The 278,862-nt window shown below is 33.0% G+C and overlaps 4 protein-coding genes and 5 long non-coding RNA genes across 11 annotated transcripts; 2 read left to right on the forward strand and 7 right to left on the reverse strand.

The window, feature by feature from the left end:
• Nucleotides 1–1,910: 1,910 nt before the first annotated feature.
• Rab5 (RAS oncogene family member Rab5) lies at nt 1,911–32,358 on the reverse strand. 3 transcript variants are annotated; one of them, XM_075296245.1, is made up of 7 exons: nt 32,200–32,358; nt 12,243–12,278; nt 11,618–12,051; nt 11,438–11,558; nt 5,407–5,575; nt 5,218–5,337; nt 1,911–2,339 (listed from the first exon to the last, which is right to left on the reverse strand). In XM_075296245.1, exons 3-6 carry the CDS (start codon nt 11,884–11,886, stop codon nt 5,231–5,233), a joined length of 666 nt encoding a protein of 221 aa, XP_075152360.1. In that variant the 5' UTR covers nt 11,887–12,051; nt 12,243–12,278; nt 32,200–32,358; the 3' UTR covers nt 1,911–2,339; nt 5,218–5,230. The 3 variants fall into 3 exon arrangements, with proteins under 3 accessions (XP_075152360.1, XP_075152358.1, XP_075152359.1); XM_075296243.1 differs by having other exon boundaries at nt 11,618–12,278; XM_075296244.1 differs by lacking the exon at nt 32,200–32,358 and adding an exon at nt 31,587–31,699 and having other exon boundaries at nt 11,618–12,278.
• Nucleotides 32,359–33,422: 1,064 nt separating this feature from the next.
• LOC142226315 (uncharacterized) lies at nt 33,423–36,333 on the forward strand. Its single transcript, XM_075296242.1, has 4 exons — nt 33,423–33,529; nt 33,670–34,302; nt 35,308–35,457; nt 35,520–36,333. Exons 2-4 carry the CDS (start codon nt 33,713–33,715, stop codon nt 36,238–36,240), a joined length of 1,461 nt encoding a protein of 486 aa, XP_075152357.1. The 5' UTR covers nt 33,423–33,529; nt 33,670–33,712; the 3' UTR covers nt 36,241–36,333.
• A 1,913-nt stretch (nt 36,334–38,246) lies between these two features.
• ncm (pre-mRNA-splicing factor nucampholin) lies at nt 38,247–42,489 on the reverse strand. The gene is made up of 3 exons (XM_075296246.1): nt 41,614–42,489; nt 40,151–41,558; nt 38,247–40,088 (listed from the first exon to the last, which is right to left on the reverse strand). Exons 1-3 carry the CDS (start codon nt 42,259–42,261, stop codon nt 38,413–38,415), a joined length of 3,732 nt encoding a protein of 1,243 aa, XP_075152361.1. The 5' UTR covers nt 42,262–42,489; the 3' UTR covers nt 38,247–38,412.
• Nucleotides 42,490–46,027: 3,538 nt separating this feature from the next.
• On the reverse strand, nt 46,028–53,272 carry bsf (bicoid stability factor). Its single transcript, XM_075296247.1, has 6 exons — nt 53,041–53,272; nt 51,346–51,874; nt 49,520–49,994; nt 48,076–49,457; nt 46,834–48,016; nt 46,028–46,755 (listed from the first exon to the last, which is right to left on the reverse strand). The coding sequence occupies exons 1-6, from the start codon at nt 53,181–53,183 to the stop codon at nt 46,211–46,213; spliced, it is 4,257 nt and encodes a 1,418-aa protein (XP_075152362.1). The 5' UTR covers nt 53,184–53,272; the 3' UTR covers nt 46,028–46,210.
• Nucleotides 53,273–54,327: 1,055 nt separating this feature from the next.
• Nucleotides 54,328–54,738, reverse strand: LOC142224107 (uncharacterized). Its single transcript, XR_012719034.1, has 2 exons — nt 54,598–54,738; nt 54,328–54,530 (listed from the first exon to the last, which is right to left on the reverse strand). It is a non-coding gene; the product is annotated as an uncharacterized LOC142224107 (long non-coding RNA).
• A 13,164-nt stretch (nt 54,739–67,902) lies between these two features.
• LOC142226319 (uncharacterized) lies at nt 67,903–69,081 on the reverse strand. The gene is made up of 3 exons (XR_012719653.1): nt 68,770–69,081; nt 68,625–68,691; nt 67,903–68,432 (listed from the first exon to the last, which is right to left on the reverse strand). It is a non-coding gene; the product is annotated as an uncharacterized LOC142226319 (long non-coding RNA).
• A 40-nt stretch (nt 69,082–69,121) lies between these two features.
• Nucleotides 69,122–242,462, forward strand: LOC142226320 (uncharacterized). Its single transcript, XR_012719654.1, has 5 exons — nt 69,122–69,394; nt 104,610–104,642; nt 148,349–148,418; nt 209,503–209,542; nt 242,396–242,462. It is a non-coding gene; the product is annotated as an uncharacterized LOC142226320 (long non-coding RNA).
• Nucleotides 130,454–133,331, reverse strand: LOC142224109 (uncharacterized). The gene is made up of 3 exons (XR_012719036.1): nt 133,155–133,331; nt 131,044–131,258; nt 130,454–130,971 (listed from the first exon to the last, which is right to left on the reverse strand). It is a non-coding gene; the product is annotated as an uncharacterized LOC142224109 (long non-coding RNA).
• LOC142224108 (uncharacterized) lies at nt 131,691–132,626 on the reverse strand. Its single transcript, XR_012719035.1, has 2 exons — nt 132,542–132,626; nt 131,691–132,054 (listed from the first exon to the last, which is right to left on the reverse strand). It is a non-coding gene; the product is annotated as an uncharacterized LOC142224108 (long non-coding RNA).
• Nucleotides 242,463–278,862: the final 36,400 nt, after the last annotated feature.

Genomic DNA, 278,862 nt, shown 5'->3' on the forward strand with positions numbered 1-278,862 from the left:
TATTAGACAAAAAGGTGTGTAAGTCTACAAATAATTACGAATCGATATGGACATTTGCATGGTACGTATGGAGAATTGAAGTATGGGGGTCGCTTATATGGGGGCTATATACTATTATGAACTTGATATGGACCAATTTTTGTGTGATTGGGGATCGATTTATCTGAGGGCTATATATAACTATACACCAATATGGACCTAGTTAGGCATGGTTGTTAACGGCCATATACTAGCACAATGTACCAAATTTCAACTGACTCGGAGGAAATTTACTCCTCCAAGAGGCTCCAAAACCAAATCTCGGAATCGGTTTATATGGGGGCTATATATGATTATGGACTGATATGGACCACTTTTGGCATGGTTGTTAAATATCATATACTACCACCACGTACCAAATTTCAACTAGATCGGATGAATTTTGCTTCTCCACAAGGCACCGGAGGTCAAATCTGGGGATCGGTTTATATGGGGGCTATATATAATTATGGACTGATATGAACCAATTCATGCATGGTTGTTGGATACCATATACTAACATCACGTAACAAATTTCAACCGAATCCGATGAATTTTGCTCTTCCAAGGGGCTCCGGAGGTAAATTCTGGGGATCGGTTTATATGGGGGCTATACATAATTATGGTCCGATTTCGACCAATTTTGCATGGGTGTTTGAGGTCATATATTAACACCACGTACCAAATATCAACCGAATCAGATGAATTTTGGTCTTCCAAGAGGCTCCGGAGGTTAAATCTGGCGATCGGTTTATATGGAGCTATATATAATTATGCACCGATGTGGAGCAATTTTTGCATGGTCATTAGAGACCATATACTAACACCATGTACCAAATTTCAGCCGGATAGGATGAAATTTGCTTCTCTTAGAGGCTCCGCAAGCCAAATACAATTATGGACCGATATGGACCAATTTTTGCATGGTTGTTAAAGACCATATACTAACACAATGTACCAAATTTCAGCTGGATCGGATGAAATTTTCTTCTCTTAGAGGCTCCGCAAGCCAAATCGGGGGATCGGTTTATATGGGGGCTATATATAATTATTGACCGATGTAGACCAATTTTTGCATAGTTGTTAGAGACCATATACTAACACCATGTACCAAATTTCAGCCGGATCGGATGAAATTTTCTTCTCTTAGAGGCTCCGCAAGCCAAATCTGGGGATCGGTTTATATGGGGGCTATATATAATTATGGACCGATGTGGACCAATTTTTGCATGGTTGTTAAAGGCCATATACTAACACAATGTACCAAATTTCAGCCGGATCGGATGAAATTTGCTTCTCTTAGAGGGTCTGCAAGCCAAATCGGGGGATCGGTGTATATGGGGGCTATATATAATTATGGACCGATGTGGACCACTTTTTTCATGGTTGTTAGGGACCATATACTAACACCATGTACCAAATTTCAGCCTTATCGGATAAAATTTGCTTCTCTTAGAGGGTCTGCAAGCCAAATTTTGGCTAATATAGGGCTATACGTAAAAGTGGACCGATATGGCCCATTTGCAATACCATTCGACCTACATCAATAACAAGTACTTGTGCCAAGTTTCAAGTCGATAGCTTGTTTCGTTCGGACGTTAGCGTGATTTCAACAGACGGACGGACGGACATGCTCAGATCGACTCAGAATTTCACCACGACCCAGAATATATATAGTTTATGGGGTCTTAGAGCAATATTTCGATGTGTTACAAACGGAATGACAAAGTTAATATACCCCCATCCTATGGTGGAGGGTATAGGAAGGCATCAACGATGATCTTTTCATATAGAAAAGTCATCAAAAAATCATCAGAGACGATCTTTTCGTATCGAAAAGTTATCAAAGATAATCTATCAAAATGGAATTCCAATGAATATGCTCAACTGTGTTTTTGTTTTTCGTAAAGTGACTTTATTTTCTATTAAAGAGTTATGGTAGTTTTTTATCATAATGTTCTTGTTTTTACTCATAAAGTGTTGTAGTTGTTTTTATTTTATTTAATTTATAATTATTTATATTATTATCGTTTGTTGTTGATTCTTCCTTTCTTCTGTTATATAGAGAAGAGGGTTGTTGTTCTTCTTGATCTGGTTGTAGTTTAACTGTGTTTTGTTATTTTAATCGGATTTTGTTTTTTTTTTATAATTTCATGCTCACATCTTCCTCATCATACAATATTGTTTTAAATGGATTTCGGGGATCTCCGTTTTTGTATGTTTTCATTCTTTTAATTAAATTTAAATTTTAAATATTTGTTTATTTATAATTATCAGCATAATAATAAATTTTTCAAATCTCTCATTGGAAATTTTATTTTCTGAAAAAGATAGAAGAAGAAAAAAAAACAATGAAAATATTAGTATTAGTTTAGTTAATAAAATGAGAGTCTTTTGCAAAAATTAAGAAATTCTAATGTAGAAGAAACTCTCACTAAACGATGAGTTAGAACCTGTTTTTATACCCTGCGTCACACTGTGGAACAGGGTATTATACGTTAGTGCATATGTTTGTAACACCCAGAAGGAGACGAGATAGACACATGGTGTCTTTGGCAATAATGCTCAGGGTGGGTCCCTGAGTCGATATAACCATGTCCGTCTGTCCGTCCGTCCGTCCGTCCGTCCGTCCGTTCGTCTGTGAACACATTTTTGTGATCAAAGTCTAGGTCGCAATTTAAGTTCAATCGCCTTCAAATTTGGCACATGTTCCTAATTTGGGTCAGAATAGAACCCTATTGATTTTGGAAGAAATCGGTTCAGATTTAGATATAGCTCCCATATATATCTTTCGCCCGATATGCACTAATATGGACCCAGCAGCCAGAGTTTTATACCGATTTGCTTGAAAGTTTGTACAAACATAACACTTAGTCGTATAGTCAAGAGTGCAAAAAATTGATTGAAATCGGTTCAGATTTAGATATAGCTCCCATATATATCTTTCGCCCGATATGGACTAATATGGTCCTAAAAGCCAGAGTTTTGGCCCCATTTGGTTGACATTTTGCACAGAGAGTAGATTTAGCATTGTAGCTATGCGTGCCAAATTTGGTTGAAATCGATTCAGATTTAGATATAGCTCCAATATATATCTTTCGCTCTATATTTATATGGACCCAGAAGCCAGAGTTTCATCCCGATTAGCTTGAAATTTTGCACAAGGAGTACAATTGGTAGTATAGTCATTCATGTGTGCCAAATTTGAGTGAAATCGGTTCAGATTTAGATATAGCTTCCACATATATCTTTCGCCCGATATGGACTTATATGGCCCCAGAAGCCAGAGTTTTGGCCCAATTTGTTTGAAATTTTGCACTAGGAGTACAATTAGTAATATAGTCATATGTGCAAAATTTGATATAGCTCCCATATATATGTTTTTCTGATTTCGACAAAAATGGTCAAAATACCAACATTTTCCTTGGGCGACCAACTTTAGACTTTCCTTACTTGTTTTGATATACGATTATTTACCATAACACTTTTGAACCGAAAACCCGGTTACTTCCGACAACAACAAAATTGTTGTTGTAATCTACCCTTTCACTTATGAAGAGGTTAGCGATCATTTCTTGTCATCACTAGCAAGCAAATCTACCCCAAATATACCAACTTTAAAAAATGTTTTTGAAGCTTTGATCAAATTTTTGTGGTTAGTATGAACAAAACTGTGTTTCTTCGAACCAGTAAATGACCGACCCCTCCTATCAACGACATTTTTTGGGGTATGAAATAATACGAAAATTAAATTTTTTAAAGATATTGAATTTATAGAAAATATCCTCAAAATTTTATTTCTATAAAAAATGTTATCAAAAATTTATTACTATAGGAAATTTTGTCAATTTTTATTTCTATAGAAAATTTTGTCAACATTTTATTTCTATAGAAAATTTTGTCAAAAGTTTATTTCTATAGAAAATTTTGTCAAAATTTTATTTCTATAGGAAATTTTGTCAAAATTTTATTTCTATAGAAAATTTTGGCAAAAATTTTATTTCTATAGAAAATTTTGTCAAAATTTTATTTCTATAGAAAATTTTGTCAAAATTTCATTTCTAAAGGAAATTTTGTCAAAATTTTATTTCTAAAGGAAATTTTGTCAAAATTTTATTTCTAAAGGAAATTTTGTAAAAATTTTATTTCTATAGGAAATTTTGTCAAAATTTCATTTTTATAGGAAATTTTTATAGGAAATTTTGTCAAAATTTCATTTCTATAGGGTATTTTGTAAAAATTCCATTTCTATAGGAAATTTTGTTAAAATTTGATTTCTATAGGAAATTTTGTCAAAATTTGATTTCTATAGAAAATTTTGTCAAAATTTCATTTCTATAGGAAATTTTGTCAAAATTTTATTTCTATAGAAAATTTTGTCAACATTTTATTTCTATAGAAAATTCTATAGAAAATTTTGTAAAAATTTTATTTTTATAGAAAATTTTGTCAAAATTTTATTTTTATAGAAAATTTTGTCAAAATTTTATTCCTAAAAAAATTTTGCCAAATTTTATTTATATAGAAAATGTTTTCAAAATTTTATGTCTATAGAAAATTTTGTCAAAATTTCATTTCTATAGAAAATTTTGTCAAAATTTTATATCTATAGAAAATTTTGTCAAAATTTTATATCTATAGAAAATTTTGTCAAAATTTTATATCTATAGAAAATTTTGTCAAAATTTTATTTCTATAGAAAAATTTGTCAAAATTGTATTTCTATAGAAACATTTTATTTTTATATAAAATGTTGGCAAAACTTTATTTTTATAGAAAATGTCAAAATTTTATTTTTATAGAAAATTTTGAAAAAATTTTCTATAGAATTTTTTTTTCAAAATTTTATTTCTAAAGAAAATTTTATTAACATTTCATTTCTTTAGAAAAATTTTTCTAAATTTTATTTCTTTAGAAATGTTTTGCAAAATTTTATATTTATAGAAAATTTTCTTAAACCTTTATTTCAAATACGATTTTCTTAAAATTCTATTTTTATATAAAATTTTTTAAAAATTTTATTTTTATATAACATTTTCTCAACATTTTATTTCTATAAAAAATTTGGTCAAAAAATTATTAAAATATCAAGAATTCAATCTATCAAACAGTAAAAAATCTACAAGGAAAATCCTGTTTCAATCCTAAACTTAAAATTCCAAATTTTTGCAATATACTTTGTTGCATTGCTTCACTTACCTACAAAAAGACATCACTTGCAGCAATTGGTCGTCTGTCGGGTATTTTCATTTTCATTTAGCCTTCTGCCGGCACCAGCTCCTTGATTATTAGCTCCATCGTTTTTAGGCAATTTCTTGGCTAAAAAAGTGGAAAATATATTTCCATTATTATACTGTTTTAGTGATTCATTACATACAAATTATTTACCTATGGCCAAGAATATATCGTTAACATTCATGCCGGTTTTTGCTGATGTCTCCATAAATAACAAACCATTTTCTTCGGCGTACTGTTTAGCTTCCTCGTATTCCACAGTACGAATATTTGAAAGATCTGCTTTATTACCAGCCAAGGCAATAACTATGTTAGGAGAGGCCTGAAATATATAAAGATGGATACAAACGAATTAAGTTTCAACTCCATAGCAAATGAGTTGTTAGTGTTTTTAGTAAATTCATTTATTCAAAATGAAATAAAATTATAATTAAAACATAAAACATAATGTTGGGCAATTTCTCTATGAATTATATATCAAAATGTCGAATAGATCCGCGTATTTTCGCGATTGACCAAATTTCTGACATTCAACCTAAAGGGGAAAATAATCTGGTAAATCTCAGAGTATATGTAAGTAATCATCATTTTTTTTAAATTTTTTTTTTGTGTGTAGGCTATACATTTTTTTTCTTAAAAATGTCTCATACCAACGATTTGTATGAGTCATAGAAGGGATATATATGAGTAGACACATACATGTTAAATATTATCTGTGTTTTAAGTCTAAATTTCGTACCGAGTTTATTATGAACCGCCCTAGCGGTTTATGAACCGCCCTAGCGTTTCTTGCTTTCTGTCGTTTGATAACATGTGAGATAATATTTGCTAAATAAAATTCAACCCACTACACTTTATTGTTATATGATCATCTTATATTGTGGACATATTTGTGGAGAGGGGCAATGTATGAGAGCAAATTATTCCATGAGCACAATTATACCCAGCAAACAATACCCATTCATTTATAAACTTTTTTGCATATAGCTTTCTTACAATACACATTACCAATTGTCGGTATTATGTTGCTTAGATACTTTGCTTGGCAATTTAATTTCAATAATTTCGCTTTTATGATACCGAAAAAGAATGGAATGTGATCCTTTGCATGTTGTTTTCAATTGTAAACTACTGGCATAAAAAGTCAATATGGAAGTCAAATCTTTTTATAAAAAGAATCGATTGGATCAGCAAAATGGAAAGTAGTGCTACAAAATTTAACTAATTACTGCATTCTCATTTCTGAAAAATTTTTGCTGGGTATGAGTACAGTAGACAAGTTTCAAGATTTATCTCTTATTTGCACTAACTCATCAAAAAATTTAACTAATGCATTACTGCATTCTCTTTTCTGAAAAATTTTTGCTGGGTATGAGTACAGGAGACAAATTTCAAGATTTATCTATTATTTGCACTAACTCATCAAAAAATCAAAAAGAGAATACGTTAAAGTAGCCTTCTTAAAATGTCTAAAGTAGAATGGGAGGTAGTGCTAAAAAATTTAATCAATGGCTTACTACATTTCCAATTTGGAAATTTTTTGATGGGTACAAGGTTTCCGTTTTATATTTCTAACAAAACAAACAAAATATTAATAAGCGAAAATCGCTTTATTCTTTTTCAAAATATTCCCCATTAAGATCTATACACTTTTGCATGCGTTTGAACCAATTTTAGAAGAATTTTTACCACTCTCATTGAGGTATCTTCAAAACATGCATTCTGAGCGCATCAATCGCTTCTTCAGGTTTCGAAAAACGTTGACCTATAATTTTACGGGAATAAAAATAACTCATTCGGTGCCCAGTCATGACTATACGTCGGATATCGCATCAAATCGATGTTTTAAGTGTTCAAGCATGTAGTTGTTTGGGCCGATGTGTGAGAACTCGCATTGTCGTGGTGAAGAGTGATCCGTCTTCGGCGGTTGGTTTTCCTGATTTCTTGGAAGACAAATGGCAAAATATTTCCAATTAAAAATTTGATTGAAGCTGAAAACTTTTTCCATTAAAAACTTCATTAATACAATTAACTTTCTAATCAAACTAAAACCATTAAGTCAATGATTAAAACATTTTTTAAATTTTTAAAAAATGCTTAATCAATTAATTAAAAAGTTAATTGATACAATTAACTTTATAATCAAAGTCGGAAGACAGTTAAAAAAGAATATGGATTTTTTTGATTTTAATTAAATATTTATTTGAACCAATAAATTTGTTAATCTCACTAAAATCACTAAGACAGTGAGGAAGAGATGGAAAATTGTTACGTTTTTGATAAAGGTTAGGTTAAGTTAGGTAGCAGCCCGATATATCGGGCTCACTTAGACTATTCAGTCCATTGTGATACCACATTGGTGATCTTCTCTCTTATCATTGAGTGCTGCCCGATTCCATGTTAAGCTCAATGACAAGGGACCTCCTTTTTATAGCCGAGTCCGAACGGCGTTCCAAATTGCAGTGAAACCACTTAGAGAAGCTTTGAAACCCTCAGAAATGTCACCAGCATTACTGAGGTGGGATAATCCACCGCTGAAAAACTTTTTGGTGTTCGGTCGAAGCAGGAATCGAACCCACGACCTTGTGTATTCAAGGCGGGCATGCTAACCATTGCACCACGTTTTTGATAAAAAAAAATTAATTGAAAAAATTAAATAAATTTTTAATTGAATCAATTAAAAAATTAAATTAAAAATTCATTAAATATTTATTGAAATTTGCTAATGAAATCAATTAAATTTTTAATCAAGTATTTTTGATGCCCAATTAAGGCTGCGATTGATACTATCATTTTCTTGATTGAAGACATTTCAATTAAAAAATGTATTGGGTCAATTAATTTCGTGATGAAATCAGTAAAATATTCTGTATACCACTCGGAGTTGCCTGTTCTGAAGTGCTTTAATTTATTTATCTCAAAAATTCCGTAATACATAGCCTATAAGACCAATTAAATTATATTAATTATAACAAAACCTAAGAAAATCATTCTTATATTTATAAATTACTCAAAATATACGTTATACGTTTATAATATTATCCTTGTAGTATTAAAGTTGCTCCCCAGCCATAAACAAAATAAGAAAAACAAAGAAAAAAATATCATCAAAATAAACCCATAACATGGTAAAAAAAATGAAATAAAAGTACTGAATTAGAAAATAAAATGTAAATATGTAACAGGTTGGCTGATAAATCTGACACATAGATGGCGTCGCTAGTATTAAATGCATATTATTTTTATATAGTACCAACCTTCAAATGATTCGTGTCAAAATTTGACATCTGTAAGTCAATTAGTTTGTGAGATAGAGCGTCTTTTGTGAAGCAACTTTTGTTATTGTGAAAAAAATAGAAAAAAAGCTATTTCGTGTTTTGATAAAATACTGTTTTCTGAAGGGGAAAAAATACGGTGGAGCAGAGTTTTCGGACTCTGCTCCAGGGAAATCAACAATAATTGATTGGTATGCAAAATTCAAGCGTGGTGAAATGAGCACGGAGGACGGTGAACGCAGTAGACACCCGAAAGAGGTGGTTACCGACGAAAACATCAAAAAAATTCTCAAAATGATTTTAATGACCGTAAAATGAAGTTGATCGAGATAGCAGAGGCCTTAAAGATATCAAAGGAACATGTTGGTCATATCATTCATCAATATTTGGATATGCGGAAGCTCTGTGCAAAATGGTTGCCGCGCGAGCTCACATTTGACCAAAAACAACAACATGTTGATGATTCTGAGCGGTGTTTGCAGCTGTTAACTCGTAATACACCCGTGTTTTTCCGTCGATATGTGACAATGCATGAAACATGGCTCCATCACTACACTCCTGAGTCCAATCGACAGTCGGCTGAGTGGACAGCAACCGGTGAACCGTCTCCGAAGCGTGGAAAGACTCAAAAGTCCGCTGGCAAAGTAATGGCCTCTGTTTTTTGGCATGCGCATGGAATAATTTTTATCGATTATCTTGAGAAGGCAAAAACCATCAACAGTGACTATTATATGGTGTTATTGGAGCGTTTGAAGGTGGAAATCGCGGCAAAACGGCCCCATATGAAGAAGAAAAAAGTGTTGTTCCACCAAGACAACGCACCGTGCCACAAGTCATTGAGAACGATGGCAAAAATTCATGAATTGGGCTTCGAATTGCTTTCCCACTCACCGTATTCTCCAGATCTGGCCCCCAGCGACTTTTTCTTGTTCTCAGACCTCAAAAGGATGCTCGCAGGGAAAAAATTTGGCTGCAATGAAGATGTGATCGCCGAAACTGAGGCCTATTTTGAGGCAAAACCAAAATGGTATCAAAAAATTGGAAGGTCGTTAAATCGTTGTATCGCTCTTGAAGGGCACTATGTTGAATAATAAAAACGAATTTTGACAAAAAAAAATGTGTTTTTCTTTGTTAGACCGGGGACTTATCAGCCAACCTGTTATGAGTGTAAAAGCCACAAGTGACTGAAAACATTACACAGATTGGGGTGTAGAGGCAAAAAATGTATTATTTTTATTTTTATTTTAAAAATTTTCCGTAATACAAAGCCTATAAGACCAATTAATTTATATTACTTATAACAAATCCTGAGTAATTATTATTATATTTATAAAGTCAAGTACTCAAATTATTCTATATACATTTAAAATATTATTCCTGCAGTATTAAGTTTCAATCGGAACACATTGTTACATTGAGAAAAAACCCTTAACTCAAGAGGTAGTCCGTTCCACGCACGTGCAAATCTCACCAGAAACGATCTAGAAATTATAGTTCTTCTGATCCGATGTATAAATATCTGTATGTTGCGTGTCGATCGTGAGAACGTATATTCAAGTCGTAGAGGTAAAGGTATGGATTCCCTAATCACCTTGTGGAATAAGCAGATGCTCCGATAGTCAACAAATTTCTTAAATGAGCAGCCAAGAAAACGTTCAACATAGCTAGATAGTGGTACGATTGCTTGGAAATGCTTCATTTGTTGGATTTTGCTCTCTTGAAACACCCATACAGTCGACTGCTGTTTATTTTGTTTCGAAGCATCGCAATCGTATTTTCGGAGCTTTTTTTGCGACCAATCGACACGACACTTTTTTTCAGCTATTGACTAATTGTGTGGTAGCCAACGCGAACAAATGTTCATGCAATATTGAATACATGCTGGTCCCACTAATGCCTAAGATTGTCTCAATCTCGTTGTCGCACGATAGGTCAATATTGGCGCACAGCATCACTAGTTTCTAGAATAAAAACGGATTTCGGACGACCTTCACGAAATCCGTCTTTGAGTGAATTACGACCACGGTTGAATTCACCATACAATCTATAAACACTGGTTCTTGACGGAGCTTCATCGCAAAAAAAATGAAGGTGATCGATGCACTGTTGTTGAGATTATCCACGCCGAATAAAAAAGTTTGTGATTTAATTCCATTTTTACGATATTTTCAGATCACATAAGAAAAGACGAGGGTTATTTTTGTCGAATTTGAAATATTTCGAGATCATCATTTACTAAAAATGTTATAATCCATTTACTAATAATCCGACATCTGTCAAATTTATAGATTTCTTTTTACTGTCATTTAGCAACGAAGAGTGTCATGAATTAAGTCCCGACTTGAGCAAAACATATTTTTCAACGGTTGTTTATGGTAAAATTAATATTGACGGAAGTCATATTGCAGTTAAAATGTGCTAAATAATTTAAAATACAAATAAATTATATAAAAATATCTCTCTACCACAATTCCACATTAATTTTTCGAAGACTTAATCAATCGCTGGTCTCATTGCAATGTATCCGCAAGAAGAAAAAAAAAACATTCATAATAATAGAAAGCCTGAACAAAGCAAGTAAAAGCTTTAATATGCAGTAGGCAGTATTGCAAATTACGAAAATTCCAACAAATGATCAAATTAAAATATCATTGAAATTCTGCGCAATTCTTGTTGGTATCAATGAACTTTGAATGATTACAGCCAAAGAAAACAAAACAAAAAATAATAAATTTATATATACAATTATGTTAACATGACTGATAAACATTTCGATGCAGAACAAAAAGGCTTTGTGGTACCAAAATAAACTCAACAAATACCAAGATAATCTAATAATTTTTTTTACGAATATTTGAAGTAAAGGGGGTTCGTATAGAAATCGTTGATTTTATGTTATCTTTACTCACTTGTTTATGAAGTTCCTTAACCCAGGTTTTTGCACGTTGAAAACTATCTTGATTTTGGATGTCATATACAACAATGGCGGCCTGCGCACCTCTGTAGTACATGGGGGCTAAGCTGTGATATCTGTAGGAATTTAAGATCATGATTATTACAATATCAATTTAATCATGTGATGAACTTACCTTTCTTGTCCTGCAGTATCCCAAATTTCAAATTTCACCACTGTATCTTCTATACATATGGTCTGTGTTAGGAATGCCGCTCCTATCGTACTCTCTTGATATTCATGGAATTGTCCTTTAACAAAACGTAAAACAAGTGATGATTTCCCAACGGCCGATTCGCCCAATAAGACCAATTTGAACTGGCACGATTTACTTTGAGATGTACCATTAGGACGTTGAGCTGTACCACCACCAGCTGAGCCACCAGAACGTGGTGTTGTTGCCATTGTCTTTGTCTTTGTTTTGTGGGGAAAGTTTTTGTTTTCTCTACGGTGGCGACAGTGGAGAACTTGTCGTCCGATTCCTCTTAAACTTTTCTTCGGATTTTTTTGAGTTTTTCGTATATGGATATCTTTTTAATCAATACCAATTGATTACTTCTTCTATTTCTTCTTTAGAATTATACAAATAGGGAGGAAGAAAAGGAATATTTTTGTTTTTAAGATAGAAAATATGCGTATACACCCCTACTGTTGTGTATGCGAAGAACGGAATTAAAGAATAGATATATAAAGCAAAAAATGTGAATGTAACGAAATAATGCTGGTGTGGTAATTATTCCTTAAAGGACGGTTAATCACACTTTTCTGTTTCAAAAAAAATATAATTGGTGAATAATCTGAAAAGAAAACAAGAAGAGAAACAAATTAGGATTTTATTGACTTTAATAATTATAGAATTGATTGAAACTGCCTATATATGGATAATTAAATTATTCTTACATAGAAATCAAAAACATTCAGTGTCGAAGTTGACTCCAGTTAGTTTCTATAGGAAATTTTGTCAAAATTTCATTTCTATGGGAAATTTTGTCAAAATTTAATTTCTATAGAAAATTTAGTCTAAATTTCATTTCTATGGAAAATTTTGTCAAAATTTCATTTCTATGGGAAATTTTGTCCAAATTTGATTTCCATAAGAAATTTTGTCAACATTTCATTTTTATAGGAAATTTTGTCAAAATTTCATTTCCTAGGAAATTTTGTCAAAATTTCATTTCTATAGAAAATTTTGTCAAAATTTTAATTCTATAAAAAATTTTGTCAAAATTTTAATTCTATAAAAAATTTTGTCAAAATTTTAATTCTATAAAAAATTTTGTCAAAATTTTACTTCTATAGAAAATTTTGTCAAAATTCCATTTCTATTGGGTATTTTATAAAAATTCCATTTCTATCGGAAATTTTGTCAAAATTTCATTTCTATCGGAAATTTTGTCAAAATTTCATTTCTATAGAAAATTTTGTCAAAATTTCATTTCTATGGGAAATTTTGTCAAAATTTAATTTCTATAGAAAATTCTCTCAAAATTTCATTTCTATAGGAAATTTTGTCAAAATTTCATTTCTATAGGAAATTTTGTCAAAATTTCATTTCTATAGGAAATTTTGTCAAAATTTCATTTCTATAGGAAATTTTGTCAAAATTTCATTTCTATAGGAAATTTTGTCAAAATTTCATTTCTATAGGAAATTGTCAAAATTTCATTTCTATAGGAAATTTTGTCAAAATTTCATTTCTATAGGAAATTTTGTCAAAATTTCATTTCTATAGGAAATTTTGTCAAAATTTCATTTCTATAGAAAATTTTGTCAAAATTTCATTTCTATGGGAAATTTTGTCAAAATTTCATTTCTATAGGAAATTTTGTCAAGATTTCATTTCTATTGGGTATTTTGTAAAAATTTCATTTCTTTAGGAAATTTTGTCAAAATTTCATTTCTATAGGAAATTTTGTCAAAATTTCATTTCTATATGAAATTTTCTCAAAAATTTCATTTCTATTGGGTAAAAATTTCATTTCTATAAGAAATTTTCTCAAAATTTTATTTCTATCAGAAATATTATCAAAATTTCATTTCTATAGAAAATTTTGTCAAAATTTTAATTCTATAGAAAATTTTGTCAAAATTTTATTTCTATAGAAAATTTTGTGTTCCTGTTCAATATTCCTGTTAAAATAACATTTTAGCACATCTGACAGCATAGTGTAATGCAATTAAAATTAACAACTTTGACAATAAAATATCTTATGGGTTTCCAATAACGCATTTACGTCTATGGATAGAGCACCATCAACATAGTTTCTATATCACTTAATTTCATACATACATAGACAAGGAATGGAAAAACGCCCCTAAACTCAAAAGTAACTACTGAGTCCGGCATGGAAACATGACCTTAGATAACATATGTATTGGGACAGTTAAATTTTTATGGGGTCTTTAAAAATGTTTAAAGGCTGAAAATAAATTGTGTCAAATGTTTATATGCAGAAAGTACGACTTTATTTGAGGAAGAAAACTAACTGCGCAAGAATTTCGATTCTATCCCGGACTATGACAAAAGTTGAGTAATAGATTCTTTGCTTCTGCTTTGAATTCTTAAATGTGGACTCATCTCCAAAAAAAATGGTTCCATCCAAATGTGAAAATCCATTTATTAGGGGCTATATCTATTTATATATGTATAGTCCGAAATATTTTCAGGTATATTTTTATTATAACTGATTGTAATCAAAATATTGTATTCAAAAATCAACATCGATACGATTAGCTTTGTTATCAGTGGGTTTTCTAATTTACAATATAACACAAAAATGAATGATTCATGGGCAGACGGAAAATATGATAACATACCAACTACTTTGAAATAACCGAAAATCCCAACCAAAACATTTGATAAGATTGGTCAAAACAAGACAAATCAAATAATTCTCAGACGAGTGACGTAAAGTCAACTATATTTATGTTAAAGTTATACAATCTTTTAGTTTATTACCAGAGAGCATGATTTTCGAAGCAATAATCAATGCTAGTTCCAACTGAAACAATTAAACATCTTGAAACATTAAACGTCTTGACATAAGTTCGTTCGCCCTACCATTAAAAATAAGGAGAAATTCACCACTGTGGCATCACAATAGACTAAATAGTCTAAATGAGCCTGAGCACTACACCTATAATCTAACATTAAAAAGACACATGTATAAATTTAGAAGCTATCGGATTTTTGAAGGTTAGTGAAAACCATAGACCAAGAAAATATAGAGACATACCTTGCTAATTCACCATGGTTTTGTTTATTTGCAGTGCGCAGTCATTCCACTCAATTGTGCAGTCAAGTGACTCAATTTCTTTTTGGAAAACGAGAATAACCGTATAAATTAGTCAATTTGCATTACAAAAAAGGTGTGGATGAATAGTAGTTTATAAACTTGCACAATATTTGGTGTTTCAACGAGAGAATAAAGGAAAGAAAACTAATTAAAGCCAAATTAAAAAATCACTCAATTGCAGACGAAAAAGAGCCATCTACGGTGTGCAGACAAACTACAGCGCTGTGAATTCACTTGAGATGTCTATACCTTCCTTGGTCTATGGTGAAAACTGAAAATCATATGGTCTCCAATAGCGCCAGATATGGTCTGTCGGAACGTATTTGACATACGTTACATGTCAAAATCGTCATAAACCTGGCAAAAAATTGGTTTTTTTAACAGAAACAGCAAGAGTTTTTTTTTCATATTTTATTAGATCCAACTGTATGATACTAATATACTCACATTTTTGAAAATTGGAGCTATATTTATATTATATTGATGAATTCATATCATTCTATCAATTTTGGATATAGTACATTTGAAAACGAGTTGAATTCAACCTTTTTTTAAAAGGTCTTCATTGTGACGAATTTCATATTAAAAGATTGATTTCAATAAAACACATATTTGAAAGTTTAATATTAAAGCAAAGCTCCATAATACGTATGAAAAGGACTAAAGATATTAAAAAATAATATGAAATCAAATCTAGTTAGCCACCGAGGTGCAATGGTTTAGCATGCCCGCCTTGCATACACAAGGTCGAGGGTTCGATTCCTGCTTTGACCGAACACCAAAACGTTTTTCAGCGGTGGATTATCCCACCTCAGTAATGCTGGTGACATTTCTGAGGGTTTCAAAGCTTATCTAAGTTGTTTCACTGCAATGTGGAATGCCGTTCGCACTCGGCTATAAAAAGGAGGTCATTGATCTTAACATGGAATCGGGCAGCATTCAGAGATAAGAGAGAAGTTCACCAATGTGGTATCAGTGGACTGAATAGTCTAAGTGAGCCTGATACATCGGGCTGCCACTTAACCTAACCTAACCTAGCCTAAATCTAGATAGCAATACCTTCATGTAGAGGATTACAACGTGACTACTTTTTTAAATTTCATACAGGACTTGCATCCTGTATCCCTCACAATATTATAACTTAACAATAACTTTGGGACGACACTATCATTTAGGCGACAAGACAATGAGGAAAAAAGTAGTGTAACACCAAGGCAACATATTTTCTGCGAAACGAAAATGCCCTTAGATATTGTCCATATAGAAGTACTGTCCCATTTGTTCAAATATTGTAATATTTGATGATTATTTATTTATTAATCGATCTTCTTTAAATGTGTCATAAGGCCATGTTTTATGGAAGTCATTAGACCTGCAAAATATTATTTATTTGTTACTTCAATCACTGAATTATTATTTTTTTTTTTTTGAAATTGATTAAATCACGGAATATACTATCATAAGGTAAGTACTATGTTCGCTTTTCGAGTTGAAATTTTCGCGGTTACTTTATTAAAACTGTTCAATATAAAGCAGATAAATTAACTCAATTGATGCGAAGTTTCAAGGCAAGACATTGTGGGAATAGGATCGTTTTCATTTATAATTTTGATTATTTTAGGAAAAGTAGTCGTGAAAATAAACTGGTTTTCAACTCGAAAAGCGAACATAGTACCCACCTATAGGCGGTAATTATTATTTATTTATTTATTTACAAGATATATTTCATAAAATAAATTTATAAAATATAATTAAAAGGGACCGGATAACACAGATCATTTGTACCTGTTGTATAGGTGAATTATTGGCTTAAATTTTACTTATGTAAATAATATGAACAATCTTTAATTGATAACGATATTAATACGGTTTTTGATTATATAAAAAGATAACAAGTTTAGATGTTTGAGATTCCATGAATACTAACGGATTCTCGTATTTTCGGGATCATTACTTTTAAAGAGCAGTCAAGGATGCTCTTAATAGGTTTATTTATTCTGGATGATGGACAATCGGAAAGAATGTGTTTCACAGAGAGGTAATCGTCACAAAAGCTACATTTGGCTGGTTCAGTTTGATCATAATAGTGTTGTGTATTGAAAAGCGCTTTATTCACCATAAGACGAGCAAGAAATATGCATTCCGATCTACTAAGGCGGGAGTTGTAGTTAGATCTATTTACAGTAGGGTCTATCAATCTAAGAAAAACACTGGAATCGCACCAGTTCTGAGTGTTAATGAAGGCCTATTTGGACAAAAAAGGTGTTGTTATAACCATGTGGAAGCAAGGTGGAGTGACAATTTGATTCGAATTCAAAGATCTCTTTGCAATCTCGTCCGCGTACTCATTACCGCTTATATCGAAGTGGGAAGGTATCCACATTATTACAATGTCAGATCGAGAGGCGTGGAAAATTAAGTGGTCGAAAACTTGAGCCTTGTAGGATTGAGTGGCTTTTAACACACTAAATGGGGAGTATCGGTCCAACTTTTGATATAGCACCCATATAGACCGATCTCCAGATTTTACTACTCGGGCCCGAACTTTTCATCCAATTTGCCTCAAATTGAAAATCTAGAGATATTTTAGGACCATAAAAAGGTGTGCCGAAAATGGTGAGTATCGGTCCATGTTTTGATATAGGCCCCATATAGACCGATCTCCAGAGGTTATTTCTTGGACTTATAGGAGCCGTAGTTTTTATCCAATTTGTCTGAAATTGGGAATCTAGAGGTATATTAAGACCACAAAATATGTGTACCGAAAATGGCGTGTATTGGTCCATGGTTTTGTATATCCCCCATATAGACCGATCTCCCGAGTTTACTTCTTGGGCTTATAGAAACCATAGTTTTTATCCAATTTGCATGAAATTTAAAAGCTAGAATTTTTTCGGACCATAAAGAGGTGCGCCGAAGATGGTGAGTATCGGTCAATGCTTTAGTATAGCCCCCATATAGGCCGATTGTTGTCCAATTTGCCTGAAATTGAAAATCTGGAGATTTTTAGGACTATAAATAGGTGTGCAAGAAATGAGTTTGTTGTTTGGAATTCTAGAAACCATAGTTTTTATCCAAATTGCCTGAAATTTGATATCTAGAGGTATTTTAGGACCATAAAGAGGCGTGCCGAAAACGGTGAGTATCGGTCCATGTTTTAGTATAGAGCCCATAAGACCGATCTCCCGATTTAACTCCTTGGGCTTCTAGAAACCGTAGTTTTTATCAAATTTGCCTGAAATTGTAAATATGTTATTTGATTCATGGTGGTGGGTATTTAAGATTCGACCCGGCCGAACTTACTGCTGTACATACTTGTTTTGTAATAATTAACTCAATTATGATGTTACACTAATTCATTAGGTTTGTTCTACTATATCTTATATTCGACTCTGCCTGCTTTTAGCATTTTCTTGCTTGTTGATTTTCATATCGAATATTTCATATTCTGTAAAAATCACAAAAATAGCATTTTCGACTCCAATTACAATAAATTATTCTTACAGGCCTTTAAAACTATTTCATTTGCGTCATCATCACATCATATAGATTTACTACTTTGTTAAACTTCCATCAAATGCAAAAAGAATGCCATATTTTTCTCCATCCAACGACCACTTTGCAAACTGTCTGACATATGTTTCATTAGTGTCTAATTGATCTTGTGAACGAGATGGCAGAAGATATATATCATATACATGTATATGCACATTTGTACGTACCCGGTTAATATGATTAAGAAAATAACAATTAAGTCGTACAATGGCAATAGCAACAAAACGTCCGTTAAACAAATATACTTGAGTACACCTTTCTTTCTCTAAGGTTCAGATACACAACACACACTAACTAATGTTTTTTATTTTTTTTTTTTTAACAAAACGACAGAGAATGAATTGTACTCCGTCATTTTGCGCTATTGCATTTATTCCCTTCCATCTGTTGTAGTCTTGCCATTAAAATGAAGCTTGTTTTATCTGTAGGTATAAATGTTTGCGTTGTGAGAAAAATACTCTCGGTATTTTTGAAGCAATATCCATTGTTATCGATATGAAATAAAAAACGAAGCTTATTGAATATTAAATAGAATATTAGCAGAAAAAATCGGACAGAGTCGAGTCTAGTACACACTACCGTCTTTCTTATACATATTCCACCAATGCCTTTGTGGTGTAATTCGTATAGTCAAAAGGAAACAGATTCCCATGATTTTGTCCAGGTTCTTTCACAAGGACCTATACATGGGCTAGTCCTACTGACCTGTCTCAGAATGTGCCCTATGGAATGTCGTATCCTTAAGTGTAAATTTATTTCGTTAGTGACAGAGGCCGGGTCGGGCCCTTACATACATTTCCGATTGGTCCGTACACACCATGGACTAGTTCTGTAGCGGTCCTGGGGTTGATCCATAGAGTAAATAATTCAGTTTAATTGTTGCCCACAGCAGTAAAGGGTGATACGGTCAAAATTTGGTCAAGGGAAAACGCGTGTAAATCGGTGAAATCGTTTATTTAAAAAATCAAATTAAATTTCTTTCTCAAGTTCCGTCGTATTTTGTTTATCATCGCGATTTGGAGTCACTACCTTCTTGTAAGTCGATAGTACGGCTCGTTTTTTGGTTCGATGCACGGTTGTAGACGATACACCCAGCTTATTTGCGGCATCTCGGAGAGAGAGGTTAGGGTTTCGCTTGAAACTACCGGCAACTCTCTTTGTCGTCTCAGCGGCTTCCGGTTTTCGGTTTCCCCCCGATCCAGACTTCCTGGCTGTCGACAAAAGTTCCCCAAACACTTTAATTACATTTGTAACGGTTGATTTGGCAACTTTTAGCTATTTTGCCAGCTTTGCGTGCGAGTAGCTCGGATTTTCGCGGTGCGCGAGCAAAATTTTGATACGCTGCTCTTCTTGCTTGGACGGCATTTTGACAACTGAAGAGTGAATTCCAAAATCAAAATAGGAGCAACATTCTACACACACACCCCTTAAAAATGAGGGGTGTTCAGGTTTTTTAAATGCAAAATTGAGAGAAATACGTCAAGTTTATATTGACCAAATTTTGACCGTATCACCCTTTATATTGATAGTCATATGGCCCTCAACACATAGACCAAAAACTTGGAATTTATTCACGTTAGTGACTCTACATGATGACTGCACTATCGTTAAGCTTTGCTGAGTTCCAGGATACAGCAAGAAAGGGGAGAAATGAGTATCCAAGTAGTTAGCTCAACCAATCAACTAGTACATTGGCAAACTGTATAAAGTCGACACGGAATAGGAGGCGAAATTGACAAAGGAATCCTTATTGTAGATGTTCCAGGGCAATCTGGCACGGTAACCATTAGCGTCAAATATAATCTACCAAACTTTAGAGAAACATTTACCACCAATCTACCAAATTAAAAAAATTATTGTGAAGTTTTTGATCAAATTTTTGTGGTCAATATGAAAAAATCTTTTTTCTTCGAATGAATTATCCATCCCATCAGCGATAGTTTTTTGTGTATGAAATAACACCAAAATTAAAATTTTTAAAGATATTAAATTTTTTTCAACATTTTATTTCAATAAAAATTTATTTTTTTTTCTACAATTTTTTTATAGAAAATTTATTAAAATTTTTCTCAAAATTTTATTTCTATAGAATTTTTTTTTCAAAATTTTATTTCTATAGAAAATTTTCTCAAAATGTTAGTTCTAAAAAATTTTCTAAAAATTTTATTTCAATAGAAAATTTTCTCAAAATGTTTTTTTCAAATTTTTTCAAAATTTTATTTCTATAGAAAATTTTGTCAAAATTTTATTTCAATAGAAAATTTTATCAAAATGTTATTTCTATAGAAAATTTTCTCAAATTTTTATTTCTATAGAAAATTTTCTCAAAATTTTATTTCAATAGAAAATTTTCTCAAAATGTTATTTCTAAAAAATTTTCTCCAAATGTTATTTCTAAAAAATGTTCTCAAAATTTTATTTCAATAGAACATTTTCTAAAAATGTTTTCTATAGAAAATTTACTCAAAATGTTTTCTATAAAAATTTTCTCAAAAGTTTATTTCTATAGAAAATTTTCTCAAAATTTTATTTATATAGAAAATTTGATCAATATTTTATTTCTATAGAAAATTGAAGTTCCTCTTAGTTGAAGGAATGTTTTGCAAAATCTACCAAAACATTAAGAATTCTACAATCTTCCAAACAGTAAAAAAATCTACCATTTTTGGTAGAATTGTACCAACTGTGGCAACCTCTGTAGCTATATAATGTCGAAAAGAAATTTTATTTCTATAAAAATTTTCCCAAAATTTTATTTATATAGAAAATTTGATCAACATTTTATTTCTATAGAAAATTGAAGTTCCTCTTAGTTGAAGGAATATTTTGCAAAATCTACCAAAACATGAAGAATTCTACCAATCTTCAAAAAAAAATCTACCATTTTTGGTAGAATTTTACCAACCATGGCAACCTCTGTAGCTATATAAAGTCGAAAAGAGATGACAGTGGCACAGACTTCTGCAGACTAGAGACGATCTGAATAGGTACTCATACGTCTTCTGAGGCATGAATCCCATTAGAAAACAATTTTCTTCACAAAATTCTTACATGATGGCATGGCAAACCCTCTCTTCTTCTAAACTTTCACAACCGATTTTTCAAAAGAATGAAAAAAAAATTCGAAATGTTTCTTCAATAACAATGCGTCCACCAACCTAAGCTAATTTGTAGATGTTCCTCACGTGCATTTGAATACAGCCAGTGACTGTCCATATCTTAAGAAAGTTAGGAAGAAACTTCTCAATATCTCTCCTAGGATTGTGGTATGATGGCTCGTCTTGTCAAAGGTTTTACAAAAATCTTACGCGACAAGAATACTGCAGTAACATACGGTGTTACGAGAAACGGGACAGTATAAAGGCCAGTATACGGGACATCTTGTTGTCGACTGTATTGGTTAGTCATCGGTTAGAAATCATCAAAGCTTGTCGGTGGACTCATAGACGGCGATGTGTGGTACGACGAAATTTAACTTCCGGCTTAGCGTCAGCCTTCGTGGCGTCCTTGCAGTACAGTATAAAGGCCAGTATAAAGGCCTACGTTTGTTGTTCTACGGTTTTCAATACCGGGATTAACTTTCCTATTAACAAATTGCTAAATTGTTTTCCCAAACATTCGCAATAGTGGATAGAAAACAAATCGGTGGAACTAAGCTTTAGGTTTTCCGGTCATAAGGATTTCAGTATCACTATTGTCCAGATATGTAAGAAGGAATCTGGCTTCCCCAATGTGATTCAACATCTTCATAGGCAGACCATTCGGAATAAGTGCCTTTGAACTCTGCGTAAAGGAATATGCCAGGATTGCTTGTTTCCAAGTTTAAGTATCGGAATAATCTTTCCTATTTTCCAGATTAGCTGTTAGAAACCTGTCACCATTTCGTAAAATGTTCTTCTACAAATTCGTAAGTGCTAACATTTTTCCCAAATGATTGTAACAGAAGACAGAAATCCAATCGGTATAAAAGAATTTCCAGGTTTTCCATTTTTCCGGTTTTCAATGCCGGGACAATCTTCTCCAATTTTCAGGTATATTACTAGGAATTTGGCAAAAGAGGATAGGTTAGCATAGGTTAAAGTGACAGCCCGATTTATTTCCAGGCTCGCATAAACTATTCAGTCCATTGTGATACCACATTAACTAAAAGCACATATTACATATGGGCACTTCTAGTTTTAACCGCTGAACCTACTCGATTAAAAGATGATAGGAAAATAATTAAACCTTAATTTTTTCATATACCGGCACAATCTTCTCTAATTTCCAGACATGTGACCATCAGATATCTGACATCCCCAATGTGCTTTAACATCTTCGTAGGCAGACCATTCGGACTAAATGCCATCAAACTCTGCGGCATTAATCCAAACAGGCATAAATAAATATCCTAGGTGTGCTGGAATACAAGTTTCAGTGCCTGGATAATCTTTCCTATTTTCCAGATTAATTGTCATGAATCTGCAAAAATTTCGGCGAATGTTTTTACATCCTCGTAGCCAGACCATCTGGGGCAAGTGCTAATATTGTTTTCCATATATTTGTTACATAGGTTAGAAATCCAATCTGTAGAAAAAAACTTCCAGTTTTTCCGTTTGCCGGATTTCAATACCGGGTCAACTTTTTTATTTTCCAGATATGTAACCACGAATCTTATACCGCTTCTTAGCAATTGATCATATCTAGGATATCTGTCACGGATATTTGATTTTGGCTTCTGTCTGGAGGTGCTCGAAAACCAAGTGCAAAAAAAATTAATTTTTTTTTCAATTCATTTAAATGTACAAAAATATGAACTAAAATCAAATCGCAATTGTATTCTCGAGAGCTAAACATTTCAAGAGTTTTCCTTCGGTCTAGTTTTTCTATCTATGACTCAAAATACGCACACCCAGTCATATATAATATATTTCCCCTTTCCTTCACCCTCAGTCGTTTCATTACGATTTTACGATATTTCATGGCGATATCACTATTTACACATTCAAGAATAATTTTATTACTATTTCTTCGTTTTCAAGTTCACACTTATGAAGAGTATTTGTGTGAGTAAAACAATGGACTCTTGCTCCCCTTCATAGTGGCATTTTTAAAACAATTAAATTAACACTTGTCTTCATAGCAATTGAAATGCTAAATATGAAGAAAGCCAGGGGAATATTTCTGTTATCTCAAAATTATTATTTAGAAATGGGGGAATTGATGCATATTCCTCCTTCTGTTTTAGCTTCGGTGTTATTTATTCATTTATTCCAGTGGTCAACAACAACCACAACCATAGCGACAAAAAACAATTCAATAAAAAAACTTTACTCAAAATGTACAGAATGAAATTCATGTTTGCTTTCCAATGCAATGCCATGTGTGACGACGATTGACTGTGGTAATTTTCATTTTGTGGGCGGTAACTGACTTTGCAATTTGCGGGTATTGTTTGTCCGTGTTTGCTTGGTTAATATCTTAATTGTTTATAAACTTAGTTTGTGTGTGTGTGTATGTGTTTCGTACATGTGGTTGTGCGATCTTCATGTGAAGTGGAAAAGTTGTAATCTTATCCCCACAAGAAAAATATCTGTAAATGTCAATAAACCATAGCCATGGTCGTATAATGATGAAGTGACATCAAAATATTGGCCTTTAAATTGCTAAATATGTCGCTATTTGATTCGAATAACAAAAAAATTGAAACTCATGGGTTAGAACTCACGATCGGCGTGGTAAGCACTGAATCACGCACACTCCAAATATATAGTGTTTTTCAATCGACTTTCCTGGAGTCTCATAGAAGATACACACATTAAGGACCATCTGTCAATATGTGCATCCAGATCACCTAGCGGGATACCTTGAACACCAATGAGGTATTGCCGGATAGGGGACGCATATTCAATCGACTTTCCTGGAGTCTCATAGAAGATACACACATTAAGGACCATCTGACAATATATGCATCCAGATCACCTAGCGGCATATCTTGAACATCAATGAAGTATTGCCGGATAGGGGAATATATGGATTTAATATACGACGTTGATGATATTGTAGATAGTGTCCGGACCATTAGGCTACCAAAGATACTGGTTTCTTAATACTTTCAGACTATTACCGAGTTACAAAACTGCAGTCTGAGGAATATTCTCCCTTAGATCAAGGCCTTTGGGTGGAGGGTGGTTGGAGGACCTAGGCCTAGACCTGAGGGACATTATACAAATATTAACCCGGACGGAATGGAACAGTCACGAAGAAGTAGAGAAAAGGAGATAGGGCAACCGCAATGGAAAAATATGGTCTAAGTGAGCAATAAATCTATTTTGGGAGGATTGATGTCATAACCTAACCTAAATAATGACTGTGAAGTATATTTCCCTGTTAGCGGTCCATTATTGTCCGTGTTCTGAACTTGCCCCGAAAATCTAATTAACACCTTATGGATTTCTCTAAATGTCGCCGATTATTCGGCATAAACTGCCAAAAGAGAAAGGGGAAAAGGAGGCCAAGGAGAAGTAGTTAAGAAAACATACGGATCCCTATGGGAGGCTGTAGTCTTAGCAGAAGTAATTACTCTTGTATCCAGCGTTGCCAATTTAGTTTTTTTCCCGCTAGATTTGGCTTTTTTTGAAGACGTTTAGCGGGAAAAAATGCATTTAGCTTTTAGCTTTTTTCTGGCTTTTTTTCATGACCCTTTTAGCTATTTTTGGCTTTTTTTATTTTCGGCATGTTCCTATTGAAATATGGATAAAACTTCGTTTTTATCTAATTTCTACTTAAAGTCGAGTCTGAATTTGACAATTTAAGTTTTCGTTAGCACGTTTTTAAAGCACTGTGATAGCTCATGAAGAAAAAGCTGAGAAAACGAATAAATTCAAATTTGACTCGGAATCAATACAAAAATCATTAGTGTACAAAATCTTTGGAACCGAACATAGAAATAATTAAGGAAATAAAGTTTTGAATGTGGTATTATTTTTTTTAACACCAAAAAATGCAATAAAAAATTCGTAGTGATAGGATCAAAACAAATCTGATATTTATTAATGGGATGAATTTACATTTACGAAAATTGAACAACAGTAGGTTTGGGAAATTTTCGAATAAAAGTTATTCATTATAAACTTGCAAGACAGTTATAATGGGTTTTATTCTCTTGGGTAAAATTAGGAGAAGTGTACACGTTCACGAATTTATCATTAATTCAGTTAAAACGAAATATATAGATATTTTCTAATGCAGTTCTATGTGACAATATTAACAAAGTGACAATTGCAAGTTCACTGAGAAAAATGTTTTTACAAGGAAATATAAACGAAGGACTTCCAGTAAAAATTTGTGATAGTAATCAAAATGTATCGAGTACGCCAACAGAGCTAATATGACTTAGATTTTCTTACAGTCTCACAGAAATGGAATTAAATTGAATACAATTAAAATATTATGCTTTTTAAGTGAAATAAAGCCTTTAAGTTTGCTAAATTTTAATTCAAAAATGTGACTTTTAATACAAAAAAATTTAGCTTTTTTTCTAGCTATTTTTTTAAATTTTTTAGCTTTTTTTGGCTAGTTTTTTGGACAAATCTAGCGGTTTTTGGTGAAACAATTCTGGCAACGCGGCTTGTATCGAACACTTTTTCTAATCGACTCTAGTGCGAGTCATACAATAACGCTATCAAGTCCATTGTTATATTGCAGGTGACGAATTTCTTTAATTGAAGAGGAAGACAGAGCAGCAGTACGTAATGGTGAGACCTTTTCTGCCATAGATTTTATTCTCACAAACGGTGGCAAGGTTAGGTTAGGTTAGGTGGCAGCCCGATGTATCAGGCTCACTTAGACTATTCAGTCCATTGTGATACCACATTGGTGAACTCTCTCTCTCCTCTTACCGTAGAAACAGCGTACACATCAGTGAGATTTTACCAGCTACAGCAACACAACAATAATTGATTGGTATGCAAAATTCAAGCGTGGTGAAATGAGCACGGAGGACGGTGAACGCAGTGGACGCCCGAAAGAGGTGGTTACCGACGAAAACATCAAAATAATCCACAAAATGATTTTGAATGACCGTAAAATGAAGTTAATCGAGATAGCAGAGGCGTTAAAGATATCAAAGGAACGTGTTGGTCATATCATTCATCAATATTTGGATATGCGGAAGCTCTGTGCAAAAGGGGTGCCGCGCGAGCTCACATTTGACCAAAAACAACAACGTGTTGATGATTCTGAGTGGTGTTAGCAGCTGTTACCTCGTAATACGCCCGAGTTTTTCCGTCGATATGTGACAATGGATGAAACATGGCTCCATCACTACACTCCTGAGTCCAATCGACAGTCGGCAGAGTGGACAGCGACCGGTGAACCATCTCCGAAGCGTGGAAAGACTCAAAAGTCCGCTGGCAAAGTAATGGCCTGTTTTTTGGGATACGCTTGGAACAATTTTTATCTTGAGAAGGGAAAAACCATCAACAGTGACTATAATATGGCGTTATTGGAGCGTTTGAAGTCCGAAATCGAGGCAAAACGGCCCCATATGAAGATGAAAAAAGTGCTGTTCCACCAAGACAACGCACCGTGCCACAAATCATTGAGAACGATGGCAAAAATTCATGAATTGGGCTTCGAATTGCTTCCCCACCCACCGTATTCTCCAGATCTGGCCCCCAGCGACTTTTTCTTGTTCTCACACCTCACAAGGATGCTCGCAGGGAAAAAATTTGGCTGCAATGAAGAGGTGATCGCCGAAACTGAGGCCTATTTTGAGGTATCAAAAAATGGGAAGGTCGTTATAATCGTTGTATCGCTCTTGAAGGGAAATATGTTGAATAATAAAAACGATTTTTTTACAAAAAAAAATGTGATTTTCTTTGTTAGACCGGGGACTTATCAGCCAACCTGTTAAGGGTCCCAAAAACAAACTCCTTCTCCCACTTTATGATCATTACAATTTAGCCTACGATCCATTACAATTTAGTTTTATAACTCAAAAAATCAACCGGCATTAATAAGTGAAGATAAATTGCCACGGAAAACCTTTTTTTGTCGATTAGTCCACATTAACAATCAGGGTTGCAATAATTACAGAAGTGAGAGGTCGGCTTCTCTAAAATGTTAAAACATTTAACTTGTTCAAATTTGGAATAAATCCAGAGTTGACTTACGAAAACCATTTAAAGTTTCTGGAAACTTAGAAAAGACATCTTCTTAAAAAGTCAAAAGCCCATAATTAAAAAAAATAATATCTAAAAAATTAATTTAAATTCTTTTTCTATAAATTAGTGCCAACCCGATAAAAATAAATCTTATATAAATTATAAGTGTTGGTCTCTCGTTCTATTTTTTTTACTTTTATGAAATAAAAAATATGGGTGATGGACTTATACGTCCGACAAAGGATTTCAAGTGTTTTCCCTAATTCCTACTTCAGAATCCTTATAGAGAGAAATCAAGTTGCTATTAGGATATGGAAATATCCAATACACATTATGCCATATATATTTTTTCAGAATCATGGAAATGAAAACTTTACAAAAAAAAATCAAATCAACAACATCATGTGATCTTTTGGTGTAAGGGTTATTAGAAATGAAGCCAATTTGATAACAAAACAAACAAAGTAAATGAAGATAAACATCTGTTGGGAAACAAATACATATGTAACATTTTTTTACTTTTGCTTTCTATGCTGGTGATAGAAGAAGGTACCCAAAGAAACACAAATATCTGACTCACTGTCTAGTTAGAATGTGATTCTAAACTAATGTCTCAAACATATTGAGCAAAAAAAAATACACTTGCCCAGAAATCGGATATAAACTTCTGTAGTAAATCAATAGAGGTTGAAAAACAAACACACAATAATACCAAATATCTTACCTATGCAATGGGAAAATGACCAGGTTAAATAACAACAAACACAGAAAAAATATGAAAGAAAATAAATTGCACACAAAGTGCACTTAACCAGAAAACCGATCACCCCGTAGTCAGTCCCCTGGAACGTAACAACCGAGCGAGAATCAATGAGAAAAACACGCTTGTATAAAACTTCGAAAAGCTTTAGTCTATATGTAGCCCAAAAACATCTCATCAACAGCACCATAGTAAAAATGACAAAACAAAAAACAAGATTTTCAGTTTTATACTCGTATTCGGGAGACATTCAATGACTGTGAGTTACAGGTTGTATGTTATTAAAAACTTTCACTCTAACACGTAGTATAAAGCTGGTATAAATGCTAAGCTTCTCTTCGTCAAAATTTAAATGCATATTTAGCTTAAATGTTCCATGTTATTTGCTTTTGTTTGTGTTTTTAGGAAAATTTGTCATATGTCTAAATAGTAAAGCGTGGTAAAACGCTGGAAAGCAAACAGCTGATAACATACCAACGTTTTGTTAGACCTCCCCCAATCTCCTTGCCACTCAGTATTTGTCCAATTTTGTTTATTTTTTTTTTATTGGAATGTCAAACTATGCGTCATCCATATTTTGCCATAGTTCACGATTATATACGCTGCTAGAAACTAAAGAGGAGAAATAGTTACAGTTCAAACACAAATGTACATTACTTGCGCATGCCAGCTGCTAAGATCGAACTTAAAAAAAAAAACAGCGATACCTTCCAAAAGTAAACAAGTCAAATAGAATTCCATAGGGCAATACTACTATTACTGTTTCAAAAATAAAAATCCTTTATATTTGTTTACAATAAATTTACGAAAATCGTTAAATATGTAATTCTTTCAATAAATCAACAAGTTTAACAAATTATATTAATGCTATTAGAAAAACTATAATCTTATAAAGATCCAAGGCCAAATAATATGCATTTAATTAAAACAATTAAATATTACAAGGAGGAAGATTTTTTTTTAATATTACAAAGTTAAAATAAAAAACGTCGATTGTTTTCGAAAGACTTTTGGATTATAAAATTTTTGAAAACATTGACATTTGAGATCATTTGTCAGCATAAAAATTTACGACATTACAATTTTTTCATTAATATTCGATTAGTCGCCTGTCACTATGGAAAACCATAAACGATTGATTAGGACGGAAAAAATACTTCATTAGGAAGCTAGGAGTGTACCATAACTCTCCGTGTTAATTCTTGTGATATTGTTAGACGTCAGATCGTAGCCATTTTTTTTGTCTGAAGATAGTCAAATCCCAGGTAAAGTAGACCATCATATTTTGGCAAACAATATCATTTTCGAAGTTTTCGAAGATTATACAGTACACAACTTCAAATATAGGTTAGGTTAGGTATAGTGGAAGCCCATTTTTTCAGGCTCACGTAGACTATTCAGTCCATTGTGATACCACAGCGGTGAACTGCTCTCTTATCAGTGAGTGTTGCCCTATTGCATATTGAGTTCAACGACAAGGGATCTCTTTTTTATAGCTGTGTGCGAACGACGTTTAACATTGCGGTGAAACCACTAAGAGAAGCACTCATAAAGCATTACTGAGAGAGAGTTAGGTTAGGTTAGGTATAGTAAGAGCCCGCTACAGCAGTTTCACGTGGACTATTCTGTCCATTGTCATACCACAGCGGTGAACTTATCTCGTATCAGTGAGCGCTATCAAATTCCATATTGAGCTCAACGACAAGGACCTACCATACTTTTTATAGATGAGTTCGAATGGCATTGCACATTACGGTGAAACCACTCAAAGAAGCTTTGAAATACTCACAAATGTCATCAGCATTTCTAAGAGTGGATAATCCACCGCTGAAAAACCTTTTAGTGTCTAAACTGGGATTGACGCCAGGATCGAACATGCTAACCTTTGGACCACTGTGGCTCCCAAACTTCATCTTTGGTGTCCGGCATGTAGGTTGCCACTCTCTCAGATAGTGTTTAAACAGCATCAAAACTATCCGGAATTACTCTTAAGGTTGCACTTGTTTTCCAAAGTTTTTCTATAGGTTTACGAAATGCTGATTTGGAGTGGGAGAATACATTCTAGTGGCGATTTTGTTTCCAAGTGTAGAAATTCATAAATTAGTGGGCATATCTAGAAAACTAGGGAATCGATTTATTATACACCGCTAACAAAAACGTGAGTACTGATGCATGTAGGGTTTAAATGTCTGTAATTATTTGTGTATGTTATCTTCATTCCGTATGAACATTGCACTGCTTTATCGTGACGATATTTTCTCTCGAATTGTGTACTGAGCAACTAACTATCAAAATCTTGTGAGAGATGCTGGAATGAGCTCAAATAGAAATGTTCATTATCCAAATTGAATCAACTTTAAAGTAGGCGCAGTAGATACTCACAAAAATCCAAATCCTAAAAGTTTAAATTTCTGAATTTTTGTCTTCGCTAGTTTAGTTTATTTAGTGATACTATTGCTTACCGACAGTTTTACAATTTGTATTTAATGGCAGAAATGTAACCGTCTATAATATCGTACTAATAAAACAAAAACACCTTTGCAAGGAAATTTTCAATTTTCGTTTCTTAACTTTTATATTTTTTATGTTATTGTTAAGAACTTGAATATTTAGTCAGTTCGCACTTAAGAATCGAAATTGGGGCCCCATCTAAAAATTGACCGTCACAGCCTCCCAAAAATTGTTCGTGCCACTTGCAAATTTTGACATGATAGATATTCTTTGCCAGTATTTTGGGTGATAACAACAAAGTGTTAGCAGAACGAACAATGCAATTCGAGGCCAATATTTAGATCCGATTTTTCACTTGCAAACAAAACGGCGCAATCTGAAAATATTGGAGTTTGTGATAACATTGCAAAATTTCGATAAGTGGGAGAGCGAGTGACAGAGTAAAGGCAACAAGTGTAATGATTTGGCAGCATTTTTATATATGGGCTTTCTGCACACACAATCGACGAAAGATAACACATCTCCAAAATTCAATAGAGAAAATGAACGAACTGACATTGGGCAAATGCAAAGATAACAACAGGAAGAATTTCTTCAGTTGCCTTTGATACAATTCGCACAATATTTTTCTTAGAATACCAGAAGGGTATTACAAAAAGTAATATTTTCACATCACAATTGCGAACAAAGAAAAATTGTTCTCACCATAAAACTACGTCAGCTTGCATTGTCTGACAAATTGCAATGACGACGTCGACAAAAGGTTGCGCTTATTCAAAAGTACAAAGTCACAAATTCAATTAAATGCAAATACACAAGAGAAAAAAAAACAAAATAAAAATTGAAATTCTCCTCCATAGATTGGTAGGAATTAACTTTGTTGTGTTTTACAATTACCACTTATTAGTTAATAAAAATAATGCACTAATTTTGTTATTCCAAACTTGATGAGATTTTGGGAATGCTTATTAAAAAATCTACAAAATCACTTCAATGGATGAGCGTGAAAAACAACACTGAGCCACCAATAAATAAAAGGAGAATAAAAAACAATACACTTGCAAAACTGGCAAATTTGGCAGCACTTTTGCTCCATTAACCACCATATCATATAACCGTCTCATTCACACCCGCACATAATGCAAACGCACCCAAAAATCTTATTCAACGACAATATCTGTCTATCACTTATTTACACTAAAAAAATAATGTAATTAACAAAAGGAAAATTGAACTCTGGAATTTTTTCATTCCACTCTTTGTCTGGTGGTCTCGCCCCTCATTGTTTGCACGATTCTTCATAAATTATTTTAATCCAGATATGGAGATTCTTCATAAACTGTGAATTTTGTTGTTGGAAACTAGGTTTAAAGCAAGAAACTTTTTCAAGAAAATCCATGTCACTGCTATTATTGCCTATTTGTAAGAGCAATTTTCACACGACTTCAAACGATTTTCCATGTTTTTCTTTCTTTTCGCATGATACGCAAAAAGATATTTCTTTATTCACCTTTTTGTGTTTTTACTGTATCGGTTACTTTATTTTATCACTTTAGTTTATTGCTTTTAAAACACTTGCGGTTTTTTATGCTTTTCTGATCGCCAATTATATTTTTTCCGACGTCGAGAATCTCGGGAATTTTACTTGTTTTACGTCTCTTTACAAAATATTCAATGATTTCGACTTCACAAATACACCTCAGACAGACCAACAAGTTGGTTTAGAATGCAATGTTGGCACAATTTATTTGTTGGTGCAACTTTGAAGCACATCAAAGTCGTTGGACGAAGCAATGTTGCACAAACCAAGAACACAGTCACAGCTAGGTGTCGAAATGGTTTTGTCTCTTATTTAATGTCAATAATACAGTTTTCCATTCTGAAAAAAACAATATGTAAGCAATCCATCACGAGGAACAAAAGAATCGTATATTTATCACAAATGTTGGCATTTCTAGAGAAAGTTTTGTTACCTATAAGAAATACACAGGCAATTTTGCCAGCAACATTTTCTTTAGGAAGATGTCGATTGTTTGCATAAAAGGCTTCTAGCGAAGTGTTTGCTGCCCATAAAAATGTATTGCCGTTTATTTAACGAATATACCGTAAAAAATACATGGCAAACGAATTATGACATATTTCCAATGGGAGCAATATATAAGTTTTTATTTTGATAGTAAAATTGGTCAATTCCCTGCCAGCATTTCAAAGTTCCATTTCATCCTCATCGCTACCACAGACTCGTATGTGACACTGCAACAATCGCCAACTGTGATAGTATTTTGCCATCACTATTCGCATGAAAGTATTTTGCCATTACTATTGTTACAGGACCCATTTAATATTTTGTGAAACACCAAGCACTTATAATTTATTTAAATAAAAACGATAATGAAGTGCTGAAAACATAGTTATTTCGCTTAAAATTGTGAACAATTTTTTGACTTTCCAAATGGAATAAAGTGATAGTTTTTCAAATATTTTTCCAGACACGCTGCCTCCATTGGGAATAAAAGCACTGGCTAATAGACGCTACAACATGTAACATGTAACTTGTTTTATTTTAATTTTTTAATTTTCTACAATCGTTTTGGTACTGCTTTTGTGGGGTTTTATTCAGAAATTTATGTTTTTATAATTTTATATTTTCCGACGCAAACGGCAGTACATTTGAGAGACACGTCGACGCAAACTTTATGATATTTTGTTGGCAGACTGCATCTTCTTCTCAATTATCTTTGGATATACATTATAAAACTGCATTATTGGCACACAAACGAAATATCCGCTAGGGTGCATACCGGCTCTTATAAGAAATTCAAGGCAAAGTTGTATTATTGGTATGCAAATGGTCTTTATTTATTTTTGATATTCATTAAGCAAAGCAAATATTGAAAATTTTAAAATTTTTGTCTACAGTTCCTTCCTCCTTGCAATTTTCAAAAACATAATTGTACGTTTACATTTCGAAAATTTTTAGGATAATTATAAAGGCATATTAACAATTTTTTAATACCGGAAAAATGAAATCTGATTTGTACGAGATAGTGGGTGATGGAATTCAAGATAATATTAGCTGTACAAAATATCCGGAAAAAATTGAAAGAAATACAAATAAGCCATTTAAGGTGACACCCCTTAAGACAACAATAGCTGGTGGGCCATTGGTACCTAAATATAATGAACAGCATTGCGATTTGCTAGAAGAAGCTGCAAATATTTTGTATGCAAATTGTCGTCGCAATATCCAAAGATCAAGAGAGCAGATAAAAGGCAATTGCAATTCTCCATATCTGCCTGAAGAAAATGCCAAAGACATCATAAGCCCCAAGATTTTGAAAAGTCGCTTTGTAGAGTTCAGTGAACAATTTTTGGAAGATATTTTCTTTAAAAAACCTAAACTGGGTCAAGTTTTACCTCTGAAAGCCAAACCGGATACGTTGACAAATGAAAATTTTACATATGGCCTGAAATATCCCAAATCTGAGTCCGCATACGAGCTTATGTTTCCACATAAGACCGCTAAAGAAGTTAATCACGAATACACAAATGGTCATGAGAAGTATATCATATCGCATAATCATTATTTTCCATCGGAAAAAATTAAAAGATAGTAAGTATTTTCGCTGGCCAAAGAGAACCTAGTGCAGGACTTAAGGATGCGTCTCAAACAAAATTTCCCGGTATGCACATCTTCTCGAAATTTTATAGGTAGCGGAAAGGGAAATGCATCCATCGGAATTGTTAGAACTGCATACCGAACTTAATCTAATGCGAACATCCATGCATAGTGAAGATAATGCAGTTTGTAAATGTATTTATTTTAGAACAAATGAAAATAAGTCTCACGAAATTTTCGGTAGCAAAACACCAGTGGACTTATGGGAAAGCCAGGAATGCACATCTAGCGGAAATTTCTTTTGCGTACCAAAAACTCAGATATTTGTATGCCTTATGGGACAAAATGTAGACAGTCGATAACAACTCCTCGTGGAATTTCCGTTATTAAATAATACAATGCGTTTCTTATGGGAAACGAAAATTTCGTTAGATGTGCAGCGGATTGACTGTAGCAGAAATTTCTTTAGAGGTTGATGTAGTTTTTATCTCCTTAGTGTGCCAATAACACAGTTTTGTCTTGGGAGCAAAGTGTAAACGGTCGATAACAAATTCCCGCGGAATTTTCGTTGCCAAATATAGGTTAGGTTAGGTGGCAGCCCGATGTATCAGGCTCACTTAGACTATTCAGTCCATTGTGATACCACATTGGTGAACTTCTCTCTTATCACTGAGTGCTTCCCGATTCTATGTTAAGCTCAATGACAAGGGACCTCCTTTTTATAGCCGAGTCCGAACGGCGTTCCACATTGCAGTGAAACCACTTAGAGAAGCTTTGTAACCCTCAGAAATGTCACCAGCATTACTGAGGTAGGATAATCCACCGATGAAAAACTTTTGGTGTTCGGTCGAAGCAGGAATCGAACCCACGACCTTGTGTATGCAAGGCGGGCATGCTAACCATTGCACCACGGTGGCTCCCAAATATAGCAATTCCCCATCTTCTGGTTATAAATTGAACGGGGTTTTAATTCTATTTTATTTTTTGATATTCTTTCAGCTACAATGACCAATTCAATCCAAATGCAACTTTTGGTCAATTAAATCGTGTCGATACATCAGGACGAACGGTGCGGGAATGTTTGCAACAATCCGATCAATTATGTTCATTAGGCAAAACACAACCTCTGAAATACCATCCAAATAAGGGGTGATTTATGCAAACTTCACTATGTAAATTGTTTTAATGTAAGTCCCTATAACATTTTTCAGAAACATACCTCAAAAGAAACCCGTAACAAATATAACAAATCCTCTTAAGGCCCAGGAATACTCACTATCCGAATCGGTTGGGCATATCCATAAATTGCGACGAAAACTCTTTAGTCGTTCAGACATTGATATATCCGATTTGAAATCGTTGTTGCAAAAATTGGATAAAAGCTCTACAGGATTTATTATTATGGATAATGTTTTCGAAGTTCTACGTTCTCTATCGATAAAGACGAATCAGCAAATGATGCGTAATGCCCTTATTCATTTTGCAATACTTCGAGATACTGGTGAATCCAATGAACGAGTTAATATAAATTCCTTTTGTCAAATTTTAAACATACGTCATCCTATGCCTCGATCTCCGATGGAAGTTTCTCCAAAATACCATATAGAAGATACTACTTATAGATTATTTTGTAGCGATCGTGATCATAAACCCGTCTCAAATTATCACTGCTTAGATGCAAACGAGAAAGTTTCTTCCGACCATGATGTGATACATGTTGTGGACTGTATATCACCTAGTATACCAACACAATATGCATTGCATCCCCATGATTTTGAACTACTGCGTTCAAAGGATGAAATGCAAAAAATTTTTAATCGATTATTGGGAGCGAAATTCGATGAAATTTGGAAAGAAGCGGCTCGTTATACTGTTGTCAACGACGATAATAGCCGAATGAGCATTAATGATATGATGAAAGTATTGGTATAGCATCGACATGTATCAATTTTTCTTATGTTGTTTCTATATTTCTGATGTTTCTGATTTAAAAAAATTAATAAATTTCAGGTAATACGTCGATAACTAACGCACACTGTGCCGGAGGCCGAGTGATATGTTGCTCCGCTCTTGACTAGGGTCGGCCAAGGCATTATTCTATGGGTGTGAAAGACTGAGTATTCAATATAAATACCACATGCCGTCTTGATCCATCTACCTTATCCAAACGGCCAACCTTCCAATCAGCGGACTAAATAAATGTAATCCAGCGGAAGATCTGGCTTACATTTATTTAGTCTGTTTAATTAGATTCTTTATCAGGAGGGTTTGAAGGTTTCCAAGCATGTCCTTTTTCTCGACTAACTCCAGAGCGGCACCTTACAAAACTTCACCAATTAGCATCAAGAAAACAATCCATAGGCCTCAGGTCTGCAAATGCGAATAGCTTAAAGCGTCCTCAGCACCTACCAGCCTCTTGGTGTCGAGCATTTGGACCGGAAACTTTTCCAGCAACAGCATAAAGCATTTTCCCCTCATTTGAGCTTCCATCCATTGCTTCCCTGTTAATGATAGCCATCACAAGACTGTCCTTTGCAACTGGCAGCTCATCCGACGATCGTTCCAGTTTCAGAATTCCTTGCACCCATTTTAAGGAACAGATTTGCTAAGCCGACAACGTGCATGGGTCGACTGATGCTAATTTCTTTCGGATAAATTAAGCATTTCTGCGATCCTTGAACCTCTAACTTGAAGGATTACCAACTTTTGATGTCGTTACCTTAGAAAAGGTTCTATTTTCCAAAGAGGTGTTCAAATCTGTCAACCCGTCTACAGGTCGACTGATAGGGCCTAACTCATGCTTATTGCCCTAATTGACAACTTCAGGCGAAACCCGCCCACTGGACCCTGGAGTTGGCAGTTGAGTGGATGACGTTGAGTTTCGCTGCACGGTGGCATGATCTACCACCACACTTGAAATTTGTAATAAGTACTTATTACGGTAAATTTAATTATTGAAATTTAAAGCACATCCGTTCAGTTCGTCGATTGAAATTAGCCGAGTTTTATTGTTGCTTCCGCCCACTGGACCCTGGGGTTGGCAATTGAGTGGATGACGTTGAGTTTCGCTGCATGGTGGCATGATCTACCACCACACTTGAAATTTGTAATAAATACTTATTACGGTAAATTTAATTAAAGCGATTTAAAGCACATCCGTTCAGTTCGTCGATAAAAATTAATCGAGTTTTATTGTTGCTTCCGAAAATTCTGTGAGTGTCGTTATCGATTTTCACTTTTTATCTCATACGGCCAAACTCTCTTAATGCCGGTATATAGCTCTTGAGAAAATTTATTTTGCATGTATTTCTGAAGGGAGCGAAATGTAAACAATACAAACAACGTCTCACGGAAATTTTTTAGGGCCGGTATTCAACGAAATTTCTGCTACCATAAAAACTGCATTGCTATATTTGTTGACAAAAATGTGGCGCTGTTACCGATTGTTTATCAGTCGCAAAACTGTACCGGGCTTTAGCAAATATAACAATTAATGGATGCGAAATTTTCCACTATCCAAAAGAAATTCATTGATGTAATTAGAGTCAAATGCTGGGTTTTTCAATAACAAAAATGTTTATGCATTTCTTTTTGGTAACAGACCAGTATAAAATCTAAAAAAAAACTCGATAAATATGACTTTCTATATTTGCTAACGAAAATTCAGCGGTGCATCATTATTGATTGTTTCCATTTTGTTCCCATAAAAAATTCATGGCAAAACTTTGTCATTGCCATGCAAATTAAATTTCAGAGAAGCCATTCCGAGCTTAAACAGAAAAATTAAAATTGAAATTGGCATTGAAAGGTAATTTCCGCGTATACGTATACGTGACACGTATACGTGACTTGAACCCGGGATTTTACTACACACAGTGAAGATATTAAACGGGAGAACTGTATTATCGACATCCAAAGGAAAATGAAAATTCCGTCAATACATTTTGTAGAAATTTTTATTTTTTTTTTTTTTTGTTTGTCAATATTTTTAGGAAATATTCCAAATATATTCAACAGATAGATACTCGTAATACTACGTTTGTACAAAACTAATATTCTATAAAATGATCATTTTCGCAATTAACCCATTATTTTCGCCTATAATCATCCACGTTCCTTAGATGTATTACGAAGTTTTGAACGAGAATATTCACGTTCTCGTTTTTCCATACGCTCGTAACTGCGACTTCGGCGATCTTTGTCATTGCGATAACGTCGACGATCGAAATCTCGTTCTTTGTCCTTTCGATCATCTCTTTTGTGTCGTTCATCACGAGACGATATCCTAGCTCCTCGAGATCTTGAGCGCGATCGATCTCTTTCACGTTCTCTATGGCGTTTTTCTCTCTCTTCCCTTCGTCTGTCCATTTCACTATTACGTCGTTGTGGAATTTCACGACGATCTCTTTCTCTACGATTCTCGGTGTATTCCAGTCGCCTCTTCTCTTCATAGTCACCATTTTCCTCCGCACGCATTTTCTTGTGTTTATTTTTTCTGTCCTCCTCTTCTTCAGTGTCAGATTTTTTCGACTTTTTATTGGGTTTTGAAGACGTTTTTGTTCGCTTCTTTTCTTTGCGTTTCTCTTTTTCACTTTCACTGCTGGAGCTTTCAGATGACTCCGTATCGCTACTGCTGCCAGAAGAGGATGATTGTTTTTCATCTGAGGATGTTTCTGCTTTCTTAGATTTTTTGCTTTTCTTAGTTTTTTTCTTCGATTTTTTACTCTCTTTTTTCTTTTTCTTGGCAGCCGTTTTCTTTGACTTTTTGTCTTTTTTATGTTTTTTGCGTTTCTTTTTCTCTGTTTCCGAATCACTTGATGATTCAGAAGATGAATCACTAGATGATGAAGAAGACGAAGACGATGAGGAAGCCGAAGAAGAAGATGCCGAGGATGAAGATGAATTTGAGCCTATAATCGGTTTATTAGCTAGAATTTCTGCATTTATGGCCGGTACAGATTTTGGAGCGTTTTTCAAAAACTGTCTTAACTCATCTGTCAAACCACCCAAGCCTATGGATGTAAAGAAATTGATAGAGAATCGAGTGTTTCGGGGATTATCTTTGGGAAAGAGACCCGTCAAACTTTCAGCCAAGGCTTCATCCTTTAGTTTTTTATTCAGCTGGCTCAGGCCCATATATTCTGCCAATTCTTGGAATAGGATCTTGATGAATATACGACTCGAAGATGTTGTATCGTCCTCATTGAGGCGAATACAATCCAGAACATCCCAACTTATGGCATCGGTAAATAGTAAATGGGCAAAAAATTTACTAACATTTCTTAGACGATTGGTGTCCAAACGATGTGTGGTTTGATAAGTATCTTTGAATATTTCCTCGAAAGGTTCTATGTACGACTTGTTTATGGAACAGAAACGCTGGGCCAAGAGACCATAAAACTTCTCATAAGTCCTTTGTTCAGCACAACAATCTAAAAACATGTGACACAATTCAATTTCTTGGCCTGGTTTCAACTGCATTTTCATTAATTTGTGAGCGCATTCCTCATAATCCAAACTGGAATTGATGGTCAAATAAATTGTCCTCCTTAGAGCAATGAGATTGGTCTCGGTATTATCGATAATGTCGCCGGCAGTTTGTTTATTGCCCTCCCCATTTTTATCATCATCATCAGAATCTGAAGAAGATTCGGAATCCGAATCACTTCCAGATCCATCTGAACCATCAGAATCGGAAGCATCACTCCCCAGTATTTCTTTACTAAGACCTTTATACTTCTCCTCATTGGCTTCATATTGATCATCGAATTTAAATGCATCTAAAAAAGAAAAAATATAAATCATCAGCTTTAGGTGAGTAAAATATAACCATGAAACTTACTTAGAATATCTTCAGGTGATGTGGCATCATCTAACATTAGCAAATGTGTAAATTGATCATCTTCCTCCACCAATTCCAGAGACTCTATAACCGATTGGTGATCTTTAAAACCATCTTTGCGCACTTGAAATACCACCTCTATCATATACTGGACACGTTTATCCAGTTTTCCCTCGTGCAAAATGTTCTTTAACATTTCGAATATTGCTCCAATACCTTTGGAGGATACTTCTGTCAGTTTCATGCCACATTCCTTCAGAAATGCTATGGCAACTTCAACACTATCATCGGTCGGCGATTCGACCAAGAGCGTTAGAATTTCCAAGGCCAAAATTTCATGAGCTACACGCTGATTAACCAAATGGGCTATAAATCGGGATGCCGATAAACATACTGCTTTGTCATTGCGTCTGAATGCCCTCTTGAACTGTATAACCAAACGTTTCAGTAACAATTCTCCAATATTAGGAAATTTAGAGTTTATAATGGAAACCAATGCGGCATAGACATGGGTAAAAGTGGGCGAAGCGGCTTGCGCTTGAATTATAGACCGACAAAGTAAACCTCTACCCCGGACAATATTCTCCTTTAGCAATTCTCTGGTAATAATTGCTATATTGTCCACATTGACTTTGTTGATGTAACCATGGATGGACTTTTTAAGGGCTTCCCAAGCAATGCGCTGATAAGCCGCAGATGCTTTGTCTGTAATTTCAGCCTGCATCATACGCAACTTTGCTGGTGGTATGTAAGCACCTCCTGTGCGCGATGTTAAAATGTCCACCGTCTTCCTTTGGCGTTCAGTGATTTTGGCCTTGGGATCGGTTACAGTCAAATTATCATTTTCCGTTCCATTATTGCTCCTATTTGTCTGTTCGCGACTAGTTCCATTTTTGTCATTCTCGTCTTGTTTTACCCGCTTGGCTTTTTCTCTTTCATCCCGTTCTGCATGTCTTTTACGACGCTCTTCGCGTCTCCGTTCCAATGAGTCAGAACGGTCGGAGCGCCGTCTTTCGTAATCTGAAGAAGGTGAACGGCGTCGATCGTTTCTTCTATCGTTCCTACGATTTTCTCTCGAACGAGAACGTCGTGGTGATCGTGAGCGCCGTTTTCGTTCTGGTTGCCTGGAACGACTTCGACTACGGGATCGGCTACGGCTTTTGGAGGCAGGATTTGAACCGAGTCTTCCGCGTCTATCCGGAGATCTGCTGCGACTTCGTGATTTCTGTTCATCATCTTTTCTCAATGGACTGTTTCGCTTAGAATGGCAGGGTGACTTCGAACGGGATCTTTTCTTTTCAGGCTGATTTTCGTGGGGTGAACCAAATATTTCACTGGAGTGATTTGGTGATTTTAAACTAACTTCTTTTGCAGGCTCCTCATCATTTGAAGTTTGAACTTCAGGTACCTGAAAGAAAAAATAATTTAAAAATGTCTTCCTGAAAAAATTAACTTCATGAAACCTTTTTATTATCTCCTTGTTCTTTTTCTTCAGTGATTTCTCCTTCTTCAGTGTCATTCCTTGGATTCCCATGTTGGGATTCCGTCTCTGCTTTAACATGGTCCGAAGTTTTTATTTCGTTGGCATCATTCTTTTCTGGAGAAATTTCATTATCTTTATTTCTTTCAATTATTTTCTCTTCAATATCTGCTACTTTGGGAGATTCCCTGCTTGTGGTTTCAATGGTTTTGTCTTTTCCACTTTCAACTGGGGTTTCTTCTTTATTATTCTTTGAGCTTGAAGGAGATTTCTTGGCTTCGTCCTTACCATCGTTATCACTATCGGATGAAGAATCTGAAGAAGAAACTTCACCGTCACTGTTCCCGCTGGAACCAGACGAATCTGAATCGGACGATGATGACGAATCTGAGCTGGATTCTTGTTTTTTCTTTTTAGAATTTTTATTTTTCCCACTTCTTTTCGACTTCTCATTTTCCTTATCCTTGCTATTGTCTCGGCCGGCGGGTTCTTTTCTTGTGTCTATCATAATTTTTTCCTTCACATCTGTCCGACTGCCATCAACTCTTTCCTTAACATGATTTTCTTCCTCATTTGAAGATGATGAAGAACTTGAAGATGAGGACGCTTCGCTGTCGGAACTTGCTGGCATTGTAATCACCAAGTTTTAATATCAAATTTACACAAATTGCTCACTTTTCCAAATAGGTTTTAAGGTAAGTACTATGTTCGCGTTTCGCGTTGAAATCTTCGTGGTTACTTTATTAAAACAGTTCAATATAAAGCAGACAAATTAACACAATTGATGCGTAGTTTCTTGTTCCTCTATATTTCGGCAAGACTTTACAGGAATAAGTTTGTTTTCATTTATAATTTTGATTATTTAAGGAAAAGTAATCGCGAAAATAAAGTGTTTTTCAACTCGAAAACCGAACATAGTACCTACCCTTAGGACGAAAAAAAAAAATAGTCGAAAAGCAGTTGCGGATAGCATATGCCAACTGTTGTTTTGGTGTTGCCAGATGGGCGTGTAGTCCATAGCATGAATTAAGGGCCTAAATGAAAACCGCTGCGTCCAATTACGATTTTAGAGCTCAGATAACCGGTTATAAGACCATATTTTTTATGAAATAAACGCTTTAAGGCAAGTACTACGTTTGCTTTTCGAGTTACTTTATTAAAACAGTTCAATATAAAACAGATAAATTAACTCAATTGATGCGAAGTTTCTTGTTACTACAGATTTCGGCAAAACATTATGGGAATATGTTTGTTTTGATTTATAATTTTGATTACTTCAGGAAAAGTAATCGCAAAAATAATGGGATTTTCAAATCGAAAACCGAGCATAACATAGTACCCACCTTTATACAACTCTATCGAAATTTCTACTATCCATAAGAAATGTGACAAAACTGCATTAATTTTGCATACCTAGGAATTTTCGTAAGAGCTGCAAACCGGATCTTTAGCGTAAATTTCCGCAACCTTGTTCCTCTAGATTTCGGCAAGACATTATGGGAATATGTTTGTTTTCATTTATAATTTTTATTATTTCAGGAAAAGTAATCGCGAAAATAAAGGGATTTTCAAATCGAAAACCGAACATAGTACCCACCTTTATACAACTCTATCGAAATTTCTACTATCCATAAGAAATATGGGAAAACTGAATTAATTTTGCATACCTAGGAATTTTCGAAGAGCTACAAACCGGATCTTAAAGGCCGGTATGCACCTCTAGCGAAAAATTTCATTCCCATAAGAAATGCATTGCTATTTATGCTAACGAAATTTTCGGTAGCGTTCAATTTCGTAAGCTGATACGCACCTCTAATGAAAATTTTTGTTCATAAAGGCCGGTATGCACCTCTAGCGAAAAATTTCATTCCCATAAGAAATGCATTGCTATTTATGCTAACGAAATTTTCGGTAGCGTTCAATTTCGTAAAGGCCGGTATGCACCTCTAGCGAAATTTTCGGTAGCAAAAAATTATTTAAGTCTACAACAAAAAACAGGGCTGTGTACACAAATTTTAAACCAGCTAATCGCTGGTTTAAATTTATTAAACATTTAATAAATTAAATGTTTGCTGCCAAAATATGCTTTTGACAACCCTGTTATTTTCATTAGAGGTGCGTACCAGCTTACGAAATTGAACGCTACCGAAAATTTCGTTAGCATAAATAGCAATGAAATTATGGGAATGAAATTTTTCGCTAGAGGTGCATACCGGCCTTTAGCGGAAATTTCCGCAACCCATATTCATTGCAAACCTATGTTATTGGCATGCAGATGAAATTTTCGCACCTCTAGCCGAAATTTCCGCTACCCATAAGAAATCTATTGCTATATATTTGTTAAATTTTATTTCTATAGAACATTTTATCAAAATTTTATGTTTACTGAAAATTTTGTCAAAATTTTATGTTTACTGAAAATTTTGTCAAAATTTTATGTTTACTGAAAATTTAGTCAAAATTTTATGTTTACTGAAAATTTTGTCAAAATTTTATTTCTATTGAAATTTTTTTCAAAATTTTATTTTTATAGAAAATTTTGTCAAAACTTTTTTTCTATAGAAAAATTTTGTGAAAATTTTATTTCTATAGAAAATTTTGTCCAAATTTTATTTCTATAGAAAATTTTGTAAAAATTTTATTTCTACAGAAAATTTTGTCAAAATTTTATTTACATAGAAAATTTTGTTAAAATTTTATTTCTATTGAAAATTTTGACAATATTTTTTCCTATAGAAAATTTTGTCAACATTTTATTTCTATTGAAAATTTTATCAATATTTTTTTTATAAAAAATTTTGTCAAAATTTTATTTCTATAGAAATTTTGTGAATTACATCTTAGTTGAAGAGGTACTTCACTTGATTACAAATGTGTCAATTTTATCCTGGCAACGGTGCCATGTCTCCCCAGTTGATACATCAAGGCTTTAATGTATCGTTGCACTCATAGAAAAGTCTGCTAAAAACAGCAGTCGATGTCTGCTTTTATATTTTTGTACTTCAGGGCCTAATGATCAACAATTTATAAAACTTTTAGGTTATACATTTTTCCCCAAAGCATATTTAAGAACCAAAAGTAGTTTTTGATATATTTTTGCACTGTAATATACTTACAAGCTCCTAAATACGAACAGCAAACATTTTGCTTGCTGTTATGCCTCAATTCGATAAATATTCAGATTTTTTGGTAAAATACTATAGATATTCATAAAATATTGTGTTAATTATGTTAGGATAGTTTTAGTCAAAATAAAACATGTTTTAGTGTAATCGAGCTCAAAAAATAGGAAATGTTTGCTATTTCAGAAAACAGTGACTGCCGTCCTTTTTCAGCAGACTTTCTGCCGTTTTAGCAGACTTTTCTGCTGTCCCTACTAACAAATTTCTTTGGGTGTACTTTCCTATTGCCATGTATTTCTTGCAGGAGGATTTGTCGATAATGCCGCGCATTATGTACTTCTAATAAAAGTTTTGGTAGACATGGTTAGGTTACATTGGGTACAGCGACAGCTCGTTATTTAATGCTCCCTTAGTACATGGTGATACAAGCCGTGAACTCCTTTCTTGTGAATGAATATGTACTTCCATCATATATTCTACTAACCATAAGAAATTTATCTTGGAAATATGTATATATGTGGTGATTAGTGATTTATTTTTGCATGCCTAGAAATTTTCGTAAGAAATTGTAACAAGCACACAAATGAATTACATATAAAGCACGGTACGGTACGGAAATTTCGTCTAGGTGCTAATAACACAGTTTGGTATGTGTTTCAAAATGTAAACAAACGCTATGGAGCAAAATGTAAACAATCTATAATGTTTTCGGAACATTCGTTAGCAAATAATTTCTTATGGGTAGTGGAAATTTTCAGTAGAGGTACTTACCGGGCTTAGGTTTGGTTAAGTATAGTGTCAACTCGATATTTCAGGTTCACTTAGACTGTTCAGTCCATTGTGATATCATAGTGGTGAACTTCTCTCTTATCACTGAGTGCTGCCCGATTCTAAGTTAAGCTCAATGACAAGGGAACTCATTTTTATAGACGAGTCCGAACGGCGTCCCACATTGCTGTGAAACCACTCAGAAATGTCACCAGCATTATTGGGCGGACATGCCAATCATTGCACCACGGTGGTAGTTTCTCCCAGAAGAAATACTTACAAAAATTGACACGCAACAGGTACATTTCAATTCGAATATATAAATATAAATAGCGTTTCTTATGAAACAAAGTTTGCTAGAATTACAAACTGTGCTTTAAGTGAAAAAAACAGTCGATAACAACCAATAAATTTTGTAAATTGGGAACTCATTGTGAATATTAGGAATATCTCATATAAATTGATTGATGCTTGAGACTAAACTGTAATTATTAAAAACTATATATATTAGTAGGCAAATGTATTATATTTAAATATTATCTTTTTTTCTTTCTTTTTTCAATAACAGAAAAACAATTCCTAACAATAATAAATGATTTTTCCATGGATAATCTATTAAGAATACATTTAATACAAACGTAAGAGTTATTAATTACAACTAAATTAAAACAAACCAAAAAATTATTAAAATTAAGCATCTTTTTGAGATGGTTTAGTAGGTCTAGTTTCGGGTCGTTTTGGTGTAACATCATCATCGCTACTTGATGATGAGGATGAAGATGAAATGGATTTACCGGAAGTTTTCTTCTCTGGGATAGTGTAGGGGAATTCTTTCTTTTCGCTTTCGAGGGCGGTTTTCAGTCGTTGCAAAGCGGTACGATTTATGTGTTCCAAGCAAACATCTTTGATGGCGGTCTTTAATGTATCCAATGCTTTGTCTGTATTGCCTTTAGATGTTTGAATGTCGATGAGACAAGAGTAAGCATTGCCTATGGCACCTTCGGAGATTTTCGATCCACGCAATTGGCTAATAACATTCTGGGCCATTTTGTCATCGCCTTGTTCACGTGCTGTTTGTAATACTCTTTGGAACATTAGTCTGGGAGCACTGGATAGGTATTTGTCCCAAATAGATTTGGATGCAGCATCATTACCCTTGGAGACATGATGAATCCATAAGATATTCATAGGGCCCAATTGATTATGTTTGGCATAATCTTCGGCTAATTTTTCAACTGAAAATTGGAAAAGGGAAAATGTCAAAATAAATTTTGTTTTTCTGTTTTTTTTTTTTTTTTTTCTAAAAAACCTACATTGATCAACCATTTCTGGGTGTTTATCCAATATTCCCAAAGCTCCACCACGAGGGAATGTTTCAGCCAATTTTTGTACTTCTTCGGTAGTCTTGGCTACCGCTATATCCCGTTGTTGCTTTCTAAAATATTCTTCACCTTTTCCTGCCACTATATTGGCATGACAGAAACGATTATCGAAGGAAACAAAACGTTTTTGCTCTTCTGTCAATTGTTGCCCAATATTTTCCATGGTTTCTAGGTCTCCACTATTTGCAATACGATTCAAATAGAATTTAAAAACTTTCGGGACAGGGTAGAGTTTCGAGGCCAAAAGTTCATTTACATATTTGGTAGCTTCACTCAAACGATCAGCTCTCACAAGTAATTCAATCAAATGTGAAGTGTCCATAACAGAAGGATGTTCGGCGGGTTTCATTTGATTGCGTGCCTCCAAAGCTCCTTCCAAGTCATTATTTTTTAATGCCTTGCGTAACAGAGAGATAGGGGATGGAGTTTTGGGTTCACTTGCAGCTACAGCTGCAGCAGTGGCCGCGGCAGCCTTTGTTGCTGCTTTTTGTGGGGCGGGCTTCTTTACAGATGCCTCAGCCGCTTTGGCAACTGCTGCTATTTTATTTTTACGTGTCGTTTGTTTAGTTTCAACCACAAATGGTACAGGCACACCCTTCGATTCTAATAGCTCAGCCAATTTAGCAAGGAACTCATCATTGGGTGTTACATTTTCCTCTTGCATTTTTGTCCATAAGCCCAAAGCTTTGTCCGTATCTTCATTTTTGCAATAACTCAATAGCAAACTGTAATAGATCTTATTGCGATCAATGTGACTTAGATCACGAGTAGCCTCGACTAAACCTTCCAAAGGTTCGACCATGCCTTCATTTTTATAACGCTCACAAGCAGTGTCTATGCGATGGGGTCTGGTACGCAAACCGGGAGTTTCCAAAATTTTGCGAGCTTGTCTTACACGTCCACATTCCACAAAAGAGAAGACCAAATCGTAAAGGCTATTAATTTCACCATGGATATTTGTGCTAAGATCGGTTATTCTTTGTAAATTGGCTGCATCTTCGGCTTGAATTAGGCGACGGGCCAATTCATTTTTCCAAGGGGTCGATTTGTATTCTTCGCAAATTTTCTCAAAAGCTTCAATGGCTTTGGGAATGTTGTCATTTACCAAATGTACCTAAAAGCAACGGAAAATATTAATATACATGTGAGAACGTTTGATCGTCATTCACTCACCTTAATCAATGGTCCTAGAATAACATTTGTGGGCAAAATAAAGTTTCCGTTGACAAAAGCATCAAACAGCTTCCTCAATCTTTCCGCATTGCCTGTTTCTGCCAAAGCATTCAAAATACGCCATACTTTTGAGGTATTATTAAAATTGCTATCTCCATCTGGTAATTTTCCAAGCTTTTTATTCTCCTCCAAGAATTTCAAAGCATCTTCGAAACGATCCTCTCGTAGCAGGGCCTCAACAATGTTAATTGATTTCAAATTGTCTAAACGGAATTCGGGATCTTTTGTCTTGATTTTTTGGTAAGTGGCTATGGCCTCCGAGACACGATCGTGATGGGTATACAAATCAATCAACTGAGCATATATTCCCGAGCCTATACTATATTTCTCATTTTCCAGACGTGTCATTACTTCCAAAGTCTTTTCAATATTTTTGCTACGGAAACAAGCATTTAAGAGATGACGTTTCAAATTATTTGAATTTTCACCCTTGGCTTCGACATTTGTTATGAAACGTTCAATTTCCTCTACAGTCAGAGTTTCAATGCCACGTTTCTTTGGGGTATTTTTCAATGGCACCAGTTCCAATTCGCCCGAGCATAATTTGCCCAAATGTTCGGATATTTTTGGTGTCATTTCTGAACCAAGTTTATCGGAAAGTTTTTCTGCATTTTTATTGGTAATGGTAAATCCTTGTTGAACCATTTTTGGCAATAACTTTTCCAAAACATTTATGCGCTCTGACCGGAAAAATGCAGCTACATCCATAATTAAATCACCCACTACATCCTGGTTGTTTTTGGGGTCGGCTGTTTCTTCTGCATCTTCAGTTGCTTCCGTTGCGGGCTCTTCACTTGTTTGTTCGGACTTTGTGGAGGTTTTCTTTTGGGCACTTTCGTATAATTGACGAACACATTTCACAAATGCTTCATAATTTTGGACTTTTCCAAAAGCTTGCACTAGGGGTTGACGGAAAGATTGCATATTATACACTGCACTATAGTTTTCCATAATAGATGCAGCCTCTTTCAATTGACCATTATTCAAAGCAGCACAACTGGCCGCAGCAGCGGCGGTACCATTTGGCACGCCCACATCTCGCAGAAGGGTAATAATTTTATCCGAATTTTTCTCTTTCATATTGGGTATAACATAGTCACGTATTGTCTCAGTATTTGGAGTCATATTAAATTCATCTTGCATTTTCCGTAGAATACTAACAATCTGATTGGAATCAACGGAACAAATCAATGGCCAGAAATAGTGTTGTCTAACCGGAAGTCCAGCATTTTTCATTTCCGTCAACAGAGGCAATGTGCTATTCACCAAACCATGGGTAAGACCAGCCTCGGTAGCTATCAAAAGGGGCTTAGAATTTAAACCTAAAGTATAGGAAAATTAGAAAATTTGGAATCTATAATATTGTAATCTATAGTCATCAAACCTTCTTCTTGTAGTGTTTTGCAAATAGACAAAATTTTCTCCACTGGCCTATTTGCTTTTACCAATTGACGTATAAAGAAGACACCAACATCAACGGGTTGTCCATCTGGTCGATTGCCTCGGGGCATAATACGCAAAAGTTTAAGGCAAACATCTTCATAGCCATTATTAGTCAATCGTAAAATGGTATTTACACAATCCTGATTGAATCCCGTCGACAAATGGAATTTAGTTAAGAGACCATCGATTTTATCGCCATGACCATTGACAGTTAGATTATAGACAATATCCAAGATGTCTTTGTCCAAAAGAAGTATTTCATTTTTTTCACACTCGGCCAAGGTAGCATTAATGCTGTCTAGATCACCATGTTTACCATAACAACACAAGAGAGTTGTATATGTTTCCGAACTTGGTTCCAAACCAGCTTGTTTCATTACAGACAAAATGCCTTTCGCAGATTCCATATCACCGGCCTGAAAAGACAGGCAAAAATTGAAAAATTGAAAAAAAATGTTTGTTGTGCGAGTTTGAGAGTTACAATAATATAAAGATTTCAAAACACAAAACTCGGATTTTCGAGAAAGGAAAATGGAAGTTCGGTCAGCATATGTATTAATGAACCAAAATGTACTCCTAAATACACAAAAATAAAATTGGGTGATCGATTAATATGAAGGCGTTAACATTTTTAATGGAATGCCTCAAGAATTGAAAAATGAGAACAACATTTTTGTATTCAAACGTAAAATGATTACCTATGTAAAAGAAAGATTTTAGAAATTTCAATTTATACTTATTAAGTTAATGTATTGTATATAATAGCTTATTGCTAAATAAATCAATCAATCAAACAATGACCATATGAATCATATTCAACAGAGTAATAATTAAATTGTGATTGGGTCCCCAAATATAATCATGCGTCCATTTCTGGTCCAGATGCTGCATTTGTAACATATGGATGCCGTGTAATAAAGAGGAAAGTTGTTTAATTTTTCAGAAATTGGCTGTACCTCTTTGAGATTTTTTTTTTTTAAGAATGTAGCAAAAAGAACATCATGTTTACCAATGTTCTAAACCTTATTTATTACATCAAAAATTACCAAATTTCTTTAAATTCCCCAAATCCCCAACGTCCGCGAAAAATATCTCCAATTTGAGGGGAAATTTTCATTAAACTCTTTTAATGTATCATTTTTCAATGTATTAATTTTTTTAATGTATCAACTAATTTTTTTTTGTGTTATGAAAGCTGTTTTGAAGCTATGGGTACGAAATCCAGATATCCATACAATGGACATTTCTATTTGGCAAATACAAAGTCTGGACAATGGCACTAAAAATATGCCAGAATGGATCTCCTGTAGAAATTTATTGTACGTGAATGGAGCAAACAACCAGCAGATTAGATGAGCAAATAACACTGCTTCTCCACCGACTCTGAACAATAGTAAAGGAAAAGGGGACTCGATCAAAAGCGAATGGATTTAAAGTTTGGAATATTTTCACCCGTTTTGTCATTTGAAACATTAATAAAATATTTTCAAAAATTTTTTTTTTTGAATTTGTGAAACGAAACGGATAACATTTAATATGCAAAATTAAAATAACTTCAAATTATGCCCTCCAAAGTGTCAAGTATGTGCTATACAAAAAATTAATCGGAATAACATAAATTCAGTGATGTAATTTCAGAAGAAAGACAAAAAAGAAACAAATATTTCGAAATGTGATAAATAAATTTACAGACTTAGGACACTTTGGCCTCAACTATATAAACCATAATCACATATGGGCCCACTACTAATAACACTTCTCTCTTACCTGAGAATGACCCAAGATCAATGAATTGAATACAGTCTCATTCACCGGTAGATTCTTTGCCCTCATATATTCCAAAATGCGTGTGGCACCGTCAATATCGCCCTGTTGACAATATCTAGTAATTAGACGTTGATACGTTACACGATTTGGTTCGATTGATTTGGATTCGATTTCAGCCAAAAAATCGGTAGGCGAAAATTCATGTTCATTTTCCAAATATACACGCAACAGTGCATTGTAGTGTGATATATCCATGGGAACATTTAAAGCATTCAATGTCTTCCAAATTTCCTGTACCAAAGCTGTACGAACTTCAGGCATTTCTTCTGGTACCAAATTACCACAACATCTGATAACTAACAACGATTGTGAACTTGTTGCCGAACGTTGTAAGCGTATCTCTTCGAGAACATCTTCGATGTCACGTCTTGATATTCGACCCATGCGTCGTACATCTTTATCGATACGTTTGATCTGTTTGTCCAGACCTAGATCAGCTTTGGGTGCAGCAGCTCCATTGGCAAAACCACTGTAAAAATAGGAAAACAAAACCGCAAAAAGGATATTATTAAAAAATTGTTAGATGTTTTATTAAAAAAAATCGCACTAAATCTAAAATTAGAGTATGAGATCCACTATATTTCCATTCATAATACGGATCAAAAATTTCCCCCTTGGAATAGTTAATCCTCTAACATAGGTATAGCTACTATGCATAGAATACAAATGTAACGTCATTTAGAAAATGGAGAATGCCATTTACTGAACACATCTTGATCCAGGATCCTTTGAAATCCCCAATCGACCATAATCTCGTATAATGCTCCATGTCAAGTGATAAAACTATCAACAATTTTACCCTTTAGTTGAACATCATACCTATGATTGGTTTCAATATATTCTTAAGCTCATATAGCGGTTCTGGTCGAAGTCTGTTTCATCCCTACGGAAAGATGCCGTAAATTGCCAGTAACAGACATATCACACTCCAGTCTCTCGCATACGTTTTGACCTGAAGTGGGACTGGTCCATAAACACCAGGAGCTTGTCCTGTACCGGTTTATACATTTCCCACAGGGATATTAGATTCCACACACGACTTAAGATGAAGTGTGGAAAATTTCAAAAATGAAGATAGCCCCTCTAAAGAAACATCTCAACTCAGTGCATTTTTGAGAAAGTGGAAAATGAGGATGAGGGGCTAACTTCATTTTCCACTTTCTCAAAAAGAAACATTTCAACTCGTGCATTTTCGGAGAAAGTAGACAGATTATGATATCTTAGAAAATTCTCAGGCTAATGGCGGTTGGTCTCAGTACAACCGGCTGATAAACTACCAGTAAATAAAACATCTTTATGTTACCATTCTTTATGGATAGACATAGTATGATGAATGGTAAAAAAAGAAAAAACTTTTGAAAGTACAACACAACTGGGTCATTTTAGGATATCCTGGCTGCTTTTAGTCGAAAATTCTGGCTACACTGTTACAAACATCGCCTCAATTTGGGGTTATGTCATTGAATTGCAACCCATTGACATTTTCGCGAATGTTCATAACGTTCGAAATATGAAAAGTATGTATGAAACCCATCTAATTTTATGTTTAATCTTAACCATTTTTAATAGTATCTTTTATCAAGTTGTGTTTTTGTTTCAAAATCTGTTCTTTCTATTGCGTAAGCCAATACTTACTTTTGAAATTGCGTGCACATGCATGAAGATGGGAGCAGAAGAGATCCGCCACTTTCCGGTTCACGAACTGTATTTACGACAACATTTCGCGTGAAACCGGCGAAATACCGTAAAAATTTTCCTGTTCTCAATATTGAGGCCATGATTTTCTGTGATAATTACAAATAATTTTAGTTTTTATTGGAATTATTACGGCACGACGTTCCGATCTGACTGAAAAGCGAACAAAACAGTGAAGAGCTGTCAAAACCGTATGTTTCTCTGCAATCGATTGCAATGGAATAATCGATAACAATCGATTTTCCCCCTTTGCCATAACGGTAGAATTATATGGAAATATACTGTCGACATTTAACCATCAAAAAGGTTTGATTATGATTTGAATTCATTAAGAATTATATACAAAAGCCAAAAATAATTCAAATATTTTATAAGCGTTTGTGTTTACATGATTGAATAAGACAATTGACGACAGTTCAACAAATAATAGGTATGTTGGAGTATTTGATAGTAAATATTAGTTTTATGCTTTTATTTTACACGTAATAGTAAATGAGAAAAATTTCAAAAATCCTCTCAGAGTACTTTTAGTTAAATGTAAGGGAACGGAAAAAATAGTAAAAATGTGAAATATTGTCAATTAAATGAGTCTTGTTTTCTCTCAAACAAATTCGAAAATAAATCGGATTGATTTACAAAAATAATTGATTTTCAATAATTTTGGCACAGGAAAATTGGCATGTTTGTAAACATTTGATGGCAAATCAAATAACTTTTTTTTCGAAAGTTTCAGGTGTAATTCACTTTGGGTTTAATGAATTGTCCGAATTTCTTCTGATAATTGGTTGATAGTTTTGCTGCAAGTAGAGAATGCTGATGAGGAATGTGGTGATTCCGAAACGGACGGCTATCCGAACATCTTGCAGTCTAAAGGGCTTTGTTCACATACTTTAACTCTGTTGGTTAAGCTACTCTTGTAGTTTAGTCAACACATGGTCTTAAGATAAAATTAAAAAATTTTCAAAGCAGCTACCCTGCCAACATTTTTTGAATTTGGGGGCGCTTCTGAGAATCCCCAGTACGTCGAAAACAATCATATACGATATCAAAAACTCGTCGGAAAAGCGCCGTCACTATTGAGAAGTTGTACCACGCCAAGTTACTACAAAAAGGTTTCGCATGAGTGCAATTATTAGGTGCCTTTATAGATCAATTTAGAACGACGCCAATAAGAGACCCTCCAAACAATCAGAAAAAGCACATTTTAAGATAGTGGTAAAAGAATCATTGTGGTCGAGTAAAACACGTTTGTTTAGATATTTATTAATTTGATTAATTATTTACAAATTCTTAAAAATATAACATTTATACCACTATCACATCACATTTAACATAATTTTTTGCATTAATGATGAGGTAGAGTTACAAGTAGCGAGTTACATGTTGCAGCGTCTATCAGCCAGTGTTTTTATTCGATGGAGGCAGCGTGTCTGTAAAATATTTGAAAAGCAATCACTTTATTCCATTTGGAAAATCAAAAATTGTTCACCAATATACCTTTCACAATTTTAAGCGTAAAATCTATGTTTTCAGAACTTTATTTTCGTTTTTATTTAAATAAAATATAACAAGCTGGTTGCGCTTGGCGTTTCACAAAAAATAAAATGGCTTTTGTAAAAGTAGTGATGGCAAAATACATGTATGAAGTACATTTTGTACTTTATGATATGCTGCCCCCCATCACAGTAGGATGGTTGTAGTGACATTTACGAGTCTCTGGTAGCGATGAAGATGAAATTGAACTTTGAAATGCTGGCAGGGTATGTCCAGGAAATAATATCGTAGAAAGGTATTATGGTCCAGCCATAATAAATAATAACACTAGTTTACAAAATAAAATGTTTTTCATATACATTTGATGAGATGTAAATTTTCTTATGTATTTTGATCTGCTGAATTCGAAAAAAAATTTAATTTTTGTTTGAGATATCCCGTTATTTTTATTTATTTTTTTTTTTTGCTAAATAGATTATATCTCGAGTTAGAAATGTCAGATAATATCGTCGTTGGTACTTAAATGAAAGGTATTGAGATGGATCTGTGATAACCCTGTCAGCATTTCAACGTTCCATTTCATCCTCATCGCTACCACAGACTCGTAAATGACACTGCAACAATCGCCAACTGTGATGGGGTAAACATATCAAAAAGTACAAAATGTACATGGAAGTATTTTGCCATCACTATTGTTACAAGAGCCATTTTATATTTTGTGAAACACCAAGCACAACTAGCTTCTTATATTTTATTTAAATAAAAATGATAATGAAGTGCTGAAAACATAGTTATTTCGCTTAAAATTGTGAAAGGTATATTGGTGAACAATTTTTGACTTTCCAAATGGAATAAAGTGATAGTTTTTCAAATATTTTTCCAGACACGCTGCCTCCATTGGGAATAAAAGCACTGGCTGATAGACGCTACAACATGTAACTTGCAACTTGTAACTCAACATCAATCTTTTATTAATGCATAAAAATATGTTAAATGTTATGTGATAGTCGTATAAATGTTATATTTACGAGAATTTATAAATGTTTAATAAAATTAATAATCATCTAAACAATCGTGTTTTACTTGACCACAATGATTCTTTTACAACTATCTTAAAATGCACTTTTTCTGATTGTTTGAAGGGGCTCTTATTGGCGTCGTTCTAAATTTATTAAAAAATAATTGCACTCATGCGATACTTTTTTGTAGTAACTTGGCGTGGTACAACTTCTCAATAGTGACGGCGCTTTTTCGAGGAGTTTTGGATATCGTATACGCCTGTTTTCGACGTAGTGGGGATTCTCAGAAGCGCCCCCAAATTCAAAAAATGTTGGCAGGGAAGTTAAGTGGTTCAGAAAATACAAAAAGGGAAAATTTTCAAAACAATCATCGGAAATTTCTAACTCGATATATAATTTGTTTAGTGAAAAATGAGCGAAAAACTAAAAATAACGGGATATCTCAAAAACTGTTCCATAAAAATTTTTAACTTTTTTTCGAATTCAGCAGATCAAAATACATAAGAATAGTCACCTCTCATCAAATGTACATTTTCAGAGTAAACTAGTGTAATTTTCAAATAAACATTTTCCTTTTTAAATTTCCTTTTCACGACATTATGTCAACAGGAACCTATAGTGCTTCAGTATTGTAATGACAAAACTGCCCCTTAATCTGAATGATCTTTGGTTCAGACATGTTCCAACTTTTTTTAACCTGCCTGAACTATATATTTTCTCGAGGTCGATAAATTTGAGGAGTAATACTCTTCTCATTCGATTGATATTTGAGCCCTATGAATGATCCTAATATGTTTAGAAGTAAAAAAGAAATCACGGGGTCAAATCAGGAGATTACTGTGCGAAGAGGAAAGTGTGAGCCGGCCCACTTTCTTCGCCAAGTGTTTTCTTGAATTCACCGTCAAATCCCTCCAATAATTCGGCATATTACAGCCCTAAAATCGTTTTACCCTTCTACAGGTAGTCGGCGGGGATCACTCCATGTGAATCGCAGACTCTTCCAATTCAAAATTTGGTATTGTCATTTTCATTTGTAAACGCTTTTCACTAGAAGACACTGTTTGTTCTTCGTACTACTGAGGAACCAGATGCCTCTACTAATATGCCGTCGTGCAATTTTCATCATAAAAATATAATATAAAAAAAAAACAAGTAAGGAAAGTCTATGTATACCAACATTTTTGATACCATCTTAACACCTTTAAATTTGTTAGGAGCTATATAAAGGTTTTAAATCGAACACATTTTATGCCCATTAGCGCGAGTCGTTTTCGTGCCATTTTTTGGTCCCGTAACTGTTTAAGCAGTTTTTGTTAGATTTTTGTTATTTTTTGTTGTATTTTATAACGAACTCATTTTACGCCCATTAGCGTGAGTCATTTTCGTTTTGATCTCCTAAAGTACTCGAATATGACTCATTTACATTATTTTTGTTAAAACAATCACCCAAATGCTAGCTGGGATGTTACCCTGTACCACAGTAGTGGTGAAGGGTATAAAATCAACCATGAAAGAAAATTAAAGTGAACATTATTTTCTTGCTGGGACAATCAACCTTTGGAACAATTCACGGAGCAAATCATGGCATTTCAATTCCATCTGTGGTCTTGACAATTGGTCTCTCTCAAAAAAAAAAAAAAAAACGAGCACATCTCTCAATTGTTTGCGATTTGTATTCGCCCTAACCTTCCACAATTTGCGCTAAGAGTAAGTAAATAGAGTGCAAGTTGCAATATAAACTAATGTGAATATCTGTAATATATACATACAATTAAACATTGATGAATTTACTTTATATGTATTAAAAATGTAGGAAAATTAACTGTATATATAAGTAAATGGAGAAATTCTCTGCTTGATTAACTCAAGAGTTTTACAAACCAATATTGAAAACTTACAAACGTATTTAGCAAATACATATGAGTGTCATATATATACAATCAATAAATGTACACATGAAAGAGAAAACGGATATGCATTCCCCTTACTTTTTGTTGTGTATAAATAATAAAAGGAATATGTGTATCTGTATGCGTGATTTCCCTTCAAATATTTTTTAAGAGAATTTCTCTTAAGATAACGAGACGTGTATGTGAGATAATTGTTTATATGAGTACTCTTTTGTGGTATTATTCCCAATGATAACACTAACACCCGCAAACAGGCGAAAAATGGAAAAAAATGTATACTTATGTATATTTTATTTTTCCTTTGCCATGAATTTTATTAAGAGATGCAATAGTCTAGGGAAGTTCAATTAAGATTTGTTTTGATGTGTATTGCTGTTGTTTATATTCCACAATTGAGAGCTTTGAACTCAAATGTATATTTGCGGTTATTTTAGCGTATTTGCTTGGTACTACTGTGAGTATGTGTGTTTGAGAGATTTCATTATTTCGTGATTGCATGCACCGTGTGCTGCTGTTATAGCTTATGATGACCACCGGCCAAATGTACATGTACGTTTGACTGTATGTAATAAATATGTATTTATGGATATGTATTCATGTATATGCATACATGCATCAAAATGTGTGTTCGACTTGCAGCCATTTTTGCAGAGAAATTATTTGAAAGTTGAGATATGAGTCGCATTCATCACAATTGCCGCGTACGTTTAAGGTCGTTGCTCGAGCAAAAATCAAATCAAAAAGCTAAAATAATGATGGGTTCGGCATTTTGTGTAGGTCCGTTTTTGGTTCGGCTACTTCATCGGTTGGACGGTCGATTTGTTGAGCTGCCCTGGAAGTACTAATAAATCGTGTGTGCATCTTTTCGCCTTATTTGTGTCTCATTCAAAAGCAAAATGAACTATGCTATAATCCAGAGAGTGCAGTGCAGTCTGCTAAAACTGCAAAACCACCAACAACAACTCCAATAAATTAATATTCGTTTGTTCGTGTCGTGTGTTTACCAGAACGCTTCGTGTAGTTTTGTATTCAATGCTTTGTTCGGGATAGTTTTTGTTGGCAAATCTTAAAAATGAGCTATTGCTAGCGCGTCGTGTATGTGTGTGTGAGAGTGCATAGTTGTAGTTTTTAGCGTCTTTGTCAAGTCTCTTGACTCCATCATAATGGTGTTGCCATATGACCGTGTTTTATTGGTTACGCAAAATAAAGTTACCTGCACTAAAGCTATTTCGAGTGATGCCCAAAAGTTCTTTGATGTGGGAAATAACACTATTCTGAGAAAGTAAGTTTTTGGACTAGAAATATGTTTGTCATCAAGTAAAACGTAAAGTTATCGTTGGAAATAACCCATTACATACACGCAAAAAAATAATTCTTTCCTCCCAAACGAAATTTTAGACAAACAAAGTTCGTTTCTCATTTGCTTTACGCTGTAAGGAAGTGTATTTGGAAGAAAAGTATATACTTTTTGTGATAAACGTTTATTCTTTTCCAGGATTTCATAAAGACAAACACAAACAAAAAAAAAAAAAAAAACATTGTTTTCTTGCTAATTTCATTTTCCCTCACATCTTTCTCACATCCACGAGGTTTTTTAGTTCTTAACACCTTTTCCTGTAATACCAACAATGTAGAAGAAATTATGCGATTTTATACATTTTTAAAATTTTTTTACCTTTCGCCTGGACGGAGAATCGAACCGCGGACCATGCACTTTGTAAGCCAACACACTAACCACTGAGCTATGTACCTGTTATGGTCATCAATAGATAAATATCCATATAAGTTATATTTATATAGCATAGCTTGCGGCGCCCACGAATCAAATAAACAAAGTTTATTTAACAGAAACAAACATTTAGTTTGGCACCGTGGAGCAGTGGTTGCTACGTCCGACTGGCATGCCAAGGGTCGTGGGTTCGATCCCTGCTTCGACCAAAGTTTTTTTTTTTTACATATATTCCAGATATGTTCGGAAGATTCCAAAAAAATGTTCATTATTACATTGTAGTATATTAAATTTTGAACTGTAAAATGTGTCTTATTAAAGACTAAAAGTCAGAAAAGAACAGTGTTTGATATAAACGAAATGGACTGCGTTGTTGTTTCAAAAATAACTTTTTTTATTGAAAAAATAAAAATTTTGTAACAAACGAATTTTTTTGGTGATAAAAGTTTAAAATTTTCGAAGCAATTCAAAAAACTCTAACAAAAGAAAAACGTTTTCGGTACACGTTTTCCAAACGTTTTTTTTCTTTGCGTGTATGTATATACATTTATGGAATATGAAAAAAGATATACGCCCATATTCATAAAAGTTAACGTAAACTTTAAACCTCTTATTACCATACAAATTCCTTCGATAAATTGTCAGCAACTTATTAGGAATATTGGCGTTAAACTGTAACAGCGCCATATTATTTTCATTTAAGCGATATGTTCGCATTATCGCGCTAAAATAACCATTTTTTCACTGTTACTTTTCTTTAATAATCCATTTTAAAGACTTTTTCAATTGTTTCTTTGGATCATTGCCCATCAAGTTATTATAAAGTTTGCGAAAAATGTTATAATTTTATTCTGCTCTTACTGATGGATATATAGGAAAAAAAACTTGTAAATATATATGTATCGGAAAAATCTCCGTTGTGTCAACGTAATATGTCCAATGAAGGGTGAATTTTCTGTTAAGTAATGAAATGTTTCGTACTAGAAACGAAAAATTTCATTGTGTTAATGGAATTGTATTTTGTTGTATTAACAGGAAAGTATCTTCGGCTCAATTGTAATTCCATCTTCTTTTTGTATAGAATAACATACATATTTCGTTAGGAGGATGAAATATGTCGTAAACTTGCTTTGATTGTTATATAAATTGTAGACAGTATATATTGATATATGAGGGTTATATCAGATTTTGGATCTATAAGGGTTCAATGTAATAAAAAGTAATGATAAAAGATCCGCCGACAATATGACAAGATCGCGTTTATCTAATAAATATTTGGATGCATTGATTTTTATGAAGTTACTTAACACAAATGTACGAAAATATACCTACATTGAGAAAAATATAGACCTAATATGGAAGATTATGCAACTTAAATTTTAGGGCTCAAAATTTACGCAATGCTAAGGACAAAATTCTTTAAAACAATGACATTTTAATTAAAGGAAAGTTTATAATCCTTGCTTCAAACATTTTTTTCATTAAATTTAGGACACAAATCTTGAAATTTTGCATCTCTCTGCTGAAATTGTAGATCTTTGAAGTAAGGCAAATTTTCCTTAAAATAAAGAAAAACATTTTTAACTTAAATAAATCGTCTTTAACTTAACTGACATATTGAATTTTTAAATTTAAGATAAAAACGCTTCAAATATAGGCTAAGACTTATTTTAAGGATTTGCATCTTTGGTTTAAAGTTTTTTTTTAGCATTAAGAAAAAACTTTGAAGTACCTGGCATAATTTGGATTTTGAAATTGGAATGTGTTTGTACATAAATATCTTTATTAACCCTCTAATGCCCCAATTTTTTTGCCAGCTGATTAAATTTTCAATGTTAACGACACATAAGCAAGAGAACTAAGCAAGACAAATTTATACCGTAAAAATATGCTGCAAAGCCTCTTGAATAGTTTCAAATAATTTTTATTTTGCCCATTTTTGTTATCTTAAGGTGTGTTTTACTAAAAGCTTCCTTATGAAATGGGCTTGGGCATTAGAGGATTAATATATCGAAAAAAGAAAATAAAAACTCGATGAATGAGATCTGTATCCAATTTTAATTTTATTGATCCTATATTTAAAGACAGGGAGGTCCGTAAAAATGTCTTTATTTTAAAGAAGCCGCATCTTTGGCTCGGAATCAATACCAAAATCCTTAAGGGAAGGTCAAAATCTTTGGATCCAAGTAAACTTTTTTTGAGTGTAGTATAATCAAAATCCCTGAAATATTTTGCTGAGTAAGATAGCGATATGAAATTTTAATTCATTTCATCATTTTTTGATTTTCTTTTCTTCATAATGTTGAGTTGGACTAAGTATTCGTTAAGTATGATAGAAATTTGAAATTGCTTTTTAATTTACCCTTATGTTCTTTTGTAGAGTTTTTTGTTAATAAAATTGAATTAAACTAAACTGGTTTAATATACAACAATTTTTTGGCGCTGTAGATTGTTGTTATTACTTAAAATATTGAAAAAATCCTGAAATTTTCGGGATATCGAAAAAATCCCGGTATTCTATATTTTAAAATTCCGAATCCAGGGATTTATAAAAATCGATCCGGATGACAGCCCTAATTGGAAAGTATCCCAATTTGGGACCAGGAAAATAATGGCATCACTGATTGCATCTACCAATTGTTTTGTGTGAACGACCCATTTCTTAACTGGATAGTAATAGGGTAGAAATAGTAAATTTGGCAACACTGTATCAAATAGTGCAATATCAATGTCCCACCTCCTCCCCGATAGAGGAAACATTCATACACTACATATGTATATAAACACATTTGGGTGTAACCCCATTGCTATCCCCATCTCCAGTTTAATTAGTAAGTATTAACTCTCTGGTGTCGCTCTTTCTCTCTCTCCCCCTCTTTTTTTGGTATAGATTTTGTCAATAATCGGGATTGCATAGATAATGTTTACTAAGTCACCCATTCATTTGTTATTTAATTCTCCTGGCGGAAATCGACCACAATAAGAAATCAACATTATATGTAATTATCTTCAACGTCATTATCTGCAGGCTTATCTGCTGCAAACATAATGCCGCCATCATTGGCAGTCGTCATGCCGATGCTTTAATATATCCGAGTGCAAGGCAATAACACTTGCCTGTGGGTTTGTTAATATAACGAAATATGCATATGTATGTATGTGTCATAGAACTTTTCGGTAGTGTAAGTGCGCTACTTGTGTGTATCTATCCCATCTTCAGAGCACTACTATTCTAGGCATATAAAGATGGCAATGATGATGTTCATGGCGTCGAAAAGCAAGAGCGAGCGTATAAACGTGTGATACGAATTGCCAGCCATATTATTCTCAATTTCTTTGTCTGGCGTCGTCTGTTGAATGTGTGCATTCTTCTCAGTGCAGTACATTCCAATGTCTAAGGCGAATCCCATCATGACGGTCGACTGCTCCAAGAGGTCTTTGCACGAAAAAGGTACATCCATATCTAGCTATCTATGATTATGTACTCGTCTGTGTATGTATCCCAGTCCATTGCCATGTAGATTGGGTAATGTGGATCTTCGTTTCTTTTCGTCTTAAACCCTCCCACATCCCCCCAAAATAGCATCATCGATTCCAGCTACAGTGCAGCATCATCATAGATCTCTTTTAGATTTTTCACCACTTCTCCTTCGCTTGGGTTGGGTGATTTAGTGCCTTGTTGTTGTTGGAATCTCATTTGGATATATGTGACTGTGTTGCTGCTGCAGTCGCTGTTTCTCGTCGTTTCATAGTCCGTTTGTGGTGCTCTTGTCGTTGGCTTGAAGTTCTGGGTCGTCTTTTTTCCTATTTCGTTTCGATTGTTTTGTTCGAACGTCGGGTTTTGTTGAATAAAATGTCTTTATCCAGAGTTGAGGTCCAAGGGGCCTTGAATGTTTTTTGTAAAGGAGTTTAAGAGGGGGCTGTACTACTGGTCAGAGAATGAAGCCGACCCATTTTTTTCGGCGGCGGCTGACACTAAATTTTTTTCTCCAGTGGCGTCGGCTTGACGGCTAAGCCGATATTAACAGCCAATTTCTCATATCCGAAACGAATGCTTTCGTTCAACTAAAATGTCATAAACAGCTGATTTTCCTTTGTAAATTCAGCTGTTTTGGACATTCTAGTCGAACGAAATCATTCGTTTCGGATATGAGAAATTGGCAGTAATTTTTCCATTCGGCGGCGGACAATTATCTATTATAAAATCAATTTGAAGTTATTCGAATGGTAATAAGATTAGTTGTACAACTAATCTTACAATCAAATTTACATTTCTTTAAATTTTCTGAGATAAATTTTTGCAAAACTATTATAGCAGCTTGAAATTGATTGATTGTTTGAAAATTTGGTCAAAAAATACGACTATTATTAATACATTTTTCTAATTTAAATCGATATTTTTGATTAATTGGCGGCTAAATTTGAGTCTAGATGAGTTGACATATTTGGCGGCGGCGTCGACTGGCAAAAAATGGACGGCGGCGACTGAAATCAGCGGCGATACTGGTGCAATATACCAGGGGCTTAAAGTTAGACTAATACACTCGGATTGTGAAGGATTCTTTCTGCAGATTTGACGTCCATGTTACGACGTAGGTATAAGGCCGGTATGCACCTCTAGCGAAATTTTCGGTAGCAAAAATTTATTTAAGTCTACAACAAAAAAAAAAACAGATATGTGTACACAAATTTTAAACCAGCTAATCGCTTTTAAAAATTGTTAATATATGTTCCAAATATTCCTCAAATAAATTGTTTATTATTTACAGACCTTTTACGCACACAATGATTGTAATAAATTAAATGTTTGCTGCCAAAATATGCTTTTGACAACCCTGTTATTTTCATTAGAGGTGCGTACCAGCTTACGAAATTGAACGCTACCGAAAATTTCGTTAGCATAAATAGCAATGCATTTCTTATGGGAATGAAATTTTTCGCTAGAGGTGCATACCGGCCTATAGGTGGTACAGAGAAAAATCATGGAAATGATAATATCAAGCACCAAAATTAGTTCATACAATTAAAAAATATTGAAAGAATATGTAATTTAGAGTTCCTCACAGGAAAAAATTGATTCAATAAATTTTTAATTCATCCCATTAATTTTTTGATTAAAACTTCTTCAATTACAAAAATTATAGTATCAATCAGAGAATTAATTAGAAATAAAAAATTAACTTGATTAAAAAATTGATTGATTTCTTCCGGCACTTAATTTTTTAATTGATTCAATTAAAAAATTAAAAACTAATATTTTTCTAAAAGATGCAATTAATTTTTTATTGTGTTAATGTTTATTTATTTACAATTTGTTTGCCTTAGATAAAATAGTTTTCTTGTAATTTTACATGAGTTTATACTTTCTTATGAATTTTCCGATTATAATTATACTTAAATTTTTCTTTAGATTTGAGTCAAAATTGAAGTAGAGAATAGTATGAAACTAATTATTTCCGAACGAAATTGTATGTTTAATTGTATTTTTTTATTTAATTAATATATTAATTTGGATAATAAACATATTAATTGAAAACGTAAACATTTAAAAAATTTTTTTATTAATTTCTCAATAAAATTTTTAATTGGAAATATTTTGGTGATAGTCTTTTTGTGCATTATAATCTATCGCCACCAGTATGAAACTAATTATTTCCGAACGAAATTGTATGTTTAATTGTATTTTTTTATTTAATTAATATATTAATTTGGATAATTAACATATTAATTGAAAACGTAAACATTTTCAATTTTTTTTATACCCTCCATCATAGGATGGGGGTATATTAACTTTGTCATTCCGTTTGTAACACATCGAAATATTGCTCTAAGACCCCATAAAGTATATATATTCTGGGTCGTGGTGAAATTCTGAGTCGATCTAAGCATGTCCGTCCGTCCGTCCGTCCGTCCGTCTGTTGAAATCACGCTAACTTCCGAACGAAACAAGCTATCGACTTGAAACTTGGCACAAGTAGTTGTTATCGATGTAGGTCGGATGGTATTGAAAATGGGCCATATCGGTCCACTTTTACGTATAGCCCCCATATAAAGGGACCCTCAGATTTGGCTTGTGGAGCCTCTAACAGAAGCATATTTCATCCGATCCGGCTGAAATTTGGTACATGGTGTTGGTATATGGTCTCTAACAACCATGCAAAAATTGGTCCACATCGGTCCATAATTATATATAGCCCCCATATAAACCGATCCCCAGATTTGGCTTGCGGAGCCTAAACGAGAAGCAAATTTCATCCGATCCGGCTGAAATTTGGTACATGATGTTGGTATATGGTCTCTAACAACCATGCAAAAATTGGTCCACATTGGTCCATAATTATATATAGCCCCCATATAAACCGATCCCCAGATTTGGCTTGAGAAGCCTAAAAGAGAAGCCAATTTCATCCGATCCGGTTGAAATTCGGTACATGGTGTTGGTATATGGTCTCTAACAACCATGCAAAAATTGGTCCACATCGGTCCATAATTATATATAGCCCCCATATAAACCGATCCCCAGATTTGGTTTGCGGAGCCTCAAAGAGAAGAAAATTTCATCCGATCCGGCTGAAATTTGGTACACGATCAGAGAATGAAGCCGACCCATTTTTGTCGGCGGCGGCGGACACTAAATTTTTGCCTCCGGCGGCGGCGGCTTGACGGCTGAGCCGATATAAATTTGTTCACTCGGCGGCGGACAATTATCCATTATAAAATCAATTTCAAGTTAATCGAATGGTAATGAGATTAGTTGTACAACCTATCTTACAAACAAATTTACTTTTCGTTCAAATTTTCTGAGCCAAATTTTGGCTAAATTATTATAGCAGATCAAATATGTTTGGTTGTGTTCAAAATTTTGGAAAAAATACCACAATTTAATAAAAAAATTTCTGATTTAAATCGATATTTTTGATTACTTGGCGGCTAAATTTGAGTCGAGATGAGTCGACATATTCGGCGGCGGCGTCGACTGGCAAAAAATGGTCGGCGGCGACTGCAATCGGCGGCGCGACTCGGCGGCTTCATTCTCTGTACACGATGTTGGTATATGGTCTCTAACAACCATGCAAAAATTGGTCCATATCGGTTTTTAATTATATATAGCCCCCATATAAACCGATGCCCAGATTTGGCTTGTGGAGCCTCTAAGAGAAGCATATTTCATCCGATCCCGCTGAAATTTGGTACATGGTGTTGGTATATGGTCTCTAACAATCACGCAAAAATAGGTCCACATCGGTCCTTAATTATATATAACCCCCATATAAACCGATCCCCAGATTTGGCTTGCGGAGCGTCAAAGAGAAGCAAATTTCATCCGATCCGGCTGAAATTTGGTACATGATGTGGGTATATGGTCTCTAACAACCATGCAAAAATTGGTCCACATCGCTTCATAATTATATATAGCCCCCATATAAACCGATCCCCAGATTTGGCTTGCGAAGTCTCCAAGAGAAGTAAATTTCATCCAAGCCGGTTGTAATTTGGAACATGGTGTTAGTATATGATCTTTAACAACCGTGCCAGAATTGGTCCATATCGGTCCATAATTATATATAGCCCCCATATAAAACGTTCTCCAGATTTGACCTCCGGAGCCTCTTGGAGGAGCAAAATTCATCCGATCCGGTTCAAATTAGGAACGTGGTGTTAGTATATGGTCGCTAACAACCATACCAAAATTGGTCCAATCACACAAAAATTGGTCCATATCGGTTCATAATCATGGTTGCCACTAGAGCCAAAAATTATCTAGCAAAATTTTATTTCTATAGAAAATTTTGTCAAAATGTTATTTCTATAGAAAATTTTGTCAAAATTTTATTTCTAGAGAAAATTTTGTTAAAATTTTATTCGGTTCATAATAAAATTTTCATCATTTTCACAATTTTATTTCTATAGAAAATTTTGTCAAAATTTTATTTCTATAGAAAATTTTGTTCAAATTTTATTCGGTTCATAATCATGGTTGCCACTCGAGCCACAAATAATCTACCAAGATTTTATTTCTATAGAAAATTTTGTCAAAAGTTTATTTCTATAGAAAATTTTGTTACAATTTTATTTCTGTAGAAATTTTTGTCAAAATTTTCTTTCTATACAATATTTTGTCAAAATTTTTATTTCTATAGAAAATTTTGTGAAAATTTTATTTCTATAGAAAATGTTGTTAAAATTTTATTTCTGTAGAAAATTTTGTCAAAATTTTATGTCTACTTTGTCAAACTGAATTCTATACGTATTGGATCGATCTTTTTTGATTTAAGTTATACCACGTATGGACTTCCATACAATTTAGAAGATGGTGTTAGGAGGTTTTAAGATACCTTGCCATCGGCAAGCGTTACCGCAACTTAAGTAATTCGATTGTGGATGGCAGTGTTTAGAAGAAGTTTCTACGCAATCCATGATGGAGGGTACATAAGCTTCGGCCTGGCCGAACTTACGGCCGTATATACTTGTTTTTTATTAATTTCTCAATAAAATTTTTAATTGGAAATATTTTGGTGATAGTCTTTTTGTGCATTATAATCTATCGCCACCATATAAACCAACTAACTACCGATAATATTTTTCGATTTCGAAATTTATCTAATTAATTGTCAATTGAAACTGTTTCAATTCATTTCTGTATTTGGTTTGATTAAAAATTCATTCAATTATTTTTTAATTGAATAGTTTTTCATCTACATTTAAAATTATTATAAATATTTTAATCCCAACCGATCTTAGATAATAAATTATATTTCAAGGCCTGATTACAAAGGCGTTTGCAGGTTCTCCAATGCATTTGGGCAATATTTGCATATATTTATTTACAATTTTGTATGTAGGTAGCTGTGTGTAATCGAATATATCTCTCTCATTGGTGCGCTCCCTATATTACAGTCATCGTCATTCGTTAGTTCTTCACCGATGATATCGTGTTCGGTTTTCTTTGTTGTTGTTGTTGGTTCTGTTATTGTATTATAGAGGTGGAGAAGCGCACAATGCACTTTTTGATTGTATTTGTCACTTCCTCTATCGTTGTTTAACAATGAACAAGACCATCATCCATACAACGGCCATGTCTCTGTCCGTGTCATTGCCATCCAATAATCGCCGGAATGTAAAAGCAACAAACCACTGAAGAAATAACACTTGGTTCATTTTCATGAGTGTATTGGAGCACTTGTTTCATTAAGAAAAAAAAATTGTGAGTGCAATTGAAAAATAGCAAGAAAAGAAATAAATATATAAAATATAAAAAAATATGGTGAAAGTAAACAAAATTAATAAAAAAACACATATAACTTAAACAACTCCACAATTTAAAGAAAACCAAAGAAATATATATTTATACGATATAAAATTTACAGTTACCAAACAAACAGTGTTGTATTTCAGTCATCGTCCTAAGGGCCGTTTACACGCAACGAACAAATTTTCTCTACACAAAAAAAACAAAGGTGAAGGTGATTTTTCATATATTTTTTGTTTGGGTGATTTTTGTTTTATTAGTGCATACCATCATCGTCATTTGAGTTTGTTGTGTCTGTTAAATATCCGCATAAAATATTCTTATTGCACGGACGGTTCGTTTTCTTGGTGGTGTCGATGTTTTTGTTATTTTCTGCATTCATTACTTTCGATTCGATTGCTGCCGCCTACCCCGTACCGCACCGTTCGATCTGTCACCGCTGTTTAACCGTTGTCGTCGTGGATGTTATAAATCTTTCAATGGCAGACAGTGAAGTTTATTTGCTTACTATGAGTGCGAGTAAAGTTTTTTCTTTTTGTTTGTCTGTGGCTGGTATTACAGTTTCAAAAAAAAAAAGCAAAAAACATGCCAAGAAAAAAACTGAAAATTGATATAAAACAATGTAAAGAGTGAATAAAACGACGAATGTATATATATATGCAAACAAACAAATTTACAATAAAAAAACGCATAATCACAACAATCCCAAAGAAGGAAATGACAAACAATATGCACTACATATGGATGGAAGAAAGAATGACCAAATGGATGCATTGATGATGAACGGAGGGACAGACATTTGAATAAAAACAACACCACAGTTATTCTGATTACATTGCAATGTGAATCTTGTGTCTTTCAATGCCCGTCTGTTTCATTCACTTGCAAATTGGTAAGTTTTCCAAACGAAATCGAAAAGTCAAAACTGCATACGAGTATATCTGCAAGCATTTTAAATTCCGACGGCATTTTCACAAAGATAAAATAAAAATATTTAGTTACTTGCAAGAAATCAGAAAAGGAAAAGAACTGGGACATTATTAGCCAAACTTGGGAATATTATTATTAAAATTTTGGCTTTATGCCAAGTCATAGCAAAATTCGGGTAATCATGTTTTTTTTTTTCTTTGAGGAAAAGTGGGAATTATTTGTAAGATTTTTGGCTAATGGTTGGAAATATCAGACGTTTTTTTCTCACAAAGATTTTGTAAATTTCGTATTACAAAACAGACTAAAGGGGTTTCCAATAAGAGGTGTTAATTTGATTTAGTTGAAACTGAGTTCATGAGTTTCTCACATCAGTACAATTTACATAAATTGTGTCTGTCTAGAACTTCATATAGCGCTAAAGACATTTTCATAATTTTTAATTCACATTGTTTCTTCGAAAATATGAAATTTTATTAAGCAACAGAAAAAAATGTTATTTAAATTTTCTTCAATTTGACGAAAATTATTAACTTGTTTGTATCATGTTGCAATTACTAAAATATTTTAGTTAAAATTTTCAAATATAAATCTACATTTTCTTTCATGGTGGGTTCAATTTTTTCTGGGTGTGAGTAATTGCCCAGCAAAAAAATTTGGAAGTTCTTCCAAAGGCACAACTTTAAAAGTACTTCCAGAAGATGCACTCCCAATGATGTTCTTTATTTGAACTACCCAGGAAGTTCTTTTAATTCAATTTTTTATAATTTGGTTTTTTTCATACTTTTAATGGGTAATTTTAACTTTTTTGTTTCAAATAGGTTAAAAACGGAGTAAGAATTTATAAAAGGGTACAAATCATTTAAATATTGTCGAAAAAAATGCTAAATCCAATCTAAAACAATTGCGAATTTTTTAAAATATTTGATGCCAAACGTTCCACACAAGCGTAAGAATGCATTAAAACTCATAAAAAAATTTTAAAAATTATTTATTTTTCAAAATATCACAAAATGTCTTAATTCACATCCAAAACATTGAATTCGGATCTCACCTGAAGAAGTGATGCAAATTCAGTGTAACGGCTGTTGAAATGGAGGACTTCCGTCCTATGACAAGCCCATGTTAAATTCATCGCTTCTGCGTCAATTTTGCACCACTTCCGGATCCAAAAAGAACATTTTCATTACTGTTTTGGCGATGCTTTTTTTGCTGGGTGGACATACGTTTTTAGGTTAGGTTAGGTTATGTGGCAGCCCGATGTATCAGGCTCACTTAGACTATTCAGTCCATTGTGATACCACAGTGGTGAACTTCTCTCTTATCACTTAGTGCTGCCCGATTCCATGTTAAGCTCAATGACAAGGGTCCTCCTTTTTATAGCCGAGTTTGAACGGCGTTCCACATTCCTGTGAAACCACTTATAGAAGCTTTGAAACCCTCAGAAATGTCACCAGCATTACTGAGGTGGGATAATCCACCGTTGAAAAACTTTTTGTGTTCGGTCGTAGCAGGAATCGAACCCACGACCTTGTGTATGCAAGGCGGGCATGCTAACCATTGCACCACGTTTTTAGAAAATAAGGTAAAGGGTGATTCTTTTGAGGTTAGGATTTTCATGCATTAGTATTTGACAGATCACGTGGGATTTCAGACATGGTGTCAAAGAGAAAGATGCTCAGTATGCTTTGACATTTCACATTGCCACAACGTCGAATTTTCAGTGAATGGGCCCTAGAAAAGTTGGCAGAAAATCCGCTTTTTTATCGACAAATTTTGTTCAGCGATGAGGCTCATTTCTGGTTGAATGGCTACGTAAATAAGCAAAATTGCCGCATTTGGAGTGAAGAGCAACCAGAAGCCGTTCAAGAACTGCCCATGCATCCCGAAAAATGCACTGTTTGGTGTGGTTTGTACGCTGGTGGAATCATTGGACCGTATTTTTTCAAAGATGCTGTTGGACGCAACGTTACGGTGAATGGCGATCGCTATCGTTCGATGCTAACAAACTTTTTGTTGCCAAAAATGGAAGAACTGAACTTGGTTGACATGTGGTTTCAACAAGATGGCGCTACATGCCACACAGCTCGCGATTCTATGGCCATTTTGAGGGAAAACTTCGGAGAACAATTCATCTCAAGAAATGGACCGGTAAGTTGGCCACCAAGATCATGCGATTTGACGCCTTTAGACTATTTTTTGTGGGGCTACGTCAAGTCTAAAGTCTACAGAAATAAGCCAGCAACTATTCCAGCTTTGGAAGACAACATTTCCGAAGAAATTCGGGCTATTCCGGCCGAAATGCTCGAAAAAGTTGCCCAAAATTGGACTTTCCGAATGGACCACCTAAGACGCAGCCGCGGTCAACATTTAAATGAAATTATCTTCAAAAAGTAAATGTCATGGACCAATCTAACGTTTCAAATAAAGAACCGATGAGATTTTGCAAATTTTATGCGTTTTTTTTTTTAAAAAGTTATCAAGCTCTTAACAAATCACCCTTTAGTAGCAACAGCTATGACGAATGGATTACCCTATGGAGAGGTGGTTAATGTTTTTGTGGTCGTTATTGGTCTCAGTTCCGATCAAACGCCAAAAATGTCAGTGGTGTATTATCCCCTATCAGTAATGCTGGTGCCATTTCTGAGTGTTTCAAAGCTCGGGCTATAAAAAGGAGGTTCCTTGTCATTAAGCCAAACGTAGAATCAGGCAGCACACAGTGATAAGAGAGAAGTTAGCCACTGTGGTATCACTATGTACTGAAGAGTTTAAGTGAGCCTGAAATAACGGACTGCCAGGTTAGGTTAGGTGGCAGCCCGATGTCTCAGGCGCATTTAGACTATTCAGTCCATTGTGATACCACAGTGGTGAACTTCTCTCTTATCGGTTTATATGGGGGCTATATATAATTATGGACCGATGTGGACCAAATTTTGCATGGTCATTAGAGACCATATACTAACACCATGTACCAATTTTCAGCCGGATCGGATCAAATTTGCTTTTCTTAGAGATTCCGCAAGCCAAATCGTGGGATCGGTTTATATGGGGGCTATATATAATTATTGACCGATGTGGACCAATTTTTGCATAGTTTCTAGAGACCATATACTTACACCATGTACCAAATTTCAGCCGGATCGGATGAAATTTGCTTCTCTTAGAGGCTAGGCAAGCCAAATCGGGGGATCGGTTTATATGGAGGCTATATAACATATAATTATGGACCGATGTGGACAAATTTTTGCATGGTTGTTAGAGATCATATGCTGACACCATGTACCAAATTTCAGCCGGATCGGATGAAATTTGCTTCTCTTAGAGTCCCCGCAAGCCAAATTTGGGGGTCCGTTTATATGGGGGCTATACGTAAAATAACAACTACTTGTGCCAAGTTTCAAGTCGATAGCATGTTTCGTTCGGAAGTTAGCGTGATTTCAACAGACGGACGGACATGCTTAGATCGACTCAGAATTTCACCACGACCCAGAGTATATATAAGTTACTTTATGGGGTCTTAGAGCAATATTTCGATGTATTACAAACGGAATGACAAAGTTAATATACCCCCATCCTATGGTGGAGGGTATAAAAACAAAAGCAAAAATGTAATTGATTGTAAAACGAGTAATAAGGTCGTGAGGTTTAATTCTTTGTAGTTTTCTTCTCATGTTGGCGAATTGTCAAAGTCCTGCTTCGCCCAGTTTGACATGATGTTGCAGTCTTTCATTATTTCTCTTAGCGAGGGTCGTGGGTTCAATCCCTGCTTCCACCGAACATCAAAAGGGTTTTCAACGGTGTATTATTCCCTCTCAGTAATGCTGCTGACTTTACCGTTCGGATTCGGCCATAAAAGAAGGTCCCTTGTCATTGAGCTCAACATGGAATCGGGCTGCACTCAGAGAGAAGTTCAAGACTGCGGTTTTAGAATGGTCCAAGTGAGCCTGAAATATCGGGCTGTCACAATACCTAAGCTAACCTAACGTAAGCGTTGTTCGTTTGTAAGATGATTCATAGTTAAATTCTAGACCAAACTGAAGATGTTCGACATTGAAACAAAACAGGAAACGTACGTCGGCTGTGTAAACCAGTGTTGCCAGAAAAGATAGATAATAGCTAAAAAATTACCATTTAGTATCCACCTTACGAGTATTGCAACCCAAAAATATGGTCGTTAACTAAATGAGTAATGAAATTTCGGCTAAAGAAGACACCAGTATTTCGCCGTAAAGGACGGTTTTTTAAGAGCTAGAGGAAAATTAAAAAATACATAAAATTCAGAAAGATGCCTGAAATCTCTATTTGGAATCGATAGTACGGTCCATATAATTTAATGTTTGAAGATTATGACAAAAGACTAAGCGTCCAAATTTGTCATAATCTTTTCAAGATTTCGGTCGGAATCTCACCAAAACATGCTTCAATGTTGTCTTCCAATGCGTCAATCACAAAAAAAAAATAGCCCAAAGGCGTTAAAGCGCACAATCTAGATCGGTCCTGAACGTGAAATAAAATGTTCACCGAACTCGACTCTCAATAACTCAATTGTTACGCGAAATGTTGCCAGTATCCCCAATTCGATTGGACTCAGGAGTGTAGTGATGGAGCCGTGTTTCATCCATTGTCACATATCGACGAAAAAACTCGGGAGTATTACGAGTTAACAACTGCAAACACCGCTCAGAATCATCAACAAGTTGTTGTTTTTGGTCAAATGTGAGCTCGCGCGGCACCCATTTTTCACAGAGCTTCCGCATATCCAAATATTGATGAATGATATGACCAACACGTTCCCTTGATATCTTTAAGGCCTCTGCTATCTCGATCAACTTCATTTTATGGTCATTCAAATTATTTTGTGGATTTTTTTGATGTTTTCGTCGGTAACCACCTCTTTCGGGCGTCCACTGACGAAAACATCAAAAAAATCCACAAATGATTGTGAATGATCAAAGGAACGTGTTGGTCTTATCATTCATCAATATTTGGATATGCGGAAGCTCTGTGCAAAATGGGTGCCGCGCGAGCTCACATTTGACCAAAAACAACAACTTGTTGATGATTCTGAGCGGTGTTTGCAGCTGTTAACTCGTAATACACCCGAGTTTTTCGGTCGATATGTGACAATGGATGAAACATGGCTCCATCACTACACTCCTGAGTCCAATCGACAGTCGGCTGAGTGGACAGCGACCGGTGAACGGTCTCCGAAGCGTGGAAAGACTCAAAAGTCCGCTGGCAAAGTAATGACCTGTGTTTTTTGGGATGCGCATGGAATAATTTTTATCGATTATCTTGAGAAGGGAAAAACCATCAACAGTGACTATTATATGGCGTTATTGGAGCGTTTGAAGGTCGAAATGGCGGCAAAACGGTCCCATATGAAGAAGAAAAAAATGTTGTTCCACCAAGACAATGCACCGTGCCGCAAGTCATTGAGAACGATGGCAAAAATTCATGAATTGGGCTTCGAATTGCTTTCCCACCCACCGTATTCTCCAGATCTGGCCCCAGCGACTTTTTCTTGTTCTCAGACCTCAAAAGGATGCTCGCAGGAAAAAAATTTGGCTGCAATGAAAAGGTGATCACCGAAACTGAGGCCTATTTTGAGGCAAAACCAAAATGGTATCAAAAAATTGGAAGGTCGTTATAATCGTTGTATCGCTCTTGAAGGGAACTATGTTGAATAATAAAAACGTATTTTGACAAAAAAATGTGTTTTTCTTTGTTAGACCGGGGACTTATCAGCCAACCTGTTATGAGCTTCGTCCCTAACGAATTTTGCACCGTTAGATAAAGACATACCAGTTTTTCGTTTTTCAAATCCTTGTTTAAATCTTGAATGCCATTGATAATAGGTATCCCCATATACAATATGCTCACGACTGAAGTGAGTTTCGTTTATTCTTAGGTGCACTTAATGATGTCTATGGTTTACCAATATGATGTTCACGATTGTAAATCTCATCTATAAGATCTTTATTTTCATACAAATCGAATTCAATTGCAATCGAAAGAAGCTTAGTTAGTAGTTGCCTTCTTTACTTTAGCATGGAGTACAGCACGTAATAACTTTCTTTGCTTTTATTCGCATTCCTTTGCAATCTATCATTATACGAGTCTAAGATGTACATTCGTTGGCTTTGTTGTCTGTAAACTTCAATAACGATAGTTACTTTATTTACGTTCTTATACATAGAGATAGAGTACAAATTAGCCTTTTGCCTAACGAATTCTTGTATGACGAAAGAAATTGGAAATTGCAATGGATGTAAAGTTAATTGGATACGGTTAGCTCAGGTGGTTGGGCTATTAGAGACTAACTCAGGGCGATTTCTTTTCTATAAAATGGGTGTTCGACTAAAATTTCTCTCATTGTATTTCTTCCTAAAATGATTATGACATTCCAAAAGTTATTGCTAATTTATAATAATGTATCGTATCCCAAGTCAAAAAAAAAAACTGTGCTAATATCCGTAATATTTTATTATCAATTTCGAAGATGTTGTCCACTGGACTATATTCCCAAATGGGGTGAAAGTCTCTCAAATTAAAGTATCGTTTAAGATTACTTCAATTCAGTGTTACGAAAACTGTCGTTAATGTCGTTAATATTTTGTTATCAATTTCGAAAATGTTGCACTTTTTATTAAAATCGAAAACTCCAGTGGACCATATTCTCATGAGGGGTGAAAGTCTCTCAAATTAAAGTATCGGATAAAATTATTTCAAATCAGCATCGGCATACTACCCGTTTCCCCATCTCCAGGCCGATTGTAAAGGCTGTGCACGTTTGCTGCACGTTCGCTGGTTGACAGTCCTGTCTGGACTGAGTGTAGCATACCAGTCCAACCGATTGTCAAGAAACGTTTCAGAAACAGCATAAAACACTGACCTCATTGTTGCGATTGTTGGCCAGATGCGAGGGAACACTGCAGCCCTCGTACCGACAATTTTCTCATACTCAACACCCCAGCAAAAAAATTGGAAGTTCTTCCAACGGCACAATTTTAAAAGCACTTCCAGAAGATGTACTCCCTATGGAGTACTACACAGCAAGTTCTTTTCATTAAAATTTTTATAACGTGCTTTTTTTTGGGTAATTTTAACTTTTTTGTTTCAAATCGGTTAAAAACAGTTTAAGATTTCATAAAATGGTACAAATTATTTAAATTTTGTCGAAAAAAATGCTAAATTCAATATGAAAAAATTGTGATAAGTCCCCGGTCTAACAAAGAAAACACATTTTTTGTCAAAATTCGTTTTTATTATTCAACATAGTTCCCTTCAAGAGCGATACAACGATTATAATGACCTTCCAATTGTTTGATACTATTTTGGTAGTACTCCTTCGGTTTTGCGTCAAAATAAGCCTCAGTTTCGGCGATCACCTTTTCATTGCAGCCAAATTTTTTTCCTGCGAGCATCCTTTTGAGGTCTGAGAACAAGAAAAAGTCGCTGGGGGCCAGATCTGAAGAATACGGTGGGTGGGGAAGCAATTCGAAGCCCAATTCATGAATTTTTGCCATCGTTCTCAATGACTTGTGGCGCGGTGCGTTGTCTTGGTGGAACAACACTTTTTTCTTCTTCATATGGGGCCATTTTGTCGCGATTTCGACCTTCAAACGCTCCAATAACGCCATATAATAGTCACTGTTGATGGTTTTCCCCTTCTCAAGATAATGGATAAAAATTATTCCATGCGCATCCCAAAAAACAGAGGCCATTACTTTGCCAGCGGACTTTTGAGTCTTTCCACGCTTCGGAGACCGTTCACCGGTCGCTGTCCACTCAGCCGACTGTCGATTGGACTCAGGAGTGTAGTGATGGAGCCATGTTTCATCCAATGTCACATATTACGAGTTAACAGCTGCAAACACCGCTCAGAATCATCAACACGTTGTTGTTTTTGGTCACGAGCTCCCATTGTGATTGGCAGACCTAGAAGGCGTAGTTTAGGAGAAAAGAAGTTTTTCAAATAAAAATTTCGATTGGATTTGGGTGGAATTTTCGAGTAGTTAGTGGTGATCACGATTTAGCCTTTCGCCTTTAGAACGCTTAGCTTAGGAGATATGAGCAAAAAGAGTATTTCGTATAAAAATTTGGGGTTTTTCGGGATTTGGATGAAAATTTCGAGTATTTAGGAGTGATTATTAATTAAACTTTCTTTTCGCTCTAGGAAGCTTAGTTCAGGAGATATGAGCAAAAGGAAGTTTTCATGAAAAATGTCGATGTTATGTTAAGGTGGGTATTAAGTTCGAGTTTAGCCGCTAAAACCGAAATTAAATCAGTAAAAACAGTATAAAATTGTACGTCTTTGATGCAAATTTTATTAAAACTTGATGGGGAATATCCCAAAGCAACTTTTCCCGTCAAGTTTATATTATTTTAAATGGATTATTAGAGAAAAGTAATCGCGAAAAAATGGCGTTTTTAGCGGTTAAACTCGAACTTAATACTCACCTTTACCAGGATTTCGATGAAATTTTCTACTTTTTTGGAGGTGATCACGAATTAACATTCATTGCGATCTAGGATGCTTAGTTTAATTTTGCTTATATAATTAAGCGATATCCAACAAGATTAAAGTAGAGGAATTTTAATAAAAAAAATATCCGTTATAAGTTTAAAAAAAGCAAAAATGAAACATGATAATTATATTAAAAAATAAATGATTACAAAATTGTAATATAAAATGAAAATATGTTTAAAATTAAAATTAAATTGAAAAGTTTGAAAAGTTTAATAAATTGGAAAAGTTTGGAACATTTGTGTGTTTATAAAAATTAATTATTAAATAATTTTAAATCAAGAAGTAAGAAAAAAACAGTCAAAATATAATTAAGATTAATAACTGGATTAATTAGTTTGCAAAGACTGGTAACGAGAAAAAAATAATATTTTTATACCCTCCACCATAGGATGGGGGTATATTAACTTTGTCATTCCGTTTGTAACACATCGAAATATTGCTCTAAGACCCGTGGTGAATCATGGTGAAATTCTGAGTCGATCTGAACATGTCCGTCCGTCCGTCCGTCTGTTTAAATCACGCTAACTTCCGAACGAAACAAGCTATCGACTTGAAACTTGGCACAAGTAGTTGTTATTGATGTAGGTCGGATGGTATTGCAAATGGGCAATATCGGTCCACTTTTACGTATAGCCCACATATAAACCGACCCCCGATTTAGCTTGCGGAGCCTCTAAGAGAAGCAAATTTCCGATCCGGTTGAAATTTTGTACATGGTGTTTATATATGGTATCTAATAACCGTGCAAAAATTGGTCCACATCGGTCCATAATTATATAAACCGATCACCAGATTTGACCTCCGGAGCCTCTTGGAAGACCAAAATTCATCTGATTCAGTTGAAATTTGGTACGTGGTGTTAATATATGGCCTCAAACTCCCATGCAAAAATTGGTCGATATCGGTCAATAATTATATACAGGCCCCATATAAACCGATCCCCAGATTTGACCTCCGGAGCCCCTTGGAAGAGCAAAATTCTTCCCATTCGGTTGAAATTTGGTACGTGATTTTAGTATATGGTATCCAACAACCATGCAGGAATTGGTTCATTTCAGTCCATAATTATATATAGCCTTTTGGAGAAGCAAAATTCATCCGATCTGGTTGAAATTTGGTACGTGGTGGTAGTATATGATATTTAACAACCATGCCAAAAGTGATCCATATCAGTCCATAATCATATATAGCCCCCATATAAGCCGATCCCGAGATTTGGTTTTAGAGCCTCTTGGAGGAGCAAAGTTCATCCGAGTCAGTTGAAATTTGGTACATTGTGCTAGTATATGGCCGTTAACAACCATGCCTAACTAGGTCCATATCGGTCTATAGTTATATATAGCCCTCAGATAAATCGATCCCCAATCACAGAAAAATTGGTCCATATAATGTTCATAATTCTATATAGCCCCCATATAAGCGACCCCCATATTTCAATTCTGGCTTTCTACGTACCGTGCTAAAGTCCATGTCGATTCGTAATTATTTGTAGACTTACCTATACATAACTTTTTTGTCTAATATATACCACGTATGGACTAACTCACAATTTAGAAAACGATGTTAAGAAGTTTTAAGATACCGCAACCCAAGTAATTCGATTGTGGATGACAGTCTTTCGTAGAAGTTTCTACGCAATCCATGGTGGAGGGTATATAAGATATAAGAGGGTATATAAGATATTTGTTTTTTTTTTTTTTTAATTTAATTTAATTGTGTTGTTAGTTTGCTTTAAATTATTAGGTAAATTATACCAGAGACGTACGGCGTAAACAAAGAAATGCTACACATAGACTATCGCATTGGATACACGGTTGCCATAGTTGGTAGAATTCTAACAAAAAGTGGTAGATTTTTTAGGTTGGTAGAATTCTTGATGTTTTGGTAGATTTTGCAAAATATTTCTCTACAACTAAGAGGTACTTGATAAATTTTTTATAGAAATTAAATTTTGACAAAATGAAATGTTGACAAAATTTTCTATAGAAATAAAGTTTTGATAAACTTTTCTTTAGAAATGAAATTATGACAAAATTTTCTTTAGAAATAAAATTTTGACAAAATTTTCTATAGAAATGAAATTATGACAAAATTTTCTTTAGAAATAAAATTTTGACAAAATTTTCTATAGAAATAAAATTTTGACAAAATTTTCTATAGAAAAAAAATGTTGATAAACTTTTCTTTAGATGTGATATTTTGACAAAATTTTCTTTAGAAATGATATTTTGACAAAATTTTCTTTAGAAATAAAATTTTGGCAAAATTTTCTATAGAAATAAAATTTTGATAAACTTTTCTTTAGAAATGAAATTTTGACAAAATTTTCTTTAGAAATAAAATTTTGACAAAATTTTCTTTAGAAATAAAATTTTGACAAAATTTTCTATAGAAATAAAATTTTGACAAAATTTTATTTAATTATTTTTGGCTCGAGTGGCAACCATTAGCGTAGCTAGACAATTTTCCTAGGGGGGGCTATAGCCCCCTAGCTAAAAATTTATATTTCATTTATTTATATTTCAATTAATGTTTTATTTCATAAAAATTAATAAAAAAAATTAGACATCAAAATAACTCGAAAATTAATTTATAATAAAGCAAGTAAAAGTAGTTCCACACATTTCCCAGCAAAAAAATTTGGAAATCCTTCCAAAGGCACAACTTTAAAAGCACTTCCAGAAGATGTACTCCCAATGATGTTCTTTATTTTAACTACTCAGGAAGTTCTTTAAATTCAATTTTTTATAACTTGGTTTTTTCATACTTTTAATGGGAAATTTTAACTTTTTTGTTTCAAATACCTTAAAAACGAAGTAAGAATTCATAAAATGGTACAAATAATTTAAATTTTATCGAAAAAAATTCTAAATCCAATCTGAAAAATTTGTAAATTTTTGAAAATATTTGATGTCAAACGTTTCTGACAAGCATTAGAATCCATGAAAAATTATAAAAATTATTTATTTGACAAAATATAACAGAATTTTTTAATTTACATTCAAAACATTGTATTCGGATCACACCTAAATAAGTGATGCAAATTCAGTGCAACGGCTGTTGAAATGGAGGACTTCCGTCCTATGACAAGCCCATATTAAATTCATCGCTTCTTCGCCACTTCCGGATCCAAAAAGATCATTTTCATTACTTTTTTGGCGACGCTTTTTTGGCTGGGTTTGTTTGTTTTTTATAAAAATGGAAAATCGTAAATAGGTTTTCAAATTCTGGGGGGGGCTAACATTTTTCTGGGGGGTCTGAGCCCCCTCCCCAGAGGCCTTCCTACGCTTATGGTGGCAACCTTGATCGGATACCGCATTGGAACAATTTTCTTACCCCTGGTCGATCTATTAAAACGAAACCTCTCATATAAATACAGTGGTGGTTGAGCCGAATTGATTATTTTGTGAAGGAACACAAGTGATCTAATATTAATAATATGGCAGGAGGGCCCTTGTCATTGAGTTAAACATAGAATCGGACAGCACCCATTGATAAGAGAGAAGTTGACCATGTGTGATATCACAATGGACTGAATATCATATATCTGACTTGAGATGGGAAAATCAGACTTCCGATTTTAATTTAGCCTTTCCACATAGTTTCAAGAAGCTCGTCGATAAGTTTTTGGTGCCAATATTGATCCATTGGCACCAAAAACCTAGAGAAGAACAAAAATGAAGACTCTTTTTAACACTCTTCCTCCTCTTGGTTCAAAAACTGCCTATGAAATAAGACCAAAAGACTAACAGAAGACAGTGATGACGACCAAGTTGGGAAGCCAAACTACAATCAACTTGTTCCCGGTCATCCAGGTCGTGGCAACGTACACAACGCCATTGTTTATTACTTTTGTTCTGATTCTCTTGCGTTCAGTGTTCCTCACCCATCAACCTCATCTTCATCTTGAAGCGGTAGGCACTTAGCCAGGGCAATGCAATACTTTTGATCTGCAATTACCGTGGACAAAACTTTGTAACCGGACTGCAAAAAAATAAATACCAACTGGAGACTGAGATGTCAGTGGATCTTCTCGCCATTGTAATTTTACAATAAATCTTGATGTTGTATTACAAGAAGTGGCTTGGAAGATCCAATCTATAGATGGCTACATGAGGTCGAAGGAACCGAGCAAATACCTTCAAAATAAAAGCGCAAAAACAACAACAACGAGAAGGAGATAGAAGAAAACAACAAAATCAAGATAATTGAATGAAAAAAGAAGAGGCGAATAAAATAAACGTAAAAGAACTAAAGACCATGGCAACACCACCAGACAGACCCTAAACTGAGACACAACTGCAACACCAATGCTACGATGCGTTTAACGAAGTGAAGTGTATCTGAGTAAAATGTTCTTTTTTTTCTGTCTGTAATTCACTTAGCCTTGCACTACACTACACTCCATCAGATGCAGTTGTGTCGGTCGCTGTTGGTGAGATTTTCCAATTCGAATTGAATTGAATGCAAGCGTGTGTACTTGTAGGCAAACATTTGCTCCTCCATATATATCGCGATACCTTGATTGTATAGCATGCTAAGTCCTAAAAAATAAATTTAACAAAATTATGAATTCAGGGACTTATACACACACACACACACCAGAAAATAGACCTGTACTCCGAAAGGAAATTATAGACCAACGATGTGTCTTTAAGGGCAAATGAAACTTTGTTGGTGGTGCCCTTTGCCTTCCCAACGAAATTTCTTTACTCTAAAAGCAAAAATTTTAGCAACAAATGAAAACTTCTTTGGTTGAAAATTTCGTTGCATGTATTTTTCAGTCCAATCCTAATTGCAATTAATAGAGACTATTGCAAGGTATGAAGTTGGCTCTTCAATATCTCATTTAGTATATTATTGAATTATGGATTTCTGAGAACTAATGTCTACGACAGTAAATGTATTTCTGAACCATGTACATTTTTGGATTATATGTGAATGTGTGTTTTCATTGCTCGATTCACCACAAATGAATGCAACTGCGTCGTCACCGGAATCCGACGTGAATATTGCCAGATTTTTTGTTGAAAGAAAATTGTGGGATTTCATATAATTCTTTCCTTCAAAACGAAAAAGAAACTATCGTTTACCATTTGCTTTTCACCGTACGAAAATTTGTTTGGAAGAATGGTATAAACTTTTTGTGACAAACGTTGACTCTTTTACAGGATGTGAAAAATAATAATAAAAACTAACCCAAATTTCTATACCCTGCGACACACTGTGGAACAATGTATTATAAGTTAGTGCATATATGTGCAACATGCAGAAGGAGACGAGATAGACATATGATGTCTTTGGCAATAATTCTCAGGGTGGGCCCCTGAGTCGATGTAGCCATGTCCGTCTATCTTGAACGCGTTTTTATAACCAAGGGGAAGGTTAGGTTAGATATAGCTTCCATATATATCTTTCGCCCGATATGCACTTATTTCAACCAAGAAGCCAGAGTTTAATACCAATGTTGCAGATATATATATCTCCCATATATATCTGAAACAGAAGAAAAGCCTGAGTTTGAAAGGCACGCTTGTAGTAAGATAGTACTTGGGTATCAAAAGTCACCTCCAAGGAGCCCATGGTATGAGTAAAAACGACGATGGGAGAATCAGGCATATTTACATTGAAATTCAGAGAGTGATTTCAAACAAGCAGTAAATATAATAAACTCAATCCAAGTCATCATCACCGAGATCTTATTCCGATTGCCGGACCACACCATTAACTGCAGACAGAAGTGCGTGCCATAACAAAATGTGTTAAATGGCTTACAAATAATGATGAGACCTTGGAAGGCTACCATTGTCACTGTTTCTACCTTTACTGGGCAAAAAGTTATCCATATCGGTGAAGAAGTGATTCCGGACATGGCCCAGGTTGGAACGAAATTAGCGAATTCGTTAGAGACAGAGTTCCTGGAATAAAAGAAGGGTACTGTAGAAAGGAGAAGTTAGAGTGCAGAACAAGCCACTGTTTTAGCGGATGAATCCTTTTTCTACCTAAACTAATAATAATGCCGTATCACCGAAAAACCTGATAACAATTTCTTTTGCTGAAAATTTTCTCCAAACATTATATTGACATTTTATTATTGACATATTGTTCAAAATTTTGCTAAATTTTAAACTACATAAAATACAATACTTTCAACCAACACCTCTTAAAAATTAAAATTAATCACATTTGTATGGCAAAATCCGTATCACGGAGTTGTCATATAAAGTTGGTATGTACTAGAAAGTTGTTCGCAATTTTATAGGCCTTTTCTTCCTTTGATTGTTTGGTAAAATTTTCAATATTTCAAAAGCTGTAGTCAAAAAACGGAAAAATCGATGAAAAAGTGGTCACTTTTTGACATTTTTGCGGTTTTGAGCAATATATTCTGCATTTTTATTAGCCGAGTCAAGAGCTACAACTTTGCTGAAGACTTAAAAAAAAAAACAAGTATATACGGCCGTAAGTTCGGCCAGACCGAATCTTATGTACCGTCCACCATGGATTGCGTAGAAACTTCTACGAAAGACTGTCATCCACAATCAAATTACTTGGGTTGTGGTATCTTAAAACTTCTTAACATCGTTTTCTAAATTGTGAGTAAGTCCATACGGTCTTGGGTTCAGGGATTGAACCCTATAACTATATAACTATAGACCGATATGGGCCTAGTTAGGCATGGTTGTTAACGGCCATATACTAGCACAATGTACCAAATTTCAACTGACTCGGATGAAATTTGCTCTTCCAAGGGGCTCCAAAACCAAATCTCGGGATCGGTTTATATGGGGGCTATATATGATTATGGACTGATATGGACCACTTTTGGCATGGTGGTTAAATATCATATACTACCACCACGTACCAAATTTCAACCAGATCGGATGAATTTTGCTTCTCCAAAAGGCACCGGAAGTCAAATCTGGGGATCGGTTTATATGGGAGCTATATATAATTATGGACTGAAATGAACCAATTCCTGCATGGTTGTTGGATACCAAATATTAACATCACGTACCAAAATTCAACCGAATGGGAAGAATTTTGCTCTTCCAAGGGGCTCCGGAGTTCAAATCTGGGGATCGGTTTATATGGGGCCTATATATAATTATTGACCGATATCGACCAATTTTTGCATGGGAGTTTGAGGCCATATATTAACACCACGTACCAAATTTCAACTGAATCAGATGAATTTTGGTCTTCCAAGAGGCTCCGGAGGTCAAATCTGGTGATCGGTTTATATGGGGGCTATATATAATTATGGACCGATGTGGACCAATTTTTGCATGGTTGTTAGATACCATATAGTAACACCATGTACCAAATTTCAGCCGGATCGGATGAAATTTGCTTCTCTTAGAGTCCCCGCAAGCCAAATTTTGGGGTCCGTTTATATGGGGGCTATACGTAAAAGTGGACCGATATGGTCCATTTGCAATACCATCTGACCTATATCAATAACAACTACTTGTGCCAAGTTTCAAGTCGATAGCTTGTTCCGTTCGGAAGTTAGCGTGATTTCAACAGACGGACGGACGGACATGCTCAGATCGACTCAGAGTTTCACCACGACTCAGAATATATATACTTTATGGGGTCTTAGAGCAATATTTCGATGTGTTACAAACGGAATGACAAAGTTAATATACCCCCATCCTATGGTGGAGGGTATAAAAAAATTCACAACACTTTTCGGTCTATGGCCATGCAAAAAAGTGCCCAAACCAATCAGCCCATCTAGCAAAATCCTGAAATTACTTTTCTCTTCTCATCGAGTACTTTCGGCCGGGATAAGCGATTTTTTTGTTTGGAATTTTTGTGTTGCACTGTGGCGGTGAAGCTGCATTTTTTAAAAATACCCGCCACTATACACAGAAAAAAATCACGAAAATTTTTCAAATTAAAATTTTAAAATAATATTCAATTAAAAAATTAATTGTTACAACTAATTTCTATGTTTGATTTTTGTTTCAATTAAAATATTTGTTGAATCAATTAAATTTTTAATTGAATATTATTTTAAAATTTTAATTTGAAAAATTTTCGTGATTTTTTTCTGTGTATAGTGGCGGGTATTTTTAAAAAATGCAGCTTCACCGCCATATTAAATATACCTATTCCCTAAGAAAAAATATTTTCCTGCAGAAGGAAATTTTATAGTGTTTTCTTTTCTTTTAAAAAAATTGGCACTTTTTTTGCATGGACTTTTTAGGTTCTTTTCTAAAACAACAGGCAAAAGTGCGAAAAGGCTTCGAATTCTGTTGTGAAAATTGTGCCTACGCACAGAGACAAATTGCGGGAATTATCAGCACTGCCGACAATCGAGAGTGCTACGATTGCCCTGTTTGCTCCTTTGAATTCTTTTCTGCCCGCTGAAATGATAGTATTTTTTAGGTTGCTGGCAACATTTTAAAAATGCTCTTTCTGTACAGACAAAATGAAGGCAAAGCACTTCTTTTAGAAAATAAAACACCATTAGACAAACGAAATTCCCCTGTCTTACAGAGTATTTTTGATTTGTTTAGAGAAAATAAAACCGAATTTTTTTTAGGATATGCGATTCAACGAATGTCTGTAATACTTTTTCAAAAAAAAAAACAAAACAAATTGTTCCTCAAAAAAACCCCTTCTTTCAGTGTATGTAAGACCATTAGAAATTTAGACAATCTTCTATGGAAATGAAGGCAAAGCACTTCTTTTAGAAAATAAAACACCATTAGACAAACGAAATTCCCCTGTCTTACAGAGTATTTTTGATTTGTTTAGAGAAAATAAAACGAAATTTTTTTTAGGATATGCGATTCAACGAATGTCTGTAATACTTTTTCAAAAAAAAAAAAAAAAAAACAAATTGTTCCTCAAAAAAACCCCTTCTTTCAGTGTATGTAAGACCATTAGAAATTTAGACAATCTTCTATGGATAGTGAAAAATCTGGCAACACTGTTTGTATTATAAGTACCCCGCATTTTTCATATAATTAAAATAATTAACTTGACTCACTCCTTACCGAATTCCATACTTGCACTCGGATATTCAACAATGATAGTGTCGTCAACGTCACATTTTACAATATATTGGCAAAGATAATAGCAAAAAAATGATATGGGCAAGAGAGAGGACAGAGGGAGAGTGACAAAGAGTATCTGGAAGAATCAAAATGCGCAACTAAATTGGAATATAACCATGGGTATAGAAGCCATTCGGGAGAGGGACTTCGATAATAAGACCGGTGAATAAATACAAAAATTGATATTCAATTGTTAGTGGGATGGAAATCATTGTCATTTATTGCTAGCTTCTGGTAGATCTATGGGTTCTTACATATTTTGTTCCAAAATACGTGTTGGTGGACTAGTGATTGACTGTCCGTGGAATAAGTTAATGAATATGCCATAAAAAATATTTAGTCTTTCCCTTTTTTATTGCCATTTTTTTCAGTATTGAATAAAATTTATGAAGTTAATATTTAATAGATATTTAGCACATAAATTTGGCAACAAAATTTTTCAATTCAAAGATATTGAAAAACTTACTATGCTTTCGATATCATATTGCCAAAAGCAAGACATAGAAGAAAAAAATCAATAACAACTCTAGGACTTTTTTCAAAACTATAGGCACCCTGCATAGCATCCCCCTTCAAATAAATTGTAGGATATGTATATCATAATTTACAGAAACAAAATGTTGTTACGAGTATTCCCCTGTTAATGGTGTTGTATAAAACAAGTTCCAGTTGCATAAAGAACTGTTTTCACTCCATCTCTCCAAAGAGAAATAGATAATTTATAGTGATTGAAACTAGCGTTCAAAAACTCTAGAGTCAATTTGAAGTAGTAACACTCAAAGAAAATATTCATTGTTATACACACCAGCATAGAATGGTGATGGGGGTATAATACATTTTTTATTCGGTTTGTAGGACATCGAAATATCCATTTCCGACTATATAAAATATATACATTCTCGATCAGAGAGAAATTCTAAGACGATATAACGATGTTCATCTGCCTGTCAGATATAATCACGCTACAGCTGTCACTAATGGCGCTATCGCCCTAAACTAGGTACAGATTCGAGTTTTTTCTGTACGCTGGTCAGGTTCGAAGATGGGCTATATCGATCTAGGATGTAAACCGATCTTCCGATGTAAACCGATCTCCCGATATGATTTCTTGGACTTCTACAAATCGCAATATTTTTCCGATTGGCCTGAAATTGGAAATCTGGAGGTATTTTAGGCCACTAATAGGTGTTTCAAATATGATGAGTAGAGCTCGAAAGAATCGAGGTTTTTTTTACCAAAGCCGAAGGCAAGTTTCGACAAAAAAACAATAATCGGCCGAAACCGATTATTTTCCTGAAATTTGTAGTTAAAGAAAAGTTGTGTATGCAAGGCGGCAAGCTAACCATTGCACCAAGATGGCTGTCCGGCCTCGGTTAATCCATCCACCGAGGTGCAATGGTTAGCATGCCCGCCTTGCATACACAAGGTCGTGGGTTCGATTACTGCTTCGACCGAACAGCAAAAAGTTTTTCAGCGTTGGATTATCCCACCTCAGTAATGCTGGTGACATTTCTGAGGGTTTCAAAACTTCTCTAAGTGGTTTCACTGCAATGTGGAACTCCGTTCGGACTCGGCTATAAAAAGGAGGTCCCTTGTCATTGAGCTTAACATGGAATCGGGCAGCACTCAGTGATAAAAGAGAAGTTCACCAATGTGGTATCACAATGGACTGAATAGTCCAGTCGGGCTGCCACGTAACCTAACCTAAGCCGAAACCGATTCTTCGGTTGAGCTCTAGTGTATTGGTATAACCCCCATATAGACCGATCTCCAGATTTGAATTCTTGGGCTTTTAGATACTGCACTATTTATCCGATTTGCTTGAAATTGCAAATCTAGAGGTATTTTAGGTCCACAAATGTATGCTCCGTGTCTGTGGTTTCTATCGTTCTATGCATACAGACCGATATCCCGATTGGACTTCTTGGGCGATTTTACATGCTAATTTTTTTTTACCAGATTTGCCTGAAATGGGAAGTCTAGTGGTATTTTAGGTCCACATATTGATGTTCCGAATATGGTATGTATCGTAACATTATGGTTTGGTAAAGCCGCTCTCGATTTGACTTATTGGGCGTTTATACACCCCAATTTTTTTGCGATTTGCTTGAAATTCAAAATCTAGAGGTACATTAGGTCCATAGTTCCAACAAAAGTAATTATTATTTTTAAAGGGTGGTTTGTAAAAATTAATGTTTGAATATTATTTCATACAAATGCTGACCGCGACTGCGCCTCAAATGGTTCATCCGTTTATTCCATTTTGGCGCACTCTTTCCAACATTTCTGCCACTTTTTCACGAATAAAGGCTTCACTGTTGTCTTCCAATGCGTCAAATGAAGCTGTTTTGTCAGTATAGACATGAGTTTAACATATCCCAACAAAAAATAGGCATTAAATCTCACAATCTAGGCGGTAATTGACCGGTCCCGAACGTGAAATAAAATGTTTACCGAACTCGTCTCTCAGAAACACTATTTTTACGCGTGATGTATTGCAACCACATTTTGAGCATAAAAAGCTTGAATATCATCTCACAATAGCGCTCATCATTCACACTTACGTTACGATTTGCATCATCTTTGAAGAAGTCCTATCCACTGGTGTCACCAGCCCATAAACCGTACCAAACTGTGACTCTTTCCGGATGGATTTGTAGCATAATGTGTTTTGTCTTTTTATCCAAGAACTTTTCAACCACGGTTTTAACTATCCACGAACTTAGTTGATTTGGCTTACCTTTCCATAATTTGGAAGAGTTAGGTGTTACAAGTCCCCGTATCTGATTCTTTGATAACTTACTCGCTTTCGAAAGTGAAACGATTTCTTTCTTTCTCAATTCAAGGATTGCCATTTTCAGATCGCATTCGTATAATCATGTGCAAGCTTCCGAATTTGGGACTGCGCATGCCTTTTTGGTTCATTCATCTCATCCAAAAGGCCAACCTTCCCACCAACAGTTGCGAAGTTGCATTTACATTCGCTTAAATTCCTAAGAGGAACATAGTGCTTTATATCTCTCATTTTAATGCAGAAAATCAATATGAAATTACTTCTCTCTCTCTCTCTTTCTGCAGTACTTCACCGATTTGCATTAATGCGGTTTCAAACATTCCTGATTTACAAAAATACATTTGATTTCAAGAAAGCAAAAACGAGAATACTTTTGTGTGTCAGTGTATGTATTTTCTTCATATTTTTTATATCGTTTTACAATTTATTTCAAATAGATTGGAGTACAACTTTTCTTTTTTGCTGACTGTATGCTTGTTGAAAATATAATTTTCCTCTATGTTCACGCAGATAAATATTCTTGAAACAAACAATAAATGTTTGTATTGACAGTCTCCAAACATTGCTTTCTATACGTTAGAGATAGACGGATGTCGCTTAGATCAAAGACAATAAACTTGAGGAAGATAGGAAATTGGCTTGCGTCATACCAAATGTTGCATTTACCATGTTAGTTCCATACATGTTTGTAATTTTTTATTTGTTTTTCGTTTTCATTTTTTAAATGAAAAACTGAATTTTCTTAATGAAACACTGTTAAATTTTAGGCAACAACAAAAAAAAAATTGCATTTTCCCGTTTAAGGAAATTTATTTCGTTTTTACATTTTACATTTTTTGCTACATTTTAATGCTATGTCAATACTTGTCGTATACGCGTTTGGTTCGAGTATGAAACTAACACGGTAAATGGTTTGATCTCCTCAGTAGCCAATTTCCTATCTTACTAGAGTTTATTGTCTTTGGCTTAGATCACCTATCAAGAATATTGCGAGACTTCTTATACCATAAAATTTATTGGAGCAAAATTTCGTTGTCTTAAATACAGAATAATGACTACACTTGTATATTGTCCATCATATGGTTGTGGGTGGCCTATTTAGCATGACTGATTTGTGATGGCTATGCCAATTTTCCACTATAACGGATGTTTTCAATTGACATTTCTCCTCGAGTTAACTAATGCAGAGAGAGAGAGGACCTTTATTTGCAACAATAATAACAACAACGGCACCATTATATCAAGCGTATATGGGGAGAGTAAATTTTGTAATGCACTCACTCATCCATCTTTACTCGCACATTTATTCCGAGGTCTCTTGCGTTTTTATTTTTTTGTTTTGCATTTTTTTTAAGTTGCCGATGAAGATAGTTGGAATTGCTATTGCTGTTGCCGTTTGTTATCGCTGTTGCGTCCTACGACATTAATACACCATACGCTCTCTGGTCTTGCCAGAAGTACAACTAAATATTTTGATATTGTAACGTATCCGCCGTCGTTGTACTGAGGCGCAATGTAACATTGGGACTGTAAGTGTGAGTAATTGACTCTGATGGCTTGACTTGGTGGTAATGGCGAGGTAGGCGTGAGGTGGTACAACGGCGAATATTACAATGAGAGAATTAAATAATAATGTGCAGTAACGACAACAACAACAAAAATCAAAAGTGGAAACTAACCAAACAGCCAGTGTGCCGGCCCGGCAAACCAAGCAAAATGCTTACTGGAAAACGGAACACAGAAATTCTGGAGGCGATATTTGGACTGTGCAGGCGGTGATAATGATGATGACGACTGAATGCATATAACCACAACAACAACTACAAAAATAAATACAACAAATAACCTCACCACACACCAAGGGGAGCAGCGGCAGCAGCAGCAGCTGAAGAAGAAGACAAACAGAAAACTGCAACAACACGAAGAACAAGAACAACTACAACAACCCACCACACACATTGAAATGAAATAATTTTCTCTACCCTTTCAGTTGCGTCTTTTTTTGCAAAAAATACAGTCAGTATGGAGCGCGACTTTGAAATGAACGTTTGTTTGTTTGGCTGGTTATACTACACGACGACAACGGCGACGAGTTCGTTCAAGGTATCCCAACGCGGTCTTCTTTACCCCTTTTAAATAGTGTTCCCTGCGTGCCCGGTTATAAGAGTGTTTTCAATAAAATAGAAAAAAAACTAAATATTACAAAATAAACAAAATTGTGAAAATTTTGCAGTACATTTAAAAATTCCTTCGATTGAGTTATATGCAAAACAAAAAAAAAACTTTGTTTAAAATGGGTTAGACTAATGCCACGACGAAAAAGTAATTTTATTCTATTTGTTTTCATATATTTTTATATTCCTATTGTTGTCATATTGCTGAGTGCACAACAATGGTCTCAATAAAAGGCAAAAAGGAATCCGAATCCAAGCAAAAAAAATTTCGGGTATATTGACCTACGACAAAGGAAATGTAATCCAAATGCAGTGCAAAAAGAGTGTAATATTCATTTCCTACCATCCTACTACTCTGCTTAGAGATATGGCGTTGAGAGAGTAAAACTCCATCTATGCAAACGCATACACACACAGTATACTCGCATTCGGAGTCATAACATGCCATCAGTTAGTCATTGCAGTTAGCGAGTAGTGACAGCAATAGAGTTCTGCTGTGTTCACTTGTGCATAGTCGAAAGAAAGCATTCGTAGTGTTGCCAAGCTAATTTTAATAAAAGCACATTTAACATTCAATAGGGGAAATAAGAATGGCACTTTATCGAAACTAAAGTAATCAAAACTAATTTGAAGTCATGGATATTTGCCATAGTTTTCACTGTGACACGGTGTACTGTCTTGATGAAGGGACTTTTTTACCATTTTAAGTGGCCGTTTGCGGTGGTTTCTTACACACTACCACACTATGTAATCGCCGGTATTATTAGTTTCATCTTTATGCTATCTAACGTCTTCTTTATATCCCACGAAATATCAATAAGTGAAAAAAGAGACTCAATTATATTCCCACCTCTTTAGCATGGGAGAGAAGTTCCCAACTGTAGTAACACGATGGACATAATAGTCTAAGTATGCCTGAAATAGCGGTCTGCCAATACTTTGTCGAATTCTGTAGGTTGTCCGCTTCGAGGCGTGTTCTCAAGTTCACCAAGGTCGCAATTTTTTAATTTCTCGAACATTTTTTTTTTGCAGTGGATATAGTTAATACACCTACTACGTATATACTGCATATAACCCGAGCGGGGCCGACTATATTATACCCTGCACCACTTTGTATATCTACATTTTCGATACCATCTGAAATCCTTCAAATTTGTTGGGTGCTATATATAAAGGTTTATGTTCCCATATACATATATTTAAATCTGAACCGATGTGGACAAAATAATTTAGACTTCTTAGAAAATCTCTAGACTTTAAATTTAAATCGGCTAATGCCATGGGGCGGAGCACAATGTTAGTCCACAGTGTGGCGCAGGGTATGAATATGGGAAATATTGAAATCTAAAGTAATTTTTCTTCAATTCCGCAAAAGTACCGGTCGATAGATATTAGAGGTATGGGAAAATTTTTATTCATTTTTGCAAGCTTTTGTTTTATGCAGCGACGATTTTACAAGAAAATGTGGGTATTTTGGCCACATTTGCTCAAATTGAAGGAACCTTGCCTACATTTTGACCAAATTCGGCACAAATTGCTAAAATGTTACCTGTACTCTCTGTGAAAATTTCCAGTTAATCGGAGTGCAATTATGACTTCTGGTGGTCATACGAGTCTAAATGGGGAGAAAGATATGTGGGAGCTTTATATAAATCTGAACCGATTTCAAGCAAATTTGGCAAGTGTAGTAAGAATGTTAATTCTATTTGTTGTGCAACATTTAACATAAATCGGAGTACAACTCTGGCCTCTGGTGTCATATAAGTGGATATCGGGCGAAAGATATATATGAGAGCTATAACTCATTTTTTCCGATTTCAACCAAATTTGGCTTGCATAATAATAATAATGTTAATTCTACTCCTCTGTGGTATAACTCAGGCGAAAGATATGTATGGGAGCTATATCCAACTCTGAACTGAAGCAATCAGCAATCAAATTTGGCACGCATGTTAAGAATATTAATTCTACTCCTTACGTAAGTCAGAGTAAAACTGTGGCCTCTTGGGTCATATAAGTCCATATCGTGCGAACACTGAAAAAAATATTTACCTGATATTAAAGATTGCGCAACCTAAATTTTAGGATGTGAAATTTACAAAATATTAAGGACAAACTTCTTTAAAATAAAGCAAATTTAATTACAATAAATTTAATTTAATGAAGTAATCTTTACTTCAAATTTTTTTTTCATTAAATTTAGTACGCAAATTTTAGAAATTTACGTCCCTCCGTTAAAGTCGCATATATTTAAACCAAAGCCAAATACATTTTTGATTTAAAGAAATCGTCGTTAAATTATCTGAAATATTGAATCTTTAAATTTAAGATAATATACTGCGAAAGGAGAATGAAAATTCGATAAATGAGTTCTGCATACTAATTTTAATTTTATTGATCCTAGATTTAAAGCCAGATAGGTCGCTAAAAAATGTCTTTATTTTTAAGAAGCCGCATCTTTTGCTCGCAATCAATACCAAAATCCTTAAGGGAAGGTCACAATCTTTGGATCCTTGTAAACTTTTTTTTGAGTGAAAGATATATATGGGAGATATGTCTCAATCTGAACCGATTTGGCCTGCATAGTAAGAATTTTAATTCTACTCCTTGTGCAAAATTTTACGTAAATGGGAGTAAAACTGTTGCCTCTGTGGTCATATGACTGTAAATCGCAAGATATATATCTTAACCGATTTCAAACAAATGTAGCACATTTTACGACATATCAATTGTATTCCTTGTGCAATATTTGAAGCAAATTATAGTGAAACTCTGGCTTTTGGGGCCATATAAATACATATCGGGCGAAAAATATATATGGGAGCTATATCCAAATTTGAACCGAGTTCTTCCAAAATCAATAGGTTTCTACAGTATAAAATTATACTTTCTTGTAGCAAATTTTATTATAGCTTCATGGGGAATTATACGATGCAACAATTTTAAATATTTATTTTCTGTGAAATGAATTATTAAAGAAAAGTAACCGTGAGAAAATAGCCAATTTAGCGCTCTAATGCCAGCTTAATACCAGCCTTTAAAGAAAATTTCGAAGTTTGAAGGAAAATTGGAAATTCAAAATTGCAAAATTGTCTTTAGTACCAGACGAAGTTCATGATAAGCGCATTATTTTTGAAATTAACAAATTTTAAGCCATTTTGTGGGAGACACGAATTTAGTAATACGTGGTTTTAGTGCCATATAGGGTTCACTTTTTTTTGAGTGCATTTAAAAAATAGTGATAAAAAAACGCTTTCAACAACATCGAGAGGTGAAAATAACTACATTTTTTCCTTTGCTACCGTTGTATTCATTTTCGAAAAACTTGCAAGTGGTACACGCAAAAAAATAATTCTTTCCTCCCAAACGAAATTTTAGACAAACAAAGTTCGTTTCTCATTTGCTGTAAGGAAGTGTATTTGGAAGAAAAGTATATACTTTTTGTGATAAACGTTTATTCTTTTCCAGGATGTAAAAAAAAATTCATAAAGACTAACTGAAAAAATATTTTTTTAGCTAATTGCATTTTCCCTCACATCTTTCTCACTACCACTAAGTTTTTTTTTTGTCTTAGCACCTTTTTCTGTAATACAAACAATGTAGAAGAAATTATACGATTTTATAAATTTTTAAAATTTTTTTACCTTTCGCCTGGACGGAGAATCGAACCGCGGACCATGCACTTTGTAAGCCAACACACTAACCACTGAGCTATCTACCTGTTATGGTCATCAATAGATAAATATCCATATAAGTTATATTTATATAGCATACCTTGCGGCGCCCACGAACCGAATAAACAAAGTTTATTTAACAGAAACAAACATTTAGTTTGGCATCGTGGAGTAGTGGTTGCTACGTCCGACTTGCATGCCAAGGGTCGTGGGTTCGATCCCTGCTTTTTTTCATATATTCCAGATATGTTCGGAAGATTCCGAAAAAATGTTCAACATTACATTGTAGTATATTAAATTTTGAACTGTAAAATGTGTCTTATTAAAGACCTAAAGTCAGAAAAGAACAGTGTTTGATATAAACGAAATGGACTGTGTTGTTGTTTCAAAAATAACTTTTTTTATTGAAAAAATAAAAATTTTGTAACAAACGAATTTTTTTGGTGATAAAAGTTTAAAATTTTCGAAGCAATTCAAAAAACTCTAACAAAAGAAAAACGTTTTCGGTACACGTTTTCCAAACGTTTTTTTTCTTTGCGTGTATGAATAGTGAACTGTTTTACAAAAACAAATGAGAAAAACGAGTTTATGTGACGACAGCATCAACACTTCTTAAAGAGTTTATATGGCAACACTAATAGAAATGAATTCAAAGCTAACAAAATAGAGAGAGCATTTACTATGTGTGTGTATGTGTGTTCTTGGGTAAATGACTGTTCGAGAGAATATGTTGTCATAATGTATTAACAGAAAGAGGGTGGTGTGTTTATATGGTATGTCTGTAGTATTGCATCGAATGCTTCGTAATGTTGACTTCCTACAATAACATAATAATATATATGATGAAGCAACAGCAAAAACAACATCGGTCACATGAATACCGAACCTAGCCTAACATTATTGAAAACTTGCACATTCCATTTGCGCATGACTCACACATACAAGCATATAACTTGTTTCGTTGATGATTTTGTGTATGATGATGCGCCTATGTAGTAACCTGAAGTGCAGTCGGGATCTAGGAATGCAAAGACATATGGGTGTGTGTGTTTATATTATTACCCTCTGCTAATTGTGCTGTTTTGGGATCAGCGTTTTCTTTGTCAATTCCTCTTCTTCTTACTATTAAATTAGAGACATATAGAGAATATAAATTTTTGGTTATTTTCTGTTTTAATCAGGTACTTATAGTTTTTGTTGTTCTTCTATATCATTGTGTCTGATAGGTCTTCTATATTTTATTGCTATTCGATTTTCTTTGTGTTTTGGTTTTTATTTACTTTGTTTTATATTCTCCAATTGAAAAATATAAATAAAACCCTAATGCAATGGCAATAAGTAAATGCAATATAAAGAGAGCTTTTATAAAATAGGGAAATTTTTACTACCATGGCTCTCTTCCCTACAGTGAGAGTCATTTGCACTCAAGTGAGAGACAAAAGAATAACAACAAATTCTTGAGAACAGTAGCCGTATTGAATATGAATAAATGATGAGTAGTTTCCATACAAAAAGGAAAGATTTATTAAACAAAGGCAATATTAAAACTATTCCACATGCCGTAAACAAAATGTAAATATTGCTGGTAATAAACATGGTCGAAGGTATTGCGTAGAATAAATCGATACTACATACACTATATAATATAATAACAAATATATACAGCAGTAAGTTCGGCCGGGCCGAATCTAAAATAAATTAACACCACCATGAATCAAATACACTAGTTTCCTTTCCAGGGGGGGTTTGATGGCAGATATTTTCCAAAGCAGATCAGTTCAACCTGTACCCTTCCCGAAGATAAATTTGAAGAGTTTACCTATGAAGACTAGATCAGATTCTGGATTTATAAGAACCATTTTAAGAGGAATCATAAACATATCTTGTAAGTGTGCAAGAATATGATGAAATAACGCCTTGATTTGAAATCTAAAATTTGTAGATTTTTACCCCAATTATTTAAATGATTAGGAGAAGTAAAATCTGGATTTTTTTTTCAGTTTCAAGCAATTTGCATGATCAATGCACTTTCTGTACCCTCAAGATCTGAAATCGGTCTATATGGAGGCCTTACCAAGTGGACCGATAAAAACTAAATCATATACACTGTTTTGTGGGTCTAAAATGCCAGTATATTTTCAATTTGTGGCAAATCGATAAAAACTAAAATTTCTAGAAACCCTAGGAGTTAAATCGGTCTAATGGAGGCTATGCCAAAAACATGGAGTAATACACACCATATTTAGCACATCTAATTGTAGTTCTAGAATTTAGACCGTAAATCGGAGGGCCGGTTTGTAAGGGGACTATATCAAAAACTGTACCGATACACAATATATTCGACACACCTCTTTATGTTCTTAGAATACCGCTAGATTTCCAATTTCAGGCAAATTGGATAAAATCCACGGATTCAGAAGCCCAAGAAGTGAAATCGGGAGATCGGTCTATATGGGGGCTATACCAAAACATGGACCGATACTCACCATTTATGGTTCTAGAATACCTCTGGATTTTCAATTTCAGGCGAATTGGATAAAAACTACGGTTTCTACACGGATGAAAAAGACTGTTTTTCATATGTTTGGCTATAAACATTATATGTTTGGAACACAAATTTTTAAACACAATATTTTTGAGTGCAAGCATATAATGTTCATAAACTAGCATAACATGTTTGGGACATATATGTTAATATGTTAGAACATATTATGTTTGGGAAATAAAATGTTTGTAAATATAATATGCTTGAATGCAAACATATATTAATTTAGAAATAGCCTATAAACATATATGTGTTTAGTAGCTTGGAGCGCTATTTAACAGGGAGCGATATTGAATTAAGTTGGTGGTTGTTTGGGCAATACCCAAAAATATATATGCTTGAAGCAAAATATGTTTGGGAGTATATGTTACAGAAGCGATTTTTTGTGAGGGTGTATATAAAACAAGAATATACAGAAGTAAGTTCGGCCGTGCCGAATCTTAAATACCCACCACCATGAACCAAATATTAGGGTTTCCTTTGAAATTGCAGGAGGGCTTGAGGACTTGAGGACATTTCCCGAAGATACATTTAAAGATTTCAACTATGAGGACTATATCAGATTCTGGATTTATAAGAACCATTTTTGTTTGAGTTTTAGAGGAATCATAACCATCTCTTGTAAGTGTACAAGAAACTTATAAAATAACGTCTTAATTTGAAATCTTAAATCTGTAGATTTTCACCCGAGAAGTAAAATCCGGAAATTTTACATTGAGTTTCAAACAATTTCATGATCAGTGCGCCTTCTATACCCTCACGAAGTGAATTCGGTCTATATGGAGGCATTACCAAATGGACCGATAAAAACTTAATCCGATACACGTTTTTGTGAGCCTAAAATACATGAATATTTACAATTTCAGGCAAATCGGATAAAAACTACGGTTTCTAGAAACCCAAGGAGTTAAATCGGGAGCCGATTTAACTGTTTTCGGCACACCTCTTTATGGCCCGAAAATACCTCTAGTTTTCCAATTTCAGACAATCCAATTTGGATAAAAACTTCGGATTCTAGAAGCCCAAGAAGTAAAATCGGGATATCGGTCTATATGGAGGCTATACCAAAACATGGACCGATACTCACCTTTTGTGGCGCACCTCTTTATGGTATTAAAATACCTATACATTTCCAATTTCAGGTAAATTGAATAAAAACTGTGGTTTCCATAAGCCTAAGAAGTAAAATTGGGAGATCGGTCTATATGGGGGCTATACCAAAACATGGACCGATACTCACCATTTTTGGCACACCTCTTTATGGTCATAAAATACCTCTAGATTTCAAATTTCAGGCAAATTGGATAAAAACTACGATTTCTATAAGCCCAAGACCTCAAATCGGGAGGTCGGTTTATATGGGGACTATATAAAAACCTGGACCGATATAGCCCATCTACGAACTTGACCTGCCTGCAGACAAAAGACGAGTTTGTGCAGAATTTCATCACGATTGCTTCATTATTGAAGACTGTAGCGTGATTACAACAGACAGACGGACATCGTTATATCGTCTTAGAATTTCTCCCTGATCAAGAATATATATACTTTATATAGTCGGAAATCGATATTTCGATGTGTTACAATTGGAATGGCAAACTTATTATACCCCCGTCACCATTCTATGGTGGTGGGTATATAAAAAATTGGAATGTAGCGAATTTTTACATTCGTTTAGTTATTTTTTGAACGAACACTTGCAAACTTTTTTGAATTTTAGAATTTATTTATGTTGTTGCTTTTATTACTAAATTGGGTTAAAATGTGAAGAGTGTATAGCACAATGTGATTGTTAGCAATGGAGATAAACGATTGCAACGGCATCTATTGACAAAATACGAAAAGATTTTTGCGAGTACTTAATATATCTTCATACACAAACACAAGCTATAATTTCACTGTTATCTCTTTACACTCGAGTTGATGAAATCCCTTCCATCGAAAATCAAGCAATACAAAGTTTCATATTTTTGTGAATTTATTAGGTTAAAAAGCATTTGCATATGCAAGAAGAAAAACTAGTTTAAATCCCATCAAATATGTTAATATACTCAGTGATGCCAACCAAAGACAATAAAGTTTCGAAGATAGGAAATTGGCTACTGAGGAGATCAAAACATTTACGGTGTTAGTTTCATACTTTTCGTTTATCGAACCAAACGCGTATACGACAAGTACTGACATAGCATTAAAATGCAAATAAAAAGAAATGAAATGCACGAAATAAATTTCAATAAAGGGGAAAATGTATTTTTTTTTTGTTGTTGCCTAAAATTTAACATTGTTTCATTAAGAAAATTAAGTTCTTCATTTAAAAAATAAAAACAAAAAACAAATAAAAAAAATTACAAACATGTATGGTACTAACATGGTAAATGCAACATTTGGAATGACGCAAGCCAATTTCCTATCTTCCTAATTGTCTTTGATGCCAACTCCCGATTGTCTTTGATGCCAACTCCCGAAGGGCAAAAACTTCAAAAATTTTGAATTCTGAACTTCACTGCCACTTAAACTTCAATATACCATTTAAAAACCAAAAAAAAAAACTTTCAAAGGTGTTTAACAAATTTCAAACTATCGTTTTTCAGAGAAGAAAAAATTTTTCGACATAAAATGTGGAAATATTTTAATATTTATGAGTGCCCTTGTGAATTTTTTGAATTTAATACAAACGTTTTTAATGGCATCTTTATCAAGTTCATAAATTCTCCACTCGTCGCTAGACTTTTCAAAAAACACCGCAAATAATAATATTGATTAAAAAAAGGATCAATACCACCTTCATAACAATCAAATTCGATATTTGGCAATGTAATGGAGTCACTCAAACTCAATACTGTTCAAATTGAAAACAGCACCAAGTTGGTGCTCTTTTTTTAAAGGAACTAAAAAAGCAATTTGGTGCTTTTTGGAAATTGAAAAGCACCAAATTGGCATCACTGAATATACTGAAGTATATTAAGTCAAGAGTATTCCAATTATCCTGCTGAAGACAAACAAAGATGTGAACCACAATCGTAATGTAGAGCAAAATGGATTGAATAGAATTTTTCAATATTGTAATTAAAGGACATTAAGCTAATGTACAATAATGTAGGGTGGGTCGAAAATTAATCTAATGACCTTTTCAATTGTAATAAAAAGAGCAACATATACGAAATTGTTTGCATAACTGCACGGCAGCTTTTGAGTTTAGGATCCCTGACGGAAGTATAAATTGTTTTACCGTCTCGGCTCGGGGGGATTCATTAATTTAAATTAAAAATTAAATAACATATATTTCATTTCGCAGTTTGTCACGAACTTGGTCTTAACGATTTATCATCGAATACCGAAGCTATTATTCATCCATGTTCCGAATAGCACAATTTTTCCTTCGGCTCCTTTTTCTTAACCCTAAACAAATTTGCAGGATAGTTCCCTTAAATAAGAAGATCAAATTGAAATTGGATTGAAGTCCGAGTGCATTACAAATACTTGGTTATAAGACAATTGAATTATTGATATTATCGTTTCCGAATATTGGAACATGGAGCTATAAATCGGGAGACTCTTGTCGTTAAGATATCAATGAGTAATTTTTCACCTCGCCTTGGGTGGTCTTGAAAATTGTCAAAATGAAAATTTTGTTCAAGAGTACTCCAGCGATTAGAAATCAGGCGAGACGTATATATATCTCCAACTATATTTATAAACCGGTATGATTGAAATATGTTCAGATTTAAATAAAGTTTCGATATACAGTTAAACCTCTCAAACTTGGACAATCCGAGAACGTTTGCTATTTTATCACCTTACAACTAACCTTTCATAAATACACCTCCACTTTTGAGAGGTTTCACTGTTATAACCTATATTAAATTATAAATCTTCATAACATATTTCAGAGGAGAAAATAAATTTTTCGACATTAGATCTGGAAATATTACTATTCTACTATTTTAATATTTGGCGGGAGTCTATTTCTTATTTCAATTATGAGTGCTTCCGTTAATTTAATACAAATCGTTAATTTAATAGGATCAAAAATTCTGCTCTCGTCGCTAGACTTTTCAAAAGAATACCCTAAATAACAACATTCAATAAAAAAGGATAACACCACCTTCATAACAGTCAAATTCTATATTTGGTATATAGTTGAGTTTCTTAAGCTTTTGACAGTCTAATCAGAATTTTTGTATGAAAAGATGTCGTCAATTAAACTAAATACTGTTCAAATTGAAAAAAAATACCAAAAGCACTAAATGAAAATGCCAGAAAGCACCAAGTTGGTGCTTTTTTGAAAAGGCACTAAAAAGGCAATTTGGTGCTTTTTGGAAATCAAAAAGCACCAAATTGGCATCACTACTACAAATAATCATGCCGCTTAAGATCTCTTTATACACACTCTATATTTCAAACACACACACACACAAGCAGTCTCATATATATTACATGTTCCAAGTTATAGTTTTTTGTCCTCGTGGAAATTAGTTTTTCCTAAATTTTCGTTACTCTCTATGTTGATTCTCCTCCGCTGAGAGTTAAATTGTGTGAGTGTAGATGCGTTTATTTTTTTTTTCACTTCCAATTGAATTTCCAATGCTTGTGATGCATCAATTCAGTTTTACTCCTCCCTTCTGACATCCCAAATAGTTCTTATCATCAGTCTAGTGGTTCTTTTGTACTCACTGTCTAGTTTAATAAACGATATGTTTTAGGTGGGTGAGTAAGTGAGAAAGAGAGGGAGAGCAAAGCATTGTAAGAGGGGTGATACAAGAGATTTAAATGATTTTAAATTATATGTGTGTGTGTTTGAGGCAAGAGTAGTAGGGTGGTGTGGGCTAGGCGCATATCTAACGGTATATTTCCCATTGGTGTGTATTCACTTGCACTTGAACTATTTTGTTGTTCTCCCTTAATGTCAGCCATCCCTTTTGCTTAAGCGCCATTATCATCATCATCATTATCATCTTCATTGTATGACATAATACTACAACTATAACATAATAAATGTACTCTCTCACACTTATATACATATAACTGTTCATTTGTACTCTTGTTTGTTAGAGGTGGGGATTTGTAGTTACATTTAAATCCTACAAAAAATTCCTTTGTGGGACCCTCTTTCAAATTTGTTCAGGGATATTGAGATTTTTTTTTACGTATTAATGGACTGCAAATTATGCTATTCATATCCCCTAGCAGTGATTTCTTTAAAGTTTCATTTATGTTAAATTTAGTAGAAACTATGTATATGATTTTTATCATAAAGTTTTTGCCAATAATTTTGGTTCCCTGGTTTTTACATTTTTGTGTTTTTGTTGATTCAAATTCCTACAGCGCATGTTACTGGGTTTCCATTTCTGCATCGAGTGGAATATTTTGTAAACAAGGACATGTGTATTTCTTCTCCTATGAAATACATTTTTCTTGATTTCGTGTTATTTAGAATGATGATTTAATAAAAAATTTAATACAAATAAATTTGTAATTATACAATTATTTTTCGAGCTTTATGGACAGATATAGATTAAGGAACATGGTTAATAGAGCCATTGAAAAGAAAACGCCAGATACAAATCTATACACGCCTGGACTGTACATGTTTCGGTTCGGGCGAATGAAACTTTCCACAGCCTTTTGTATAGATCTAGCTGGGAGAGATAACTCAATTTTGGGCCCTTTATACCAACTCCTTATGGAGAAAACATTTGGAATATTAGAACTGTTTTCTTTTAGGACTGTTTGCAATAATTATGTTATATGAGCTATCCACAACATATTTGCCCTTGTGATCCGTCCAGACAATCTCATCAGTGTAAATCTCACTAGTGTTGCCAGATTCAATTTTTATAAAGTGGGCTTCTTTGATTCACAATAGCAATTTATTGTGAATAATTCATTTAATTAAATTAATTTCCGCAATCAAGTATTTTGAACATTTAATACATGGACGAAAGAGACTGTTTTTCATATGTTTCGGTGTAAAAATTATGTGTTTGGAACTCAAATTTTTTAACACGTTATTTTTAAGTGCAAGCAATCCTATATGTGTTTAGAAAGAGAAACCTTAAGAGTAATCTGCAAGTAAAGGAATGGAAGTAACCAGTTTGGCGCCTTAAAAACATATATGTATATATATACACAAAGAAAATGTCATTATTTTTTTTCTACCAGGTGAAACATAATATGTTAAAACTATACCAACAATATTTTGTTTGGGCCAATCCAGAAAATATATATGCTTGAAGCAAAATGTGTTTGGGGCATATTTACAGAAGCGATTTTTTTGAGGGTGTACACTCAACATTTTATTAATTATCATGGATAATAGAATAGTATTTAAAAAATATTTAAGCAAAGAATAATTTCCTCACCTAATTTACCTCTTTTTATTATATTTTCAGATTTAGATCGTGAAATATACCTCAGAGTTCAAGGTATGTCATGAATATATTATCGATATGTATATAAAATGCGGATTATGTTTGTATATTTGTTTGTTTGTAAACAGATGAACCGATTTACTTATAAGCTCCAGAGAATGTAGAGGGTAATCATCTGGTCGGAGAGAGGAGGGGGAGGCCATTGCCATTCTTTTTGAAAATTGGATCAAAGTTCTTCGATTTGTTTGAGCTCTGCACAAAAATCCGCTATCCAGCAAAAACATTTGAAAGTTGTTCTAAAGGCACAACTTTAAGGCACTTCCAAGAATGTTCTTTATTTGAAGTAGACAAGAAGGACTTTTCATTCAATTTTTTTTTTGAAGTTTTAATGGGCTATTTTAGTTTTTTTTTTTCAAAAAGGTACAAAGTATGAATTAATAATAGGGTACAAATTATTAAAATTTTGTCGAAAAAATGCGAACTTTTGAAAATATTTGAAATCAAACGTTTCAGACCAGCGTTAGAATGCATTAAAGATCATAGAAAATTATTTATTTGGTAAAGTATCACAAAATTATTTATTTGGTAAAGTATCACAACATTTTTTAATTCACATCCAAAACACTGATTTCGGATCACACCTTAAGAGTGGATTCAAATGCAGTGCAATGGCTGTTGAAATGATGCACATCTGTCCTATGAAAAGCCCATGTTAAATTCATTGCTTCAGCGCCTCTTCCGGATCCAAAAAGAACATTTTCTCTACTTTTTGGCGGCGCTGTTTTTGCTGGGTACTTTATTGTCGATATCTGACCTCCCATTTGCCCGACTTTTTAAAAATTGGCCTTAGGTTACCCCATTTGCTTGAAGTTTTTAGGTTTGGTGTGGCGTATATACGAAGATCCGTTAATTTATTTTTATACCCTCCACCATAGGATGGGGGTATATTAACTTTGTCATTCCGTTTGTAACACATCGAAATATTGCTCTAAGACCCCATAAAGTATATATATTCTGGGTCGTGGTGAAATTCTGAGTCGATCTAAGCATGTCCGTCCGTCCGTCCGTCTGTCCGTCTGTCCGTCCGTCTGTGGAAATCACGCTAACTTCCGAACGAAACAAGCTATCGACTTGAAACTTGGCACAAGTAGTTGTTATTGATGTAGGTCGGATGGTATTGAAAATCGGCCATATCGGACCACGTTTACGTATAGCCCCCATATAAACCGATCCCCAAATTTGGCTTGGGGAGCCTCCCGGAGCAGCAAAATTCATCCGATCCGGTTGAAATTTGGTACCTGATGTTAGTATACGGCCTCTAACAACCATGCAAAAATTGGTCCATAATTATATATAGCTCCCATATAAACCGATCCCCAGATTTGACCTCCGGAGCCTCTTGGAGGAGCAAAATTCATCCGATCCGGTTGAAATTTAGTACGTGGTCTTAGTATACGGTCTCTAACACCCATGCAAAAATTGGTCCATGTCGGTTCATAATTATATATAGCCCCCATATAAACCGATCCCCAGATTTGACCTCCGGAGCCTCTTGGAGGGGAAAAATTCATCCGATCCGGTTGAAATGTGGTACCTGATGTTAGTATACGGTCTCTAACAACCATGCAAAAATTGGTCCATATCGGTCCATAATTATATATAGCCCCCATATAAACCGATCCCCAGATTTGACCTCCGGAGCCTCTTGGAGGGGCAAAATTCATCCGATCCTGTTGAAATTTGGTACCTGATGTTAGTATACGGCCTCTAACAACCATGCAAAAATTGGTCCATATCGGTTCATAATTATATATAGCTCCCATATAAACCGATCCCCAGATTTGAACTCCGGAGCCTCTTGGAGGAGCAAAATTCATCCGATCCAATTGAAATTTAGTATGTGGTGTTAGTATATAGTCTCTAACAACCATGGAAAAATTGGTCCATATCGGTTCATAATTATATATAGCTCCCATATAAACCGATCCCCAGATTTGACCTCAGGAGCCTCTTGGAGGAGCGAAATTCATCCGATCCAGTTGAAATTTGGTACATGGTGTTTGGTATATGGTATCTAACAACCATGCAAAAATTGGTCCATATCGGTCCATAATTATATATAGCAAAAGTCATCCGATGCGGTTGAAATTTGGTACATTTTGTCAATATGTGGCCTCTAACAGCCATGTAAAAATTGGTCAATATCGGTCTTTAGTTATATATAGCCGATGACTTATTACACAAAAATTGGTCCATATCGCCAAAAATAATCTACCAAAACTTTATTTCCATAGAAAATTTTGTCAAATTTTATTACTATAGAAAGTTGTGTCAAAATTTCATTTCTATAGAAAGTTTTGTCAAACGTTTATTTCTATAGAAAATTTTGTCAAGTTTTTATTTCTATAGAAAATTTTGTCAAAATTTTTTTTTGTCAAACTATATTATATACGCATTTAATCGGCCTTTTTTTGTTTAATATATTCCCCGTATGGGCTAACTTACAATTTAGAAGACAGTGTTAAAAAGTTTTACGATAACTTGCCATCGGCAAGTGTTATCGAAACCCAAGTAATTCGATTGTGGATGACAGCCTTTAGTAGAAGTTCCTACGCAATCCATGGTGGAGGGTACATAAGATTCGGCCTGGCCGAACTTACGGCCGTATATACTTGTTCAATATTTGGTTGGGGAAGGGACTACCCTCTGTCCGACTTTTTTACGTTAAAAAAAAAACTAAACTTCCCAATTTACTTGAACTTTACAGAGGATGTGAGAACAGGTTGTGAAATTAATATATATATTTTTTAATATATGAATGGAGAAGCTCTCCATTTTGTCCGCCTTTGTTTGTTAAGCACTTAGAGCATTGCATCGGTCATATATTTTTGTGTTCGAGAACATCTCGAAGCCCAACAAGTAAGCAGTGCTGCCGCTAGTGACAAATTGAGTGAAGTAGATTTTGGAAAAAAGTGGAGTAGATTGAATAAAATTGAAGTAGCATACATTTTTGAAAACAAACAATAGAATTCATTTTATTATACCCTCCACCATAGGATGGGGGGTATATTAACTTTGTCATTCCGTTTGTAACACATCGAAACATTGCTCTAAGACCCAATAAAGTATATATATTCTGGGTCGTGGTGAAATTCTGAGTCGATCTGAGCATGTCCGTCCGTCTGTTGAAAAACGCTAACTTCCGAACGAAAGAAGTTATCGACTTGAAACTTGGCACAAGTAGTTGTTATTGATGTAGGTCGGATGGTATTGCAAATGGGCCATATCTGTCCACTTTTACGTATAGCCCACATATAAACGGATCCCCAAATTTGGCTTGCGGGGACTCTAAGAGAAGCAAATTTCATCCGATCCAGCTGAAATTTGGTACATGGTGTAAGTATATGGTCTCTAACAACTATGCAAAAATTGGTCCACATCGGTTAATAATTCAATGATTCAATAGGAAAAACAATTAGGTAATATGGGGAAAAATTTAAAAATTTGAAGCAGAACAAAAAGTGAAGCAGATTTTTGAAAGAAGGAGTGACGAAGTAAATTTTGTGCAAATGAAGCAAAATACTTCGATTGAAGTAGTAGCGGCAGCACTGCAAGTAAGGTAGAGATTTGTAGTCGTTCCCGTTTGGACCGATGTTTGTAAGTTCGAATACAACCATAACTCGTTCTCGTTTGTGTTGTATGAAACGGTCAATCAAACAACTTCAGTCTTCGGGATCAAACACAACGAGTCAAATTGTTTTCGAAAACATAGTGAAGGAATCGAGGATTTCGAATCTTTTTTTGCCCCACGTAGTAACAATAACAACAACTTTTATATGTATTGTACGTTTGTTTAGTTGTAAGTTGATTACCTATGTAAAAAGGTATTAACAGCAAAACAAAATATTGCTCTAGTTTTTAGGAGAAACATTTGGGATGATATTTTTGGGCATTATAGTAAGTAATCGTTAAAAATGCAATTCACTTTTTCGTATAAAAAATAAGGGGCATTCGTATTTAAAGGAAATAAAACATTTTGTCTTTTTCTATAGAAATAAAATTTTGACAAAATTTTCCATAGAAATAAAATTATGAAAACATTTTTTATAGAAATAAAATTTTGATAAAATTTTCTATAGAAATAAAAATTTGATAAAAATTTTTATAGAAATAAAATTTTCACAAAGTTTTCTATAGAAATAAAATTTTGATAAAATTTTCTATAGAAATACAATGTTGATAAAAATTTTCTATACAAATAAAATTTTGATAAAATATGACCCACTTGCAATACCATCCAACCTACATCAATGACAACTACTTATGCTTATGTTTCAAATCGATAGCTTGTTTCGTTCGGAAGTTAGCGTGATTTCAACAGACGGACGGACGGACATGCTTAGATCGACTCAGAATTTCACCACGACCCAGAATATATATACTTTATGGGGTCTTAGAGCAATATTTCAATGTATTACAAATGGAATGACAAAGTTAATATACCCACTTCCTATGGTGGATGGTATAAAAAACAGACAAAAAATACAAAAATAAATTTACTTTTGCTATTTACATATAAAAACATAACAAATTTAAACATTTACCTTGTTAGAATTACTCATTTTATCGTCAATAAGCTTAACTATTAATAACACACTTATATCTAAAGAAACACAAACTGTATGACTTCTTTTCTCATTAAGCATGATTCCATTGTTTGTCATAACATACTCGAGAACTTTGCAAATTCCCGAAACTCCCGCTAAATGTTCGAGTATTCTCGATTATCCCGTTTCACCAAATGCAATCGAATGTTTGCTTGCGACCGAGAATGGAAACAAATGCACAACTTCAATGATGTGACGTCACAACAATATTCACTCGATACTGAATTATTGGGTGTGATTCAAACCATGTCTCATTCATACATTTAGATTCATTCGAACCGATTCTATCAAGCCAGTGTGCTCATTTTATTCATTCGATCAACGAAGATTATTCAGTCTTCTCGAACCGTTTCATGAGTGAAGTTGTGTGCGCTATGAATGAATGTTCTCATGCAATGCTCTATTAAGCACAGTGATTAAACTATACCTCTCCAATTTACTTGAAATTTGAAATTTATATTGGTTTTCTGATTTTTTTTTGACATTTTGAAGGGATGAGACATCCCAACATTTAACAAGTATATACGGCCGTAAGTTCGGCCAGGCCGAAGCTTATGTACCCTCCACCATGGATTGCGTGGAAACTTCTTCTAAACACTGCCATCCACAATCGAATTACTTAAGTTGTGGTAACGCTTGCCGATGGCAAGGTATCTTAAAATCTCCTAACACCATCTTCTAAATTGTATGTAAGTCCTTACGTGGTATATATTAAATCAAAAAAGATCGATCAAATACGTATGTAATTCAGTTTGACAAAATAGACATAAAATTTTGACAAAATTTTCTGCAGAAATAACATTTTAACAAAATTTTCTATAGAAATAAAATTTTCACAAAATTTTCCATAGAAATAAAAATTTTGACAAAATTTTCTATAGAAAGAAAATTTTGACAAAAATTTCTACAGAAATAAAATTTTAACAAAATTTTCTATAGAAATAAAATTTTGACAAAATTTTTATAGAAATAAAATCTTGGTAGATTATTTTTGGCTCGAGTGGCAACCATGATTATGAACCGAATAAAATTTGAACAAAATTTTCTATAGAAATAAAATTTTGACAATGATGAAAATTATGAACCGAATAAAATTTTAACAAAATTTTCTATAGAAATACAATTTTGGTAGATTATTTTTGGCTCGAGGGGCAACCATGTTTATGAACCGATATGGACCAATTTTTGTGTGATTGGAGATCGGCTATATATAACTATAGACCGATATGGACCAATTTTGGTATGGTTGTTAGCGGCCATATACTAACGCCACTTTCCAAATTTGAACCTGTTCGGATGACTTTTGCTCCTCCAAGAGGCTCCGGAGGTCAAATCTGGAGAACGTTTTATATGGGGGCTATATATAATTATGGACCGATATGGACCAATTCTGGCACGGTTGTTAAAAATCATATACTATTTAACACCATGTTCCAAATTACAACCGGATTGGATAAAATTTGCTTCTCTTGGAGACTTCGCAAGCCAAATCTGGGGGCTATATATAATTATGAACCGATGTGGACCAATTTTTGCATGGTTGTTAGATACCATATACCAACATCATGTACCAAATTTCAGCCGGATCGGATGAAATTTGCTTCTCTTTGAGGCTCCGCAAGCCAAATCTGGGGATCGGTTTATATGGGGGCTATATATAATTATGGACCGATGTGTACCAATTTTTCCATGGTTGTTAGAGGCCATATACCAACAACGTGTACAAAATTTCAGCCAGATCGGATGAAATATGCTTCCGTTAGAGGCTCCACAAGCCAAATCAGGGGATCGGTTTATATGGGGGCTATATATAATTATTGACCGATGTGGACCAATTTTTGCATGGTTGTTAGAGACCATATACCAACATCATGTACAAAATTTCAGCCGGATCGGATGAAATTTGCTTCTCTTTGAGGCTCCGGAAGCCAAATCTGGGGATCGGTTTATATGGGGACTATATACAATTATGGACCGATGTGGACCAATTTTTGCATGGTTGTTAGAGACCATATACCAACACCATGTACCAAATTTCAGCCGGATCGGATGAAATATGCTTCTGTTAGAGGCTCCACAAGCCAAATCTGAGGGTCCCTTTATATGGGGACTATACGTAAAAGTGGACCGATATGGCCCATTTTCAAAACCGTCCGACCTACATCAATAACAACTACTTGTGCCAAGTTTCAAGTCGATAGCTTGTTTCGTTCGGAAGTTAGCGGACGGACGGACGGACGGACATGCTTAGATCGACTCAGAATTTCACCACGACCCAGAATATATATACTTTATGGGGTCTTAGAGCAATATTTCGATGTGTTACAAACGGAATGACAAAGTTAATATACCCCCCATCCTATGGTGGTGGGTATAAAAATTGGGTTGGGGATGGTGTCTAGAGAAAGATCTACTACTTTATTTTTCGATATGTGATTGAGGCGGGGACCTCGCTTTGCCTGACTTATTCGAAATTACAGTGAAAAAAAAAAAAAACAAAACTTCTCGGATTTATTTGAAATTTTCAAAGGAGGATATTGAATTCATATATAGTACCTGTACCTGATGTTTGAGACATACTTAAAAACACGAAATGTACACGGATGAAAAAGACTGTTTTTCATATGTTTGGCTATAAACATTATATGTTTGGAACACAAATTTTTAAACACAATATTTTTGAGTGCAAGCATATAATGTTCATAAACTAGCATAACATGTTTGGGACATATATGAGTATATGTTAGAACATATTATGTTTGGGACATAAAATGTTTGTAAATATAATATGCTTGGATGCAAACATATATTAATTTAGAAATAGCCTATAAACATGTATGTGTTTAGTAGCTTGGAGCGTTATTTAACAGGGAGCGATATTGAATTAAGTTGGTGGTTGTTGCTTGTTATTACAAAATTAACATTTTATTTTTCCTTGGGCAATTGATCAGCTACTTCTTTGATCCTTACAAACTGTGTGGTCCGCTGTTCGAATCCCCGTCCGGCAAAAGGTAAAGTTAAAATAAAAAAATCATAAAATTGAATAATTTCTTCTACAATGTTTGTATTACAGAAAATGGTGCTAAGAACTAAAAAATGTCGTGGAAGTGAGAAAGATGTGGGGGAATATACAATTAGGCAGAAACAAAATTTTGAGCATTCAGGTCGAAAACCTATGTTGTTAGCACCTATATTACCTGTTTATTTTCATAATTCATTATGATTGTAAATATATAAATAAATAAATAAAATTTTGAGCACAATATTGTTTGGGAGAATTTTTTTTAAGCATATAATATTTTTGAGTGCAAAATGCTTCCAAACATATTATATGTTCACATAATAACGTATTGTTTTTTGGAAGACAACATTATTGAATTTGGATGCAAAAATATAAAATGTTTGGAACTTAGACTACCCAAACATATATTGTTTAGACCAATACGCTTTCAAACATATTATATATTGGAAGAGATCAAACATATAAATGTTTGGGCAATAGCCAAAAATGTATATGCTTGAAGCAAAATATGTTTGGGAGTATATGTTACAGAAGCGATTTTTTGTGAGCGTGTAGTTTATTTTTAGAAAATATCAAATAAACGGTATTACAAAACTGAGTAAATATTTATACATAAATTTATCGAAAAACTCAAGAAAGTTTATTAGGCGTAATTAATTTTTCAAGAAATTCCATAATTGTTTGTATCTTGAATTCAAAAATAGGGAACGTTTTTCAATACAAATACACTTTTTATTGTTTGTTCTTGAAGGTGAATTTTAAATTGTAATTTTAAGTTTGTTTTTGCGTTACGGAAACAGGCAGAAAAACTATTAAATTATGATTTGTAACTTAAAATTTAAAAAGGAAATGCGTCTTGAAGCTATACCTCGTTTCTTTAGCTCGGAATCAAAATAATTTTATAAAAGACACAAATTTTCCCCATTTACCCATTGAATTTGACTCACGACATGTGTTGATCTCGCCCTTGCTGCCCGTCCACTCACCATTAGTTATATAAATAAAATAAAGGCAGAAAAACGATTAAATTATGATTTGTAACCTAATGGTACACTGGAAAAAATATTTACGTGATATTAAAGATTACGCAATATAAAATTTAGGATGCGAAATTTACAAAATATTAAGGACAATTTTCTTTAAAATAATGAAATTTTAATAAAAAAAAAAGTTTATAATCTTTGCAGCAAAAAATTTTTTCATTAAATTTATAACACAAATTTTGTAAATTTGCGTCCCTCCGTTAAAGTCCCATGTCTTGGAACTAAGGCTAATTTTCCTTAAAGTAAAGAAATACATTTTTGATTTAAAGAAATTGTCCTTAAATTAACTGAAATATTGAAACTTTAGATTTATAATAACAACGTTTCAAATATAGGCTAAGACTTATTTTGAGGATTTAGGTTTAAAGTTTTTTTGGAATTAAGAAAACTTTTTACTTTGAAGTATCCGTTATAATTTTTAAACTGGCATTTGTTTGTACGTGAGAACGTACCCTTATCAATAATAAGCGAAAAGAGAATGGAAATTTGATAAATGAGATCTGTATTCTACTTTTAATTTTATTGGTCCTAGATTTAAAGCCAGATAGGTCACTAAAAATTTTCTTTATTTTAAAGAAGCCACATCTTTGACTCGGAATCAATACCAAAATTCTTAAGGGAAGGTCAAAATCTTTGGATCCAAGTAAACTTTTTTTGAGTGTAGTCCACAAATCTAGACACAATTTTTCCCCATTTACCCATTGAATTTGACCCACGATATGTGTTGATCTCGCCCTTGCTACCCGTCCACTAACCATTAGTTATATAAATAAAATAAATAAATTGAAATGTTATGTAGTTTAGAAAATTTGCTTAACAACTGTATGATCCGTCCTTTGATTATAAATGAAATATATCCTTCTTCAAAGCAGCCTAGACCAGAAAAAGGCAAAGTTTACAAAGCATGTGGGATAAATCATAGGATTGGATAGAGAAAAAAACAAAAATGCGAAATATGGCAATAATAATAATATTTAGTAATGAAGCTCAGCTCACAAACCAACTTGTCATTTGCGTAGAGAAAAATACCAAGAGCCTTTATTTCATACCCAGTGGTTTCGACTTTCCAACACTTCTCCCAACTTCCATAAACAAAAATATTTTTTTTACTTCAAAGTCGCGAGAAATGCATAACCCATGGCCTTGCCTTACAAATGTAGGCGCGTAAGCAGTTAGTTGAATTCTACAAATGGTGACAAAATTTTCTATAGAAATTAAATGATGATACAATTTTCTACAGGAATAAAATTTTGACTGAAGTTTCTATAGAAATAAGATTTTGACTAAATTCGCCATAAAAATAAAATTTTGACTAAATTCTCCATAAAATTTTTTTGACAAAATTTTCTATAGAAATAAAATTTTGACAAAATTGTTTATAGAAATAAAATTTCGAAAAAATCTATAGAAATAAAATGTTGACAAAATTTTTATAGAAATAAATTTTATAGAAATTTTTATAGAAATAAAATTTTGAAAAATTTTCTATAGAAATAAAATTCTGACAAACTTCCCCATAGAAATAAAATGTTGACAAAATTTTCTATAGAAATAAAATGTTGACTAAATTCGCCATAGAAATAAAATTTTGACTAAATTCTCCATAGAAAAAATTTCTATAGTAATAAAATTTTGAAAAATTTTTTCTATAGTAATAAAATGTTGACACTATTTTCTGCAGACATAAAATTGTGTCAAAATTTTCTACAGAATTAAAATTTTGACAAAATTCTCCATAGAAATAAAATTTTTACAAAATTTTCTATAGAAAATAAATTTTGACTAAATTTGCCATAGAAATAAAATTTTGACTAAATTCTCCATAAAAAAAAAAAATTGACAAAATTTTCTATAGTAATAAAATTTTGACAAAACGTTCTATAGTAATAAAATGTTGACACTATTTTCTGTAGAAATAAAATTGTGTCAAAATTTTCTATAGAAATAAAATTTTGATAAAATTCTCCATAGAAAAAATATTTTGACAAAATTTTCTATAGAATTAAAATTTTGACAAACCCCTCCATAGTAATAAAATTTTGACTACATTTTCTGTAGAAATAAAATTTTGACAAAATTTTATGTAGAAATAAAATGTTGACCTAATTTTTTTATAAAAAAAATTGACAAAATTTTCTATAGAGAAATAAAATTTTGAGAAAAATGTTGCCCACTCTTTAGTGTTTCTCACTGATTTGGACACTATTGCATAAACTTTTGATAGACAAACAAATTATTTTGCCTTAGGTTAGGTTAGGTTAAAGTGGCAGCCCGATTAAGATTCAGGCTCACTTAGACTATTCAGTCCATTGTGATACCACATTAACTAAAAGTACCTATTACATATGGGCACTTCTAGTTTTAACCGCTGAACCTTCTTGATTATTTTTCTTTGTTGAACCAACCAGATTGTTCCAAAAACAGTAGCAGACTGCTTAAGTTAACGTTTTCCAGATCCGCCAGTAATCTGAAGCTATATGCTCCTAAAAGTTGCTTGCGCTTTACACAAAATGCAGGACACTCACACAAGAGGTGTTTAATTGATTCTTTTTCCTCCGCATCATGACAGCTCATACAATAGTCATTATACTTCGCGCCAATAGTTTTTGCAAAATCGCCTATCAGGCAGCGACCCGTTATAGCAGATATCAGGAGTGATATCTGACGTCTCGAGAACATTAGCATATCTAGTGTGCGGTTTAAGTTGAAATGGGGCCATATTTGCTTGGTGTCGTTACAACCCTTGCAATTCTCCCATCGAACATTTGCCATCATAACAGCCTTCTCACGCAGCATGAGCTTGCAGGTAGCTAGGGGCATACCAACAAATTCTAGTTCCCCTGGAATATGTAAGGTAGTCCCTAGCCTTGCCAACTCATCCGCTTCGCAGTTCCCCGGTATGTTCCTATGGCCAGGCACCCATATTAGGTGAATATTGTACTGCTCAGCCATCTCATTGAGAGATTTGCGGCAGTCGATGGCCGTTTTCGAGTTGAGGAACACAGAGTCCAAGGATTTTATTGCAGGTTGACTGTCTGAGTATATATTAATGCCCACATTTTTTGGAACATTACTTCTCAGCCAATTCGCCACCTCTCTTATTGCTAATATTTCAGCCTGAAAAACACTATAGTGATTAGGTAATCTTTTCGCTATTCGAAGTTCCAGATCATTAGAATATACTCCGAACCCCACTTGTCCATCCAATTTGGAGCCATCAGTGTAGAAATCTATATATTCTTTATTCCCCGGGGTCTGCGTGCACCACGCCTCACTGTTGGGAATTAGAGTCTCAAACTTTTTGTCGAAAAGTGGACTCGCCAAAGTGTAATCCACTACGTTAGGCACATCTGGCATTGTTTTGAGGACAGAACTGTGACCGTAACCTTTTTCCGACCACAGCGATAGTTCGCGCAACCGCACAGCCGTTGTTGCAGCTGACTGTTTGGCCAAAATGTCTAAAGGCAATAGATGCAGCACGACATTAAGGGAATTTGTTCCTGTCTTGCTGAATGCGCCTGAAATACACAAACACGCCATACGCTGAACTTTATCTAAACAAGTCGGTTTCTGAAGTGCCGGCCACCAGACTACAACACCATATAGCATTATAGGTCTAACCACTGCCGTGTATAGCCAATGCACAATTTTTGGTTTCAGTCCCCACTTTTTTCCTATTGCCTTTTTGCACGAGTACAAAGCTACAGTTGCCTTTCTCGCCCTTTCTTCAATATTAAGCTTAAAGTTCAGCTTCCTGTCCAAAATAACGCCAAGGTATTTTGCACATTCACCAAAGGGAATTTCAATACCCCCTAAGGAAATAGGCCTAACCGTGGGAGTTTTGCGATCGTTGCAGTACATGACTAATTCTGTCTTTGCAGGATTTACCCCAAGACCATTGTCTTTCGCCCATTTCTCAGTCATCCGGAGGGCCCTCTGAATAATATCTCTGATTGTGGATGGGAATTTTCCCCTGACTGCCAGAGCCACATCATCTGCGTATGCCACCACTTTTATCCTTTCTTTTTCTAGAGTAACCAGAAGGCTATTTATAGCAACATTCCAAAGAAGAGGTGATATAACTCCTCCTTGGGGAGTGCCTCTGTTCACATACCTTTGTATGTTTGCTTGACCTAGTGTGGCTGAAATACGTCTCTTCATTAGCAGTTCGTCTAACAGCCTGAGTATACATGGATCAACATTCAGAGTTGTCAGTCCATTTAATATCGAGCTCGGATGGACATTATTGAACGCCCCTTCGATGTCTAGAAACGCCACGATTGTGTATTCTTTGACAGATAGTGAGCTTTCAATAAAGCTAACTAGTTCATGTAGTGCGGTCTCAGTAGACCTGCCCTTCGAGTATGCATGCTGTCCTTTCGAGAACAACCTTGAATCGATGCTAGTTCTAAGATAAATATCTATCATCCTCTCCAGAGTCTTAAGTAGGAATGAGGATAAGCTGATTGGTCGGAAATCCTTCGCCCTCGAGTGAGAGGCTTTTCCCGCTTTAGGTATGAAAACGACTTTTGTTTCCCTCCACTTTCCTGGGATATATGATAAGTTGATACATCCTTTATATATCACTGACAACCAGGGGATAATTTTGTCAGTTACAGCTTGCAACTCCGCCGGAGTAATTCCATCAGGTCCGGGGGATTTGAATGGTCCAAAGCTATTTAGCGCCCATCTTATTCTAGTTTCCGATACAATTTCCTCGACAGGAAACGACCGCTGAGCAACTGTGGCACCGCCAGTACATGGTTCAACCGTCTGATTTCCAGGAAAATGTGTGTCCAATAGTACCTCCAGCGTCTCCTCACTGGACGTTGTCCAATTTCCCTCCGATGTTTTAATGAAACCTGGAGCGGAGTTGGTGGATGCTAGAACCTTCCGTAGTCTGGAAGCCTCGGACGTATTCTCAATACTGCTGCAGTAGTCATTCCAAGAGTTATGCTGAGCCTTTCTCAGTTCTCGCTTGTATCCTCTCAGATTCCTCTTGTAAGCGTCCCAGTCCTCAGGGGCTCTGGTGGACTTTGCCTTGTTAAAGAGCTTCCTGCAGGATTTCCTCATATTACTTAATTCCGTAGACCACCATGGTGGTCGATGTTTCCCCCTTGGCTTTCCTCTAGGGCATGCAGCTTTCAGTGAGATGTTGAAGGCCTTAGTAATCCGCTCCACTGCGTGTTCGATATCTTGCACATTTCTCATATTTGTCTCTGTTATTTCCGGTATCATCATATTGAACGATTCCCTATACCTATTCCAGTCAGCTTTCCTAACATTTGGCGAAAATATGGTCTTGGTGATATGAACATCAAATTTGAAACTGATGTAGCGATGATCTGAGAAGCTGTGTTCACTTAAAACATGCCACTCAGATATCATTTCATTCAGTTCTTGCGAGGCCAAGGTGATGTCCAAAACGTCTTGCCTGTTTTTAGTGACAAAGGTTGGGGCATCTCCCTTGTTGCAAACTACCAGATTAGTACGCAAAATAAACTCTATTAGCGACCCTCCCCTTGCATTAGTATCACTACTTCCCCATATACTATGATGCGCATTCGCATCGCATCCCATAATGAGTTTCGTCTTTGTTTTCAGTGACTCCTCAACTAAGGTCTTAACGGCACATGGAGGCATCTCCCTGTCATGTCCCATATAGACCGAAGATACCCAATATTTGCATTTGGCTATTTCTAAATTGGCAACGACAGTGTCTGCATTGCACATTGAAGGAAGCAGAAACAAGTTAAGCTCGTTTTTAGCAATTATACAGGCTCGAATTACATCATTACCAGTATACTGCAATAGTTTGTACCCCGGAGTACTTAATTCACATATTTTGTTTCTATAAACATATGGTTCTTGAATAAGAACTATGTCTATGTCCCCTTTCATCAGGAGAACTTTTAAGGCAGCACATGCAGCCTTACAATGATGAAGATTTATCTGGAGGATCCGTAGGACCATCGAGATTTTCAACAACCGTCACATCAGCCGCTTCGATCGAGTCATCAAGAATGTCCTCTTCAGAGATATCGGTGACTCTCGCAATAACCATAGGTTCGACTTTGGTGAGTTCGGAGGCAATAGAAGCCTCCTCACGCATACGGTATCTATCCATGTCTTCAACTTTGGTATCTCCCTCGACTTCGCAAGAGGATCCGCTTACTTCTGATTCAGACAGAGGCTTGTCCATTTCTGAATCCTTTAGCTGATCGTTTTTATACACCTTCATTTGGATATAATGAAAGCCATAACATACACGGCCCTGGGACTTTGCCAGATGTGGCAAAGACTGAGTGTTCAATATAAACACTGCATGCCGTCTTGGTCCATCCACTTCATCCAAACGGCCAACCTTCCAATCAGCTGTTGGAAGATCTGGATTGCATCGTTTCAGTCTATTTAAAATAGATTCAGGGTCAGAAGGGTTTGCAGGTATCCAGGCATGTGCTCTAGGTCTAGCCGGTATGTCTTTCTTCTCGACTAACTCTAGAGCAGCTCCTTCCCAAACTTCACCAATTAGTATCAGAGCAGCTTTAAAACATTCTATAGACCTCTGGTCCTCAAATGCGACTAGCTTAAATCGTCCTTGATACCAACCAGCCTCTTGGTGTCGAGGATCTGGGCCGGGAAACTTGCCTTAGATCCCACATAATTTGCCATCGCTCCAACAAAAGACTAATGTTTCACTTGATTTTCATGCATAAATATACGCAAAAAAATATTGTTGTATAGGAAACGAAATTTTATATTTGTTAGAATAGTTTCCTTCAGATTAAGCACAGTTCGGTTGCACACAAAAAAAATCACGAAAATTTTTCCAATTAAAATTTTAATTGAGTTTTAAACAAGTAAGGAAAGTCTAAAGTCGGGCGGGGCCGACTATATTATACCCTGCACCACTTTGTAGATATAAATTTTCGATACCATATCACATCCGTCAAATGTGTTGGGGGCTATATATAAAGGTTTGTCCCAAATACATACATTTAAATATCACTCGATCTGGACAGAATTTGATAGACTTCTACAAATCTATAGACTCAAAATTTAAGTCGGCTAATGCACTAGGGTGGAACACAATATTAGTAAAAAAATATGTGAAACATTTAAATCTGAAGCAATTTTAAGGAAACTTCGCAAAAGTTTATTTATGATTTATCGCTCGATATATATGTATTAGAAGTTTAGGAAAATTAGAGTCATTTTTACAACTTTTGGACTAAGCAGTGGCGATTTTACAAGGAAAATGTTGGTATTTTGACCATTTTTGTCGAAATCAGAAAAACGTATATATGGGAGCTATATCTAAATCTGAACCGATTGCAACCAAATTTGGCACGCATAGCTACAATGCTAATTCTACTCCCTGTGCAAAATTTCAACTAAATCGGAGTTAAAAATTGGCCTCTGTGGTCATATGAGTGTAAATCGGGCGAAAGCTTTATATGGGAGATATATCCAAATCTGAACCGATTTCAAGCAAATTTGGCACACATAGCTACAATGCTAATTCTACTCCCTGTGCAAAATTTCAACTAAATCGAAGCAAAAAATTGGCCTCTGTGGTCATATGAGTGTAAATCGGGCGAAAGCTTTATATGGCAGATATATCCAAATCTGAACCGATTTCAAGCAAATTTGGCATGCATAGTTACAACGCTAATTCTACTCCCTATGCAAAATTTCAACTAAATCGGAGCAAAAAATTGGCCTCTGTGGGCAAATGAGTGTAAATCGGGCGAAAGCTATATATTGGAGCTATATCTAAATCTGAACCGATTTTGCTGATATTTTGCAAGTTTTTCGAGACTCATAAAATATTCGAATGTACGGAATTTGAGGAAGATCGGTTGATATACACGCCAATTATGACCAGATCGGTGAAAAATATATATGGCAGCTATATCTAAATCTAAACCGATTGCAACCAAATTTGGCACGCATAGCTACAATGCTAATTCTACTCCCTGTGCAAAATTTCAACTAAATCGGAGTTAAAAATTGGCCTCTGTGGTCATATGAGTGTAAATCGGGCGAAAGCTTTATATGGGATATATATCTAAATCTGAACCGATTTCAACCTAATTTGGCACGCATAGTTACAATGCTAATTATACTGCCTGTGCAAAATTTCAACTAAATCGGAGTTAAAAATTGGCCTCTGTGGTCATATGAGTGTAAATCGGGCGAAAGCTATATATGGGAGATATATCCAAATCTGAACCGATTTCAACCAAATTTGGCACTCATAGTTACAATGCTAATTCTACTCCCTGTGCAAAATTTCAACTAAATCGGAGTTAAAAATTGGCCTGTGTGGTCATATGAGTGTAAATCGGGCGAAAGCTATATATGGGAGATATATCTAAATCCGAACCGATTTCAACCAAATTTGGCACGCATGACTACAATGCTAATTCTACTCCCTGTGCAAAATTTCAACTAAGTCGGAGTTAAAAATTGGCCTGTGTGGTCATATGAGTGTAAATCGGGCGAAAGCTATATATGGGAGATATATCTAAATCTGAACCGATTTCAACCAAATTTGGCACGCATGACTACAATGCTAATTCTACTCCCTGTGCAAAATTTCAACTAAATCGGAGTTAAAAATTGGCCTCTGTGGTCATATGAGTGTAAATCGGGCGAAAGCTATATATGGGAGATATATCCAAATCTGAACCGATTTCAACCAAATTTGGCACGCATAGTTACAATGCTAATTCTACTCCCTATGCAAAATTTCAACTAAATCGGAGTTAAAAATTGGCCTGTGTGGTCATATGAGTGTAAATCGGGCGAAAGCTATATATGGGAGATATATCTAAATCTGAACCGATTTCAACCAAATTTAGCACGCTTAGTTACAATGCTAACTTTACTCCCTATGCAAAATTTCAACTAAATCGGAGCAAAAAATTGGCCTCTGTGGGCAAATGAGTGTAAATATATATGGCAGCTATATCTAAATCTGAACCGATTTTTTCCAAAATCAATAGGGATCGTCTTTGAGCCGAAACAGGACCCTATACCAAATTTTAGGACAATCGGACTAAAACTGCGAGCTGTACTTTGCACACAAAAATACATCAACAGACAGACAGACAGACATACAAACAGACGGACATCGCTAAATCGACTCAGAATTTAATTCTAAGCCGATCCGTATACTAAAAGGTTGGTCTATGATTACTCCTTCTTGGCGTTACATCCAAATGCACAAACTTATTATACCCTTACCACAGTAGTGGTGAAGGGTATAAAAATATTCAATTAAAAATTTAATTGATTCAACGAATTTTTTAATTGAAACAAAAATCAATCACAAAAATAATAGTATCAATTAATTTTTTAATTGGATCAATTAGCTTTTTAATTGACCTTCAATTAATTTTTTAATTGATACTATCATTTCTGTGATTGAAGACATTTCAATTAAAAATTAATTGGATCAATTAATTTCGTGATTGAATCAGAAAAAAAATTTTTGTGTGTGGGACAAATGTGGCAACGGGCACTAGAAACAAAGATATATTTTCTTTCGAAGAGATAACATTACCAATAAAAGAAAACTTCGCCGGTCTAAAACTTAATTTCGTGCTTAATAAAAAACTCAAAATCTCTTTGGAAAGCGTCTTTAAGGCTTAGTTTCCGAAGGCCGGTCAAAATGTATTTTGTCATGCCATATTCTGCAAAAGCTTAGAATTTTCAGTAGTCCTATAAAGATAGGTTGTGCGTGCATTTTTTGTAGAATTCCCTTGCTATGAATTCTTAATTGTACCACTGAGATCCAATGGAGACCATCGGAAAGTAGGAAGGCTATAATAAAAAAATACCAGAAAAAAAAATACGATGCCTAAACTAAAAACAATATGAGGACGATGATGGTGATGTGACGGCTGGGAATTTTTGTTGAATACATTTGTATGCACATTTGTCATATCATTTAGATTTATTCTACTGTATCCGTCATATAGTTCTTGTTGCCAGGCCATCGCATAGCCTGACAACTTTAGTTTTATATTGAGATGCCTATTTCGACAAATTATAGAAAAAACCCATATAGAGCATTCCAGTTTGTAGAATATTTTTCCAAACCACAAACACACACACACACAATTAATAGAGGGCTAAGTTTGTATTTGTAATTTTTATTCTGTTTTTGAACATTTATTTTTGTAAACTATATTTCCGTTTCTGTAGAAATGGTCATTGTAATTAATTTAATTGCTTGGGAATATTTTTCCTATGCTGATATGATGGGTAAATATGTGAAATATCTGAGGAGTGAGTACTATGTCTGGGGTTTTCCACCTAAACTCTAAATTAAATGTGCAAAAATACCAGGGTTGCCTTTTATATTATGAGATTAGATAACAAAAACAAATATTAATAATAAAATTGCTTTATTCGTTTTCAAAATATTTCCCATTACGATCTATATATTAATTGTCAGAAAACGTTTACCTCTCATTCGGAGAAAATTTTAGCAAAAACCTACCAAACAAAAAAAATCGTATTTAAAATAAAATATATTTTCATAGAAATTTTTTTCAAAATTTTATTTCTTTAACGATTTTTGTCAAAATTTTATTTAGATGGAAAAATTTCTCAAAATTTCATTCCCATTGAAATTTTTGTCAAAATTTTATTTTCATGAAAATTTTTGTCAAAAGTTTATATCTATAGAAAATTTTTTTCAAAATTTTATTTCCAACAACTTTGTTAATATTTTATTTCTATGGAGTATTTTGTCAAAATTTGATTTCTATAGAAAATTTTGTGAACATTTTATTTTTATAAAAAAAATTGTCAACATTTGTTGTATTTGTCTATAGAAAACTTTGTTAAAAATGTAAATCTATACAAATTTTTGTCAAAAGTTTATTTCTATAAAAAAAAAATTATCAAAATTTTATGTCTATAGAAAATTTATTTCTATAGAAAATTTTATCAAAATTTGATTTCTATAGAAACTTTTATTTTTATAAAAAATTTTGTCAACATTTATTTCTATAGAAAACTTTGTTAAAAATTTATTTCTATACAAATTTTTGTCAAAAGTTTATTTCTATTAAAAATTTTATAAAAATTTTATGTCTATAGAAAATTTTGTCAAAATTTTATTTCTATAAAAAATTTTGTCAAAATTTTATTCCTATAGACAATTTTGTCAAAATTTTATTCCTATAGACCATTTTGTCAAAATTTTATTTCTATAGAACATTTTGTCAAAATTTTATTTCTATAGAAAATTTTGTCAAAATTTTATTTCTATAGAAAATTTTGTAAAAATTTTATTTCTATAGAAAATTTTGACAAAATTTTATTTCTATAGAAAATTTTGTCAAAATTCTATTTCTATAGAAAATTTTATTTCTATTGAAAATGTTGTCAAAGTGTTATTTCTATAGAAAATTTTGTCAAAATTTTATTTCTATAGAAAATTTTGTCAACATTTTATTTCTTTCTACAGAAAACTTTGTTAAAAATTTATTTCTATACAAATTTTTGCCAAAAGTTTATTTCTATAAGAAATTTTAGCAAAATCTTATTTCTATAGAAAATTTTGTCAAAATTTTATTTCTATAAAAAATTTTGTCAAAATGTTATTCCTATACACAATTTTGTCAACATTTTATTTCTATAGACAATTTTGTCAAAATTTTATTTCTATAGAAAATTTTGTCAAAATGTTATTTCTATAGAAAAATTTCTCAAAATTTTATTTCTGATTTCAGCTTAAAACCACGCATTGACTAAACTACAAGTGTAGCTTAACCAACACAGGAAAAAAATGTTTGTCAAATTTATTTGGACACAGCCCTATAGACTGCAAGATGGTTGGATGGTCGCACGTTTCGGAATTACCACATTCCTCATCAGCATCCTCTACTTGCAGCAAAACTATCAACCAATTATCAGAATAAATTCAGGCAGTCCACTAAACTCAAAAGTGAACCACACTTAAACCTTCCGAAAAAAGGTTTACACGATAGCCGGCTTATGCCAAAATAAATTCGTACAAACATATCTCTTTTCTTTTGCCACCAAAAAAAAAACCAACAATAACAAAACAAAACGAATGAAAAATTTTATTTCTAAAGAAAATTTCAAAATTTTGTCAAAATTTTATTTCTATAGAAAATTTTGTCAAAATTTTATTTCTATAGAAAATTTTGTCAACATTTTATTTCTATAGAAAATTTTTTCAAAATTTTATTTCTATAGAAAATTTTGTCAAATTTGTTTTTCTATGGTAAATTTTATTAAAATTTTATTTCTCTAAAAAATGTTGTCAAAGTGTTTCTATAGAAAATGTTGTCAAAATTTTATTTCTATAGAAAATGTTGTCAAAATTTTATTTCTACGGAAAATTTTGTCAAAATTTTATTTCTATAGAAAATTTTGTCAAAATTTTATTTATATAGAAAATTTTATCAACATTTTATTTCTATAGAAAATGTTGTCAGAATTTTATTTCTATAGAAAATTTTGTCAAAATTTTATTTCTATAGAACATTTTATCAAAATTTTATTTCTATAGAAAATTTTATCAAAATTTTATTTCTATAGAAAATTGTGTCAAAACTTTATTTCTATAGAAAATTTTGTCACGATTTTATTTCTATAGAAAATGTTGTCAAAGTGTTGTTTTTATAGAAAATTTTGTCAAAATATTATTTCTACAGAAAATTTTATCAAAATTTTATTTCTATAGAAAATTTTGTCAAAATTTTATTTCTATAGAAAATTTTTTCAAAATTTTATTTCTATAGAAAATTTTATCAAAATTTTATTTCTATAGGAAATTTTGTCCAAATTTTATTTCTATAGAAAATTTTGTCAAAATTTTATTTCTATAGAAAATTTGATCAAAATTTTATTTCTATAGAAAATTTTGTCAAAATTTTATTTCTATAGAAAATGTTAAAATTTTATTTCTATAGAAAATGTTGCCAATATTTTATTTCTGTGAAGTATATTGTCAAAATTTTATTTCTATAGAAAATTTTGTTAAAATTTTATTTCTATAGAAAATTTTGTCAAAATTTTATTTCAATGGAAAATTTTGTCGAAATTTAATTTCTATAGAAAATTTTGTCAAAATTTTATATCTATGGAAAATTTTGTCATAATGTTATTATGCGATTTTCCTCTTAGACGTTTCTATAAAATACCAATATATTAAAAATGATTTCAATGAACCTGTAAAATGTCACCATGAATCACGGTTAGTATTTCCCCCCATAATGTGACCACAACTTCATCAAGGTTATTTTTGTTGTTTCATAAATAAAATTTCATTTCATTGATAGATCCATTTAACCAGTCTGTTTTTAATCTTGTTTACCAGATATCTACCTACAGTCATATTTTTATTCTATCTTTAAATCATATCTGTGGTATTTCTTTTGTGTTTTCCATATAAATAAATAAGTACGATATATAAATCACTTTTACTTTATTCTACAATATGGAATTTCTGGACAGAGGCAAGCATTCTTTCATGTGTCACAGTTCAAACGCATTTGAAATGTGATGTTATCGAATAACAAAGTCAGGTATAATGTCATGAACACCTATAAGAGGTAATGTAAAAAGCTCTGGAGAAATGATAGAAAACTTTGATTATAATTTTAAAATTTATGAAATATTGTCGTAAATCTATTTCGTAAACCTCAATATAATCTCCTGGACGACCTAAACGTATGCCATTAAATTTGCCAAATATCGTAACAGTTGTTAAAGTCAATTTCCGGAATAGCCTTCAAAACGAAAATTTGCCACTGTATTCAAGCGTGGATACATTTGTACCACTAAATGCCCCACTTTTTACATTTTTGTGCCACTACTTTTTAATTAATTTCTTTTAAAATGCAGAATTCCTTAAAAATTCGGGATGTGATCGACGCCATAACATAAAACCGACATAAAATCAACTGTCGAATTGAATGGACGTGTTTTACATAAATCGGATTAATTAAATTTACAGTAATAAGTAAATATTAAGAGTTTTAAGTGTGGGCTGCCAACTTCAAGGCCCACATGCCGAGAAGGAATATGATCACCCCACAAACTTGTTCTATGTTCACTGTCCAAAAATAACATTTTTCTCTTGTAACATGTTTGGGGTGATCATATTCCTTCTCGGGCTGCAGTGGATAGGTTTCGACTGTAGTTATCAAATTGGGCAAAGACCAAGAGTTAGTCTCAATTAGTCGACTTATAGACTGATCAACAGGTTGAAACATCTCCATCGCAGATCACCACTGTAGTGTCACAATGGACTGAATAGTCTAAGTGAGCCTGAAATATCGGGCTGCCACTATACCTAACCTAACCTAAGCTATGGCAAGCCAAACTTTTTTCTAAGGTAACGACATCAAAAGGTGGCAATCCCTCAAGAGAGAGTTTCAAGGAACGCAAAAATGGGCGCAAGAAATTCTTGAAGTTGGCAAAAGGAAATGATCGCTAGATAAGCTGCCATCTTCCAAAAGATATCATAGATCGTTTGCCTCACTTGCAAAGGAAAGTCTTGTGATTGTTATCATTAAGAGGGGAACAATGGACGGTATGATTCCAAAGCACAAATGGGAAGAAGTTGAGAATGTTTTGTCTGGCGTCTACTCACAGGAGCTGGAAATGTTTCTCGGTCCAAATCATTGACATCAAGTGGCTGGTTGGTCCCAAGGACGATTTAAGGTAATCGCATTGGTGGATTAAAAGTCTATGGGTTGTTTTAAATTTGCCTTGATGATTTGAGTTTGGGAAGAAGCTGTTTTGGAGTTAGTCGAGAAGAAGGAAATACCGGCTAGACCTAGAGCACATGCATGGATACCTGTAAACCATCCTGATCCTGAAAATATATTAAACGCGACTTCATTAATTTTTTAATCAACTAATTTTTTTTTATTTGTAAACAATTGTGCGATTGATACTATCATTTAAATACCTACATGACTAGTATATATAGGGGAGCCCATAAATAATTACGAACAAATTTTTGCGCGGTAATTAGAGAACGGGAAGTGAAATGTTGGGTTCGGTTTATACGGAGGCTTTATATAATTATGAACCGATAAGGATTTCTGTTTCAATTAAAATATTTGTTGAATCAATTAAATTTTTAATTGAATATTTTTTTGGAAAATTCAAAAACAAATTTTTAATTGGAAATATTTTGGTGAAAATTTATATGGGGGCTATATAAATTATGAACCGATATGTACCAAGTTTTGCATGAGTAGTAGAAACCGTATACTAACACCATGTACCAAATTTCAACCGGAGAGGATGAAAGTTGCTGCTCTAAGAGGCTCCATAAGCCAAATCTTGGGGTCCTTTTATATGAGGACTATACGTAAAAGTGGTCCGACGGACGGGCATCGCAAGTTTGTGCATTTGTATGTAACGCCAAGAAGTAATTGTCATAGACACATCTTTTAGTATACCGATCGGCTTAGAATTAAATTCTGAGTCGATTTAGCCATGTCCGTCTGTCTGTCTGTCTGTCTGTATATGTAATTTTGTGTACAGGTCGCAGTTTAAGTCCGATCGTCCGCAAATTTGACATAACGTCTTTCTTCGGGTAGAAGACAATCGCTATTGGTTTTGGAAAAATCGGTTCAGATTTATATATAGCTGCCATATATAGTTATCACCGATTTGATCATAATTCACGTATTTATGAACCGACGTTCTTCAAATTTTGTACATCTGAATGTTTTGTCAGCCCCGTAAAAACTGCCAAATATCAGCTAAATCGGTTCAGATTTATATATAGCTCCCATATATATCTCTCGTCTGATTTGGACTTATATGGCCCCAAAAGCGAGAGTTTTGCCCTGATTTGCTTCAAATTTTGCACAACGAGTACGTTTAATAGTATCGTTAATTGTGCCAAATTTAGTTGAAATCGGTTCAGATTTAGATATAGCTCCCCTATATATCTTTTGTCCGATTTTGACTTATATGGCTTCAAAAGCCAGAGTTTTGGCCTGATTTGATTAAAATTTTGTACAAGGAGTACGTTTAATAGTATCGTTAATTGTGCCAAATTTAGTTGAAATCGGTTCAGATTTAGATATAGCTCCCATATATATCTTTCGACCGATTTGGACTTATATCGCCCCAAAAGCCAGAGTTTTGCCCTGATTTTCTTCAAATTTTACACAATAAGTACGTTTAATAGTATCGTTAAGTGTGCTTAATTTGGTTAAAATCGGTTCCGATTTAGATATTGCTCCCATATATATCTTTCGTCCGATTTGGATTTATATGGCCTCAAAAGACAGAGTTTTGCCCTGAGTTGCTTGAAATTTTGCACAAGGAGTACGTTTTATAGTATCGTTAATTGTGCAAAATTTAGTTGAAGTCGGTTCAGATTTAGATATAGCTCCCATATATATCATTTGCACGATTTGGACTAATATGCCCACAGAGGCAAAAGTGCTACTCTGATTTACGTGAAATTTTGCAGAGGGAGTAGAATTGAACTTGAAACTTTGTACATGCAGTAGAATTAAGGTTCTGCATATGCGTGTTTATTTTGGTTGAAATCGGTTCAGATTTTGATATAGCTCCCATATATATCTTTCGCCCGATTTTCGATCATATGACCACAGAGGTCAATGTTGTTATCCGATTTACGTGAAATTTTGCACAGGGACTACATTCAACATAGTAACTATGCATGTGAAATTTGATTGCAATCGGTTCAGATTTCGATATAGATTCCATATATATGTTTTTCCTAATTAGGCAAAACTGGCCGAAATACCTACATTTTCCTTATCAAATCGCCACTGCTAAGTCGAAAACTTATCAAAGTGACTCAAATTTTCCAATTACTCTATTACACATCTATCAACCGATAAATCATAAATACACTTTTGCGAAGTTGCCTCAAAATTGGTTCATATTTAAATGTTTCCTATATTTTGTTTTACTAACATTGTGTTCCACCTTAGCGCATTAGCCGACATAAATTTAAAATCTATAAGTATTGCAGAACTCTGTACAGATCTGCTCAGATATACAGAATATATGTGTATGGATTTATATAGCATCCAACACATGGACGGATTTGATATGGTATCGAAAATGTGGACTTACAAAGTGGTGAAGGGTATAATATAGTCGGCCCCGCCCGACTTTAGACTTTCCTTACTTGTTTTTATTTAAATTAGTTTGACTTATATTATTGTAATCGAACATAATTTAATTTATTTTAATAAATTTGGCACTAGGAAGTTAACTAAAAATCATTCCTTCAAGTTTCCAGAATACATTTTTAGTTATTCATAATAATTTCTTATGTTTCCAATTTTGTTTAATTATATTCCCGTTTACAAACTAAATGTCGAAATTTCTAAAATCTTGTATCACAAATTGCATAATAAATAAATATAATGAAAAAATTACGCATTATTTTGTAATTCATTGCAAGAACTAAAGCCAATTTAAAATTTCCTACAGTAATAGACTGATGACTGTTCATTTCCATTGTTGTTTCCTTCAATTCCACATTGCTGACTTTATGACTATTCTAAGAAGTTCTATTTATGCCGTCATCTTTGTCTTTTTGTCTCATTTGCGTTTTCCCTAACTGCATCGGTTTCTATGGCGTATGGCGACTAGAGAGACAGAGAGAGAAGAACAGAAATTAAAAAATTTCGAAATTATTGCAGTTTAATATGCAAACCGACAATAGTAAATAGACAAACGTTGCTACTATTTGAGAGCCCTCTCATCATCATCATCATCTTCGAAAACAAGTACTCATCGATGTAGATTAGAGATGGGCAAGATTAAGTACTGAATATTTGGTTTTGGTGCTCAGTAATATAAGTGCTGACTATAGTCTCCATACCAACAAAAAATCTTATTTTTAATTTAATCTAGAAGTCGTCGTTTGTTTGCGCTTTGAAATGTAATATATTAAACATTAAAAAAGTTAATAACACAGAGCCAAAAGACCACATAAAATACCCTATAAATCAGAACAAAGTTTAAAAGATTTCTCTATAGTTTTTCTCCAAGAAGAGCTCCGTCTAAATTTTAGAGAGAATTCCTTTTTAATAAAATTTAGTAGATAACCCGTAAAAATAAGAAGAAACCTTATTAATATTAAGAAGGTGACTGGTAGATATTAGAAGGAAACCTTTTAAATAAAATTAAGATGATTCCTCGTAGAAATATGAAGGAATTCTTCTTAATAAAATTAAGACGGTTACTATTAGAAATTAGAAGCAATTCTTATTAATAAAATGAAGACGGTTACTAGTAGAAATTAGAAGACATTCTACTTAATAAAATTAAGACGGTAACTAGTAGAAATAAGAATCAATTCTACTTATTATTTTCTTTTTAAATTATTGTTTTTATTAATTCATTCAATTGTTACAATATGTACTTATGATATTTATACATTAATTATAACTATATAATACAATAAAAAATAAAGGTTATGTTTTCCATATTTTTTTGGCTCTCCGAAATATTTCTCGACCACTTTATCAAAAAACATTCAACATCTTCAATTTCGGTTTTCTCGAGCTCGAATTAATTCCTCGCTCAATTAAAGTTGATATTATTTCATGCAACAAGCCCCAAGATTTAAAAAGTTCCACTATTTCATCCTTCCTTGATTGAGAAGAAATAAAAATATCAGCTGAAAGTTCATCACACATTATAAAATGTTCAACACATCGATGTTACTGAAAAAGTTATAAAACGAAGTGGAAAAATTTGATTATAAACACTTCGACAAAATGAAAAAAATTTTATATTTGCATAATTAACACTCTATAATTGTAAAAACATCGCATTTCTATAATAAAAGTTATTTATAACTTAAGGGTAGAACACAAAGGCGAAGGAATTTGGAGTCCTATATAAATATACAAATGCCAAATGATATAAATTCATTCGTTTAGTACACAACAATTGTTAATAGTGAAGAAATTTTAACATTTATTTAACATCAACTCCTTACAAGAATTACTTAGCCTCTGTGACTTTGACTTGAAAAATGCACACAAAAAAACTGTATACTGAAACAAAAGCAACTACGTGCATATATATATAAGGCGCAGGTCGTGACAAAAAAAAAAAACACTTGCACTTACCCAGAAACTTTTCAATTTCACTTTTTAACGCCCAAAATTCTATTTTATGTATATTAATTAGATAAAATTCACTTACCTTTTACAACACAAAATTCACAAAAACCACAAGGAACTAACACAAATCGAAACACTTCATTTCACAGCTCAAAGTTGAATGATCGACTGTTCTCTTCTTACTAGTTTAAAATGAAAATTGGCTGATGCAATAATAAACTACAGTTATTTTGATGTATGTATACGCATTTTAGTAGAATAAGAGCGAATAAGAAGTTTTCTCCTTATTGTTAGTCGATCTCCTTTTCAATAAAATTAAGATGACATTTACAAAAATAAGAAGTTTAGCATCTTAATAATAAGAAGGTGAAAATCTGTTAGAAACAAGAAGTTTTTCATCTGATTAGCACTTTTTATGCTCATATTAAGACGTAAGAAACATATTTTTAAAAGAAAAAGAGCAAATGAGAAGTTATCTTCTTATATTTAGCCGATTTCCTTTTCAATGAATTTTAGATGAAATTTAAGATAAAAATGAGAAGATTTTCTAGTAAATATTTCGTCAATCTTGTCCCCTGTCGCTCTCCTTTGTCACCAAGTTTTTTTAAAAGTCAACCTCCTTATTTTTAGGTGACATTTTTGGCTCTGTGAATAATCATAAATAAATATAAATATTTAGTTCCTTACAAACGTACCTCTTTAATGCTATTTACAAATATCTCATCTCTGATAGTAATGGCTTTCCTTTGAAGAGAAGAACTGGAACAAAATACTCAACCAAAGAAATACAAGAAAAAAAATTGAAAATGGTGTCTGCCGTTGAGGAGGAGGAGGTGGTGTTAGAGGTATTTCATTCAAAGTGACTAAATGACTATAAACTCATTTTCTGGTTACTCATTAAAAAGGCCATAGCAAACTAGTCATAACAACAACAACAAAGAATACAACAACAATAATAAAACAATTTGTCTATTGTCTACATTTTTAACGAGAAGAAAAAAATAGTAAACCTACATTCAAATAGAGTGAAAGGGAGACGAACACACATATATTTACCCACACTCACACACAACCTCTATTGGTTGACGATGAGTAAGGGAGAGACAGAGAGATGAAATGTGCATAGTTAAAAACACTTATTAGAGTTCTTATTAAGACATTTCAACGAGGGTCATATGGAAAGTATTGTATAGATTTTGTAATAGGGGAAATTTGAATAGAAAACGAAACAAAACAAGTGAGTACGAGGACAGTTCGGAAACTTCTTAGCCTAGAACAAGAAGCGCGGTATAAACAGAAAAACGTTGTTTTGGAAACATCCATCTCTGTTATGAACACATGTTAAATTTTGTTTCGATCTGGAAACTCCTTCATATAGAAACAGGTGTTCAGAAAAGACGCATCCGCCATTTTTTACAATGGAATAATTAGAAATGCGTGCTGTCATTAAATATTTACATAAAAAAGGTTTATAGGGACAAGAAATTCATTATGATATGGTGAATGTGTTAGGTAAAAGTGCTCCTTCATATGAAACAGTAAAAAATTGGGTTGCTGAATTTAACCACGTAGTGGACGCCCAAAAACAGCAACAACAACAGAAATTGTAGCCAAAGTGTATAGTATTAAATAATCGATGAATAAAAGTGCGTGAAATTGCAAATATCATGGGCATCTCAAATTATCGAGTCCATTTAATTTTGCATGAAGAACTACAGATGAAAAAGCTTTCTGCAAGATGGGTGCCGCATTTGTTAACAGTGGATCAAAAACGCATAAGAATGAACATTTCTCAAGCTTGTTTGGATCGTTTTAAGCGAAATAAAATGGATTTTAAGCGTCGTTATATAACTGTTGATGAGACATGGATCCACCACTATACCCCAGAGACAAAAGAACAATCCAAACAATGGACTGAAGCTGGAGTTTTTGCCCAAAAAAGGCAAAAACAATTCAATCAGCTGGTAAGGTCATGGCAACGGTTTTGTGGGACTTCAAAGGTATTTTTTTGATTGACTATCTGCAAAAGGGTAAAACAATAAATTCAGAGTACTTTTACAATCTTTTGGATCAATTAAATGTACAAATTCGAGAAAAACGTCCTGACTTACAACACAAAAAAATAATTTTTCATCAAGACAGCGCAACTGCGCACAAGAGTGTTTTAACAATGACTAAAATCAACGAATTAAAGTACGAGTTGCTTGACCACCCACCTTATTCTCCTGATTTAGCTCCTAGTGACTTTTACTTGTTCCCAAATCTAAAAAAATTCCTTGCTGACAAGCGTTTTACCTCAAATGAAGATGTAATTACAGTTGTAAACCACTATTTTGAAGACCTTGAGGAAAACTATTTTAATCAAGGGAGAGAATTGCTAGAAAAGCGTTGGACTAAGTGTATTGAAGTTTCAGGAGATTATATTGAAAAATAAAAATATTTTTGAAAAACTAACTATTCTCTTTCATTGAAGAAGTTTCCGAACCGCCCTCGTATATATGGGAGCTATTTCAAAATCTGAACCAATTTGCATAATATTTTGCAGGTTTGATTGATACCACAGAAGGCCACCTTGTGCAAAACTTGAGTAAGATCAGTCAGGACGAATGGATGGACACCACACCCTCAAACATATATTCCAAACATATTTTGCAGGAAGCACATATATTATTGGATACTGCCGAAAGATTAATATGTTTTATGTGAATATATTATATATTTGGGAGCATTTTGAGGCCAAAAATATTATATGCTTGGAAGAGTTTTCCCCAAAGAAGATTGTGCTCATTCCCTCACATAATTTTCACTTCCACGAATTTTTTTAGTTCTTGGCACCTTTTTCTGTAATACAAATAATGATGAAGAAATTATTCAATTTTATAAATTTTTTAAATTTTACCTTTCACCTGGACGGAGAATCAAACCGAGGACCATACAGTTTGTAAGCCAACAAACTATCCACTGGGCTACGTAGCTGTTATAGTCACCAGTAGACAATTACCGTTATAAGTTACATTTATATAGCATAGTTTGCAGCACCCACGAGCCCATGCAAACATAACATTATTTAACAGAAACATACATTTGTTGGCCACGTGGACCAGTGGTTAACTTGTCTGCCTTGCATGCAAAGGGTCGTGGGTTCAATCCCTGCTACGACCGAACAGCATTTTTTGTTTTTATACCCTCCATCATAGGATGGGGGTATATTAACTTTGTCATTCCGTTTGTAACACATCGAAATATTGCTGTAAGACCCCATAAAGTATATATATTCTGGGTCGTGGTGAAATTCTGAGTCGATCTGAACATGTCCGTCCGTCCGTCTGTTGAAATCACGCTAACTTCCGAACGAAACAAGCTATCGACTTGAAACTTGGCACAAGTAGTTGTTATTGATGTAGGTCGGATGGTATTGCAAATGGGCCATATCGGTCCACATTTACGTATAGCCCCCATATAAACGTACTCCCAAATTTGGCTTGCAGACCCTCTAAGAGAAGCAAATTTCATCCGATCCGGCTGAAATTTGGTACATGGTGTTAGTATATGGTCTCTAACAACCATGCAAAAATTGGTCCGCATCGGTCCATAATTATATATAGCCCCCATATAAACCGGTCGAAATCGGTCCATAATTATATATAGTCCCCATATAAACCGATCCCAAGATTTGACCTTTGGAGCCCCTTGGAAGAGCAAAATTCATCCGATTCGGTTGAAATTTGGCACGTGGTGGTAGTATATGGTATCTAACAACAATGCAGGAATTGGTTCCTATCAGTCCATAATTATATGTAGCTCCCATATAAACCGATCGCCAGATTTGACCTCCGGTGACTTTTGGAGGAGCAAAATTCATCCGATCTGGTTGAAATTTGGTACGTGGTGGTAGTATATGATATTTAACAACCATGCCAAAAGTGGTCCATATCAGTCCATAATCATTTATAGCCCCCATATAAACCGATCCCGAGATTTGCTTTTGGAGCCTCTTGGAGGAGCAAATTTCATCCGAGTGAGTTGAAATTTGTGGATGACAGTCTTTCGTATAAGTTTCTACGCAATCCATGGTGGAGGGTACATAAGATTCGGCCTGGCCGAACTTACGGCCGTATATACTTGTTATTAATTATAATATGTATGGATTCAACATATTTTAATTTAGAAATTGCCTATAAACATAGGTATATGTGTTTGGAAAGAGAGACCGAGAGAGTATGCTGCAAGTAAAACAAGTAAGGAAAGTCTAAAGTCGGGTGGGGCCGACTATATTATACCCTGCACCACTTTGTAGATCTAAATTTTCGATACCATATCACATCCGTCAAATGTGTTGGGGGCTATATATAAAGGTTTCTCCCAAATACATACTTTTAAATATCACTCGATCTGGACAGAATTTGATAGACTTCTACAAAATCTATAGACTCAAATTTTAAGTCGGCTAATGCACTAGGGTGGAACACAATGTTAGTAAAAAAATATGGGAAACGTTTAAATCTAAAGCAATTTTAAGGAAGCTTCGCAAAAGTTTATTTATGATTTTTCGCTCGATATACATGTATTAGAAGTTTAGAAAAATTAGAGTCATTTTTACAACTTTTCGACTAAGCAGTGGCGATTTTACAGGGAAAATGTTGGTATTTTGACAATTTTTGTCGAAATCAGAAAAACATATATATGGGAGCTATATCTAAATCTGAACCGATTTCAACCAAATTTGGCACGCATAGCTACTATGCTAAATCTACTCCCTGTGCAAAATTTCAACCATTGGGCTAAAACTCTGGCTATTAGAACCATATTAGTCCATATCGGGCGAAATATATATGGGAGCTATATCTAAATCTGAACCGATTTCAATCAAATTTTGCACACTTAACTGCACTACTAATTGTACTCCTAGTGCAAAATTTCAAACAAATTGGGCCAAAACTCTGGCTTCTGGGACCATATTAGTCCATATTGGGCGAAAGATATATATGGGAGCTATATCTAAATCTGAACCGATTTCTTCCAAAATCAATAGGGTTCTATTCTGACCCAAATTAGGAACATGTGCCAAATTTGAAGGCGATTGGACTTAAATTGTGACCTAGGTTAGGTTAGGTTAGGACATGGTTATTTCGACTCAGGGACGCACCCTGAGCATTATTGCCAAAGACACCATGTGTCTATCTCGTCTCCTTCTGGGTGTTGCAAACATATGCACTAACTTATAATACCCTGTTCCACAGTGTGGCGCAGAGTATAAAAATGGAAGTAACCGATTGGCGCCTTAAAAATATAGTATATACACAAAGACAATGTTATTAAAATTTTTATCTACCAGTGTATGTTTAAGGTGAAACGTAATATGTTTGAAAAATACAATCAATATTTTGTTTGAACAATACAATAAATATTGCACTGTAGTGCAATGGTTAGCACGCCCGCCTTGCATACACAAGGTCGTGGGTTTGATTACTGCTTCGACCGAACACCAAAAAGATTTTCATTGGTGGAATATTCCACCTCAGTAATTCTAGTGACATTTCTGAGTGTTTCAAAACTTTTCTAAGTGGTTTCACTGCAATGTAGAACGCCGTTCGGGCTCGGCTAACCTAACCTAACCTTCTATTCACCCTTGATGGAGTCTTTGCCTGGCTTCACTAGTGGAAGCACTCTACTCCTTTTCAGAGCTCGGGTAGGTTAGGTTAGGTTAAAGTGGCAGCCCGATTTATTTTCAGGCTCATTTAAACTATTCATTCCACTGTGAATGACTTAACTAAAAGTTCCTATAACGTTACAACCCTTGCAATTCTCCCTTCGGACATTCGCTATCATAACAGTCTCCTCACGCAGTATGAGCTTTCAGGTAGCCAAAGGCATACCAACAGATTCTAGGTCCCCTGGAATATGTAAGGTAGTTCCTAGTCTTGGTAACTCATCCGCTTCGCTGTTCCCTGGTATGTTCCTGCGGCCATATTAGGTGAATACTCTACTGCTCAGCCATCTCGTTGAGAGATTTGCGGCAATCGATAGCCTTTTTCGAGTTAAGGAACACAGAGCCCAAGGATTTTATTGCAGGTTGACTGTCTGAGTATATATTAATGCCAACATGTGTTGGAACATTACTTATCAGCCAATTTGCCACCTCACACTACAGTGATTAAGTAATATTTTCGCTATTTGAAGTTCCAGGTCTTTAGAATATACTCCGAAACCCACTTGTCCATCCAATTTGGAGCCATCAGTGTAGAAATCTATATAACGTGTATTCTCTGGGGTCTGTGTGCACCACACGCGTCACTGTTGGGAATTAGAGTATCAAACTTTTTGTCGAAAAGTGGTTTCGCCAGAGTGCAATCCATTACGTTTGGCACATTTGGCATTATTTTGAGGACCGAACTGTGACCGTGCATTTTTTTCGACCACATCGATAGCTCACGCAACCGTACAGCCGTTGTTGCTGCTGACTGTTTGGTTAATATGTCTAAAGGCAATAGATGCAGCATGACATTAAGAGAATCTGTTGCTGTCTTACTGAATGCGCCTGAGATATACAAGCATGCCATTCGCTGAACTTTATCTAAATTTGTCGACTGCTGAAGTGCCGGCCACCAGACCACAACACCATACAGCATTCTAGGTCTAAGCAATGCAAAATTTCCGGTATTAGTCTCCACTTTTTCCCTATTGCCTTTTTGCACGAGTAATAGGTATGAATTATAAACAATATTAAGTTTATAATTCAGCTTCTTGTCCAATATAACCCCAAGGTTTTTGGCACACTCACCAAATGGAATTTCAACACCACCTAAGAAGATGAGCTTAAACCATTATCCGTTGCCCATTTCTCAATCATCCGGAGGGCTCTCTGTATAATATCTCTCATTGTAGTTGGGAATTTACCCCTGACTGCAAGAGCCACATAATCGGCGTATGCAACCACTTTTATCCTTTCTTTTTCTAGGAAAACCAGAGGGTTGTTTATATCAACATTTCAAAGAAGAGGTGAGACAGTCTCCTCCTTGGGGACTGCCTCGAGATATCGGGTATAATGTGTGATTCCAAGGACAACTTGAGGAGTCTGGTCTAGTACTCAACTCCCAGTGTTCCCCAGATGCTTCAGCATTAATTTAAAAATTTCATAGGGGCCCAGTGTCTTGGATGTTTTCGGGCTGTTGACGATATTGGTAACTTTGGCTGTGCTATATTTCCTTTATGCCTTTTTAGCCATTCAAACCCCCTATTTTATATATTTCATGAACGTTGTTCATACAACTTATGAATTTCATTATTGCAAAAATTTTTTATGAACTCTATGCATAAAATAAATGATTTTTTTGTTTTGTGTGTATGTGTGTAAATACCAATTACTCTCATATATAGGCATTGATGCATTTTTTACGCGCTAACACCACTTATTCCCATTTCCAGTTATGTGACTGTGTCTGGTAGATTTTACAAATTTCTTTTGTGAGCCGCCATAGATCTACTACTATTACACACTCACACACAAATGTATGTATGGGAAATCTCATATGTGGGTGTTGAGGTTTATGCTTTGCCATAGCATAGCATAGGGCGTGCCTTCTGTAGTAAGCTTATTTTTTTAGTTATTCATGAAATTATTTCCGTTCATATACATTTTTGTTGTGTTGTTTTTTCAGTTTGCTCTCATTTCTATTTTTCAACATTGTCTGGAAATTTCTTTATGGCATCTCTCTATGGAATGAAGCGCTAAGTGGCGAGGTTCGTTGCTACATTTGTCGTTCCCATTATGAACTATTACTATTTGATGGCTTTGAAGTTGTTGCAATTGTTGTTTTTGTTTGGATAATGCATGTTAGGTTAGTGATGGTGTTGTTGTCTGCTTTGTGACCTGCAACAATTAACACAATTTGCCTGTGAAGAGGTTTTCCATCGTCAGAAGGAATGAACTCATACACCCTCACAAAAAATCGCTTCTGTAACATATACTCCCAAACATATTTTGCTTCAAGCATATACATTTTTGGGTAGTCTAAGTTCCAAACATTTTGTATTTTTGCATCCAAATTCAATAATGTTGTCTCCCAAAAAACAATATGTTATTATGTGAACATATAATATGTTTGGAAGCATTTTGCACCCAAAAATATTATATGCTTAAAAAAAATTCTCCCAAACAATATTGTGCTCAAAATTTTATTTATTTATTTATATATTTACAATCATAATGAATTACGAAAATAAACAGGTAATATAGGTGCTAACAACATAGGTTTTCGACCTGAATGCTCAAAATTTTGTTTCTGCCTAATTGTATATTCCCCCACATCTTTCTCACTTCCACGAGATTTTTTAGTTCTTGGCACCTTTTTCTGTAATACAAACATTGTAGAAGAAATTATTCAATTTTATGATTTTTTTTATTTTAATTTTACCTTTTGCCGGACGGGGATTCGAACAGCGGACCACACAGTTTGTAAGGATCAAAGAAGTAGCTGATCAATTGCCCAATGAAAAATAAAATGTTAATTTTGTAATAACAAGCAACAACCACCAACTTAATTCAATATCGCTCCCTGTTTAATAGCGCTCCAAGGTACTAAACACATATATGTTTATAGGCTATTTCTAAATTAATATATGTTTGCTTCCAAGCATATTATATTTACAAACATTTTATGTCCCAAACATAATATGTTCTAACATATTAACATATATGTCCCAAACATGTTATGCTAGTTTATGAACATTATATGCTTGCACTCAAAAATATTGTGTTTAAAAATTTGTGTTCCAAACATATAATGTTTAGAGCCAAACATTATATGTAAAAAAAGTATTTTTCATCCGTGTACAATAACAATTAGTATTTAATAATTAATACGAAAAAAATTTGGGCCACATTTATGAAAATTCTTAATTTTATTCTTTAAAAGCAAAAACTGCCGTAAATAACATCAAATTTTTTAAGCCGATAGCTTTAGTTGCTACACACTCAACAAAAAAAATCGCTTCTGTAACATACACCCCAAACACATTTTGCTTCAAGTATATATATTTTCAGGATTGGTTCAAACGAATTATTGTTTTTGTTTTTCGAACATATTATGTTTCACCTTAGGCATACACTGGTGGAAAAAATTTTGACGAAATTTTCTTTGTGTATATATCTTTTTAAGGCGCCAATTGGTTACTTCCATTCTTTTAGTTGCAGCATTCTCTCTAGGTCTCTCTTCCTAACAAATATATGTTTCTAGGCTATTTCTAAATTAATATATGTTTGCATCCAAGAATATTATATTTACAAACATTTTATGTCCCAAACATAATATATTCTAACATATTAACATATATGTCCCAAACATGTTATGCTAGTTTATGAACATTGTACGCTTGCACTTAAAAATATTGTGTTAAAAAATTTGAGCTCCAAACATATAATTTTTACACCCAAACATATGAAAAACATTCTTTTTCGTCCGCGTAGAGCTTAGATCTTCTTTTTATACCCTCCACCATAGGATGGGGGTATATTAACTTTGTCATTCCGTTTGTAACACATCGAAATATTGCTCTAAGACCCCATAAAGTAACATATATATTCTGGGTCGTGGTGAAATTCTGAGTCGATCTGAGCATGTCTGTCCGTCTGTTGAAATCACGCTAACTTCCGAACGAAACAAGCTATCAACTTGAAACTTGGCACAAGTAGTTGTTATTGATGTAGGTCGGATGGTATTGCAAATGGGCCATATCGGTCCACTTGCAGACCCTCTAGACAAGCAAATGTCATTCGATCGGGCTGAAACTTTGTACATGGTGTTAGTATATGGTCTCTAACAACCATGCAAAAATATGTCCACATCGGTCCATAATTATATATAGCCCCCATATAAACCGATCCCCAGATTTGGCTTGCGGAGCCTCAAAGAGAAGCAAATTTCATCCGATCTGGCTGAAATTTGGTACATGGTGTTGGTATATGGTCTCTAACAACCATGTAAAAATTGGTCCATATCGGTCCACTTTTACGTATAGCCCCCATATAAACGGACCCCCAAATTTGGCTTGCGATTGCTCTAAGAGAAGCAAATTTCATCCGATCCGGCTGAAATTTGGTACATGGTGTTAGTATATGGTCTCTAACAACCATGCAAAAATTGGTCCATATCGGTCCACTTTTACGTATAGCCCCCATATAAACGGACCCCCAAATTTGGCTTGTGATTGCTCTAAGAGAAGCAAATTTCATCCGATCCGGCAGAAATTTGGTACATGGTGTTAGTATATGGTCTCTAAAAACCATGCTGAAACTGGTCCATATCGGTCCATAATTACATATAGCCCTCATATAAACCGATCCCCCGATTTGGCTTGCGGAGCCTCTAAGAGAAGCAAATTTCATTCGATCCAGCTGAAATTTGGTACATGGTGTTGGTATATGTTCTCTAAAGACCATGCAAAAATTGGTCCACATCGGCCCATAATTATTAATAGCCCCCATATAAACCGATCCCCAGATTTGACCTCCGGAGCCTCTTAGAGGAGCAAAAGTCATCCGATCCGATTGAAATTTGGTACGTGCTGTTAGTATATTGTCTCTAACAACCATGCCAAAATTGGTCCATATCGGTCCATAATTATATATAGCCAGAGATGGTCTGTATCAAACTTTTTTAGGTTTGCGACTGTCGCAAAGTTGTAAACGTCACATACTTGTCGTACACGCAAAGAAAAAAAACGTTTGGAAAACGTGTACTGAAAACGTTTTTCTTTTGTTAGAGTTTTTTGAATTGCTTCGAAAAGTATACACTTTTATCACCAAATAAATTCGTTTGGTACAAAAGTTTTATTTTTTCAATAAAAAAGTTATTTTTGAACCACCAACACAGTCCATTTCGGTTATATCAAACACTGTTCTTTTCTGACTTTAGGTCTTTAATAAGACACATTTTACAGTTCAAAATTTAATATACTACAATGTAATGTTGAACATTTTTTTCGGAATCTTCCGAACATATCTGGAATATATGTAAAAACAAAAAAAAAACTTTGGTCTTAGCAGGGATCGAACCCACGAACCTTGGCATACAAGTCGGACGTAGCAACCACTGCTCCACGGTGCCCAACTAAATGTATTTTTCTGTTAAATAAACTTTGTTTAATCGGCTCGTGGGCGCCACAAGCTATGCTATATAAATATAACTTATATGGGTAATTGTCTATTGATGACAATAACGGCTACATAGCTCAGTGGATAGTGTGTTGGCTTACAAATTTCATGGTCCGCGGTTCGATTCTCCGTCCAGGCGAAAGGTAAAAAAAATTTTAAAATCTATAAAATCGTATAATTTCTTCTACATTGTTTGTATTACAGAAAAAGGTGCTAAGAACTAAAAAACTTCGTGGAATGGAGAAATATGTGAGGGAAAATGCAATTAGCCAGAAATTTTTTTTTTAGTTAGCCTTTATGAAATTGTTTTTACATCCTGGAAAAGAATAAACGTTTATCACAAAAATTATATACTTTTCTTCAAAATATACTTCCTTTCAACGAAAAGCAAATGAGAAACGAACTTTGTTTGTCTAAAATTTCGTTTGGGAGGAAAGAATTATTTTTTTTGCGTGTAAATGTAGAAAAAGTAACAAAAGTCGCAAACTCAAAATACTTTAGTCGCGTCAGCTAGGCAGCAAATTCGATGATATCCAAGACGATGGTATGTGCGAAGAGAAGGTTTTAGTCCCCACATTTTCCCTATTGCCTTTTGCACGAGTCCAGAGTAACCGTGGATTTTCTCGTCCTTTCTTAGCTTTAACCCGTATTCTCCCGAGTTATAAAATAATCATCCGATTATAATAATGTTTGATTCACAGCATGTATAGGCTACCTTTAGTATATATATGAAAAAAAAAAATTGTCATATCGGGTTCAGGTTTCCGGAAAATGGGTGTCGTCATATGATAATAAGTTCACACAAAAATTTTTTTTCTGATTCAATCACGAAATTAATTGATCCAATTAATTTTTAATTGAAATGTCTTCAATCACAGAAATTATAGTATCAATTAAAAAATTAATTGATCCAATTAAAAAATTAATTGATACTATTAATTTTCGTGATTGATTTTTGTTTCAATTAAAAAAATTGTTGATTCAATTAAATTTTTAATTGAATATTTTTTAAAACTCAATTAAAATTTTAATTGGAAAATTTTTCGTGAAATTTTTTTCTATCTTTTTTATTTTTTTCTGTGCAGCGATAACGGTACACTGGTGCATTGAACATGCCAATGTTTCTGTCGTCATATGACGACGCTATGGGAATATGGGTTAAGTTCAGTCCCCTGTCCAATATAACCCCAAGGAATTTTGCACACTCACCAACGGGAATTTCGATACCACCTAAGAAAATAGGCTTGACAGTGGCGAATGCTGTCAAGCTAAATTAAAAAATGTTCAGGATTTCTTCTATTCAAAATTAGGTTTTCTACAGTAGGTTTACGACTTTTGCGACATACGTATTATACCGTCGCAAATGTATGTCGCAAAAGTCACAGTTTGTGACAGGCCAACCCTGTATATAGCCCCCATATAAATCGATCCCCAGATTTGTCCTCCGGAGCCTCTTGGAGGAGCAAAATTCATCCGATCCGGTTGAAATTTGGAACATGGTGTTAGAATGTGGTCTCTAAGAAACACGCAAGAATTGGTCCATATCGGTCCATAATTATATATAGCCCCCATATAAATCGATCCCCAGATTTGTCCTCCGGTTGAAATTTGGAACATGGTGTTAGAATGTGGTCTCTAAGAAACACGAAAGAATTGGTCCATATCGGTCCATAATTATATATAGCCCCCATATAAACAGTTCCCCAGATTTGATCTCCGGAGCCTCTTGGAGGAGCAAAATTCATCCGATCCGGTTGAAATTTACAACGTGGTGTTAGTATAAGGCCGCTAATAACCATGCCAAAATTGGTCCGTATCGGTCAATAGTTATATATAGCCGATCCCCAATCACACAAAAATTGGTCCATATCGGTTCATAATCATGGTTGCCACTCGAACCAAAAATAATCTACCAAAATTTTATTTTTATAGAAAACATTGTCAAAATGTTATTTCTATAGGAAATTTTGTCAACATTTTATTTCTATAGAAAATTTTGTCAAAATTTTATTTCTATAGAAAAATTTTTCCAAATTTTATTTCTATAGAAAATTTTGTCAACATTTTATTTCTATAGAAAATTTTGTCAAAATTTTATTTCTATAGAAAATTTTGTCAAAATTTTATTTCTATAGAAAATTTTTTCCAAATTTTATTCCTATAGAAATTTTTTTCCAAATTTTATTTCTATAGAAAATGTTGTCAAAATTTTATTTCTATAGACAATTTCGTCAAAATTTTATTTTTATAGAAAATTTTGACAAAATTTTATTTCTGTAGAAGTTTTATTTCTGCGAAGTACCTCTTAGCTGCAGAGGAATATTTTACAAAATCAACCAAAACAAACAAAATTTTGATAATATATTCTATAGAAATAAAATCTTGACAAAATTTTCTATAGAAATAAAATGTTGACAAAATTTTCTATAGAAATAAAATTTAGACAAAATTTTCTATAGAAATAAATTTTTTTCAAAATTTGCTATAGAAATAAAATTTTGACAAAATTTTCAACAGAAATAAAATTTTGACAAAATTTTTTATACAAAAAAAATTGAAAAAATTTTCTATAGAGATGAAATTTTGACAAAAGTTTCTATAGCAATAAAATTTTCTATAGAAATAAAATTTTGACAAAATTTTCTATAGAAATACAATTTTGACAACATTTTCTATAGAAATAAAATTTTGACAAAGTTTTCTACACAAAAAATTTCTATAGAGATGAAATTTTGACAAAAGTTTCTATAGCAGTAAAATTTTCTATAGAAATAAAATTTTGACAAAATTTTCTATAGAAATAAAATTTTCACAAAATTTCTATATCAATAAAATTTTGACAATATATTCTATAGAAATAAAATCTTGACAAAATTTTTTATAGAGACAAAATTTTGACATAATTTTCTATAGAAAAAACTTCGTTATTGTTGTTTTTGATCTCAGCTTAAAGCCATGCATTGACTAAACTACAAGTGTAGCTTAACCAACAGAGGAAAAGTATGCTTGTCAAATTTATTTGGGCAAAGCCCTATAGACTGCAAGCTGTACTTTTCCTCTGTTGGTTAAGCTACACTTGTAGTTTAGTCAATGCATGGCTTTAAGCTGAGATCAAAAACAACAATAACGATTGAAGAGAAGCCAACAATAACAAACAAAACGAATGAAGATAGAGGAAGCACGCTCAAAAACAAACCTAGCCATTTACATTCAAATCGATGATTTGAGTTTGGCAAAGGAAAAGAGATATGCTTGCAAATTTGTTTTAAGCAGTAGCCGACTATCAAACCCCTTTTTCGGAAGGTTCAAGTGTAGTTCACTTTGGGTTGAGTGAATTGCCCGAATTTATTGTGATAATTGGTTGATAGTTTTGCTGCAAGTAGAGGATGCTGATGAGGAATGTGGTAATTCCGAAACAGCTGTACATCCAACCATCTTGCAGTCTATAGGGCTTTTCCCAAATGAATTTGACAAGCATACTTTTCCTCTGTTGGTTAAGCTACACTTGTAGTTTAGTCAATGCATGGCTTTAAGCTGAGATCAAAAACAACAATAACGATTGAAGAGAAGCCAACAATAACAAACAAAACGAAAAAACTTCTAACAAAACTTTCTATAGAAATAAAAGTTGGACAAAATTATCTATAGAAATACAATTTTGCCAAAATTTTCTATAGAAAAAAAAAAATGAAAAAATTTCCTATAGAAATAAAATTTTGACCAAATTTTCTATAGAAATAAACTTTTAACAACACTTTCTATAGAAAAAAAATTAAACAACAGTTTCTATAGAAATAAAATTTAAACAAAATTTTCTATAGAAATAAAATTTAAACAAACTTTTCTATAGAAATACAATTTTGAAAAAAAATCTATAGAAATAAAATTTTGATTAAATGTTCTATAGAAAAATTCCTATAGAAATAAAATTTTAACAAAATTTTGTATAGATAGGGGGATCAAGCATGAAATAAAATTTTAACAAAATTTTGTATAGAAAGGGGGATCAAGCATGACCCCTGCGGCGTAGATTTCGATAAAATCCGGGCTTCACTTTTTGGATCATTACTGATGTTGTTATCGTTTTTTCGTCGACGAAACACTGCCAGTCTCACGATAGCTTACTTGTGCAAACTAGGTTTTAGAATGGGAGCCACAGTGGTGCAATGGTTAGCATGCCCGCCTTGCATACAAAAAGGGTGGGTTCCTGCTTCGACTGAACACCAAAAAGATTTTCAGCGGTGGATTATCCCCTCTCAGTAATGCTGCTATCATTTCTGAGTGTTTCAAAGCTTCTCTAAGTGGTTTCACATCAATGTGTAACGCCGTTCGGACTCGGCTATAAAAAGGAGGTCCCTTGTCATTGAGCTAAACATGAAATTAAGGACAAATTTCTTTAAAGTAATGAAATTTTAATAAAAATTAAGTTTATAATCTTTACTTCAAAAGGTGGTTTCATTAAATTTAGGACTTTATTGCTAAATGCGAAAGATCTTAATTCTGTTGCAAGCATGTACACAATAAAATGAATTTGCACTGGAATAAATCTTTCAGCGGTGGGACGAACTGTTTAGCAACATGTAGATAGTTACAATAAATATCATCCACTCTAGGTTTCGGAGTCAGTCGACATTTAATTAATTTATTTTTTGTTACAAAATATAGAATAAAGCACTGTAGAAACTTTTGCTCAGAATATTTATTAAACGCTTTTTTGTTCAATTTTTTTATTTGCAGAAAATAAATGAGATACAAATTTGATTGAACTTCGTCCATATTCGAAATTGGAATGCCAAGCTAATATAATGTAAGTGAATAATACATTATAAATACATAATTATCATTAAAGACAATCATTACTTCGTTTGTCATATACATCTATTGTTTGCTCTTTAAAACTACTTCAGAAATGAAAAACAAAAATTGTAAATAAAAGGATCCATTTTTCCATCTCACATTTTCTTTATAATTTTATAATGCCCTAAAATATGCTTATGCATATCTATTCATGTGAACAGAGAACAATTAAACTATTCTATTTTTTGTGCAACTTTCATTTAATATGAGCTCATTTTTATGGTGCAAATAAAAAAAGAATTTTTGTCCAAACGGAAATTAAGTTTTACGGAAGTCTGCTAGAAATGGGTCATTTTAATTATGGCAAATAAACGCAATGTGAAAGAATAATAACGACATTGTATTCGTACGAAATTACGTAATAGATGCAATTTGCACAAATTGTATGAGCGTTGTTTTTATTACCCACCACCAATAGGATGAGGGTAGGGGAAAGGGGCGGTAGGTGACTTTCGAACATACATACAGAATATGTAACATATTCTTGGTCGTGGTGACATTCTGAGTCGATCTTGCCATGTCCGCATGTCACAGAGATTTCTTATTGCTATACACTAAAAAACGGGATTACTTGGATCCAAAGATTTTGACCTTCATTTGAGGATTTTTTCTATAAAATAAGGTCGTGTTTTATGGAATTTTCTAGATTTAAATCTAGGCTCTATAAAATCAAAATTACGATATTAATTGTATTTATCGAAATTTCATTCCCATTTTGTGATATATGTATATAGTAAAGAAGCTATTCAATGTTTCCTTACTTTCAAAAAAAAAATAATAATAATAATAAACTTTAAACCATAAATGAAGCTTTTCATATTTAATTGAATATTTTAAAGATTATTTTTTTAAACCAAAAATGTTTTTCATTATTTAAAGAAAAAATGGGCTTGCGACTTTAACGAAGGGATGTGCATTTCCAATCTACTTGTCCTATAATGAAAGAAAAACATTTTAACAGCAAAAGTTTATGAAGTTTCTTTTAATTAAAGAAATTTTTCATTGATATGTTATTGTGTGTATTGCGGGTCCCAATATTAGCACCCATATAAATCGATTCCCAGATTTTTCTTTTGATTTGCCTAAAATTCGGTACATGGTTTCGCTCATTACAAAAAACACTTCATATCGGTCCATAATTGCTTTTTGACCTTCCCTTAAGGCTTTTGGTATTGATTCCGAGCCAAAGATGCGGCTTCTTTAAAATAAAGAAATTTTTTAACGACCTATCTGGCTTTAAATCTAGGACCAATAAAATTAAATTTAGGATACAGATCTCATTTATCAATTTTTCATTCTCTTTTCGCGGTTTATTAATTAAGATACTCATGTACAAACAAATGTCACTTTGAAAATCCAAATTATAACGGATACTTCAAAGTAAAAAATTTTTTCTTAATCCAAAAAAAAAAAAAAAAAACAAAAAAACAAGTCTTAGGTACCCTCCACCATGGATTGCGTAGAAACTTCTATGAAAAACTGTCATCCACAATCGAATTATTTGGGTTGTGGTATCTTAAAACTTTTTAACATCGAAGTTCACCAATGTGGTATCACAATGGACTGAATAGTCTGAATAGCTGCCACCTAACCTAACCTAACATCGTTTTCTAAATTGTGAATTAGTCCACCGTGGTGCAATGGTTAGCATGCCCGCCTTGCATACACAAGGTCTTGGGTTCGATTCCTGCTTCGACCGAACACCAAAAAGTTTTTCAGCGGTGGATTATCCCACCTCAGTAATGCTGGTGACATTTCTGAGAGTTTCAAAGCTTCTCTAAGTGGTTTCACTGCAATGTGGAACGCCGTTCGGACCCGACTATAAAAAGGAGGTCCCTTGTCATTGAGCTTAACATCGAATCGGGCAGCACTCAGTGATAAGAGAGAAGTTCACCAATGTGGTATCACAATGGACTGAATAGTCTAAGTGAGCCTGATACATCGGGCTGCCACGTAACCTAACCTAACCTAGTCCATACGTGGTATGTATTAGACAAATAAGGTATATATAGGTGAGTCTACAAATAATTACGAATCGATATGGACTTTTGCACGGTACGTAGAGAGCCAGAATTGAAACATGGGGTTCGCTTATATGGGGGCTATATACAATTATGAACTTGATATGGACCAATTTTTGTGTGATTGGGGATCGATTTATCTGAGGGCTATATATAACTATAGAGCGATATGGACCTAGCTAGGCATGATTGTTAATAGGCATAACATATACTAACACAATGTACCAAATTTCAACTGACTCGGATGGAATTTGCTCCTACAAGAGCAAATCTCGGTATCGGGGGCTATATATGATTATGGACTGATATGGACCATTTTTGGCATGGTTGTTAAATATCATATACTACCAGATCGGACGAAATTTCAACCAGATCGGATGAATTTTGCTTCTCCAAAAGGCACCGGAGGACAAATCTGGGGATCGGTTTATATGGGGGCTATATATAATTATGGAATGATATGAACCAATTCCTGCATGGTTGTTGGATACCATATACTAACATCACTTACCAAATTTCAACCGAATCGGATAGATTTTGCTCTTCCAAGGGGCTCCGGAGGTCAAATCTGGGGATTGGTTTATATGGGGGCTATATATAATTATGGACCGATTTCGACCAATGTATTAACACCACGTTCCCAATCAGATGAATTTTGGTCTTCCAAGAGGCTCCGGAGGTCATATATGGTGATCGGTTTATATGGGGGCTATATATAATTATGGACCGATGAGGAACAATTTTTGCATGATCATTAGAGACCATAAACTAACACCATGACCAAATTTCAGCCGGATCGGATGAAATTTACTTCTCTTAGAGGCTCCGCAAGTCAAATCGGGGGATCGGTTTATATGGGGGCTATATATAATTATTGACCGATGTGGACCAATTTTTGCATGGTTGTTAGAGATCATACGCTGACAACATGTACCAAATTTCTGCCGGATCGGATTAACTTTCCTTCTCTTAGAGGATTCGCAAGCCAAATTTGGGGGCCCGTTTATATGGGGGCTATACGTAAAAGTGAACCGATATGGCCCATTTGCAATACCATCCGGCCTACATCAGTAACAACTACTTGTGCCAAATTTCAAGTCGATAGCTTGTTTCGTTGGGAAGTTAGCGTGATTTCAACAGACGCACGAACGGACATGCTCAGATCGACTCAGAATTTCACCAAGACCCAGAATATATACATACTTTATGCGGTCTTAGAGCAATATTTCGATCTGTTACAAACGGAATGACAAAGTTAATATACCCCCATCCTATGGTGGAGGGTATAAAAAACTCTAAACCAAAGACGCTAAATCCTCAAAATAGGTCTTAGCTTATATTTGAAGCGCTTTTATCTTAAATCTAAAGTTTCAATATTTCAGTTAATTTAAGGACAATTTCTTTAAATTAAAAATATGTTTCTTTAATTTAAGGAAAATTAGCCTTAGTTCAAACACATGCTACTTTAACGGAGGCACGCAAATTTACAAAATTTGTGTTCTAAATTTAATGAAAAAAAATTTTTGAGGCAAAGATTATAAACTTTATTTTAATTAAAATTTCATTTATTTAAAGAAATTTTTCCGTAATATTTTGTAAATTTCGCATCCTAAAATTTAGGTTGCGTAATCTTTAATATCATGTAAATATTTTTTTCAGTGTATAGACCCTCTATCCCCGAATTTGATGTCCTGTGGAATAAGTTTTCATCTGTCGACATTTACTCGCAGGACCATCCATCGATCCTGGAACGTACACACAAAAAAAAATTTTCTGATTCAATCACGAAATTAATTGATTCAATTAATTTTTTAATTGAAATGTCTTCAATTACAGAAATGATAGTATCAATTAAAAAATTAATTGAAGGCCAATTAAAAAATTTATTGATCCAAATAAAAAATTAATTGATACTATTAATGTGTGTGATTGATTTTTTGTTTCAATTAAAAAATTTGTTGAATCAATTAAATTTTTAATTGAATATTTTTTAAAACTCAATTAAAATTTTAATTGAAAAAATTTTCGTGATTTTTTTTCTGTGTATGCAGAGGAGGACTGGCCCCCCGAATTTTTTTTTCGCAGTAGAGTAAATTTTTGTTTTGTCGCAACCTAGACCTAAAATCTATGAAACCACTATATTTCAGTTCTTTAGCGCCCAATAGTTTCTTTTGAATCCGATCAGTCTGAAATGCAGTAATTGATAAGACAATCACACAATAATTGGTCCCCAACGGTTCATATTTAGAAATAGCCCCCATAAAAACCCATCCCCCCATATAGACCCATCCTGAAGACATTTTTTTCCGGTGCTTAATATGGCTATATAGCCTCAAGCAACTATATAATTAAATATAGCACCTGAAAATTCACATTTGACTTATTGAGCGTCCTGAAGGCTAATTTTCGATCTGATCTAATTATAATTCGGTACTAGATGACCTATGTACCATCAAGAATCAATGCATTGCAATGAGAACCAAAAGTTCGACAGTGCAAAATTTGCAAAATTATTATTTGAAAAATTATTTTTTTCAAAATCTGAAAATGTCAGCTCTAAAATATTCGGGTTTTGCAAAATTCGAGTAATTTGAATTCTCCAAAAATGAACTTTTGATTTCACAACTTTGGATGTTAATGTCAGCAAAAAGAAGATCTACATGACGTGTCCCTTTCCAGTCATATTAGGAATTTCATGTTTCTCATTAAAAGTCGTTTGTGATGTTCGAGAAACGACCAGCTGATACTGTCAATAATATAAACAATGTATCGAGCTGGTAGTTCTATTATCCGTCTCTTTCGTGTGGATTTATTATTTGTATGCCTTTCTCCGATTGTTTTGGCAAATAAACTAATAAAATATAATAACACTCACCACCGACAACGTCTTGTATACAGTGAAGAGATGCTCCAGAGGATCACAGCTCCAATAAAACAACCCATCACCAACAACCAACGCTTAAAAACAGTGGTATTTTTGTGGATTTCTGGCAGGAAAAACAAACACGTCCGTCCGATAAACCAACACAAATTAAATAATATTTAATATAATAAATAAAAATATTTAATATAATGGAAAAAATATAATAAAAAAAAATAAATTAAATATATTTATGTAAGAGTTACACACAAGTCTAACTACGATCGGCTAATACTTCAAAATTTGAAATTCGAGTAACATTTGTTAATAAATAAAAGTATTATGGTCAAATTTGGGAAAATCGAGCGATGCATATATGTGGAAGCTATATCTAAATCTGAACCGATTTCGATGATATTTTGCAGGTTTAGTTAAAATTACAGGAGATTACTTTGTGATAAATATGAGTACGGTCGGTTAATAAATGAGAGAAATTCACCAATGTGGTATTACAATGGACTGAATAGTCTAAGTGAGCCTAACACATCTGGCTGCCACCAAACCTAACCTAACCAAATAAATGAGGCGAAAAATTGATAAATGATGGTCAAAATAAAGTTATTAGGGTAAATTATTCAAAAACGGGCGCTACATATATATGGGAGATTTATCTAAATCTGAACAGATTTTTATGATTTTTTGGTTGGTCCACAGAATGTTACTTTGTGCTAAATTTCAGTATGATTGGTTTATAAATAAGGCTATTATGACTAAATGTTGGAAAATCGGCCAATACTTATATGTGGAAGCTATATTTAAATCTGAACCGATTTCCATGATTTTTTGCACATACAGTTAGTACTATACACACAAAAAAATAAAATATGAATTTGTACATAAATTTGTACATTTTTATAAATTTATGGACTTTTCCATAAAAAATATGTACACTTACATAATATATTGTTTTCGTGACTACTTGTTGTGAAATTATGAATTTTTTAATAATATATATGGACGGTTTCATAAAATCAATGAAACTTTACTTAATATATCAAAAAATACTGGTTTTCTCTTAGCGTGAGAGAACTACAACATAGAGTTACTCTCATATGTAACTAACAATACAAGCATATAATACGAGACAAAAAAAACGAAACATAATATTATAAAATTATGTGCTTTACTGGTTGGACTATAATGCGGTTTTTAATAAATGGGTTCATATATTTTGATTATGCTGGCATTAAGAATCAAAGGAAAAATCTAAAGGAAAAGTTACATGTATTACAAGACGTTTTTAATATAACAGGTTGGCTGATAAGTCCCCGGCCTAACAAAGAAAAACACATTTTTTTTGTCAAAATTCGTTTTTATTATTCAACATAGTTCCCTTCAAGAGCGATACAACGATTACAACGACCTTCCAATTTTTTGATACCATTTTGGTAGTACTCCTTCGGTTTTGCCTCAAAATAGGCCTCAGTTTCGGCGATCACCTCTTCATTGCAGCCAAATTTTTTCCCTGCGAGCATCCTTTTGAGGTCTGAGAACAAGCAAAAGTCACTGGGGGCCAGATCTTGAGAATACGGTGGGTGAGGAAGCAATTCGAAGCCCAATTCATGAATTTTTGCCATCGTTCTCAATGACTTGTGGCACGGTGCGTTGTCTTGGTGGAACAACACTTTTTTCTTCCTCATATGGGACCGTTTGGTCAAATGTGAGCTCGCGCGGCACCCATTTTGCACAGAGCTTCCGCATATCCAAATATTGATGAATGATATGACCAACACGTTCCTTCGATATCTTTAAGGCTTCTGCTATCTCGATCAACTTCATTTTACGGTCACTCAAAATCATTTTGTGGATTTTTTTACGTTTTCGTCGGTAACCACCTCTTTCGGGCGTCCACTGCGTTCACCGTCCTCCGTGCTCATTTCACCACGCTTGAATTGTGCATACCAATCAATTATTGTTGATTTCTCTGAGGCAGAGTCCGCAAACTCATTATCAAGCCAAGTTTTTGCTTCCACCGTATTTGTTGCCTTCAGAAAACAGTATTTTATCAAAACACGAAATTCCTTTTTTCCATTTTTTTCACAATGACAAAAGTTGCTTCACAAAAGACGCTCTATCTCACAAACTAATTGACTTACAGACGTCAAATTTTGACACGAATCATTTGAAGGTTGGTACTATATAAAAATAATATGCATTTAATACTAGCGACGCCATCTATGTGTCAGACCGGTGACTTATCAGCCAAAAGTACATATTTTTCAATGACGAAAAATATGTATACTTCATTTATAATATTAAAAACTCCATTCATATTATGTATACATTCGTAGCCAATGAAAAACAGTATTTTTTATTTTATGAATTGTTGTCATATAATTTGTGAATCCCGTGTTTGGAAAATTTTTGTGAACACTATTCATAAAATAAATGTATTATTTTTTTGTGTGTAGAAATTAGATTGAGCCAACTTTGAGTAAGACGGCTAATAAAAAAGGGTTTTATGGCCAAATTGGGGAAAATCGGGCGATAAATATATATGGAAGCTATATCTAAATCTGAACCGATTTCGATGAATTTTTGCAAACATAGTGAGTACTATAGAAAATTAGAGTTGGCCAACTTTGCGTAAGATCGGTTGATAAATAAGGGAATTGTGGCCAAATTTAAGAAAATCGGGCGATACATATATATTTTGGAGTTATGTCTAAATCTGAATCGATTTCAATGAAATTTTGCACATTTAAAGGGAGGCAAATAAGATTACTTTGTGGCAAATTTGATGCCGATCGGTTAGTAAATGAAAGCATTCTGACACCATTTATCGAAATCGGCCGATACATTTACATGGAAGCTATATCTAGATTTCATCCGATTTTTTTTTTTTCAAATTCAATAGCGTTCGTCCTTGTGCCAAAACACGCCATATGCCAAATTTCATCAAAATTGGTTAATAATTGCGACAGAATCCTGCGAACAACAAATACATGGACAGACGGACGGACACCAAGAGCTAGTTCGACTCAGGAGGTGATTCAGAGTCGATCGGTATATATTTTATGGGGTCTAAAATCAATATTTGTGGTAGTCACTTTTTTTGGCAGATCAAAGTTATTATGCCTAGAGGTGTGCACGTGACACGAAATTTTCGTGACTCACGAAAATTTTCGTGACTCACGCGTGAGCCGTGAGTCACGATGGAGTCAATCTCGTGAGCGTGCGTGAGCGTGATCAAGCTGAAAATTTTCGTGCGTGAGCGTGAGTCACAAAAAAAAAAATTCTTCGTGAATGTGCGTGAGTAAAAATGTTTGATAATTACACTCACGAAAACAAAATCACGCTCACGATTTGAATCACGATAACTACTTTAATCACGCTCACGATTTAAATCACGCTCACGATTTTAATCACGCTCACAATTTGAATCACGCTCACGACTTGTATCACTCTCACGAGTTGAATCACGATCTCGATTTGAATCACGATCACGATGTCAAACGCACTTACGATGTCAGTCACGCCCACGATTTTAATCACGCTCACGACATTGGTCACACTCACGACTTTGGTCACACTAAACCTTCCAATGTATGGATTGTGTAATAGTTTTTCAGTTAAAATTAATTGATTAAAAAAGTAATGTTGAAGCGCTGGTTTTCGGTGCAAAAACCGAGTATAGTGCCGTTCCTTAAACAATAAAACCTTTTATAAAATATTGCTTTGTTTTTTTTTTATGAAAATGAGAAATATTGTCGAAAAAGTGTACCATAAAAAATTGGTAGATTAAATAAAATTCGAATTAACGAGTAAAGTAGAAAGTCGGGCCGGGCCGACTACATCATACCCCAAATCACCCCTACTGAATTAGTGAACATTGGTTGTAGGGTATCAATGATATAGGTTTGGGGAAAACCACATTTCCATATTTAATAACATTACTGGGTACATGGGAGTTTTATCATAATCTGAACAGAAATGTCTGATATTAACATAGGAGTATAGTTGATTCTGAACCTACAGAGTTATTTAGTATGCTACTAATATTGAGTCCTTTATTAAAAAAACTGGAAATCGCTCAATTAGTGTGGGTAATAAATTCAAATTTCTGAAAATAGGGTAATAGATTTATGTAATAGCTACATACAAGTCTCAATACGATCGGCTAATACATGTTTATTTGAAATTTGAGCAACATAGGTTAATAAATAAGAGTATTATGGTCAAATTTGGGAAAATCGATCGATGCATTTATATGGGAGCTATATCCATATATTGGTTGATACCACAGAGGGTTGCCTTGTGCTAAATTAGAGTAAGATCGGGTATTAGATAAGGCTACTATGGTTAGAAATAAAGTTACAAGGGGTACATTTTTCAAAAACGGGCGAAAAATATATATAAGAGCTATATCTAAATATGACCCGATTTGGATTATATTTTGCAGGTTTTGTTGATATTACAGGAGATTACCTTGTGCTAACTTTGAGTAAGATCGGTTTATAAATGAGGCCACAATGGTCAACAACAACAAGAAACATATTTAGTTATAAGGTAAAAACCTCAAGGGTATGTAAACTTATGTGAGACTGTGTATATGGGAGCTATATCTAAATTCAATAGCGTTCGTCCTTGTGCCAATAAAGAGCCACATACCAAATTTAATCAAAATCGGTTAATAATTGCGACCGGAATCCTGCGAACAACAAATACATGGACGGACACCAAGGGCTAGGTCAACTCAGGAGGTGATTCTCGATATATATGTATTTTAATTTCCATTAGGTTAGCATAGAAAAATATTTTAGTTCATTCGTACTAAGAAGTATTCAACCTTTCAATTAAGCCAACTGCCTAAACATTTGAGAATAACAATTGGAAAATTACCAAGAAGTATTTATTTTTGTCATTACAAGTAAGTCATTATAACTCATCGCAATGTAATACAACGTGTAATGAAAGCTTTACTCCTGGTAATGCCAATTCTAATGAGATGTGGTTGCCTAGTTTTTGCTGGGTATATATATTATTTATCGTCAAATTAGCATTTCTACAGTCGTGAATGTGCGTAAATTCTTCACAAAATTTTTCGTGCATTTGTAACAATTCTCTGTCGCGAGTGTGAGCGTCAAGAACAATTTTCGTGCGTGAGTTTTGGTAAATAAATTCCTTTGTGAGTGTGCGTGAGCGCCTTGAAATTTTTTCGTGCGTGAGTGTGCGTGAGCAAAAAATTTCTTTCGTGAGTGTGCGTGAGCGTGATTTTTTAAAATAAATCCATTCGTGAGTGTGCGTGATCGTGAATGCCTCGAATTTTTTTCGTGCGTGAGTGTGCGTGAGTAGAATTTTTCTATCGTGAGTGTGCGTGAGCGTGATTTTTTAAAATAAATTCATTTGTGAGTGTTCGTGAGCGGGTCGAAAATTTTTCGTGCGTGAGTGTGCGTGAGTAAGATTTTTCCGTCGTGAGTGTGCGTGAGCGTGAGTAAAATATTACTCACGTGCACACCTCTAATTATGCCCTGACCACTATGTTTAGGTTTAGGGTATAAAAATGTCGTTGTATTTACGAATTTGTATCGTTAGCTCAATTTTAGTTAGTTATTTTCTTAATATAATGAAGTTTTTTCTCTCAATGTATCTTACAAAAATACATCAAATAAAATATTATCACCCAGCTAAGGCGTAATAACATGTTTGTTTTTGTTTTATTCCATTTATAAGATATCATCATTTGTTCGTTACAATGTTTTCTATGTAAGCACAATAACAGAGAGTCTCCACAAAAAAAAAAGAAACGAAACGAAAAAATTATAAAAACAGAACATTGAAGATAATATCGGCTCATGATCAAAACTTGACATCCTTTTCCGTTCTGGTTTTTCTGTTGCTTCATTTCTTTTTATTTCCTTCCACACCCAAACGGCCTTCTTTTGCTTTGCTGTTGTTGTTGTTGTCGATTGTTCGACTTAAGTCAGTCGTTCTTGGCAGACAAACAAAAAAAAAAAACGAAACGAAAAACAGACCCTTGAGCCAGGAAAACAGGGACAAATACCTTGCACGCATGTATACAGGCCATTGAAACTGGAATAAATTTTGCTATCGCGTTTTTTTGAGAGTACAGTTATTCGAGAGTTAAAAGAAGATAAACATTTTTGAGCAAGTTTATTATTTTATTTTTTTCTGCTTCTTAATAACGTCTGTTTTCTTAGTCGGTCAATAACGGGAATAAAACTTATGGTAATGGGGTATACAAACAATAAAATACAAAAAAAAAACAAAAAATTAAGAACCTTAAAAAGTGTATATAAAACACACGTTAGGGGCAACATTAAGATCCCATAACTTATCCAATATCAAGACAACTACGTCACTTGCCTTGTTCGCAATGAGTAAGGAAATGTAAGTGATCGGAATAAAGCTAAATGGAAAGCCAAAGTAAATTGGCTTGATATTGATACCGCATGTGTTTATAGCACATATTTCAATATCAGGTCAAGTGACTAGGCTAACAGAAATTGATTTCCAATAATTGTGGATTTCAATATATATCAGCCACTACTACACGGTGGCTGATATGTATTCCACCTGACGTCAGGTATGTATTTTTTTTAAACCTGATAGCTGACATATATTCCCAGTGATAGTTCCTTTTTTTTTACAAGCATACAAAATTTTAAATATACACAGAAAAACGAAAAATATGTTATGGGAAAAAATGAACTATCTCGTGGGAAAATTGAACTAAATTGTACTCCAAGTTTTGACATTAATTAAATTAACGAAAATTTTCTGACATTTTTTGATTTTAACTTCCAGTTACGAAATGCATCCTTTTCAAAAAGCAAAAATTTACTACAAATGAAGAAAAAATCTTGAGGCCAGATCATTTCCATTTTAACTACGCTATTGAGAGAGGGAGCCACCGTGGTGCAATGGTTAGCATGCCCGCCTTGCATACACAAGGTCGTGGGTTCGATTCCTGCTACGACCGAACACCAAAAAGTTTTTCAGCGGTGGATTATCCCACCTCAGTAATGCTGGTGACATTTCTGAGGGTTACAAAGCTTCTCTAAGTGGTTTCACTGCAATGTGTAACGCCGTTCGGACTCGGCTATAAAAAGGAGGTCCCTTGTCATTGAGCTTAACATGGAATCGGGCAGCACTCAGTGATAAGAGAGAAGTTCACCACTGTGGTATCACAATGGACTGAATAGTCTAAGTGAGCCTGATACATCGGGCTGCCACATAACCTAACCTAACCTAACCTACGCTATTGAGAACAACTACAATTTTTGAGAAGTGTAAGGAACACTTTTTCTGCTTTAGCTAGCATTGAACATATTAATATGTCATCGAAATTTTACTGACATTTATAACGTAACATTTTTGAGACATACTTGGAATATATTCTTTGGAAAATTTTCTTACAAAACAAGTAAGGAAAGTCTAAAGTCGGGCGGGGCCGACTATATTATACCCTGCACCACTTTGTAGATCTAAATTTTCGATCAAATGTGTTGGGGCTATATATAAAGGTTTGTCCCAAATACATACATTTAAATATCACTCAATTTGGACAGAATTTGATAGACTTTTACAAAATCTATAGACTCAAAATTTAAGTTGGCTAATGCACTAGGGGGGAACACAATTTTAGTAAAAAACAAGTAAGTAAAGTCTAAAGTCGGACGGAGCCGACTATATTATACCCTTCACCACTATGTAGACAAAATTTGTGTTACCATCTCAACTACTTCAAATTTGCTGGGAGCTATAACATATAAAGATTTGCATTTCCAGATACAAATACTTTTAATGGAGACCATTTTTTGTACTTTTGCAAAAACTCTAGAATTACAATTTAAATCGGCTAACGCCCTGGGATGAAACACAATGTTAGTAAGAAACAAGTAAGGAAAGTCTAAAGTCGGGCGGGGCCGACTATATTATACCCTGCAGTGCAGTGCAGGGTATAATAAGACTTTTATAACGCTCTCGATATTAATCATACTCATGTTTTCAGTCAGGTTCTATAGGAAAATTACCATAAAATTGTTCGTGAGTCAGGAGATTTTTCGTGAGTCCCGACATCTTTCGTGAGTCACGATATTTTTCGTGAGTCACGACATTTAAAAGATTTTCGTGCGTGAGCGTGCGTGAGTACAAATTTTCTTTCGTGAGCGTGCGTGAGCGTGAGTCCTACCAAAAAAATTCGTGCGTGAGTGTGCGTGAATAATATTTCTCCGTCGTAAGTGTGCGTGAGCGCGAGAAAAATATTACTCATGTGCACACCTCTACCCTGCACCACTTTTCGATACCATATCACATCCGTCAAATGTGTTGGGGGCTATATATAAAGGTTTGTCCCAAATACATACATTTAAATATCACTCGATCTGGAAGAATTTGATAGACTTCTACAAAATCTATAGACTCAAAATTTAAGTCGGCTAATGCACTAGGGTGGAACACAATGTTAGTAAAAAAATATGGGAAACATTTAAATCTGAAGCAATTTTAAGGAAACTTCGCAAACGTTTATTTATGATGTATCGCTCGATATGTATTAGAAGTTTAGGAAAATTAGAGTCATTTGTACAACTTTTAGACTAAGCAGTGGCGATTTTACAAGGAAAATGTTGGTCGAAATCAGAAAAACATATATATGGGAGCTAAATCTAAATCTGAATCGATGTCAACAGAATTTGGCAAGCATAGCTACAATGCTAATTCTACTCCCTGTGCAAAATTTCAACTAAATCGGAGTTAAAAATTGGCCTCTGTGGTCATATGAATGTAAATCGGGCGAAAGCTATATATGGGAGCTATATCTAAATCTGAACCGATTTCAACCAAATTTGGCACGTATAGCTATAATGCTAATTCCACTCCCTGTGCAAAATTTCAACTAAATCGGAGCAAAATATTGGCCTCTGTGGTCATTTGAGTGTAAATCGGGCGAAAGCTATATATGGGAGCTATATCTAAATCTGAACCGATTTCAACCAAATTTGGCACGTATAGCTATAATGCTAATTCCACTCCCTGTGCAAAATTTCAACTAAATCGGAGCAAAAACTTGGCCTCTGTGGGCAAATGAGTGTAAATCGGGCGAAAGCTCTATATGGGAGCTATATCTAAATCTGAACCGATTTGGCTGATATTTTGCAAGTTTTTCGAGACTCATAAAATATTCGGATGTACGGAATTTGAGGAAGATCCGTTGATATACACGCCAATTATGACCAGATCGGTGAAAAATATATATGGCAGCTATATCTAAATCTGAACCGATTTTTTCCAAAATCAATAGGGATCGTCTTTGAGCCGAAACAGGACCCTATACCAAATTTTAGGACAATCGGACTAAAACTGCGAGCTGTACTTTGCACACAAAAATACATCAACAGACAGACAGACGGACATCGCTAAATCGACTCAGAATTTAATTCTAAGCCGATCCGTATACTAAAAGGTTGGTCTATGATTACTCCTTCTTGGCGTTACATACAAATGCACAAACTTATTATACCCTGTACCACAGTATTGGTGAAGGGTATAATGATAGAGAAAATTTCTAGAAGATTTTGTATTGGAATACAATTTCGAGAAAAGTTTCCTATAGAAATAAAATATTGACAAAATTTTCTTAAGCAATTTAAATTCCAAAAAGTGCAAGTGCTCACCGATAAAAAAAAAGTATAGACAATTTTGTCAAAATTTTCCATAGAAAATTTTGTTTCTATAGATGTTTTTTTTCAAATTCATTTCTATAGAAAATGTTGTCAAAATTTTATTTTTATTGAAAATTTTGTCAAAATTGTCCATAGAAAATTTTGCTTCTATAGATGTTTTTTTTTTCAAATTCATTTCTATAGAAAATGTTGTCAAAATTTTATTTCTATAGAACATTTTGTTTCCATAAAAAATTTTGTCAAAATTTTATTTCTGTAGAAAATTTTGTCAAAATTTTATATCTATAGAAAATTTTCTCAAAATGTTATTTCTGTAGAAAATTTTTTTCCTACATTTTTTTTATTTCTATATAAAATTTTGTCAAAATTTTATTTCTATAGCAATTTTGTCAATATTTTATTTCTATAGAAAATTTTGTCAAAATTTTATTTCTGTAGAAAATTTTGTCAAAATTTTATTTCTATAGAAAAATTTGCCAACATTTTATTTCTATAGCAAATTTTTTCAAAATTTTATTTCTATAGAAAATTTTGTCAAAATTTTGTATCTATAGAAAATTTAGTTTCCATAAAAACATTTTTAACATTTTATTTCTATAGAAAATTTTGTCAAAATTTTATTTCTGTAGAAAATTTTGTCAAAATTTTATTTCTATAGAAAATTTTGCCAACATTTTATTTCTATAGCAAATTTTTTCAAAATTTTATTTCTAAAGAAAATTTTGTCAAAATTTTGTTTCTATAGAAAATTTAGTTTCCATAAAAAAATTGTCAAAAATTTATTTCTATAGAAAATGTTGTCAAAATTTTGTTTCTATAGAAAAATTTGTCAAAATTTTATTTCTATAGAAAATTGTCAAAATTTTATTTCTATATAAAATTTTATTTCTATAGAAGTTTTGTCAAAATTTTATTTCTATAGAAAATTTTGTCAAAATTTTATTTTTGTAGAAAATGTGTCAAAATTTTATTTCTATACAAAATTTTGTTAAAATTTTATTTCTATAGAAAATTTTGTTTCCATAAAAATTTTTGTCAATATTTTATATCTATAGAAAATATTGTCAAAATTTTATTTCTATAGAAAATTTTGTCAAAATTTTATTTCTATAGAAGTTTTGCCAAAATTTTATTTCTATAGAAAATGTTGTCAAAATTTTATTTCTATAGAAAAATTTGTCAAAATTTTATTTCTATAGAAAATTGTCAAAATTTTATTTCTATATACAATTTTATTTCTATAGAAGTTTTGTCAAAATTTTATATCTATAAACAATTTTGTCAAAATTTTATTTCTATATAAAATCTTATTTCTATAGAAGTTTTGTCAAAAGTTTATTTGTATAGAAAATTTTGTAAAAATGTTACTTCTGTAGAAAATTTGTCAAAATGTTATTTCCATACAAAATTTTGTTAAAATTTTATATCTATAGAAAATTTTGTTTCCATAAAAATTTTTTCAAAATTTTATTTCTATAGACATTTTGTCAAAATTTTATATCTATAGAAAATATTGTCAAGATTTTATTTCTATAGAAAATTTTGTCAAAATTTTATTTCTATATAAAATGTTATTTCTACAGAAGTTTTGTCAAAATTTTATTTCTATAGAAAATTGTGTCAAAATTTTATTTCTATAGAAGTTTTGTCAAAATTTTATTTCTATAAACAATTTTGTCAAAATTTTATGTCTATAGAAAATTTTGTCAAAATTTTATTTCTACAGAAAATTTTGTCAAAATTTTATTTCTATAGAAAATTTTGTCAAAATTTTATTTCTATAGAAAATTTAGGTTTTTGGATGTTTGCGCCTGAGGCATTTTGGAGAGTAAGATTAGCGCTAAAAATACCAAAGTGTTGATCATCAGATGGTGTTTTGCCGGAAATGGGTCGAAAAACTGCAGAGCCACTTTTGTGCAACATATGACAGCTTTGTCGAACGTTTGAACGCCGTAATTCGTCCCAAAGATACCCAATTCGAACAAATCTAAACTCCTAATAAAGTTTGATATTACTTCAGACATTTTTGCTACACAATTTTTTTCCAACAAAAAAAAAAAAAAAAGCGCTCTGAATTCGGCATTATATATCAGTATTGGTATATATTTAATTAATATTATTAAGCCTTTGTTACTAAAAGCCCTAAAATATCCTCTAGAAGCCGGAGAATATTTAAAGCTTAATTACAATCTTTTTTTTTTGTTGAGATGACATTCAATAAATTTTACATAATTGCAAAACACGATTTCACGCAATGTAAATATGCACTATTAAAACGCCTCGTCACGAAAGGACCATCACAATTAGCATATTTACCATTACATTGGTCCATGGTGCACTCATGAAAGGTAGGCAGATAGGTAGCATCCATCAATTTAAGTACGGCATTCATCATTTAATGGATTTATGCAAATCGCATGCACAAAATTATGCATTGCAACGAACCAAACGAAAGAAAGAAGCAATACAAACTAAAATGGACAATGACAAAGCCGGTTTAACTATGAATATATTTGTTGATTCTTCTTTTCTTACACTTAGAAAAAATCTTTATAAATTAAGGGATAATAGGATATCAAAAAATTTCCTAAAAATTGATAAAACATGTCGAAAAATGAGAAAAGTGCACCACGCATACAGACCCCGGGGAATAAATCTGGAATTTAAAATGGCGAAAATACCACCTAACCATTGTAGGATCAGACTGAAACATTAGCAATAAAAGAGGTGCCAAATGGGCTGAGACGCAATGCTCCAGTAAATGGTAGCAAAATGTATACTCAGACAGTCAACCTGTAATAAAATACCTGGACTATGTGTTGCTTAACGCGAAAATGGCAATAGACTGCCGCAAATCTCTCAACGAGGTGACTGAACAGTACAATATTCACCCAATATGGATTCCTGGCCACAGGAACATACCAGGGAACTGCAAAGCGAATGAGTTAGTAAGGCTAGGAACTTCCTTACATATTCCAGGGAACAAGCTGTTGGTCACACGGTTGCCACAGTTGATAGAATTCTACCACAAATGGTAGATTTTTTACTGTTTGGTAGTTTGGTAGAATCCTAGATGTTTTGTTAGATTTTGCAAAACCTTTCAATCCTACTAAGTGGTACTTCAATTTCAGATAGAAATAAAATTTTGACAAAATTTTCTATAGAAAAAAAAATTTTGCAAAAATTTTTTATAGAAATAAAATTTTGCAAAAATTTTCTATAGAAATAAAATTGTGACAACATTTTCTATAGAGACAACATTTCTATATAAATAAAATTTTGAAAAAAATGTCTATAGAAATAAAATTTTGACAAACTTTTCTAGAGAAATAAAATTTTGACAAAATTTTCTATAAAAATAAAATTGTGCAAAAATTTTCTATAGAAATAAAATTTTGCAAAAATTTTCTATAGAAATAAAATTTTGCAAAAATTTTCTATAGAAATAAAATTTTGCAAAAATTTTCTATAGAAATAAAATTTTGCAAAAATTTTCTATAGAAATAAAATTGTGACAAAATTTTCTACAGCAATAAAATTATGAAAAAATTTTCTATAGAGACCAAATTTTGACAACATTTTCTATAGAGACAACATTTTCTATATAAATAAAATTTTGACAAAATTTTCTATAGAGACAAAAATGTGACAAAATTTTCCATAGCGGCAAAATTTTGACAAAATTTTCCATAGCGGCAAAATTTTGACAAATTTTTCCATAGAGGCAAAATTTTGACAAACTTTTCTATAGAAATGAAATTTTGCAAAAATTTTCTATAGAAATAAAATTTTGCAAAAATTTTCTATAGAAATAAAATTTTGCAAAAATTTTCTATAGACATAAAATTTTGCAAAAATTTTCTATAGAAATAAAATTTTGCAAAAATTTTCTATAGAAATAAAATTTTGTAAAAATTTTCTATAGAAATAAAATATTGCAAAAATTTTCTATAGAAATAAAATTGTGACAAAATTTTCTACAGCAATAAAATTATGAAAAAATTTACTATAGGGACAAAATGTTGACAACATTTTCTATATAAATAAAATTTTGACAAAATTTTCTATAGAGACAAAAATGTGATAAAATTTTCCATAGAGGCAAAATGTTGACAAAAATTTCTATAGAAATAAAATTTTGACAAACTTTTCTATAGAAATAAAACTTTTCAAAAATTTTCTATAGAAATAAAATTTTGCAAAAGTTTTCTATAGAAATAAAATTTTGCAAGAATTTTCTATAGAAATAAAATTTTTGCAAAAATTTTCTATAGAAATAAAATTTTGCAAAAACTTTCTATAGAAATAAAATTGTGACAAAATTTTTCATAGAAATAACATTTTGACAAAATTTTCCATAGCAATAAAATTTTGACAAAATTTTCTGTAGAGACAAAATTTTGACAACATTTTCTATAGAGACAAAATTTTCTATAGAAATAAAATTTTGACAAAATTTTTTATAGAGACTAAACTGTGAAAAAATTTTATATAAAGGAAAATTTTTGACAAAATTTTCTAAAATGCAAAAAAATTTTCTATAAAGGAAAATTTTTGACAAAATTTTCTATAGAAATAAAATTTTCTATACCGAAAAAAAATTTTTTCTATGGAGACAAAATCTTACCAACATTTTTTATAGAAATAAATTTTTGACAAAAAAATTGTTGGCAAAAATATTGACAAAATTTTCTATAGAAATAAATTTTGCAAAAACTTTCCATAGAAATAACATTTTGACAAAATTTTCCAAAGAAATAAAATTTTGACAGAATTTTCCATACAAATAAAAATTTTGCAAAAATTTAAAATAGAAATAAAATTCTGCAAAAATTTTCTATAGAAATAAAATTTGGACATAATTTTCCATAGAAATAAATTTTTTACAGAATTTTCCATAGAAATAAAATTTTTACAAAATTTTCGATAGAAATAAAAATTTTGTAAAAATTTTCTATAGAAATAAAATTTTGACAAAATTTTCTGTAGAAAAAAAAATTTGAACAAATTTTTATAGAAATAAAATTTTTGCAAAAATTTTCTATAGAAATAAAATTTTGCAAAAACTTTCTATAGAAATAAAATTGTGACAAAATTTTTCATAGAAATAACATTTTGACAAAATTTTCCATAGCAATACAATTTTGACAAAATTTTCTGTAGAGACAAAATTTTGACAACATTTTCTATAGAGACAAAATTTTCTATAGAAATAAAATTTTGACAAAATTTTTTATAGAGACTAAACTGTGAAAAAATTTTATATAAAGGAAAATTTTTGACAAAATTTTCTAAAATGCAAAAAAATTTTCTATAAAGGAAAATTTTTGACAAAATTTTCTATAGAAATAAAATTTTCTATACCGAAAAAAAATTTTTTCTATGGAGACAAAATCTTACCAACATTTTTTATAGAAATAAATTTTTGACAAAAAAATTGTTGGCAAAAATATTGACAAAATTTTCTATAGAAATAAATTTTGCAAAAACTTTCCATAGAAATAACATTTTGACAAAATTTTCCAAAGAAATAAAATTTTGACAGAATTTTCCATACAAATAAAAATTTTGCAAAAATTTAAAATAGAAATAAAATTCTGCAAAAATTTTCTATAGAAATAAAATTTGGACATAATTTTCCATAGAAATAAATTTTTTACAGAATTTTCCATAGAAATAAAATTTTTACAAAATTTTCGATAGAAATAAAAATTTTGTAAAAATTTTCTATAGAAATAAAATTTTGACAAAATTTTCTGTAGAAAAAAAAATTTGAACAAATTTTTATAGAAATAAAATTTTGCAAAAAATTTTCTATAGAAATAAATTTTTGGTAAAATTTCCTATAGAAATAAAATGTTGACAAAATATTTTATAGGATTAAATTTTCGACATATAGGAATAAAGTTTTGATAGCGAATGACCGATGGGATAAATGCAAGGGTTGCAACGATACTAAGCACAATAGATATGCTAGTGTTTTCAAGACGTCAGATATCACTCCTGATATCTGCTATAACGGATAGCTGCCTGATGGGCGAGTTTGTAGAAACCTATTGGCGTGAAGTATAATGACTACTGCATGAGCTTTCATGATGCTAATGAATATGAATCAAGTAAACACCTCTTGCGTGAGGGAAGCGTTAGCGAATTTTAGGGGCATATAGCTTTAGATTATTGGCGGCCGTGGGAAATGTTAACTTATGCGTCGTTCAGACTATAAGTTTTTCCGGACGGAATGTCTGGGTTTGTAAAGAATCTTACAGTGTGGCCAATTGATACGAATTATCGGCGATGATTAAATGATCGGTAAATGTGTTATCGATCCCATAAACATGCAGAATTATCGATTATGCCATCGGACTTAACTTATAATGTGGCCAATATATGTGATATGTTCGACACGAGGAGTGTCGTCCGGATAAACTTATAGCCTGGACGGCGCATTAAACAGTCTGTTTTTGGAACAATCAGGATGGTTCAACAGAAGAAAATAATCGGTTGGGTTCAATGTGGTATCACAAGGGTGATTAGTGCAATTGAACTTGAAAAAGAAAAAAAGGACTTATAATTGTCGATGTTAATGTTGGCACTAGGACAAAAACCGACTTTTTCTCTGTGTAACCTAGTTTTGAAGCTTTTTTTTTAATTTACACTCTCAAAGACCTTTTACTTGGGTTAATGTGTACATTGTGCATCCTAGGAGGTCAGGTATTTTTTCAAATTTCTGCTCTCGCTTTAGGATACGCAATAAAAACTTTGTGAGAACAATAGCTGAACAACTGAACACATCCTGGTATAAATCAATGATATATTCACAATCATGGATTCATTAGCTATTACACAAGTAAATAAGGTATAACTGAATGTCTATGAGTCTGAAAACAATGAAAAACATCCCTGCTTAGGTCTGCTATCATCTACTCCCTCGAAATGCGAGAGGCGATACAAAACAAGACCCTCAAGTTTCAGTCATATTACTCACTGCCTGGAAGGTAGATTGACAGACAGACAGAGGACCATGTCACATCAAACAAAGAACACATTCCGTTACAAAAAGTATCAGCGCAACCACGGCATCAAGAATAACAAAGCAAATATTGACTTCATTCAATAATGCTGGTTGGCTGAGGAACTCCGTCCATTGCAGCAGGTTCTACAAATGCAATTTACAAAAATATGGAAATACAAAAGGCAAATGCATCATCAGTTCCATCAGCATCTGAAACATCAACATCGCGACGTATCAGCGTCATCATCAAAATGCCAGCGCTCACTCATGTTTGTTGTCAGTCAGTGAGTTCGTATATCCGTCCGTCCGTCCGTCCATCTGTGGTTGTAATTAAACAACGTCAAGTGCAGACAGATTTTTGTTGTTGTTCCACACTAAAATAGTGATGGATTTTTAACCAGTTACTGCTTTTCGAGTTTATTTTGTGCTTTTATGTGCTGGCCATAGCATGAAATCCCTGGTCTCAGGACACATTTCTAGCCTAAGGTGTGATTGAATGAGTGCTGGTTGTTCTTATAACTCAGATTCAGGACATCACATCAACAGCTAGAGTAGTTGAATTAATCAAGTCTGAGTAAAGATGACGCAAACATATGGGGAATGTTCAATTTGCTCGAGATTATGGGGAAGTTCTAGCAGAGTGCAATATTAAATTTATATACCCATAGAAAATGTTAACTACTTTCAAATTTTCCTTTTATAGAAACTTTACTCAAACTTTTATTTCTATAGAAAAAATTTTCAAAATTTTATTTCTATAGAAAATTTTGTCAAGATTTTAGTTTTATAGAAAATTAAAAAAAATATTTTGTAGAAAATTCTCTTTAAATTTTATTTTAATAGAAAAATTTCCCAATATTTTATCACTGTAGAAAATGTTATTTCTATAGAGAATTTTGTCAAAGTTTTATTTCTATAGAAAACCTTCCTAAACCTTCATTTTTATAAAAAATTTTGTCAAGATTTCATTTCTATTGAAAAATTAGTCAACATTTAATTTGTATACCCTCCACCATAGAATGGTGACAGGGGTATAATAAGTTTGTCATTCCGTTTGTAACACATCGAAATATCGATTTCCGACTATATAAAGTATACACGCAAAGAAAAAAACGTTTGGAAAACGCGTACCGAAAACGTTTTTCTTTTGTTAGAGTTTTTTGAATTGCTTCGAAAAATTTAAACTTTTATCACCAAAAAAATTCGTTTGTTACAAAATTTTTATTTTTTCAATAAAAAAAGTTATTTTTGAAACAACAACACAGTCCATTTCGTTTATATCAAACACTGTTCTTTTCTGACTTTAGGTCTTTAATAAGACACATTTTACAGTTCAAAATTTAATATACTACAATGTAATGTTGAACATTTTTTCGGAATCTTCCGAACATATATGAAATATATGTAAAAAAAAAAGACCTTTGGTCGAAGCAGAGATCGAACCCACGACCCTTGGCATGTAAGTCGGACGTAGCAACCACTGCTCCACGGTGCCAAACTAAATGTTTGTTTCTGTTAAATAAACTTTGTTTATTCGGTTCGTGGGCGCCGCAAGCTATGCTATATAAATATAACTTATATGGATAATTATCTATTGATTTCCATAACAGGTGCATAGCTCAGTGGTTAGTGTGTTGGCTTACAAAGTGCATGGTCCGCGGTTCGATTCTCCGTCCAGGCGAAAGGTAAAAAAAAAAATTAAAAAATTATAAAATCGTATAATTTATTCTACATTGTTGGTATTACAGGAAAAGGTGTTAAGAACTAAAAAAACTCGTGGATGTGAGAAAGATGTGAGGGAAAATGCAATTAGCATTTTTTATTTATTATTTTTTTTTTTAGTTTGTCTCTATGAAATTGTTTTTACATCCTGGAAAAGAATAAACGTTTATCACAAAAAGTATATACTTTTCTTCCAAATACACTTCCTTACAGAGAAAAGCAAATGAGAAACGAACTTTGTTTGTCGAAAATTTCGTTTGGGAGGAAAGAATTATTTTTTTGCGTGTATATATTATTGATCAGGGAGGAATTATAAGACGATATAACCATGTCCGTCTGGCTGTCCGTCTGTCTTTCTGGCTGTCTGTCTGTTGTAACCACGCTACAGACTTCAATAATGAAGGAATCGTGCTGAAATTTTGCACAAACTCGTCTTTTGTCTGCAGGCAAGTCAAGTTCCGACCTCCCGATTTGGGGTCTTGGGCTTCTAGAAACCGTAGTTTTTATTCAATTTACACGAAGTTTTAAATCTAGAGGTATTTTTGGTATAGCCCAAAACATGCACCGGTCCATGTTTTCTTGCACACTTACAAGAGATGTTTATGATTCCTCTAAAACTCAAACAAAAATGGTTCTTATAAATCCAGAATCTGAAATAGTCTTCATATGTAAAATCTTTAAATTTATCTTCGGGAAGTGTACTGGTTGAACTGCTCTGCTTGATCTGTCCTCAAACCCCCCTGAAATTCCAAAGGAAACCCTAATATTTGATTCGTGGTGGTGGGTATTTAAGATTCGGCCCGACCGAACTTACTGCTGTATATACTTGTGAAAAAGTCATTTCTATTCTATTGAAAAATTTTCAGAATTTTATTTCTAGAAGAAATTTTGTCAAAATTTCATTTTGTCAAAATTTTATTTCTATAGGAATTTTTCTAAAAAATATTTCTGGAGAAAATTTTGTCAAAATATTTGATCTATTGATCTCAGCTTATAAACCATTGCGTTGACTAAACTGCAAGAGTAGCTTAACCAACAGAGGAAAAGAATGTTTGTCAAATTTATTTGGGCAAAGTCCTATAGACTGCAAGATGGTTGGATGGACGCACGTTTTTGCTAGTTCACAAAACCCAAAGTGAACCACACTTGAACCTTCCCAAAAAAAGGTTTATGATAGTCGGCTTTTGCCGAAATAAATCTGTACAAACATTTCTCTTTTCCTTTGCCAATTTCAAATCATCGATTTGAGTGCAGTTGGCTGGGCGCCCGGGGCGGACACAGGGTTTTCAACTGCAAACCCCCATTTGGAGTATGCTTATTTCTCGAAAATACCAACTCCAAAGGTCTACAACAACAACAACCAATTATCAGAACAAATTCTGGTAGTTCACCAAACCCAAACTGAACCACACTTGAACCTTCCGAATAAAGTTTATAATTTTTATTTCTAAAGAAAATTTTGTCAAAATTGTATTTCCATAGACATTTTTTCTGAATTTTATTTCTATAGATAATTTGTCAATATTGTATTTCTATATATTTTTAAAAATTAATTCTATAGAAAATTTTTGAAAAACTTTATTTCTATAAAAAAAAATTTAAATTGTATACAAAATTTTGTCAAAAGTTCATTTCAATAAGAAATTGTGCCAAAATTACTATATAATTTTAGTCCGATAAAAAAATAACTTTAATTTCTATAGAAAATTTTGTCAACATTTTATTTTTATAGAAAAATTTGTGCAACTTTTCTTTCTATAGACAAACTCATTTCTTTACATTCTTTTGAAAACTTACTTACTCCTTTACATTTAAGCTACTTTCCTTCTATAAACCTATAACTCCATGTGACCATTGAAGCGTACAGTCATGTAGTCACGCTTGTCTGAGCACTTTTCAAAGTACCGATCACAGGATTCAATTAACCGAAGAGAAAACAAAACGATAGTAGTAGAATTAAAATGCAACAAAGGAAACCACTATAAGCGAATTGAAAACATGTTTTTTTGCTTGGTAATATAAAATACGCACGCCAATGCCATATAACGATACGGTAATTAACAAATATGCTAAATCAACAATTTTTCCTGTACATCGGAACAATCAGTGAATAGTTCTTAGGATATCTAACATTTTGGAAAATTGAATATTGGTTTGCATATTTTCCTAATACTCAACTATTGATAGTGAACTTCACTTTGTCGAATTAACCTTCTTTGTCATTAAGGTTTGAAAAATATGTTGTTAATATTACAATGTATGGAAACTTGATACTGTTTATGAAGGACTCTTTTTTTCGATGAGCTCACATAAAAGTCATTTACCGCAAAGTACAAAATGTAATCAAGCCATAAAGGGCGCTTACGAAGTAGAATACACCGTCAACAAACGAAATAGATTTACATCACAAAGACAACTCTGATGATGATCTGAATATTAATCGACGTGACTGTGCTTTATAAAGTTAAGAAGTATAAAAAATATATATATTATTAAATCTGAAAAAGAGGGGTTCCATATTTTATGGAAAAATCGATCCACAACATCAGCACGACAACATGCTTACTCGAGGGATAGATCTACTGAGACAGCATTGCACACGCAGAGAAGAAACATGATTGTCACAATCATATTCGAAGAGCAAAATAATATGATAGGAGCTATTTTTGCGGCGACCATGTAACATTTTCACCTGCAACCATGTTGGCTCAGTGAACATGGTTCTAAGAAAAATAAAATTGTCCTCATCTAAAATGTTTTTATATTGATAAAAAAATTTTGTTTCCATTAAAAGATCTAAAATGTTATGGTATTCGTCAAAAAAGTTTTTCTTCCAGTTAAAAGAACATGGTCACAACCTAAAATGTTTTGATCTTTATGAAAAAAACTTTTTTCGTCGTCGAGAAAAGGACGCCACTTGAGAAAAGAAAACACAAAATTAACTTTATTTATTTATAAACTAATTTATTGTTTATTTGTATTTATAATGTCGTGCAAGCAACCATCACATATTTTTAAACATCTATTTTGGTTCAATTTAAACAATAAGTAATCATTCCATTTTTACTTCGTGCCCATCAAATGTACCAACGCAGACATCATGTAACTGCAAATAAAATAAATTATACCATATATCAAAAAGCAGAACAAACAACAGGTACTTTTTTTTCAATTACACTTCCCAACATGCCACTTCTGAATAAATAAATTAACACAAAACACAGTAATTCCCTATTTTCCGTCCATTCCAAGAAACAATCAACACACGACAGAGGCGCAAAATGAAAATCGTGTGTACCTGCTCAATGCTTTTATAAAATTATTTTCGCTAAATAGTCACGAAAAAATTGTACATGGTCTTTATGGCCATGTAATGGTTCTAGACATGTCTATACGTAACCCATAAAAATACTTTTTCCCCGCAAAAAAGTAAAAAAATTGGACGGTCAGGTACATGATTTTCCCGACCATGTAATGGTCTCAAATTCTATCATTTATATAATAGAACATGTTTGCGGCATTTGAGAACCATTTAAATGCTTATTGCCAACATATACTTTTCTTCGCTCGAAAATTATTTTTACAAAGACAAAATACATGGTTTTCGCGACAATTACATACTCTAGATAAGCATTAAATGGATGCGGCAACTATGTCCAAACATGTTTTTTCTGTGCGTGCATGAAATAGTCAGTCGCGTCATTAGCGTATGATGATGACGCGGCGTTTGTAGCCAGGGAAAATTTCCTCTCCAAATAAGACAACATTTGACAACATTATTAATAGAAATGATTTTTTTTGATAACATTTTCTATAGAAATAAAAGTTCGACAAAATTTTCTATAGAAATAATATTTTGGCAAAATTTTCTATAGAAATAAAATTTTGACAAAATTTTCTATAGAAATAAAATTTTGACAAAATTTTCTATAGAAATAAAATTTTGACAAAATTTTTTATAGAAAAAAAATTTTAACAAAATGTTACATAGAAATAAAATTTTGCAAAATTTTTCTATACAAATAAATATTTTAACAAAATTTTATAGAGAAATAAAATTTTAACAAACTTTTCTATAGAAATAAAATTTTGACAAAATTTTTTATAGAAATAAAATTTTGGCAAAAGTTTCTATAGAAATAAAATTTTAACAAATTTTTCTATAGAAATAAAATTTTGACAAAATTTTCTATAGAAATAAAATTTTAACAAAATGTCATATAGAAATAAAATTTTGCAAAAATTTTATAGAGAAATAAAATTTTGACAAAATTTTAAATGGAAATAAAATTTTGCCAAAAGTTTCTACAGAAATAAAATCTTGACAAAATTTTCTATAGATATGAAATTTTGACAAAATTTTCTATAGAAATAAAATTCTAACTAAATGTTATATAGAAATAAAAGTTTGCAAAAATTTTCTGTACAAATAAAATTTTTAACAAAATTTTATATAGAAAAAAAATTTGCAAGAATTTTCTATACAAATAAAATTTTTAACAAAATTTTATAGAGAAATAAAATTTTAACAAAATTTTCTATAGAAATAAAATTTTGACAAAATTTTCTATAGAAATAAAATTATTAAAATTTTTTTTTAGAAATACAATTTTGAGAAATTTTATTAAAAAAATATTTTTTTAAGAAAAGTTTATATAGAAATAAAATGTAAAGAAAATAAACTATTGAAATAAAATTTTAACAGCACTTTCTATTGAAATGAAAGGTTTAAGAACATTTTCTATAGATATGAAATTTTAAAAAATTTTATATAGAAATAAAATGTTGAGAAAATTTAAAAATACGCTTTTTAGAATAGTTTATATAGAAATAAAATTTTAAGAAAATTTTCTATTGAAAAAAAAATTTACAAAATTTTCGATAGAAATAAAATTTTTACAAAATTTTCTAAAGAAATAAAATGTTGGAAAAATTGTATATATATCTTTAAAAAAAAATTATACAGAAATAAAATTTTCTATAGAAATAAAATTTTGACAAAATTGTCTATAGAAATAAAAATTTGACAAAATTGTCTATAGAAATACAATTTTGACAAAATTCTCTATAGAAATACAATTTTGACAAAATTTTCTATAGAAATAAAAGTTTTGACAAAATGTGCTATAGAAATAAAAATTTGACAAAATTTTATATAAAAATAAAATTTGGACAAAATTTTATATAGAAATAAAATTTTGAAAAAATTTTCTAAAGAAATAAAATGTTGAGAAAATTTTATATAAACATGTTAAAAAAAAGAAATAAAATTTTTTATTGAAATAAAATATTGCCAAAATTTTCTATAGAAATAAAATTTTGACAAAATTGTCTATAGAAATAAAATTTTGACAAAATTTTCGATAGAAATAAAATTTTGACAAAATTGTCTATAGAAATAAAATGTTGAGAAAATTTTATATAAAAATACGCTTTTTAGAAAAAATTATACAGATATAAAAATTTAAGAAAATTTTCTATTGAAATAAAATTTTGACAAAATTTTCAATAGAAATAAAATTTTGAATAAATTTTCTATAGAAATTAAATTTTGACAAAATTTTCTGTAGAAATAAAATTTTGACAAAATTCGCTATAGAAATACAATTTTGACAAAATTCTCTATAGAAATACAATTTTGACAAAATTCTCTATAGAAATACAATTTTGAAATAAAATTTTGAAAAAATTTTCTATAGAAATAAAATGTTGTCAAAATTGTTTATAGAAATAAAATTTTGACAAACTTTTCAATAGAAATAAAATTTTGAATAAATTTTCTATAGAAATTAAATTTTGACAAAATTTTCTATAGAAATAAAGTTTCGACAAAATTTTCTATAGAAATAAAATTTTGACAAAATTCGCTATAGAAATACAATTTTGACAAAATTCTCTATAGAAATACAATTTTGACAAAATTTTCTATAGAAATAAAATTTTGACAAAATTTTCTATAGAAATAAAATTTTGACAAAATTTTCTATAGAAATAAAATTTTGACAAAATTTTCTATAGAAATAAAATTTTGACAAAATTTTCTATAGAAATAAAATTTTGACAAACTTTTCTATAGAAATAAAATGTTGACAAAATTTTCTATAGAAATAAAATGTTGACAAAATTTTCTATAGAAATAAAATTTTGACAGAATTTTCTATAGAAATAAAATTTTGGACAAAATTTTCGATAGATAAAATTTTGACAAAATTTGTTATAGAAATAAAAATTTGACAAAATTTTATATAGAAATAAAATTTTGACAAAATTTTATATAGAAATAAAATTTTGACAAAATTTTCTATATGAACAAAATTTTGATAAAATTTTCTATAAAAATAAATATTTTTGACAATATTTTTCAGTACACTAATCTGGTTTATCCACGATTGAAAATTTTCTTTGCATACTTTTTACCGCCTGAAAGTACTAATAACCTGAAAATATTATAGTAAAAAAAGAAAAACAAACTTTTAGCATATAAAATAATGAACCCGTTAACACGATTAACGGTATTAGTTATAAAAATGTGTTAAAAAATAGTACAGCAAAAAAAATGTATGTAACATAATAAGAAAGTGGCACAGTATGACAAAAAAGTGGCACACAAATGTAAAAAGCCTGGTATTTAGTGGTACAAAATTTAACCTTTGGAAAAAGTGGAAAATTTGCCATTAAAGTGGCTCAACACCGCTTACAACCCACATATAAATTGAAAACTGTGTTAGTCGTGAAGTGAAAAATTTATTGCTATGGTTTCAGAAAAAAAAACCATCTCAGAGGATGGTTTTAATGATGATCAAATATTTGACAGTTTTTCCCCGGCCAAACAAATAGCACTGTGCACCTATGGAATACCATCGTTATATGCCAATAATAAAAGAATTTTATTGTAATTATCGTGAACAAAGGAAGTAAATTGAAAATGTTTCCTCATTTAAGTGGAAAACTTGTAGTGGATACAAGTAATCATCTGCATTATCCCATAAAAGGACGCAAACACACACACACACATGTGATATGCATACGCTCAAAAAATCTATAAGGACAATAAAACCAAGGCTTTATTGTGTAATTGTATATCCATTATGATTTTTGCACTGTAAACATGGCTCTTAAGAGTATTGAGGGTAAATGAATGAACGAAACCCATATAGATTCGTTTTCACTGAACTGAGCTGAAGAATGATTGCCATAGAGCATCGGCAAATTGCTTTCATATGACCTCAGATAAGTTGAATAGTAAAAAAAAAATGTTGCACAATAATATCCTTTATTCGTACCATATTTACATATTATAAATGAGTTTAAATTCATTCACTTCCTTTGCATTCATGATTGAATTCTTGTGGAATTTATATTCAAGGCAAATATAAGGCATGAAACAATATTTGTTCCGACTTATTTTGTAATGAAGTGTGAATTATTTATGAAGAATATTGTGTCTCGCAAAAATAAATCAGAGATATAGTTTTGAGGACATTGGGATAACTTAATTCGATAAAATGCTAAGTGAACGTAACACAACTTCGAGGAGTAATGTTAGGTTAAGTTGAGTGGAAAAGAAGAATCGCATCCGCCGCTTCATTACTTACACATCCATTTTATTTTCATATAATATCTAAGTCCTTCATAAACGTGTCAGGGTTATGTTTGATTGAAAATGTCATTCAGTTAGTCCATGCCGGTTGGCATACACCTAAGCGAGTAATCGGCTTGTTGTGCGATCTAACTTTTTCTTTCCATCGCACCCTTCTTTTATTCCAGGAAATATTTGTCCTTGACGAATTCTCTAATTTGTTTCTAGTCACTGTTTTCAAGCTGGGCCTTGTCCCGAATCACCTCTTAATCGATCCAAGGTCTCATCATCCTCAAAACACGCCTTATATACATCATACTCTGCTGTTCTTAATTCTACGTGCCCTCTGAGTAGCTCTCCAGTCTTTTTCTTATGTGCTTCATTCCATAGTATTTTCGACGCCCTTCCGACCGTTGCATTGGTCCACATCGCTTTATTTGTCTCCCTTTTAAATTTGTACGTAATGTCACCCAAATCTCACATCCATAGAGGTGTATATTGTTGCTCACAGCTATGAGTATCACTGTTCTGCTTGGAAGTGGGTCTCAAATGTTTGCTACCAGCTCGCTTGGAGTACGTCAGTTTTGAGACCAACCTTAACCTCAAATATTTGTTTGCATTACCTTGTTGATTCAATCACGAAATTAATTAATCCAATTAATTATACCCTCCACCATAGGATGGGGATATATTAACTTTGTCATTCCGTTTGTAACACATCGAAATATTGCTCTAAGACTCCATAAAGTATATATATTCTGGGTCGTGGTGAAATTCTGAGTCGTTCTGAGCATGCCCGTCCGTCCGTCTGTTGAAATCACGCTAACTTCCGAACGAAACACGCTATCGACTTGAAACTTGGCACAAATACTTGCTATTGATGTAGGTCGGATGGTATTGGCCATATCGGTCCACTTTTACGTATAGCTCCCATATAAACGGACCCCCAAATTTGGCTTGCAGACCCTCAAAGAGAAGCAAATTTCATCCGATCCGGCTGAAATTTGGTACATGTTGTTAGTATATGGTCTTTAACAACCATGCAAAAATTGGTCCACATCGGTCCATAATTATATATAGCCCCCAATATAAACCGATCCCCACATTTGGCTTGCGGCGCCTCTAAGAGAAGAAAATTTCATCCGATCCGGCTAAAATTTGGTACATGGTGTTAGTATATGGTCTCTAACAACTATGCAAAAATTGGTCCATATCGATCAATAATTATATATAGACCCCATATAAAACGATCCCCCGATTTGGCTTGCGGAGCCTCTAAGAGAAACAAATTTCATCCGATTCGTCTGAAATTTGGTACATGGTGTTAGTATATGGTCTCTAATGACCATGCAAAAATTGGCCCACATCGGTGCATAATTATATATAGCCCCATATAAACCGATCACCAGATTTGACCTCCGGAGCCTCTTGGAAGACCAAAATTCATCTGATTCTGTTGATATTTGGTACGTGGTGTTAATATATGGCCTCAAACACCCATGCAAAAATTGGTGGAAATCGGTCCATAATTATATATAGCCCCCATATAAACCGGTCACCAGATTTGACCTCCGGAGCCCCTAGGAAAAGTAAAATTAATTAACCCAATTAATTATACCCTCCACCATAGGATGGGGGTATATTAACTTTGTCATTCCATTTGTAACACATCGAAATATTGCTCTAAGACCCCATAAAGTATATATATTCTGGGTCGTGGTGAAATTCTGAGTCGATCTGAGCATATCCGTCCGTCCGTCTTTTGAAATCACGCTAACTTCCGAACGAAACAAGCTATCGACTTGAAACTTGGCACATGTAGTTGTTATTGATGTAGGTCGGATGGTATTGCAAATGGGCCATATCGGTCCACTTTTACGTATAGCCCCCATATAAACGGACCCCCAAATTTGGCTTGCGAATCCTCTAAGAGAAGAAAATTTCATCCGATCCGGCTAAAATTTGGTACATGGTGTTAGTATGTGGTCTCTAACAACTATGTAAAAATTGGTCCACATCGGTCAATAATTATATATAGACCCCATATAAACCGATCACCAGGTTTGACCTCCGGAGCCTCTTGGAAGATCCAAAATTCATCTGATTCAGTTGATATTTGGTACGTGGTGTTAATATATGGCCTCAAACACACATGCAAAAATTGGTGGAAATCGGTCCATAATTATATATAGCCCTCATATAAACCGATCACCAGATTTGACCTCCGGAGCCCCTTGGAAGAGCAAAATTCATCCGATTCGGTTGAAATTTGGTACGTGGTGTAAGTATATGGTATCCAACAACCATGCATGAATTGGTTCATATCAGTCATAATTATATATAGCCCCCATATAAACCGATCCCCAGATTTGACCTCCGGTGCCTTTTGGAGAAGCAAAATTCATCCGATCTGGTTGAAATTTGGTACGTGGTGGTAGTATATGATATTTAACAACCATGCCACAAGTGGTCTATATCAGTCCATAATCATATAGCCCCCATATAAACCGATCCCGTGATTTGGTTTTGGAGCCTCTTGGCGGAGCAAATTTCATCCGAGTCAGTTGAAATTTGGTACATTGTGCTAGTATATGGCCGTTAACAACCATGTCTAACTAGGTCCATATCGGTCTATAGTTATATATAGCTCTCAGATAAATCGATCCCCAATCACACAAAAATATATATTAAAAGCATAACTATTTTCAATTACTTTTGGTTTGGTTAAAAAATTGATTGTTTGAAATAAAAATTTCCGTCACTTTTTTAAGTGACTTAGTTTCCGAGTTTGATTAAAAAATTAATTGTATAAATTTAAAAGTGTATCAATTAATTGGAATTGGAATTTTTCAACTTCAATCAACTTTTTAATTGAAAATATTTTGGTGTTTTTTTTTTTTTTCTGTGCATCTCTATCTCTAGGGGCATATCCGTCTTTTGCTTGGCTATAATGTTTGTAGAGTATAATTTTAATTTTGGACGGGAAATATGTAACATGTTTGTGGCAACCATATTATTTTCTCAGAAATGATGTATCTGATTTCACCAAGCATGTTTATATTTGGCGAGAAAACAATATTTTTCCTCCATATTCCTCCCTGTTCAAAAATAACACAACGCTCTTGAAGCATACTTGAGGTGATTACAGTGAAACCTCTCAAATTTGGACGCTCTGAAAAGCGGACATTTTATAAAAGCATTTGATCTATTGCATTCAGAAATAAAGTTATTCGTGATGGAATTCAAACGTCATTCATGTGATTGCTTTAAATTTGATTGGAAAACCACAAGCTCTCATAAGTGGGCCCATCCCAAATGTGGACAAAATTTAGGCGACCGTTGGTGTCCAGTAAAGAGAGGTTTCACTGTATATTCCTTCTCTGTGTGCCCAACAAAAATATATTTTCTGTCCGTATAAAATTCCCAGAAATTTGGATTAAACATTTAATGGTATAACGAAATTGAATCTCTAAAAAATAACTACAATTTTGTATAAAAAAAATGTGAAATGCAACAAAGTAAGCCAGCCTCACAAAAATTATATGTTGCAAATTTAAATTTGCAATTTTAGTCTGCAACAAAAAAATATATAAAAATGGAAAGAAAAAAAAGAAAGGTGCTATTGACACGGCACAGTATAACGAGCATACAAAGAAACAAATCATTCTCTGCAAAAAAAAAAAACAAAAATGATTGAAACAAAGGAAGAATATTTTGTACCAAGATATATGTAAAATTGCCATCAACAGGGAAGGCCAACAAATTCAGTCTTTCATCGGTGTTGCCACAATGTCCAATGATAGACAGAAAAACAGACGCACAGACGGACAGAACATCAGCAGCAAGTGATGATGGAGTGATGGACTCAAGGTGTTTTTTTTACTATGTTTTTTTGTCGTCATCAAGTGGTGGCAACTGTTTTGCAAAAGTTACCATACTCGTCAAATGTGTTTTTTCTTTGTTATTTTTTATTTTCTCGGTGCCTTCACATCACATTGATCGTGGAAGTGTGGACGAAGGTGCAATGTTATAGCAAAACGTGCAACATTCAGTTTGAATAACACATAAAATTACCGCATACCACATAAAATGCATACATACACAAAACCTCACATCGCACACACTCTCTTATTATTGTTAGTGGGAATGCAATTTTTATGAGGTCGTTTTTCGACCGTCGACGACGACAATGAAGACCAATTGCATTTACCGGTGTTGAAAATCGCCTTAACAAAGCACTTGGTAATAACGGTACCATCACATTCAACTAACATCCATAGCAGACCTCAATTTACCACAACTCTCCATCCATCAGATATCAGAATGAAGGTGACTTAAAGTCAAAGCATACTGCCAGCAAACAAAAATACCTGTTTTACTTGCGACAGACAAAACAAAACGACGAAGAAGAATTAAAACATAAAGACCAAAAGAAAGTCGAAGTTGCAATGTTTATTGGAATGGGTCGTTTTTGATCGAACTCCAAAGCTACAGTCAAATAAAAAATACTTTCCTTCGGAGCGAAATTTTGGACAAAACCAAATTCCACTATACCAATGAAAACAAGTATATACGCGCTTAAGTTCGGCCAGGCCGAATCTTATGTACCTCCACCATGAATTGCGTAGAAACTTCTACTAAGGACGGCCACCGTGGTGCAATGGTTAGCATGCCCGTCTTGCATACACAAGGTAGTGGGTTCGATTCCTGCTTCGACCGAACACCAAAAAGTTTTTCAGCGCTGGATTATCCCACCTCAGTAATGCTGGTGACATTTCTGAGGGTTTCATAGCTTCTCTAAGTGGTTTCACTGCAATGTGGAACGCCGTTCGGACTCGGCTATAAAAAGGAGGTCCCTTGTCATTGAGCTTAACATGGAATCGGGCAGCACTCAGTGATAAGAGAGAAGTTCACCAATGTGGTATCACAATGGACTGAATAGTCTAAGTGAGCATGATACATAGGGCTGCCACCTAACCTAACCTAAGGACGGCCATCCACAATCTTAAAACTTCTTAACATCATCTTCTAAATTGCAAGTTATTCCATGCGGCATATTTATTAGACAAAAGAAAGGTCGATTAAATACGTATATATCAGGGATGGAAAATACAATTTTTAAGAAAGTACAAAAAAGGTATTTTTTGGGCGGAAAGGTACTTTTTACTAAATTTCAACAAAAATTTCACTGGAAGATTATTGTCAAGAGACTGAATTTTAACCCCTTCGACCCTAAAGTTGCCTGTGGGCAACTTTTTGTGTTTTGAGACTTACTGTCAGCGTTGTTTTGATTTTTGTTCAAAAAACTGTAACGGTATGCAAAGCTACAAGTGTTTTCTTCACGTTGAATAAAAAAATAGCTAATTTGGTTGACAATTAAGAAAAGTTTTTTCATTAGTTCGCACGTGCCTCAAGAAGACAACCATTTGCGAATTAGGAAAAAGGTTTTTATACATGTGACTTGTTTCAAAAATTGCAACAAAAATGTTGAAAGTTTTTATTAAATCCTACAACATATCAAATAAAATATTTGTGAAAGTCAAATCCTAGAATTGCAAAAAACCAACATGTGAGAAATTTTTAAAATTAAAATGTTGCCTGTGGGCAACTTTGGGCAATTGTGGTAGTAAAATTACATATTTTTGGACATGAGACCTAGAGAAAAATGGTTTAAAAAACAATGATATTGAACAAAGTTTGGTCTTCGCTTGCGATGTCCGAGTGACGAGGATTGCGGCGATGATGTGGAAGACATGATTTTGGAAGGCATCGTAAAAAGGCAGGAAGCCATAGATATCGGTCATGGTAACATACTGGTGGATTAGCAGGAATATTGGGGCGACCCCAGTTAAAATGACATGGATTCAAAACAAACCATTTTCGTGAATCACGCGTGACTCACTCGAAGCCGTGAATGCAATTTAAACAAAATGTGTCGTGAGTAAAAATCAAATTGTATTCGTGAGTGAGTAAATTTTTTCCAAAATCACGTTCACGGTAAAAATTCACGTTCACTATCCAACGCACGCTCACCATAAAATTCACGTTCACGATAAAATTCGTGTTCACGATAAAGTATACGTTCACGATAAAATTCACACTCACGATAAAACAGAGACACAAACAAGTATATACAGCACTAAGTTCGGCCGGGCCGAATCTTAAATACCCACCACCATGAACCAACATATTAGAGTTTCCTTTGAAATTTCAGGAGGGCTTGAGGACTTGAGAACACTTCCCGAAGATAAATTTAAAGATTTCACCTATGAGGACTATATCAGATTCTGGATTCATAAGAACCATTTGTGTTTGAGGTTTTGAGGAATCATTAACATCTCTTGTAATGGTGCAAGAAAATTATAAAATGACGTCTTGATTTGAAATCTTTAATCTGTAGAAGTAAAATCTGGAAATTTTACATTGAATTTCAAGCAATTTTCATGATCAGTACGCCTTCTACACCCTCAAGAAGTGAAGTCGGTCTATATGTAGGCATTACCAAATGGACCGATAAAAACTTAATCCGATACACGTTTTTGTGAGCCTAAAACACCAGAATACTTACAATTTCAGGCAAATCAGATAAAAACTACGGTTTCTAGAAACCCAAGGAGTTAAATCGGGAGATCGTTCTTATGGCTATGGGCTATACTAAAATATGGACCGATACTCACCGTTTTGTGACCCGAAAATACCACTAAAAACTTCGGATTCTAGAAGCCCAAGAAGTAAAATCGGGAAATCGGTCTATATGGGGGCTATACCAAAATATGGACCGATACTCACCATTTTCAGCACACCTCTTTATGGTCCTAAAATACCTCTAGATTTCCAATTTCAGACAAATTGGATAAAAACTACGGTTTCTATAAGCCCAAGACCCCAAATCGGGAGGTCGTTTTATATGGAGACCATACCAAAACATGAACCGATACTCACAATTTTTGGTACACGTATTTGTGGTCCTACAATACCTCTAGATTTCCAATTTCAGTTAAATTGAATAAAAACTACGGTTTCTATAAGCCCAAGAAGTAAAATCGGGAGATCGGTCTATATGGGGGCTATACCAAAATATGGGCAGATACTCATAATTTTTGCCACACGTATTTATGCTCCTACAATACCTCTAGATTTCCAATTTCAGGTAAACTGAATAAAAACTGCGGTTTCTATAAGCCCAAGAAGTAAAATCGGCAGATCGGTCTATATGGGGGCTATACCAAAACATGGACCGATACTCACCATTTTTGGCACACCTCTTTATGGTCATAAAATACCTCTAGATTTCAAATTTCAGGCAAATTGGATAAAACTACGATTTCTATAAGCCCAAGACCCCAAATCGGGAGGTCGGTTTATATGGGGACTATATCAAAACCTGGACCGATATAGCCCATCTTCGAACTTGACCTGCCTGCAGACAAGAGAGGAGTTTGTGAAAAATTTCAGCTCGATTGCTTCATTATTGAAGACTGTAGCGTGATTACAACAGACAGACAGACAGACAGACAGACAGACGGACAGACGGACATCGTTATATCGTCTTAGAATTTCTCCCTGATCAAGAATATATATACTTTATATAGTCGAAAATCGATATTTCGATGTGTTACAAACGGAATGACAAACTTATTATACCCCCGTCACCATTTTATGGTGGTGGGTATAAAAAATTAATTGTGCTAATTGTTCTGTCGTGAGTTATGAATGTTAATTACTCATCAGTAATTGCGGCGAGTCATGAGATTTGTCGTGAATCACAAGAATTTTCGTGAATGGAAATTGTTGTATCACAAACATTTTCGTGAATGAATAATGTTGTCGTGAATCGTGAGACATTTCGTGAATTACGAGAATTTTATTAAGCCACCAATTACGACTTTTCATTTCGTGAATTTGCGTGGGCGTGAATTCCTACCCACATGGCGTGCGTGAGTACAAATATTTCTTGGTGATTGTGCCTGGGCGTGAGTGAAATTTCACTCACGTGCGCATCCAAGTGTATATTTACTGTAAAAATGACAACAAACTTTAAAAAATTTAATAAAACGTAATAGGTCTATCATTACAAAACAAACCATTTTGTAGTCACAATTGCCCCAAGTTGCCCACAGGCAACATTCTCTTCCGCCCAAACGAATGGGCGTGGCGACCCGAAATTTTGGCTAAACACTTCTTAAATGATTTCAACATGATTAAAAGTATAAAAATTTTTTTAGCGATACCTATCAAAATTCGTGGTCGAGAGGGTTAAAGAAAATAAAATTTTGCAAAATTTTTTCTATAGAAATAAAATTTTGCAAAAATTTCCTATAGAAATAAAATTTTGCAAAATTTTTTCTATAGAAATAAAATTTTGCAAAAATTTCCTATAGAAATAAAATTTTTACAAAATTTTCAATTGAAATAAAATTTTGACAAAATTTTCTATAAAAATAAAATTTTGCAAAAATTCTATATAGAAATGAAATTTTGACAACATTTTCTACCGAAATAAAAAATCGATAATATAGAATCGCATTCTTTTTTCGACTAAAACATTCTTGAAGATCAATAAAATCCTGTTTTTGACTATGTCTTTTACAAAATCGAGATTTTCTTCCCACATGAACATGTCTGTTTTGCCATATTTGTAAAAGACTATTAGCAAATAAGGTTGATAAAGACTTTCTCAAAATACTAAAATATTTTGTCAAAGCCATTGTACCATAAATCTGATATCGACTCAAAAATGTCTACACAAAAGGTACTAAATCCTTCGCGGGGGTACTACGGTACTGACCGGGGTGAAAAAGTATTGAAAAAAGTACTATAGTACTGCATTTTCCATCCCTGGTATATATTCAGTTCTTGACCGGTATATATAGGGAATAAATAATAACGAACCGATATGAAGTGCGGTAATTATAGAGCCAGAATTGAAATATGTGGGTCGCTTTATATGGGGGCTATATACAATTATGAACACGAATCTACCAAAATGACAGATTTTTTCTGTTTGGTAGAATTGGTAGAATTTTTTGGTAGACTTTGGTAAAATTGGTAGAATTCTTGATATTTGGAAGATTTTGCAAAATATTCTTCTCCAAGTAATAGGTGCATAAATTTTCCATAGAAATAACATTTTGACAAAATTTTCTACACAAATAAATTTCTGACAAAATTTTCTATAGAAATAAAATTTTGATAAAATTTTCTATAGAAATAAATTTTTGACAAAATTTTCTATAGAAATTATATTTTGACAAAATTTCGTAAAGAAATAAAATGTTGACAAAATTTTCTATAGAAATAAAATTTTGACAAAATTTTCTATAGAAATATAAAATTTTGACAAAATTTTCAATGGCAATAAAATTTTGGTAGATTATTTTTGGCTCGAGTGGCAATCTGTGATTAGGGATTGGTTTATCTGGGGGCTATATATAACTATAGATCGATACGGACCAATTTTTGCATGGTTGTTATCGGCCATATACTATCGCAATGTACCAAATTTCAACCGGATCGGATGAATTTAGCTCCTTCAAGAGGCAAGCCAAATCTGGGGATCGGTTTATATGGGGGCTATATGTAATTATGGATCGATATGGACCAATTTTTGCATGGTTGTTAGAAACTATATATAAACACCATATACCAAATTTCAGCCGGATCGGATGAAATTTACTTATCTTTGAGACTCCGCAAGCCAAATCTGGGGATCGGTTTATATGAGGGCTATATGTAATTATGGACCGATGTGGACCAAGTTTTGCTTAGTTGTTGGAGACCATATACTAATACCATGTACCAAATTTCAGCCGGATCGGATGAAATTTACTTCTATTTGAGGCTCCGCATGCCAAATCTGGGGATCGGTTTATTTGGGGACTATATATAATTATGAACCGATATGGACCAATTTTTGCATGGTTGGTAGAGACTATATATCAACACCATATACCAAATTTCAGCCGAATCGGATGAAATTTACTTCTCTTTGAGGCTCCGCAAGCTAAATCTGAGGACCGGTTTATATGGGGGCTATATGTAATTATGGACCGATGTGGACCAATTTTTGCTTAGTTTTTGGAGATCATATACTAATACCATGTACCAAATTTCAGCCGGATCGGATGAAATTTGCTTCTCTTAGAGGCTCCGCAAGCCATATCTGGGGGTTTGTTTATATGGTAGCTATACGTAAAAGTGAACCGATATGGCCCATTTGCAATACCATCCGGCCAAGGAACAAGTCGATAGTTTGTTTCGTTCGGAAGTTAGCGTGATTTCAACAGACGGACGGACGGACGGACATGCTTTGATCGACTCAGAATTTCACCATGACCCAGAATATATATACTTTCTGAGGTCTTAGAGCAATATTTCGATGTGTTGCAAACGGAATGACAAAGTTAATATTCCCCCATCCTATGGTAGAGGGTATAAAAATATTTACGTCATATTAAAGATTACGCAACCTAAGTTTTTAGATGCACAATTTACAAACAATTAAGGAAAATTTTCTTTAAAATAATGACATTTTAATTAAAATAAGTTTATAATCTTTGCTTCCTTTTTTAATTTGGTCGCAAATCTTAGAAATTGAATGAAGTTGAAAATTTTTTCAATTAATAAATTAATTGATGGAATTAAGTTTTTAATCAAGATGGAAATATAAAGTTAATTAAGTCAATAAATGAACATTTTAAAATTTTTAATTAAAAAATTAATTGATACAATTAACTTTTTAATCCAACTAGGAAGACTAAATCAATTAGAAAAATATGATGGAAAATTTTTAACTAAAAATTCATTTCAAACAATCAATTTTTTAAATCAAACTAAAAACACTAAGGCAGTCAACAAAGTAATTGAAAATAGTTAAGTTGTTAATGAAAAAAATAATTGAGCTTTGCAATCAACATCAATTAAATTTTTAATTGAATCAATTAAAAAAAAAATAATTGAAATTTGCTAATAAAATCAATTAAGTTTTTAATGTCCAATTAAAACTGTGATTGATACTATCATTTTCGTGATTGATGATATTTCAATTAAAAACTTAATTGGATAAACTAATTTCGTGATTGAATCAAAATTGTGTGTAAGTTGGATTTTAAACTGGCATTTGTTTATACGTGAATAGCTTTATTAATATACCGAGAAATGATAATGAAAATTCGATAAATGAGATCTATATCCTAATTTTACTTTTGTTTTTATTTTTTTTTTTGTAACCTAAGTTTAATGCCAGATAGATCGCAAAAATATCATTATTTTAAATATATTTTTTTAAGGAAAGGACAAAATATTTTGATACAAGTAAACTTTTGTTTGAGAGAACTTAGAATATTTTCTCCAAGAGAAAATAGCCATGCATTTTTGACAAACCCACGCAAAGAAATAGTTTTTGTATTCAATCACTAAATTAATGGATCCAATTAATGTTTAAGTTATAGTATCTAAAATTATAGTATCTATCACCAAAGTCAATTAAAAAATTAATTGATATTATTATTTTTTATTATTGATTTTTGTTTTAATTAAAAGATTTGTTGAATCAATTAAAGCTTTAAATATATATTTTCGAAAATTCAGTTACAATTTTAATTGGTAATATTTTGGAGAAAATTTGCCTATACCGAATGACTCTAGTCCACTTTATTTGCTCTTAAAGAAAACTTTGTATGGTCGCTTTCTATTAAACACAGAACAAAACAATAATTAGGAAAATCATTAATTTATTATTATAACATAAAAAGGTCGAAGAAAATCACAGAAAATAATAATTAGGAAAATTATAAATTCGAATTTTTAATATATTTGACATTAGAAATTATAAAAAATTTATAAAAATTAATTATTTGGTAAAATATCATTTTTTTAATAAACACTGAATTCCAAAACACTGAATTCCAAAACACTGAATTCGGATCACACCTTAAGAAGTGATGCAAATTCAGTGCAACGGCTGTTGAAATGGAGGACATCCGTCCTATGACAAATCCATGTTAAATTCATTCAGAACATTTTCACTACTTTTTTGGACAGGCTTTTTTTTTGCTGGGATGCTATAGAACTGAAGTCAAGTCAAAAACTGGTGGGAAAAAACTTCAAAATTACACTAGTTTACAAAATAAGTTTTTTTTTCATGTACATTTGATGAGAGGTGATTTAAAAGTAAAATGCCTCTTATTTGGATCCTTAGGCTCGGAATCACTTTTGCGACTTTGATTGAAGTATCTCCCAAACCTGCATACTGAACACATCAACCGCTTCTTCGGGTGTCACAAAACGTTGGCCTCTCATTTACGTACGGGAATAAAGTCATTTGGTACTAAGTAAGGACTGTAGTGCGTATGATTCATCCCATGAATGCTTTCAATGCTCAACAATGCAGTTGTTTGGGCCAATTTGTGAGAGCTCCCATTGTCGTCTGAATTTCTTAAAATTTGTAAATGATGCGTCCATCATAAATTATTGAGCATCGTATGGCATTAAAGATATTTTTGTAATTTTCAAGTTTTTCCTTCCTTCCTTGTCGACAAATATTTACCGATGTTTGTGAAATCGGCGTGACATACATTTTAGCTAAAATTTTCTAAAATTAATCAAAAATTTCCTTCTTGGAGGTTCACTGATGTTTGAATGTACATACATACTATATTGCATCTCCCATTTTTTTCTTTTTATAACATCGTCATCGGTCATATATAAAGGTTAGGTATGTCCTCTGTCCTTAAGACTTTATATACACATTTTTATTTTATGTGATATTTTAATGTTCGACTCCTGTTAATGTTATTTGGATGGGAGCAAACAAGAAACCAACAAGAACGAACGATAGGTATACAAAAAAAAGTAATGAAAATCGTAAAATAAAGTGAAGCCAATGCAATGCAATATGCCGGAACCATGAGCACAGAGTTGAGCATTCATGCAACATCGTAAAATTTTTGCAATAAATCGCACCAAAAAAAAAATGTAAAAAGGAAATTGTAACAACAACGCAACAAAACATTGGTCAATTATTTTCACACGCACCACGTACTCTAGCAGTCACACAGAGAGATCTCCACACACATGCACACGCATACGAATATGCTATTGTGTAAATGGAATGTGAGTTACACATAGCTTTTGACTACTTTATGGCTCTTGGAATGTTGAATAATATTTCAAGTGCTCAGAGAGAAAACAACACTTGGCTCAGGGAGTGACAAAGGGTGTTTACTATGGTATGTATGTGAAAAATATTAAGAAACGGAGCTTTGGTATATATCGGAGAGTTCGAGTTCGAATAGCTTTGAAATAAATTTGTATCTTTCTTTTGTATCATATTTATGGAAATCTAAAGCCTTTTTAAACAGAAAATAAATAAATAAAACATAAATGTTATTAACATATAAAAAAACAAAAAAAAAATGATTAGAATTTTTTTATCACCGAGAAAAATAATATGATTACACTGAAAAAACAGTGAACCCTTTTCCATTGCAAAATGAACTAAACTGTAGTAATATTGACCATGATTTAGCCCTTAAGATTTTTTTCAACTTGTCTAGTTTATAATTTTCTTAAATTTTAGTTAATCTATAACATTGTAGTTTAGTTCATTTTTACAACACCATAAGATTTATATACCCCTACCAAGTTAAAAAGTCAGTATTATTTTGGTTTACTTGCTTATTTTGTGGGAAACCCGATAATAAAAATTGGTTAACAGTCTCTTTAAAATGTCGTCGACTAAACTATTTTTAAATCAATCATTCCACAGTACAGAGAAATTAAATAATTAAAGGAACAACAAACCGTTTTACTATTATGAAAATTTTCATACATTAAAATTAAACTTTCTTTAAGCAAAAGTACTTTATTATAAAAACTTATTATGAAAGTTCTTAATACAATGTCTTTTGTGAATAAAAATTATGACCACGTGGAACAGAGAGTAGTTCATTTGAACCCACTGTTTGGACATTTTGACTTATCCTTTTTTTATTCATCGTAGGTAATTTTTTCACATATCTTGCTGGAAAAAAAATGGAAGCAATAATGGAAAATGTTAAAAATTAACACCATGTAATGAAATATAATTGTTTAAATCTTTATTTTAGCTTGTAACTTACCATATTTGGGGCATTTTATCAAATACCCCATTTGAGGAATTCAACTTTTCTTTGGAAAACGTATCTCATAAAATGTGTACCTGAAACAATTAGAAAAATAATTAAGTATTCTATATAAACTCATAAAACTGTGTTGTTATCGATGTGAAGGATATAATAAAATAAAATATTCTACTTGAAAGAAAGCCAAAGTTTTAATATAAAACTTACCAATTCTCTATTAAATTGTACGCTGAGGGGAAATATAAAAAGTTGTCCAAATTTATTTGGGCTACTCTGAAATTAAATATTTATTTTTTACATTAAATAAAATTATTAAATAGGTTTCCAAAAAATATAATGGAAAAAATAATATTATGCATAAAAAAACAAATATTCTGGTTAAAAGAAAGTTAAAGAATCCTTACCAATTCACTATTAAATTACAGGCAAAGGAGTACTAACACTTTGTCCAAATTTTTAAGGGGTTATTCTGAAATTAATTAGTTGTTTTTACATTAAAAATATTACATTGGTTTCCAAAAAATTTGATTAAAGAAATACTAAAATAAGGCATTAAAATCCTGTAATTTTGATGATAAAAAGGTCACAAAAACGTAAATATTCAATTTGAAATAAAGCCAATTTTTAAAAGAAAACTTACCAATTCTCTATTTTTTATTTGTTCGAATCCATCTGGAGTTGCTCTGAAATTAAATATTGTTTTTACAACAAAGAAAAACATTAAACTGGTTTCCAAAAAAATTAATTAACAAATAATAATATACATAAAAAATATTCTTTTTAAAAGAAAGTCATATTAAAAAATACTTACCAATTTATGAATAAACTATACGCTGAGATATAAGAAAAATTGTCCAAATTCATCTGGAATTGAATATTAATTTTTTACATAGAATAATAAAAATTTCAATACACTTTCAATTTCAACATATTTTCCTCAATATTCGTTATAACTTTTTTCTAAACTACCGATAAAATTTTAATAACTTTCATTTAAAAGGTTTAATAAACAAACACCAATATATGTCTCAAAAATCCAAAATATTCCATGCCTTTATACTCCCTTGTTGCATACCTACTTAAAAGATGCAACAGCCCACGCCAACGCCAACTATACAACTGAAGCATGCCAAACAAAACCAAGCAAAGCCAAAACATTCCTACAACAACAAAAACACATGTGCCTTTATTGAAAACAACATCTCATCCAGCCAAAAACCATCAACGAATAACAAACACACACACACAAGCCACTAAATGAACAAAAATAAAAACAACCCCACGCTCATGTATACACAACAAAACTCAAGTAACATCATCTTTACATTAATCACATTCCACTATTCCGATAAAGATCTCTGTACTATACATTAGTTCATCGCATCTGCTGACAATTTACTCTAAGAATAATATTCGTAAAGGCACACCAGTTTATGAACGATGAAACGTTTAACTTAAAATTTGCAAAATTTTCATGAAATGTTATCTACCATTTTTGACGAAAATGTGTATAAATTTAATTACATGTGAACTAAAAATATTTCATTGAGTAATTTTTTACCAACAATTATTAACTATAGGAATTGTCAGTAAGAAATTGCTATCCACTTTTAAGTTCATTTTTCGTAAAAAAATATTTTCTCATACAAAAAAATCTTATAGCAAATTGCACTTATTATTTAGAAAATACTTTACATTTCACAAGTAGTTTTATAGCATGACAAACGAATTTTTAACTACCAGTTAAGAAATTTTTTAAGGAAATTTCCATCGTATTTTGTAGGCCATGAACTAAACGATTGCTACTTAGAATTTGTAAAATTTCCTTTCGAGTAGTTAATTTTCGTTGAAGATACGAAAAATGAACTAAAATTCTGGAAAATTCTTGTAATAAATTATTGTAAAAATCTTCTTAAATTTACGAGACACTTTTTTTTCTGTGTACCAACACAAATTTTGCGAACTCGAGGAAAGCTCTTCAAAGCCCACAAGTAATGCGGAATTAAAAACAATCAATGAAATGAATACCTTAGCTCCTCTCTGCTCCCTCTCCCTCTCTCTTCATGGCCAAAAAACGGATAATATGCAATTTTATTGTATCCCAAAGACATCAGGTTTTCAAACAATTCAAACATGCAACTTCAATATTCATACTTGTACAAGGAATGAGCCATCAAGATTAATGTAGCGATCACCAACAGGAATATTCATTTTTCAAAGACCAGCTTGGGGTGCTATGCGTGTAATTAACCAGGTCATATGGAAGCACTACACATCTTGGCAGTGGGCAGTGTAGCTGTCTAAATTGTATATTGAAAGGAGATTAATATGATTTATTTCAATGACAAGTTAACAACTGATATGATTAAAATCTGTGTGGAATAAAATGTGTAACGTACAGGTTATAAAAGTGTTAAATCTCGAATACTGCCATAAATTGTCACACATTCCCGTAGTAGAGATTGCTGCCACATGATGAAAGAATTATGTGGTATATCAAACTAATATAATTATAGTATTTGGGAAGAGAGATATAAAGTCTAAACCCCCCAGTAAAAAAATTTGGAAGTTCTTCCAATGGCACAACTATAAAAGCACTTCCAAAAGATGTACTCCCAAAGATGTTCTTTATTGCAACTACACAGGAAGTTCATTTAATTCAATTATTTTTAAGTCGCTTTTTTATTATTTTTAAGGGGTAAATTTAATTTTTTTGTTTCAAAAATGTTAAAAACAGAGTAAGCTTTAATAAATATAAAGGGAGCCACCGTGGTGCAATGGTTAGCATGCCCGCCTTGCATACACAAGGCCGGGGGTTCGATTCCTGCTTCGACCGAACACCAAAAAGTTTTTCAGCGGTGGATTATCCCACCTCAGTAATGCTGGTGACATTTCTGAGGGTTTCAATGCTGCTCTAAGTGGTTTCACTGCAATGTAGAACGTCGTTCGGACTCGGCTATAAAAAGGAGGTCCCTTCTCATTGAGCTTAACATGGAATCGGGCAGCACTCAGTGATAAGAGAGAAGTTCACCAATGTGGTATCACAATGGACTGAATAGTCTAAGTGAGCCTGATACATCGGGCTGCCACCTAAGCTAACCTAACCTAAGCTTTAATAAAATGGTACAAATTATTGAAATTTTGTCGAAAACAATTCTAAATCCATTCAAGAAATATTGCGAATTTTTCAAAATATTTTAATTCAAACGTTTCGGACAAGCGTTAGAATGCCTTAAAAATTATTAAAAAAATTTTAAAAGTTATTTATTTGTCAAAATATGACAACATTTTTTGAATTCACATCCAAAACGCTGAATTTGAATCACAGAGTAAGAAGTGATGCAAATTCAGTGCGACGGCTGTTGAAATGGTGGACATCCGTCCTATGACAAGCCCGTATTAAATTCATCGCTTCTGCGCCAATTTTGCACTACTTCCGGATCCAAAAAGAAAATTTTCACTACTTTTTTGGCGACGCATTTTTTACTGGGCCCCTATAATGAATATTGACCCACCATGAAAGAAAATGTAGGTTTATTTTAGAATTTTTTTAATTTAAATCTGTCCATAAAGCTCGATTGATAATTGTAAACTTAGATATAATGCATTTGAACGTTAATTGCCTGTTTCGGTATCAGGCTAACATGAAATCAAATTGAAGAAAATGTATTAAAAATTTCTTTTGTTGAAGGAGAAAATTGGATTTAAAAGTTATTAAAATATCTTAGCGATATACGCAGTTCAAGACAGGTACAATTTTAGTAAAATTTACTCTTTTGAGAGGCTTATGAACTCAATTTAAGCTAACTTCTCTTCATTTTATGAAAACATGAACTATTTTATTTTTTAGTAAAATTCTGTCCTATATTTGTGCATACAAAGAAAATTTCATTAAAAACATTTTCATTAAAACAATGAAAATATTCGTTAATAGTACGAAACGTTACGTTAATTAACATACAATTCGTTATAATAACGAAAATTTTCGTTGTATTTACGAATTTGTTTCATTGGCTCACTTTTAATGACACATTTAATATTACGTTAATATAACGAAACTTTTTCTACCAGTGTAAACAATTTTTTTCTTTGTTTTTAGTTCACGTCATTAAAGTAAGCAAAAATTAAAACTAATTTTCAAGAACTAAAATAAAGTTAAGTTGGCATTAGCGTCCCCCTGGACCAGAAATTTGTTTCTTTAAACGAGAATTTATTATTAAGAAATTATATCTTTTCACTGAAAAACCAATGAACCCACCAGGAAGAAGACTTTTGGTTAATTTTAGAAAATTTTGAATATTATTAGAAAATTTTAACTAAACGAGAGAGTTCATTTTTTTTTTTGAGTGTACATATTTATTTATTAACGATTTATAGAATCTTTTTATATAAACCAATCAAGAATTGAATTGGTACGTATATGGATTTAATCTGCATTTTTTGTCTAACATATGGACTAACTTCACAAAAAAAATCCGTAGTTAAACTAACGCTAAAGTTATCTTATTTTTATTGCAAACAAATTATTTGCTTGTAGTTAAATTTGATAATTTATTGCGAAATTTTCCACATTTTTTTGTATCTCTCAAACATTTTATGAACTAAATATGGGTGTAAAGTTCAATGGCCGTACACATAAGTTCAATATGAACTAAAGAAAAGACAATTTTCGTACGATTCCCAACAATAGTAAGAATGATTTAAATGGTCATGATTTGACGCCATTGATTTCTTTCTTTACTTTTAGTTCATTTTTTTCCTCTATGAGAGGGTGTAATTTTGTAAGTTATAGTTAAAAGTACAAACATAAAATTTTCCTGGTTGTAACAACGCTTTGTGGAAATCTCAAAATGTGGAGTATAATTTAGTTCAATTTTCGCCCAACAAGTTTATTTTTGCTATAAAACAGTTTTTACTTTTTTTCTGTGTTAATATTTAGAAGACAATGTTAAGAAGTCTTAAGACACCTTGCCATCGGCAAGTGTTACCATAACCCAACCCAGCAAAAAAATTGGAAGTTCTTCTAAAGGCACAACTTTAAAAGCACTTCCAAAAATGTCATCCCAAAGATGTTCGTTAATCTAACTCCACAGGAAGTTCATTTGAGTCACTATTTTATAACTCACTTTTTTATATTTTTAATGGAAAATTTTAAATTTGTTGTTTCAAATAGCTTAAAAATGGATTAAGAATTAATAAAATGGTAAAAATTATGTAAATTTTACAGAAGAAATGCCAAATCCGTTCTACACTCAAAAAAAGGTGAACTCTCTATTTCACTAAAGCAAATTTAACTTTATTTTAGTTCATGGAATTATTATGTTTGGAGAAAGTTTCCTGTACTCTAATAATTTTAGCGTACGATAGTTAAATGAACTAAAAACCAGGAAAAAATTATACACGAATTAACTAAATCCATAGTTCTCACAAAATAGTTCATTATTTCTTTAAATTTGTAAATTTTCCTATAAATGAGTCCACCATGAACTTCGTATGTCACTAAAGACATTCTTGCAATTTTGAACACCAATTTTTTCCTTCAAACTACAAAATTTTCTTTAATAAGTGAAAAAAGTAATTATATCTAATAAATTTTCTTGAATTTGTCGTAATGGCAAGATGCCAAATCCGGCCAAAACAGTACGGAACAACCGTGTTTCTTCAGGAAAGGCAGAAGACGTTTATTCAAACACTCTTTCACTTAAATTTCGTGGTTGACAGTCCCGGAAGCTATGAAAATGCTGCTTTTCAAGCCACAGGTACAGATGGCTTGCCAAACCAGATATTTCTTTGCGAACTTTGACAGTTTTATGTGCTTGAAAATATCTGCTACCTTTCCCCTTCCTTTTGCCGTATAAAACTCCTGTCCCGGAAGCTGCTTGTATTCGGCTTTGACGTAGGCTTCGTCGTCCATTACCACGCAGTCAAACTTCGTCAGCATCGTCGTGTACAGCCTCCGGGATCGCGCTTTGGCCGTCGTATTTTGTTTATCATCGCGATTTGGAGTCACTACCTTCTCGTAAGTCGATAGTCCGGCTCGTTTTTTGGCTCGATGCACGGTTGTAGACGAAACTACCGGCAACTCTCTTTGTCGTCTCAGCGGCTTCCGGTTTTCGATTTCCCCTCGATCCAGACTTCCGGACTGTCGACAAACGTTCCCCAAACACTAATGATACGCTGCTTTTCTTGCTTGGACGGCATTTTGACAACTGAAGAGTGAATTCCAAAATCAAAATAGGAGCAACATTCTGCACACACACCTTCAAAATGAGGGGTGTTCAGGTTTTTTAAATGCAAAATTGAAAGAAATACGTCAAGTTTATATTGACCAAATTTTGACCGTATCACCCTTTATCGGCTTGATGCCAGATTTTGTAATACTGTTTGGTTAAAAATTTCTCCAAATTTTCAAAATTTTCTAAAATTAACCAAAAGTTTTCTTCCTGGTGGGTTCACTGTTTTTTCAGTGTAGAAAAATTGCGAATTTTTGAAAATATTTTATGTCAAACGTTCCACACAAGCGTAAGAATGCGTTAAAACTCATAAACAATTTTAAAAATTATTTATTTGTCAAAATATCACAAAATTTTTTAATTCATGTCCAAAATTTGACGCCTGTAAGTCAATTAGTTTGTGAGATAGAGCGCCTTTTGTGAAGCAACTTTATTTATTGTGAAAAAAAATGGAAAAAAAGGAATTTCGTGTTTTGATAAAATACTGTTTTCTGAAGGGAAAAAATACGGTGGAAGCAAAAACTTGGCTTGATAATGAGTTTCCGGACTCTGCCCCCAGGGAAATCAACAATAATTGATTGGTATGCAAAATTCAAGCGTGGTGAAATGAGCACGGAGGACGGTGAACGTAGTGGACGCCCAAAAGAGGTGGTTACCGACGAAAACATCAAAAAAATCCACAAAATGATTTTGAATGACCGCGAGCTCCCATTTGACCAAAAACAACAACGTGTTGATGATTCTGAGCGGTGTTTGCAGCTGTTAACTCGTAATACACCCGAGTTTTTACGTCGATATTTGACAATGGATGAAACATGGCTCCATCACTACACTCCTGAGTCCAATCGACAGTCGGCTGAGTGGACAGCGACCGGTGAACCGTCTCCGAAGCGTGGAAAGACTCAAAAGTCCGCTGGCAAAGTAATGGCCTCTGTTTTTTGGGATGCGCATGGAATAATTTTTATCGATTATCTTGAGAAGGCAAAAACCATCAACAGTGACTATTTTATGGCGTTATTGGAGCGTTTGAAGGTCGAAATCGCGGCAAAACGGCCCCATATGAAGAAGAAAAAAGTGTTGTTCCACCAAGACAACGCACCGTGCCACAAGTCATTGAGAACGATGGCAAAAATTCATGAATTGGGCTTCGAATTGCTTCCCCACCCACCGTATTCTCCAGATCTGGCCCCCAGCGACTTTTTCTTGTTCTCAGACCTCAAAAGGATGCTCGCAGGGAAAAAATTGGCTGCAATGAAGAGGTGATTGAGGCAAAACCGAAGGAGTGCTACCAAAATGGTATCAACAAATTGGAAGGTGGTTATAGTCGTTGTATCGCTCTTGAAGGGAACTATGTTGAATAATAAAAACGAATTTTGACAAAAAAAATGTGTTTTTCTTTGTTATACCGGTGACTTATCAGCCAACCTGTTAATTCGGCAGTCTGTAGTAAAACTTTATACGCAATCCATGGTGGAGGATACATAAGATTCGGCCTGGCCGAACTTTCGGCTGCATTTACCTGTTTTATTGGAATTCAAATACTTTATTTTAATTATTTTAGGGTTTGGTATTGATTTGTGTCAAAAAAGTCATATAGTTCTCTATATAACTGTATCAGAAGAGTATAAAATTAATAAATACCAATGTGGCAACTCTACACGGTTGAAAAAGACTGTTTTTCATATGTTTGGCTATAAACATTATATGTTTGGAACACAAATTTTTAAACACAATATTTTTGAGTGCAAGCATATAATGTTCATAAACTAGCATAACATGTTTGGGACATATATGAGTATATGTTAGAACATATTATGTTTGGGACATAAAATGTTTGTAAATATAATATGCTTGAATGCAAACATATATTAATTTAGAAATAGCCTATAAACATATATGTGTTTAGTAGCTTGGAGCGCTATTTAACAGGGAGCGATATTGAATTAAGTTGGTGGTTGTTGCTTGTTATTACAAAATTAACATTTTATTTTTCCTTGAGCAATTGATCAGCTAATTCTTTGATCTTTACAAACTGTGTGGTCCGCTGTTCGAATTCCCGTCCGGCAAAAGGTAAAATTAAAATAAAAAACCTATGTTGTTAGCACCTATATTACCTGTTTATTTTCATAATTCATTATGATTGTAAATATATAAATAAATAAATAAAATTTTGAGCACAATATTGTTTGGGAGAATTTTTTTTAAGCATATAATATTTTTGGGTGCAAAATGCTTCCAAACATATTATATGGTCACATAATAACATATTGTTTTTTGGAAGACAACATTATTGAATTTGGATGCAAAAATACAAAATGTTTGGAACTTAGAGTACCCAAACATATATTGTTTAGACCAATATGCTTTCAAACATATTATATATTGGTAGAGATCAAACATATAAATGTTTGGGCAATACCCAAAAATGTATATGCTAGAAGCAAAATATGTTTGGGAGTATATGTTACAGAAGCGATTTTTTGTGAGGGTGTAGAAAACAACACCAGTAATATGCATACAAAGAATATGAACTAAATGTTTTCGATATATGTGTTTGCACATGTGTATGTGTGTTCGTGTTTGTTTTTCCTAGAGGATTTTGAACTTTTGCATAATATGCCAAAAAGATAGCCGGACCTAGTCATTTTAGTCAGCTTTGAATTGGTGGTTATTGAATTTGACATGCATTTGCGAGTGTGTATGTGTGTACATGTGTTTGGTATGGCATCGAGGACCATGCAACCCTAACCTAACCCAACAAACAACAAATTAATATTAAATAGTCAGACCATAACCCAAACGGGAACAACAACAAAAACAATAATATCAGCCACACACACACACACATACAGCCATGCAGCATTTTTGTGCTGTAGCACAAAATATCCCAACATTTCACCACCGATTGTAGTCAGAGTGACTACACAAATGCCTCGTCATCCATAGGCGTACGTTTTTTTCTTTGTTTTTTTTTTTTTTTGCAAATTCATTGTGGATACGAAGTAGAAGTGTGGGGACCTTTGGAGAGGGCTAAATTCCATTCATTTATTTTGCTTTTTTTTTTTTGTTCTCTCCATAAAATCTCAAAGTTGGTCTTTTATTTGTTTAGCTTCGAAATATTCGCATTTCTTTGGCAAATAGTAATGGAAATCGCAGAATTCTTTTCAAAAACGTCCAATATTGATGTAGGTCTGGTTATATAGGAAGTTAAGCGAACGAATTTAATGGAAACACTTCACATAGTTCCTTCATTGAAGGTAGAGTAAGTATGATATAGCAAAGTCAGAGGGTTTCAAGTATGTTTTGGATAAAATCCGATTTATCTTTTCCTTATTCGAATGGACAATGATACTCCGCTTGTTTGGTTGGTTAGTTTATACGATAGCTCTCGAACAATTTAATCAATCGGTATTATTTTTATCCATGGAGAAAGCGATATCGGTTATTTCCATTATAATGGTCACATTTCTTTTTGTATAATCAAACAATTTTTAGTTGAATTCAAAGATTTAAGAATGTTGGCATTGATTCCGAGCCAAAGATGAGACTTCTTTAAAGTAAAGAAAAATTTTTAGAGATCTATCTGCCATTGTTGTTGTTTTTGATTTCATCTTAAAACCATGCATCGACTAAACTACAAGTGTAGCTTAACCAACACAGGAAAAAAATGTTTGTCAAATTTATTTGGACACAGCCCTATAGACTGCAAGATGGTTGGATGGACGCACGTTTCGGAATTACCACATTCCTCATCAGCATCCTCTGCTTGCGGCAAAACTATCAACCAATTATCAGAATAAATTCAGGCAGTTCAGTACACCCAAAAGTAAACCACACTTGAACCTTCCGAAAAAAGATTTTGCCTTCGAAACTAGACTCAATAAAATTAACCCTTAACTGCACAAGATCACCGATTCCCCCGAAAAAAAATAAAAATATATAATATGCAAAATGGTAAAGGAAGGACATCTGCATACCGCATTTTTTCAAAACAAAATGTATGTGTTTAAAACAAAAATATATACGGCCGTAAGTTCGGCCAGGCCGAAGCTTATGTACCCTCCACCATGGATTGCGTAGAAACTTCTACTGAAGACTGTCATCCACAATCGAATTACTTGGGTTGCGGTAACACTTGCCGATGGCAAGGTATCTTAAAACTTCCTAACACCGTCTGCTAAATTACAAGGTAGTCCATACGTAGTATATATTATTTAAACTAAAAAAGGCCGATTAAATACGTATATAATTAAGTTTAAAGTTTCTATAGAAATAAAATTTTGACAACATTTTCTATAGAAGCAAAATTTGGAAAACAATTTTCTATAGAAATAAAATTTGGAAAAAATTTTCTATAGAAATAAAATTTTTACAAAATTTTCTATAGAAATAAAATTTTTACAAAATTTTCTATAGAAATAAAATTTTGACAAGATTTTCTATAGAAATAACATTTTGACAATGTTTTCCATAAAAATAAAATTTTTGTAGATTATTTTTGGCTCGAGTGGCAACCATGATTATGAACCAATATGGACGTGGTGAAATTCTGAGTCGATCTGAGCATGTCCGTCCGTCCGTCCGTCTGTTGAAATCACACAAATAGTTGTTATTGATGTAGGTCGGATGGTATTGCAAATGGGCCATATCGGTCCACTTTTAGCCCCCATATAAACGGACCCCCAAATTTGGCTTGCGATTGCTCTAAGAGAAGCAAATTTCATCCGATCCGGCTGAAATTTGGTACATGGTGTTAGTATATGGTCTCTAACAACCATGCAAAAATTGGTCCATATCGGTCCATAATTACATATATCCCCATATAAACCGATCCCCCGATTTGGCTTGCGGAGCCTCTAAGAAACGAAAATTTCATCCGATCCGGCTGAAATTTGATACATGGTGTTGGTATATGTTCTCTAATGACCGTGCAAAAATTCGTCCATATCGGTCCATAATTATATATAGCCCCCATATAAATCGATTCCCAGATTTTCCTCCGGAGCCTCTTGGAGGAGCAAAATTCATCCGATCCGGTTGAAATTTGGAACATGGTGTTAGAATGTGGTCTCTAACAAACACGCAAGAATTGGTCCATATCGGTCCATAATTATATATAGCCCCATATAAACCGTTCCCCAGATTTGATCTCCGGATATTTCGATGTGTTACAAACGGAATGACAAAGTTAATATACCCCCATCCTATGGTGGAGGGTATACAAAAAAATAGGTTTGTATCTTCAAAAATACAGTGCACATTAAACTAAGTTTTTATTTACAAATAAACAATTTGATTTAACTAAATAATAGAGAATAGAGATATTTTTACACTACACAATTTTGTTTTACCAACAATACTTTCAAATCTGGTAAATATTATTTAACTTCAAATTTGTTGTTTTTTTTTTTTTTTGATTTGTGGTCAAAAATTGATTTTCAATTTTTACTGCAAATTACTCAAAAGAACTACGAATTTTCCCGAAAATCATATTTTTAGATATATCGTTATAATGTTTTAAATACAATAAACTCAATTCGGTTAAAAATTTAAGACGTAAGAATTTTTTTTAATTTTTTTTTATCTTAAAAGATAGAGTACGCATTTAAGGGTTAAAATTAGGATAACCACCCTCAAAAAATCGTTTCTGTAACATATACCCCAAACAAATTTTGCTTCAAGCATATATAGTTTCAGGATTGGTCCAAAGAAAATATTGTTTGTATTATGTTTCACCTTAGGTATACACTGGTAGAAAAAAAAATTAATGAAATTTTCTTTGTGTGTATATACTTTATAGGGGCCAATTGGTTACTTCCATTCTTTTAGTTGCAGCATACTCTCTAGGTCTCTCTTTCTAAACACATATATGTTTATAGGCTATTTCTAAATTAATATATGTTTGCATCTAAGCATATTATATTTACAAACATTTTATGTCCCAAACATAATATGTTCTAACATATACTCATATATGTCCCAAACATGTTATGCTAGTTTATGAACATTATATGCTTGCACTTAAAAATATTGTGTTAAGAAATTTGAGTTCCAAACATATAATTTTTACACCCAAACATATGAAAAACTGTCTTTTTCGTCCGTGCACATCTCATTTACCGAATGAGATATCATAACAATTAGCAAAGCTACACTCAAAAAAGAGTGAACCCTATATGACACTTCAGCCAATTAAATTCTATTTTAGTTCATGGAATTATTATGTATTAAGAAAAGGGACAAGATTAGATTCGTGTCTCCCACACAATTTAAATTGAAATTTTTTCTGAAACTACGAAACTATTTATGTTTAATTAATTTTCTTGAATTTTCTAAAATTAACCAAAATTTTCCTTTCTGATTTCTGTTTTTTGAGTGTATTTATATACAAATAAATATCAGTTTAAAAATTCCAAATGTTATGTAAAAATTAGAAATAACAGCTGATAAGTCCCCGGTTTAACAAAGAAAAACACATTTTTTTTTTGTCAAAATTCGTTTTTATTATTCAACATAGTTCCCTTCAAGAGCGATACAACGATTATAACGACCTTCCAATTTTTTTGATACCATTTTGGTAGTACTCCTTCGGTTTTGCCTCAAAATAGGCCTCAGTTTCGGCGATCGCCCCTGCGAGCATCCTCTTGAGGTCTGAGAACAAGAAAAAGTCGCTAGGGGCCAGATCTGGAGTATACGGTGGGTGGGGAAGCAATTCATGAATTTTTGCCATCGTTCTCAATGACTTGCGGCACGGTGCGTTGTCTTGGTGGAACAACACTTTTTTCTTCTTCATATGGGGCCGTTTGCCGCGATTTCGACCATCAAACGCTCCAATAACGCCATATAATAGTCACTGTTGATGGTTTTCCCCTTCTCAAGATAATCGATAAATACTATTCCAGGCGCATCCCGAAAAACGGAGGCCATTACTTTGCCAGCGGACTTTTGAGCCTTTCCACGCTTCGGAGACGGTTCACCGGTCGCTGTCCACTCAGCCGACTGTCGTTTGGACTCAGGAGTGTAGTGATGGAGCCATGTTTCATCCATTGTCACATATCGACGGAAAAACTCGGGTGTACTACGAGTTAACAGCTGCAAACACCGCTCAGAATCATCAACAAGTTGTTGTTTTTGGTCAAATGTAAGCTCGCGCGGCACCCATTTTGCACAGAGCTTCCGCATATCCAAATATTGATGAATGATATGACCAACACGTTCCTTTGATATCTTTAAGGCCTCTGCTATCTCGATCAACTTCATTTTACGGTCATTCAAACTCACTTTGTGGATTTTTTTGATGTTTTCGTCGGTAACCACCTCTTTCGGGCGTCCACTGCGTTCACCGTCCTCCGTGCTCATTTCACCACGCTTGAATTTTGCTTACCAATCAATTATTGTTGATTTCCCTGGGGGCAGAGTCCGGAAACTCATTATCAAGCCAAGTTTTTGCTTCCACCGTATTTTTTCCCTTCAGAAAACAGTATTTTATTAAAACACGAAATTCATTTTTTTCCATTTTTTTCACAATAACGAAAGTTGCTTCACAAAAGACGCTCTATCTCACAAACTAATTGACTTACAGACGTCAAATTTTGACACAAATCATTTGAAGGTTGGTACTATATAAAAATAATATGCATTTAACACTAGCGACGCCATCTATGTGTCAGACCTGGGACTTATCAGCCAACCTGTTAAATGCTAATTACAAAAAAAAAATACTTTAAACTAATAATGTAAAAATTCGCAAAATAAGTCTTCGCTTATATTTGAAGCTGTTTTATCTTTAATCGAGAGATTCAATATCTCAGTTAATTTCAAGATTATTTCTTCAAATCAAAAATGGTTTTCTTTACTTTAAGAAAAAATTGCTTTAATTCAAAAACATGAGACTTTATAGGAGGGATGCAAATATTATGGATTCGCGTTTTTTGAACAAAATATTATTAACTTTCATTTACAACAAATTTCTTTATTTAAAAAAAAATAGGTCCTTTAAGGGAATTTGTTTATTTAAAATTCATCATATTTGCCTTCGAAATTTTTCTCATTAGCAAATGTAGGACACGAATCTTTGAAATTTCGTCCTCCATTAAAGTCGTATGCCTTTTTGATTTAAAAAAAAATAATATTTAAATTACATAAAATATGAAATTTTATGGTTAAAGATACATACACGCAGAGAAGAAACATGATTGTCACAATCATATTCGAAGAGCAAAATAATATGATAGGAGCTATTTTTGCGGCAACCATGTAACATTTTCACCTGCAACCATGTTGGCTCAGTGAACATGGTTCCAAAAAAAATAAAATTGTCCTCATCTAAAATGTTATTATATTGATAAAAAGAATTTAGTTTCCATTAAAAGACAATGGTCACGAACTAAAATATTATGGTATTAGTCAGAGTGTTTCTTCCAGTTAAAATAACATGGTCACAACCTAAAATGTTTTGATCTTTATGAAAAAACTGTTTTCGTCGTCGAAAAAAGAACGCCACTTCAGAAAAGAAAAAAAAGAAAATAAAATTTATTTATTTTTATCTATTTATAAACTACTTCATTGTTTATTTGTATTTATAATGTTGTGCAAACAAACATCACATATATTTATACACTCTAGGATAGGTTAGGTTAATAATAATTCAATAATAAGTAATCATTCCATATTTGCGTCGTGCAAATGAACCAAGGCAGATATCATGTAACTGCAAATAAAAATATATGGTACCATATTTCAAAATGCAGAACAAAAAACAGGTAAATTTCTTTCAATTACACTTTCCTTTTTTGTGTTCACATAAAACCACGTGTCATTTCTGAATAAATAAATTAAAATAAAACACAGTAATTCCGTATTCTCCGCCCATTCCAAGAAACAATCAACACATGACTAACGCGCAAAATGAAAATCGTGTGTACCTGCTCAATGTTTTTATAAAATTCTTTTCGCTGCAAAAAACAATGTACATGGTCTTTATGGCCATGTAATGGTTCTAGACATATCTATACGTAACCTATAAAAATACTTTTTTCTCTGCAAAAGAGTAACAAAAAATTGAATGGTCATGTACATGATTTCCCCGACCATGTAATGGTCTCAAATTCTATCATTTAAATAATAGAACATGTTTGCGCCATTTGAGAACCATTTAAATGCTTATTGCCAACATATATTTTTCTCCGCTCGAAAATTATTTTTACAAAGACAAATACATGGTTTTCGCGACAATTACCTACTCTAGATAAGCATTAAATGGATGCGGCAACCATGTTCAAACATGTTTTTTCTGTGCGTGTAAACTTTAAATATAGGCTAAGACTTTTTTTACGAAAATACTCATGAGAAAGATAACAATTTTGGTGTCAAGTAAAAAAATATCACCAAAATGTTTACAATTGAAAAATTGATTGAAACTGAAAACTTTTTCAATAAAAACAATGAATTGATACAATTAACTTTTAAATCAAACTCAGAAGAGTAAGTCACATAAAAAAAATTTTAGATTTTTATTTAAAAAATTAATTGAATCAATCGAGCTTTGTGTTTGGTCGAAGCTGGGATTGAACCCATGACGGTTTTTATGCAAGGCGGGCATGCTAAGAATTGGACCACGGTGGCGATTACTCTTATTAGGAAGAATATGCACATGATTATGGCAACCCTACAATGATCTAAATAATATATTTAGTAAATATAAAAAAATATATATATAAATATAAAAAAAATATATATATTTATTAATTTGTCTATCTGTTCCATTTATATTTTCAGGTATATCGGTTGATAACATTCCTAGAAAGATTCAAAATAGGTAAGTTTTATTCTAAACAGAACGGAATATGACTAAACTGATGGCGATATTCTGTTTTATTTTTATTAATTTGTCATTAAGTGTAAAAAAACGCAGAAAAGAAATTATTTCGCTTTGAAATCTTTAATAAGATAAAGCATTTGTGATGCTAAAATTTTTTTAATAGGAAAGAAATTTGGATTTTGATCCCAGCATTGATTTCAAAATTATTTCTATGGTAATCAATTTTTAATTCTTCGTTCAATCTTTCTTCAATTTCAATTTTTCACTGTATGTATAGAAACTTTTGAGTTATTATTAAAGAAGAGCAGTCGTTTGTTTGGATTGCTAAACATATTTACATTCTGATTATACATTGATATCCTGATCAATATAATCATTATTTCATTTACATATAATTAAAAAATTGATGTGGTGATAATATTACATGTATCTCAATTTCAAATAACTTCATCAATTATTGTATTGTTCGAAATTAATTCAACATAATTGTGCAAGGTATTTTTCATAATAAATCACTGTTTCTAAATAGCTTTTGTTCTGGATTCTGGGCATTCATGTGGTTAATATCGCAAAATTATTAATTTTATGGAAATTAATTAAAACCATAGCGAAATGACCTGAGGCTCATTGTGTACAAAGAGGAGGTCATTTTATTTAATTAGCTCTTTCATGCATATGACAAATAATTCCATAAATAGGAAACGAAGCTGTTGCGGGTATTAGAGTGGCTTCACAAAAACTGAAGATGTCCCAATTTAAAATACAAATTACAATGTTCTGAATTAGAGTCTACATAATGGCATGGCTCAAAGCAGTTTTCAGTTCCGAAGAAATCGAAGAAAACGAGTCGAAATCGGCTTCTTGTATATATATTGTTCCAGGAATTTAAGAAAATAATTTTCTCCAATAAAGATTTTGTCTCGAATTTCTGTTGAAAATTGTATCCAAATTGCCCCGAAGGAGATTCGAAGCAGAAACCATCCGTTTTGTAAGACAACACACTACCTGGGCCATGCAGCAATTATTTTCATTAACACAAAAATTTTATCACTACAGAAGATTTTGTCAAATTTTATTTCTATAGAAAATGTTCTTAAAATTTTATTTCTATAGAAAAATTTGTCAAAATTTTATTTCTATAGAAAATTTTGTCAAAATTTTATTTCTATAGACAATTTTGTCAAAATTTTATTTATATAGAAAATTTTGTCAAAATTTTATTTCTATATGAAATTTTGTCAAAATTTTATTTATATAGAAAATTTTGTCAAATTTTTTTTTCTATAGAAAATTTTGTAAAAATTTTATTTCTTTATGTCTAAAGAAAATTTTGTCAAAAATTTAATTTCTATAGAAAATATAGTCAAGATTTCTCAAAATTTGATATCTATAAAAAGTTTGTCAAAATTTAATTTCTATAGAAAATATTGTCAAAATTTTATTTCTATAGAAAATTTTGTCAAAATTTCATTTCTATAGAAAATTTTGCCAAATTTTATTTCTATAGACAATTTTGTCAAAATTTTATTTCTATATGAAATTTTGTCAAAATTTTATTTATATAGAAAATTTTGTCAAAATTTTATTTCTATAGGAAATTTTGCCAAAATTTTATTTCTATAGGAAATTTTGTCAAAATTTTTTTCTATAGGAAATTTTGTTAAAATTTTATTTCTATAGGAAATTTTGTCAAAATTTTATTTTTATAAAAAATTTTGTTAAAATTTTATTTTTATATAAAATTTTGTCAAAATTTTATTTTTATAGAAAATGTTATTTTTATAGAAAATTTTGTCAAAATTTTATTTCTATAGAAAATTTTGTCAAAATTTTATTTCTGTAGAAAATTTTGTCCAAATTTTATTTCTATAGAAAATTTTGTCAAAATTTTATTTCTATGGAAAATTTTGTCAAAATTTGTTTCTATGGAAAATTTTGTCAAAATGTTATTTCTATGGAAAATTTTGTCAAAATTTTATTTCTATAGAAAATGTTGTCAAAATTTGTTTCTATGGAAAATTTGTCAAAATTTCAGTTCTATAGAAAATTTTGTCAAAATGTTATTTCTATAGAAAATTTTGTCAACATTTTATTTCTATAGAACATTTTGTCAAAATTTTATTTCTATAAAAAATTTTGTCAAAATTTTATTTCTATAGAAAATTTTGTCAAAATTTTATTTTTATAGAAAATTTTGTCAAATTTTGATTTTTAGAGAAAATTTTGTTAACATTTTATTTTGATAAGAAATTTTGTCAAAATTTTATTTCTATAGAAAATTTTGTCAAAATTTTATTTCTATAGAAAATTTTGTCAAAATTTTATCTCTGTAGAAAATTTTGTCAAAATTATATTTCTATAAAAAAGTTTGTCTAAATTTTATTTCTGTAGACTATTTTTCCATACATTGATTTTGTTTCTTTATGTTCTTGGCACAATATGCTACAAATAAATTTAAATTCTCTTTTGTTTAAATGACTCATTTTTACTGTAGTCCTTTAAGATTAGTGCATTCAGCCGAGCTTAGCGTCAAAAAGGCATATGCATCCATATATTAGGATTCCCGTATTATTGTTTTTGCTATCTTCAATATTTCATCCAAATGTAATCCTCATAAAGATATCCCACTAAAATGAAAGGCATATTTAATCTGTTTCCTCTTGTCCCTATATATTTACCATATTCCTAAAGTGTGGATATTCATACATACGAAGGATATTTTGAGATTCGCAGGCCAGAAAGCAAACAATAACACAAACAAAAAAGAGGACTAAAACAACATCAGACTTAAGCCCTAAGTTTTGGGAAATAACCGACATCCATGTCAATGGCCCAATATTGTTATTGTTGATGGTATTTTGTGTCATTGCATATCCTATTCTCTCAACTGGCATAAGGATATGAATGCAGTGTAAATATTTTGTGCCGCTGAGCTTTGGACAAACTTTGATGCAGCAGGCACTAGAAAAACAGGCCACACACACAAATTGAAACAAGTTTACTTTGTGCAGCAAATCCATGTGGAGTTTGGATTTTTTTTATTTGGGAAATTTATTCAAGTGCTGATGATATTTTGTGTTCACGAGAACAACTTTAGGAATGTAGTGAAAATTTGCGAGTATATGTGTGAATTAGGGATGCCGTGTTAAAAACGGACATTTTCGAAATAAATGGTACTGGTTGGTAAATTCCCATCGTAATAAATTTGAAATGTGACAATAGTTTAAAGATAGGGCTTCAGATGTACACATTCAAGTAAAATGGAGAAAAGTACTGAATAGTATCACATTGTGTATATACGGAAACGGAATCTGTAAAAATATGAATTTTCTCAGGATAAGGCGGGAGCTTCCGAAGTTCTTTCATTCAGATACTAAAATAGTACAAAAAGTTACGTCACAAATAGTCCGGCATGGTATTATTTACAGGTACGAAAATGTTTACATTTTTCTATATTTTCAAACATATATACTAAAATCTACAAGTACGCAATAATCCGTAAATATCTTCAAAATTTAAAATTTTGCATAATAGTAGGTTTGAAAATGAATATGTACGAAAAGACAGAATTTCGTGCATTTAAGCACTAGCCTATATACTATAGGACCCAGCAGCATGTACAGAAGGAAGAATAATTAAAAAATCCCTTTAGAAATGTTGTGAATATTTTTGGGTATATTCCCCCAATGCGTATAGTTATGTTACAACAAAAACCTACTAAAAGTGCAACACAGTATGTACTGAACGGAGAGGCCTAGATAAATTAAACTTCTTTACAAAATGGGAGATTTTACCAAGCCTATCCATTTGGGTACTAAATAGTGCAAAAATTCATAAAATAGTGCCACTTAAAGCTCTAAAAGTAGGACTTGTCCGAAAATCGTACACATAAGTACTAAAATGATATTGATTACGAAGTTATAAAATTACGAATGGATATTGGTTTCAAAATATACCTGATCGAAATAGCGGAACATTCCCTAAGTCCCTGTGGACTTTTATTCTTGCAGCATTAAATCTAGAGGGCATACTGGCTTTATTTTAACCCAGAAAATACTTGAACGTAATAGTTAAACGCCGTATATATTGAATGTGGAGAGTATAAACATACAATTTGAAGTAATAGTGAAGGATTTTTGTGATGATTTCGAGCCATAGAAAGGGCTTCTTCAAAATATATTATATTTTTATGAAGTTACCTAGCTTTAAACCTACGTTCTATAAAATTAAAATTAGGATAGCAATCATATTTCTGGAATTGTTATTATAATTTTTGGTGTATTAAAATGTCACAAGGCTATTTATATAGGTCAACTCGGTACATACGAAGAAAAATCTACAAACATTAAATTTAGCATTTGGAATAAGTTTCTAAAAATGGATGCTTACAATCCCTAAAAAAACTAAACAAAAGGTACCAAATAGTACAAATTCGTGCATACGAAAGTAAAATTGACAACAACCTAAAATTTGTTCATGATTTATAATAAAAATCGAAAACTGGAACTACATAATTTAGTTTAAGGATAAATGATAAGCTGATATTTTTGTTTAAATCGTACATTTCTTTAAATACTAAAATAAACTAAACAAAACGTACCAAATGGTACAATTTCGTGTATACGAAAATCAAATGAGCAAATATATGCAATTTTCTTATGATTTGTTGAAATTTGTAAACTTTGGTAAAAAAAAGAGGTACAAATGCTTAATAAATATGGGAATCGGAAGCTGGAACTACCTAATTTAGTTTGAGAATATATTGTGAGAGACTCATAAATGACAAGCCGAATTTGTTTTAAAATTCTACATTTCTATAAATACCAAAATGGGAATATAGTCAACAAATTGTACAATTTGATACAAAATGCTTAAAATTCCTTTTGATAAACTAAACATAACTTACCAAATGGTACAATTTCGTGTATACGAAAATCAAATGGGCAAATATATGCAAATATCTCATTATTTGTCGAAATTTGTACACTTTGGAAATTTGCTTAAAATTCCTTTGGAGAAACTAAACAAAACGTACTATATGGTACAATTTCGTGTATATGCACATCAAATGGAGAAATATATGCAAATATCTCATAATTTGTCGAAATTTGTATACTTTGGTACATAAAAGGTACAAACTCTTAATAAAAAATCGAAAGGAGCTGATAATCTGATGATAATCTGATATTAAAAAAAAAAAAACAAAACAATTAAGGAAAGTCTAAAGTCGGGCGGGGCCGACTATATTATACCCTGCACCACTTTGTAGATCTAAATTTTCGATACCATATCACATCTATATATAAGGTTTGGCCCAAATACATACATTTAAATATCACTCGATCTGGACAAAATTTGATAGACTTATACAAAATCTATAGACTCAAAATTTAAGTCGGCTAATGCACTAGGGTGGAACACAATGTTAGTAAAAAAATATGGGAAACATTTAAATCTGAGGCAATTTGAAGGAAACTTCGCAAAAGTTTATTTATGATTTATCGCTCGACATATATGTATTAGAAGTTTAGGAAAATTAGAGTCATTTTTACAACTTTTCGACTAAGCAGTGGCGATTTGACAAGGAAAATATTGGTATTTTGACCATTTTTGTCGAAGTCAGAAAAACATATATATGGAAGCTATATCTAAATCTGAACAGATTTCAACCAAATTTGGCACACATAGCTACAATGCTAATTCTACTCCCTGTGCAAAATTTCAACTAAATCGGAGTTAAAAATTGGCCTCTGTGGTCAAATGAGTGTAAATCGGGTGAAAGCTATATATGGGAGCTATATCTAAATCTGATCTGATTTCAACCGAATTTGGTACAATTACCGATACTATTAAACGTACTTCTTGTGCAAAATTTGAAGCAAGTCAGGGCAAAACTTTGGCTTTTGAGGCCATATAAGTCACAATCGGACGAAAGATATATATGGGAGCTATATCTAACTCTGAACCAATTTCAATCAAATTTAGCACACATAACTATACTACCAATTGTACTATTTGTGCAAAATTGCAAGCTAATCGGGATAAAACTCTGGCTTCTGGGTCCATATAAGTGCATATCGGGCGAATGATATATATGGGAGCTATATCTAAATCTGAATCGATTTCAACCAAATTTGGCACACATAGCTACAATGCTAATTCTACTCCCTGTGCAAAATTTTCAACCAAATTGGGCCAAAACTCTGGCTTTTAAGACCATATTAGTCCAAATCGGGCGAAAGATATATATCTGAGCTATATCTAAATCTGAATCGATTTCAACCAAATTTTGCACACTTGACTATACTACTAATTGTACTCCTAGTGCAAAATTTCAACCAAATTCGACCAAAACTCTGGCTTCTGGGACCATATAAATCCATATCGGGCGAAAGATATATATGGGAGCTATATCTAAATCTGAACCGATTTCAATCAAATTTTGCACACTTGACTATGCGACTAAGTGTTATGTTTGTACAAAATTTCAAGCAAATCGGTATAAAACTCTGGCTGCTGGGTCCATATTAGTGCATATCGGGCGAAAGATATATATGGGAGCTATATCTAAATCTGAACCGATTTCTTCCAAAATCAATAGGGTTCTATTCTGTCCCAATTTAGGAACATGTGCCAAATTTGAAGGCGATTGGACTTAAATTGCGACCTAGACTTTGATCACAAAAATGTGTTCACAGACAGACGGACGGACGGACGGACGGACAGACGGACATGGTTATATCGACTCAGGGACCCACCCTGAGCATTATTGCCAAAGACACCATGTGTCTATCTCGTCTCCTTCTCGGTGTTACAAACATATGCACTATCTTATAATACCCTGTTCCACAGTGTGGCGCAGGGTATAAATATGGGAAACGTTTAAATCTGAAGCAGTTTTGCGGAAACTTCGCAAAAGTTTATTTATGATTTATCGCTCGATATATATGTATTAGAAGTTTAGGAAAATTAGAGTCATTTTTACAACTTTTCGACTAAGCAGTGGCGATTTTACAAGGAAAATGTTGGTATTTTGACCATTTTTGTCGAAATCAGAAAAACATATATATGGGAGCTATATCTAAATCTGAACCGATTTCAACCAAACTTGGCACTCATAGCAACAATGCTAATTCTACTCCCTGTGAAAAATTTCAAGTAAATCGGAGCAAAAAATTGACCTCTGTGGTCATATGAGTGTAAATCGGCCGAAAGCTATATATTGGAGCTATATCTAAATCTGAACCTATTTCAACCAAATTTTGCACGCATGCCTACAATGCTAATTCCACTCCCTGTGCAAAATTTCAACCAAATTGGGATAAAACTCTGCCTTCTGGACCGTATTAGTCCATATCGGGCGAAAGATATATATGGTAGCTATATCTAAATCTGAACCGATTTCAATAAAATTTGGCACACTTGACTATAGTACTAATTGTTCTTCTTGTGCAAAATTTTAAGCAAATTAGGGTAAAACTCTGCCTTCTGGGGCCATATAAGTCCATATCGGGTGAAATATATATATGGGAGCTATATCTAAATCTGAACCGATTTCTTCCAAAATCAATGGGGATCTATTCTGAGCCTAAACACATACTTGTGCCAAATTTGAAGTCGATTGGACTAAAACTGCGACCTAGACTTTGAGTACAAAAATGTGTTCACGGACAGACGGACATCGCTATATCGACTCAAGAGCCAACCCTGAGCATTTTTGCCAAAGACACCATGTGTCTATCTCGTCTCCTTCTGGGTGTTGCAAACATATGCACTAACTTATAATACCCTGTTCCACAGTGTGGAGCAGGGTATAAATATATACGTTTATATAGGTACCACAATGGGAAATACTTTCTAAATTCTATGATTTAGTACAATCCTTACACTTACTAAATTGTAACAAATCGTTATATATTTTTAAATTAGTACATTTATATGATCTAAAATTGCAAAATATTTATTAAATTGTACAAGTTGGTACAATTTAGTAAGCTTTTCCCCCATAACTTATTTGTGGTGGATGGTAAATGAACTTGTTTTATTTTGTAAAAAAAAAAATGGTGCAGTATATGGACTTTTTTTGGAAATTCGTACATTTATATGTATACTAAAATGGTGCTATACACATAAAATAATAAATTGGGTTAATCTGAGTTGGAGGACCCTTGATTAAGTTCAAGCCCGGAAATCTTATATTCTCTTTTCCAAATCAAATATTCATCCCTAACATAATATACAGTACATTGTCAAGTTGGCGTAGCCTTTTCGTTTTGTTTCATTTTAGTGCTTGAGATTTTGTATCCTTTTGTTTCAATTTTTATTCTCACTTGAGTTAGTCAATATTTTGTAATTTCATCATTTTTATCCATTTTTGTTTTTCCGGTTGCTCTTGTCGCTTTGATGCTTTGTGGTAATTCCATTTTCTCGTTCTTGCTTTTTTTGTTTTTTTGTTTTCTTCAAAGGATTTTGTGTATTTGTGTCCATTCAAGCAATCACATAACAATGGTCATATGTTGAAATGTTCTTAAAAAAAAATCTAAAGAAACAAAGGATTCTATCTATTTGTTTTTTTTTCTTCTTCGTTTTGTTCATATCTGATCTCATTCCATTGTGTTACGCTTTACTTATTCTTCGACGAGTACTTCATTAAAGTGGCGAATGCGGGTTCGTGAAAGGTCCTTTCAAGGATGGTGTTAAAATTTTATTATATTTAATTAGACACTCCGAAGAGAGTGAGAGAAACTTTAAATGCAGCCCTATAGGACAAAAATAGGGAGAATTCATGAAATTAACTTTTTGACAAGAGCCAACAAGAGTTTTGTCACTAATTGACAGTCTGGAATAGAGTGATCAACGGACGACGTTTTAAGGTGAAACAATTGTTATACAAAACAAAAATGTTTATGCCGAATTGCAGACGATTTTTTTCGGTAAGTGATCAATATGAATATGGTTGATAAGTTATTTACATTAGTGGAGAGTTTTAACCATTTCGTGTAAAATATTGAGAACATTTTTGAACTAGCTCACTGAGAAAAATTACATTTGCAATTGCCTCATTAAAACTCCAAAGCGACGTATTGCCATTGGGAGCCACCGTGGTGCAATGGTTAGCATACCCGCCTTGCATACACAAGGTCGTGGGTTCGATTCCTGCTTCGACCGAACACCAAAAAGTTTTTCAGCGGTGGATTATCCAACCTCAGTATTGCTGGTGACATTTCTGAGGATTTCAAAGCTTCTCTAAGTGGTTTCACTGCAATGTGGAACGCCGTTCGGACTCGGCTATAAAAAGGAGGTCCCTTGTCATTGAGCTAAACATGGAATCGGGCAGCATTCAGTGATAAGAGAGAAGTTCACCAATGTGGTATCACAATGGACTGAATAGTCTAAGTGAGCCTGATACATCGGGCTGCCACCTAACCTAACCTAACCTAACCTATTGCCATTACTGAAGTTCAAATCCCATTGTTTCATTCTTTCGTCAATACCCACGTTTTAGTCCTAGAATTCTTATTTGCAGTAGAACAATACTGGAATGTAGTTCATGATTGTAGATCCTCAAATCGTTTTCAAAACTTCGAACAAAATATCATATAATGTTATTTTCTTTTTCAAAATAACAACAGAAAGTATATATCGATAGATCCGATTTCCCCATTTAATCGGATCTATCAAAATTTTTTTTTTTCGAAAAAAAAGTTGTAAATATTGTATTTCTAAAGAAAACTTTGTCAATATTTTACTTGTACTGAAACATTTTTTCAAAATTTATTGTTTTTACAAGAGGTCTGCACAATTCAATTTGTAAATGCAGAGTACACGTGTACTTGCTAAATGAGTACATCTATTTAAAAGAGTCGCAAAAGCCACGAGTAACTTCTTGTTGCTACTCTGATGTCTTCACTACCAACAAACACATATTCCTCTTTCTCTCTTATTGAAGTGTACTCAGAGTGATCACGTCGAGTATGTTGCGAGAACAAATCTTCATAGAGTACTCCATGTACCACGTGCAGTTTCAGAAATACAAGAAAACAGTTACTCTCCATAATATATGTTTTCGGATTGATATAAAGAACGGCAAACGTTAAGGTAAGTGTGTGACATACATACATATAAAATATGTGACATACATACATATCTATTATTAATAATAATGGAAAGTTTTGCTTCGCACATAACTGAGAAATACTTGTAGTACCACGTGAAGTGAAGAGAATCCATGTTGTACTTTTTCTCAAGTACTTACATTTTTATTGTTCCTTTTTTTCGGAACACATATTGTTTCGGATAAGTACTTGGTGGTATTTGACAAGCAAGTGTTCTCTTCACTTCACTACTTGCGCTCTGAGAGAAAGACAGTGTATGTACTATATTCGACAGCGAATTGCATACATGTAGTGAAAAGTTATTCGATGCAGACCTCTAGTTTTTACTTCTATAGAAACATTTTTTTCAAAATTTTATTTTTGTGAGATAAATTTGTCAAATTTTTAATTCTTTAGAGAATTTTGTCTAACTTTTATTTCTTTAGAAAATGTTATCAAAAATGCATTTCTATAGAAACTTTTGTCAAAAATTTATTTCTACAGAATTTTTTTCAACCTTATACTTCTATAGAAACATTTTTTCAAAAAAAATTTCTTTCGAGATAATTTTGTCAAAATTTTAATTCTTTATAGAATTTTTTTTAGAAAATGTTGTCGAAAATTTATTTCTATAGAAAAGTTTGTCAAGATTTTATTTCTACGAAAAATTTTGTCAAAATTTTATTTCTATAGAAAATTTTATCAAAATTTTATTTCCATCGAAACTTTTGTCAAAGATTTATTTCTATAGAAAATTTTGTCAAAATTTTATTTCTATAGGAAATTTTGTCAAAATTTTATTTCTATAGAAAATTGTGACAAAATGTTATTTCTATAGAAAATTTTGTCAACATTTTATTTCTATAAAAATTTTGTCAACATTTTATTTCTATAGAAAATTTTGTCAAAATTTTATTTTTTTCGAGATAATTTTGTCAACATTTTAATTCTTTATAGAATTTTGTCAAAATTTTATTTCTTTAGAAAATGTTGTCGAAAATTTATTTCTATAGAAAATTTTGTCAAGATTTTATTTCTATGGAAAATTTTGCCAAAATTTTATTTCTATAGAAAATTTTGTCAAAATTTTATTTCTATCGAAACTTTTGTCAACATTTTATTTTTTTTCGAGATAATTTTGTCAAAATTTTAATTCTTTATAGAATTTTGTCAAAATTTTTTTTTTTATTTTCTTTAGAAAATGTTGTCGAAAATTTATTTCTATAGAAAATTTTGTCAAGATTTTATTTCTACGAAAAATTTTGTCAAAATTTTATTTCTATAGAAAATTTTGTCAAAATTTTATTTCTATCGAAACTTTTGCCAAAATTTTATTTCTATAGAAAATTTTGTCAACATTTTATTTCTAAAGAAATTTTGTCAAAATTTTACTTCTATAGAAACATTTTTTTCAAAATTTAATTTTTTTTTTCGAGATAATTTTGTCAAAATTTTATTTCTTTAGAAAATGTTGTCGAAAATTTATTTCTATAGAAAATTTTGTCAAGATTTTATTTCTATGGAATGTTTTGTCAAAATTTTATTTCTATAGAAAATTTTGTCAAAATTTTATTTCTATAGAAAATTTTGTCAAAATTTTATTTCCATAGAAAATTTTGTTAACATTTTATTGTTTTTTTTTTTGAGATAATTTTGTCAAAATTTTAATTCTTTATAGAATTTTGTCAAAATTTTATTTCTTTAGAAAATGTTTTCGAAAATTTATTTCTATAGAAAATTTTGTCAAAATTTTATTTCTATGGAAAACTTTGTCAAAATTTTATTTCTATAGAAAATGTTGTCAAAATTTTATTTCCATAGAAAATTTTGTCAACATTTTATTTTTTTTTTTCGAGATAATTTTGTCAAAATTTTAATTCTTTATAGAATTTTGTCAACATTTTATTTCTTTAGAAAATGTTTTCGAAAATTTATTTCTATAGAAAATTTTGTCAAGATTTTATTTCTATGGAAAACTTTGTCAAAATTTTATTTCTATAGAAATTTTGTCAAAACATTATTTCTATCGAAACTTTTGTCAAAATTTTATTTCTAAAAAAATTTTGTCAAAATTTTACTTCTATAGAAACATTTTTTCAAATTTTTATTTCTTTAGAAAATGTTGTCGAAAATTTATTTCTATAGAACATTTTGTCAAGATTTTATTTCTATGGAAAATTTTGTCAAAATTTTATTTTTATAGAAAATATTGTCAAAATTTCATTTTCATAGAAAATTTTGTCAACATTTTATTTTTTTTCGAGATAATTTTGTCAAAATTTTAATTCTTTATAGAATTTTGTCAAAATTTTATTTCTTTAGAAAATGTTGTCGAAAATTTATTTCTATAGAAAATTTTCTCAAAATTTTATTTTTATAGAAAATTTTGTCAAAATTTTATTTCTATAGAAAATTTTGTCAAGATTTTATTTCCATAGAAAATTTTGTCAAAATTTTATTTCTATAGAAACATTTTTTCAAAAAAATTTTTTTTGTCGAGATAATTTTGTGAAAATTTTAATTCCTAATAGAATTTTGTCAAAATTTTATTTCTTTAGAAAATGTTGTCGAAATTTTATTTCTATAGAAAATTGTGACAAAATGTTATTTCTATAGAAAATTTTGTCAACATTTTATTTCTATAGAAAATTTTGTCAAGATTTTATTTCTATGGAAAATTTTGTCAAAATTTTATTTCTATAGAAAATTTTGTCAAAATTTTATTTCCATAGAAAATTTTGTCAAAATTTTATATCCATAGAAAATTTTGTCAAAATTTTATTTCTTTAGAGAATTTTGTCAAAATTTTATTTTTATAGAAAATCTGATCAAGATTTATTTTTTCCTATAGGAAATTTTTTAGAATTTTTGTAGAAATTTGTCAAAATTTCAGTTTCTATAGCAAATTTTCTAAAAAATTTATTTCTTTAGAAATTTTATGAAAATTTTTATTTCTATAGAAAATGTTCTCAAAATTTTATTTGTATAGAAAATGTTGTCAAAATTTTATTGCTATAGAAAATTTTGTCAAAACTTTATTTCTATAGAAAATTTTGTCAAAATTTTATTTCTATAGAAAATTTTGTCAAAATTTTATTTCTTTAGAGAATTTTGTCAAAATTTTATTTTTATAGAAAATCTTGTCAAAATTTATTTTTTCCTATAGGAAATTTTGTTAGGATTTAATTTTTTGGAAATTTTCTCAAAATTTTATTTCCTTCGAAATTTTGTGAAATTTTTATTTCTATAGAAAGTTTTGTCCAAAATTTTATTTCTATAGAAAATTTTATTTTTGGTTTCTTGTCTAAAATTTTATTTCTATAGAATAGTTTGTCCAAACGAAATTTTAATTAAAATAAATATTTTAATTAAAATAAATATTTTTATTAAAATAAATATTTTAATTAAAATAAAGTTTATAATCTTTGCTTCAAAAATTTGTTTTCATTAAAGATAGGACACAAATTTTGTAAATTTGCGTCCCTCCGTTAAAGTCACATGTCTTTGAACAAAGGCTAATTTTCCTTAAAGTGAAGAAAAATATTTTTGATTTAAAGAAATTGTCCTTAAATTAACTAAAATATTGAAACTTTAGATTTAAGATAAAAATGCTTCAAATATAGGCTAAGACTTATTTAGAGGATTTAGTGTGTTTGGTATAAAGTTTTTTTTGGGAATTAAAAAAGCATTTTTTACGTTGAAGTATCCGTCATAAATTGGATTTTTAAACTGGCATTTGTTTGTACATGAGTACCTTTATTAATAAACCTCGAAAAGAGAATGAAAATATTATAAATGAGATCTGTATCCTAATTTTAATTTTATTGGTCCTAGATTTAAAGCCAGATAGATCGCTAAAAAATGTCTTTATTTTAAAGAAGCCGCATCTTTAGCTTGGAATCAATACCAAACTCCTTAAGGGAAGGTCAAAATCTTTGGATTCATGTAAACATTTTTTTGAGTGTATAGAAAATTTTATCCAAAATTTTATTTCTATAGAAAATTTTGTCCAAAATTTTATTTCTATAGAAAAATTTTGTCAAAATTTAATTTCTATAGAAAATTTACATTTTATTTGCTATAGAAAATTTTGTCAACATATTATTGCTATTAAAAAATTGTAAAATGCCTCTTACTTGGAGAGGAATTATGTGCAAAATCTACCAAACCATCGAGAATTCTACCAAACAGTTAAAACTCGACCATTTTTGGTAGAATTCTACCAACTATGGCAACAGTGGTCACATTACTTCCATCTTATATAGAAATGTTATGAACGTGTTTAGTTTACAGAGACTTATAATTAATTATGGGTCCAAATGATAAAAACTAATATCTATTATCCCAAAAAAAAAAAAAAACAAAACAAAACAAAACAAAACATTCACATTCACACTATGTGAACAGGTGTAAAAGAAAATTTATGTCTGATTAATGTTGAGCAGAATTAAATTGCGTTTTGATTTTTATTGCCCTTGATTTGTGAAACCTACACTCACTGCAGCTCATCAATTGTAGAAGCACAACTACATTTGCATACATATTGTGGCATAGGGAATTTTGTTCTCTCTCTATCTCTTTCACTCTCTCACTAACACACATACATATATCAGCTACTCGTAAATAAAAATTTACCATTTGAAAGGACAAAAGCATTCCAATAGTAGTCCCCTTCTAAAGAGAATGTGGTATGCAATTCAAATGCTACAAACAAACACATCCTCCCTGTTATCCTTGCTCCAATTCCATCATTCAAAGAGGGGAAATTTTCCTATAGAGAGTAACTTATTGGTTGAGAAACCTATTCTCTTAAAATTGCTCTTTTATCTTTTTCGTTCATCAACTAAATGAATTTGCCTAATGTGATAAGAAAAAAAGACTCGCACAGAAAGAGATTTTGTTGTGGAATCTCTCTCTCTCTCTTTCAGTTTTTGCATATATATGTGATTTTGTTGTGCGCCATGAATGTGAACGGCATTGTGCCGCTACAATACAACTGGGTTTACATTTTGCCATGTGTCATTGACCTTTGAAATTGCATCTTGCTTGTGTTGTGTTATGGTTGTTTGCTGTTTGCGTCTCTGTTGGCTTTGATTATGTGGCGTTTTCTCAACTGTCATGATAAAATGTTCAACAATGGCAATGACAATAATGAAGTTTATAAGGCACACAAACAAGTCGATGAAGCTAAAGTTGTAAATTTGCTTACTCTCTTTTCTTATTGTCACTCTCCTTGAATCGTTTATAACCTTACCTTTGGGGGTTACCTTTGTATTTATATTCTCAGAAGATTTTCGTAAAGTGATTTTATGTGGGACTAAAATATGCCTAAGGGAATGATTGAGGCCCATGCAAGTAATTTTTTGTTTTATAATTTTTGATTCATATAATTAGTGTTCTAATTTTTTTTTATGAAGGGAGATCAAATGGATTTGGGTTGGTACACTTCAAAATATCGGTCACGGCCGAATATGACGGTACACTAACGCGAACAAAAAAAAAAATAAAACAATTATCTCTCAGAAAAAATTGCATCCTCATTTTCGAGAAAATTTTGAAGCAGAAGAAAGTATATTTTACCTACCCTGAAAAGAATATTTATCAAAAATAAATTTTAGGACACCATATGTATACAATATTGAGATCACAACAAATAAGAATAACCAAATGGTTCGCCATAGTTCTTATATAGCTATATATAATTATGGACCAATTGTTACATGGTTGCAGAGGCCATATAGTACACTCACAAAAATACTTGGACCCAAAGATTTTGACCTTGCCTTAAGGATTTTGGTATTGATTTCGAACCAAAGATGCGGCTTCTTTAACATAAAGAAAGTTTTTAGCAACATATTACATTTCCAAAATTTGTGTCCTAAATTTAATAAAATAAATTTGAAGCGAAGATTATAAACTTTATTTTAATTGAAATTTCAATATTTTAAAGAAATTTTGTCCTTAATATTTTGTATATAGCGCATCCTAAAATTTAGGTGTCGTAATCTTTTATATCACGTAAACTTTTTCAGTGTATCAAAACCAGATCTGATAAAATTTTCTCCTCCTCCGCAAGCCAAATCTGGGGGTCGGTTTATATAAGGGCTATACCTAAAAGCGGTCTGCTACGACTCAGAATTTCACCATTACCCAGAATATTTATACTTTATGGGGCCCATAAGCGTCGTAAGGCCTCTTTGGGGGAGGGCTTAGCCCCCTCCAGAAAAAAATTAGCCCCCCCTAGAATGTGGAAACCTATATATGATTTTCCATTATATATTGTTACTGTAGTATGGATAGGCGGGCTATAGCCCCCCTGGTTGAAAATGTCTAGATACGGCAATGATGGGGCCAGAGACCAATATTTCGATATGGTGGATGGTATAAATCTAAAACTATTTCTTAACTATTTCGACTTGGAGAATAGCAATAATTTTAATGCAAATTCCATGTCTGCTGAGAAATGGAGCGGAACAATTTTGTAATATTTTTTAGCATTTTCTTTTTTGTCCTTACCGTGTTTTTTCACAGAGTAAAATTCAGAAAATTTAAATTTATTGCAAAAACTGTGAAAACCAAAGGATTTTTCTAAATCACCTCAAAAAAACTCTCTTGAAGTGAAACTTCCAAAAATTTTTTACTGGGATGGGCACTGAAAAAAAATTACATCTAATTTCGTTCGAAAAAATATTCAATAGAAAATTTTTTGATTGAATTATTTTTTGATTGTAATAATTTAAATTCAATTAAGATATCAATTTAAAAAAAAAAATATATTGATAAATTTTTTTCTCTGTACATATTATACAGTTTAAATATGTCTACTTGAAATCTCTACAATAAACTCGATTTTTTCAGAGTTTTTGTATTTTTTATTGATGTTATCCTGTTGGGTATTTGGCGTTTTATTCTACTCCGGTCTTTTGGGTGTTGAGTTATTTATGTTTCTTTTGGTTTTTAATTTATGAAACTCGCGTGCATCTTATTATTAATTCACATAAAATTCCATTCTTCTTGTACTGTTGTCTTCCGAGTGATGGGTTTGCCTTCCTCCTTGACGGTTTGTCGGACTCATCAGCTTTTGTTATCTTCTGTTTGTTGTCTTTGATGCCAATGCAAGAAAAAAAAACAAAAGCTGAAAAGAATTGGGGGCAACTGAAGAAAAAAAAAGAAAAACAACAAAGAGGTTATAAATTTCTCCCCTGATACTATGGATGCTGCTTGAGTAGCTGCATAAGAAGCACCATCAGTTGTTGTTTTTTTTTTTTCTTCTTGCTTCTTTATCTTTGCGATAAGAGGCTTTGGGTAGGATCTGACGACCAACCGAACAAGGAATTACTTCCTCACATGTGGTATAGGGGAATTTTTCAGATATTTACAGAAAATATCATAAATGAAATAAATTGTATGAAGGAGCAAAGGAGAAGAAGCTCCAAGGATTTCATAACGAAGACTAGACTGTGTTTTTCAAATGTGTGTAGGTGGCACTTTGTGGTCAGGGAATTATATCTTTATGTAAAATATTTTACTTCAAGAAGTATTTCTAGTCTTTTTACCATTCACATAATTCTGCATTATTTTTCATCGTTCCATTAATATAAAGTTCATCGATGTGATCCTCTAATCTATCTACAAATAGTCGATTTGAATTGTAACTGGTTTATTCAGGACAAAGGCGGTCATCATTTTTCCAATAGATAGGACAGTTGGTCTAAATATTTATAGGATCATTACAAACTTCAACCACATCGAAAACGCCGATTCCCGAATTTACGCCATTTACATCGGCCGATTAAAATGTATCCGCCAATTCATTAAGAGAAATGAAAGTTGATAATAATTGTGATGTTATCCGAATCACAAAAAGTTGATTTAATACATATTTTTGTTTCAGAGTGAAAAATGACTTCACGAAGATATAAAGGGCGCCACCGAATTTGAAGATACCGACTGAAAACCACCCCGTTTAGGTACCACCCCGGTACCTCTTTCCGCATTACTTCGAGGTGGCTCCCTCCTCAGCCATTCGCCAGCTCGCCTGCTCTTTTTTCCTCGGTAGCCCTTGTTTCTTCCTTAAACGCTAGCCAAATCAAATTTCTTTGCCTTCAGTATTCGTTCGCAGTAACCGGACACTTTCCGCCAGCTATCCTACCGAGATATAATTTTTCCAATTCTATTTCATATCTCCATTTAAAATATTAGAAGAACGTTTGATTCTATCCCATTTAGCTTATATACAGTACATCGAGCATTCCTCTACTTGCTGATGCTAACCATTCCACCGTGGTGCGATTGTTAGCATGTCCGCCTTGCATACAAGAAGTCATTGGTTCAATTCCAGTTTCGAATCAACACCAAAAAGTTATTCAATGGTGGTTTAATCTCCCTCAGTAATACTGGCGACATTTTTTAGTGTACTGAAGGTTCTCAAAGCGATTTCACAGTAATGTCAAACACCGTTTGGACTCCTCTAAAAACGGAGGTTCCGTGTCATTAAACATCTAGTATTTCTTGGTTTGGACATGGTGATAGAGCAATGCCATTACCCACTCAGGAATCAGCTTGGTCTACACCCATAGAAAAAATCATAAACGGCATTTGTTTCATTTTGTTACCGTCCGTTCACAATTTTGGAACGTCATTTTTTTATTAGTGTACTTCCCCGTCCTGTATACTCTCGTAATAGGATAGGATTTCGCCGTTCGTAATTTTTGAAATTTCATCTTTCCTCTTCGAATTTTTTCTAAGGCAATAAAATTCCTGTACCAGTTTTCCTCACATACTGATTACAATGACGAAGAAGCGAAAGGACCGTGACGTATGTTAGAAATTCCTTCTCTTGCGTTGTTCACCGAAACGCAATGAGCAATCGTGTTCATATTTAATGTTTGTTGAATATCTCACACCTTTCCATTATCAGCAGATCCAATCGTGAGATTTCAGCAAGAGTTTTGAAATAATGATATGTCGCTTTACCTGACATAGCCTACATTCTCAACTGAGTTCCTTCTCCCGGATTCTCTAATTTAATATATTCGCATACGTTCATATATATGTTTATAGATCTATTGGGATCATATCCGCTATTACCTACACAAACGGAACTGACACCTCGCTGTTAACACAAGCTGCTGTTCTCTGGGTCGATATTAGCTTATTTGCCCTTCGTCAGGATGGTAATCTAATGTGTCCAAAACCTGTAAGGATGGGCCTCAAACCCCGCATCCAACGTCTTTCTTCTCTTTGGTAGTGGTCCTCCAGTGTTTGCCAAAGATAATCATGATGCCCTTTATGGTACCTACTATATACTCCATCGGTCCTCATGCCTTTTTCCGTTAGCATACTACATCAAGTTAGTGAAAGAATTTCCATATTGGCGTGGCTAGCTCTAAACTGTCAAACTTCAAACGTCGCTGGGCTTCTTCTACTGACCTTAGAGAAGCCATTCATATATGTTACACCATGACGTTCTAACTGACATTCCTCTCGCATCCATACAGAAATTTGCTTTCATCAAAATCTTTCTTCTCTCTCCTATGTTTGCCATTAGTCTGTTTAACTTTCTCGTGATCTTGGCAGCTTTCTCCGTAGAATATGCTATTTGTTTCGAGAAGATAAGCTTAGTATCCATTCTGATACCTGTTCACTATTCGGGATATATACTCCATATTCCCTCATCTCAGTTGGTACAAAAAAGCCGTAAAACCGAGGCCAATTAGAAAGGTTCCCTATCGTATAGCCATTCTTAGAATGTCGTCGTATCTGACATTCCTCTCAATGCTGCTATTCTTGGGACCGATATTGGCTTACTGACCTTTCCTGATAAAATCTTAGAGTAGCCAACTAAAAAAGTGCCTTCTGGCATATCAATTCTTAGAGTGCCGTCGCAACTGGTATTCCTCTCAACGCTACGATTCTCAAAACCGATATTGCCGTATGTCTATTTCGGCCGGAATACGACGCACGGTTGCCACTCGAGACAAAAATAATCTACCAAAATCTAGAGAAGATTTTAAAAAAATACTACCAAACAAAACAAAACCGTGGTGCAATGGTAAGCATGCCCGCCTTGCATACACAAGGTCGTGGATTCGATTCCTGCTACGACCGAACACCAAAAAGTTTTTCAGCGGTGGATTATCCCACCTCAGTAATGCTGGTGACATTTCTGAGGGTTTCAAAGCTTCTCTAAGTGTTTCACTGGAATGTGGAACGCCGTTCGGACTCGGTTATAAAAAGGAGGTCCCTTGTCATTGAGCTTAACATGGAATCGGGCAGCACTCAGTGATAAGAGAGAAGTTCACCACTTTGGTATCACAATGGACTGAATAGTCTAAGTGAGCCTGATACATCGGGCTGCCACATAACCTAACCTTACCTAAACAAAACAAAATTATTTTGTCACAATTTTATTTCTACAGAAAATTTTAACAAAATTGTATTTCTATATAAAATTTTGTCAAAATTTTATTTCTATAGAATATTTTGTCAAAATTTTATTTCCATATAAAATTTTGTCAAAATTTTATTTCCATATAAAATTTTGTCAAAATTGTATGTTCATATATATTTTGTCAAAATATTATTTCTATAGGAAATTTTGTCAAAATTTTATTTCGATAGAAAATTTTGTCAAAATTTTATTTCTATAGAAAATTTTGTCAAAATTTTATTTCTATAGAAAATTTTATCAAAATTTTATTTCTATAGAAAATTTTGTCAAAATTTTATTTCTACAAAAAGTTTTGTCAAAATTTTATTTCTTTAGAAAATTTTGTCACAATTTTATTTATATAGAAAATTTTGTCAAAGTTTTATTTCCATAGAAAATTTTGTCAAAATGTTATTTGCATAGAAAATTTTGTTAAAATAGTATTTGAATAGAAAATGTTGTCAACATTTTATTTCTATATAAAATTTTGTCAAAATTTTATTTCTATATAATATTTTATTTCTATAGAAATTTTTGTCAAAATTTTATTGCTCTAGGAAATTTTGTCAAAATTTTATTTCTATAGAAAATTTTGACAAAATTTTATTTCTATAGAAAATTTTGTTAAAATATTATTTCAATAGAAAATGTTGTCAAAATTTTATTTCTGCAAAAAATTTTGTCAAAATTTTATTTCTGCAAAAAATTTTGTCAAAATTTTATTTCTTTAGAAAATTTTGTCACAATTTTATTTATATAGAAAATTTTGTCAAAGTTTTATTTCCATAGAAAATTTTGTCAAAATGTTATTTGTATAGAAAATTTTGTCAACATTTTATTTCTAAAGCAAATTTTGTCAAAATTTTATTTCTATAGAAAATTTTGTCAAAATTTTATTTCTATAGAAAATTTTGTCAAAATTTTATTTCTATAGAAAATTTTGTCAAAATTTTATTTCTACAAAAAGTTTTGTCAAAATTTTATTTCTTTAGAAAATTTTGTCACAATTTTATTTATATAGAAAATTTTGTCAAAGTTTTATTTCCATAGAAAATTTTGTCAAAATGTTATTTGCATAGAAAATTTTGTTAAAATAGTATTTGAATAGAAAATGTTGTCAACATTTTATTTCTATATAAAATTTTGTCAAAATTTTATTTCTATATAAAATTTTATTTCTATAGAAATTTTTGTCAAAATTTTATTGCTCTAGGAAATTTTGTCAAAATTTTATTTCTATAGAAAATTTTGACAACATTTTATTTCTATAGAAAATTTTGACAAAATTTTATTTCTATAGAAAATTTTGTTAAAATATTATTTCAATAGAAAATGTTGTCAAAATTTTATTTCTGCAAAAAATTTTGTCAAAATTTTATTTCTCTAGAAAATTTTGTCACAATTTTATTTATATAGAAAATTTTGTCAAAGTTTTATTTCCATAGAAAATTTTGTCAAAATGTTATTTGTATAGAAAATTTTGTCAACATTTTATTTCTAAAGCAAATTTTGTCAAAATTTTATTTCTATAGAAAATTTTGTCAAAATTTTATTTCTATAGAAAATTTTGTCAAAATTTTATTTCTATAGAAAATTTTGTTAAAATATTATTTCAATAGAAAATGTTGTCAAAATTTTATTTCTACAAAAAAATTAGTCAAAATTGTATTTCTTTAGAAAAATTTTGTCACATTTTTATTTATTTAGAAAATTGTGCCAAAGTTTTATTTCCTTAGAAAATTTTGTCAAAATGTTATTTGTATAGAAAATTTTGTTAAAATAGTATTTGAATAGAAAATGTTGTCAAAATTTTATTTCTATAGAAAATTTTGTCAAAATAGTATTTCTATAGAGAATTTTGTCAAAATTTTATTTGTATAGAAAATTTTGTCCAAATTTTATTTCTAAACAAATTTTTCTCAAAATTTTATTTCTATAGAAAATTTTCTCAAAATTCTATTTCTAGAGAAAATTTTATCAAATTTTATTTTTATAGAAAATTTTGTTAAAAGTTTAATTCTATATTATTTTGCAAAATCTACCAAAACGAAAAAAAAATCTACCAACATCCAAACAATAAAGAATCTACCATTTTTGGTAGATTCTTTATTGTTTCTTTCTTTTTTTCTTTTCTTTTTTTCTTCTCCGTGGCTAGATCAAGTAAGAGCAAGTTCCTCGTCCTCAAATAAGAGCAAGTTCCTCAAATAAGAGCAAGTTCCACTTGATTCAAACGTCGCTTGATTCTACTGACCTTGCCTGTATAACCGCTGCAATATTGTCAAAATAGCTAACTGGCATAGATGGACGAAATTTAAACCTTTGGATTCTCGTTAAAATCCCTACGAAAAACAGTTTTTATGATCCTTCTCATATGATAATAGGTTTAAAGCGATGGTTTGAGTGTCTGAAATAATTTTTTCCAATAATGGTTGATATAAACAATTGCAAGTATTTATGAATAAGCTCTTAGACCTACTCGAGCAGGACCATTTTGAGCTCGACAATTTACTGAATAATAACTCTGCAGGATTCTCCACTTGACATTGATCCATATTAATTTCCTTTTTTGGATATTGAATAAAGTCACTCCAAAAATTGAACTCTTTACCATAACCATCACATTTCCAATCCCTAAGCGTTTCTCCCATATCCTTTTGAAAAAAAACCTTCAAATTGTCCCCCTTTTATTTCGTTGGAATTTAGCTATCACATTACATTTAATATTCGAAACGGTCTTCTTCCTTTTTTTGCTTTTTGAATAAAAACCTAATTAAGTAGCGCTACAGAGCACATGTTTTTTCGCTCCCCATCTTCTGATGTCGCATACAAAAGGGAAACTAAATCCCTGCTACGACTACGATCCAACACCAATTCACACAGAGTCAGACAGTTAGCAAAAACCCAAAAACACAAAGATGGTAAATTGGAAGATTTAGGGGATTCCGCCTCTAGATTTCATGCAACAAAGTTGCATGCAAAAACCAGCAAAAAACGAATAAATGTGGGAACAAATGAAGAAAGGCTAACGATGAAAAAACAAATCACTAAAAATAAAAGAAAGAACATTTGCTGTGGCACCGAACATAAAGTTGAATGAACGACTTAAGAGAAATAAAACAAGTAGAAACTAAAAAACATAATTCAAACACAAAAAGGAAACACAACTTTACCACGAAGAGGTATAGTTGTTGAAATATTAAAATTTTTAATTCACAAATGTATGGCTATGACAAAAGCAAACAAAATCCTTAAATTCCTTTTAGGACCCCTATACAGTGAAACCTATCATATTTGGACACTCCGAAAACCGGGCACCTCCCAAGAGTGCAAAGTTGTCTGAGGACGTTTGCTATATTAATGCATTAAAATTAACCTCATAAATTATCCGAAAAGTGAAGGTCAGATTTCATCGAAATTCACGACGCAGTGGCACGTTTGTCACGGTTAGTAGAATTCTACCACAAATGGTAGATGTTTACAGTTTATTGTTTGGTAGAATTCTTGTTGTTTCGGTAGATTTTGCACAATATTCCTCTTCAATTAAGAGGTACTTCACAAATTTTCTCTAGAAATAAAATTTTGGCAAAATGTCCTATACAAAAAAATTACACGAAATTTCCTATTTAAATAAGATTTCGACAAAATTTTCTTTAGAAATAAAATTTTGACAAAAATTTGTATAGAAATAAAATTTTGACAAAATTTTCTATAGAAATAAAATATTGACAAAATTTTCTACATATATAAAATTTTGACAAAATTTCCTATAGACATATAATTTTGAAAAAATTTTCTATAGAAATTAAATTTTCACAAAATTGTGACAAGATTTTCTTTATAAATAAAATTATGACAAAATTTTCTATAGAAAAATGTTATATAGAAATAAAATTTGGACAAGATTTTCTATAGGAATAAAATTTTGACAAAATGTCCTATAAAAAAAAATTTACACGAAATTTCCTATTGAAATAAGATTTCGACAAAATTTTCTTTAGAAATAAAATTTTGACAAAAATTTGTATAGAAATAAAATTTTGACAAAATGTTCTATAGAAATAAAATAATGACAAAATTTTCTACAGATATAAAATTTTGACAAAATTTCCTATAGAAATATAATTTTGAAAAAATTTTCTCTAGAAATAAAATTTCGACAAATTTTTTTTTAGAAATAAAATTTTGACAAAATTTTCTATAGAAAAATGTTATATAGAAATAAAATTTGGGCAAGATTTTCTATAGAAATAAAATTTTGACAAAATATCCTATAGAAAAAAATTTACACGAAATTTCCTATTGAAATAAGATTTCGACAAAATTTTCTTTAGAAATAAAATTTTGACAAAAATTTGTATAGAAATAAAATTTTGATAAAATGTTCTATAGAAATAAAATATTGACAACATTTTCTGCGGATATAAAATTTTGACAAAATTTCCTATAGAAATATAATTTTGAAAAAATTTTCTCTAGAAATAAAATTTTGACAAAATTTCCTATAGAAAATAAATGTAGACAAAGTTTCCCATGGAAATAAGATTTTGACAAAATTTTCTTTAGAAATAAAATTTTGACAAAATTTTGTGTAGAAATAAAATTTTGACAAAATTTTCTATAGAAATAAAATTTTGACAAAATTTTCTATAGAAATATAATTTCGACAAAATTTTCTATAGAAATAAAAATTTGACAAAATTTTCGATAGAAATAAAAATTTGATAAAATTTTCTATAGATTTGTTAGAACTTAAGCGCCGCCTGTAATTGTTATTGTAGCAGCTTGGAGATGCTGATGTGATAATCCTAAAGTTGATGCTGAGTTCGTCCGGCTTAATCGCAGCCGAAACTCTTTTTACATCATTATTTTATTATCCGGATTTAGAGTAACCGCTTTGTTAATGGATGAATAGGAATGGGTGTTGAATTTTGCCACTATTCCCCACTAGTGGCATTGCTGGTTTTAGCTTCTTGTTAGTCTTGTTTTTATACCCAATAATAAGTTTGTCATTCCGTTTGTAACACATCGAAATACCGATGACCGGCTATATGAAGTATATATATTCTTGATAAGGCAGAAATTCTAAGACCACATAACCATGTCCGTAAGTCGGTGTGTCTGTTGTAGTCACGCTACAGCCTTCAATAATGGTGATATCGTCCTGAAATTTGCCACAGATTCATTTTTTGCTTGCAGGCAGGTCACGTTTCATGATGGGCTATATCCAGGTCCAGGTTTCGATGTAGTCCCCATAGAAACCGAAATCCTGATTAAGGGTCTTGGCTTCTAGAAACCGTAGTTTTTATGCAATTTGTCTGAAATTTAGGACCATAAAAGGTGTGTCGAAAATGGTGAGTATCGGTCCATGTTTTGATATAGCCCCCCATATTGACCGATCTACCAATTTTATTTTTTGGGCTCTAGAATCCTTGGTTTTTATCTAATTTGCCTGAAATTGGAAATCTAAAGGTATTTTAGGACCCTGAAATTTTATATATCTATTATCAAATAATCCGCTACGACGAAGAGTTTTCAAAGGAATCTATTATATTTGATTCATTGATGGTGGGTATTTAAGATTTGGTCCTTCCGAACATACTGCTGAATATACTTGTTTCTGTATACACATGGCCCGCTCGTATTCATCGACCCGAAAAATGTTCGACACAAACAGTATTGAAGTCCTGAGCAAACAAACATTTCTGCCATGGACATTCCAACAGGACTCAGCACATGTAAACTAAGAATGGTTTAAAAAGGAGGTTCCTCAATCCCTGTCTACTTCACAATGTCCATCAAAATCTCGAAATCTTAATCAATTGGACTTTTACGACTGTGGCATTTTGACTCTCCAAAATGGCAAAAAGGCTCTCTAAAGGTTGGCACTGAAAAATACAAAAGTGTCGATCATGTGAAGACGGCGCTTTGACTGGACTCAAATGATGAGCTCCTTCTGTGTAACGTCTGGCTAGGCTGTCCATTACATCTCTTTTAAAGAGAACATGTTCTCTTTTTGTGTTCGTATCTTTTTGTTCACTCTCTTTTTTTGGTGCCGTATTTTTATGTCCAACAGTGTACTCTATTTCAAAAAAATCCTAGATTGATGAAATTTTATTTATTTAGTAGAAATTCGCCACAATTGTTCGCCACCAATTGTTTACTGGGTTAAATCTGTTGACAAATTAAAGGCCGGAACACAATTGCGACGGTTCGACGTACGGCGTAAAAATTTGAAATAGATGTAATTGAACGTACTACGTAAATACGCCAATACGTTGTCGCCGTCAATTTATTTTGTTTATTTTTTAAGAAAATGTGATTATTTTTGTTTTTTATTATTTTATTATATATTTATTTCGTTGTTTCTATCATTAGAAACTATTATTATTATACCCACCACCATAGGATGGGGGGTATATTAACTTTGTCATTCCGTTTGTAACACATCGAAATATTGCTCTAAGACCCCATAAAGTATATATATTCTGGGTCGTGGTGAAATTCTGAGTCGATCTGAGCATGTCCGTCCGTCCGTCCGTCCGTCCGTCCGTCTGTTGAAATCACGCTAACTTCCGAACGAAACAAGCTATCGACTTGAAACTTGGCACAAGTAGTTGTTATACCCACCACCATAGGATGGGGGGTATATTAACTTTGTCATTCCGTTTGTAACACATCGAAATATTGCTCTAAGACCCCATAAAGTATATATATTCTGGGTCGTGGTGAAATTCTGAGTCGATCTGAGCATGTCCGTCCGTCCGTCCGTCCGTCCGTCCGTCCGTCCGTCTGTTGAAATCACGCTAACTTCCGAACGAAACAAGCTATCGACTTGAAACTTGGCACAAGTAGTTGTTATTGATGTAGGTCGGATGGTATTGCAAATGGGCCATATCGGTCCACTTTTACGTATAGCCCCCATATAAACGGACCCCAAAATTTGGCTTGCGAGGCCTCTAAGAGAAGCAAATTTCATCCGATCCGGCTGAAATTTGGTACATGGTGTTAGTATATGGTCTCTAACAACCATTCAAAAATTGGTCCACATCGGTCCATAATTATATATAGCCCCCATATAAACCGATCCCCCGATTTGGCTTGCGAGGCCTCTAAGAGAAGCAAATTTCATCCGATCCGGCTTAAATTTGGTACATGGTGTTAGTATATGGTCTCTAACAACCATGCAAAAATTGGTCGACATCGGTCCATAATTATATATAGCCCCCATATAAACCGATCCCCCGATTTGGCTTGCGAGGCCTCTAAGAGAAGCAAATTTCATCCGATCCGGCTTAAATTTGCTACATGGTGTTAGTATATGGTCTCTAACAACCATGCAAAAATTGGTCGACATCGGTCCATAATTATATATAGCCCCCATATAAACCGATCCCCCGATTTGGCTTGCGAGGCCTCTAAGAGAAGCAAATTTCATCCGATCCGGCTGAAATTTGCTACATGGTGTAAGTATATGGTCTCTAACAACCATGCAAAAATTGGTCGACATCGGTGCATAATTATATATAGCCCCCATATAAACCGATCCCCCGATTTGGCTTGCGAAGCCTCTAAGAGAAGCAAATTTCATCCGATCCGGCTGAAATTTGCTACATGGTGTTAGTATATGGTCTCTAACAACCATGCAAAAATTGGTCGACATCGGTCCATAATTATATATAGCCCCCATATAAACCGATCCCCCAATTTGGCTTGCGAGGCCGCTAAGAGAAGCAAATTTCATCCGATCCGGCTGAAATTTTGTACGTGATGTTAGAATATGGTCTTTAGCAACCATGCAAAAATTGGTCCACATCGGTTCATAATTATATATAGCCCCCATATAAACCGATCACCAGATTTGACCTCCGGAACCTCTTGGAAGACCAAAATTCATCTGATTCAGTTGAAATTTGGTATGTGGTGTTAATATATGGCCTCAGACTCCCATGCAAAAATTGGTCGATATCGGTCCATAATTATATATAGGCCCCATATAAACCGATCCCCAGATGTGACCTCCAGAGCCCCTTGGAAGAGCAAAATTCTTGCCATTCGGTTGAAATTTGGTACGTGATGTTAGTATATGGTATCCAACAACCGTGCAGGAATTGGTTCCTATCAGTCCATAATTATATATAGCTCCCATATAAACCGATCCCCAGATTTGACCTCCGGTGCCTTTTGGAGAAGCAAAATTCATCCGTTCTGCTTGAAATTTGGTACGTGGTGGTAGTATATGATATTTAACAACCATGCCAAAAGTGGTCCATATCAGTCCATAATCGTACATAGCCCCATATAAACCGATCCCGTGATTTGGTTTTGGAACCTCTTGGAGAAGCAAATTTCATCCGAGTGAGTTGAAATTTGGTACATTGTGCTAGTATATGGTCGTTAACAACCATGCCTAACTAGGTCCATATCGGTCTATAGTTATATATGGCCCTCAGATAAATCGATCCCCAATCACACAAAAATTGGTCCATATCAAGTTCATAATTGTATATAGCCCCCATATAAGCGACCCCCATATTTCAATTCTGGCTTTCTACGTACAAAAATTCCATATCGATTCGTAATTATTTGTAGACTTAACTATACATAACTTTTTTGTCTAATATATAACATGTATGGACTAAATCACAGTCTTTCGTAGAAGTTTCTACGCAATCCATGGTGGTGGGTGCATAAGATTCGGCCTGGCCGAACTTGCGGCCGTAAGTACTTGTTTTCATTTTAACATCAATAAAATTATTGATTATTTAATAAAGTTTTTTTTATTGTAAACTCTTTTTTAGTTAAAATGTTCTCTTTTTTTAAAGCGAAAGTTCTCTTTTGAAAATTATCCATATGGAAACCCTACGTTGTAAATTCAAACAAATCTACACTGATTCTAAAATTTGATGTTACAATGAAATGTTGTTGCTTTACTTGGTTGCATTACATATCAGCCACCCCGTATGTATTGCAAACCAAAAAAGAAATAGTTTCGAATACATTTGCTTCCTCGCAAAAATTTAAATTTCACGTTTATGGAATGCCTACCTCAACAAACCAAACAATAGATTTGTAGGTACATAATAATGTACATGCTCGTACATAGTACATACAAACATACTCGGGCACAAACAAATCTCTGAGAACAGAAGCGAGATATAACATACTATAGAGATGAATGTTTGCAAAAAACAAAAACGAAAATTCATGATAATGGAGCCGCATTATAATTTTGGAAATTGATAGCAGAATTTCGAAAGAATTATATTACCAAAAACAAAAATATAAATATCACGGATACAAGTCATTGTACCTCAGTGGTGGGATATTATGTAAAGTTTTTTTTTTAGTCACGGAAGCTAAAGTAACATACAACGGAAATACAAACAAAAGCAGTGAGACATTTTTATGACAGTCTCGTTAAAAACTCCCAAAAAACGCGCACACACACTCGCACTCTCAAACAATGCGAGAGAACATCGTCATAGTTGCTACAAATGCGTCTACTGTTGCTGCTACAACTACGACACCACTAACGAATGACTATTGATGTTGTTGTTACAGTGGCATAGTAGCTAATTTTTTCCTTTCTTTTTTGTTTTACGAGAACACTAAACTCGAGTCAGGCCCCTCTTTGCATGGCAGACCATGACCCACACCAACTTTTTGCACATGGAACATAAAAACACATCATCAACCTCCTCTATTTTTTTTTATGTGCAACACATTTGTGTTTCTTACCCGCCGTCGTTGCTATTGTTTTGTTTTGTTCATGTTTTTGGTGTCTTTCAGTTTTACGCTCTCAGTTCACCCATCGCGTTATTGAGGTTCACATTTGCGTGAAAAGGCAGCCTACGATAGTCTGCATATTCTATACAGAGAATGCCACGTTAGTCGCGACGTTTAGCAAATACATGAATACATACATACGCAAGCGTTTTGGTGTGTGCGTATAACCTTTGCAAGGAAATAAAGCCAAAGCTATGATGATAATGTTTGAGGGTCGAAAAATAAAGTTTGGAAATTTAGGAACTTCCCACTTTTAAATTCAAATTATATACTTTAAAGTAAAAAATGTTTTCTTAATTTCAAAAAAAAAAACTTTAAACCAAAAATACAACCTAAGAAAATATTGAAACTTTTTTTAACTTTATCCAAAGATTCAACAACGAAAAACTGCTATACTCCGTATAAAAAACGTTAGCGCGGAATAAATGCGAAATCTTTGTTTTATGCATTTTCAGACACATATTTATTCAATCCTGGACTTTTCGCACGAAAAAATAGGCAGGCATATTATTTCGCATAAATATGTGAACATCCCTGGGTTTGAAACCCTATTTAACGAAACGAACTTAGAACTAAGCATAAATCAGAATATTTGATTTATACACTGAAAAAAATATTGTCGTGAGACCAAAGATTTCATGTCTTTAAAATACGAATGCGTTTTTTGCTTAGAATAGAAGACGCATTTCTCTGATATAAAGCTTTTCCCTTGTCCCAAACACGATGAACTTTTCTATAAAGTAGTGTTTTTTTCCTTATAATTAAGTGATTCGAATAAAAAATGGGTATCTTAAAATGAAAGAAAATTTAGTTTGACTAAGGTCAACTTGTCTTTAATAATTGTGAAAAATTCTTCAAAATTAAAGAAATTGTCTTTAAATTTGTTGTATTTTTGTATCTGGACAACAAAGCAAAAACGCGAGGAGACTTTTTCAACACTTTAATTTAAAGACGATTTTTAATTGAGACATAGCATAATTTCTACTTGAAGTCGAGTCTGAATTTGAAAATTGAAGTTGTCGTTAAAACGGTTTTAAAGGACTTTAATTGCACATGAAGAAAAAAAAACGGAAAAAACGAATAAATAAAAATTTGCGGCCTAGAATCAAGTACGCAAAACTTAAATTTAAAAGAGAATTCTGTCTTAAGAGTATCCTTACTTCAATTCTCCGCTTCTTTGGCTCGGAATCAATACCAAACCGGGTATGCTTTTTTTTAGTGTAGCTATTGTATTTTGAAATTCAATATAAAGTTGCTACAATAATTTTGTGAAAATCTCGGTTAGAAGATATAAATGAAATGGAAATGTGATCATATGATTGGTCGTACAACCAATCTCTTAACCATTTTGGTTAGGTTAGGTTATGTGGCAGCCCGATGTATCAGGCTCACTTAGACTATTCAGTCCATTGTGATACCACATTGGTGAACTTCTCTTTTATCACTGAGTGCTGCCCGATTCCATGTTAAGCTCAATGAGAAGGGACCTCCTTTTTATAGCCGAGTCCGAACGGCGTTCCACATTACTTAGAGAAGCTTTGAAACCCTCAGAAATGTCACCAGCATTACTGAGGTGGGATAATCCACCGCTGAAAAACTTTTTGGTGTTCGGTCGAAGCAGGAATCGAACCCACGACCTTGTGTATTCAAGGCGGGCATGCTAACCATTGCACCACGGTGCCTCCCAAACCATTTGATTTTATAATAAACAATTGTACACCGCCGAATATCGGCTTAGTCGGCGCCGGAGGTAAAAATTTAGTGGTTTGGCTTCACGGATCGACTACGTTTGTTATTATACTAAAATTATTTGCTTAAATCAAATATGCTTTTCTTTACTTTAAATACAATTTGCCTTACTTGAAAGACTTTAATGGATGGATGCAAATGTAAATGTAAAGAAAAAATTTAAGATTATAAATTTTCTTTTAATAAAAAATATGTTTGTCATGAAGTAAAGAGCTTTTGCTAATTATTCTGAAATGAAGTCGAGGATTCTTAAAACTAATTATATTTTGAGAATCATCTCTACTTTAAATGTAGATTTTAATTTGTTTTTAAATGTAGATTTTAATTTGTTTAATTAAGCAAAATAAACAATTACATTTTTAATTGCTAAATTTTTAAAATTCAATTAAGTGGTTTTGGTCGTTTGGAAAATGATAAATTTAGTTATACTAATTCAACCAATATATGAATTTTTGTATGTTATTAATGAAACATGAACTGAGTAACGTTGCAAACAAAATTTTGGTTATCATTTTAGTTTACAATGCAATTTGTAGAGCCTTGAAATATGGCGTAATCAAAATGACGAATAAGGATAACTTTCCAAGGTTAAGTATTGTTTTCTTAAACCAAAAATGTTTTTTTTTTATCCAAATCAAGAAAATTCTGCTTTACCTCAAATTATAAAGCTAAAAGCAAATTTTAAAACCTTAATATTTTATAAATCCTAACATTATATTTTAAAGGAATTTATTTTTATCTATTTTATAATATTTTAATATCTTAAAATATTATTTATTTTTATTTCAGATGTTAATTTCAACGTCTAGTGATACGAAGAAATTGGGTTAATTGGTTGGATTTCTAAATCTAAATATGGTATGTTCATAAATTTTTAAAATATTCTCTATAACCAAAGTTTTTTTAGTTAAGAGTAACCCTTAAATACAATAACTTTACATAAATAAAATAATAATATTAATATTGGGACTAGGCATGCCAGATTTTGAAGAGGCAAAAAGAGTACATAAAAAAAAAAGAGCACACGGCTAAACTCTAACTTAATACCCACCTTTAGTGAAAACTAAATCAGTATTACAGATTTCATTATAACTTGATGGGGAATAGCTCAAAACAAATTTCCACAAAGTTTGTATCGCTTAATGTGGATTATTAAAAAAAAATTAATCATGAAAAAAATGAGCACACTTTTTCAAATAAAATAAAAACATTTAATTCCATAATTTATTTAAACATAAAAAGGTTCATAACATACTCGTATACATAAAATAAACCACTTTCAACTCAAGCTAATTTTCTTACAATACTTTGTAAGTCAATTGTTTGGTGTTTTTAGGAAAAATGTTATTGAAAGAAGTTTGTTTACATTTAGAACAGAGTACAAAGTGAAGAAGCAACATCGGCGTGCTCTTCTTCGACTCTGATATATAAAGTAAAACACTATTTAATTACAAAATAACGGCGTAGGAAAATCGCGTAATGTGACATTTACGTATGTTCAGTTTATTTTTACCATTTATTGAATCGCGTTGGAGTAATATTTGTTGTGATGCATACAAAGAGCACAAAAAGATTACTTAACTAAAAATAGAGCACTTTTGCGTGCTCTTTTGGCCTATCTTGTTTTAAGAGCACATTTTGTAAAAAAAGAGCACATGTGCTCTTTAAAAGAGCAAGTATGGCAATCCTAATTGGGACCTACCATGTTGAATCGTTAGCATTCCTTCTTTAAGGTCGATACTTTGCTAAGTTTTCGAGTTCAATCAAAATTAGGGCTGTTTTCTTTTAGCACTGGATGCAACATTTGTATGGACTATCCAGAACATCGTTGCACTGGTGTTCTATCCAGAACAACTCATCAGTGCAAGTCGCGCCGATGTTGCCAGATTGTATTTTGATGAAGTGACGCTTCTTTAGCAATTTATTGTGACTAATTTGTCGAAAAACATGAATTCAAAGTGGTACAGTGTCATAAATAATCGCAGCAGTAAATATTTATTACTATTTGAGCATTTCATACATTAAAAATGCAAGATTTCACTTCTTTTCTGTGATTGTTTTTAAACAGCTGATGACAGTGTTGCATATTTTTTGAGATGTCCTGGATAAACGAGTACTCTGTTTTCTTTTAGTCCTTCACGGCTTAGGGTATCCAGTGCTAAAAGAAAACAGCCCTATTATAAATTAAAATAAACATATTTCTATAAAGTCTTGTCGAAATCTAGAGGAACAAGAAACTGCGCATCAATTAATTTATTTATCCGCTTTATATTGAACTGTTTTAATAAAGTAACTACAAAAATTTCAACGCGAAATGCGGACATAGTACTGACCTTCACATACAAACGGCCATGGATTCAGTTCCCACTTTCGACCAAACACCAAGAAAAAAAAAAGATTTTCAGCGTAAACCTACCAATCTCCGAATTCTGTTAACATCTCGGAGTTTTACAAAGCTTTCTCCCATCCAAAACTAACATTTTCCTCTAGGAGGTGATCATATTCTTTCTCTGCGTGATTATCAAGTATCCGGTACGGAAATGAAGGCATTATTTACATCCATATTTCGTAGTGCCAACGTTTTATGGGAATTATGCATGCCATGCATTATTTCACTAACGAAGCTCCTCATACGACCTTCGTTATGCGATGATTAAACATTGGCATAAACACAATGTGTTTGTTGTTTTCGTTGGTGTTGTTGCCCTTGCGAAACATACGTACGGCTATGACGGCAACGCCGAATGCCTAAAGTAAAACATAACGTTGAAAGGTTAATCAACTCTGAAAGTCTGCTGCCTGTGCTTTGGCAAATACATACACATGCACATGTATGAATGTCGTGTAAACTCATACAGCAATGTATGTAAACCAAAAATATATATACATTCGGCCATTCATACTGAATAAATGTATGCATGTATGTATGTATTTACTTTGGTTCATTAAACGTTCAGACGGTTGGTTGGTTGATTGTTTGACTTGTAGTAAATACATATGTAACTATAAGGTGGGCGGAGGGGTGGCTTACGGGGTTGAGGTATAATACCATATTGTATTTTAATCGTCATCGTCAAAACAACAATAAAATCATACAACAAAACTTTATGGAGGCATATAGAGTTTACTTTCAACCTGTTTTACTGTCTGCCTCCTTAACATGGCAAACGTATGCAAGAATGCAATGCTTGCACACTGCACATAGCTAACATAGGTGAATGCCGGAGATTATCGAATACTCTGTGTTTGAATGTTTATTGGTTTGCATGTGCATTTGGCCCATGCAAGCCAACACAGACGCAAAAAATGTTAAGGTGCTTACGAACACATCTATCCACTAGTATATGCCTGCGCTTCAAATGGCCACATGTAACTAGGTAAGTTGCATGACCAGTTTGTTAGTGTATGTGTAGTATTTACATTGTAAGTCGTTACCATCGATAATGATGATTACAAAAAAAAAGAACACAACTACAACAGCAATGCTACATTACGCTGTCTTTCAATTGACTATGTTATCTACATCTTTTCCAAATGCTTTGTATTGTATTTGCTTTTGTAGCCGTTATACATTTGCTTTACCCTGACACTGGCATTGAGTTGCTCTCTGAGTGCTTCTTCTGTTTATGATGCTGCTGCCACTGTTGGCAGTAAATAAATGTCAGAGAACAACTCACATAGAATCAGCAGAACAGAAAAAAGTCAACAGAATAGAAGATAATGCTTCAGGCAACTACGCTGCTCCATTCGAATGGTTGAGTGATAATTTACTCTCAAGAGATTTGTAATTGTTTTGGTTTTTTTCGCTTTATCACATGGTGTTGCCAATTTATTTTATTGTGGTAGGATATCCCACAATCCCTGGATGAGTCGGAAAATAGACAATTATGGAATTCTTTATAAACTTTTTATTCTAAAATCAATGTGGATTTCGTTTATGCCAAGCATTGTCCTCTTTTATAAAAAGCTAATGGCTTCATGAGAAACTAAATAAATCATACGAAAATAAGGAAGATATCGCAATAAGGCAGAAAATTTAAAGAAACCGTTTTGAGCGAATCTCCATTACATTTTGTTTCATTTCCACTTTTTTTTACAGGGAAAAGAAAATAGCAAATAAAATTCGTTGGTCTAAAATTTTGATTAAGTGTAAATAAATATTATTTTGCGTGTATACACTAAAAGAAGTATTGACCTAATATGAAAGAAGATTGAACTTAAATTTTAGGATAAATAATTTACATAATATTAAGGGCATATTTACTAAAATCTTTTATCTTTGCTTTAAGAAAATTATTGTTTAAAAACTAATTCTTGAAATTTGTCTTTGAAGGCAAATATTCCTTAAAGAAAAGAAAAACATTTTTGATTTACGCCTGTAAAATGGTCCTAGGAGAATTGAACCCCAGAACAAATACCAGAGGGAAATAACTGCCACAGATGGGTGAGAGAACGGAACTGGGCGTATATGTGGAGGAGCCAGATAGAGACCGTAGCTCGGAACACTGTTGCAAAATCGTAATTATTTTATTTAGACATCTCATGAAGGTATTTTAAACAAAAATCTATTTTATAAGCTAAACTGGGAAGCTTTTCTTTGATAAAAATATGGAAACACTAAAAAAAAAATTTCTCTTATCTTTCACATATACTGAGAGTATTATTTTTGAGCTCAATTTACTCGTTTCTCAAAGTTCTGGATATACTTCAAACAAAGAAAATCAGAGAAGCATTACTGAAATACATTCACAGGTGCATCAAACTTATCCATTCACACACACACACACTCAAATATATATGTATACAATGACTAAATATATAGAATTGATGTCTATACCAATGTACATATATATTTTGTCTGTTTCCATATTCTGCAATTTTTTTGCCTTTATTTATTTTCCGTTCGTTTATTTCGCTTCTTTCTCAAAGTTGGGGTAGATCCGAAACTCGGGTCTTCTGTTTTGTAGGTTTCGTATGTACTCCTATTTATAGGTCCTGTTAGTTGATTTTCATTGCTGCAGTTGTTGTTGTGGTAGTCATTGAACTTTAAAGTAGGGGAAGGCCATCGTTGTTTTCATTACGAATATGATGAGGTAATTTCTTCAAACGCTGCTTTAGTAGTAGTAGTAGTAGCAGTAGTGTTGTTGTTGATGTTTGCCTTTGCTTTTGTGTTTGTCGAGAATGTGTGTGTATGTGTGTTTGTATATTTGCCATTATGTGCAATGTTTGTATTTTTTGAAAAAGGACATCTCGTTTGTTTTATGAAAAACAAAAATTGTGTCATTTATTAGAGGTTATGACACAATTTTGATAATTTTTTTTTTGTTTTGTTAATTATTCTCAGTTGGTTTTTCTTGTCTTTGCTTAATGCAAAATCAAATAAAGGTCATTTCAAGGATCAATTAAGAAGCTTATGTGTTAGTTTTGTCTAATAATAGAAATTCATTGAACCTTAAAAGGTCATATGTGTATAAGAACATAAATGCAAGTTAATGATTGCTCATATGAATTTCTTGGATTATTGAGAAGAAGAGGATTCCATCCGGCATCAGTTAATGGTATTTAAAATTTCTCTAGGGCTATACGAAGTTCTAGATGGTTATAATTTAAGCATAAACGTAGGAAGGTCTCTGGGGAGGGGGCTTAGAACCCCACAGAAAAATTTTAGCCCCCCTCCAGAATTTGAAAACCAATGGCAATATATAATTTTATTTCTTAACATTGCGTTCATATTGTAAGTTAGTTTCTTTATTTTAACGTGAATTAAAAAATTTTGTAATATTTTCCCGAATATTTTTTTTCTAATTTTTATGATTTTTAACGCATTATAACGCTTGTCGGAAACTTCTGACCTCGAATATTTTAAAAAATTATTAAAATATTAAAATTTTCTAGAATGGATTTATCAGATTTGCGGCAAAATTTGAAAAATTTTTACCATTTTATAAATTCTTACACTTTTTTAACCCATTAAAAAAAAAAACTACATATAAACATAACTTCTTTGTGAGGACATTTGGGAGTGCTTTTAAAGTCGTGCCATTAGAACAACACCCAAATTTTTTTGCTGGGAAAAAGTGTGGAACGACTTCTTGTTGCTTTTATTTTTTATTCATTTCTATAAAATAAAACATTAATTGAACCTATAACTTCAGTCTATTAATTTTTCGCCAGGGGGGCTATAGCCCCCCTAGGAAAATTGTCTACCTACGCTAATGAATTTAAGTTTAATTTAAACTTAGCAAATTTTAGAAAATGAATAACACAATTCAAATAAAATTTGTTAATTTTATATATTTTTAGATATTAACTATTTATGCTTATTTCAAATCAAGTAAAATGTTGTACTTCATTTTTTCCCAATTTTAATTCATTTCACTAAATTGAGCTAAAATAATTAAAATGAGGAAAATTTTCTCAAATTTGGAGAAATTTGCCTATAATTTTGGCTTATCGATTATGAATAGAGAGAATTAAATTAAATTTCTACCATGTGTTACAATTGCCTCTAAAGGCCAAAGGCATTGAGCTACAAACCATTTGTTCCAATTGGTTTTAAATCGTTTGAGTCAGTCTGCTCATCTAATGGCTGATCTCTAATTCTCTAGGGGGGCTATAGCACCCCTAGGAAAATTGTCTACCTACGCTAATGAATTTAAGTTTAATTTAAACTTAGCAAATTTTAGAAAATGAATAACACAATTCAAATAAAATTTGTTAATTTTATATATTTTTAGATATTAACTATTTATGCTTATTTCAAATCAAGTAAAATGTTGTACTTCATTTTTTCTCATTTTTAATTCATTTCACTAAATTTAGCTAAAATAATTAAAATGAGGAAAATTTTCTCAAATTTGGAGAAATTTGCCTATAATTTTGGCTTATCGATTATGAATAGAGAGAATTAAATTAAATTTCTACCATTTGTTACAATTGCCTCTAAAGGCCAAAGGCATTGAGCTACAAACCATTTGTTCCAATTGGTTTTAAATCGTTTGAGTCAGTCTGCTCATCTAATGGCTGATCTCTTTTTTTTTTTTTTTTTTTTTAAATTTTTTGTAATTTTTGAAGATTAGTCACTTTACTTCTTACCAATTTCCAATTTTTAAATTTATTTTTCAATTGTTCGATTAATAAAGTCTAAAAAACTTCTTCTTCGCTGGTAAATTTAATGGCGACAAAAAGCGACACCAGGAATACCGATTTTCGTCGATAGCAGAATATATCGACGAACGGAATACCAATTAGTGGCGACAGACGGAAAGCGACGGCGAGGGCGACTTCGGGAATAAGGCCCAAAATTGTGAACCTTTCACCTACAATAAATCAGTATCAAGTTGCTACATAATTTTGTGAAAATATAGCTCAAAAATTTTTAATGAAATGTAAATTTGATTGTAAGATTTGTTGGATAACTAATATCATTATAGTTCGTATAACTTATTTTTTTTTATTATGGATAATTGCCCGCCGCCGACAGATAGGTTTATATTGGCTTAGCCGTCAAACCACCGCCGTCTGAGGTAAAAATTTAGTGTCAGCCTTCGCCGACAAAAATGGGTCGGCTTCATTGTGTTTGTGAAAATATAGCTCAAAAAATTTTAATGAAATGTAAATTTGATTGTAAGATTTGTTGTACAACTTATCTCATTACAGTTCGGATAACTTAAAATTTATTTTATTATCGGCTTAGACGTCAAGCCACCGCCGTCTGAGGCAAGAATTTAGTGTCAGCTTTCGTCGATAAATTTGGGTCGGTTTCATTCTGTTCTGTTTCGGAGATTTCGGCCAATGTGCGTTAGAAATGAAGTGGAGAACCTCCTTTCCTTTTATCCTTTTTAAGCCGTTATTGGTTGACGAGTGCTGAGTGCAATGGTACTGAGTCCTGTTTGTCCTTCCAGGGCTTCTATACTGTTATTGGGACATTTTTCCCATAATATTTGGCATTTATTTTGACCCCACGGTCGATGAATACGAGCGGGAAAGGACCATCCGCCGTTACGGCGACCCACACCATTACCATCGGTGGCGTAAATTTTCAGCTGACCTCTTTGGCATGTAAACCCGATCATTTTGTTTATTCACAAACTGCTTAATATGGGATAGCTTCTCATGGATGAAAAACAAATTCGATAACTGGCCACTTTCATGCAAGCGAAGCAACTCCTTGGCTCTATCCAGTCTAACTGTGTTGTATTCATTCCCGCCATTTGTTCGGATCACGAGAAAGTTGTCTACAACTGCGGCGTGAATTTCGATCAAATATGGCTTTCACTTTTCGGATCATTTCTGGTTTGTTCCCTATTTTTTGTCAACTTTTTGGACGTGAGGCAACACTGCCAGTATCACGGTAACAAGCAATGGTACCAGAAACAAAAGATTTATACACATCTCAATTATGGAGGGCTCTAACGATAGTCACTTGTGGCTATCCTTTGTATGCTTGTAAACAATCAAATGAACCGTCAGTGGAATACAGCTGTCGGACGAGCGGTTTAGAAATGATAGTAACCTAGAATTGGTTGCAATACATATCAGCTACCCTGTAATATAGGTTAATTAAAAATATGTAAAGCCAACCTACAGTTACTTTCCTGGTGGGTTCACTTTTTTTGTGAGTGTATATATGTATATAGATCTTCCGATTTTACTTAAGGTGTATATAGAAAACAAACTTCTGATGTGATTTGATAAAATGTTGCAATCAATTAAACGAATGCTTTCATTGACTCTACGTCTACAATTCTAAGATCCCCAAGTTTATGACATTGTTATAGGGAAGAAGTAATTTTGATGCAATTGACTTTCTTTATTTATTGAAATTTTATGGAGACTTGATTTTAACGTACATGAGGGTAAGAATTAACCCAATAGTATAATTTTGAATTTGTACAAATATTTAGTACACGTTTTACATGTTATTTTCAAAAAGCACTACATTCTACGCAAATAAAATAAAAATAATAAATAATGCAATAACTCCTACAACCATATTTAAAACAAAAGTACGTTAAAACATGTACAAGGATTTGCATTCACATAAACAACCAGTCATTTCCGGTTTGAATATACTCATTATAATACACAACAGAGAGCAATTGTTGTGACAGCAGGTTAAAGAGAATTCAATATATGTGTACTCACACACCCACAAACAAGTGCTGTATTGTAAACAACGACTTCCGGTTGAGTAATGTATGAGAGAAAGAGAGAGTTAACTTCAAAGAGATTTTATTATAAGTATTGCCAACATGAATTTCAATCAAATGCAACAGTTTTAAAAGAAAACATTAAGGAGAGAAGTTTCAGCAACATTTTCATGTTGCAATTGTTTCTATGTTGCCTTGGCTGTTTCTCTACACATGTTGTTGAGGCTAACAAAGACACGAAATGCAATGCAATGACACAACATAATTGTTAAACATGTTTTGGCCTCAACCAGGGTTAACATTCACATATACACTCCTCACGCACACAGTCACTCTCGCACTCTTAACTGGTAGCTAAGGAATAAGGAAGGAAGCATAACCAACAATATAGTAATAAAAAAGAAAATAATCACATAGACGGACAGACACCCATACGTAGAGTTACCGGTCCGCCTGTGTATTTTTAGGTTCTACCTTTCATGCCAGTTTGTTTTTGCCAAATTTTTTGCTTTTTGTTGTTTTGTGTAGCCCATCATCGTATGCTGTCGTAGTTTTTGTTGTTCTCTTTATGTTTTGGTTGCATGGCGGCAGGCACCTTCGACCAGAATGCATGCAGGTCCATACCAATGCTTCCTATACTTCTTCTGGTTCGTCATCGGGGTTTCATGCCAAAATCTGCCTTGGTCGTGGGGGTATGTTTTCGTTATGTTTCGTTTACGTTGTTCCTTTTTATTATTGTTGGTATTTTGTTTCGAAGTGAGTGTGTGTGTGTGTGTGTGTTTTGTGGTTGTTCTGTCTCTGTTTTGCATTTTGTGGAGTTGGAGGGGAGCTTTACGAAATTTTGTGTTGAGGCAGGTCCTGAATATACACAGAAATTGTACACACACGAAAAATAGGTACAGCCAACGAACTCTTGACAATGGGAAAACAGATGATGTTGCAAAAATGCCAATGTTGTTGCTGTTGCTGTTTTTTTATGTTTTGTTCTCCATGTTGTTGTCGTTGCCGTTGTGATGAGTGATTGGGGTAGGACAAGGGCGTTCAGTGTAAAAGGGGCGGCTATGATGATGGTGACGTTGGCGGTCGTGTGATTGGGATTGTGGTCGACTATGATGATGATGTTGGTTGTTGTTTGGTGGGTCGTTTGGTTATTCCTGTCGTTGCTCCTGCCATTAATACTGGCCGACTGGCTGGCTGGTTGACTGACATTCTATGCCCTGTGAGAAGAATAGCCGGAATGGGTACCCTTCAATTCTGTTACATTTCGAATTTTTATAGACATTCTTTGTGGATTCTATGGATGGAGAACTAATTGCGGTTAATTTGTATGCTTTGTTTGGGAGCAATTCAAACGAACTCCAAACCAAACCAGAAATGTATTAATTTAGTAATGTTACTATGACACCAAAAGAACTAGGCAATCACAGAAATATTTTAATTGGAGCACTGGACTTCTAATGATTAAACTATGTCTTCTTAGAACAGTCTTTAGTGACAGTTAAATCGAATAGCCAGCTAACGTGTCTTAGATATACCAAGCTTGCAGTATTGTACAAAATTTGGTACAATTAAAGGCGTACTAAATTAGGCACACCACTCTGCGCATTTATGATTTATCGGTCGACATATATGTATTAGAAGTATGGGAAAATTGGAGCCATTTTTACAAGTTTTCGACTTCGTAGTGGCGATTTTACAAGGAAAATGTTGGTATTTTGGCAATTTTTGCCCAAATCAGAAAAAAACATATATATGAGAGCTATATCTAAATCATAATGAAAGCTTAGCTACCATGTCAACTCTATTCCTTGTGCAAAATTTCACGTAAATCGGATCACAAATTTGACCTCTTTTGTCCTATGAGTTTAAATCGGACTAAAGATATAGGTATGTATATGGGAGCTATATCAAAATCTGAACCGATTTCAACCAAACTTGGCATGCACATCCAGATCGTTAATTCTACTCCCTGTACAAAATTTAAATGCATATCGTGGTAAAACTCTGGCTTCTCGGGTCATATAAGTGTATATCGGGCGAAAGATATTTATGGGAGCTATATCTAAGTCTGAACCGATTTGAACCAAATTTGGCACACTTTACGGCACTATTAATTGCATTCCTTGTGCAAAATTTTAAGCAAATCAGGGTAAAACTCTGGCTTCTGGGGCCATATAAGTGCATATCGGACGAATGATATATATGGAAGCTATATCTAAATCTGAACCGATTTCTTCCAAAAATCAATAGGATTCTATTCTGATCCAAACCAGAAACTTGTGTCAAATTTGAAGGCGATTGGACTTAAACTGCGACTTAGACTTTGATAGCAAAAATGTGTTCACAGACAGACGGACGGACATGGCTATATCGACTCAGGAGCCCACCCTGGGCATTTTTGCCAAAGACACCATGTGTCTATCTCTTCTCCTTCTGGGTGTTGCAAACATATGCACTAACTTATAATACCCTGTGGCGCACGGTATAAAAAAATATTAAGTTACACAATTAATTGAATCTTTTGATTTCTTTTTTATCAATATAAAAATTAATCACATAAAAAATTTAATTGAATGAATTAATGTATGGGGAGGCAATGGTGGCGTGATCAAACCACTGGGTTTTTTGAAAGTCGGTATTTCTTGGTTTTAAAAATCCGGACTTTTCCCAAATTTGGTGGACGGTGTTTTTCAAAATAACCGGCAAAATCGGTTCAACCGGTTTTCATAAAAACACGTAATTTTCGAATGAAAATCTAACAATGAAAATGAAATGAAAAAACGGAAAGCCGGCTGTCGATGCCTTGAAAACACCGGTTCTACCAGTCCCCTGAAAAAGGCTTTTTCACGAAAGCCGACAATCGATTTAAGAAGATAAACCACCCGCATTTATCTACCGGTTTTGATTTCTCTAATGAGCTTTACAGACTATCACCCAGCAAAAACAGCGTCGCCAAAAAAGTAATGAAAATGTTCTTTTTGAATCCGGAAGTGGTGCAAAATTGACGCAGAAGCGATGAATTTAACATGGGCTTGTCATAGGACGGAAGTCCTCCATTTCAACAGTCGTTGCACTGAATTTGCATCACTTCTTTAGGTGTGAACCGAATTCAATGTTTTGGATGTAAATAAAAAAATTCTGTGATATTTTGACAAATAAACAATTTTTATAATTTTTTATAATTTTTAATGGATTCTAACGCTTGTCGGAAACGTTTGACCTCAAATATTTTCAATAATTCACAATTTTTCCAGATTGGATTTAGCGAAAATTTAAATGATTTGCACCATTTTATGAATTCTTACTCTGTTCTGAACCTATTTGAAACAAAAAAAGTTAAAATTATCCATTAACCCCCATTTTCAGGAAGCTCCGTTAGCGCTACGTTAGCTAACGAAGTTTTAAACCGTACTATGGGTATGTCTGTCATCATGTCTATATATTTCATATGCCAGTTAGGAACTTAACTGCTAAAAAATTTTCATTTAAAGTTAACCGGAGAGAAGCTATTTCGATTTTACTTTCTGTTAACTGGGAGTTAAAGTCTAACGGAGATACATGAAAATGGCCGTAAAAGTATTAAAAAACCAAGTTATAAAAAATTGAATTAAAAGAACTTCCTGGGTAGTTAAAATAAAGAACATCATTGGGAGTTCATCTTCTGGAAGTGCTTTTAAAGTTGTGCCTTTGGAAGAACTTCCAAATTTTTTTGCTGGGCAGTTATTCCGGACGACAGCGTTCGTGTCGAACATATCCCATATATTGTGCACATTATAAGTTAAGTCCGAAGGCATAATCGATACTGCTGCATGTTTATGGGATCGATAACACTTTTACCGATTATTTAGTCATCGCCGACAAGTCGTATCGATCCGACACACTGTAAGATTCTTTACAAACACCGACATTCCGTCCGGAATAACTGATAGTCTGTAAAACGCATAATGGTGGCTAGCAGTGTGCTGTTACAATTACACTTACCCAGTTACACCTAAAGGCCGGTACTATGTTCCCTTTTCGCGTTGAAATTTTGGCAGTTACTTTTTTAACATAGCTTAATTCAAAGCAAAAAATTTAACTCAATTGATACGCACCTTCTTTGTTATCGAGATTTCGTCAAGATTTAATAGGAATATGCTTGTTTTTATGTATAATTTTGATTATTTCAGAAAAAGTAATCGCGAAAATAAAGTGATTTTCAACTCGAAAACCGAACAGAGTACCGGCCTTAACACCACATACAAAAATTCTCTCTTATCAATGAATGTTCCCAGATTCTAGGGATTCAAAAAAAAAAAATACAAGTATATACGGCCGTAAGTTCGGCCAGGCCGAAACTTATGTACCCTCCGCCATAGATTGCGTAGAAACTTCTACTAAAGACTGTCATCCACAATCGAATTACTTGGGTTGCGGTAACACTTGCCGATGGCAAGGTATCTTAAAACTTCCTAACACCGTCTTCTAAATTGTAAGTTAGCCCATACGGGGTATATATTAAACAAAAAACAAGGCCGATTAAATACGTATATAATTCTGTTCGACAAAATTTAAATAGAAATAAAATGTTGACAACATTTTCTATAAAAATAAAATTATGACAATATTTTCTCTAGAAATAAAATTTTGACAAAACTTTCTATAGTAAAAAAATTGACAAAATTTTCTATAGAAATAAAATTTTGGTAGACTATTTTTGGCGATATGGTCCAAGTTTTGTGTGATTGGCCATCGGCTATATATAACTATAGACCGATATGGACCAATTTTTGCATGGCTGTTAGCGGCCATATACTAGCGCAATGTACCAAATTTCAACCGAATCGGATGAATTTTGCTCCTCAAAGAGGTTCCGGAGATCAAATCTGGGGATCGGTTTATATGGGGACTACATATAATTATGGACCGATATGGACTAATTCCTGCATGGTTGTTAGAGACCATATACTAACACCACGTACCAAATTTCAACCGAATCGGATGAATTTTGCTCTTCCACGAGGCTCCGGAGGTTACATATGGGGATCGGTTTATATGGGGGCTATATATAATTATGGACCGATTTGGACCAATTTTTGCATGGGTGTTTGAGGCCATATATTAAAACCACGTACCAAATTTCAACTGAATCAGATGAATTTTGCTCTTCCAAGAGGCTCCGGAAGTCAAATCTAGGGATCGGTTTGTATGGGGGCTATATATAATTATGGACGGATGTGGATCAATTTTTGCATGGTTGTTAGAGACAATATACTAACGCTAAGTACCAAATTTCAGCCGGATCGGATGAAATTTGCTTCTCTTAGAGGCTCCGCAAGCCAAATCGGAGGATCGGTTTATATGGTGGCTATATATAATTATAGACCGATATGGACCAATTTTTGCATAGTTCTTAGAGACCATATACTAACACCATGTACCAAATTTCAACCGGATCGGTTCCTCCAAGAGCTCCTCCAAGAGGCTCCGCAAGCCAAATCTGAGCGTCGGTTTATTTTGGGGCTATAGGTAAAAGTGGTTCCATATTGCCCACTATAACTATTTTGAATCCTTTTTAGTTTGATTCAAAAATTTATTGTTTCAAAGAAAAAATTAATTAAAAAAATATCCATAATTGTTTAACTGACTTACTCATCCGAATTTGATTAAAGATAATTGTATCAATTATTTTTTTAATTTAAAATTTAAAAAATTTTAATCATTAACTTAATTGACTTAATGTTTCTAGTTTGATTAAAAGGTTAATAATATCAATTTTTTAATTAAAAAAGTTTTTAACTTCAATCAACTTTTTCATTGGGAATATTTTGGTGATATTTTTTCTGTGTATGCACCTAACAGTGTGTCCACCTGTGTGCCGGTCTCCATCACAATCGACGATACCGGCTAAAAACCGATCCCTCTTCCCTCGGGATACGATTACCACCTCGGAACCACTTTCCCATTACTTTGAGGTTGACGCAGTGTTGCCAGGTCATTTGTGGACCTTACTCACAAATATTAAAAAAACACTAAATTGTTCTAGAGTTTTTTCAAAAATCCCCAAAATTTTTAAAAATTTATATTGATAAAAATACCCTTCCAAATTTTAAGGAAAAAAAGACTGTATTGATATACGCACACACACCCAGAGAAGGAATATGATCACCTCAAACATGTTTCAAGAGCAAAATGTTATTTTTGGATGGTGACCATGTAACATGTTTGTCGCAAAAATTTTGTTTTCTCGCCAAATATAACATGCTTTCGGAAAACAGATACATAATTTCCGAGAAAATAGCATGGTTGCAGCGAACATGTTACATGCTTACCACCCAAAAATAATATTTTGCTCTTGAAACATGTTTGAGGTGATCATATTCCTTCAATTTGTATATCAATTTATAAAGTTTTTAAATCGAATTAAGTAAAAAAGTTAACAAAATAAAATGCATTAATAGTCAAAAATTTTTAAATCTTCTATAAATAACTTATTAATTTTTTTTTGTTCTTGTTTTTTTTTTAATATATTTCTTATTTACTTCAATTTGTTACAATTCATAAATTCTATGTTGCGCCCTAATGGCTTTATAGGAGCTAACCTTATCAGACGTGTTATGAATATTTACATTTTATATAACAAATTCATTAATACTTAAAAATGGTTTTAATTTTTTCTTCAAATTCTGCCCAAAATTTTCCAAATTTAATTGAGTATTGTTGTATAAAGTATAAAGGTGTAAGATATTTTGCACCCCGAAAAAAAACCTCCCAAGTAAATGTTACCTCTAAAACTCAACTTCAGTCTGTGAGGATTATTACTAAATATAGGCGACAAGATATATTATAAAATGGATTTTAAACATCGATAACTGCGAATTCCAGTTACAATTTTTTTCTAGGATATATGTTACCAGAGTACACTGAAAACAATTTGCAAATATCTTCTCTCCACTTAACCCTCTAATACCCCATTTTTTGGGAGCTGAAAAAAATGTCAAATAATACAAAAGCAAGAAAATGAAACAAGTAAAAAATATAGGTAAAATCCAGTATATACTGCAAAGTCTCTTGTAGAGTTTTAACAAAGTTTTGTTTTTATTTTAGCCGTTTTTATTGTCTGTAGGTGTGTTTTACTAAAAGCTTCCCGTTTAAACGAATACCGCCTAAAGGCGGGATTGGGCATTAGAGGCTTAACTTTAACTGAATAAAAAAATTAGCAATTAAGTTTCTAACAGTTTAAAACTTCGTTTGCTAACTTAGCTCCATGAAAATGGGGGTTAATATTTATCTTTCTCAATTGAAGTCTTTGATCAATTTGTTCTATAAAATATTTCCTTGATTGATTCATTTGACCCTCGTATCATACTCTAGTAATGATAACAATGGAAAACCTGCTGCTGGTGAAGTAATATCTAGTTGTCGGTCTCTTTATCCATACACATTCACACACAAACAATCGCACTTACATCACACATAGACATTGGTAGTCAGACGGATGTATATGTAATTGTGAATTTGTATGATATAAAAGTAATTGAAAGTAAGTATATACATACATACTTACATGCAATACAATATTTAAGTGTGATTACATGGATGGATAAATGCGAGAAGTAAATCTCAAATATCCTTGGAGATAATGTAATTCATCTATAAATTTGGAGACATTTAAACACATAGTACATCTCTTGAGCTTATGAACAAATAACATAAAAATGTTTGTTGAATTTTATTGAAGAACTTACTTATGATAAATAAACTCGTTGGTGAATCGAATAATTATTTGCATAATATTGTATTAAATGTTTATTTAAGAGGAAACAATAATTTCTTCCTAAACGTAATGGATTAAGGGTATAATACAGGGTCAGAAATTATAGTCCGAACCTCATTGTTGACTTGATGCGAGTGTTTAAACACGTGTTTTCTTCTACAAAATATGAAGAATTTCTCGGGTTCTATTAATTGTACCCATGATGAATCCGAGGAATTATTTTTCGAGGAGGGAGAAATTTGGACCAAAATTCTCCAATTTTCTTGAAATTATCAGGGAAATTTGGGGTGGCATCTAAACAAAGATGCGCTACTATATTTTTCAATATTTCTTTGGGAATGCGTACCTTCCCTTTGCCCGACCTTCTTTTAAAGTACAGTGAAAAAACTTAACTTCTCCGATTTTCTTGAAATTTAGAAGGGGGCTTGGTCATGAAGTTAATATGGGGTACCTGGTTTTTTAGTATTTGCGAACTTTTAGAAGTAGTGGTTTAAAGTTCACTGAATTTAAAGAGGACGTTGCGGGAGGTTATGAAGTTAATATGGGGTACCTGGTTTTTTTAGTATTTGGCGTGAGGGGGCCTCTCCTTTGCCCGAATTTTTAAATTAGTGGACCAAAGTTCTTCGATTTTCTCCAAATTTTCAGAAATGGTTGATGGTGGCATCTAGACAAATAGTCCCTACTTTATTTTTAAATATTTCGACGGGGAGGTAGATCTTCCTTTTGTTTTAAATTTACAGAAAGCGTGAACGGAGATTATATAGTTAATATGGGGTACCTGAGTTTTTTAATATTTTGGCTGGGAGGGGCACATGCCCCTTGTCCGATTTTTTAAAAATTGGGCTTCTTCGATTTGCTTGAAGTAAAATTGGGGATGTCGTCTAGAGAAAGATTCGCTACTTTATTTTTCGATAGTTTGACGTGTAGATGACCTTTCCTTTTTCCGTCTATTTTTAAACTATATTAAAAAGAACTAAACTTCTCCGAATTACTTGAAATTTAAAGAGAAAGTGGGTTATGAAAATAATATAGGTTAGGTTAGGTTAAAGTGACAGCCCGATAAAGTTTCAGGCTCACTTAGACTATTCAGTCCATTGTCATACCACATTGACTAAAAGTACCTATTACATATGGGCACTTCTAGTTTTAAACGCTGAACCTTCTCGATTATTTTCTTCTGTTGAACCATCCAGATTGTTCCAAAATCATTAGCTGACTGCTTAAGTTAACGTTTTCCAGGTCCGGCAGTAATCTAAAGCTATATGCCTCTAAAATTCGCTTACGCCTTACACAAAATGCAGAACAATCACACAAGAGGTGTTTAATTTAGTCATTTTCCTCCGCATCATGACAGCGCATACAGTAGTCATTATACTTCGCTCCAATAGGTTTTGGAAAATCGCCTATCAGGCAGCGACCCGTTATAGCAGATATCAGGAGTGATATGATAATATAGGGTACCTGATTTTTTGATATTAAGACTGGGAAAAGAACTTACCCTGGTTGACATTTTTAAATTTGAGAAATAGTTATCCGATATTGTGGACATTTTCATTGAAGGTTAGGGATGGTCTCTAGAAAAAAATCCTCTACCTTTTATGCAATATTTGGCCGGGGGATGGGGGGAGAAAAGTTCCCCGATTTTTTTGAAATTATCAGGTAAGGTAGATGGTGGTCTCTAGACAACAATCCCCTACTTTATTTTGCGATATTTGATTAGGAAAGGCGACGTACCTTTTTGTAATGAATAGAGCAAAATCCGATTTGAAATAAATTTAAGAAACGTGGTTACATTACTACAATGTACATACAAATAAATATCACAAACAGTTGTCCAATAACAATTTCAATTGAATTCTAAAAAATGATCAATTAAAAAAACCAAATTTAAATTAATATTATCTATTAAATTTTTAATTGGATCAAATAACTTTTTAATTGACGTTGGTGATTGATACTATCATTGCTGTGATTGAAGAAATTACAATTAAAATTTAATTAGATCAATTAGATAATTTCGTGATTGAAGACAAAAAAAATATTTTTTTTCTGTGTACATGATTTTTTTGATATCTGGTCGGGGAAGGAAAACTCTCCTTTGGAATAGTCAGAAATTTAAACTTATTTAATTTACTTCGGATTTATAGGGAACGTAGGGAAGGCTATGAGATGAAGACTTTTTCAAACCATTTTACACATGCATATTCACCGCATACCTATTTATACACATCACTTAAAAAAGGAAAAAACAAGTTTTCCGACTTGTTTGCATTATAAAGGACACCTTTGTGGAAGACATAGAGAGAAAAATAAGTAAAGATAATAATGATAACGTCACGATCAGACCAAGTCTATAATTCTACATAACTTGTACTGTTAGAGTCAAGAAATTTGGAATTTTCATTGAAGGTGATCCAACGATCGAATTTTCGAATTTACATTTTTATCAAATTTAATTAAAATTTTTATCAAATATCGGTCGGCGAATTTAAATACATGAAATTCTTCTATGAGTGAACTTTCTCCTTAAAGTAAGTGCTACTCGAATATGTATAACGACTAATAACACCATTGGTGGTGTCACCACTTTAAAAGAAATATGTTGTTTTCGCCAGGAACCATTGTATCCCAGCAAAAAAATCGTCGCCAAAAAAGTAGTGAAAATGTTTTTTGAATCCGGAAGTGGTGCAAAATTGGCGCAGAAGTTATGAATTTAACATGGGCTTGTCATAGGACGGATATCCACCATTTCAACAGCCGTTGCACTGTATTTGCATCAGAACTTCCATTTTTCGTTTGCTGGGATGTTACGAGGGCTTTATCTTTTTCCTTAACATCAATCAAAAAAAATCAAAGAATTCTACGATTATACGGATTTCGAAAATAACTTACAATTCTTTGGAAATTCTGCCAGAAGTTAACGCAAAATGTTCTTTAAAAATGTGAAAATAGTGTAAAAAAGGCACTACTACGGTATTGGCCACCTTGAAAGAAGTACTAAAGTACTACATTTTTCATCCCTAATGCAAACACAGAAAAAATATCACCAAAAAATTCCCAATTAAAAAGTTGATTGAAGTTGAAAACTTTTTCAAAATATTAATTGATACTATTAACCTTTAAATTAAACTAGAAACATTAAGTCAATTACGCCAATAATTAAAATTTTTAAATTTTTAAATTTTCAATTAAAAAGTTAATTGATACAATTAGCTTTTTAATCAAACTCGGAAAAGTAAGACCGTTATGGATATATTTTTTTAAATTCTTAATTAAAAACTTTTTTGAAACTGTGAATTTTTGAATCAAACTAAAAAGGATTAAAAATAGTTATAGAAAGTAATTGAAATATAGTTTTGTTTTTAATAAAAAATGAATTGAATTTTTAAAAATTTAATTGAATAAATTAAAAAAATAATTGTAATTTGCTAATGAAATCAATTAATCTTTTAATCAAGAATTTTTTGATGCTCAATTAAAACTGTGATTGATACTGTCAGTTTCGTGATTGAAGACAATTCAATTAAAAAATTAATTGGATCAATTAACTTTGTGATTGAAATTTTGTATATGTAAATTGAAGTAAATGTTTGCATACTTTTAGGCAGTACTTGAAACTACAGATTGTAATTTGAATCAAAAAGCAGACTTTTCGATTTCGACTTTTTCAATATACAGGGTAGCTAATATGCAATGCCACAAAGTAAAGCGCTATATACATATTTTTTTTTAATTTTATTGTTCAAAAGCAAAAATGTGGGAATTAACGTTAAATTTTAGAATCAGTTTCGGCACGAATTATGACCTTCAAATGGCCGCCAAAGCTATATGTTATATTATTCAGTCCATTGTGATACCACAGTGGTGAACTGCTATCTTATCACTGAGTTATGCCCGATTCCATGTTTAGCTCAATGACAAGGGACCTCCTTTTTATAGCAAAGTCCCAACAGTGTTTCACATTACCACTAAGAGAAGCTTTTAAAGTCTCAGCAATATCTCCAGCTTAACAGAGAGGGATTAATCCACACCTACCTGAAAGCTATTTCATATATGAGGGAGAAAAATTGATAAAACCATCAAGTTCGAAAGCTCAACATAATTGGGTATGTAACTGTAGAAAATCGATTACGGTTTATTTAAAAAGTGACACTATATTGCAAAAAAGTGGCACAAAACTTTAAAAAGTGAGACATTTAGTGGTTCAAAATTATGTACTCATAAAAAAGTCTCAAATTACAGAGTAAAGTGTAATCACTATCTTAACACCCTCTACACCATTTTGTGGTCCAGATTTTCTATTAAACCTTAAAGTCTAACTGAGCATTGATAGCCATTGATTTGTTTTACAAATTACCTTGTCGTTAAGGCTTCTCAGAGAATAATTCGTTACGAAATTGATTTTCAAACAAATGTACACCTTGGGAATGACATTCTAAATCCATATTTGAATTCATTGCCTCTTTATGCCCTCTCATCAAATTCTTAAAAAAACCAGATTTAGCCATGTTAGCAGCAACTCTCTCTAGCAATGTCTATTAACTCCTTTTGGTTTACTAACCATATCATTACATTTACTTGGGCCACATCATCAACATCATCCTTAAGCTGTTGGCTTTTGTTGAATTCGATGCTGTGCGAGCTTCGTTTGTTTTTGTTTTTTTGGAGTTCTTCGTTTGAGGCTGATGCTGATGATGATGATGTGGTGCAAATTTCTGTCTATCATACTATAGAGGAACTAAATGGAGGATCCAAAAGGGATTTATACAAACAAAAAAATATTTCTACTACTTTTGTATGATGTTGATGGTTTGTGAGTGGACTAGACCTATGCCATAATACCATAGTGGTAGGTAGCATCATCTTTGGTTCTCCTCTTTTTGTTTAACTTCAGCTCCAACTATACCAATCATAGTTTTTGCATGGTAAAGACATGACATAGAACCTTTGGTTAGGAGTTGAGGAGATGAGAGAGGGGCATCCAACTTTATCTTTTATGCTGCGCTAGAGTTTGGAGATGCACGAATAGATGGTTGGTTGCTACGATGGCTTGACGGCTGGTAGGCTATGTTGCATGGATGGTTGGAGTGTTACTACAACACCACTACCTCTAACACTACAACAACATTGGCCCGTTCCCGGTTTCTGCTATGTTCATCTTTTCTTGCATTTAGATCTAGTGGTGGGGGAGGGGGGAGAAAATATTCATCCGGCCGGCCGGGGAGGATTCGGTTCATCTCTGGAAAAATAGTGCACAGCGAAATATGTGCGATGAAAGGAACAAAAATTGTTGGGGCACAAGCAAAGAAACAGAAAAAATGTGATGCAAAAATTTTGTGATGTTGGCGGTGGATTGATGTTGTTGCTCCATGTGAGAGCTAGTGCTGGAGTTAGCTGCTTCCACAACTGGTACAACATGTTGGCTGGGATGGTGAATGCTGCTGCTGCTACGGCTGCTGGCAATTGGGTTGCTTGGTATGGACTTCATTGTCGTTTTGGAGGCTTCTCTTTTTCCCGTTTGTTGGAGCTTTTGTTGCCGGTTTTATTTCATTTCATTTCGTGGTTTATACGGTTGTGGCAGTGGTTGTTGGCTATATATTTTTATGTCGCTATGACAGACAGAACGGGGAATACAGACGGGAGCAGGAGTTTTGTGTAAAAGAATTTTTTTGAAAAAAAAACACAAAAATTTTTATTAAAAATGATTTTTAAATAAAATTTCAAAGTGAAACAAAGTGAAGAGAAAAAAAAATGGATATTCAAAATGCAATGGTGAACATCTTAAAATAACTCCATATACTGAAAATAACTTCACTATGGAAGAATCTTCTTTGTCTATCCAGAGATTGAAAAAACAGGAAGAAACAAAATCATAAAAAAATAACAGAAAAAATGAAAAAAATAATTAAACTACAAAATTCTTAATTTAAAAAAAATATGTGAATATAATTATCAATATTATTTAAAATAAAAAATAACAAAAAAATCCCCTCACTAAAACTACAAAATGTTTAATTTAAAAAATATATTTTTTATATACTACATAAGTATATTTTTCTTAATAAAAAAACACACCAAGTATTTCCAAAAATTCTTGACAAAAATAATTACAATTCCTTTTGGAAAGATTTCCTATATTGTTGCTGTTTTTGGTGTTGTTGTTGTTCTCCCTGGCTCATGCTGTGGTTGTTGTTATTGCATGGCCATCATTGTGGCATATAACGCTTTGTTGCTGTTGCATGGTGCAATTTTCTATGTGTGTTCCAGTCTTCTATTTTCTCCATTTCATGATTCCTCGCCATTCACCATTTCTGCCATTTTCATAGGAAAAATCAAACCAAACCGTCGTCGGAAAGAAGGTTATTGAACTTGAAATTGCAAAGTTGCTGCTGCTGCCAACAACCAACACCACCTCGAACAGCAATAGCAGCAGCAGCAGCAGTAGCACCACTCATAACATCGTAATAGCAAATGAAGTAGTAGCCTTGTATACGTACTAAGACTACAACTGTGATTGTATGACAAAACAGCAGCACTGCAGCGTAACACAGAAAACTCTTTCTCTCTCACTCTCTCTCTTTCTCTCTGGGAAAATCTATTTGCTGCCATATTCACTTAGCCACCAGTGTATCAGCTATCTAGCCATAACAAAATACATACACAAGTGCATAGATAGTAGGTAAGAGGATAGGTATTGGCCAATATCAGCAGAAGATATCAGCAGCAGCAGCAGTAGTATTGCCTTCTCCAAAATGGAGTTATAAAAATGTAGCAGCACCATATCATCATCATCATCATCTGTATATGGCTTAATATTCTGAAATAATAGAGACAATTTGTATGGAGACTTTTTCTATGGAGATAAAATGGAGACTTACAGTGTCTGCCATAACATATGATTTAGTCCTTCAAAAAAAAAACATTTTTTAGGGGCATGAGTACCAAAAGATATCTCTTGTCTGTAATTTATGTGTATGGGAATGTTTCTGTTTTTTTTTTTTGGGTAAATCGATATTTGTTGTCTGGATTAGTGAACGTTTATGGAAACGATGGAAAAATATATTTTCTGACTATATAAACAAACAATTGAACCTTTAAGATGTTTCCAATACAATTTTAAAATAAAATTGTGCTACAATATAAAACAGAACTATATTAAAAATTGGAATTGGTAATAAATAGTAAATAAATTTTATGGACGTAATTGTGTCATGATTACGTTTAGCTAACCGAAGAATAACTACAAACACAGAAAAAATACTTTCCTCCTGAACGACATTTTAGACAAAGGAAATTCCTCTTTTTTTAATAATTATTTTCTTTAAGAGCAAGCGACAAACGATTTAACAATTATCTCTAATCTTTTTTTATTTTTATTTGTTTCTAAAGAAAATTTGTTTGCGTCTAATTTAGTTAGTCTATAAAAACAAAATTCTATTGACGGCCATTTTCATGTAGCTCCGTAAGGCTTTAACGGCCAGTTAACAGAAAGTAAATTGCAAATATCTTCTCTCCAGTTAACTTTAACTGAAAAACTTTCAGCAGTTAAGATTTTAACTCGCATATGGAATATATAGATAATATGACAGATATATCCGCAGTATGGTTTAAAATTTCGTTAGAAAACGTAGCACTAACGGAGCTTCATGAAAATAGGGGTAAATCATATAAAATAAGAAAGACAGACTATAGTCTGACAAAACCTACACACAAACAAATAAAACTTTCCTCCGAAACGAAATTTTGGAACAACGAAGTTTTCTTTTATTGGTAAAGTTGTCTCATATTTTATTGGTAAAGTTGGTACCCCTTTCCATGTTTGTTCCCAACGAACTTGGTCTAGCTATCTTTAACAACAACGGGCTGTATTACACTCAAAAAAGTGAGCCCTCTATTTCACTAAAGTCAATTTAACTTTATTTCAGTTCATGGAATTATTACACTAGTATACAGAAAATTTTTTTTCACGTACAATTTTTTCCTTCAAACTACAAAAGAAGTGAAAAAAATAATTATATCTAATAAATTTTCTTGAATTTGTCGAAAAATATTTACTTATTTTTGTGATATCGGCGTGATGTTAGCGTTTGTAATACTATTTAGTTAAAATTTTCTTAAAATAATCTAAATTTTCTAAAATTAACCAAAATGTTTCTTCCTGGTGGGTTCACAGTTTTTTCAGTGTAGTATCGTATTAATGGACGCAAATGTAATAGACGACAAAATATTGAATATAAGTGAAACTTGTACGCAAAACAATAGAATATATGCTAAGATCTAATGTATTTCCAGAGAGAATAAAAACACAAGAGGACGAAAATTTCTCTTCTGCAAAGAAAACAAACGTCAACCGTATAGATGTCGCACACTTCCGGCACCTTTGGTATTACCGACGTTGCGGTCGAAGCGCTGTTTTGATAAATTCTTTATAAAGTCATCGGCAGTTTAATTTAATGGAATGAAAACATTTATAAACAAGTAAGTAAATTAGAAAATCGGGCGGGGCCGACTATATCATACCCTACTGAATTAGTAATCATAAGCATTTGTGGGGTGACATTAATATAGGTCTGGGAGATAAACCGCAGTTGCATATTTAAGAAAATTAAGGGGCACATGTTTATGGGTGCTTTGTCTCAATCTGACTATAGCTCATAGTCAGTGTTGCCAGGGAAAATGTTCGGTTTACCCTACAAGGGCAAAAACAAGTTCTCTACTCTCCCATACATTCCCAAAAATTTTCCCTACAATATTTTTCGTTAAATTTAAACAAATACAATACAATATTTTTCGTTAAATTTAAACAAAACAAAAATGGTTCTAAGTACTTTATTATCTTAAAACATGAAAATGCAACGTATAGAACCTAGAAAATAAATTTGTATTACCACCACGGTTGCCACAGTTGGTAGAATTCTACCAAAAATAGTATTTTTTTTTTGGAAAAATTTTCTATAAATTTTTTTTTGAGAAATTTTTCTATAGAAATAAAATTTTGATAATAAATTCTATAGAAATAAAATTTTGAAAAAAAAAATCCATAGAAATAACATTATGATTTTTTTATAGAAATAATATTTTGAAAAAAATTCTATAGAAATACAATTTTGACAAAATTTTCTATAGAAATAAAATGTTGACAAAATTTTCTACAGGTATAAAGTTTTGAAAAAAATCTCTATTGAAATATTTGTTTGGTAGATTTGTGGTAATCTTCAAATTTTGTTAGATTTTTTGGCACTAGTGGTAACCGTTGTTACCACACATTATTAAAGAACAAGCCTTGTCGGCTTCTAATTTCCTCCTCTAGAGCCACCAAGATGTAAAAATTATTACAAATTGTGTTGAGTGAAAATTTTCCTACATCGTGGCCCTACGTCCATACAAGACGCTAAACATTAGAAAAAAAACCTACATATAGGGAATTTTCCCTACTTCTATCAACACTGGCTGTAGTTGATATTGCACCTACGGAGTTAGTATGCCACTAATATTAAGCCCAATATTAAAAAAGAGAAAATCGCTCAATTAGTGTGTGTAATAAATCCAAATATGTAAAAATCGACCAATATTCTTATGTAAGAGCTACAACTACGTATAAATACGATCGGCTAGTATATCAAAAATTGAAATTTGAGTAACATTGGTTAATAAATAAGAGTTTTATGGCCAAATTTGGGAAAATCGAACGATGCATATATATGGAAGCTATATGTAAATCCACCAATTTGCATATTTTGCGGGTTTGATTAATACCACAAAAGGCTACCTTGTGCAAAATTTGAGTAAGATCAGTCATGAAATGAGGCCTCTATGGTCAAACATAAGGTTATTAGGGGCAATTTTTTCAAAATCGCGCGATACATATATGGGAGCTATATCTACATCTGAACAGATTTCGATGAAAATTTGCACATACCGTTAGTACTATAGAGTACTATAGACTGGATCTAGCCAACTTTGAGTAAGATCGGATAATAAATAAGGGTTCTATGGCCAAATTTGGAAAATCGGGCTATACTATGGGAGCTATATCTCAATCTGAACCGATTTCGATGTTTTTTGCACATATAGTTAGTGCTATAGAAGATTACATTTGGCCAATTTTGAGTAATATCGGTTAATAAATAAGGGTTTTATAGTCAAATTTAGAAAAACCGGGCGATACATATATATGGGAGCTATAGCTAAATCTGAACCGATTTCCATGAATTTTTGCACATATAGTTAGTGCTATAGAAGATAATATTTAGCCAACTTTGAGTAAGCTCGGTTGATAAATAAGGGTTTTGTGGCCAAATTTGGGAAAATCGGGCGATACATATATATGAGAGCTATATCTAAATCTGAACCGATTTGAATGAAATTTTGCAGACTTGAAGGGCGATGAAAAAGATTATTTTTTGCCAAATTTGGTGACGATCCTTTTGTAAAAAAGCGCAACGTAACCCCATTTTTCGAAATCGGGTGATACATATATATGGGAGCTATATCTAAATTTGATCCGATTTCTTCCAAATTCAACAGCGTTCGTCCTTGTTAATAATTGCGACCGGAATCCTGTGAACTACAAATACATGGACAGACGGACGGACGAACACCAAGCGCTAGATCGACTCAGGATGTGTTTCTGAGTCGATCGGTATATATTTTATGGGGTCTAAAATCAATATTTCTGGTAGGCACATTTTTTGGCAGATCAAACTTATGTGACCACTACACGCAAAGAAAAAACAAGCATATACAGTAGTAAATTCGGCCGGGCCGAATTTTAAATACCCACCACCATGAATCAAATATAATAGTTGAAAACTCTTCATCGTATTGGGTTACTTGATAATTTATAGAATTGTAGGGGGTTTGATGACAAATCTTCTCCCAAGGCAGTCAGCTCCCGAAGACAAACTTTAAAGATTCTACCTATGAAGACCAGATAAGATTCTAGATTTATGAGAACCAATTTTGTTTGAGAAATTATAAACATATCGTGTATATGATTAAATTAAAATCTAATCTAATTAAAAATCTGGAAATTTTACTTTCAGTTTGAAGCAATTTTCATGATCTATTGAGAATTTTATTGCTATTTTAGAGAATTTTAGAGTTGAATAAACGAAAATATTTTTTAAAGGAAAGGAAATTTCGTTTGTCTAAAATTTCATTATAAATTACTAATTTCCAGCAAATTGGATAAAAACTACGGATTCTACAAGTCCAAGAAATAAAGCCGGGAGATGGGTGTATATGGGGGCTATACCACAACATGGACCGATAGGTACCATTTGCTACTCACATATTTGTGATCTTAAAATACCTCCAGAATTTCAAACAAATCGGCTAAAAAAACATAGTCTCTAGATGCCCAAGAAGTAAAAATCGAGAGATCAGTCTATATGGGGGTTATACCAAAAAATGAACCGATATACCTCAATTACGGCACCCTTATTTCTGGTCTAAAAATACCTCTAGATTTCGAATTTCAGGCAAATCGGGTAATAAATACAGTTTATAGAAGCTCAAGAATTTCAGACAAAGCGGATGGTAAATATAGTTTCTAGAAGCCCAAGAAGCAAAATCGGGAGATCGGTCTATATGGGGGCTATACCAAAAAATGGGCCGATGGACACAATTTTCGGCACACCTTTTTATAGCCCCAAAAGAACTCTAGATTTTCAATTTCAGGAAAATCGGATAGAAAATATAGTTTCTAGAAGCCCAAGAAAAAAAATCGGGAGATCAGTCTCTATGGGGCCTATATCAAAACATGGACCGATGAGCACCATTTTCGGCACACCTTTTTATGGTCCTCAAATACCTCTAGATTTCCAATTTCAGGCAAATCATATTGTAAATATAGTTTCTAGAAGCAAAATCGGGATATCGGTCTATATGGGGGCTATACCAAAACATGGACCGATGGGCACTATATTCGGCACACTTTTTTATGGTCCTCAAATACCTCTATATTTCCAATTTCAGGCAAATTGGATAAAAACTACGGTTTTTATAGGCCCAAGACTCCAAATCGGGAGATCGGTCTATATGGGGGCTATATCAAAACATGGACCGATACGGAACATTTTCGACTCACCTCTTTATGGTCCCAAAATACCTCTAGATTTTCAATTTCATACAAATCGGATAGAAAATTCTGTTTCTAGACGCGCAAGAAGCAAAATCGGGAGATCGGTCTATATGGGGGATATACCAAAACATGGACCGATACGGACCATTTTCGACACACCTCTTTATAGTCCCACAATACCTCTAGATTTCCAATTTCAGGCAAATCGGATGGTAAATATAGTTTCTAGACGCCCAAGAAGCAAAATCGGGAGATCGGTCTATATGGGGGCTATATCAAAACATGGACCGATACGAACGATTTTCGTCGCACCTCCTTATGGTCCCAAAATACCTCTAGATTTTCATAGTGATAGCGCCATTATTGAAGGCTGTAGCGTGATTACAACAGACAGACAGACAGACGGACATGCTTATATCGTCTTAGAATTTCTCCCTGATCAAGAATATATATACTTTATATAGTCGGAAATCGATATTTCGATGTGTTACAAACGGAATGACAAACTTATTATACCCCCGTCACCATTTTATGGTGGTGGGTATAAAAACGATTGGAAAACGTGTACCGAAAACGTTTTTCTTTTGTTAGAGTTTTTTGAATTGCTTCGAAAAGTATACACTTTTATCACCAAAAAAATTCGTTTGTTACTGTAGAAATAAGTCGGTCACACTTGTTCTGCTTTCAACGAATCTTTATTTCAGACTAACTGTTTTATATTCATGTATATTCATGGGTACATAATTACAAATGAAGGATAGTAATGTATTGATGATAAATGTCATTAAAGGCAATTCAATTACAACGATATGATGTGTTTAGAGAGTAATGAAAAACCGAATCGACTTTGCATCTCTAACACCTCCCCTCAAAGTCGTGAGGCATCAATGGATTGAGCGCTGGTCATACCGAAACTGTGGATGTGTTTAAAGTGTTTATTTGCTCCCAAACTTTTGGTAAGAACGTCAGCTTCCATATCCTCAGTGGGTTTATAGTGTAGTTGAATATATCCTTTATGTTGTGTTTGATACAAAAATTGATGTCGAACATCTATATGCTTTGTTCGAGAATGATGTGCATTTGACTGAATTAATTTCTGCGCACTCTGGCTGTCATTAAAAATTGTTATATTGTCTATTGGAAAACAAATTTCATTCAAAATGCGTCTGAGGTAGAGTGCTTCTTTTGTTGCTTCAGTTATGGCCAAAAATTCTGCTTCAGTGCTGGACAGTGCCACTGAGCGTTGCTTGCGAGCTTCCCACGATATCAAACTACCACTAAGTACAAATGCATATCCAGAATACGACTTTCGATCACTCAAATTGTTTCCCCAATCTGCATCTACAACACCGTAAATATTTGAGGAATTTTTCCGATACAAAAGTCCATAATCTGCTGTTCCGTTGAGATATCGTAAAACTCTCTTGGCAGCTTGCCAATGTTCTGTGCTGTAATTGCTATTAAACTGGCTTAAATAATTCACTGGGTACGCTATGTCGGGCCTAGTTGAAACGGCTAGGTACATCATGGCACCAATCAGGCTTTGGTATGGATATTTACTCATTATGTTTTGATCAGGTTTTTGTCTATCCAATTTACAATTTTGATCTAAAGGGGTTTTTGCAGGTTTTGAATTTTCCATTTTAAATCGCTTTAGTATTGAATTCACGTAGCTCTTTTGATTTAGAAAAATATAGTTTTCTTTTAAATTTTGTGAAAATTCGATACCTAAAATCTTCGTAGCTTTTCCCATGTCTTTCATTTCGAAAGATTCTGCTAATGATTTCTTAATTTTTTCACGCCATTTTTCATCATTTGTTGCGATAAGCAAATCATCTACATAAATAGTAATTAGCATAATTTTATTACCTTTTTTGTTATAAAATAAGCATGGATCTTGTTGAGATGATTTAAGTCCTAATTGAAGCATTTTATCTGTTAATTTTTTATACCATTGAAGTCCAGATTGTCGTAGGCCGTATAGAGCTTTTACTAATTTACATACTGGTCTCTTTGCTTTGTTTAAATCATCTATCCATTTCTTCGATAAACTTTTTGCTTGTTTCCACTTTTTCACATTCGTTCCTATTTGTTTATCTTTCTTTATTTCTTCTAAAAAAGTGGGGAGAAAATCAGGTATTTCAGTGTAAATGTTCTCCTCCAATTCCCCGTTAAGATACGCTGTCACAAAATCCATTTGGTGAATTTCTAAATCTCTTTGAGCTGCAATAGCAGATACCAGTCGTATTGTTGACGCACGAACTACAGGGGAATACGTATTTGTAAAATCCTCTCCTGGCCTCTGGGAGTAGCCCTTCGCCACCAATCTCACTTTCTTCTTGTTGTTTTCTTTTGTTCTAAATACCAATCTATTACCTATCACTTGCTTTTCTGATGGTCTTTCAACAATCTCCCAAGTGCCATTGATCAGCTGGGCTATGTATTCGTCCTCTATTGCTGTTTGCCATTCCTTGCTTTCTTCACTGTTCATAGCTTCGCTAAAAGTCAACGGGTCTCCGGCTAATGCTGCATTCGCATATTCACAGTCTTCGAATTCATCTTCATTTTCATCTTGGTCTCTTTCATTCTCTTCATTATTATTTTGCGTATTTGTTTTGGCACTTATTTTCCTTGGCCGACCTCTTGCACCTGTTCTCAATATTCTTGGTCTTCCTTTACTTACTTTTGGTGCTCCATCAACTAAATCACTACAAGTTCCGTTTTCTTCATTTTCTATTATTTCATCCTCGTCCTCTTTCAATTCAACTTCGTCTTCACTTTCAATTGTTATTTTGCCTTTTCCTTCACTCTCTGGTTCTAATTCCATATCTTCGATTACGTCGATGGGTGGTGAAATTAAAATATTGTCAGTGTTCTCGTTGATGAATTTTACGTCTCGGCTGATGATTACCCTTCGTCTCCACTCTGACCACATTCTATACGCTTTTGCCTCATTGGAGTAACCTACGAGAATGCATTCCTCTGATCGGGAATCTAGTTTATTATTTGATTTGTCTTTAATTAAAACGTATGCCTTCGTTCCAAATGGCCTCATATGTTTCAATGATGGTTTCTTACCGGTCCACAATGTGTAAGGCAGATCTCCATTTAATGATTTTGTAGGGCATCTGTTTCGGATGTAGCAAGATGTGTTAATGGCTTCGGCCCAAAAAGTTTGAGGTACACCGGCTTGCTTAAGAAGACATCTGGCCATTTCCAGTAGAGTGCGATTTTTTCGTTCAGCAATCCCGTTTTGCTGCGGGGTATGGGGGACGGTCAAACGTCGTTGGATACCAGCCTCCATCAAAAATTTATTAAATTGACCACTTAGGTATTCCCTTCCATTATCGGTTTGTAGAAATTTTATTTTCATACCTGTAAAATTTTCAGCAGAATTCTTAAAATTTTTAAATGCATCGAAAACGTCAGATTTGTGTTTTAAAAAGAAAACTTCGCAATAGCGGGAAAAGTCGTCAATAAATGTGACGAAATAACGATATTGTGAGTGAGATGCTACTGGTAGGGGTCCACAAATGTCACTATGTACAATCTCCAATACGTTATTTGCATAAATACCTTTGTTTTTCTTAAATGGATTTTGAGCTTGCTTTTCGCTGAGACAGATTGTACATTGTGACAATTTGGTGCCAATCTTTATGTCAACTCCGTGAGCTTTTTGTGATGTTGCGAGTGCTTTTAAATCACTTTCATTTAAGTGACCGAGTCGTCTATGCCATAAATCCATTTCATTCAAATCATTTTCCTTTGCAACGTTCGCCATGTCTTTTGAATTCTTTATGTAATATAAATTTCCAATTCTGTTTGCTTTGCAAATTATTTTATTTTTCTCAACAATGAGTGCTTCATTTTTAGTAAATCGTACTTCATAGCCTTTATCCGCCAATTTCGATATGGACATCAAGTTTGTACGAAGGTCTTTTACGTACATAACATCTTTGACTTTAAAATTGTACTCACGATTATCCACCATAATGTTCAATTTGACATCTCCAATTCCAGAAATTTCGCTTGTCTGTCCATTTGCTAGACACAGTGTTCTTTTTATTTTCTTCATGTTGTAAAATTCTTTGAAATTAGAGCTCATATGAGACGTACAGCCACTGTCCAAGCACCAGCTGTTTTCAACGTCGACGCAACTAAATGCAGCATCTGTGCAATTAAATAATGACTTTTCGGTGTTAAAATCTTTCTCCTTATGGTAATTGCTATATTGTTTTGCTTTGCAATTGACAGCATAGTGCCCCAACCTACCACACTTGAAACAGCTTTGGTTTTGTTTTTTATTTTTTCTTTTGTTGATCCACTTTGACTCTCTTTGAGGTCGGTTGCAATTACTGTTCCCATTACCTCCCACATACAATGCACTTTGACTCTCTCGCTCTGATTTGACTTTTCTCGATTCGTCTTCTTCCAATATCTTTACTCTTAAAAGTTCGGGTGATGGTAACTCATCTCTTGTTTCAAGAGCGCATCTAAACGTTTCGAAAGAGTCTGGTAAACTGTATAAGAGAAGTATGGCCAATAAATCATCGCCTATCTCAACATTTATTTCTTTTAACTGTCCTACTGCTTCGAAAAAATCATTAAGGTGATCACGTGCGTTGTCTCCCTCTTTCATACGTGCCAATGCAACACGTTTTAATAATGTCGCCTTTCTTGCAGGGCCTTTTGATTGAAATGTAGATTTTAATTTCTCCCACATTTCTTTAGATGTGCCGCACTTGGATATTAATCCCAACTCAGAAGGAGCAATAGACAGCATAATTTCAGCACACGCTTTTTGGTCTTTTGATATCCATTTTGTATCAATTGCTGCTGGTGTCTCTTCTTGGACGAAATTCCATAAATCGGCTTTTATTAAAATAGCTTTCATCTGCAGCTTCCACGTATCATAATTATGAGCGCTTAGTGGCTCAATTCTCACTCCGTTATTAGACATGGCTTCCAAAAAAAAATTTGTTTTTTTTTGTTTTAATTAGACAATTAAATCAATTGAGTTACTGAAATATATGGGACCTGGGCCCATAACCTGTAGAAATAAGTCGGTCACACTTGTTCTGCTTTCAACGAATCTTTATTTCAGACTAACTGTTTTATATTCATGTATATTCATGGGTACATAATTACAAATGAAGGATAGTAATGTATTGATGATAAATGTCATTAAAGGCAATTCAATTACAACGATATGATGTGTTTAGAGAGTAATGAAAAACCGAATCGACTTTGCATCTCTAACAGTTACAAAATGTTTATTTTTTTAATAAAAAAAGTTATTTTTGAACCAACAACACAGTCCATTTCGTTTATATCAAACACTGTTCTTTTCTGACTCTAGGTTTTTAATAAGACACATTTTACAGTTCATAGTAAAAATTTAATATAGTAGAATGTAATGTTGAACATTTTTTCGGAATCTTCCGACCATATCTGGAATATATGTAGAAAACAAAAAAAAAAAACTTTGGTCGAAGCAGGGATCGAACCCACGACCCTTGGCATGCAAGTCGGACGTAGCAACCACTGATCCACGGTGCCCAACTAAATGTATTTTTCTGTTAAATAAACTTTGTTTAATCGGCTCGTGGGCGCCCCAAGCTATGCTATATAAATATAACTTATATGGGTAATTGTCTATTGATGACAATAACGGCTACATAGCTCAGTGGATAGTGTGTTGGCTTACAAATTGCATGGTCCGCGGTTCGATTCTCCGTCCAGGCGAAAGGTAAAAAAAAATTTTAAATTTATAAAATCGTATAATTTCTTCTACATTGTTTGTATTACAGAAAAAGGTGCTAAGAACTAAAAACTTTCGTGGAAGTGAGAAAGATGTGAGGGAAAATACAATTAGCCAGAAAATTTTTTTTTGAGTTAGTCTTTATGAAATTGTTTTTATATCCTGGAAAAGAATAAACGTTTATCACAAAAAGTATATACCTTTCTTCCAAATATACTTCCTTTCAACGAAAAGCAAATGAGAAACGAACTTTGTTTGTCTAAAATTTCGTTTGGGAGGAAAGAATTATCTTTTTGCGTGTATGTGTTTTAGGGTATAAAAAAAAACATAAATAGTGCTCGTTTAATCTTAATAATGTCAAGAGCAGATTAGATTAGAGTCAGTTGGCTGAATCCTGTAATCCTCGTATATAGTTTTACATAACATTCATGAAAAGTGTCATACTTGCGAACTGAAAAATTAAAGAATTGAATTTATATTATTTTATTCCATCAAACATTATTCATCATAGAACCCTACAAAATATTCACACTGAAAAAACAGTGAACTCTTCAGGAAAAAACCTTTTGTTTAATTTTAGAAAATTTAGAATATTTTTAGAATATTTTAACTAAACGGTATTAGAAACGCTGATATCACAAAAATAAGTAAATATTTTTTTCGACAAATTCAAGAAAATTTATTAGACACAATTAATTGTTTTAATTAACTGAAATATTGAATCTTTGGATTAAAGATTAAAAAGCCTTCAAAAATAGGCTAATACTTATTGGATTTTTAAACTGTACATTAATAACTTTGTTGATATATCGCAAAAAGAGAACAAAAATTCGATAAATGAGATCTATATCTTAATTTTAAATATATACACGAAAGAAAAAAAAAGACGTTTGGAAAACGTGTACCCAAAACGTTTGTCTTTTGTTAGAGTTTTTTAAATTCCTTCGAAAATTTTAAACTTTTATCACCAAAAAAAATCGTTTCTTATAAAATTTTTATTTTTTTTCAATAAAAAAAATTATTTTCGAACCAACAACACAGTCCATTTCGTTTATATCAAGCACTGTTCCTTTCTGACCTTTCATAGTATAAATTTAATATAGTAGTATGTAAAATTGAATACCTTTTCGGAAACTTCCGAACATATCTGGAATATATGTAAAAAAAAAAAAAAAAAACACAATTTTGGTGTTCGGTCGAAGCAAGGATCGAACCCACGGCCCTTGGCATACAAGGCGGACGTAGCAAGCACTGCTCCACGGTGCCCAACTAAATGTATGTTTCTGTTAAAAAAAGTTTGTTTAATCGGCTCGTGGGCGCCGCAAGCTATGCTATATAAATATAACTTACATGGATAATTGCCTATTGATGACAATAACTTCTACATAGCGCAGTGGATAGTGTGTTGGCTTACAAATTGCAGGGTCCGTGGTTCGATTCTCCGTCCAGGAGAAAGGTAAAATTTAAAAAATTTATAAAATCGAATAATTTCTTCTACATTGTTTGTATTACAGAAAAAGGTGCTAAGAACTAAAAAACCTCGTGGAAGTGAGAAAGTTGTGAGGGAAAATGCAATTAGCCAGAAAAGATTGTTTTTTTTTTTTTGAGTTAGTCTTTATGAAATTGTTCTTACATCCTGGAAAAGAATAAACGTTTATCACAAAAAGTATATACTTTTCTTTTAAATAAACTTCCTTACAGCGAAAAGCAAATGCGAAACGATCTTTGTTTGTCTAAAATTTCGTTTGGGAGGAAAGAATTATTTTTTTTTTGCGTGTAGAGCCTAGATTTGTCTTAAAGAAGCGACATCTTTGGCTCGGGATCAATACCAAAATATAAATGTATATTTGCTTCTACATCTCTGTATTACCAAAGAGAAAATGGTAAATCATGTGGAAGTCAGCATGATATAGGAAAGATTCAATTAGGTATTAAAAAATGATTAGTTAAAATTAAAGTGTCCTTACAACCTGTAAAAGACATCAACGTTTATCGTAAAAATTATTATTGCCTTCCAAAACACACACTTTTTTCCACCAAAGTTCATTGGTCCAAAACTAGAGAGGATAGAATGGAGTATGATCACCGCAAACATGGTTTAGGAGCATAACAAGTTGAACAAGTTTGAGGTGACGGTCATAAGATAATATTTTTTCATCTGACCCACTTGAAACAGAGAGAATGAAAATACGAGAGGACGAAAAGTTCTCTTCTGCGAAGAAAACGAATATCAACCGTATAGATGTCGCACAATGCCTGCAGCTTTGGTATAATCGACGTTCCGGTCGAAGCGCTGTTTTGATAAATAGTATTTAGAACCTACTGTGTAGTAACAAATATTCTTTTTATACCTTAAACCACATTATTATACCCTGACCATAAGTTTGATCTGCCAAAAAATGTGCCTACCAGAAATGTTGATTTTAGACCCCATTAAATATATATCGACCGACTCAGAATCACCTCCTGAGTCGATCTAGCGCTTGGTGTCCGTCCGTCTGT

The sequence above is a fragment of the Haematobia irritans genome, chromosome 2 (genome assembly GCF_050003625.1).
Source record: "Haematobia irritans isolate KBUSLIRL chromosome 2, ASM5000362v1, whole genome shotgun sequence".
NCBI classification, from domain to species: Eukaryota; Metazoa; Arthropoda; class Insecta; order Diptera; family Muscidae; genus Haematobia; species Haematobia irritans.

Coding starts and splice junctions, on each gene's coding strand:
- Rab5 (XM_075296245.1), bottom strand. CDS start 11,886: ATGGCAACAACACCACGTTCTGGTGGCTCAGCTGGTGGTGGTACAGCT. Junction 11,559..11,617: donor GATACTGCAGGACAAGAAAG/GTAAGTTCATCA, acceptor AAATTCCTACAG/ATATCACAGCTTAGCCCCCA. Junction 5,338..5,406: donor CGATATATTCTTGGCCATAG/GTAAATAATTTG, acceptor CCACTTTTTTAG/CCAAGAAATTGCCTAAAAAC.
- LOC142226315 (XM_075296242.1), top strand. CDS start 33,713: ATGAAATCTGATTTGTACGAGATAGTGGGTGATGGAATTCAAGATAAT. Junction 34,303..35,307: donor TCGGAAAAAATTAAAAGATA/GTAAGTATTTTC, acceptor ATATTCTTTCAG/CTACAATGACCAATTCAATC. Junction 35,458..35,519: donor AAATACCATCCAAATAAGGG/GTGATTTATGCA, acceptor AACATTTTTCAG/AAACATACCTCAAAAGAAAC.
- ncm (XM_075296246.1), bottom strand. CDS start 42,261: ATGCCAGCAAGTTCCGACAGCGAAGCGTCCTCATCTTCAAGTTCTTCA. Junction 41,559..41,613: donor AACAAGGAGATAATAAAAAG/GTTTCATGAAGT, acceptor TTTTTCTTTCAG/GTACCTGAAGTTCAAACTTC. Junction 40,089..40,150: donor ATCACCTGAAGATATTCTAA/GTAAGTTTCATG, acceptor TTTCTTTTTTAG/ATGCATTTAAATTCGATGAT.
- bsf (XM_075296247.1), bottom strand. CDS start 53,183: ATGGCCTCAATATTGAGAACAGGAAAATTTTTACGGTATTTCGCCGGT. Junction 49,995..51,345: donor TGATCTTGGGTCATTCTCAG/GTAAGAGAGAAG, acceptor CTGTCTTTTCAG/GCCGGTGATATGGAATCTGC. Junction 46,756..46,833: donor CCCAGAAATGGTTGATCAAT/GTAGGTTTTTTA, acceptor TCCAATTTTCAG/TTGAAAAATTAGCCGAAGAT.